Source organism: Calliphora vicina, chromosome 3 (assembly GCF_958450345.1).
Source record: "Calliphora vicina chromosome 3, idCalVici1.1, whole genome shotgun sequence".
NCBI classification, from domain to species: Eukaryota; Metazoa; Arthropoda; class Insecta; order Diptera; family Calliphoridae; genus Calliphora; species Calliphora vicina.
This window is the reverse complement of record NC_088782.1, coordinates 111,382,663-111,626,303: the sequence shown is the minus strand read 5'-3', so window position 1 is coordinate 111,626,303 and position 243,641 is coordinate 111,382,663. Positions and strand designations below refer to the sequence as shown.

Below are 243,641 nucleotides of genomic sequence, written 5' to 3'. Positions count from 1 at the left end.
CTTAGTTTTAGTTTAGGTTAAGATTTAAATACTTATTGTGAATTTCGAAAAAGAAAGATTCATTAAAGAAAAATAAAATGAAAAAAAAAATTTAATAGCTTACAAATATCGAAATAGCTTTGAATTGCAATGAGGACCACATTGGTCACTTTTCTAACCACCTTTTCTAGAAACTTTAAAACATTTTTTACAGGCATCTATTGGCATTTTGCTAAACAATTACATATTTTGAAGTCATTGTTTATGTTTTTAGCAAAACTTTGCTGGCTGGGTGCTCTGAAAATATTGTAAACCGCAGTTTCTCTAAGGGTCTATCCCCTCAGATGGTTTATTGTACATCGAATTCAGTGTTACTTTGTTAGTTTGTGTTTCTTTGGTTGTCTTGTGCTAACAAAGTAATATTTTGTATTTTACTCTTTGATAAATAACTTAAGTTATATAGTGGTTAGATTACTAACCACCATGGCTGAAATATATGCTTCTCTACATAATTTTATGTTATTTTGTAAGGATTCCGCGTGTCGTTTGAAGTTATACCTTCAGATGATGAAAGTGACTGCTGTCTTGAAGCCGACGAAGAAGAGAATTATGAGGAGCAAACCGATCTGATGGTCCTTCGGGGCTCCAGTCAAAAATTAATGGTGTTTTTGCTTCGGATGATGACATACCTCTATTAAATTTGGTTCATACTTCTGTTAGTGACTTATCTAGCTAAAGTGCTGTGGTGGAGCAAAATGTGGAACAAATTTTCGACTGGTAGAGCCGGGTGATACACAGGCGGTGGGCGGTATACCAAATGATATAATATAATTGGATAATGTCTCACCTACACAGCTATTTCATTTGTCTTGATTAGAAGATTTATTCAAAATGATTAGCTTTCAAACAAATTATTATTATTATTAATGCCAACCGCCAGGGTGGTTAATAAACTAACCACCTCATTCCATAAAAACCTTTACGTAGCCCCCGAATGACTTACATACACGGTTTATGCATCAATATATACGTTTAAGTTCCGGTTCGGTTGCTATTTAAAATCTAGAAAATCGGCCTACAATTTTAAAAAATAAAAAAAAAACTTTTTTAAAAAAAAAAATTTTAAATATTGAAATGAAAAAAAAAAAAAAACAAGTAAGAGCGCTATATTCGGCTGTGCCGAACCTTATATACTCTTCACTAAATTATACTTTATTTTAAATATTTTTAGGTAAACAAAATTTACATTTTTTTGGAAATTGTTTTTTAATCTTTTTTTTTCGAAATTGTTTTTTAAATTTAAAAAAAAAAATTTAGTTTTTTTTCCGATTTTGACCCAGTGTAGGTCCAACTTACTATGGTCTTATATACGTCGTTGCAAAGGTCTTTGAAATATCTATCATTAGATATCCATAATGACTTAGTAATCCAAATATAGGTCAAAAATAGGTAAAAAAAATCGAGGTTGTCCTGGTTTTTTCCTTATATCTCAGACATTTGTTGGCCGATTTTAATTTCTACATTTTTCATTTGCGACCCCACAAAGTATAAACATTCTGGATCGTTATAGAAAGCGAAGTAGATATAGCCATGTCCATCTGTCCGTCTGTATGTTGAAATCAACTTTCCCGACATCAATATATCGGGAATTCTTCCGGCTCGGTTGCTATTTAAAATCGAGAAAATCGGCCCACAAATGGCTGAGATGTAAGGAAAACACCGGAACAACTTAGATTTTTGGCCTATTTTTGATTTATATCTGGATTACTAAGTCATTAATATACAATATGGATATCTAATGATAGATATTGCAAAGTCCATTGTTTTTTTAAAATCGACAAAATCGTCCCACAAATGGCTGAGATATAAGTAAAAAACCGGGAAAACCTCGATTTTTGTCCTATTTTTTTTATCTATATCTGGATTACTAAGTCATTAATATGGATATCTAATGATAGATATTTCAAAGTCCATTGCAACGATGTATATAAGACCATAGTAAGTTGGACCTACAATGGGTCAAAATCGGGAAAAAAAATTTTAACTCGAATTTTTTTTTTTCAAAAAAAAAAAAATTTTAAAAACCAAAAAAAAATTTTTTAAAATTTAAAAAACCAAAAAAAAATTTTTAAAATTTAAAAAACCAAAAAAAATTTTTAAAATTTAAAAAAAAAAAATTTTAAATAACAATCGAAAATTTTTTTTTCAAAAAATGAAAAAACAACTAAAAAAAATTAAATTTTGTTTACCTAAAAATATTTAAAATTTTGAAGTATAATTTGGTGAAGGGTATATAAGATTCGGCATAGCCGAATATAGCACTCTTACTTGTTTAACCCTAGTTTTTTTTTCATCCAAATTTTTTTTTCAGTAATTTTGTTTTTCAAGAATTTTAAAAATAGTATAATTTGTTGAAGATATCCTCTTTTAAGATTCGGCACGAATATAGCTCTCTTAGTTGTTTAGTTCCAGCTGTTCTAAAAGGTAGTTATTAGGGATCCAAGCCTTAAGATTTTTATTTAAAATCAATACAAAGAGAACCTACTAAAGTATTTAAAGTCCAAAAAGAGATCTAAAGAAATACTAGGGATTTTTGCATATTATCCAATACAATAATCCTTTCATTCTCAACAACATACCACAAACATTCCTAAACATACATCCTGCAGGACATTTTTCGATTACATTCAGCACCCTTTGTAAAAAAAACATTACTAAGTACCTAAATAATCTTATTACGCAGAATAAGACACAATAAATATTTGTCAACTTTACAAACATTTCAACGTTTGCTAAATCAAAGGCGTTGAAAAGGGTGTGTTTGAATTTTATATGATTGACGACAAACGTCAGACATCGTCAACTGCTGACGTCTTTAAGACTTTATGCTTTGTGATAATCCTGGGCAAATGATTGAGGGTACTTGAAGTTTTTTTTGAGGGAATCATGACAAAAAAAAAAACAGCATCAATTATAAGCAAAAAAAAAAAAAAATACTTAAGTATGTTTTTTGTATTGAAATTTTGTGTTTGGGAAAGAAAAGAGCCATTAACATATCAATCCATTAACTATTTATAAGAAATACAAAACAAAATTATGACAATTATTATGTTAGAGAACAAAAAATTCACAATTTTGTTGACAATTCTGTTACTCTAATGTCAAGTGTGCTGCAGTTGGGTTGTTCGTTTCTGGCTTCTTATGACAAAAGAACAATTTGCTTTATGAGCTGTTAAGGGATTCTTAAGGGATTAATAAAAATCATAATAATTTTTGACACATTTGACGTTTTAGAAATGACATTTGAATTTTAGGTTGAAGTGTATGCAACTCTGGTTATTAAGTACCCGTTATTTTACATAATTATTTCAAGTACTCATGTTTAACAAGTACTTTGACTGTTAACTATTGGTTTTGTAAAAATCGAGATTCAAGATTATCTGTTAAAATTGGTGTATATATCCTTTTGTTATATTTATTTCCAAAAAAATATATTAGATTTTTGTTATTTGGTTTCTGTTTTGTTCCTTTCCAAAAAAAAAAATCTTGTAAATTTTGATTTGAATTTTTCAATAGAGTTTTGCCTTGGTATTTTAAAGTAATTTCAATTATTATATATGATTTGAAACTTTTTCTTTTCTTGGTTTTGTAATGTAATTTCTGATTTTGTTATTTGTAAGTTTTGTTAGTTTTAACTTAATTTTAAATTATTTATTTCTGTATGTATATAATATATATATAATTTACTTTGTTATTTTTTTTACTTTGGTATGTATAATTTGTTTACTTTATGTAAATATTTATTTATTTATAGTTTATATATATGTATATTATTATATTATATATTTAGTTTTGTATATACTCGTATATTTTATTTAATTAAAACTGTATTAACGCACATAATGCCACATGGCTGTCGGTTTACGGGCATTATTTATCATGTCATGCCAATGTTGGCAACCGGTACCGCTTTCCTGGGGACCCAAACCAATACTGCCGATTTCCTGGGTCTCGCCACCCACTGACACGACATAGATCTAAGGAAATAAATTAAGTAATTATGCATTAGTATCATGTAAAATATATATTTAAGTAAAACTAATAGTAAATTCTATAAATGACTTCACACATCAAGGCATTTTGCTTGGAAAATGTCGAATTTTGTATCAACAAAGCGTCATATAAGGGAGGTTTTGCTTTACTTCTGAGGTGACACTGACGCTTAACGATTGCTCACCAAAGCTTATGGTGAATCGTGTTTCATTGGATTCAATGTGCGAGAGATGCTTTGTTGGGTTCATTGTGAAACAGAAGACAAAGATCGCCAATGCAAGCCAACAAAAGTTTGAAAACCAAGAAATGGCGGCATTACTCCATGAATATTGTTGTTAAATTCAACAAGTGCTTAAAAAAAGCAGGATGCATCCAAAAGCAGGCAAAATTTGTATCAAACGAAATGAAGCTGAGAGTCCTTCAAAAACGATTTTGTATGTCTGAAACCTATATAATTAATTTTTGCACAGAAAAATGGTTTCACTACGATAACCTGAATCGTAGGAGATCGAATGTGAAGCCCTGCCAACCAGTCAAATCGACACCAAAGCCAAATAATAATGGGGCTAAGGTAAAGCTCTGTATTTGGTGGAACCAAAAGGGTCCTATATATTATGAGCTGCTGAAATCTGGCCAGACCAACACAGGGAACCTGTACCGAACTCAACTGATTCGTTTGAAGCGAGCATTGGCAGAAAAATGCCCAGACATGAAACCGTAATATTCCATCATGAAAGCGCTCGAGCACATGTTGCAATACCTGTTAAAAAGTATTTAGAATGAAGGGATTGTGAAATTTTGCTTCACCCGCTTTATAGTCTCCGACTACTATTTGTTTCGATCGATGCAGAACGCTCTCTCTGGGATAAGCTTTACTTTGGAACAGAGTATCCGATATTGGCTTGATTCGTTCTTGTAGTGAACAAATGAGCAGCTCTTTTACTCGGAATCCATATGTTGCCAGAATTATAGGAAAAAGTCATAGCTTACAATGGCCAAAACTTTGAATAAAATATTTGAAGAAATCCCGCATTTTTAAGTCATACATCAAATAATTACTAAAATATCTGGAATGGTCAATATTGGAGGTTTTTGAAAAGTAAAATGAAGAACACTCGCAAGACGTCCTTTAACTTGTCAGAGTTTAACCCTTTAATGCATGTTGTTGCCAATTGTCTACATTCCAGTACCACTTAATTTTAGACGAATATAAGCTTGATACTAATTCAGATTAAAATCAACTAAATATTTGATACTCTATAGAAAAATAAAAGTAAAAATCATGCATTTAAGGTTTAAGCATATTTGGAAAATCTGCTCCAAAAAGATTACAACCAAGAAATTCTTAGTGAAAAGATTTTCAGAAAATGCCCATAAATTCATTTAAATTCCAAAAATGTGAAGTAGCATGGATTTTCTTGACTCACTCCATGTTAACATAAAACAATTCATCAACTGTCCGATTTTGTTGGCTAAAATATACGGGAAACTCATTGATCCCGTTCAATAGTTTTGCCAGCATATCATTGTAGGAATTTTTGGCATACCAAGTTATGTAGGTTACGTTAAAAGGAGTTTCACGAAAGTATATATTCACCAGACTAATATTACTGATCCAGAGAGCATTCCACATTGTCCATAAAGTCCACCTTTCCCTGTTTGGCCCAATGACTACAAGAAAGCCATCAACATATATTTAGAATAGAAAGACTTTGCAAGGTTCTGGCCCATGGCCACACCAATCCAACGGATTGATATCTCCTGTCCCGAATCATCTTCTGGACGTTGCGGAATTTGATTGCACCACAGTGAGTCACATATCTCTCCTGAAACATTCTTGCACAGATCTTGCAGAAGGCAAAGAGATCCATTATTGCATAAAATATATAAATGCCACCACTATTTCAAATATGTTCCATTTACGAATGATAATAGAAGTCTCAAGATTCCGAAAGACTGGAAAGCTCCTCACAGAGTCAATCAACGGATACTTATTTTCATGAGATTGTAAGAATGTAAACAATAAACGATGACAGTTATCACTAAGTATTGGGAACAGCGAGATTTCAAAAAATATTAGAGCTGATTTAATGTTAGATTACGATCAGCCATATTATAGTAGAGATCATACCACCTTGGTGTTCCACGTCTAGGTCTTGAGTTTGTAGAAGATTTAGGAGAGGAGATTGGAACGATTTTCCTCTTTTTCTTTCTCTCTTCTATAAACTCAAGAATTACGCAAGTAACACCAAGGTGTGGTGTTAACTCGATTCTTCTTGATTTGGAAAAATTGGGAATTTATGCTGTTGGTTGATGTGGTATTAATGGTTACGGGAAAGTTTCGGGATGTGATTAACGATATCATGAACTATGCTTTGGGAATTTTTTGCATCTGAGCCACATAGATTGGATAAGTATTTTACTCGAGCAAAACATGACTGCTTCAAAGACCAAGTCTCAGACTACCATTGCCTATCAGCTCAGTACTGTGAATACATAATTTCTCTTGCAGACATTAATGGGGTGTTTAAAGTACTTATTCCTCCCAGATGAGAATGGAGGAAGGTAACATGATAAGAGGATATGGAGTCTTCTATAATAAAGTAGGATTAAAGTTCTCAAACGTCTTCTAAATAAGCCTAGTGTCTTTCAGATTGAGATATTGATGATCAGAGATGCATACAAAGTTCTACGCGAAGGGGACATTCGTAGGAGCACTAATTGTCGAACGTATGCAATTCAGATTCTTTAATAGCTGCCTTGGAACAAGTGATCTCGCAATTGCTTCTGGAAACGATTATATAGAACGCTATTATGATTCTAAAGTTTTTGGAGTTTTCTAGAAATTAGTTCAGACGGGGTCAAATCGCATGATCTCGTTGGCAAGTCCACATCACCTCCACATGTTATGACCATGACATCAAATCTCTCGTGCAGAATGTTCAATATGGCATGAGCTGTGTGGTACGTAGCGAAGTCCTTTAGAAACCGCGTGTCTTTGGCCACAAGAAGTTGGTAATCATCGAACTATAGTGCTCGTTGACGGTGATGGCCAGGTCACCGTCGTTCTTAAAGAAATATGGACCGATGACTCCTCCAGAACAAAATCAACACGAAACAGTGACTTTTTCGGGATGTATTGAAAGCTCTTATATCTCATAAGGATTAGTATCGTCTCAAAATCGACAATTTTGTTTGTTGGCGTACCTATTCATCCATAAATGAACGATGCAGAACGCTCTCTCTGGGATACGCTTCACTTCAGAACAGAATATCCGAAATTGGCGTGATTCATTCTTGGCCTCAAAAGATGAGCAGTTCGTTTGGCTTGGAATCCATATGATTCCAGAAAGATGGGAAAAGGTAATTTTTGTCCCAAGTTATCAACAAGAAAGATGGAAAGAGGAAGAGGGATCTGCTGCATTATGGAAAGTCCGATAATCGTGGAACTACTGTATAATTAAAAAACAGTAATCCCAATCTTCAGTTTGTAATGTTTCTTTGTAACTCCTTCCCTGGCTTTCACACAAAGCAATAATTTCTAACTATTTTTTAAATATTTCATAAAATTAACATCTTTTTCTGCCTATACTTACCTCTATGGCTGCATTGTGCAAATATGATGATTGTAAATTGAAAGTAAATGGTTCATTCCAAGTGGGATTGGTAGCATCCTCTGATTTACTAATGCTGGTCTTGCGTTTCTTAACACGTTTGCCATTTTGTATTAAATATAACTGAAAATAAAACAAAAATTAATGCCATAATACTCACACGTTACTCAATCAGCCCAATTATGAATAAAAATTCCCAGGGAGTTTTTTCCCTTTTCACATTTTTCCTATTCAAGTTCAATGGGAACAAACTCCCGGGGAACAAACTCCAGGGGAATTTTTTTATTCAAAATTGGGCTGAATAATTTACATACCTTGACATAAGTTTCTTGTATTGTATCCAAGTTCTTGGCCTTCATTATCACCACAGTTAAACGTTCGGCTTGGGGTAAATAGTTCAAAGAACATAACAGTTCAGGGCGGTCTTCTGGTGGCTTTTTGGTGCGCAATAAATCTCCCCAGATCTGTAATGGAAATAGTCAAGGTTATATAAAAAGATTAAAAGACTTGAGATACTAGATATACTACCTCCACTGATTTCGACAATTCCATTTCATCAATACTTATGCGTACTTCACCTATGATGTCATTGTGTGAATAGCGATCATAGTCGAGAACTTGTAAAACCAATTCTTTGCCCGGCAATTGATCGCGTGAAACCGGAAATTTAAAATGTTGATCAAAATAGGGATTCGTTTCGCCACGATGAATAAGAGTCTGGCGTTTGCGTTTATCCACCTCAGGTTCTAATAGCAAGCGTACATAGGGATCTCGGAAACCGCCTTCCTCAATGGGGCACAAATTGTGAGCTATTGACAGAAGTAAAACTTATAATTATTGAAATTACAATTAGATTTTCCTACAAAGTCTCACCTTCAATCAAGTGCACTGTCAAATCGAACAAATGATAATCGTATTTAACTCTTAAATGTAAACGACCCAATGCCGGACTATTTTCAGGAGCATTTAAATAAATGGGACCATCGGGTCCCCGATATAAATCGGGTTGTATGGCGCCCAAGGGCGAAGCAGGTCCCATGGTAGGATCAACATTGGGCTGTATTCGTGGTGGTATTAGGAGTGGTGAAATACATCTATTGCCATGCTTCGACGAGTGTGGTGAGTGGGGGGAGAGAGGAGCATTTGAAACACTGGACAGAGAGGCCAAACTATTTTGCGAGGGACTGGAGTTGCGCAAATCAGCCACTTCGGCTGCCACTTGACTGGCAGTGCGGGCATCCAAGGAAATGGTGCGCATAGGACTAGGAGTACGTGATAACTGAGGAATATAAATAAAATTATTAAGGGCGTGACCAAATCAATGGAGTTTTTAATAATTTACATAATAAGGGAACACCGATTCGGTGGGCAAAGAACTGCGGCCATCAGGACCAAAGGTACGAATTTGTGGCGAGGAGCCACGATGACACTGCAAATAAAATAAAAATTTAGCAAGAAATTAAAATATGAAACTTTAAATTAACCTACTGATTGCCTAGATGGGGCACTATCTACACTGGATTGGCTTGATATTGAAGGCGTTCTTTGTAGTCTCGGTGGAAATGATCTGGACTGATGATGCAAATGCAAGGGACTGTGTAAAACATCGGCCGGGCCACGTAAAACATCTGCATTTACGGTATGTGTAGAACCTTGTTGCGATTGAGGTTGTATTGGTTGGGATTCTCTGGTAAAATTAACCTCCTGCAAAGAAAGTAGCAAACAAATTATGAAATAATTTAAAACAGCTTTAGCAAATAGTTTAGTTTAGATAAAAAGAGAAAGGGTTTTGTTCTGTTTTCTTTTTTCTTAATAAATACTTCACCTGTTCCGAATCTGTATGCAAATCATAACTATCCGTCACACTACCAATACCGCTCGTATTCGAAGTTATCGAGGACGCCGATGGCGGCGGTGTCATTGGCTGTGATAACGGCGGTGTTTGAGATGTATTTGATCCCGTTGTATTGGCTGCTGCTGTCGCCGCCGCATTGACAGCAGCACTGGCATTATTCGTGCTATTGGATGTCGTTGGCATATCTTCCGAATTACGATCTAATGTTACTTTACGCACAGCACCCACCCGTTCTTTGGCCATGCGTGACCATGATTCGATGCGTTTGTGGGCGAGCCAACATGCCGCCGGTCCCAAACCGCTCATTATTTGTGAAAATATTTTGACAAATTACAATGTTTTGAACACTGGTAAGATTCTTACACAAAATGTTGTATGTTTTGAAAGGATTGTATTTTATTTTTTAAAAAACATTAAGATTTTTTTTGGTTTTGCTTAAATTATTTGGTGTTAAAGTTTATAAAGTGAACTGTTGATTAAATTTTATTTTTTTTATTTAAAATTTAAGTAATTTACTTATATTTTCCAAAAAAGCTTTTCATCTTTGTCCTCGAAGTATAAATTTAAATACCAAAACCCTTCCTGTCTGTAACAAATTGTAACTAATGCCTGGTTTGTGGTTTCGTAGGACATTTAAGCATATATTTGCATAAACTTCTTGTTGTATTTGTGGCTTCATGACCATATTTTACCTTCATATACAGTCATCCAATTACACATACACTGTAGCATTTTAAGAGATTATAAGGATGTCCTTAAACTTTTAAGGATCAGTTTTAAATTAAGATATAATAGGGTCTGTGACTTATAAATGCTGAATTTTTTATGATTTTTATCATTTATTTTGAATCATTTGTATAATATTGTTATGTTTTTACCTTTTAACACTGGGGGTTTATTTCCTTTAAATAAATCGTTTACTTTTGATTGCAAATAAAAGCCGTTTAATAGTTTAAAAATTGTAACAACTCTTTATTTATTCAAATGTACAACAACAACAGAATTAAGTAGTCACTCTGTGTTTTTATACACCTTTAGAAATTCCCAGAAATACAGACACACTTTATAATGTACACGAATTCACTGGAAAATACAGCAGACTTTAAGGCACACAATTGATGTTTATTTACACATCGTCTATCATGAACTAACAACAACTGCAAACTCTGCCACTATTTATACACACGCCATCTCTCGTGAACATTCTACAACGATCTTAACGGACAACTACTATATTCGAATTCTAGAGCTTTCGAAGTTAATGTTCAAACAATGCTAACAACCGCATGCTATCAACATTGTTGATAAGTATAAGTTGCTACTGATGGAAATATGTTTATAAACACGATGAATGTTGCTGGTAGTTGCTATCGAACGTTAAATTCAAATTGCTAGTGTAAATTCGTAACAATATAAATTTATTCAAAGTATTGGCCATTGTTAGCTATGATCTTTTCCCATCTTTCTTGTAATATATCGATTCCGAGACAAAAGAACTGCTCATCTTTTGAGGCCAATAACTAAACAAGCCAATTTCGGATACTCTGTTCCACAGTGAAGCATATCCCAGAGTGAGCGTTCTGCATCGATTGAAACAAATAGTAGTCAGTCGGTGCAAGTTCCGGGCTATAAGGCGGGTGAGGCGAAACTTTCCAACCACTTCATTCTAAACAGTTTTTAACAGGTATTGTAACATGTAGCCGAGTGTTGTCATGATACTCGCATCAAGCGAAGCGGTTGCGTTCGGTACCGGTTCCCTGTGATGGTCTGGTCAGATTTCAGCAGCTTATAATAGATAGGACCTTTTGCTCCCAACAAATACAGAGCATTACCTTAGCGCCATGGATATTTGGCTTTGGTGTCAATTCGGATATCGTAATGTATCCGGGTTATCGTAATTAGGTTCAAAAGTGATTTTCTTTTATAGCGTTCCACCGTCATTTCGGACATGAAAAATCGTCTTTCAACGTCTCCTAGCTTCAATTCGCATGGTACCCAATTTCCTTGCTTTAGGATGAAACCTGCGACTCGCAAACGTATCAGCTTGAGTAGCTCCCAATGATTTAGCAAGCTCTTGTTGAGTTTTACAACAATCTTCATGGAGTAATGGCTCCAATTCTTGGTCTTTTAACTTTTTTGGCTGCCCTGGAGATCTTTGTCTTCCGTGTCAAAATCACCACTTCCGAACTGCACAAACCATCTCTCGCACTTTGAAACCGATGGAACACATTCACCATAAGCTTTGATGACCAATCTATGTGCTTTAGCGGTACTTTTTTTCTAATTAAAGAAGTAAAGCAAAACTTTTTCGAAACAAAAAAAACTCCATGTCTTAAGTAACTCACGAACGCATCAACGAACACGGAAATTGAAAATCAAGACAATTTGTAGCAAGAGATTTTTGACAGGTATAAAAGGAGATACATACTTATATCTCAAATAATGAGGAATCTTGTCGTGAATATAATAATTTCAAGCTCAGTAGAAGTTGTACCAAGACAGTTATATAGGATGATGACATGCTGAAACTATGATAAGAGAACTCATGGAATCAGCCTTTGGCTCACTAGTATCATTAGCCAAAGAGATTGGGGTTAATCTGGCAATGATCGAATTAGTACACGAGCTCTCGTTGTCCACAGATACGAATGTGAAGGGCTCTATGAGCCTATTAGGAACATAACGCGCAATACATTGCATGGTACAGTCCAGCTATCTTTCAATTTCTGACAGGATGAGTTCCGCTCCTTATGATGATTTGAAGATAATGGGGGCTATTCCTGTTCTCACTTTCACCATTCACCGTATTTTTGGAAGCATAATTACAACAATAGTATGTAATTTCCTCAGCGTTTCTAATTATAAATTTTTACATGAGATTTTTTTAAATTTAATTATATAATTTTCGAAACTTTGAGAACAGGAATAGCCATGAATATCTCCTCTCCTATTGTAAGCCAACGCATCTCTGCTAAGTCAGCTATATAACTCAAGGGGTCAGGAGAACTAAAGCATAACCGTCATCATCCTAGTTAAGGCGTTGCAATCCTTGAACAGCGAATGGAAATTTATATAACCTTAATTGCTATATCCAAAAGTAATCGTCGGTTGGTAGGCAGAATCTTTATTTTACAGCGGATAAAGTGGTCGTTATCTAAATTTAGCCGATTCAAATCTCCAGGAAAAAATGGAATTTTTCCATGCTTTCTACAAAAAGGAGATGATATTATTCTCAACTCTCGAGAATCTTTAAATCAATTCTACTGGCTGGTCAAGTGCCAATAACTTGGTGAGAAGTTCAAGTGGTCTTTATACCTAAGGCTTGGGGCAAATCTGAACATCTGCCAAAGTCGTACAAACCAATTAGTCTCTGCTCGTTTTTCTTGAAAACGATGGAGAAACTACTCGATATTTACATAAGGGATACCTATCATTTGATGAATTTAATACATCATTTCCAGTTTGCTTATCAACCTGGTAAATCTACGCCATTCATCATGTGATGACGCTAATCGAGAAGACGATAGGTGCTGATCTGCACTGCATTGGAAAGTGGTTCTGTACATTATAAGAAAATGGATTTTAGAAATGCTGTCCTCGAAGGTTAGTTAGACTTGGGAGGATCACCGAGAACCATACGAGCAAGGTGGCGTATTATCGCCTCTATTGTGGACTCTGATTACCGATGAACTTCTGAAAGAACTTAACAACTTAGGATTCCGTACATATGGTTACCCCGACGACTTAGTAATTCCTGTTACTGGGTGGAAAGACGTAAGGATATCGGACAGGATGCAGACTGCTCTGAATATAACCACCAAATAGATCTTGGAAAGAAGATTGACCATCAACGCAGCCAAGACAATACTTGTACCATTTACCAAATGAAGAGTTATTAGACTCATGGAGCCTACATTCAATGAGTCATTTATAGGGTCTTCTAAAGAGGTAAGATATATGCCTGCCAGCGAATTTTTTGTAAAACGTGGTTAAAACCGAAGATAATTAACTGGAATAAAGTGGAACAGATGACTGCGAGATCATTAATTGATAAGGTGTATCGCCTCATCTGTATTTCTATTACTGGGTCCATAAGGACCTGCCCAATCTACCCATCACACCCTCACATATATTGATAATAGAGGAAGCTTATATGAGTGCATCTAGATTACCGGGGATATCCCGTGTAATGCCGGGTGATCTGATTGGGGACATGCCCATTCTAGGGATCTTTGGGAATGATCCTAGTATTGCAGTATCTGTCACCAACTTTGGTGTTACATAGGAAGTTTAGTGTCCTTATTCCTGAAAGGGTGTAAGTATAGCTTACAAACAGGCTAATGGTGACAGATGTGTCTAAGTTTAACGTAGATACCTGCCGCAATGGCCTAAGGCACGGTGGTCTTAACACCGGGTAGAAACAATGCGTCTATCACCGCTATTGAGTGACTTGCAAGGAATACTCAATTGGCAAGTTCTTGTACATTTACTGCACACATTAAAGCACAAACCCCTAGCTCGAGAGTTTGGGCTATCTAATCCCTGTCATCTGTAGCTAGCTAGTCAACTAACAAGCCCAGTACAATTATCAAAGCAGCAACATCCGACTTGATAATCTAGTCCGATGAAAGGTCTCTGACTTCAAAAGTTCCCAGTCGATAAAAGTCAAAGTGAGCGTACTATAACACACACTTTTAACCTCGACCGAGAATGCTATTATCCCAATATGTTTCCTGAGCACAACGCATATGTTTCCTGAGTCAGCAACAGCACTTAGTAAGATACAGCCTTTTACCATTCCTTCTACCCGCTTTGGGTTTTAAACCACCGAAGTGATCTCACCAATGATTTTACAGCACCGATATCCTGGGGTCATAGGATCCCCGTGGTACTAGATAAGACTCTAGTCAGCTGCGAATTTAATAAATTAAATTCTTAGCAGGAATGAGGTCCGTGCAACTCGGAGCTCCGGTTTCGCTCCATAGACATAACATCAAGGTGTGAAGCGTCACCAAGATGCTTATCCATGCCCCAAGGGTGAGGCTAATGGTGACACTGGGGCTGGTATTTATGGCCCCAATTTTCAAAAGGGTACATTTCCATTAATATTTCAGGCGAAGGTTTACACCATCTTTATACGCTCTAGTAAATGTTTAAGAAGGAGATTAAGGAATACTACGATATTTGTTATGTCGCATAGCCTGGCTACTCTTAGAGTCTTATCATCATATGAAGTAAGTTCTGGTGTTGTTATACACTGCTTTACATACTTAAATGAACTCTTGTGCTGGGTACCTGGCCATGCAAGTCACGCTGATAATGAACGTTTTGATTGTCTGTCCAACTGGGGCGACCGACGCTCGTTCATAGGTCCTGAATCGTTCTTTGGCATCCAACGTGGATACACTATGGAACGTATTCGTTCTTGGGTTGAATAGGAAATTGCCCGATATTGGGGTAATCTATAAGGACTTAGACAGTCCAAACGATTCATTACTCTATCCAAATGTAGATCTCAATTGTTGCTATCGCTCGGAGAGAGTGACTTGAGCTACTTAAGCTACGTTTCAGAACTTTTTTTCGTATGCGGAAACGTACACAGAGAAAACAGATTCGTAATGGCAACCGAATTTGTTGCCAATCGAATGATTCTGCCTTGGTGACCGAATTTTACAGTTGTGGATACAAAATTTTAGAACTTGTAACAAAAATTTGGTTGCTTCAACTGAAGTTCTTCTTTATCAATTGATTTTCAGTTGCTAAAACCGAAAAATTCTATGTATGCAACCGAATCATTCGATTGGCAACAAATTCGGTTGCCATTACGAATCTGTTTTCTCTATGTAGTTTTACTGGATGTTTTGTGAACTTCATGCCAGAGGTTTCGGCGACTGCCCAAAGCTGGCAATGTGCAGAACTAAGTGGCTCGGAAGTGCCTTAATTTACATAGGACACATGACATTCAGCAAAGTATATAAGTTAAAGATTAAATTCAAGTTTTAGAAAAGTTATTAAAAATTTAACTTTATTATAATTGAAACAAAGCCTCAACAAATTTTAATCGTTTCTCTTTATTGTTACTTTCAACATTCTCCTTATTATTCTATTTCCTTTTACTTTTAATATGTTTTGGGATTTTTATTTTTTTTCACAACTTTTTTAATAAATTTTCTTTATGTTTTTGGGCTTTGCTGTTTATGTATTTACTTCTATTTATTTCTTTTTTTAAGAAATTTCTAGCACGATGTAGGTCAAGCCATTAAATTGGCACCATCAAGTCTGTACGTCTATAAAACGTCTCAACTTTAACTCTCCTTTATTAAATATAGATTGTGCTGGCTTTTTAATGACAGTTTGTTGCGTTGTTTTTTTCCCAGTTTACGTTTGGAGTTTTAACCCACATTAAGGCTAAGAATGTTGAGCAAATATTTCATTTAACAGTTTGGTATTTTTCTCCTTGTGATTTTATTTATTTCTCATGTAAGTAGAATTTTTATTTTTATTACTGTTTAAGAACCAAACTAATGTAGAAATGAAATGAGGAGAAAAAACTAAAACAGTTAATAATCGTTGTAATAAAACTTAAGGATATTTGTGAGCGGAATTTAAAAAAAATGGCAAATAAATTAAAATCTAGGCTATAAAGAAAGAAAATACGTTTGAGAGAGGTCAGTTTAGAACAAATGCAGTAATATTTTAATCTAACTGCTTACTACAGCTTATAATTTAACCCCAGAATTTTGACTTTGTTAATTTAGCTACAAAATATTAATAATCTTTCTGCTTTAAGGATTAAAACGATGTCATTATATTGTGTCTGGACTCTAGTGTTATTAAATTTTCTCAACAATTTAAATAAATTTCAACAAAGTCAATCCCTACTCTGTTGACTTCCGTTTTAGTCTTGCCTTCCTATAGTTTTTGTTTCAAATCCTATTTTAGTAATCTTTAAATCCGTAGTTTTAATCTCTAACCAATTAGTAACTTTTCAAACAATACATACACAGTCTCTCTCTCTCTCAGACACACACACACATGTACGTAAACAAACAAATTTTACATTTTCTATTTCCGTTTATTAACATCCTGTCGCCTTAACAACCATTGTCAATTTCAATGTTGTCATCATCAAATGAAAACAAAAGCAACTAAAACATTATTTGAATATTGTACTTTCAAATGTGACAACTTATACAAACACACATAATGCTTGTATTTAACACATATACATTTACAAAATCACACATACAAATACTACAAAGTTAAACCAACAAGTCGAACAAGACTTTTGATAACAATAATGACAGTGGGACTGTTTAAATCTCCACAATTCTTATTCTATCACTACGTCTAATACTTAAGACTACAGTCTTTATACTAAGGACTACAGTCTTTATACTAAAGACTATACAGTCTTTATACTAAAGACTATACAGTCTTTATACTAAAGACTATACAGTCTTTATACTAAAGACTATACAGTCTTTATACTAAAGACTATACAGTCTTTATACTAAAGACTATACAGTCTTTATACTAAAGACTATACAGTCTTTATACTAAAGACTATACAGTCTTTATACTAAAGACTATACAGTCTTTATACTAAAGACTATACAGTCTTTATACTAAAGACTATACAGTCTTTATACTAAAGACTATACAGTCTTTATACTAAAGACTATACAGTCTTTATACTAAAGACTATACAGTCTTTATACTAAAGACTATACAGTCTTTATACTAAAGACTATACAGTCTTTATACTAAAGACTATACAGTCTTTATACTAAAGAATATACAGTCTTTATACTAAAAACTATACAGTCTTTATACTAAAGACTATACAGTCTTTATACTAAAGACTATACAGTCTTTATACTAAAGACTATACAGTCTTTATACTAAAGACTATACAGTCTTTATACTAAAGACTATAAAGTCTTTATACTAAAGACTATACAGTCTTTATACTAAAGACTATACAGTCTTTATACTAAAGACTATACAGTCTTTATACTAAAGACTATACAGTCTTTATACTAAAGACTATACAGTCTTTATACTAAAGACTATACAGTCTTTATACTAAAGACTATACAGTCTTTATACTAAAGACTATACAGTCTTTATACTAAAGACTATACAGTCTTTATACTAAAGACTATACAGTCTTTATACTAAAGACTATACAGTCTTTATACTAAAGACTATACAGTCTTTATACTAAAGACTATACAGTCTTTATACTAAAGACTATACAGTCTTTATACTAAAGACTATACAGTCTTTATACTAAAGACTATTAGTTTTATACTAAAGACTATTAGTCTTATACTAAAGACTATTAGTCTTATACTAAAGACTATTAGTCTTATACTAAAGACTATTAGTCTTATACTAAAGACTACAGTCTTATACTAAAGACTATTAGTCTTATACTAAAGACTATTAGTCTTATACTAAAGACTATTAGTCTTATACTAAAGACTATTAGTCTTATACTAAAGACTATTAGTCTTATACTAAAGACTACAGTCTTATACTAAAGACTACAGTCTTATACTAAAGACTATTAGCCTTATACTAAAGATGTACGTAACAAACAAAATAAGACTATTAGTCTTATACTAAAGACTATTAGTCTTATGCTAAAGACTATTAGTCTTATACTAAAGACTATTAGTCTTATACTAAAGACTATTAGTCTTATACTAAAGACTATTAGTCTTATACTAAAGACTATTAGTCTTATACTAAAGACTATTAGTCTTATACTAAAGACTATTAGTCTTATACTAAAGACTATTAGTCTTATACTAAAGACTATTAGTCTTATACTAAAGACTATTAGTCTTATACTAAAGACTATTAGTCTTATACTAAAGACTATTAGTCTTATACTAAAGACTATTAGTCTTATACTAAAGACTATTAGTCTTATACTAAAGACTATTAGTCTTATACTAAAGACTATTAGTCTTATACTAAAGACTATTAGTCTTATACTAAAGACTATTAGTCTTATACTAAAGACTATTAGTCTTATACTAAAGACTATTAGTCTTATACTAAAGACTATTAGTCTTATACTAAATACTTTTTTGAGTTCTCTTTATTAACTCTTACTCCACTGTGCCCTACTAGTTGTCAACAGAATTTGAATACAACAGAAATATGCAAATTTAACCTTTCAACAATAGACAGATACAAGGACAACTAGAGGAGAGAGTGAATGAGAGTGAGATCCAAAATGATAAAGCAGAACAAGAACCTAAATGTCAAACTAATACAGTTACGAAAACTATAGCCAGATAAATATATGAAAATGTTACAAAACTAATGAATGAATAAATTGTCATTTACACGAAAAATGTGTAGCCATGCTCATGAATGTAATTTGAACATGTAAATATGAATAGGTTTTTGGGTATTGGTGTGAAATGAAATTCATAGATAGCATCACTGTTGTGATTTTATTCAAACTGACTTATAGGTGTTTATAACTTTAATACGATTAACTTTAAATTTACAAATAATAAATATATATTACAAGGATTTACAATATTGACAGTTTTCTACATTCACCTATTTACTATTTATGAAATAGTTTACTACAACTTATTTTGAACAATCTATTAAAAAATTTGATACATTAATATCAATCATAACTATTGAAGAACAGAGTGCATTAACTTTAAGTAGAGATTTTAAGGAAATTTTCAAAGTTCTGAGAAATTCGAAATTGTAAACAGTGACGTCAGGACTTACATATGGGATGACTAAAGACTATGTATTATTCTAAAGACTACCGTCTTATACTAAAGACTACGTCTTATACTAAACACTACGTCTTATACTAAAGACTACGTCTTATACTAAAGACTACGTCTTATACTAAAGACTACGTCTTATACTAAAGACTACGTCTTATACTAAAGACTACGTCTTATACTAAAGACTACGTCTTATACTAAACACTACGTCTTATACTAAAGACTACGTCTTATACTAAAGACTACGTCTTATACTAAAGACTACGTCTTATACTAAAGACTACGTCTTATACTAAACACTACGTCTTATACTAAAGACTACGTCTTATACTAAAGACTACGTCTTATACTAAAGACTACGTCTTATACTAAAGACTACGTCTTATACTAAAGACTACGTCTTATACTAAAGACTACGTCTTATACTAAAGACTACGTCTTATACTAAAGACTACGTCTTATACTAAACACTACGTCTTATACTAAAGACTACGTCTTATACTAAAGACTACGTCTTATACTAAAGACTACGTCTTATACTAAAGACTACGACTTATACTAAAGACTACGTCTTATACTAAAGACTACGTCTTATACTAAAGACTACGTCTTATACTAAAGACTACGTCTTATACTAAAGACTACGCCTTATACTAAAGACTACGTATTTTACTGAAGAAACTTGGGTTTTAGTCTAAATACAAAATATATCTTAATTTAACACAAATACTTGTTTTGCTTTTTATTAAGGTAAAAGAACCATGATTTCTCTGGACTATCCTGCTTAAGAATCCTGTTTATTTATTCCCCTAAAAATTATTTTAAAAATTTAATTTTGTTACCAAAATTTTTATATATAATCCTCTTAAAACGCCTTTTACACAATTTATTATTACAACTATCTAAAAACCATAATTAGCAACAGTTACTCAAACAAAACTAAACTGACCTTCAAATAATCTTCACCAAAAACAAACTCCCCCCCATGACAAGCACAAACTCTGTAATTAGGATGGAAACAAAAACAAAATCTCACAGCAAAGTAACAAAAAAAAAAACCCTGAAAATAAACCAGGACATTGATCAATTACACGAAGTCCTTTAAACAATTTTAGACTTAAACAAAAAAAAAAACTGCAAAAAAAATACCAGGAATTTTTATATAGAAAACATTAAAAAATGTGAAAAAAAATTGTCACTAAAAAAAGAAAAAAGGAACTACAAAAAAAATGCCAATAAAATGTGAAGACGGACGTGGGGACAGACTGATGGCTAAGGTAGTATTTGTTACATGAAACACCCCTTAAATGGATCATCAAACATTATTGTGTCTAAACCACCGTCATCATCATCATAATCAGCTTCGTTTGTCGGTGTCAGCCATCCAGCTTATAGTCATTATCCACAGCATCCTGGTTTATGGTTTATGCAATGAACAACAAGTTTATAAGTGTGTTGAAATTAGGGTAATGCGTACTTTTACTATTCAATGTCAGAAATGTCCTTGGATCGTAAAGGACACCTACAAGTATGATAGTTTCCTTTTATACAGAGCACGAAAAAATCTAAGCATACAAAATTAACACAATTCTAGTGCTTACTAAGCTGATTTTAAAGATTTTTTATATTGTATGCTTAGATATTTTCACTTCCATCTTTCCTTATCCACATAGTCTTTAGTTTCAACTCTGCAGCACTTGACACCACCCTAATTCCTGTTTTATTATAGACAATAAACGCGTTGTAACTGCATTCAAAGTACTGGCACTTCAAACATTCACAATCACACATAATACAAAAATAACAATGCATTGTCAATAGTCGTTCATCGCTAAATATGATGACAATAATTCCCGCTTCTCAGCACACGCGTTTTAGAATCGAGTATAAAATTTGAAACGGAAGAACTTGAGTCAAGGAGAATCATGATGAGCGGGCCCTTAGAAAAACACTATTACACGTTTTACAATTATTACAGTACAACAAAACACATAGGCAGCATAATACATACTGATACTTAAATAATGTCACACAAAAAAAGGATCAATATAAACAACTCAGGGGATAATTGTGTTTGTAAAACAAAAATTTCATCTCCTTTTTTTGATATTTTCGCACTAAAAATGTGTTGATTAATGGGATTAACACAGATTTTTTCCATTATTATTATTATTTTAGAACATTTAATGTCTTTTAGAAACTGCGGACATGAACCCTACAATTACTGTGTTTGTAGGAGGGTAAAATTTGGTAATGTGATGCGTTTTATGGTTGCCGAGTGTGTGTGTCCTTATTATCCTGACTATGTCCTTTTTTGGGATTCAAAAACTCAGCCAACGAAAAACTAATGACCACACCTTAAAACAAACACAATTTTAAAACCAAATTAAGTTTAGTAGTTTACTACACATCCTTATGAACACAAGAACTAAGTGCGAAAAAGGATTTGTATTAACTGTCCAAAATTGTATGGTCTCCTTCATTTAATATAAATGTTAAAGATTATGGTTTAATCAATACTCCATTTTTTCATGAAAAATTTAATAAATATTTAAATTTAGTCTTTATACTAAAGACTTTAGTCTTTATACTAAAGACTTTAGTCTTTATACTAAAGACTTTAGTCTTTATACTAAAGACTTTAGTCTTTATACTAAAGGACTTTAGTCTTTATACTAAAGGACTTTAGTCTTTATACTAAAGACTTTAGTCTTTATACTAAAGACTTTAGTCTTTATACTAAAGGACTTTAGTCTTTATACTAAAGACTTTAGTCTTTATACTAAAGACTTTAGTCTTTATACTAAAGGACTTTAGTCTTTATACTAAAGGACTTTAGTCTTTTACTAAAGGACTTTAGTCTTTATACTAAAGGACTTTAGTCTTTATACTAAAGGACTTTAGTCTTTATACTAAAGGACTTTAGTCTTTATACTAAAGGACTTTAGTCTTTATACTAAAGGACTTTAGTCTTTATACTAAAGGACTTTAGTCTTTATACTAAAGGACTTTAGTCTTTATACTAAAGGACTTTAGTCTTTATACTAAAGGACTTTAGTCTTTATACTAAAGGACTTTAGTCTTTATACTAAAGGACTTTAGTCTTTATACTAAAGGACTTTAGTCTTTATACTAAAGGACTTTAGTCTTTATACTAAAGACTTTAGTCTTTATACTAAAGACTTTAGTCTTTATACTAAAGACTTTAGTCTTTATACTAAAGACTTTAGTCTTTATACTAAAGACTTTAGTCTTTATACTAAAGACTTTAGTCTTTATACTAAAGACTTTAGTCTTTATACTAAAGACTTTAGTCTTTATACTAAAGACTTTAGTCTTTATACTAAAGACTTTAGTCTTTATACTAAAGACTTTAGTCTTTATACTAAATACTAAAGACTTTAGTCTTTATACTAAATACTAAAGACTTTAGTCTTTATACTAAAGGACTTTAGTCTTTATACTAAAGGACTTTAGTCTTTATACTAAAGGACTTTAGTCTTTATACTAAAGGACTTTAGTCTTTATACTAAAGGACTTTAGTCTTTATACTAAAGGACTTTAGTCTTTATACTAAAGGACTTTAGTCTTTATACTAAAGGACTTTAGTCTTTATACTAAAGGACTTTAGTCTTTATACTAAAGGACTTTAGTCTTTATACTAAAGACTTTAGTCTTTATACTAAAGACTTTAGTCTTTATACTAAAGACTTTAGTCTTTATACTAAAGACTTTAGTCTTTATACTAAAGACTTTAGTCTTTATACTAAAGACTTTAGTCTTTATACTAAAGACTTTAGTCTTTATACTAAAGACTTTAGTCTTTATACTAAAGACTTTAGTCTTTATACTAAAGACTTTAGTCTTTATACTAAAGACTTTAGTCTTTATACTAAAGACTTTAGTCTTTATACTAAAGACTTTAGTCTTTATACTAAAGACTTTAGTCTTTATACTAAAGACTTTAGTCTTTATACTAAAGACTTTAGTCTTTATACTAAAGACTTTAGTCTTTATACTAAAGACTTTAGTCTTTATACTAAAGACTTTAGTCTTTATACTAAAGACTTTAGTCTTATACTAAAGACTACAATCTTCTGAATTGTTGCTATTTGCTTCTAATTTTCAGATTTTCCAAACTGCAGTTCATTTGAATGTTATATTATTTTTGTATGCAAAATACCAGCGCGATCCTATTTTAATCCTATTACTTAAACTCAAATTCCTAGTTCATATTACTAAGCCTCAATATAATCCTGTTGTAAAGTAATTGCTCTACAATAGGCACAATTTTGTTGCTAACAAAAAGAACAAAAATAAAACACAATTTGTTAAAAATTTGGCAACCGGACTTATTTAAATTTGCCATTCATTGTTGAATACATAAATGAGCAACCGGAAATTAAAAATTGTTACACTTTGTTGCTGATAATGTTAATCTTTTGGTTGCTGTTTTTTTTCTGATTGTTTGAAGAATATTAAAGAATAATTTTTTATTGTTTTAAAATTAGTACAATTTTTAATGGAAATAAAAAAGAGAAGAAAGATTTCCGGAAAACTTTTTAGAAAAAAACAATTTAACATTTCTTCTAAACAACAACAAAACTTTCTCTTGCTTCTTTCCGATGTAATGAAAATGTGATTCTTTAAAAAGTACTTATTTTTTTTGCTTATTTGTATCCCTCCCAACTCTCTACCTCTTCAATATGTCATCTACCTTTTTGTATTCCTATCTTCCTTAACTAATTTACTGTAAAATACTCTTTAATTTTATTACATTTCCTATAGAAATTCTATATTATCCATTATTACAATTTAATGCAACTGTTACATCCCATTATAAGCACGTATCAAATATATACAACCCATCCAAAAAATGTTTCTAATTCATTTAACTCTAATGCAGAAATAAACGACAACAAAAAGCAAGCAAAAATATGTTTAATTGAAAATTTATTGCACAAATAGTTTTAAGAAATTCCAACTTTTCTCTGGATCTCTTTCGGTTCCTACCCTTATAAAAAGGAATGTAATGCATAAATGTTGAAATAAAAATCTCGCAATACTTCATGCAATTTGTCATACGTGCTTGATTTAATTTAATTTATTTAATATATCAAAGATTTAATGGGAAAAAGGAAAAAATACAAACTATTGGTTTAAGTATTAACCCTCTAAAGGACCTGGGAGTCAATAAGGGATGCTTGTAACTGATAGTTTAAAATTCTCTTAGTAATCTTAAGTAAAGTTAAGGTGCTTAACTCCCCATCGATCTGCGATCAGTGGAATCCTCTAAAATCCGCCGTAGTTTGTTGGAAAATATCCAAATTCGATTCAAGAAAAAAAATGTTCGGGTTTGTAGTTGGAAAATGTTTCCTTTAGAATCGAATTATAAATTCAATCTCCTGTTGTACTTATGTCAAGATCTCTCCAAAAGCTTGTAAGTAATTCAGTGAAAGTTATATTGATTCTATATCTAAGAAATCTTGAGGATTTCATTTAAGCAGCTGTGCTAATCATTCGCGAAATAATTGCTCAATTAATCGGATGCCAGGTTTGTGTTGGAGAAATAACACTAGTTTAATATATAAAGAACTCTGAGATTCTGGGGTTGTTTGCATTTTCATTTTCCCCTTTGAGGGTTAATAAATGTAACGGTTTCTCATTAATCCCTGTGCAAGTAGTAGAAATATTAGAATTAAAACCCTCTGCTGCTCTGGCTAAAACTAGGAGTGCTTTTGTGTTGAAATGAGTGTGTATCAAAAAGACTCTCACTCTCTCTCTATTTATGTATGAACATTGTCTGTCCCTATGTCCTTTTGTCTGTCTCTTTAAACGAATATAGAAAAATGTTTATTGTTGTTTAAAGATGTTCTGCAAATTAGTAAAAACAACATAAACATTACAACAAAACAAAATATATAAAAATACACAAACAATAACAGCAAAATGGGTGTGTCCATTTAAGTAGATTTTTTGTTGTTGTTGCCATTTGCTACATTTCGATAATGTTACGCTATGTTTAAATAATTTAAGGACTTTTTTTTCTTGTCAAGGATCAATGTTTGATGGTGGTGGTGGCATGTAGCAAGTCATAGTAAACTATGGTCTAAGTATAGGTATATTAGGTTTAAATGAGGGTTGTTGTTGAGTTTTATTTTATTTTTTATTTGAAATTTATTATCGTTTTTCTTGAGCAAAAAAACAATTCATAATTTCTTAAGAATCTCTGTTTTACGAGTAATAAATGGGAAAAGAAGTAATTTTTAAGTAAGAATATTATCACTTGTTTGATTGTCATAACATTTCTAAGTTATGTAAAGTTTTATTAGTTGCTTTAAGAGGAGTTTTATGGGGAATTTTTAATAACTGTGTTATCGGCACTTTAATTCCAATAAAATTAGCAGTAGGCTGGGGGGAAATATTGTTTAAAATTTAAGAGAAATCTTAAAAGCGGTTATTATTGGTTGTTTGACAACATGAGATTTCAACAAGATCAAGTTCCCTGATGACTGATTTATATTGATATCCACACAAATTCCTCCACAAATAAGTTTTATATAAAATAAAATCAGGTTTAAAAATCACTTTAACGATCATAATTCTCATAAAAATTTTGGAATCCAAATAATATGTACCAAAAACAAATAAGAGAGCTGTGCCGAATCTTATATACACTTCATCAAATTATATTTGAAAATAATTTTTTTTTTAAATATTTTTTGGGAACCAAAATTTAATTTTTTTAAAATTTATTTTTTTAATTTTGAAAATTTTTTTTTTTGGAAAAATAATTTATGAAAAAAAATTCGGGTTAAAAAATATTTTTAAAAGGTTTTTTAAACATTTTTTTCTAAATTTTTTTTTTTTGGAAAAATAATTTATGAAAAAAATTTTTTAAAAAAAATTCGAGTTAAAAAATATTTTTCCCGACTTGACCCATTTTTACATTTTTTTTTTTTAATTTAAAAATTTTTTTTTTTTTGGAAAAATAATTTATGAAAAAAAATTATTTTTGATGAAAAAAAAATTCGGATTAAAAATATTTTTCCCGATTTTGATCCATCTTACTATTATAGCCTTATATACTTCGTTGCAATGGACTTTGAAATATCTATCATTAGATATCAATATTGTCTATATTAATGACTTAGTAATTCTGATATAGATCAAAAATCGAGTTTTTCCCGGGTTTTTCCTTATATCTCAGCCATTTGTGGGCCGATTTTGTCGATTTAAAAAATTCACCAAATTAAACTTGAAAATAAATTTTTTTTAAATATTTTTAGGTAGACAAAATTTAAATTTTTTTTCAAATTTTTTTTTTAAAAAGTTTTTTTCAAAATTTTTTTTTTAATTTTTGGAAAAATAATTTATATTTTTATTTATTTAAAAAAAATCGGGTTAAAAAATATTTTTCCCGATTTTGACCCATTGTAGGACCATATATAGCCTTATATACATCGTTGCAATGGACTTTGAAATATCTATCATTAGATATCCATATTGTCTATATTAATGACATAGTAATCCAGACAAGATCAAAAATAGGCCAAAAATCGAGGTTTTCCCGGTTTTTTCCTTATATCTCAGCCATTTGTGGGCCGATTTTGTCGATTTTAAATAGCAATCGGGCCGGAAGAATTCCCGACATATTGATGTATGAATCATGTATGTAAGTTATTTAGGGGCTACGGAAAGTTGAGTTCAACATACAGACGGACAGAGATGGACATGGCTATATCGACTTCGGTATCTATAACGATCCAGAATATATATACTTTGTGGGGTCGCAAATGAAAAATGTAGAAATTACAAACGGAATAACAAACTTATATATACCCTTGGCACTCATGCTGAAGGGTATAATAAGTTTCATATAGAAAGAAATTACGTGACCTAATTTCAGGGTGATGATCAGTCCGTAATTGATCATAGCTTCTATATAAGGCCCACTTCCAAAAAATTCTCAGGAAAAAATAGAATAATGATTTGCTCATATACTCAGTGTATATGGTCGAGTTTGACAGACTATACTTTTTTACTTGGTTTTATCTATATCTGGAATAATAAGTCATTAAAATAGGCAATATGGATATCTGATGATAGACATTTTAAAAACCTTTCCAACGAAATATATAACGTCTTAGAAATTCGGAATAACAATGGATCAAAGTCCGGAAAAAATTTGTAACTCAATTTTTTCACCTAAATGTTGTTTTCATCAAGAAAATTTTTATTCTTTTTTCTACATAAAATATTTTTAAAAAACATTGTTTCAATCTGTATTTTAAAGTATAGTTTGGTGAAGGGTATATGGGAATTTGCACAACCGAATATATATAGATCTCTTACTTGTTTAAATCTCTTACTTGTTTCTCAATATCTGGTTATCGTTTTTCGTAGCGATAAACCTCCAATTAACATTTTTTTGTAAGAGAACTGTCAGTTTATCGTCACGATAAAAAATAACCAGAGATTGAGAAAATGGGGGTGAGTTTGTTAAAAGCAATCTAAAATTAAACTCTGACTTCTTTCCCTTGTTTCTTGTGCGTCCTCTTTTAATCGATCTGTATTTTGTCGCTTAATAAGTGACCTAACCCTCTAAGAACTCTCAGCGTCGTTAGTAAAGGGTCTCCTCGACTAAAGTCTTTATATTCTTACTTTATCTTTCGTAGACAGGAGAAAGGAGCACATAGTTTTGTGGCCGGAAGTCTCGAAATTTATTTTACAGGGTTCTTGGATTACGACCACGTAGATTACTTCCTTATCCATGAAATGAAGTAGTTCCGCAGTCCGCTTAAATAGTGTGATGCAGCCCGTTTAAAACACACACTCTCATCGTTATTCCAAAAGGGAAAGGGTGGACAATTTCTATCCTTGTGTTGGGCAAGAGTTTTTAATCATTTGGAGCTATTTAATCCAAATGAGTTGAATGAGCCTGTGAAATAACTCAATTACTCCATGAGACATTTCCTGATCGTGTATGAACGTTTCGAATTGGCTCCCGATATCGTATGATTTCTTTTTATTGTATTATTTGAAGTCAAGGAACTATGTCTTGACAGAGGAAATAGAAAGCCGATTTAGTTAAATTCAGACATATTTGCAAAATTTGTAGATGGAAAATGTGGAAAAAATAATGCACATGTGCTAGAAATGGGCGTGGATGTCATTTGCCCCGTTTACATAACCATATCCTGTGTACTATGGACGTATGAATCCCAATCTGCATTAGAACATATTGAATTAAGACTCCCCAATTTCGATTCTCCTTTACAAGCCAGATAGGCTATAAATCGGGAACAGTTATTCTAAAGAACACACAAAATAAAGAGATCATGAAGATCTCTTTATTGGTGCCAAACTAGAAAAGTCATGAATGTGGAAATCTAGTTAAACTAAGTGCAATATATGAGAATGAAGTCAAAAATCTCGTTTCGGATTTCTTTTCTGATTTCTTTTTATTGAATTATTTGAAGTCAAGGAACTATGTCATGAAACACACAACCACTAGAGCCTTGAAAAAGGAAATCGAATGCCAACTCAACGAAATACAGACAATTTTTTGCAAGCAAGTACTAGCAATAGTAGTGGATGCCATTTGTCCTGTGGAAATCCAAATTGCTTAAATTAAGTGACATAGCGGAGAAGACAGCCAAAACTCTTAAATCAAAAGAAAAATATCTTCAAGATAAATATTTTGTTTCTAACCAATCGATATTTTATAGGACATATTCTTCCTAATTGATGGCAGTTGTAATTGAAAAGCACAATACTACAAAAGGTACTAAATGCTTCCAAAGCCGATTCACTAGTACGTAGAAGATATCCAAAGGTCTCATTTCCCATAACTCTCAAACAAAAAGAGCCTCAGCTTTTCCACTCCTTAATGCTTGATTTTAATCCTATGAATTCTATTGATGGACAAAATCAATTTTTTTGAAGTCCCTATAATTTAGTTAGATCGTAATTAAAGATACTAGTTGACTTATGGCATCCCAAGGTCGATTCCCCAGCACAGGTCAGATACTCAGAGGACTGCAAAAGGTTTCCTTTCGTTATTATGACAAGTACAACAAAAGTCCTAGAAGAAGTGTTTAAACCTTTTCCCTTAACTCCCAGTTATTCCACAGTCAAACTCCCTTAAGGAGAATTTCAAATAATAATCTCAATCTAAAAATGTCACCTTGATACAAAATTTGTTCTTAATTTATTATAACTTAATTAGATCCTATCATTTCCTCCGATTGATGTAAATCCTGGAAATTCCTTGGTAAATTTCAGTACAGGGCAGATTTACATACGATTGCTTATAATCTGTTTTCATTATTGTCACAAGTCCTATAAAAAAGTTTCAATCTCTTCACTTATCTCCCCATAGAGAGTGCCTAAGTTTTCTTCCAAATGCTTGATATCAATCCAAGCATCCAAGCGAAAGTTTTTCTTTCGTTATTATGACAAGTACAATAAAACTCCTAGAAGAAAAGTTTAAATCTCTTCCAATTATTCCTCATTCAAACTGTAAACGTTTGATTGCAATCCGAAAGTTTCTCCTTGACGTCCAAAATCTATTTCCGTATAAGTTAATAGTGTCCTCAGTTTAATTATATTGAAACAAATCCTAGAAATTCCTTTGTGAATAGCATTACAAGCCAGAAACGAAAAAAACTGCTAACATTCTTCTGTGTCTTATGTGAAATGTACTACAAGGGTACTTAAAGAACAATTTAAACTACTTCCCTTATCTCCCGAATAAAACAAGTTACTGTTTTCGTCAGTCAAATGCCTTTTTTAATTTATTATAACTTAATTAGATCCTACCATTTACTTCGATTGATGTAAATCCTGGAAATTAATTTGTAAATTCCAGTACAAGGCAGATACGCAGAAGATTGTCACAAGTTCTATAAAAGAGTTTCAACTTCAATGCTTATCTCCCCATAGAGAGTGCCCGATTTTTTCCCATGCTTTATATGAAGGCAAGCTTTGCTAGCTATGACCTTTTCCCATCTTTCTGTGAACATATGGATACCGAGCAAAAAGAACTGCTCAAGCCAATATCGGAATGAATCAAGCCAATATCGGATACTCTGTTCCAAAGTGAAGCGTATCCCAGAGACAGCGTTCTGCATCGTATTCGGACGGGGAAAGGTCTGGCCCATAAGGCCGCATATTCTGGGCGTTTGTCGGCAAATGTTCGCTTCAAACAAATCAGTGATGGTCTATCAAGATTTCAGCAGCTCATAATAGGTAGGAACCTTTTGCTCCCACCAAATACAGAGCATTACCTTAGCGCCATGGATATTTAGTTTTGGTGTCGATTCGGCTGGTTGGTCTAGTTTCACGTACGATCTGTTACGCTTCGGGTTATCGTAATGGATCTATTTTGCCACTAAGTAGTGATTCGGTGTAAAAATGATTTTCTTTTATAGCGTTCAAACATAATTTCGGACACGCAAATTCGTCTTTCAAGGTATCTCGGCATCAAATCGTATGGTATCCAATTTCCCTGCTTTTGGGTGAATCCTGCTGCTCACAAACGTTTTGAAATTGCTGTTTGAGTAGCACCCAATGATTTTGCAAGCTCTTGTTGAGATTGACAACAATATTCATGGAGCAATGCCTACAATTCTTGGTCTTCAAGCTATAATAACAAGTACTACAAAACTCCTTGCAGAAGAGTTTCAAACTATACCCTTAAACTACCAATAAAAATCGCAGAATTTCTCCTTGAGGTTCAAAATTTAATTTTTGAAATTTTTTATATGGAAATCCTGGAAATTCCTCTGTGAATTCCTTAATGCTAAGCACAACCTGGATACGCAGAATATTTCGAACATTCTTCCTTCTATCATAAGAGTTCAACTCTTCCCATAACATCCAATTAAAGGATAATATAGTTTTCCCCACCCAAATGATCTCAATTTAATCAATAATCTTAATTTGACCAATTCTCCTCGATGCTCAAAATCTTTATTTTCAATTTTTTATAATTTAATTAGATACTTCCATCTTCTTACAGCTGATATAAATCTTGAAAATCCTTTTAGAATTCCCACCTTTCTTTACATACCCCACTTAACCCTTTAAGATGCTAAAGATCGTTATCATTTCCTCAGCTACTGATCGTTGATAAACAAAATTTCAAAATAACTTTTACTGGCGGCTTCATTGCTTTGATCCTACTCTAACAAACAAATTAAATAATGACACTATTTGCGGTTTGTATAAAAAAAAACAAATAAATAAACAAACCAGGCATCCTTAAAACTAGCTACCAATTCGCCAAAAATTGTTGTGCGAAAAACACCAGGATTTATGCCAGCAAATTTTCAAAACAATGCAAACAAATACGAGTAACAAAAAAAAACTAGAAAAAGTAAAACAAATCTGCCAGTGAATAACAAATAAACAAAGGAAATGAAAGAAGGATACAATAACAAAAAGGGTTAGAAATTTTCCAATTGTTATCAATATTAACATTGCAAAACTGCACATATCCTACATGTGTGCAAATGTATTTGGTATGTAAGTTGCAATGAATGCATTAAATCATTGAATGAATCTCTCTCAAAAAAAAAAGAATGAAATGTATTCATCAAATGCATGATTGAATGTATGAATGTGGAATGTTGTATGCAGAATTATTGTGCGATGACGTGTATGATGATGACGATGATGCCCTGGGCCACATGTATTGCTTGGTATTTCATTGTAATGTATGGAATTGTATTGTTGGTTAGTTAATGAGACAATAGTCGTTATCGAAATTATATTTAATCCGTTTACAAAACAAAGTTGAAATGTCTTTGGTTCTTTCTATTGCTAGGAAACTAGATTTAAACTCCGACTGGTATGAATACTACCACTGAACTCGAAAACAATTTTGATCCCTCCTACGTCCTCTTACCTAAAGCTCTTATGTTGACGCTTAATAAGTGTTGGTGTGGCTTAATCCTCCAAGATAGGAGCAGGAACCCACACTCTCACCATCCTTCGAAAAGGGAACAGGTCAGATTTCGCCAACCATCCAAGATAAGAGAATCTCATACTCTCGTCTCTTACCCAAAGCCCTTATTTTGACGCTTAATAAGTGTTCGTGCAGCTTAATCCTCCAAGTTAAGAGGAGGAACCCACTCTCTCACCGTCCTTCGAAAAGGGAACAGGTCAGATTTCGCCAACCATCCAAGATAAGAGAATCTCATACTTTCGTCTCTTACCCAAAGCCCTTATTTTGAAGCTTAATAAGTGTTCGTGCAGCTTAATCCTCCAAGTTAAAAGGAGGAACCCACACTCTCACCATCCTTCGAAAAGGGAACAGGTCAGATTTCGCCAACCATCCAAGATAAGAGAATCTCATACTCTCGTCTCTTACCCAAAGCCATTATGTTGACGCTTAATAAGTGTTGGTGTGGCTTAATTCTCCAAGATAGGAAAACTACTCTCTCACCATCCTTCGAAAAGGGAACAGGTCAGATTTCGCCAACTATCCAAGATAAGAGAAACCCATACTCTCGTCTCTTACCCAAAGCCCTTATGTTGACGCTTAATAAGTGTTCGTGCAGCTTAATCCTCCAAGTTAAGAGGAGGAACCCACTCTCTCACAGTCCTTCGAAAAGGAAAAAAGGTCAGATTTCGCCAATTATCCAAGATAAGAGAAACCCATACTCTCATCTCTTACCCAAAGCCCTAATATTGACGCTTAATAAGTGTTGGAATAGCTTAATCTTCCAGGATGGGAGGAGGATGACACTCTAGCACCGTCCTTCAAAAGGGAACAGGTCAGATTTCGCCAACTATCCAAGATAAGAGAAACCCATGCTCTGTTGGTGTTGTGTTGGTGTGGCTTAATCCTCCAAGATGGGAGGAAGAAAAACTCTCTCACCGTTCTTCGATAAGGAAACGGATCAGATTTCGCCAACTTTCTAAGATAAGTGAAACCCATATTCTCATTGTTATTCCAATAGAGATCGACTTAGAGTAACTCCTCGTGTCCAGTTTTTAAGCATTTTTGGTCGGAAAAAGGAGTTTTGTGAACGGATTCCTCGAACTTTACCCTGCCTTGTAGGGTTCTTAGAGTATCCACAAAACGCAGCAGGTCCGTAGTCCTTTGCTGTTTCCGAGTGAAGCAGATATTAATCTGGACTACCTTAAGGGCACTTCGAATCCACAATCTCGAAAAGAGAATGGGTCCGGCAAACGATGTTGGGCTAAAAATCCAAAGATCTTGACGGCCTTTAACCATTGAACTCAACTAAGTTCAATAGATTCTGAAGCATAAAAGGACATGATCGCTCATGTTGAAAATACACCAGCCAATCAACTTTACATATATGAATCCCTTCATTATAAAATATAAATTTCAGTTCTTATTTTGTCATTCCACATCATTTTTACAACTATAGCTTTCATTGCCACAAAATCTCATTTTACATAACAACACTTGCATGCTATTGAAAAAATCTTTTTTACTTTTTGATCCCTCCAATTTTCCCTTGACTCATGCAATTATGAAATTCCCAGAAATGTAAATATTTCAGCACACACATTTTTTTTCTCAATAATATCAGTGCACTGCAGGCAAATTTGTAGGAATTTTCCTATAATTACATTAAATTTTCATTAAATGTTAAACAGACACACAAATATGACAAGTAATGCTCTCGTTACCTATTGCCAGCTTAATTAAAGTACAATATTAATTGAACAAATTAACACTGAACAAATTAAATGAAACAAATTTAAATTATAAACTTAATTGTGTGTTAAACACAAACAAAAACAAATTGTTCAAAAATTTGTTAGCTTATTAAACTTTCATGAATAGGAAAGATATTTACGTGGCCTTAGATTGAAGATCCCTGGCTAGTAAGCCAGTAAAGTTTGAGGCCTTTGGTTACGAAACTATAGGCTCCTTTCTTCAATACACGAATGTAAGAATATGTATTTTAGTCAGGAATAATGTTAACAGTTTTCTTTATTATATCATCAGTTATTTACCGTGTGAGGAATGAGTTTTATACTTTCTGTAGGGAGGAATCATGGAAATTCTAACAACCATGGATACCAAGATTAACTTTCGAAACACTTTTTTCAAGACTTTTCTCCAACTGTTCCCACAACATTTTGATCTTCACTCCGGAGCTACGAACTCAGCAGAGATCTTTGAAATTTCAACAATTATGGTGAAATCCTAAAGTATCTGATCCAAGTCGTATCTGTCATTTATTCTCGCTTAGTTATTGAACATTATAGTGTAAACAATAAAGTTTTTTCCTGTTTCGAAAAGACAAAGATCGCCTAGGCCAGCCAAAAAAATTTGAAGACCAAGGATTTGAGGCACTACTCCATGAAGATTGTTGTCAAACTCAACAAGAGCTTACAACATCATTGGCTGCTACTCAAGCAGCAATTTCAAACGTCTGCAAGCATCAAGATTCATCCAAAAGCAGGGAAATTGGATACGATACGAATTAAAGCTAAGAGACCTTGAAAGACTATTTTGCATGTCCGAAATTAAGCTGGAACGCTATAAAAGAAAATCAGTTTTGCACCGAATCGTTACTTGCGATGAAAAATGGATCCATTACGATAAACCGAAGCGTAAAATATCGTATTTGAAGCCCGGCCAACTAGCCGAGTCGACACCGAAGCCAAATATCCATGTCTCTAAGGTAATGCTCTGTATTTGGTGGGAGAAAAAGGGTCCTATATATTATAAGCTGCTGAAATCTGACCTGACTATCACAGAGAATCTGTACCGAACGCAACTGATTCGTTTGACGCCAGTATTGACCGAAAAACGCCCAGAATATGCGGCCAGACATGAAACCGTAACATTCCATCATGACAGCATTTAAAACTATTTATAATGAAGTGGTTGGGAAGTTTTGCCTCACTCGCCTTGTAGTCCAGACCTTGCCCCTTCCAGCTACTATTTGTTTCGATCGATGCAGAACGCTCTCTCTGGTATACGATTCACTTTGGTAGCCGATTCACAGAGTAGCAGAAATTTGCTTCATTCGTTTTTGTCCTCAATATTAACTGGGTGAATAATCGTGATCAAGCGGCATCGATCATGCAAATTCCAACAACATGATGGAATCCTAGATTAGCTTAGGCAACATCTGTAACAACTGAAAGTTTTTTCTCCAGGGGAGAACTACTAACGACACCAACAAATTTAGACTGATGCCTTAAAGAAAGGTCAATGGAAATAGTCTCCCATTACGATTCTGGCAGTATTGACGAAGTTTTCTTCTATAAAATAGTGTCTTTGTTAAAGACAGTTTTCTTCTATAGAAAAGTGTCTTTGTTAAAGACAGTTTTCTTCTATAGAAAAGTGTCTTTGTTAAAGACGGTTTTCTTCTATAGAAAAGTGTCTTTGTTAAAGACGGTTTTCTTCTATAGAAAAGTGTCTTTGTTAAAGACGGTTTTCTTCTATAGAAAAGTGTCTTTGTTAAAGACGGTTTTCTTCTATAGAAAAGTGTCTTTGTTAAAGACGGTTTTCTTCTATAGAAAAGTGTCTTTGTTAAAGACGGTTTTCTTCTATAGTCTTTGTTAAAGACAGTTTTCATCTATAGAAAAGTGTCTTTGTTAAAGACAGTTTTCTTCTATAGAAAAGTGTCTTTGTTAAAGACAGTTTTCTTCTATAGAAAAGTGTCTTTGTTAAAGACAGTTTTCTTCTATAGAAAAGTGTCTTTGTTAAAGACAGTTTTCTTCTATAGAAAAGTGTCTTTGTTAAAGACAGTTTTCTTCTATAGAAAAGTGTCTTTGTTAAAGACAGTTTTCTTCTATAGAAAAGTGTCTTTGTTAAAGACAGTTTTCTTCTATAGAAAAGTGTCTTTGTTAAAGACAGTTTTCTTCTATAGAAAAGTGTCTTTGTTAAAGACAGTTTTCTTCTATAGAAAAGTGTCTTTGTTAAAGACAGTTTTCTTCTATAGAAAAGTGTCTTTGTTAAAGACAGTTTTCTTCTATAGAAAAGTGTCTTTGTTAAAGACAGTTTTCTTCTATAGAAAAGTGTCTTTGTTAAAGACAGTTTTCTTCTATAGAAAAGTGTCTTTGTTAAAGACAGTTTTCTTCTATAGAAAAGTGTCTTTGTTAAAGACAGTGAGGCAATAACCCTCATATTGTAGGCTATCAAAATTATAATGTATGAATTACTAAGTACTCAAGAGTACTTTTGTTGTTACTTTTTTAAAGCTTTTTGCTACAAAATTTTAATTAGAAAATGTGTAAACAAAAACGACAAATAAAACATAAAGAATAAAGTAACGAGTTAGAGAGAAATTTACTGCTTAAAGAGGGAACAGCGAACTCTGAAAAGTATGCCAAGGAATTATTATGTGTAGAGACAAGGAAATTTATGCTTTAGAAAAATTTAAAATAAGTTTTATTTCTAGCTATTTAAATATTCATAATCTTGTCTATACATTTCATAAAGACACCATCAACCTTGTCAAAATTTCTGCTTTTAAACTACTTAATTAGTTATAACTTGGTTTTTCATAGAAATTTGCTTTAAAATTCCTTCTAATTGCCCTGGCTAAGTTCTCTTTAATTGGATGCATTTCTATTGCGGTCTTATTTAACAAATGTTTCGATTTAATTATATTTAATATATTTATGAGCAACCTTTTTTAATTGATATTTGCTCTACATAACCACAATTAAACATGAATTGCACAACAATGCAGAAAAATTGTATTTCCTGTTTTCGTGTAAAAACTGCTAAATACACACAGTTGCGTTTCCGGCAAATTAAATCAAACTTCGTGTAAATGAGTTTTATGTTTTGTTAGGCAAATAGTAGTAAGTGGGGGGAGGGGGGTGGATGTCAGAAAGTAAATTAAGTAATAGAAAACATTTTGCAAAATAATTAATAAAACGGAAAATGAAACCATGAAATTTCAATGAAAAATAATGGGGCAATTAGCAAAATAAAATAAGGTTTTTGCTAATTTCCAATTTAATTTTACTTGGAAATCTGCAATATTTTCTTGATTAGAGGGTGATTTGTGAGGTTGCCCACTAATTTTATTGAAGCTATGTTTTAGGGAGCAGAAATCTAGCTTGAAACCACAAATTTGGGATTTTAAAACACTTAGAGAGGACTGGCAAATTCAATGTTTAAATTTTTATTTTCAAAAGCTACCCTACACCACCATAAGGGGGAGGGTATATTGCGTTAGGGCTGATGTTTGTTACACCCAAAAAAATTACTTCAATGCCCATCTTAAAGTCCGTCCATCCGTCTGTCTGGTTGTCCTTGTAGAGCTTGAACGCAAAGTCAGGCAAGGATCCAACGGATATTGGGGGGGGGGGTTCCAAGGCAGCAATGCATGTTCTGAATTCAATAATGCATTGAATTCAGAACAGATATAGTTCAATATGGAATTTCAAAATGAACAAAACATGTCCTTAAGTCTGAATAAACCTAAAAATAAAATGCCTTAGTAGTTATGACTGGCACTGTATACAATGCCTGCTAAACTTTGTCTCCCCATTTGACTCTCATATCAGTGTGTATTTGTGTTGCTTTCATACAGTCTCCTTAATTTGTGTATCCTTCGTCATTTGGTGTTTATTGTTTTGTCACAATATCTGTACCAACAACCACTTAATGTTTTTTTATTGGAATATTTATATAGAAAGCCAACAATATAGACGACGAAAAACGGCTACAACAAATAAAATAAATATAATATAAAATATACCCAACAACCATCATAAAATTTACATTGACGTCATCATCTCCAACATCATACAATCAAAGTTTTGTATTATTTCTCGTTCAAGTGTATTGTTGCCTGCCTGCCTCCCTGTGCCAACCATCCATCCATCCAAACATAAAATTCGAAATTAAATTATGTAGATTTTTGAGTTGCGTGTGTGTCTGTATTGGAGGAAGAGCACAAAAGAGTAACCCCTTAAAGTATACATCATATTTTTGGTTTAAAGTTGTCTCCTTTAAATGGCCTGACTGACATGTTGCTTTAGAATGAATGAAGGAGATATTTAAGTTTGAAATATAAGCAAGATTAGATCAAACTCTTGCCCCGATTAAACATTTTCGGAACCGGCTGATTTCTTCATCAGTGATGAAACGCTTTGAATTACTCTTACCGAAAAACAGAATAATAGCCACCAGATGATTTTGATTTGCTGAGGATGTCAGGCAGTGTAGTAGGATTTTGTATAGGGCGCATGGTAAAAAACATTTTCCCCAGTTAGATAGTTCACCTGTCAGCTGATGTCTTTACCGGTGTTCAGATAAAGAACGTGACGAAACCCTTTGAGTTACTGCTAAAATTAGGTTACTAACGAGATCATGCAATTTCGAACTGAATCCAGGTATCTTGATTTAAAAATTACAGTTTTTCGTTTAAAAACATTCGTCGCCTTCCAACTCCTGCAACTTAAAATATGAAGTAAAGGTCATGAATGATTTTGTGTTTTAATTTTTCTAATGAGCGAATTTGAATATAAAAATTCTGGAAGAAGGCAAGAAAGAACCGAGATAACGAACTTCCGGGTAACAAACCATAACCAGTCAAGCCCAAAATGTTCTTCCTTGGAATATGTTACCACTGAAAGCATTTTGAAAATGATTGGTCAAAAGGTAAATGCCATCAGGTCTTTTGTTCTGTTGCTTATAAACAGAACTGTTCTAATTCTGTTCTAGTTCTGTTGTAGTTCTGTTGTAGTTCTGTTGTAGTTCTGTTGTAGTTCTGTTGTAGTTCTGTTGTAGTTCTGTTGTAGTTCTGTTGTAGTTCTGTTGTAGTTCTGTTGTAGTTCTGTTGTAGTTCTGTTGTATTTCTGTTGTAGTTCTGTTGTAGTTCCGTTGTAGTTCTGTTGTAGTTCTGTTGTAGTTCTGTTGTAGTTCTGTTGTAGTTCTGTTCTAGTTCTGTTCTAGTTCTGTTCTAGTTCTGTTCTAGTTCTGTTCTAGTTCTGTTCTAGTTCTGTTCTAGTTCTGTTCTAGTTCTGTTCTAGTTCTGTTCTAGTTCTGTTCTAGTTCTGTTCTGTTCTAGTTCTGTTCTGTTCTAGTTCTGTTCTAGTTCTGTTCTAGTTCTGTTCTAGTTCTGTTCTAGTTCTGTTCTAGTTCTGTTCTAGTTCTGTTCTAGTTCTGTTCTAGTTCTGTTCTAGTTCTGTTCTAGTTCTGTTCTAGTTCTGTTCTAGTTCTGTTCTAGTTCTGTTCTAGTTCTGTTCTAGTTCTGTTCTAGTTCTGTTCTGTTCTAGTTCTGTTCTAGTTCTGTTCTAGTTCTGTTCTAGTTCTGTTCTAGTTCTGTTCTGTTCTAGTTCTGTTCTAGTTCTGTTCTAGTTCTGTTCTAGTTCTGTTCTAGTTCTGTTCTAGTTCTGTTCTAGTTCTGTTCTAGTTCTGTTCTAGTTCTGTTCTAGTTCTGTTCTAGTTCTGTTCTAGTTCTGTTCTAGTTCTGTTCTAGTTCTGTTCTAGTTCTGTTCTAGTTCTGTTCTAGTTCTGTTCTAGTTCTGTTCTAGTTCTGTTCTAGTTCTGTTCTAGTTCTGTTCTAGTTCTGTTCTAGTTCTGTTCTAGTTCTGTTCTAGTTCTGTTCTAGTTCTGTTCTAGTTCTGTTCTAGTTCTGTTCTAGTTCTGTTCTAGTTCTGTTCTAGTTCTGTTCTAGTTCTGTTCTAGTTCTGTTCTAGTTCTGTTCTAGTTCTGTTCTAGTTCTGTTCTAGTTCTGTTCTAGTTCTGTTCTAGTTCTGTTCTAGTTCTGTTCTAGTTCTGTTCTAGTTCTGTTCTAGTTCTGTTCTAGTTCTGTTCTAGTTCTGTTCTAGTTCTGTTCTAGTTCTGTTCTAGTTCTGTTCTAGTTCTGTTCTAGTTCTGTTCTAGTTCTGTTCTAGTTCTGTTCTAGTTCTGTTCTAGTTCTGTTCTAGTTCTGTTCTAGTTCTGTTCTAGTTCTGTTCTAGTTCTGTTCTAGTTCTGTTCTAGTTCTGTTCTAGTTCTGTTCTAGTTCTGTTCTAGTTCTGTTCTAGTTCTGTTCTAGTTCTGTTCTAGTTCTGTTCTAGTTCTGTTCTAGTTCTGTTCTAGTTCTGTTCTAGTTCTGTTCTAGTTCTGTTCTAGTTCTGTTCTAGTTCTGTTCTAGTTCTGTTCTAGTTCTGTTCTAGTTCTGTTCTAGTTCTGTTCTAGTTCTGTTCTAGTTCTGTTCTAGTTCTGTTCTAGTTCTGTTCTAGTTCTGTTCTAGTTCTGTTCTAGTTCTGTTCTAGTTCTGTTCTAGTTCTGTTCTAGTTCTGTTCTAGTTCTGTTCTAGTTCTGTTCTAGTTCTGTTCTAGTTCTGTTCTAGTTCTGTTCTAGTTCTGTTCTAGTTCTGTTCTAGTTCTGTTCTAGTTCTGTTCTAGTTCTGTTCTAGTTCTGTTCTAGTTCTGTTCTAGTTCTGTTCTAGTTCTGTTCTAGTTCTGTTCTAGTTCTGTTCTAGTTCTGTTCTAGTTCTGTTCTAGTTCTGTTCTAGTTCTGTTCTAGTTCTGTTCTAGTTCTGTTCTAGTTCTGTTCTAGTTCTGTTCTAGTTCTGTTCTAGTTCTGTTCTAGTTCTGTTCTAGTTCTGTTCTAGTTCTGTTCTAGTTCTGTTCTAGTTCTGTTCTAGTTCTGTTCTAGTTCTGTTCTAGTTCTGTTCTAGTTCTGTTCTAGTTCTGTTCTAGTTCTGTTCTAGTTCTGTTCTAGTTCTGTTCTAGTTCTGTTCTAGTTCTGTTCTAGTTCTGTTCTAGTTCTGTTCTAGTTCTGTTCTAGTTCTGTTCTAGTTCTGTTCTAGTTCTGTTCTAGTTCTGTTCTAGTTCTGTTCTAGTTCTGTTCTAGTTCTGTTCTAGTTCTGTTCTAGTTCTGTTCTAGTTCTGTTCTAGTTCTGTTCTAGTTCTGTTCTAGTTCTGTTCTAGTTCTGTTCTAGTTCTGTTCTAGTTCTGTTCTAGTTCTGTTCTAGTTCTGTTCTAGTTCTGTTCTAGTTCTGTTCTAGTTCTGTTCTAGTTCTGTTCTAGTTCTGTTCTAGTTCTGTTCTAGTTCTGTTCTAGTTCTGTTCTAGTTCTGTTCTAGTTCTGTTCTAGTTCTGTTCTAGTTCTGTTCTAGTTCTGTTCTAGTTCTGTTCTAGTTCTGTTCTAGTTCTGTTCTAGTTCTGTTCTAGTTCTGTTCTAGTTCTGTTCTAGTTCTGTTCTAGTTCTGTTCTAGTTCTGTTCTAGTTCTGTTCTAGTTCTTTTCTAGTTCTGTTCTAGTTCTGTTCTAGTTCTGTTCTTGTTCTAGTTCTGTTCTAGTTCTGTTCTAGTTCTGTTCTAGTTCTGTTCTAGTTCTGTTCTAGTTCTGTTCTAGTTCTGTTCTAGTTCTGTTCTAGTTCTGTTCTAGTTCTGTTCTAGTTCTGTTCTAGTTCTGTTCTAGTTCTGTTCTAGTTCTGTTCTAGTTCTGTTCTAGTTCTGTTCTAGTTCTGTTCTAGTTCTGTTCTAGTTCTGTTCTAGTTCTGTTCTAGTTCTGTTCTAGTTCTGTTCTAGTTCTGTTCTAGTTCTGTTCTAGTTCTGTTCTAGTTCTGTTCTAGTTCTGTTCTAGTTCTGTTCTAGTTCTGTTCTAGTTCTGTTCTAGTTAATATTTTCCAAAAGTTTCCTTGAAGGCAAACAAATGTCATGACATATTAAATGCCTACTTAAGAGATTATGAACCTTTAACTCCTACATAATCAAACTAATTTTAGTCTGCTTTTAGGAGTTAATTTTGCAAATGTAAATTATTATTTAAATGCATGCCAAAGGAATTGATGTCAAACTGTCCTATGAAACCTATTTCACTCAATTACTTTTTGTAATAATAAATAACAGACTATTTTTAGCAAAACTGAGTTAGTATATTATATTTTCCATTCATATAGCCTATTTTTAGGCAATTTTAATATTTTCCTTTACAATTTTACGCTTGTTAGTAACATTTGTTTAAGATTTTTCCTAAGGAATATAAATACATGTTCAAATATTTATAAATTAAGTTTAAATAACCCTTAAGGCTTCTGAGAAAATATATCAAAAACGAAATACATCAACAACATCTCCTTTCACTCTTTCCAGCTAAAAAAAATTCACTTGTTGTTTTCGACACCTTGCTGTTTTAAGGTTGCAAGAATTTTTTCACACACTTTTCTTTAACAGGCTTGAAGAAAATTTATTGTAAAAGCATTTTTACTTGGAATAAAAGAAAAATACTTTCATGCTGGAATTATAAGGAGTGAGATCGAAAAATTCTTAACACACGTTTTTCATTACATTTTTTAACCCAAGTATTATTTGAATTTTTTTTTGATCAAGTTACCTTTGAAAAACATGTCAGTTATTATGTGTAATGTCAATTATATTAATTTTTTTGTTAATCTGATTAAAATGAGTGACCAGAAAAAAGTGCGTACTGAAATTATTAAATATTTTCAACAAAACCCAACTTGGTCTTACAAAAAGTTGGCCAAGCATACAAAGGTCTGCCGTCAAACTGTTTCCAATGTTATTAAACAGTACCGGGAGAACTTGTCAGTTGATAGAAAACCTGGTTCAGGTAGAAGGAATGGTCCACATGATGTTTCTAAAGCCAAAAAAATAGAACGCATTTTCAAAAGAGCTCCCAACACATCCGGTAGGAAAGCAGCCCGGTTAGCTCAGTCCTCGGACTATTTGGTACGAAAAGTTAAAGCTAATGCAGGTTTAAAAACATACAAGGCTCAAAAAGTTCCTGACAGGAACGCTACTAAAAATTTAGAGGCCAAAAACAGAGCACGGAAATTGAAGTCAAGTTTTATAAAAAAATATTCTTGCTGCATAATGGATGACGAAACGTATGTTCTGGCAGATTTTTCGCAACTTCCAGGTCAAAAATTTTATGTTGCTGATGCTCGAGGGAATGTTGAAGAAAAGTTTAGGACCCAAAAGCAGACAAAATTTCCCAGAAAGTTCTTGGTATGGCAAGCAATATGCAGTTGCGGCAAAAGAAGCCACTCATTTGTTACAACGGGCTCTATAAATACCGAAATTTACATCAAGGAATGTTTACAAAAAAGGCTGCTTCCATTCATAAGACTTCATAATGTGTCCACTTATTTTTGGCCTGACTTGGCATCCTGTCACTATGGCAAACAAGCCCTTGAGTGGTACAAGAACAATAATGTGGTATTTGTACCAAGAGAGGCAAATCCTCCAAACTGCCCGGAGCTAAGGCCAGTGGAGAGATATTGGGCTCTTGTTAAAAGAGAATTGAAGAGTACAAAAAAGGTGTCCAAAAGTGTGGTAGATTTTAAACGGAGATGGACTACATGTTCGAGCAAAGTGACAGAAAGCACTATAAAAACGTTAATGGAAGGGTTTCCGAAAAAGGTTCAAAATTTCATCACTAGTGATTAAAACTATAAAAATATTTTTTTTTGTAAATTGTAATAATAATTTCAATCAAATAAAAAAAAAATTAAAGCTGTAAGTTTAGTGGTTTCTTTTTTATAAACATATATGTATGTTAAGAATTTTTCGATCTCACTCCTTATGTATTTGATTAGACTTTAATCTGTACATCAGACGTCATTAAGTATTTACTCAAACGTACTTACGGGTATTGCTATAGAAAGCAGTGTCAACAGCACTATTGTTAGACTGACAGTAACATAGACATAAATATAGACAGACATTGCCATACAATGACCGACATTTAGCCTGTGATTTAGCAACTCATGTTGGAGAATTTTTCATATTTTTCATACACAACGCAATTACAATTTATTTATTTTTATATTTTCAATTCCATTTTTATGTTGAAGTCATAAACAATTCAATTCAATACCATAATGCCGCCACCCTGAAGCCAAATTCCCTTTTTATAAACTCCTTCTGATGCTGTTGTTGTCTGCAAAGTAAGCGGATAGGGAGAGGGAGAGCGTAACATACACATGAGAATTAAGCAGATTAACAAACAATAAAATTGATTTAAAATCAATAAAATAATTGAAAATGAGCTCAGAGTTTCAAAGGAAAATAAAAATTAAATAGTTTTTATTTGTATGTTAAACGCAAATCTGCCTTAGGCCACACAGGATATGAATTGTATTTAAGCCTTTTTTCTGCTTTTGTTATATAAGTATTTCAAAATAAAGTTGATGTTTTAAATGAAATGATTTCTGAGGTAAGAAGGGGAGACCTTTTTATGTTAAAGATCATGAAAATAGTTGCGCAATTCTGGATTCTTTACAACTGTCAGAAAAAGTTCTGCTAGATATCTTACAGATGCTAACCCCAAGTCTAGATAGAGAATTATCAGGTACTAGCTGACCCGGTGCGCTTCGCCACCCCAATTAGAAGAAAGAAATAATACTATTAAGACTCCCTTTGTGAATCTAATTGTAAATGCCTAATTTCATATTTCTGGGTCCATTATTATAGAAAATGCAAAAGAAACTTACCACTAAAGTCACCTTTTGTGAATTCAAATTCATTCAGAATCATGTGTGCCTAATTTTAAATTATTTTTAGGTTTATTATTATTATAAAATATTCAAAAAATACCATTGCAATAAACAAATAGTACCATTGATTATCACTAAACCATAAGTTTGAATTTTAAATTTGTATAGCATTTTCTATATTATGAACTAATTTTGTTTCTATAACACTTAATATTTAATAAATTATCACAAAACCAAAACCAATCGGTTTTGAATTTTTTAAAACTGAAACCGCGGTTTTGAAATTCTTCCGTTTTTTGGAAACTCTAGGTCCATTATTATAGAAAATTCAAAAAAGTACCCATAAGAATAAAGCAAAAGTACCATGAATTTTAACTCACTTGGGACCATATACGCCTAATTTCATGTTTCTAAGTCCATTGTTATAGAAAATTCAAAAAGTACCATTAGAATATAGAAAAAGTACCAAAAAGCAGCCACTTGTGGATTCCCACCCACTCGGGCCCATGTAAGCTTTATTTCATGTTTCTAGGTTCATTGGTGAAGAAATTACAAAAAGTACCATTCGAATAAAAAAAAAGTACTAAAACGTCCACCGCTTGAATTTTCACTCATTCATTGTGTAACTTTAGTAACGCCCACAATGCACAGTGCATAGGAGTTGCCGATCCCGGTTATAGAACATTCAAAAAAGTATGTGTGTGAAGTTAAATTTCAAAATTTATAACCCTAGACACAAACCAGTTGAGTTAACAGAGTTCTGTTTAAAGGCTAACATAGCATGTTAAACATTGGAAATCAAGGTAGGTGTATTCAAAATAGAATAATAATCACACGGTTGGACCAAATGGACCACTCACGTTGGAAATGGGAACTAATCTCCCGCTTTTTCCAAAAACTAAGTCAAATCATAAATGTCAAACATATTTTTACATTTTTTCGGAATTTTTAAAATTTACTTATAATGGATGGATGAATCTAAATTCCTGGAAATTGGGAGAAGATGGGCGGATGAATCTTGCTGAAATATTTAGATAGGATGTTTGTCTATCATGGTCCGTGGTCATAACCTTTAACAGTGCGAGTTCTGATAGAGAAATTTTAATTTTTCGGAAATTTAAATTTCTTGGGAGGATGAATCTAAATTTCTTGGAAATGGGAGAAGATGGGCGGATGAATCTCTCTGGAATATTTAGGTAAGGTGTTTGTCTATCATGGTCCGAGGTCATAACCTTCAACAGTGCGAGTTCTGATAGAGAAATTTAAATTTTTAGGAAATTTAAATTTCTTGGGAGGATGAATCTAAATTTCTTGGAAATGGGAAAAGATGGGCAGACGAATCTTGCTGAAATATTTAGATAGGATGTTTGTCTATCATGGTCCGTGGTCATAACCTTCAACAGTGCGAGTTCTGATAGAGAAATTTAAATTTTTCTGAAATTTAAATCTCTTGAGAGGATGAATCTAAAAAATTATGATTTTAAAAGTTTGGGGTCATTTTAACCCCAAGTGCCATTAAACGTTAATTTCCATTCTTGTGCTGTTATTATAAACCCTAGAGTTTATGTTATATTTTTGTTAAATTTCATCAAAATCGGCCCAAAAATATACAACATTTCGAACATTTCGAAATCTTTCCAAGAGAAATTCCAAATATTGAAAAATATGACCTTTGACCTTCACGATTTAAGGGTTAACGCTTTCCGATTTTAGTAAAAGTTTCAGAGTATATTTAGAATTATCTGGACTATAATATTCTCAATAGGTTTTACTTAAAATGCATAAGAGTAAGGAAATAGAGCTCATTGGCCTAAAAATTGCCAAATAATTGGTTTTTCTCGAAAATTTCAAAATTTAAATCGCAGGTACGGCAAAACTATAAGAGATATTTTCATAATTTTTTCATATTTTTATTCCCTATTATATTCTTAATAAATCCCAATGAGATGATCAAAAAATTCTGAATTTTGTTTAACAAAATTTTTAAAAACTTGAAAATGGAGTTTTTAAAATGCCGTTAAAAAAATTTAATTTTTTTGTTCATACCCAAGAATAGGTTAACGGTATCCTACGAAGACAAAAACTCATACACAAGTAAATATGGACATATTTTAAGTAAAAATGAGCTTTTATTTTAATATTTCTCAAAATATGTTAATTTTGTTCTAGTGGCCTGAGAGACGTTATTGGCCTGGCGAATTTTTAATAACTTTAACATTTTTTGACCGATTTCTGTTTTTTATGTCTCATTAGAACGACAATTACATACACATTTCGATTCTTTTAAATTAAATTACAAAAGTAATTTTTTAATGGCAAAATTTTTACAAAAACTGAAAAAAAATGCATTTTTTCCCCTTGTAAATGCATCTCAAAACTTCAGAGGGCTTGCGGCACGTCTTAACCCCAACCGATTTACCTAAAATTTTTTGAGGCTGATTTTTTTACTAATGTTCACCAAACTAACTGGAGGGTGAGAATGGCCAAAATCCAACTTTCGTTTATTAAGGGCCACCCTAAGATCCATACATGCTTAATTTCATGTTTTTAAGTCCATTGTTATAGAAATTTCAAAAAAGTACCATTATAAGAGTAAATATTATCCCCTATTTCTAACACTAACTTCACTCAGATACATATCAGCTAACTTTAATGTCGATAAGTGAAATAATTTAAAATATTAAAAAAGTACCATTAGGAGAAAAGTACCAATTTCGATTTTCCTCCTTGAACACCCCTGAAGTATGAAATTTAAAAATGTTCCATTTTGTTTATGCTACATACTACATATGTACATGTCTCAAACGATTAAAATCTGTGTTAATGTGCCCCAGAAAAAATATGTTTTAAGAAAAGTACCAAACTGTTTACCCGGATTTGGCCCAATATACACCTTGGCAGTCGAGTTCCAAATAACAACCTGTTAGTTAATTTTTATATGAATCCAGGAACCAATGTTAAAAAAATTTTGCAAAATTGGCTTAATAATTTCAAATAAAATGTATTTTACCGATTTTATCCCCTTTTTGGTACCTTTTTTTTATCTCCATTGAGGTGGTAAAATTTTATTCAAATAAATTTCTGTATTGTGGTGGCATATTCGTATGTCTATGTCAAATTATAGAAAAAACATATTTAATGAAAAAGTACCAAAAATAAACACAATTTTCCAAAAAGTACCAAACTTATATTTTTTATTTTTTGATAAGTAAAGAATACGATTTAAATTTTGTTTCTAAGTTTATTGGTTTAAAAGATACATAGGGTGCCAAAAAAGTACCAAAATACAGTTTTTACCCGTTTTCTCCCCTAAAAGGTTCGAGTTTCGAAAAAGTACGAAACACTTGTCAGCTTATTTTTTAAATAGAGCAACATGCAATTTTAAGTTTTTTTGTAACTTTATTAGTTTTGAAGATATAAGGTTACCGAATTTACCCGTTTTTACCCTTTTTACCCCCTAATCATTCGAATTTCCAAAAATCCCTTCTTAATCCCTTCGTTTTGGTGAGGGAGGAACCCACAGTTAAAATTTCATGATTCTAGCTTCAGTCGTTTGGGCTGTCCGATGATGAATCAGTTAGTCATGCAGTCAGTAACGTTTTGTGTAGTTGAAATTTAAACAAGTAATATTTCTAAACCTTTTTCCTTTCCATCTTTTGCTGTTTAAGATTTTTAACTTTCAATGCTTGTATCTTCAACAAATTTGTCTGGTCTTTAGCTTTCAAATTACAATTATTTCTTTAACACTCTCTCTTTAGAACAAACTCTTGCTTTTATCTTGAAACTTCTACCAAAAGTATGCTATACATTTCCATCTACTGTGAATTTTCATTGTCTACGACTACAAAATTAATTACTATTATTTGCAATTTTTTTTATTTATTCCAGTTTTCAGTGCAGTCGTTTTTAATTGCATTCATAAAGTTTTTGATATCTCTTCACTATCTCTTTCTCTCTTACTGTGGGAGTATTTAAATTTTCCGAAAACTATATTGTACAAGGAACTCAAAATTGAATTTTTAGCAAAACTAAACTGAACTACTAAAGTGCAATAAAAGTGTCAAAACCATAATTGTTTTGGTGGAGTGTGAAAAGCATGAACTTTTCTGTGGAAAAACCCCAAAAAGCAGACTACAAAATTGTTTTAATTTGTAGAAAAAGTTTGTGGGAAAAACTCAAGGGGGGTGTAGAAAACATATGAGATTTTTTCGAAACACTTACAACTTAATTGAAAAGATAGTTTTATACATAAACTATGACTTTATGATACAGTAAAATTTTTGTTTCCAAAGAAAGTAATAAGTAGATGTTATATTCAAACCTTTAAATTATAATATTTTTCATAAAATCATATTTTGTTTATGTATTAACAGTTGTAGCTGTCATGTTATTGTAATATTACTAAATAAATTTTCTTTATTTTTTATTATATTTCTTCTGTTTTGTAAACAGAAGCCATAAAGAGAAAAACAACTGTACAAAAATGAATTATTACAACCCAATTGTAATAAATTTTAACATCTCAAGACGAAAAACTAATATTGGAAAATTACTATGGGAAAACTTACCAAATAAGGACACATACATACTAGTTTGTTTACGAAAGCTGCGGTTATATGAGACTAAACCATTTCCAGATGGAACTTGAACTGAACTGAACTGGACTTTAATTGAAACAAAACTAAAACAGAACTTGAAATCCAGAACTTGAGCTGTGATTTAGAACTCTAAACTAGAGCTCTAAACTAGAACTTTGAACTGTAACCCTGAACTAGAACTCTGAACTAGAACTGACCTAGAAGTGAACTGTACTAGAACTCCGAACAAGAATTTTTAACTAGAATTTTGAACTAAAACTCTGAACTAGAACTCTAAACTAGAGTTATGAACGAGAGCTCTAAACTAGAACTCTGAACTTGAACTGTGAACTAGAATTCAAAACTAGAGCTCTAAACAACAACTTTGAACTATAAATATGAACAAGGACTCTGAATTTTGAACTAGAACTCTTAACCAGAGTTCTGAACTAGAGCTCTGAACTAGAACCCTGAACTAGAACTCTGAACTAGAACTTTGAACTAGAGTTCTGAACTAGAGTTCTGAACTAGAGCTCTAAACAAGAACTTTGAACTATAACCCTAAACTAGAACTCTGAACTAGAACTCTCAACTAGAACTCTTAACTAGAACTCTGAAATTGAATTCTGAACTAGAACTCTCAACTAGAACTCTTAACTAGAACTCTGAAATTGAATTCTGAAATAGAAATCTGAAATAGAAGGCTGAACTAAAACTCTGAACTAAAACTCGGAACTAGAACTCTGAAATAAAACTCTAAAATAGAACTCTAAAATAGAACTCTGAAATATTACTCTGAAATAGAACTCTAAACTAGAACTCTGCACTAGAACTCTGAAATTGATCTCTGAAATAGAACTCTGAAATTGAACTGTGAAATAGAAATCTGAAATAGAACTCTGAAATAGAACTCTGAAATAGAACTTTGAACTAAAACTCAGAACTAAAACTCGGAACTAGAACTCTGAAATCGAACTCTGAAATAGAACTCTAAAATAGAACTCTGAAATAGAACTCTGAAGTAGAACTCTGAAATAGAACTCTGAAGTAGAACTTTGAAGTAGAACTTTGAAATAGAACTCTGAACTAAAACTCGGAACTAGAACTCTGAAATAGAACTATAAACTAGAACTCTGCACTAGAACTCTGAAATTGATCTCTAAAATTGTATTCTGAAATAAAACTCTGAAATAGAACTATGAAGTAAAACTCTGAAATAGAACTCTGAAATAGAACTCTGAAATAGAACTCTGAAATAGAACTCTGAACTAAAACTCTGAACTAAAACTATGAAATAGAACTCTGAAATAGATCTCTGAAATAGAACTCTGAACTAAAACTCTGAACTAGAACTCTGAAATAGAAATCTGAAATAGAACTCTGAAATAGAACTCTGAAATAGAACTCTGAACTAAAACTCTGAACTAGAACTCTGAAATAGAACTCTGAAATAGAACTCTGAAATAGAACTCTGAACTAAAACTCTGAACTAGAACTCTGAAATAGAAATCTGAAATAGAACTCTGAAATAGAACTCTGAAATAGAACTCTGAAATAGAACTCTGAACTAAAACTCTGAACTAGAACTCTGAAATAGAAATCTGAAATAGAACTCTGTAATAGAACTCTGAACTAAATCTCTGAACTAGAACTCTGAAATAGAACTCTGAAATAGAATTCTGAAATAGAACTATAAAATAGAATTCTGAAATAGAACTCTAAATATAACTCTGAAATAGAACTCTAAAATAGAACTCTGAAATAGAACTCTGAAATAGAACTCTGAAATAGAACTCTGAAATAGAAATCTGAAATAGAACTCTGAAATAGAATTCTGATATAGAACTCTGAAATAGAACTCTGAAATAGAACTCTGAAATAGAAATCTGAAATAGAACTCTGAAATAGAACTCTGAAATAGAACTCTGAACTAAAACTCTGAACTAGAACTCTGAAATTGATCTCAGAAATAGAACCCTGAAATAGAATTCTGAAATAGAACTCTGAAATAGAACTCTGAAATAGAACTCTGAAATAGAACTCTGAAATTGAACTCTGAAATTGAACTCTGAAATATAAATCTGAAATAGAACTCTGAAATACATATAACTCTGAATTAGAACTGTGAAATAGAACTCTAAACTAGAACTCTGCACTAGAACTCTGAAATTGATCTTTGAAATCGACATCTGAAGTAGAACTCTGAAATAGAACTCTGAAATAGAAATCTGAAATAGTACTCTAAACTAGAACTCTTCACTAGAACTCTGAAATTGATCTCTGAAATAGAACTCTGAAATAGAATTCTGAAATAGAATTCTGAAATAGAACTATAAAATAGAATTCTGAAATAGAACTCTAAATAGAACTCTGAAATATAACTCTGAAATTGAACTCTGAAATATAAAATTGATCTCTGAAATAGAACTCTGAAATAGAATTCTGAAATAGAATTCTGAAATAGAACTATAAAATAGAATTCTGAAATAGAACTCTAAATAGAACTCTGAAATAGAACTCTGAAATTGAACTCTGAAATATAAAATTGATCTCTGAAATTGAACTCTGAAATAGTAACCTGACATAGAACTCTAAAATAGAACTCTGAAATAGAACTCTGAAATTGAACTCTGAAATAGAACTCTGAAATTGAACTCTGAAATTGAACTCGGAAATAGAACTCTGAAATAGAATTCTTAAATAGAACTCTGAAATAAAACTCTGAACTAAAACTCGGAACTAGAACTCTGAACTAGAACTCAGAACTAGGACTCTGAACTAGAACTATAATTAAACTAGAACTGTGCTACCATTTCCAAGGAAAAACAAAATCCTGATTAATTCTTGAATTCCTTCTAAAAACCTTTAAATTTTGTTTGGAAATGGTGCTTTAGTATAAAGTTTTTCTGCTTTTCGAAAGTAAAATAAAAACAACAGTTTGTATTTATACTTTATCCTGTCTTAAAAACGGATGACAAGGATTATGGTTGACTGGTTAGTTTTGAGGTTGGTTGCTGTTGTGATGAAATAAATTATCTACAGTGTGTGAGAAAATAAAACTAAACTGGTCAAAAGGTTATGTTTAAACAAATTGCCAAAAATTTCTATAGAAATTTATAAAAATGCCACTGTTTTGCAAAGCTATTAATTCTTTATATTAAAACCCACTGTGCTTCAAAAACTTTATGACCAAATCTATTTTATTTATATCATGCTGCACATATGTCTGGTGTCTTTGCACCATATGCTACACTTTATTTTCACCAGCTTTAAGAAACCATAATAAAGTGTTTATGGGTTTGCTGCAATACAAGAACAATACAATAGTGAGAATTGGAAGCCACAGAAATATATAATTTTATTTGAAATGAACAGGGTGATGTTTTCATTTAAATGAGAAATAGGGGAATTAAAAGCATCCTGAAGTTTCTGCTCTGGGAGCGATCATTGGGAAAGATTTTGATCAGGGCTTATATCAAGATCTTCAGAAAGTTGATATCCATTATCTCACACATTTAGAAATCAATGTACGAGTTTCAGATGGAAATGCTCTGTATGGCTAACAGATATTGGGACCTACCAATTCCCTTAACGATTCCTTACTCTCGCTGTATTATAGATCAACACAGCTACTGTTTTTACTCGTATTATTCCAATGTGTCCATTCATATCCTTTCGTAGATATTGTGTACATTCAGTTCATTACATATTCTGCATTATCCTTTGAATGTTATTAAACATTTGAGCAAAGTACCAGTATATGGCTATAAACCAACAACATTTATGTATAAATTCTAGGAAACATGATAAATACTACTGTATCCTGCTCAGTGTATCTGCTGTGTTTATGTGAAACAATACATTTGTTATTGGGTATTGTGGTTTTAGTGATAAGACCATAAATATAAAAAGAAAAAAAAAACATTTAAGAGAATATAATAAATTGATTGCATGGAAGGAATGAAAAACAGGAGAAAGAATGCAAACGAGGGATTAATGCATAACAGATAAAAACGAATTCTCTGCTATTTAAACATAGACTTTATGATTTTAAACTCATGCTTTTTGAATGGTTAAAGGGGTAAAAATTCGCTAGAATGATTCAAGCTGTGAATTAAGCTAAACTGAACTAGAACTTTGAACTAGAACTGAACTAGAACTGAACTAGAACTGAACTAGAACTGAACTAGAACTGAACTAGAACTGAACTAGAACTGAACTAGAACTGAACTAGAACTGAACTAGAACTGAACTAGAACTGAACTAGAACTGAACTAGAACTGAACTAGAACTGAACTAGAACTGAACTAGAACTGAACTAGAACTGAACTAGAACTGAACTAGAACTGAACTAGAACTGAACTAGAACTGAACTAGAACTGAACTAGAACTGAACTAGAACTGAACTAGAACTGAACTAGAACTGAACTAGAACTGAACTAGAACAGAACTAGAACTGAACTAGAACTGAACTAGAACTGAACTAGAACTGAACTAGAACTGAACTAGAACTGAACTAGAACTGAACTAGAACTGAACTAGAACTGAACTAGAACAGAACTAGAACTGAACTAGAACTGAACTAGAACTGAACTAGAACTGAACTAGAACTGAACTAGAACTGAACTAGAACTGAACTAGAACTGAACTAGAACTGAACTAGAACTGAACTAGAACTGAACTAGAACTGAACTAGAACTGAACTAGAACTGAACTAGAACTGAACTAGAACTGAACTAGAACTGAACTAGAACTGAACTAGAACTGAACTAGAAATAAATTCTTTGATGATCTGTATTTGAAAGCCTAATTTTATTAAACTCTCTCTTCCCCCTAAAACACGCCACTGTTTCATTTCCTTTTGTTTTTTATAATTTCCATTCAATATTCATTGCAATAAATATAATAGAATGGAAAATAAATTATTATTGAATTGTTGCCAGTGGGTGTTAGTTATTTCCGAGGAGATGTGGGGAGCATTATAACATTTAAATGAAAAACTCACACACATATATCATTGATATCCTTAACACACACACAACCATTATTCATATATTATTGTCACATATTGAAAATAAAACAAAAACAAAAAAACAACCTACTCAGACCCTGGAACATTATGTTGAGAGAACGACTGAAGGCGAATGAAAAATAGCAACAAATGTTTGCATGTCGTTGTTGCGATAAAATGAATAAATGTATGAAATGTATAATTTGTCAATATTAAATGAAATGACAAATTGAAAACAATCTAGTCAGCTCGAACACACAGTACAATATCGACAATGATGTGCCTGATGATTTATAGGGAAATTTTGCAGCAGAAATTAATTTGGCAAGAGATGTTGAGATTGTGTTAATAATGCTTGGAAATGGATAGGTTTGAAAATGTTTAAAAACTAGCTTTTTAGAAGTCAGCCTTGCGTAAAGAAGAGATATTTTGTTTAAAATTATTGAAATTATTGAACAGAACTAAAACAGAACTGGAACAGAACTAGAACAGAACTAGAACAGAACTAGAACAGAACTAGAACAGAACTAGAACAGAACTAGAACTAGAACAGAACTAGAACAGAACTAGAACAGAACTAGAACAGAACTAGAACAGAACAGAACTAGAACAGAACTAGAACAGAACTAGAACAGAACTAGAACAGAACTAGAACAGAACTAGAACTAGAACAGAACTAGAACAGAACTAGAACAGAACTAGAACAGAACTAGAACAGAACTAGAACAGAACTAGAACAGAACTAGAACAGAACTAGAACAGAACTAGAACAGAACTAGAACAGAACTAGAACAGAACTAGAACAGAACTAGAACAGAACTAGAACAGAACTAGAACAGAACTAGAACAGAACTAGAACAGAACTAGAACAGAACTAGAACAGAACTAGAACAGAACTAGAACAGAACTAGAACAGAACTAGAACAGAACTAGAACAGAACTAGAACAGAACTAGAACAGAACTAGAACAGAACTAGAACTAGAACAGAACTAGAACAGAACTAGAACAGAACTAGAACAGAACTAGAACAGAACTAGAACAGAACTAGAACAGAACTAGAACAGAACTAGAACAGAACTAGAACAGAACTAGAACAGAACTAGAACAGAACTAGAACAGAACTAGAACAGAACTAGAACAGAACTAGAACAGAACTAGAACAGAACTAGAACAGAACTAGAACAGAACTAGAACAGAACTAGAACAGAACTAGAACAGAACTAGAACAGAACTAGAACAGAACTAGAACAGAACTAGAACAGAACTAGAACAGAACTAGAACAGAACTAGAACAGAACTAGAACAGAACTAGAACAGAACTAGAACAGAACTAGAACAGAACTAGAACAGAACTAGAACAGAACTAGAACAGAACTAGAACAGAACTAGAACAGAACTAGAACAGAACTAGAACAGAACTAGAACAGAACTAGAACAGAACTAGAACAGAACTAGAACAGAACTAGAACAGAACTAGAACAGAACTAGAACAGAACTAGAACAGAACTAGAACAGAACTAGAACAGAACTAGAACAGAACTAGAACAGAACTAGAACAGAACTAGAACAGAACTAGAACAGAACTAGAACAGAACTAGAACAGAACTAGAACAGAACTAGAACAGAACTAGAACAGAACTAGAACAGAACTAGAACAGAACTAGAACAGAACTAGAACAGAACTAGAACAGAACTAGAACAGAACTAGAACAGAACTAGAACAGAACTAGAACAGAACTAGAACAGAACTAGAACAGAACTAGAACAGAACTAGAACAGAACTAGAACAGAACTAGAACAGAACTAGAACAGAACTAGAACAGAACTAGAACAGAACTAGAACAGAACTAGAACAGAACTAGAACAGAACTAGAACAGAACTAGAACAGAACTAGAACAGAACTAGAACAGAACTAGAACAGAACTAGAACTCTGAAATATAACTCTGAAATATAACTCTAAAATATAACTCTGAAATAGAACTCTGAAATAGAACTCTGAGATAGAACTCTGAAATAGAACTCTGAAATAGAAGTCTAAACTAGAACTGAACTTTTAATTACATTGAAACATTTATTATTATCACTTTTACTAAAGCATATTCCTCAAAGTCGGTTAAAGAACATTCTATCGTATCTGTGCTTAAATCAATAAATTACATAGAAAAATAAAATCAGCAACAAATACCACTCACATTGAAAATATAATTATATGTCATGACATGAAAACAATACTCTTTAATAATACGGGTGTGTGTCATATGGCAACCGAATGATAAAATTGAAAACAATCGAGTGACTGAATGAGAATGAAATTCAAATAATATTAAACATTGATTAAATATTAATGTTGTTTGCCCAACGAAACCAAAATGAAAGTCTTGGAAAATCAACAAATGTTGGAATATAAAACAATAAATTGAATCAGAAACCATACATGCAGCTTCTTAAAAGAATAGATGGGTTGGTGTTCGTAAACAGAACTCAATGGGTCCTTTTGTGCAGTGATGAGTCAATAATGGTGCTTCACATAGCAGCCATTTATATTAATGACCTATAATAAGTAATAAACTCTGGGCATTATAATGTTCTTTATAACTTGTTTAATTACTTTTCGATATTTTTATTTTCTTGTGGGATTTTTTAAGGTCACAAAAGCATGTAAAGCATACAAATTTTATAAAAAACTTAACAAAGAATTAATGGCTATAATAAAAATGTGCGCAATTTGTAAATATTTCTCTCTTTTTGTAAATCGCTGATAATTTTTTGTTGCTAATGTTTAGCATTGTTTAAAAACTCACTTCCTTTTAGCTTAACAAAAACGTAAAGCATACTTTTGGGTTAAACCCCTAAAAGTCTGCTAACAACAATTGTGTATTAGATTTTATTTCTTTTTTATTTTTTGGTTTTATTTGGGAGAGGGGGAGGGGAGGGCGTGTTCAATCTCTTTATATAAACAAGATTTTTATTCCCTAAACTCTGCTTAACTCATAGATAATTTTTGTTTTGAAAAATATGTGAAAACAAACAGACTGAAGCAGTTTTCTAAACACAAACAAACCAAAAAAAAAAAAAAATATTAAATGAAATACCGCACGTGTATTTAAGATAAATTTACTTGCTTATTGTTTTTTCTGCCATAATTCAGAATTTTTGACATTGTCATCTTTCACAACAATTCCTTAATACACACACAATTTGTCTCTTAAAGTTTTAGGAAAAAAACACCCCCCCCCCCATTCTCGCTATGAATATTATAGTAAAAAAAGAAAAAACTGAAATTTTGGGGAATTTTTGTTTTTTTCTTGACATTAAAGAGTAGGGTTCTAGATCAAATTTTCCATTGAGAGTTAGTTGTCTGTTTGATTGTGTATTTTGTTGTTGTAGTGTTGGAGTATTTAATAAACCAAAAGTTTGTAGCATACTTTTGGGTTGTTTTGTGTTATAAATTATGAAATGTATGTTTATTAATATTAAAGCATTAATATTTTGGAATTTTTCTACGAAAACTTATCACAAATTAAAATTATTAAATTCTTATGAATGAAACTAATTTAAGCCAACTAATACAATTAATGGTTTCGATCGTTTTGATTAATGAAACCTCAAACAGAGAGAATAAAAGAATAAATTATTAGCATAAAATAAGGATCTCGAATTGAGTCATGAATCGTACCCATGTTGTCAGAATCTGGTAAATTTTCTTAGCAGTATGAGGAATTTAGACGAAGTAATCTTTTGGTGCTTGAGATCGCTGAAATGAACACAAATGAGGGTCTCAAACTATTGCTTGTTTTCAGGAAAGTGACTCTCAAAGAAGGCTTAGGGATCACATTCCGATCGAACCATAACGATCACATTCGTGTTGTGTATATGCGAAAACTCCATTATCTTCGTAATCTGGCAAACACAATTTAAAACTTCTATAACCAATTTTTCTTTTAAATTTATTCCTTAAAAAATCCCTTTCTCTACAATCTAAAGCTTCCTCCTATATATCTATACTCTCTCAGGACACGTCCACTTTCAATGAAGGCTTAGGGATCACATTCCGATCGAACCATAACGATCACATTCGTGTTGTGTATATGCGAAAACTCCATTATCTTCGTAATCTGGGAAACTCAATTTAAAACTTCTATAATCAATTTGATTTAAATTTATTCCTTAAAAAACATTTTCTCTACAATCTAATGATTCCTCCTATATATCTATGTCTACTCTCTCAGGACACGTCCACTTTACTTTAGAGTATTAATATTTAAATAATTTTTTTACAATTTCAAGTTTTTCTTTAACTTTTAAGCAAGAAAACAATACCAGAGAAACCAATGAGAACTAAATATAGTTTTCTTGTACGAAACAATAAAACCACAAAAAACTATGAAAAATATAAAGCAATAGCACGAATTTCAAGGGAAATTAAATGTCATCAGGGGACAATAACACCAGCACAATATTGTGGTAGTTATTTCCTAAACGGTTTTATATTTTTTTTTGTTTTTTTGTAGTTTATTTTTATTTAGTTTTGTTTTATTGTCTGTAACAAATAAAAAAATCTAAAATTGTTTAGGAAAAACAAAAAAAAAAATAGTATTTTTCTAGAAAGAAAAAGTCCAAAAAAAAGCAATGTGACAAATTTACTAAACAGAAACTGTTGGATGGGGAATTAAGTATGACATAAATGAATGAATGAATGATAGAAAATACTAGAGACAAAAATATACAATTTTCTATACAAAACCCTTCAGTTCTTGGAACCAAACTACGCTTTAACGAATTCTTTAGCCACTGATAACCACCTTGGGATACTCCCCAACCTATTTCCAAGACTTTAGACCAGAGGTCGGCATAAAGAGAGCATGGAATATAGATTACTTTCTTTGTCTATTATAATCTATTGATTTACGCTACAGCTTACAATGGATTGGGAAAAATTCTTTAGAAATCCTAGGAAAACCAACTGTATCAAATTCAGCAATCTTAGACTCGGTAGATTTTCTATCCAGGTCATTAAAGGAAGGCTACTATGCTTCGTGTAGGGAGCAGCAGGAATCTAGGAAATTTCGGCAATCCTAGGCTAATGCAGCTAAGGAAGGAATGTAGAAAACTTTTTAATAAGGAGAAGAGAGCCCAAGACCCGTTAAGCTGGTACGATTATCGTAAAAGTTACAACACTTTCAAGAGTGAAACCGGACGGGCAAAGAAGGAATCTTGAGAGCGTTTCTGTGAGGAACTGCAGACAACCACGGTTACATCGCGCCTACGAAAGGTACTATCGAAAGATCCTGGTACGCCTGGATTTCTGATGAAACCGGATGGTAACATTACTGAAAGTAGTACCGAAACTTTGGAACAGCTTATGGGAGATACACTTTCCGGTTTGCAGAGATGATGAAAATGAGGGCTCCTTGCAGCTTCTCAAATCCATATAAGTGAATTAGTTAGCTCCATTGTTAGGTTAGGTTAAAAAGGCAGCTAGTATCAACCAGCTCACTTGGGTCCATGAATTGGTCCCTTTGTGATACCCTAGAGGATCATGCACAGGACCTCAAGAGGTCCTTCAAATGTCAGAACTGGGTTCAGTGCCGAACCAACCTGACGCACGAATGAACGAATCCATCTTCCTGATATCCAGAGTAGATAGATCCGCTAGGCCGTGCAATAAAGTCCTTACCCCTGATAGAGCAGGGCAAAGACAGAGGAGATGTTCAACCGTCTCATCCTCGTCTTCATCATGGCAACTCCTACAGAAGTTATTATATGGAGTATTCAGTCTCCTAGCATGCGCACCAATCAAGCAGTGCCCCGTGAGCACTGATATCAGAGCTCGTAACCTAGTCCGTGGTAACCCCGTGAGGGATATTGACCTCTGATGGTGAAAAACGGGACAAGTGAGTCTCGATTAGACCAGCTGAGCAAACTCAAATAATTTACGCTGTATGATTGACTTACAGCAAGATAGCGGTGAACCGACCAAATGATCGATCTCATCAATTTGTAAACGTGAGCCTCTTTTGGCCAGTTCATCCGCAATAGGTACACCAGAGTGACCAGGCACCCAGAATAACTCCAGGTTAGAATGTCTCGCCATCTCATTAAGAGATACCCGGCATTCATGTACCAATCTGGATGTCGAGTAGACGCCAGATAGAGATTTGATTAGCTCCATTGTTAGTGTTGAGAAAATTTCGTGGTCGTTGTCATCTCTCAGGCCTTATAAATTTCCAGGGCCAGATGACATATTCCCTCCGTTACTCTAAAAATTAATTTCAGCCATCATGCCATGTAAACAGGATACATTTCTAACGAATGTGTGCTCCGATAGACCAAACTCTTCGCAGTTTGTGTTTGTTTTAAAAAAAAAATTAATTAAGGGAAGTTACAGTGGTATTTATCCCCAAAGCGGGAAAGGTAACCCATAGTACCGCCAAGGACTATAGACCGATCAGTTTGTCATCGTTTTTATTGAAAACACTGGGAAGACTGATCGATATCCATGTCAGGAACATCCTCTCCCCTGATCATTTTTGTAGGGCACAACACGCGTACCTTAAAGGGAGGTCGGTGAGCACAGCATTGCCTGACGTTGTCTGAACTATAGAGGGGTCACTAGAAAGAAAGGATTATGTTATGGCATCATTCTTGGATATTGAGGGTGCGTTTATTAATGTGAACATATCCGAAATAGTTGATGCATTTGGTGACTTAGGTGTTGATCAGCGGATAACGAACTGGTCGGGAAATATGCTTAAGAGCAGCTCCATAAACTCAAATATTGGTATTGGTAGGACGAGAAAAGTTGAGACTAGGGGGACTAGGTGGTTTCATCTCTCCACTTCTGTGGAATCCTGTCGTAAATAAAATCCTTTTCAGGCTAAGTAAGATACGCACCAAAGTAATCGGATATGCTGACGACGTTGTGCTTCTTATTCAAGGGAAGTTTCTTCCCACAGGCACGGGCTCGGATATTTGCTCCGATGAACTGGAGCTCTTCTTGTCTACCCATGTCAAGAACATCCTCTCCCCTAATGATTTCGGTAGGGCACAACACGCATACCTTAAAGGGAGGTCGGTGGAGACAGCATTGTTCTTGTCTGAACTATAGAGTGGTCACTAGAAAGAAAGGATTATGTTATGGCATCATTCTTGGATATAGAGGGTGCATTTAATAATGTGAACATATACGCAATAGTTGCTGCATTAGGAGACTTAGGTGTTGATCAACCGATAACGAACTGGAGGGGAAATATGCTTAAGAGCAGGACCATAAACTCAAATATGGATATTGGTAGGACGAGGAAAGTTGTGACTAGGGTCACACCATAAGGAGGTGTCATCTCTCCACTTCTGTGGAATCCTCTCATAAATAAAATCCTTTTCAGGCTCAGTAAGATACCCACCAAAGTAGTCGCATATGCTGACGACGTTGTGCTTCTTAATCAAGAGAAGTTTCTTTCTACAGGCACGGTCTCAGAAATTTGCTCCGATGAACTGCACCTCTTGTTGTCTATTCGGTTGCCCGATGTCTACACTGTTTTATAGACAGAGATCTGTGTCATCGATACAGCCGCGAAAAGAATCCGTTAACTAAATCTCGAAAATTCGACTATAAATATCTACTTGGACAGCCTTGCATCAATAAAGGCTCTTAGCTCCAACGTTATTAGCTCAAATCTCTTCTCAGTTGTATCCAATCACTGTCACAACTGACACGACATCACGTCGAGTCGATATGGCTTCCAGAACATGAGGGCATCCGGGGAAAAGAAGAATCTATTGAATGCGCAACCAACGGTTCGTCCTTGGCAAAGGGATATTCCCATTCCCTTGGTGACCGTATCGAATTTGATAGATGATTGGGCTTTGAGAGAGAGTCGGAACTCAGATGGTCAAATATCATCACTTGTAGAATATCCATAATGCTCTGGCCCACTCTGACAAAGGATAGGACCAGGACTCCTTTGTCTCTTAGCAGGAACTCGATTAGGCTTCTTACGTGTATAATTAGTGGGTACTGTATGATTGGACACATGTCGGAACGTATGGATTACCCATGTTATAGCTATTGTAGAAGTTGTTTAGATGAAGAGGAGGAGAAACACCTTCTATGTGAGTGCACGGCCTTATAAGAGCTTATAATACTACATCTTGGTAGAGTTCTTTTTTTACAAATACTTATAGCTAATACAACCATGATAATTTTTGTTCTTAAAACTGCAGGACCCCCCACCAAATGGGGGCCTCCCTAATACACATACACTCTTATTTATTTTAGTCATTGTAGTTAGTTAGTCCACTAATGTGTGTGCGTGCCTGTTTGAAAGTGTATGTGTGTGTGTTCATACAAATGGCAACAAAGGCTTTCAGCTAAATTGAAAATAATCCATAAAATGTCAAACTCAACACACAGAAAATACAATAAAAAAAGACAAACCAACAAACAAACAACAAAAAAAAAAATGAGAAATAAAAGAGAATAGAAAAAATTATACGAAATTTTCTTCTAAATACACAGACACAGGATTTTATTTACACATATATGTATGAATCTTTACATACCCAGCAATTCTAGGAGACTGTTCCAAACTAGTGATTTTACCTATCACTTAGGCTGACAAATAATCACAAAAACATGGATTAGAAACTAAAAGTTTAAAGTGACTACACTCTTGATTACTTAGAGACACTTAAGTGACAATTGACTTCACTCTAGATTACCTGGGATGTATAAAGCAACCAATTGACTTCTCACTGCACTATAAAGAGGAGACTGTCCCAAACTAGTGATTTTACCTATCACTTACGGTGACAAATAATCACAAAAACATGCAGTAAAAAATAAACGTTTAAAGTGACTACACTCTTGATTACTTAGAGACACTTACGTGACAATTGACTACACTCTAGATTACCTAGGATGTATAAAGCAACCAATTGACTTCTCACTGCACTACAAAGAGGAGACTGTCCCAAACTAGTGATTTTACCTATCACTTAGGGTGACAAATAATCATAAAAACGTTTAAAATGACTTCACTCTTGATTACTTAGAGACCCTTAAGTGACAATTGACTTCACTCTAGATTACCTGGGATGTATAAAACAACCAATTGACTTCTCACTGCACTACGTATCAAATTATCCAAAATATAAAAATTGGAGTGTAGCCCTACAAGGGATACATTCACTACTTGCTTAACTGCTGGGTATACCCACATATTCAGTCAATTAAATAGACCATGTATTTTACAAATATACACAACAGATGAGTGAGGATACCGCCATTGGTATCTCTATAGAATCAGGCTAACAAATACAAAAAAAAGTAACACATGGTTAGCTCAGTGTGCCAATATTTATACACATTAGAGTGCTCAAAAAATTGTTATATGAATTGTAGAAATTTGTTATGTAAAATAATAGGATAATATGGTAACGTTAACTGGCAACAACTCTTAATTTTGGAGATTCATTTACAAGAGTGGACAAAATGTCTGCTAAGAATACTAGCGAGTGTCTTCTTGACCCACCGGTCAAAACGGGTTAACGAAACATTCTACGACAACGGTAGGAGCAACTGTATAGTGAATGAATTAGCCAGATTTTGGATCTTGCTATGATATATCCTATTCCTCTTTCACAATTGCTAGTTCTGCTGAAAATGTATAAACTTGCTACGATGCTGGTAAAATGAAACTACTTATTGCTTTCTTTCGTAAATCTATTATGACTAATAGAAGCCAGAGAATATTAGGAGCTCCCAATCTCTCATGCCTAGAATAGTTATCATGATTGGATCTTAGGTTCATTCATATTTTCATAAGAGAATTTGGTTGGTTTAGCATGGCAATGGTATGTGATGGCTGATTAAAATGTCGCTTGTCCCAATTAGAGACACTATGAGATCGACTGTACATGGACCCAAGTGTGCAGCTTACAGAGTTTCCATCCATTGAACCTAACGTAAGGACTCTTAAGTGATGCGCGAATATTTCAATCAGATGCTGATACCATCCCGAGACTAGCCAAAATGATATTCCTGGTAGTGGCAGGTGCATTAACTCTCACACGAATCGCTTATCGTTGTAGAATCGTGTGGAATATGGGACATAATCCAGGGATTAATTGTTTATATCCAGAAGCTTAACTTAGGAATCAGGATTTCGGTGAAATTTCAAGATGCATATCTTATGTGTTTCACTGGATTTAGGCTTAGAACTGTATAGTTGGCAAATATGAAATGGGTCATCAGAAATTGTTGCATGGTTGTCACAGCAATACAATGATTTTTGTCGGAGGAAATGAGAAGATGGAGAATGTTGCAAATTTATTATTGACAAGAAAACGCATGAACTTCTTGGCGTCGAATGTCTTCGGTGAACCGTCTTACTAATTGCACAGAACATGCTGAACGTTCTGGACGCCCAGTTGAGGTCTCTACACCCGAAACAAAATTCACGATATGGTGCTGGCTGATCGGATATTGAAAGTGTGAGAGATTGAGGTCGTAGGCATGTAACATGGCAAAGTCATCTCTAGAATAGCTATCAAGGATGGTGATTTCAAGTAATGGCCACCTTTTTTTGGGATGCACGCGTTACAATCCACATTGACTACCTTCAAAAGGGAAAAAAAAATCAATGAAGAATATTATGTCAACTTATTGGTTTGATTCAGTGAGGATTTGCCGAATCTTATATACCCTTCACCAAATTATACTTTAAAATAAAAATTTTAAATATTTTTAGGTGAACAAAATTTATTTTTTTTGCAGTTTTTTCATTTTTTGGAAAAAAATTTTTTTCAAATTGTTTTTTTTTTTTTTTTTAAAAATTTTTAAAAAAAATTTTTGTTTTTTTATTTTTTTTTTTGGTGACAAAAAAATTTGGTGAAAAAATATTTTTTCCGATTTTGACCCATTGTAGGTCCAACTTACTATGGTCTTACATACGTTGTTGCAAAGGTCTTTGAAATATCTATCATTAGATATCCATATTGTCTATATTAATGATTTAGTAATCCAGATATAGGTAAAAAAATAGGTCGAAAATCGAGGTTGTCCTGGTTTTTTCCTCATATCTCAGCCATTTGTGGAGCGATTTTGCTGATTTTAAAAAGCAAACTTCTCGAAAGCATGTCTGACAGAATTATTGAGGATTTGGATCCCGAAGATATCTGGAGTCTTCAGAAAATTGATTTCAACAGACAGACAGACGGACATGGCTTAATCGACTCCGCTTTCTATAAGGATCCAGAATATATATACTTTATAAGGTCGGAAATGGAAAATGTAGAAATTACAAACGGAATGACAAACTTATATATACCCTGCTCACGAAGGTGAAGGGTATAAAAACGATCAAGAAATAAGTTCTTTTTCACCACGACAATGCAAGGGTGATCACATATGCAGTTTCCATAGCAAAAATCCATGAATTAGGCTACGAATTGCCCCGAGTGACTTGTTCTTGTTTAGAAGTCTGAAGAAATTGCTCTGCGAAAAGAGATTTTATTTCGGAGAAACAAATTACTTCAAACAAAGTGTACTTCATTTGAAGTATCTGATGAATGTGCAACCAACGGGTCTTCCCTAGACATAACTCTTGCGCAAAGGGATATTCACACTCCCTTGGTGGCCGTTTCGAAATTGATAGATGAATGGGATTTGAGTGAGACGGAACTCAGGTGGTCGAATATCATCACTTGTAGAATATCCAGAATGCTCTGACCCACTCTAACAGAGGATAGGACTAGGACTCTTTTGTCTCTTAGTAGAAATTCGATTAGGCTGCTTATGGGTATAATCACTGGACACTGTATGATTGAACACATGTCGGAACGTATGGGTTACCCACGTTATATCTATTGTAGAAGCCTTACCGCCTAAAACTATTCTCCCTTAATGTATGAATTCTTGCGAGCAACCCACGTAACCTAACCTTGGAAAAAGTGTATAGAGCTCAAAGGAGACTATGTTGAAAAATAAAATGATTTTGTATGCAACAACCTGTGTTTAATTCAAAAAGTGACCTGCCCTTTTACTGGCAATATATGGATTCCGAGCCAAAAGAACTGCTCATCTTTTGAGGCCAAGAATGAATCAAGCTAATTTCGGATATTCTGTTCCAAAGTGAAGCGTATCCCAGAGAGAGCGTTCTGCATCGATCGAAACAAATAGCAGTCGATCGGCGCACAACTGAAGCAAAACTGAGGCAAAACTTCCCAACCACTTCATTCTAAATACTTTGTATTGCAACATGTGGCCGAGCGTTGTCATGGTGGAATATTATGGTTTCATATCTGGCCAAATATTCTGGAATCAACGAATCAATTTCATTAGGTTCCCTGTGATGGTCTGGTCAGATTTCAGAAGAGAAATGGAGAGAATTACCTCATGGATATTTGGCTTTGGAGTCGATTCGGCTGGTTGGACGGGTTTCACATACGATCTCTTACGCTTCGGATGGCGTAGCAGTGACAGTCACTGGGATCCACTTGGACACGATATCACACAGGTTGGAAAGTGCAAGGTGGAGTATTGACAGTAGACTAACTGTCAACCCTTAACAAAAACCGAACTTGTATTGTTCACAAGAAATTACAAGAGTCCTTATTTCTCTCTACCCCGATTAAATGGTGTTGAACTAACACTATCGGATAGCGCAAACTACTTGGTTGTTATTCTGGATAGTAAACTATCCTGGAAACCCAATACCCTAGCTAGGACATCCAAAGCTTTGAAGGCAATGTATATCTGCAGGAAGGCCACGTATTGAGGCTCGACTTGCATGCAATTCGAGATAGTTTAAAAAAAATGGCAATCCTGATAACAGAAGCCCTAAGAACGGTCTGGATACCTGTAGATATAATGGCCAGAACAATAGCATTCACTACGACCTTCAGGCTAAATGCGATTGGTGCAAAGAAGCATGTACCATACGCTTACGGCAGTATAATCGGAAATATACAGAACCTTCCAGATCATATTGATTATTGCACTTCCAGGACCTTCCTTTCGAAGAACTTCGGTCTCCTAATTTTATACAACATGGAATCAATGACCCCTTTCACACTAGGCAATTTAGTTGCGCAAGTCTCTTGTGTTTGTTGATGCCTGAGGTAATGTCGGGTTAAGGAGAAGAACATTTTACATGCTGTTTTGTTGTTGGGCAAGAGACTTGCGCAACTAAATTGCCTAGTGTGAAAGGGGTCAATGGATGACCCTTCATATACTACAACGAGTCTTTCAGTCTATACGAACGGTTATAGGAAGGGAAAATTCCACAAATTCCAAATGAATGTAGTATTATTCAAGCCGAAATATTGGCTATTAAAAGGGCGGCTAGCTAGCTGGCTGTTATATATTGATAGTCAATCAGCAATAAAACCTCTGACAGGTGTGTACACAACATCGAACATAGTCCAGGAATGCCGGATGCTCATAATAGATAGGACCTTTTTGTTCCCACCAAATACACAGAATTACCTTAGCGCCATGGATATTTGGCTTTGGTGTCGATTTGACTGTTTGAACGGGCTTCACTAGGGTGGCCCTAGTGGTAAATCGGTTGGGGTTAAGACGTGCCGCAAGCCCTCTGAAGTTTTGAGATGCATTTACAAGGGGAAAAAAGGAATTTTTTTCAGTTTTTGTAAAAATTTTGCCATTAAAAAATTACTTTTGCAATTTAATTTAAAAGAATAGAAATGTGTACGCAATTGTCGTTCTAATGAGACATAAAAAACAGAAATTGGTCAAAAAATGTTAAAGTTATTAAAAAATCGCCAGGCCATTAACGTGTCTCAGGCAACTAGAACAAGAAAGGTAGGAACAAAATTAACATATTTTGATAAATATTAAAATAAAAGCTTATTATACCCTTCACCTTCGTGAGAAGGGTATATATAAGTTTGTCATTCCGTTTGTAATTTCAACATTTTTCATTTCCGACCCTATAAAGTATATATATTCTGGATCCTTATAGATAGCGGAGTCGATTAAGCCATGTCCGTCTGTCTGTCTGTTGAAATCAATTTTCTGAAGACCCCAGATATCTTCGGGATCCAAATCTTCAATAATTCTGTCAGACATGCTTTCGAGAATTTTGCTATTTAAAATCAGCAAAATCGGTCCACAAATGGCTGAGATATGAGGAAAAAACCAAGACAACCTCGATTTTTGACCTATTTTTTTTACCTATATCTGGATTACTAAGTCTTTAATATAGACAATATGGATATCTAATGATAGATATTTCAAAGACATTTGCAACGATGAATATAAGACCATAGTAAGATGGACCTACAATGGGTCAAAATCGGAAAAAAAAATTTTAACCCGAATTATTTTTTCACAAAAAAAAATTTTAAAATTTAAAAAAAAAAATTTAAAATAATAATCGAAAAATTTTTTTTTTTCCAAAAAATGAAAAAGACAACTGGAAAAAATATTAAATTTTGTTTACCTAAAAATGTTTAAAATTTTGAAGTATAATTTGGTGAAGGGTATATAAGATTCGGCACAGCCGAATATAGCACTCTTACTTGTTTTTACTTAAAATATGACCATATTTACTTGTATAAGAGTTTTTGTCTTCGTAGGATACCGTTAACCTATTCTTAGGTATGAAAAAAAAAATAAAATTTTTTTAACGGCAGTTTCAAAACTCCATTTTCAAAATTTTGTTAAACAAATTTCAGAATTTTTTGATCATCTCATTGGGATTTATTAAGAATATAATAGGGAATAAAAATGTGAAAAAATTATGAAAATATCTCTTATAGTTTTTCCGTACCTGCGATTTAAATTTTGAAATAATTTTCGAGAAAAACCAATTATTTGGCAATTTTTGGGCCAATGAGCTCTATTTCCTTACTCTTATGAATTTTAAGCAAAACTTATTCAGAATATTATAGTCCAGATAATTCGAAATATACTCTGAAACTTTTACTATAATCGGAAAACGTTAACCCTTAAATCGTGAAGGTCAAAGGTCAAATTTTTCAATATTTGGAATTTCTCTTGGAAGGATGGATGATTTTTTTACTAATGTTCACCAAACTGGGGGGTGAGAATGGCCAAAATCCAACTTTCGTTTATTAAGGGCCACCCTAGGCTTCACATACGATCCCATACGTTTCGGGTTATCATAATGGATCTAATTTTCATCGCAAGTAATGATTCGGTGCAAAAATCATTTTCTTTTATAGCGTACAAGCATAATTTTGGAAATGCAAAATTAAGGGGTCTCAGCTTTAGTTCGTATGGTACCCAATTTCCCTGCTTTTGGATGAATCCTACTGCTCGCAATTGTTTTGAAATACTGCTTGAGTAGCTTCCAATGATTTTGCCAGCTCTTTTGTTGAATATTCTTATATTTATTAATATAGTAATTAGTTTGCTTTTGTATCTTTGTCGTTACTCTTAAGCCCGTTCTATATTTGTCACCAGCCTTTAATAAAATTGTCTACAATCTGTTAGTTTTGCACAAATATGTATTTATGCCCATATGTATATAAAGAAATTAGAGGTCTGTCTTTATGACAACACTTTAACAAACAGTGAGGGAAGAAAGTAAAACATCTAAATTTTAACAAGATATTAAATAGGATTTCCAACAGTTTTGTGATATTTAAAATATTTTCAATTTAAATGTAAATTCAGTTTTAAATATATAATAAATAATTTTAAGGGAAGTTTTTTTTTGTTAAGCACTGTTGTATTAAAATAAACACACATTTCCAACGCCAGACTGACGGCCTAAAATGTTGTTTGTTTTTTTTTTTATATAAAAGTAAAATAAAGGATTGAGTTAAAAAGTTAACAGTTTCTAATATTGTTGTTAAATACATATATACAGAGACTGACAAACGGCTACATAAACAAATAAAGAGACCAAAATTTAGATGGTTGGACCCAACACTCTACCATGTTGGTTTTTGTGTTTCCTAGAGAACATTTTAAATTGAAAGCAAGTCGTGTGCATAATTTTGTAAAAAAAAATCATTTGCCAACCTACAAATACACATAGAATTTTATTTATCTGACAGTCTGTCAGTCCAACCGACCAACCAACCAACCAGCCATTGACTCCTATGTTAAACATGGAAATTCCAATCAAAGTCTACAACTGGGAATTAAAACACACAAAGTGAAAACAGTAAAGTGTTTTTTAAAGGTTCTAAAACAGCTAAAGTGGAGAAGGTGGAGTAGCAGATGAGGGTCGTAGGTTTAGAAAATTGCTCATGACAAGAGATCAAAGATTATTTTAAATGATTTTATAAATTATTAATAAATTTCGTGTTCATGCTAGTGCATGAGAAATGACGTCATTTATACAACCAAAACAACAACAACAAAAAATTAAAAGTCTACTTCAAGGGTTTAATAACATTTTTACATTAAAGTAAATATAAAATAAGTAAAATAATTGTTGAGCGAACAATTAAGAGAAAAATATGTATGTTTAATACAAATGTAAATCTCAAGTGTTATTATTTGCAATAACATTTTTACTTTTGAAGCATACTTACAGGAGAGAGGTTTTTTGTGAAAATATGTAAAGCATACTTTTGAGGTTATATTTGTTTTAATATGCAAATATAAACAAATTAAAGTTAAAATTTAAGGAAAACAAAGGCAATGTTGAGTTATATTTATATGTTTAATTATATTGTTGAGGTATTTTTATTATTATTAAGTATTTTAAATTATGTTTTCAGGGTTATGAATATAAGAATTAGTATTTTCAATTTTACACATTGAAATTTTGTGGTAAACTTCAAGGACAGGGCACTATTTGTAATAAAAATTCCACAATCTCTAAAACAGAGTTTTAATGGATTTCTTTGAAACATTTTTATTTCTTTAGCAACCTTCTGGTGTTCATAGGTTAGGTTAACAGACAGCCACATGGTAGAGACAGAAAATATAGCAGCTCACTTGGATCCAAACAGTAGGTCCTTTTGTGTTAACTGAAAATAGAAATAGAAGAGGGCCAGATAGAATAAGCATTAGAAGAAATGAAGAGAAAGGAAGATTCCCATGTCTGGCTTGAGTACCCAACTGCTATTCCTAATAAAGGCATTGATCCATTCCAACTTATTTCCGATAGCTCAGAAAGACTATTTAAAGAACGATGTCCCAGAAACCAGATGCGTAGATATCCTAATGCCGAGAAAGTCAGATAGAATAAGCAGTAGAAGAAATAAAGAGGAAGGAGGACAGAACAGGAGAAGTGAGGAGAATAGTATACACCAGTCTTTTAACGAATACTGGATCACTCCATGGAGATTCCGGTATCTGGCTTGAGTAGCCAACTGCTATTCCTAATAAAGACATTGATGTATTCTAACTTCTTTTCCGATAGCTCAGAAAGTCTACTTAAGGAACGATGTCCCTGAAACCAGATGCGTAGATCTCCTAATGCCAGGCAATGACAAACAAGATGAAAACTGTTCCATCCTCCTCTTTATTTTTACAACTTCTACAGAAGTCTTTATAGGACAGGCCAGGTCTCCTCGCATGGTTGGCAAATATGCACAGTCCAATCATGAATAAAAAATCCGCAGCAGCTTTTTCCCATTTTCCTATTAAAATTCATTTGTTAAAAATGGGAAAAGTGAAAAAACTCCCGCGGATTTTTTATTCATGATTGGGCTGGCAGTATCCGGTTATTATCTCCACTACATTGCTTAATTGTGAGCGTGTCAGACCAAGAAGATATGTTGTCCGATGATCATAGTAAAATTTACCAATTTGTAGCTTGCACAGTTGCCCAAAATATTTCCGCTTCCACGTACCCAAATGAGTACGACGTTTTAATATCTCGCCATTCAATTAAATGATGCCCGGCATTCGGTATATGGGAAACCAATGTTCCTCGATAGGAAGGGTCTGGACGTGCATTATACTGGCGTGACACAGTTGCCTAAAGTATCACCGTGTCCATGTACCCACAAGGGTACAAATGTTGAATGTCTCGCCATCCTAATTAAGGATGTATGGTAATCCTGGACTATGTTCGATGTTGTGTACAGACCTGTCAGAGATTTTATTTCTGCTTGACTATCAGTATATATACGAATATCCCTGCCTGATATCTTGTTATAACTGAGCCAGTTGAATAACACTACATTCATTTGGAATTCTGAAACATAACCTAATTCCATATTCCTGACAGTAGACACCTCCGCCAACTCGATCTCCCTTCCTAGAATCGTCCGTATAGTCTGAGAGACTCGTTGTAGTATGTATATGAAGGTCCACCCATTGATTCCATGTTGTATGAAATTGGGAAACCCAAGTTCCACGATGTTCGATGTAGTGTACACACCTGTCAGAGGTTTTATTGCTGCTTGACTATCAGTATATAACAGACAATTAGCCGCCATTTTAAAAGCCGATATTTTGGCTTGAATAATACTACATTTATTTGGAATTCCGGAATTCTACCTTTCTAGAACCGTCCGTATAGACTGTATATGAAAGGCCATCCATTGATTCCATGTTGTATGAAATTGGGAAACCATAGTTCCTCGATAGGAAGGGCCTGGAAGATCAATAATCAATATTATGTGGACGATTCTGTATACTTGGGTGACCTATGGTACATGTTTCCATGCACCAGTCGCATTTAGCCTGCAGGCCGTAGTGAATGCCATTGTTCTGGCCATTAAGTACACAGGGATCCAGGCGGTTCTTAGGGGTTCTGTTATCAGGATTGCCATTCTCCTTAAGACTTTCTCGAGAAGCATGCAAGTCGAGCCTTTTAGAAACTCCATAGAACAATATCGACATGGTATCAAATAGCCAATTCTAATACCTCAATACGTGTCTATGGCCTTCCTGCAGATATACATTGCCGTCAAGGCTTTGGATGTCCTAGCTAGGGTATTGGGTTTCCAGGATAGTTAACTATCCAGAATAACACCCAAGTATTTTGCGCTATCCGAGAGTGTTAGTTCAACACCATTTAATCGGGGTAGCGAGAAATAAGAACTCTTGTAATTTCTTGTGAACAATACAAGTTCGGTTTTGCTTGGGTTGACAGTCTGTGTATTTTCCAACCGCTATTATATCGTGCCCAAATGGATCACCAGAGACAGTCACTGCTACGTCATCCGCATAGGCGACAGTCTTAAAACCTATGAGATCCTGAGCAAACAATTTATGGCCAGATTCCACAGAAGTGGTGATAAGACGCCTCCTTGAGGCGTACCCCTCATGGTCATTCTCGTGGTGATCGTGCCCGTTCTGTTTTTCACAACGAGTGATTCTGTAGTGTAAAAGGTTCATGATAAAATTAACCAATTGATTGATCCAGACCAAGATCGTGTAGGGCTGATCTTATAGTTGCAAATTCTACATTATTGAAAGCTCCTTCTATATCCAGAAAGGCTACTAATGTAACATTGTCGGATTTCTTAATGTACCCCACTAAGGAGTGAAGTGTTGTCTCAACAGATTTCCCTTTCATGTAGACATGTTGAGAAGAAGATAGTGAGTGATACTTGTTTCAAAGACACTCGTAAAAGCATGTTGATGATTCTCTCAAGGGTTTTCAACAAGAATGATGATAGACTTATTGGTCTAAAATGGAATGAATATAACAGTGCATTCGATCCACCGATTTGGTATGTACGACCATATGTTAGACAGGCATGATAAATAACTATCAGCCAAGGAATATCTATCACTCACATCTATATTTTTTTGTAGATCAGCAGGTATTATGCCAGCCGGGCCCGTAGACTTGTAAGAATAGAAGCTCCGTATGGCACAATTTACAATATATAATCGACAAGGTTGTCCGATTATATGGCTGGAATCCACAAATGGCTGGTCTTGGAGGAACTTTCGACTGGGGGATGGATGTTGTATCGGTCAGTCACTGAGTAACCTTATTTATATGGGGGATTTCACGTCAAGTGAACCAAGCTACTTTTAAAATCGTTGTCTTCAGATCGGGATGAAATTTACACCAAGGTTAGACCTATTGAATAGTAATTCCGACAATTTTTCAACAAGATCGGTCAAGTTAGAGGGGGTCAAAATTTTACATTTTGGCCAAATATGTTATTTTTCTCATCCATGTAACTTATTACCTATTGTTCATAACAAAATGTGTTCCAAATAGTTTAGATAGCTATTTCTTGAATCTTTCGAAAAAAAATATTAAAAAAAAAATAAAAAATTTTTAATATTTTTTTTCCGAAATCAAAAACTTTTTGAACTTTTTTTTCAAAATGGGCCTTTTTATACCCTTCACCTTCGTGAGCAGAGTATATATAAGTTTGTCATTCCGTTTGTAATTTCTACATTTTTCATTTCCGACCCTATAAAGTATATATATTCTGGATCCTTATAGATAGCGAAGTCGATTAAGCCATGTCCGTCTGTCTGTCTGTCTGTCCGTCTGTCTGTTGAAATCAATTTTCTGAAGACCCCAGATATCTTCGGGATCCAAATCTTCAATAATTCTATCAGACATGCTTTCGAGAATTTTGCTATTTAAAATCAGCAAAATCGGTCCACAAATGGCTGAGATATAAGGAAAAAAACTAGGACAGCCTCGAATTTTTACCTATTTTTGACCTATATCTGTATTACTAAGTCATTAATATAGACAATATGGATATCTAATGATAGATAATTCAAAGACCTTTGCAACGACGTATATATGACCAAAATCGGAAAAAAATATTTTTTAACCCGAATTTTTTTTTCATCAAAAAAATTTTTTTTTCATAAATTCTTTTTCCAAAAAAATTAATTAAAGCAATTTAAATAAAAAAATTTAGAAAAAAAATTTTTTAAAAAACAATTTTAAAAAAAAAATTGATATTTAAAAAAAAGAAATATTTTTAAGTATAATTTGGTGAAGGGTATATAAGATTCGGCACAGCCGAATATAGCTCTCTTACTTGTTTAATTTTTTTTTGCTCAAAAGAAAGCTTAGATCTTTTCCTTGGAGATCTATTTGGTCGCTTAGTGGAATGCGAGTTCGATATTTATCAAAATAAATGTTTTGTAACTCAAAACATGCAATTTTTGACATTTTTGGGAAAATCTAATTTTTTTTTTCCAAAATGGGCAATTTTTCAAATTTTTTTTGCTTTCCTATTACTTTAAGACCTATTTGGTCGCTTAGTGGGATGCGAGTGGGATAGTATCAAAATAAATGTTTCATCGCGATTGGAAGACATCGATATATAGATTTAAAATTTATCCTAAATTTTATAAAATACTAAAGGAATGAAAAAGCTTTAATCTATCGCTAGAATAATTATTTTGAACTACATTTTTTATGACATATTTATCCCCTTCACTCTCCCCTCTCGCTTTAAATTGAGAAAAAGATACTCACCAGAAAAAAAACTGTTGCATACAACCAGGGTTATAATAATTTAGTAAACTCTTTAAATGCTGCAATAAATTTAGATTTTTATTTTAAAACTGCAGGAAAATAATCTAGTTTTTATGTCATGATTTCACAAAAACCCAATTTAAACCAGTTAAACAAACCCCAAATTCAGCAATAAATAAAAAGTTATTTGAAAATGTAAAGCATAACTTTTTGGGGTGTATAGCATACACAAACAATATTAAATATGTACATTAAAAACTTGTATTTATCTGCATTTAAAAACATAGTTAAAATAAATAACAGAAATAAATATTTTCTATGAAAATAATAATTATTAAATGTTTTTTTTTGTATATATCAAGGGCACGTACTCGTACATACTTGCATTTGCAAATAAGTACTTGGAATGAAGTCAAATAATGCATGAAAATAAAACAAAAACTAAATATATAGCATACTTTGAAGGCGTTTAAGGAAATGTAGATGTTGCTTTTATTGTATATATATGAAGTTTAATAACACAAACTGTTGCCTGCTATACAGGCGCCTTAGAAAAAAAAAGCACAAATGCAGCCAACTATTTTTTTTTCTTTATTATTTTTTGGAAAGAATTCAAAAATATTTTTTAATATTGTTTGAAATTCTTGTGTTATTTTCTATTGCTTTTTTTGTTGGTGTATGTCTTGAAAATAAACTGTTGCATAGCTACAGGGAGTTTAAAGTGTTATTGCTTGATATTTCATGAAAAATAAAAAAATAAGTATTAGAAACAAGTTGTATTTATGATAGCATTTAAGAAAATAAATTATTTCGTCTTATTTAACAGCTAAAACTTGATATTTGCTTTAGAAACACACAAAAATGTTGCCTAACATTGGGGCGCTAATAATATTATTGTTTATTATTATTTTTATTTCTGGTATTTTCTAGTTTTGGCCTGAACTCAAGACCATAAACATTGTGTTGTTTAAATTCCTTTGCATACTTCAGTGGTTTTATAAACTATTTTCTGGGCTATTAAAGTTTAAAGTTTTTCTTTTCATTAAATATTCATTTATTTTTTATAATTATAGCAATTTGTTAGTAGAATAGAAATTGAAAAGGCACTAAAAACAACTTTATGTAGATTTTAGCTTCTTTGTGAGTTACACCAAAATGTCTCAGCAACATGTAAATAGTTTAAAGCATACTTTTAGGTGTTTGGAAAAATATAAAGCTGCCAAAAGCAGTTTTTTATTAAGGAAGTGGTTTAAAACCAGAAATTTAACATAACATAGAGAGTAAATAAATAGAACTATTTTAATTTTATATATTTTCACATATCAACAAAATTCCTCATCCCATTTATATGTAAGTAATTATAGTTATTTATTTGTTTGCTTTTAAATACTTGAAATATTTCTATTGCCTACACTTAAGTTTTTTCTATGTAATTAATACCTGAAATAAGAAAATCTCAAACTTATAATTACTTATAACAAATTTCTTACAAATCAAACAAGAAATTTATAACTGTATTACGCTTATTTTTGCTTTTTCTTTTAAACAACTTCTTGCTCTATTTCAAAGTCTTCACAGTGTGGTTGGGTGATTGGTATGATTTGGCATAAAATGTGTTTAAGGATTATAAGCTTACGATTTCTTTTTTTTTTGAACAAAAAAAGTCTATTCACTTATATGTAAGTATAAACATATTGATGTAATATGTAACTAATAAATAAACAGTGGAGAAAAATTAAGAAAAACATCCACGAGAAAATTTATAGAGTTCGTTTTTTCAGGCTGAATCGAACCTAATTTTCGAGAAATCGATACACCTCAGGCAGCATTGGATATAATCATTAACTTACTACCAATTGAGAACTATGTGGCAAGTGTTGCGGAGTCTTCTCTGGTAAGATCAAAGCGGACCATAGGGTAACGACTTTATACTTCGGTATTTCATTTGAACAGCTCTTTGAGTGGGGTGTAGTTTTCACTGAAATCTCCAAAAGGGAATCGGATCAGGACTATATTAATAGGGACTGGGAGGTTATATCTCCTATGTGCCAATACTACAGGTTGATCTTCGAAAGATTCCGGGACTGTACAAACTAATCCTGGCGTAGTAGGACTGATTGCAGGGTGTCCAGGGCTATTTGGCAAAAGTTGGATGCAAATTCAATCAGAATACTAATTGGGTTGGAAAGGAAGTGATAACCGGTCACTGCTCAATTGTAGCCTTCATTGGTAAATGGGATATGGGCGCACAGGACTTCTTTGAGATGTGCGAGGATATTTAGGAACATTACAGTGTCTCAGGCTTAGTGGTTAGTGGAAAGATTCCATGCTGAACTGAGGGATATAGCTAGATATGATCTAGGTAATCTATTAAGCTTTATCAGGGGAATAAGCTGGAAAATTCTGCAGCCACAGTTCGGTTACTGCTAAGACATTTCCTAAAAAGAGGAAACAGTTTTCCAGTTTTGTCTGTTACTAATCGAATTATTCACACTTAATGACCTAAGTTTTCTGTTGTAATTACAAATTTCTTATAAATTTGGTCATTTCAGTCTTAATAAATCTGTTTTGTCCGTGTAATTGTGTAATCTATCGTTTCGGTGATCAGAATTGGACCCTTAGATCGTGTGATTTAACATCATTGGATTTCTTTTTATGGGGTTATTTGGAGTCATATGTCTAATTTATTAAGCCCAAAAACACAGGAAATTCAACGTGGAATTATCCACATTTATGAAGAATAGTCTTATCAAAATCACATTTCAATCACGTTCGCTATCGTAAGCTTATCTGGTTTTATTAATTTTAAAGGGTACAATAAAAGTATATACATGAAAAATTATAGAAAATTTTATACATGTCACGTGTTTGACCGTGCAAATGATTTCAAACATTAAAAAAAAATTTGCTGGATGTTTAAAATTATAATATGTTTTAGTTTAAGACAAAATTGCTTTAAAATATACATACAGCCCAATTATGAATAAAAATTTTACATTATAGTGTAAAAAACAAAATTTTTTTGCTTCGAAAATGTTGAATTTTGTGCCACCAAAGTCATATGCAGGAAGTTTTGCTTTACTACTTTAATTTAAACAAAATTGCCGCTGAAGCACACCGATTACTCACCAAATCTTATGCTGAAAGTGTTTCATGGGTTTCAACGTGCGAGAAATGGTTTGTGCGGTTTAGAATTGGTGATTTTGAAACGTCAGCCAAAAAAGTTTGAAGACCAAGAATCACAGGCATTACTGCTTGAAGATTGTTGTCAAACTCAACAGGAGCTTGCAAAATCATTGGGTGCCATTCAAGCTGCATGTTAAATGTTTTCCAGAAGCAGGATTCATCCATAAGCCAGAAAATTTGGTGGTACCATACAAATTGAAGCTGAGAAACCTTGAAAGAACGGTATAAAAGAAAATAATTTTTGCACCGAATTGTTACTTGCGATGAAAGCGACCGAAGTGAAGCACGGGCAATCAGCCGAATCTACAGCAAAGTCATGGCGCTAAGGTAATTATCTGTATTTGGTTGGTTCAATAGGGTCCTATCTAGCTGCTGAAATCTGGCCAGACCATCACAGGGAGCCTATACCGAACGCAACTGATTCGTTTGAATCGAGCATTGGCCCAAAATATCCGGCAGACTGGAACTCCATCATTACAACACTCGGCCACATATTGCAATACCTTTTAAAAACTATTTAGAATGAAGTGGTTGGGATGTTTTGTCTCACCCTCACTTTGGAACAGAGTATCCGATATTGGCTTGATTCGTTCATTTGGCTCGGAATTTATATGTTGCCAGAAAGATGGGAAAAAGGTAATAGCTAACAATTTTCAAATATTTTGAACAAATGTTTCTAAAAATTTTAAATATTCTGCAAAAAATTTGCTAAATATATAAGATTATTCTGTTTTAAATGGCAGATTTTAGCATTTTTATTGAAACAGTGGAAAACGATTTCTATTTTTTGTCGCGTTATTGATCCCATAATTATTGTTAGTATACTGCAAACCAACCTTTTGTACTATACCAAACATTTTCTACAAAATTGTTATCGAAAAATGGAATCCTGTAAATTATGTACGAATGTCGCATTTTTGACCGTGGAAATTATTATTTAATAAATTTTTTGGGGAAATCAAAAATTGGCTAGATATTTAAGATTATTCTGTTTTACTTTTAAACAAAAAAAGATTTTAAAAAGTAGTGATAAACGAGTTCTATTTTTTGTAGCGTTCTTGATCTTATAATAATTGCTAATATACTGCGAATCAACGCTTTTCACTAAAGCTAACTTTTTCTCTTAAATTGCTATCCAAAAATGGAATTCAGAAAAAAAATATGCATATAAATCTCGCTTTTTTTGCCGTGGAAATGGTGATATATTTATGAATTGTTTGGGTAAATAAATTGAAAAAAACAAGAGTGCTATATTCGGCTGTGCCGAATCTTATATACCCTTCACCAAATTATACTTATACTTATAAAAATTTTTAAATATTTTTAGGTAAAGAAAAATACATTTTTTCCAGTTGTTTTTTTTTTCATTTTTTGAAAAAAAAATTTCGAATTGTTTTTTTTTTAAATTTAAAAAAAAAAATTTTAGTTTTAAATTTAAATTTTTTTTTTTTAATTTTTTTTTATATTTAGCAAAAAAAAATACTTTTGTTAAAAAAAATTCGGTCTAAAATATATTTTTTCCGATTTTGACTCATTGTAGGTCCAACTTACTATGGTCTTATATACGTCATTGCAAAGGTCTTTGGAATATCTATCATTAGATATCCATATTGTCTATATTAATGATTTAGTAATCCAGATATAGGTCAAAAATGGGTCAAAAATCGAGGTTGTCCTGGTTTTTTCCTCATATCTTAGCCATTTATGGACCGATTTTCTCGATTTTAAATAGCAAACCGAGCCGGAAGAATTCCGGATATATTAACGTATGAATCGTGTATGTAAGTTAATTGGGGGCTTCGGAAAGTTTATTTCAACAGACAGACGGACATTTAGTGCAGATTATTTTATTTTTTTTTTAATTTTTTAAAAAAAATTTAAAATTTTTAAAAAAGTTTTACAAAATATTTAGGATTATTCTGTTTTACTTTAAAAAAAACCATGAAAAATAATGTTTTAATTTGCAAATTTTAGCATTTTTGTTGAAGCAGTAAAAGACCAGTTCTGTTTATTGTCGCGTTCCTGATCCCATATTTATTGTTAATATAATGCTATCGAAAAATGAAATCCAGTTAATTACGTACGAATGTCGCATTTTTTATCGTGTAAATGCTTATTTAATAAATTGTTTTAATTGATTCCAAATTTTTACAACATTTTTTCCGATATTTAAGATTATTCTGATTTACTTTTAAACAAAAGTAAAACAGAATAATTGTCAGATTTAAGCATTTTTCTTGAAGCAATGTTAAACGAGTTATATTTTTTGTCGTGTTCTTGATTCAACGAGTTATATTTTTTGTCGTGTTCTTGATTCCATAATAATTTCTATTATACTTTTTCTATACAAATGCTATAGAAAAATGGAATCCAGGAAAAAAAAAATTACATACGAATATCACTTTTTCGACCTGATATTAAGATATTGTTTTGGTGAATAAATTAAAAAAATCATATTGTTCTATTATTGTTTAAAAACAAATTGCTTTCACAAATAATATTTCAATTTGCAGATTTTTGCATTTTTCTAGATGCAGTTGATAACGATTTCTAGTTTTTGTCGCGTTTATGTTCCCATGTTTATTGTTATTATTTTAACAAACCAAGCTCTGTCTACCAAACCTGCTATCGATAAATGGAAACCAAAAATAATGTCCCACGAATGTCACGTTATTGATCATGCAAATTAGTATTGAAACTTTAGGTTAATTTAAATTTCTATTGGATTGTTTTAAAATTAAAAGTCTATCTGTTTATTTTGTTATTTTTTCTAAAACAGAAATATTTTCAAATTTTACAAAATTTTCTTTAATTTCTTTTACACTGTAACTATATATTTCAAACAGTATTTTACATATGCTGTATATATATACACATGTATACCTAGATACATATGTATCTATGTTAGTAATAAATACACATGTTCATGTACACACTTAAACTACATTAAGAGTCTCTTATAAATATTAAATACAAACTTTTTGATGAATACAAATTTTTGCTAATATTTCTTCTTTATACACGTTTCGTGTCTTCTTTTTATTTCTTTATTTTTTTTTGTGGTAAAGTTATTTTCCTTAGACTGATGAGGAGTCAAAGATGAAAAGCTTTTTATTTCAAAAAAAAAATTTCGTTTTCTTTATAATTTTTACAATTTTATCTATACACCAAAAGAAATTTGAGTTTTTCAAAGCACTAACACTTGGTAGTAATAAATAATTTAAAAAGTCCCTTTTTTGTTAACAATTTATTGTAAAATTCTTTATTAATTTCTTAAATTTTTGTTTAAGTTTTGAAAAAATCCGTTACTTTTATTTTAATTTCTAAATTATTTAAATTAGTTCGTTTTTATGTGTTTTACGTTTTCAAATTATGTTTTGCGTCTAAACTTCATTCACCACGGCACGTTAACTACTGATAGATGAAAAACTCTTGCGCAAATATTTAACATTTTGTGCCAGGAGTTGTTGGTTTCAGTTATTTTGTTTTTCCTTTTTACTTCACATACTTTTAGGGGGCATTGGGGAGCCAGGCTTTTGCTGTATTCATGGTATTCATTAAAGTTAATGAAAGTGAGTGTGTGTAAGGCACAGAGAAAAATGTAAAGCAAAAAAATAAATAAATAGAAAATATAAGCAACAACACTCATTGGAATTGGCTTACAAGCCAACAAGTTGTTGTAAATTTTGTTTTCATCACAGAAACCAACAAAAAAAAAAGCTCAAAATAAGAAAAATAAAACAAAAACAAACTATGAAAAAAGAAAAACCAACCAACTCTCTTCAGTTCCCTTATACACATTATTAACAAGTTATCTTAAGTTGTTGCTGTTGTGTATACAGAAATCCGTACGTACGTATTATCCTTTTTCCACCAAGCACATGTCCTTATGTATCAGTATCAGTGTGTTTATAACCTTTAAATCCATATGTTTCTTTTGCAAACTTTTGTTTAATGTTTGTTGTTTTCTATCTACACTTCCATTTTGCGTATGACATTGAAATAAAATAACGAAATACACACTCCTATAGATACAAATAAACTCAAATCTACACCACTACTTACACCATCTCTCTAAAAAAGCTTTTTCACAACTTGTTGCCACTTTCACTTTAACTGTTATGTCGCACAGTGGGGTCGACCGAAAAAGTCGAAAATTGAACTGCTCATCTTTTTAGGCCATCAAGCCAATATCGTGTACTCTGTTACAAAATGAAGCATATCCCAGAGAAAGCGTTCTGCTTGGATCGAAACAAACAGTAGTCGGACGGGTTAAGGTCTAGACTATAAAGCGGATGAGGAAAAATATCCCAACCACTTTATTCCTAATTCTTTTTACCAGGTATTGCAACATGTGGCCGAGCGTTGTCATGATGGAATATTACGGTTGTATGGCTAGCCGGATATTCTGGGCGTTTTTCGGCCAATACTCGCTTGAACTAGAACTGAACTAGAACTGAACTAGAACTGAACTAGAACTGAACTAGAACTGAACTAGAACTGAACTAGAACTGAACTAGAACTGAACTAGAACTGAACTAGAACTGAACTAGAACTGAACTAGAACTGAACTAGAACTGAACTAGAACTGAACTAGAACTGAACTAGAACTGAACTAGAACTGAACTAGAACTGAACTAGAACTGAACTAGAACTGAACTAGAACTGAACTAGAACTGAACTAGAACTGAACTGAACTAGAACTGAACTAGAACTGAACTAGAACTGAACTAGAACTGAACTAGAACTGAACTAGAACTGAACTAGAACTGAACTAGAACTGAACTAGAACTGAACTAGAACTGAACTAGAACTGAACTAGAACTGAACTAGAACTGAACTAGAACTGAACTAGAACTGAACTAGAACTGAACTAGAACTGAACTAGAACTGAACTAGAACTGAACTAGAACTGAACTAGAACTGAACTAGAACTGAACTAGAACTGAACTAGAACTGAACTAGAACTGAACTAGAACTGAACTAGAACTGAACTAGAACTGAACTAGAACTGAACTAGAACTGAACTAGAACTGAACTAGAACTGAACTAGAACTGAACTAGAACTGAACTAGAACTGAACTAGAACTGAACTAGAACTGAACTAGAACTGAACTAGAACTGAACTAGAACTGAACTAGAACTGAACTAGAACTGAACTAGAACTGAACTAGAACTGAACTAGAACTGAACTAGAACTGAACTAGAACTGAACTAGAACTGAACTAGAACTGAACTAGAACTGAACTAGAACTGAACTAGAACTGAACTAGAACTGAACTAGAACTGAACTAGAACTGAACTAGAACTGAACTAGAACTGAACTAGAACTGAACTAGAACTGAACTAGAACTGAACTAGAACTGAACTAGAACTGAACTAGAACTGAACTAGAACTGAACTAGAACTGAACTAGAACTGAACTAGAACTGAACTAGAACTGAACTAGAACTGAACTAGAACTGAACTAGAACTGAACTAGAACTGAACTAGAACTGAACTAGAACTGAACTAGAACTGAACTAGAACTGAACTAGAACTGAACTAGAACTGAACTAGAACTGAACTAGAACTGAACTAGAACTGAACTAGAACTGAACTAGAACTGAACTAGAACTGAACTAGAACTGAACTAGAACTGAACTAGAACTGAACTAGAACTGAACTAGAACTGAACTAGAACTGAACTAGAACTGAACTAGAACTGAACTAGAACTGAACTAGAACTGAACTAGAACTGAACTGAACTAGAACTGAACTAGAACTGAACTGAACTGAACTAGAACTGAACTAGAACTGAACTGAACTGAACTAGAACTGAACTAGAACTGAACTAGAACTGAACTAGAACTGAACTAGAACTGAACTAGAACTGAACTGAACTGAACTAGAACTGAACTAGAACTGAACTAGAACTGAACTAGAACTGAACTAGAACTGAACTAGAACTGAACTAGAACTGAACTAGAACTGAACTAGAACTGAACTAGAACTGAACTAGAACTGAACTAGAACTGAACTAGAACTGAACTAGAACTGAACTAGAACTGAACTAGAACTGAACTAGAACTGAACTAGAACTGAACTAGAACTGAACTAGAACTGAACTAGAACTGAACTAGAACTGAACTAGAACTGAACTAGAACTGAACTAGAACTGAACTAGAACTGAACTAGAACTGAACTAGAACTGAACTAGAACTGAACTAGAACTGAACTAGAACTGAACTAGAACTGAACTAGAACTGAACTAGAACTGAACTAGAACTGAACTAGAACTGAACTAGAACTGAACTAGAACTGAACTAGAACTGAACTAGAACTGAACTAGAACTGAACTAGAACTGAACTAGAACTGAACTAGAACTGAACTAGAACTGAACTAGAACTGAACTAGAACTGAACTAGAACTGAACTAGAACTGAACTAGAACTGAACTAGAACTGAACTAGAACTGAACTAGAACTGAACTAGAACTGAACTAGAACTCAACTAGAACTGAACTAGAACTGAACTAGAACTGAACTAGAACTGAACTAGAACTGAACTAGAACTGAACTAGAACTGAACTAGAACTGAACTAGAACTGAACTAGAACTGAACTAGAACTGAACTAGAACTGAACTAGAACTGAACTAGAACTGAACTAGAACTGAACTAGAACTGAACTAGAACTGAACTAGAACTGAACTAGAACTGAACTAGAACTGAACTAGAACTGAACTGAACTAGAACTGAACTAGAACTGAACTAGAACTGAACTAGAACTGAACTAGAACTGAACTAGAACTGAACTAGAACTGAACTAGAACTGAACTAGAACTGAACTAGAACTGAACTAGAACTGAACTAGAACTGAACTAGAACTGAACTAGAACTGAACTAGAACTGAACTAGAACTGAACTAGAACTGAACTAGAACTGAACTAGAACTGAACTAGAACTGAACTGGAACTGAACTAGAACTCAACTAGAACTGAACTAGAACTGAACTAGAACTGAACTAGAACTGAACTAGAACTGAACTAGAACTGAACTAGAACTGAACTAGAACTGAACTAGAACTGAACTAGAACTGAACTAGAACTGAACTAGAACTGAACTAGAACTAGAACTGAACTAGAACTGAACTAGAACTGAACTAGAACTGAACTAGAACTGAACTAGAACTGAACTAGAACTGAACTAGAACTGAACTAGAACTGAACTAGAACTGAACTAGAACTGAACTAGAACTGAACTAGAACTGAACTAGAACTGAACTAGAACTGAACTAGAACTGAACTAGAACTGAACTAGAACTGAACTAGAACTGAACTAGAACTGAACTAGAACTGAACTAGAACTGAACTAGAACTGAACTAGAACTGAACTAGAACTGAACTAGAACTGAACTAGAACTGAACTAGAACTGAACTAGAACTGAACTAGAACTGAACTAGAACTGAACTAGAACTGAACTAGAACTGAACTAGAACTGAACTAGAACTGAACTAGAACTGAACTAGAACTGAACTAGAACTGAACTAGAACTGAACTAGAACTGAACTAGAACTGAACTAGAACTGAACTAGAACTGAACTAGAACTGAACTAGAACTGAACTAGAACTGAACTAGAACTGAACTAGAACTGAACTAGAACTGAACTAGAACTGAACTAGAACTGAACTAGAACTGAACTAGAACTGAACTAGAACTGAACTAGAACTGAACTAGAACTGAACTAGAACTGAACTAGAACTGAACTAGAACTGAACTAGAACTGAACTAGAACTGAACTAGAACTGAACTAGAACTGAACTAGAACTGAACTAGAACTGAACTAGAACTGAACTAGAACTGAACTAGAACTGAACTAGAACTGAACTAGAACTGAACTAGAACTGAACTAGAACTGAACTAGAACTGAACTAGAACTGAACTAGAACTGAACTAGAACTGAACTAGAACTGAACTAGAACTGAACTAGAACTGAACTAGAACTGAACTAGAATTGAACTAGAACTGAACTAGAACTGAACTAGAACTGAACTAGAACTAGAACTGAACTGAACTAGAACTGAACTAGAACTGAACTAGAACTGAACTAGAACTGAACTAGAACTAGAACTGAACTAGAACTGAACTAGAACTGAACTAGAACTGAACTAGAACTGAACTAGAACTGAACTAGAACTGAACTAGAACTGAACTAGAACTGAACTAGAACTGAACTAGAACTGAACTAGAACTGAACTAGAACTGAACTAGAACTGAACTAGAACTGAACTAGAACTGAACTAGAACTGAACTAGAACTGAACTAGAACTGAACTAGAACTGAACTAGAACTGAACTAGAACTGAACTAGAACTGAACTAGAACTGAACTAGAACTGAACTAGAACTGAACTAGAACTAGAACTGAACTAGAACTGAACTAGAACTGAACTAGAACTGAACTAGAACTGAACTAGAACTAGAACTGAACTAGAACTGAACTAGAACTGAACTAGAACTGAACTAGAACTGAACTAGAACTGAACTAGAACTGAACTAGAACTGAACTAGAACTGAACTAGAACTGAACTAGAACTGAACTAGAACTGAACTAGAACTGAACTAGAACTGAACTAGAACTGAACTAGAACTGAACTAGAACTGAACTAGAACTGAACTAGAACTGAACTAGAACTGAACTAGAACTAGAACTGAACTAGAACTAGAACTAGAACTGAACTAGAACTAGAACTGAACTAGAACTAGAACTGAACTAGAACTGAACTAGAACTGAACTAGAACTGAACTAGAACTGAACTAGAACTGAACTAGAACTAGAACTAGAACTGAACTAGAACTGAACTAGAACTGAACTAGAACTGAACTAGAACTGAACTAGAACTGAACTAGAACTGAACTAGAACTGAACTAGAACTGAACTAGAACTGAACTAGAACTGAACTAGAACTGAACTAGAACTAGAACTGAACTAGAACTGAACTAGAACTGAACTAGAACTGAACTAGAACTGAACTAGAACTGAACTAGAACTGAACTAGAACTGAACTAGAACTGAACTAGAACTGAACTAGAACTGAACTAGAACTGAACTAGAACTGAACTAGAACTAGAACTGAACTAGAACTGAACTAGAACTGAACTAGAACTGAACTAGAACTGAACTAGAACTGAACTAGAACTGAACTAGAACTGAACTAGAACTGAACTAGAACTGAACTAGAACTGAACTAGAACTGAACTAGAACTGAACTAGAACTAGAACTGAACTAGAACTGAACTAGAACTGAACTAGAACTGAACTAGAACTGAACTAGAACTGAACTAGAACTAGAACTGAACTAGAACTGAACTAGAACTGAACTAGAACTGAACTAGAACTGAACTAGAACTGAACTAGAACTGAACTAGAACTGAACTAGAACTGAACTAGAACTGAACTAGAACTGAACTAGAACTGAACTAGAACTGAACTAGAACTGAACTAGAACTGAACTAGAACTGAACTAGAACTGAACTAGAACTGAACTAGAACTGAACTAGAACTGAACTAGAACTGAACTAGAACTAGAACTGAACTAGAACTGAACTAGAACTGAACTAGAACTGAACTAGAACTGAACTAGAACTAGAACTGAACTAGAACTGAACTAGAACTGAACTAGAACTGAACTAGAACTGAACTAGAACTGAACTAGAACTGAACTAGAACTGAACTAGAACTGAACTAGAACTGAACTAGAACTGAACTAGAACTGAACTAGAACTGAACTAGAACTGAACTAGAACTGAACTAGAACTGAACTAGAACTGAACTAGAACTGAACTAGAACTGAACTAGAACTGAACTAGAACTGAACTAGAACTGAACTAGAACTGAACTAGAACTAGAACTGAACTAGAACTAGAACTAGAACTGAACTAGAACTAGAACTGAACTAGAACTAGAACTGAACTAGAACTGAACTAGAACTGAACTAGAACTGAACTAGAACTGAACTAGAACTGAACTAGAACTGAACTAGAACTGAACTAGAACTAGAACTAGAACTGAACTAGAACTGAACTAGAACTGAACTAGAACTGAACTAGAACTGAACTAGAACTGAACTAGAACTGAACTAGAACTGAACTAGAACTGAACTAGAACTGAACTAGAACTGAACTAGAACTGAACTAGAACTAGAACTGAACTAGAACTGAACTAGAACTGAACTAGAACTGAACTAGAACTGAACTAGAACTGAACTAGAACTGAACTAGAACTGAACTAGAACTGAACTAGAACTGAACTAGAACTGAACTAGAACTGAACTAGAACTGAACTAGAACTGAACTAGAACTGAACTAGAACTGAACTAGAACTAGAACTGAACTAGAACTGAACTAGAACTGAACTAGAACTGAACTAGAACTGAACTAGAACTGAACTAGAACTGAACTAGAACTGAACTAGAACTGAACTAGAACTGAACTAGAACTGAACTAGAACTGAACTAGAACTAGAACTGAACTAGAACTGAACTAGAACTGAACTAGAACTGAACTAGAACTGAACTAGAACTAGAACTGAACTAGAACTGAACTAGAACTGAACTAGAACTGAACTAGAACTGAACTAGAACTGAACTAGAACTGAACTAGAACTGAACTAGAACTGAACTAGAACTGAACTAGAACTGAACTAGAACTGAACTAGAACTGAACTAGAACTGAACTAGAACTGAACTAGAACTGAACTAGAACTGAACTAGAACTGAACTAGAACTGAACTAGAACTGAACTAGAACTGAACTAGAACTGAACTAGAACTGAACTAGAACTGAACTAGAACTGAACTAGAACTGAACTAGAACTGAACTAGAACTGAACTAGAACTGAACTAGAACTGAACTAGAACTGAACTAGAACTGAACTAGAACTGAACTAGAACTGAACTAGAACTGAACTAGAACTGAACTAGAACTGAACTAGAACTGAACTAGAACTGAACTAGAACTGAACTAGAACTGAACTAGAACTGAACTAGAACTGAACTAGAACTGAACTAGAACTGAACTAGAACTTAACTAGAACTGAACTAGAACTGAACTAGAACTGAACTAGAACTGAACTAAAACCCTTTTGCTCCCACCAAATACAGAGAATTACATTAGAGCCTTGGATATTTGGCTTTGGTTTCAATTCGGCTGGTTGACCGAGCTTCACATACGATCTCTTACGCTTCGGGTTATCGTAATGGATTAATTTTTTATCGCAATTAATGATCCTCGAAACTTTTCTGTGAACGTATCGAAGATTAAAAAATTCCTATACAAAACTTATGTCCTACCAGAATCTATGATCGATGACATGGAAACTGTAAGATATGGAGGACACAATGAAACACCTAGTGGACTCTCAGTTCCCACCTGGTATACCAGGTACCATAGAGGAACCGATATGGTGAGAAGGGGAGGCTAACATAGTGATAGTTATCACAACTGGCAAAGTAAAGGTGGCAATCAAGAGTTTTGCACCATATATTACGGATGGAGGCGGAACTGGTTTCCGCTCATCTGTCAACAAATATTTACTGCAAAATTCACATATACACCAATCAAGTGACAGGATGCAAGGGTAATACTTATTCAAAAACCCGGTAAACCTATTTATGCGACAAGTCCTTCCTACTTAAAATCCAAAGCATGGTTAAAAGCAAGATAACAGACAAAGACCTCAAATATAAGCAGCATGCTTATGTAAAGGGAAGATCGGTGGAAACCGCATTGAATGAAAGGATCCAAATCACTTGTGTAGAAGGACCCAGAACACGGTATTAAGCTGGGCTCAACCGAGTGAATATTAACACGGTGAAGACTGGAATCTGTCTTTTCACAAGAAAGACGAAAACTCCTAAGTATATTGAACCTTTTTTCCTGGGCAAGGATATACCGGTGACCGACAGAGTTACGTCAACCAAAGCTCTGGAAACGTTGCTAGATATTCCTCCTATTAAAACATATATAAGATATGAGGCGGCACTTACTGACGAACGGCTCTTAACTTAAGGCGAACTCTCCAAAGGCGGTTATAGGACACATCCTCAATGTATACTGAACACATTGGAAGGATATACGCAAACATCGGACGTGCCCGAACGCATACAATACACAGAGTATATTGGGAACTTTTAAACACTGATCCCAGATAGAATATCATGGTCAAACGGAATACTAGAGCAAATACCCGTTGGAATCTGTTGCTACATGGGTGAGCCATCCAAACTGGAGGACAAAACGGGCCTGGGGTACTACATTGAAAATCCAGAAACATAAATATACTACCGTTTACCAGAAGTCCGTGAAAAAACGGAATGTGTAACTTGAATGCGAATAAATTTGGCGCCTATAGAGGTTAACATATTTAAATATTAACTAAAAATTTCATAATATTCAATATCTTTACTGTTTATAGAATAGATATCGGGGGCACTACGCAAGAAGAGATTCTGTCACCACTCTTCTGGAACCTTGTCAATAATTTCTTGCTCATGGAACTTGATTCCATGATATGCAAAACTGTATCTGGATAATGTTAACGAAGGCAATTTGGATGATATCAGATGATAAGGTTAAATCTAAGACCGTATTAGAATGTAAGAGAGTCTTGACCGATTACTCTCAAAGAAGTAAGCTTTGCATCATATGGGTACCAGGTCAATCGGGAATAATCGGCAACGAAAGAGCGAATGTACTTGCTTTTAACCGTTCAACGCAACGAGGCCTCGTTGCGTTGAACTCGCGAGGGCTGAATTAAAAATATGGACGAGAGAATCCCATAAGGCCGCTTGGAATAATGAAACGGTGGGTAGAATCACAAAGATTCTATGGGGTAAACCTAACGATAGCAGGTTTCTAGCCTTCTAGCACATTCTAGCCTTCTTAGAATGTGCAAGTCCGATGTTAGTATGATGATACATATTCTAAAATTGGACGTACTGATTTAGATGAATGTAGAGCATGCGGAGAAGACAATGAAACTCTAGAGCACTTTCTTTGTCATTGTCATGCTTTCGTCGAAATTATATCCAAATATCTTGGGAGCGATATTGTTCCGGATATAACATCCCTAACGAACACTGACTGGAAAATTACGTCTGAACATCAGACGATAATAAATATATTTTTTTTTTACCAACAAATATTTTCAATGAAAAGGAGCACACAACAGTCCCGATAGTGACCTAGGTGTATTTTCTTCGGATTAGTTGTAGTACACATCCTCCTATCAACCTAATCTAATGATTCGGTGCAAAATGATTTTCTTTCATAGCGTTCAATCAGCATTTGGGACGTGCAAAATTGTCTTTCAAGGTCTTTCGGCTTCAATTCGTTTGGTACCCAGTTTCCCTGCTTTCGGATGAATCCTAATGCTTGTAAATGTTTTGAAATTGCTGTTTGAGTAGCTCATAATGAATTTGCAAGCTCTTGTTATTTATTTACTGAAATGTGTCCATGTCTGTACAACGATTCCCGTGAAAGCCTATGCCCTCCTCTACAATTCGTTCATACATCATTTTGCAATCGTAACAGTAGTAGTAGAAGCTTCAGCTTTCTTACCACTTTTTTACGCTCAACCCCAGTGTCTTTCGTCTCATCATCATGTTGTTTTTGCATGACAGTCCATGTGTTTTTGTAGTAAAATGAAAAAAAAAACACTAAAAACACAAAACTTGTTTGAGTAATAGAGAGCCACACAAGAGAGCTTATTGTATGTATTTTAAACTTGTTTTGTGTGTTTCTTTGTTTGTGTTTTCCTGTTATATTCTGTGTAAAGAGAGAGAGAGGGAGAGAGCCAGCAAGCAACACCACAAAACAAATTTCAATTTACTTACTTATTTTTTCAACAGCTGTTGCATAGTTTTAGGCTTATCGTAGACACTCATACACAAAACTCAAAACAAAAAAAAATAAAAAAGATTTATGTGTTTGAAATGCAACAGTGATATATTATAAAAATAACCTGTTACACATAGTGGTTTCTGTTACATACTTAAGTTAAATTAAATAAATAAAAAGCCATCAGAAGTGTTATACATATTTTCTGCATTATTTTAAAAGGGTTTAAGATAAAATATTTATATAAATTTTTAAAAAAATTGTTATATTAAGTTTATCACTTGGAAATTTAATGAAAACAAAGGACATCTCAAAAAATATTTCTTCCATTTTCTAACATGACATACAAAATTTAGAATGGAACCATGAAAAGATCACGAGATAATTAATATTGAGTACAAATTTCATAATATTCAATATATTTACTGTTATTTACTGATAATGGGGGCACTCCGCAAGAAGAGATTCTGTCTTTACTCTTCTGCAACCTTGTCAATAATATCTTGCTCATGGAACATGATTTCATGATGTGCAAAACTGTATCTGAATAATTTTACTCTGGTTGTTTCTGGAAAAAACTATTTGACTCCCTCAGAATACCCACAAACTTCAGTAAGTCTATTTATCCGCCGGATCAATGATAGTGATGTTCTTGTAAATCCAGGGAAAGCATCAATCTCGTAAATGGCCGCCGCCACAGTTGATTTTCATTTGAGCCCTTTTTATGGCATTTTCCACCACTTTGGCCAAAACTTCCGGCGATAGGTCCTCACATTCTTGACGGATATTGTCTTTAAGAGCTGCAAGAGTCTGAGGCTTGTTGACATAAACCCGCGACTTCAAAAAGCCCCACAAAAAGAAGTCTGGAGCGGTCAAATCAGGCGATCTTGCTGGCCAGTGCAAATCGCCAAAACGGGAGATTAGGCGCCCGGGAAATGCATTCTTCAGCATATCGGTTGTGGCACGTGCAGTGTGTGCCGTAGCACCGTCCTATTGGAACCACATGTTTTCCAATCCCAATTCATCAAGTTGCGGCAAAAAGAACTCGTTGATCATTGCTCTGTAGCGCTCACCATTCACAGTAACCGTTTGGCCCGCGACGTCTTCGAAGAAAAAAGGTCCGATGACTCCTCCAGCGAAAACAGCACACCATACAGTGACTTTGTGCGGGTGTAATGGCTCTTCGTGGGTTACACGCGGATTTTCAGTGCCCCAGAAGCGTAAATTTTGCTTATTTACGTACCCGCAAGATGAAAATGGGCCTCATCACTCATGATAATTTTTGATGAAAAATCATCTTCCTCTTGGTGGTGATTAAGGATGGCTTGAGCGTATGTTAGACGCGATTGGTGGTCAGCAGCTAACAGCTGATGCACCGTCTGGACTTTGTACGGAAACATCTTCAAATCTTGTACCAAAATTCGCTGTAAAGACCGTCGACTGATACCCATTTGCGTGGCACGTCGTCTGGACGATGTCGACGGCGCTTCCATGACATCCTCGGCTACAGCAGCAATATTCTCTGTAGAACGGCTACTCCGGGGTCTGCCACGCCTGGTAGCATCTCGTGTTGTGCCAGTCTCTTCGAGGCGAGCGGCTAAACGTCGCAGTGTTTCACCAGTAGGCGTTGGACGGCCAGGAAATCTGTGACGTAATTCACGTTGTGCCAAAGTCACCGACCGATTATTGGTCAAATAAATAGTCAGCAATATTACGCGTTCTGAAGCAGTGTAGCGTAACATTGTTTATTAACGTGTATTTCGCATGTGTTTACTACACAAATGTCAAAACAGAACTGACAGAAAATGTATAGCATTTTCTGATAGGAGAATTACTTTTGCGCCACCTTGTACTTATGCTTGCAAAAGGGCCATAGGGAGGACCTGCTGTATTAATTCAAGGAATGGTGATCAAGCCCAAATGATTTGGTGAATGACCCTTGTTAAATCCAAAAGTATCCTGCGGTGTTCTGTACTGATGATCACATGCGCGTTATGAAGCTCTATATTATTGCGGTCTTAGTTTGTTATGATGCACTGGCTGACAACTGATCTCATGGACAACCAGTTGGCGCTGAACTCGGCGGTCAGGCTTAATGAGAGGACGAGACATTATAACCTGGTACTATTCTGGGTACCTGGACTTGCTAATGTACCTGGCAATAATGTTGTGTACAAACTGGCTAAACCTGGTTCTGCTCAGTTCAGATATTCTACTCAGGCTATATTGTCGATATCAAAGCTTACATTGCCCTATACACCTACCATTAGTAGGCGACTGTGATGGACGTTTCACATGATCGGCTACGGATTATGATAGCCGAGTTAAAGGAGCTTTGTTTAATAGGTTCGCATGCGAATATATTGAATATTTCCATTAATATATTTAGTGGTATTCGTTTGTGATGATGTTTGCAACACCCAGAAATATAGATTAGATCCTGAATCAATTTCACGATGTTTGACCAACCCACAGTGGGGTCTACTTACAGGTGCAGTTGGAAAATGATGTTTGGGTAAAGTAATAACTACAGAATGACAAAGTTTGCCAACTCGGGGGTAGTATTTTCTAGAAATACAAGAATGATTTCGGAGATTCTTTGAAATATTTGCAACAGTTCGTTTGAAATCATTCTATTACAGTGAAAGTTTCGATCTCTCTTATTGGGTGTATGACGGAATTTACAACAGATGTCGTACCTTTTGAACGTGGTTTTTGTTTTTAAAGGTACATATATGTTATTTATTCTCACTTAGTTATTGAAAATTATGATTATGTCGAATGTTTCAGTTCAGGGGCCAGCCAAAAAAGTTTGAAGACCAAGAATCGGAGGAATCGGACACCATAAAGATAGTTTTCAAAATCAACAGGAGCTTGCAAAATCATTGGGAGCTACTCAATCAGCAATTTCAAAACGTTTGCAAGCAGCAGGATTCATCTAAAAGCAGGAAAATTGGCTACCATACGAATTGAAGCTGAGAGAGCTTGAAGGACGATTTTGCATTTCCGAAATAAGCTTGAACACTATAAAAGAAAATCATTTTTGCACCGAATCATTACATGCGATGAAAAATTGATCCGTTACGATAACCCGAAGCGTAAGGGATCGTATGTGAAGCCCGTCCAACTAGCCGAATCGATATCAAAGCCAAATATCCATGGCGCTTATTTAATTCTCTGTAATTGGTGAGAGCAAAGGGTTCCTATCTATTATGAGCTACTGAACTCTGACCAGGCCATCACAGGCATTCTGTACCGAACGCAACTGATTCGTTTGAAGCGAGCATTGACATGTAACCGTAATATTCCATCATGACAACGCACGGCCACATGTTGTTAGGTATTATTAAAAGCTATTTAGAATGGAGTAGTTGGAAAGTTTTCCCTCAATAGCCTTATAGTCCAGACCGTTCCCCGTCCGACTACTATTAGTTTCGATGCTAAACGCTCTCTCTCGGAAAACGCTTCACTTTGGAACAGTGTATCCCATATTGGCTTGATTCCTTTGTGGCCTCAAAAGATGAGCAGTTCTTTTGGCTCGGAATCAATACGTTGCCCGAAAGGTAAAGGAAAAGGTCATAGCCAATACTTTGAATAAATTTATATTGTACAAATGTTTCAAAATAAAAGTCAAAAATTTGAAAAAAATCATTAATTTTCAAGTCATATCCCCAAAACATTGAGAACATCTCTATCATTTAGCTAAGACACAAATAAGCGAAGACACAATACAGTATTGTATTGACAATTTTGCATATGATATGCAACCATTAAAAATAGCTTCAGTGTAAATTTAACAATAAACTAGGGACATGAATGAGAACTTCACAAATTATAGATTATTACAATTTATTTACTAAGAAGTAATACATAACATTATCGTATTTGCCTTACTGTTGATCATTATTTTCATTATTATAATTTGTGTCTCTTTAGCAGCAACGCTTTCAAAGTGTTCTGCCTTTAAAAATCAGAAATTGTTTCTAGAATCTTGTCTTAAATTTCATAATGAAACCATTTATTTCTGCTGCAAATCAAAACCTTTACATTTAATTATTATAAGCATATCTTTAGGCTTCTTATAAATTACAAACATCAAGCATTTCAAACCAACTACCTCTCCTACAACCCCTCCAAAATATCTTTGGAATAGAAAATTAAGATTTAAACAATTTAAAGTAAATATCTTATAAATATTTAAGTTTTCAATGAGACATTTTAAAAAAGTCATTGACTTAGTAACCACATGTAACTACAAGTGTAATTTAAACAATGCGAATGCGAATCAACGCAAAAACTAAAAGCTTTTTTGTTTGACGTAGGCGTTAGCAAAGCTTTTATTCGAAATGATTTTTTTTTTCTTCTCCACAAATTACTTACTCACTCACACTTCACGCACTACGCACACACTCACAGACATAACGAAATTACTCCCAAAACTCCAAGTAAATAAGAGGAAAATACAAAAACAAAAACCGAACTTCTTTTTCACCTTGAAAGAGCAGAGCAAAAGCAAAGCAAAAAACACACACAAGGGGGAGCATAACGAATAATAAAATATAGATAAATTAACAAACACAATCATCACAACAATAAAAACCAAAGAGAGTTGCAAAAATAAAAACAAACAAAACGAACACAAATGTATAACATACATTAAGGCTGAAAGAAGGAAAACAAATTAATGTATGAATTAAGGGGCAGGGAGAGGGTGGTAAAAAAGAAAGAAAGAAAGATTGTATGAAAAGGAAATGGAAAAGCAATAAAATAATGTTTACATTTTTTGTTAGAATTTTTTAAAGAGTATTGTGTGTTAAAATAGTAAGTTAGATTTTATAAATTTTAAAACTTTTTACTTCTTTTTTATTTTTCTTTTCGCAAATAATTTATTAGAAAATTAATCTATGTTTGCTAGTCAATATTATATACACACACAAAATTGTTGTATATATTTATTGAAATCAATTGCTTGCAAATATTGTAAATAAATTATGATGTAAGTTTAACAAATTTATAGGAAAGCCTAAAGACACTTCATTTTTATACCACCATAGTGGGGAGGGTATTATGCGTTTGTACAGATGTGTGTAACGCTCAAAAATATTGGTCTTACACCCATCTTAAAGTATCACTTTCTGAGTCGATTAAACGATGTCCCTCCGTCCGTCCGTCTGGCTGGCTGGTTGTCCATGTAAACCTTGTGCGCAGAGTACAGGTCGCAATTTTGAAGATATTTCGATAAAATTTGGTATATATTATTTTTTCGGCCCAAGGACGAAGCCTATTGAAAATGGCTAAAATCGGTCTATTATTTCACCTAGCCCACATACAAATGTCCTCTCGAAATTGGACTTTATCGGTCATAAATGTTTAATTTATATATGTATCTACACAAATTTTGCTCCAAATAAGTTTTATATATACAAAATTCATATCACCAAATTTTGTTACGATCGGTCCATAATTAGTCATAGCTCCCATATAGACCCGCTTCCGAAAATCACTTTAACGTGCATAAATCGCTTAAAAATGTTGCTATACTCACAAAATTCAACATAGTAAACTTTCATGTAGACATAAATCACACGACCTACTTTCATGGTGATCGGTCCATAATTAGTCATAGCTCCCATATAAGGCCCACTTCCGAAAATCACTTACGAATATAAATTATTGATATTTTAAAAGAAAAATATTTTTACTCATTTACTTGGTGTAGGGTATTATATGGTCGGGCTTGACCGACCATACTTTCTTACTTGTTTTATATATAAAATTGTAATTTTTTATAGAACTAGTTGAGATATTTGGGGATATGTTGGTAATAGAATTGATTTTAGAACAAATTTTAAAAATTACACATAGACCGTTTTCAACACAATATTAATACTTAAACATATATAAAAATAATGACATGAAGACGAATAACTATAGCTACTGGCCCTACTAGTAGGATTGCAGCACTTGAATCACTAAAATATTATCAGCCAGTAAAAGTTAGAGTTAGGCCTAACTCTAGCCTTGATCTCTGCCAACTAGGACGAACTTCACCTTCGTGAGAAGGGTATATATTAGTTTTTCATTCAGTTTGTAATTTCCACAATATAATTTTCCGACCCTATAAATTATATATATTCTGGATCCTTATAGACAGACGAGTCGATTAAGCCATGACGGTCTGTCTGTTGAAATCAATTTTCTGAAGACCCCAGATATCTTCGGGATCCAAATCTTCAATAATTCTGTCAGACATGCTTTCGAGACGTTTCCTATTTAAAATCAGCAAAATCGGTCCACAAATGGCTGAGATATGAGAAAAAAAAACACGACAACCTCGATTTTTGACCTATTTTTGATCTATATCTGGATTACTAAGTCATTAATATAGACAATATGGATATCTAATGATAGATATTTCAAAGACCTTTGCAACGACGTATATAAGACCATCATAGTAAGTTGGACCTACAACGGGTCAAAATCGATAAAATCAATCGAATAAACAAAAAAAAAAAAATTTAAAATTTAAAAAAAATTATTTTTAAATTTAAAAAGAAAAAATTTGTAAATAACAATTCGAAAAATTTTTTTCTTCAAAAAATTAAAAAAGCAACTTTGAAAAAAAAAACATTTTTTTACCTAAAAATATTTCAAATTTTTATTTTGAAGTATAATTTGTTGATGGGTATATAAGATTCGGCACAGCCGAATATAGCTCTCTTACTTGTTTATTATCTCTTTGAATGTCCATCTCTTCATTTAATAAGAAGATGTAGCAGAGGTATCGGCAACTAAAATATGTGAACTAATCTAGTCATATCCTGTAAGAACCTTCACATACACAGTGAACGAGCCCATCTTCTGAATATTGACCTACGATATCTTAGGTTATTTTGAAGCGGAATGACGAGCGGTCATAATCTTCGAAACAGCCCAACTTTTCCTGTAATCATTAAATGGTAGATACTATCTCCTCACATGAACATCTATAAAGCAGTCTCTTGTTAACACAGTTACAAAAATAAGTAGCAATAAGTAAGTGTAACAGCAACACCAGTTCCACCAACTTTCTGCAATCATTCATTAACCATAGTCGCCTCGATGTCGAGCACGTAGGCATAGTAGACCATATTCTTACGAATTTGCACTAGCCTTTTGAATTTAACGGTCGCTAGCAACTGGCAGCAACATTCATTGTGTTTATAAACATTTCCTTCTTCTATAGAAGTATACATATGTTTGAAAGTATGGCAACACTAAATGCTTAAGCTGCGAACATTAACTTCGAAAGCTCTACAATTCCAATATAGTAGTTGTCCGTTAAGATCATTGTAGAAGGTTCACGAAAGATGGCGTGTGCATAAATAGTGGCGGAGGTTTCAGTCGTCAATGAGTTTAATTTGAACCATAGTTAAGTAAAGACATCAACTGCATTATCAGTGTATACTTATAAAGTGTGTGTATTGTCTGTATTTCTGCGAATTTATAAACGTGTATAAAAACACTGAGTGTCATTTAAAACTGTTGTTGTATAAATTTAAATAAATAAATTTTAAACCACTAAACGGCTTTTATTTGCAATCAAAAGTATCCGATTTATTTAAAGAAAATAAACCCCCGTTTTTAAAAGGTAGAAACGTAACAGTATAGTCTGAGTAAAAGTATAATGTTCCCAATGTTTAGACAACAGGGAACTCCAACCAATTAGTAGGTTTTACCAATTCGTGCGAATTGTAACATGTCGACTTTTGATGAACTTTCCATTCAGGTTCCAATAAAGGCAGCTCGAAGTTGACCGTTTGTGCCGGTCATATTATTTTTGGCATTTACCATTTAGATAAAGGTCATTCAGGCTCCAAAAAAGGCAGGTCGAAGTTGACAGTCTGAGACGGCCATATTATTTTGGCGGCGTCTGTCAAATCTATGGTTTATTATTCAGCCACTATAGCCAAATTACCATGGCAAGTTACACGATTGAATAGGACGTCCAAGTGATTGCAATTTATTGTCAAAATGAGTGTTCTTTAGGGCCAACATCATAATAACCTTTATCTCTTGGATGAATGGTTATGTTTACAACCTAATTTTCTTTATATAGGACGACATCAAACCGCACATGCTTCATCAGGTGGCAATATATCCAACAAAAGTTACAGTTTGAGACGAATTTTGGGCCCGCAGCACACTCAACGACAGGATATACAGATCAATGATAACCAAATTCTTTTGGCCCAAATTGAACGTGACCGAGATGTGGTCATGCGAATGCCGCAATGCACATTCGCTTGAACAATTTGAGGATTTTGTTATATTTCCAAAATAGTGCGATTTGAAACCGCTACACTTTTTCTTGCAAGGTTTTCTACAGTCACGCTGTATAGGAAGAGTGTTAACGATGTCGGAATTTCGATATGAGGTAAAATTTATTGGGACTTCACTTACAGGTCACTTACTTGGAATAGTCATTTGTTTAACATTACAAAAAACGCTATTAAGAAAACTATGCCTTCCAGCGTGTATATGGGAGATTGTGAGAGTTAAAAGCTAGGATGATTTACTGGACTTTTGTTACTGTAATAAGATCAATACTTATATATGCCGCCTTAGTATGTATAAAGCGCAAAATGTTATTGGGAGATCTCTCAGTGTTTATAATACCGTATCTGTGATGACCTCATATTATCTGGCTGCTATCTTGTATACTCCACTTTTAGATATTTTGATAATGAAGGAGTCTCAGAGGTGTGTATCTAGACTACCAAGTACATCCGAGGCAAAACCGAGTGATCTCCTTAGGCACATGCGAAAGCATGAGCCGCTGACATTATGATAAGTACCTGGTCATGAGGGGCATACTCGGAACTATCCGCCTGATTAATTGGATAATTGAGGTGCCCTTCGCGCTTAATCCCAAAGAATTGGGAATATCGTGGGTATAAGCTAGGAAAATAATTCGTTCTTGGATTGATTCAGAATTCGGTCGATATTAGGATGACTTATCTAGGTTGCTGCATGTCAAACAATGCATTACTCTGTACAGACGAAGATCCCGAAAGTAGTTACATAGTGACTTTAGATACCATCAATTTCATTTAGGTAATGTTGGTATAAAACAGTCCAAATTTTGTCAGACGTACAATGAGATCAAGTGCTTTGTGAGTGTCCAATATTGCCGTCGTGTATATCAGTGTCTCGTAATCTCTCATTAAACTGGGTAATTGGCTTCATACGAAGCGAGGACCTGTCATGTTGTAATAAGATGGGTCGCAGTGCATGTGGACTTCACTGATAATAATAATTTAGTAAAGTTTTCCTTGTGCGAGAGATGGTTTGTGCGGTTCAGAAGTGGTGACATTTACACGGAAGACAAAGATCGCCCAGGCCAGCGTAGAAAAGTTTGAAGACCAAGAATTGGAGGCATTACTCTATGAAGATTGTTGTAAAACTAAACAAGAGCTTGCTAAATCATTAGTATTTACCCTAGCAGCAATTTCGAAACATTTTCAAGCAGAAGGATTCATCCAAAAGCAGGGAAATTTGGTACCATTCCAATTTTCATGTCCGAAATTATGCTTGATTGCTATAAAAGAATCGTTACTTGCGATGAAAAATGGATTCATACCCGAAGCGTAGGTGAAGCCCGGCCAACCAGCCGAATCGATAACAAAGCCAAATACAGCAAAAAGGTCCAATACATTTTAAGCTGCTGAAATCTTGCCACACCATCACAGGGTGCCTGTACCGAACGCAACTGATTCATTTGAAGCGAGCATTGGCCCAGAATATGAGGCCAGACATTCCATCATGTCAACGCTCGGCCACACGTAGCAATGCCTCTTAAAAAGTATTTAGAATGGAGTGGTAGGGAAGTTTTGCCTAACCCGTTTTATAATCCAGGCCTTGCCCCTTTCGACTACTATTTGTTTCGATCGAAGCAGAACGCTCTTTCTTCGCTTTAGAACAGAGTATCCGAAATTATCTTAATAAGTTCTTGGCCTCAAAAGATGAGCAGTTCTTTTGGCTCGGAATCCATATGTTGCCACAAAGATGGAAAAATGTCATAGCTAACAATAGCCAATGCTTTGTTATAAAATTATATTGTACAAATGTTTCAAAATAAAAGCTATAAATTTAAAAAAATCCCTCATTTTTAAGCCATATAAAAATTTGTAATCGAATTTCTTTAAAAATATATGCCGGTTCATATCATTTTATATATAAAATTGTTAGAAAACCTAAGTTACATTCAAAATAAATACTTAATACTTCTTTTGTTCTAGAAAATAATTTCTGAAAACATATAAAGTTTAGCCTAAAACTAGGCCATATTTATTGAGCTCCTAAATATAGTCTTTAAATTTGAAATTAAAAAAAAATACTATTCAGCAAATTGAAAAACTTTCTTCGTAATGAAACCAAATATATACTTTTTATGTAGCTATTGTATTTTCTTTGTTTAAATTCGTTTTATTTCAAAATGCTGTTTTGTATACATTTTTTTAACAGCCTCAAGTTATACTACATTTTTATGTAAACATTTCATTTTTACAATGTAATGTCAATTGAATTTACTTTGTTTATATTATATTGTTTTTTTTTTCTTCTTCTGTATATACATATGAAAGTAAACAATTCTTTTATTTAAGAGCTTGGTTGGTTTTTTGCTACAAAACAATATTTATTTTAAAACAGAAACAACAATTTTGTGTTTTTATATGAATTCAACTAAAGCAGCTATACTTTTTAGACATGTCTACAAAAAAAAAGAAATGTAAAGAGAAAAGTAAATAATTTTTTTTTACAAAAATGACCTCCAGACAGTTGATGCTCATTCATATGAGTATAAAAGCAACAAATGTATATGGTATATACAAGAAACATAATTTGGGCCTTAAAGTATGCAACTGTTTTTATCTACATAAATAATAAGAAAACAAGAAAAGCAGAAGAAACCAAACAAAAAGTAAAACAAAAGCAAAAATATAACTACATAATGAAGGTAATATTAAGAAAAATGTTTGGCTGCTTACAAAAGCCATTAAATTATGTGTCTTTAATAACTTAGTTCTTGACTCTCTTTTCATATTTGCTGAGTTTTTATCTCACTCTCTCTTTCTCTTTTAAATTTACAAAATGACTTTGAAAACCTTTACAGTAATATTACCCAAAAAAAACAAACACCAACAGCAACAAGTTGAAATAAATTTTAGAGTACAGGCAAGATGTTGTTTAGCTAGTAAGTATGCAAAGAATGAAGAGAACAAAGTAGGTTAGGCCACCCCTAAATGTATGCTTTAAGAAATAAATAATGTTGTAAACATGTAAACCTAAAATACAGGACCATTTTTCTTTTTTGCTAAAAAAAAACACAAAATAAACAATTTATATGGTTAAATCATGTAAAACAAAAATGTATTTTTCACACTTAAAGCTTGCTTGTTTAGAGAGTTTAAAGCAGAAATAAATTGAAGAAAAAACATGTCGAAACATGTTAGACATTGCGTGGGTTTGTTTTTCCTAATAAAAAATCCTTTTTAAATTATTATTTTAGTTAAATAAAACCTTTTAAATCCTTTGGGAGGTCAAAGGTCATTTTAAGATGTCTATTAATTTTGTTTATAATATAAAAACGAAATGTAAATAATTAATTATTTTAAACAATATTTAAAGCAAATAATTCAAATTGCTTTTCAAAAGGTACTTGAACTAAAAGTAGGCAATTAATTAAGCTATAATGAAAAAGGTCAGACTACTTAAAGTTGTAAGATTGAAGCTGAAATAAGGCTATATATTTCAACTGTGATTGAAGCTATAATATGACTAACTAAAGCTGAATTTTTTGTATAGGATTAGGTTTTTATAAAGACGAATGATTCCAGCTTAAATATCACTATCGTTAGATTAGATGCCATCTATAACAACACGTATAGTGCGATCTTTGAGAAAGCTCGATCGAGAAGAAGTTATTACCGGCACCAAAAGCAATTTATTTTAGTTCCTATAAGGAGCATAGGGCCTCAACAAAAGATTTCCAATCGTTTCTATTTGATGCTAGGTTCTTGATATTATTCCAGTTTTTTCCTGCTCGCAAAGCATCAATGTCTAACTCTCATCGCCAGGTGTCGACAGGCCGTCCTCTCCTTCTGCTACCTTGCGGATTTCAGTCAATGTCATTGCGGGTTACATCGTAATGCTTGGTCAATCCTTTGTCATTTCCTTCTCAAAACTTCGGAATGTATTTGGCTTTGATGTGTGTCTAACTGTCTTCGCCGAGTGTGGGCAGGCCGTTCTCTCCTTCTGCTACCTTGCGGATTCCAGTCAATTGCATAGCGGGTTACATCTCCGGGTGGTCTTCGTAAAGCGTAGCCAATCCATCGCCATTTCCTTCTCAAAACTTCGGAATGTATTTGGCTTTGATGAGTGATTGCCGAGAGGTGTGTGTCGATATCCTGTTGGGCCAGTAGATTTTTAATAGTCTTCTTGGGCATTTGTTGGTGAAAACTTGCAAAGTGTTTATGTCTCTATAAGCCATATTCCACAGAGGAGCACAGACTTAACACACGAATTGAAAAATGTTATCATAGTGCCGAAAGCTTGCCGTGCTCTCAGGGTGGGGTTTAAGACATCATTAGAAGAGCCTCCAGTCGATATTATGATGCTACTCAAGTAGCAAAAGAGGTGCACGTCCTGTAGTTGGATGTCTTGGCTAGAGAATGGCCGGTTGAATGTTGCATTTACTGGCATTACCTTCGTTTTATTTATTTCGAGTCCTGCCTTTGCAGCTTCTGTCTTTGCCATTTGAAGGATTTGCACCATGTCAGAGTGATTTAGAAGGCGGCCGCCTAAACCCCATGTTATGCCTCTGTTGTTGCTTGTTGCATTTCTCATGACAGTGTCCAGCACTACGTTAAAGAGTATCGGCAACAAGATGCAGCCTTGTCGTACAGAACCTTATCGCTAACTGAGTTCCGGTGAAGTATAAGACAATTTGCGTTTCTGTATAGCTCTTGCATAATCCCTATTAGTTTCCTAGGTACGCATTTGCATGATAATAGTGTGGACAAGTGTGCCGATAGCCTTTTCAAAGTCTATGAAAACCAAGTATACAGGGGACCTCTATTCTACTGATTGCTCAATTATTATGCGGAGTCTGTTTATGTGGTCTATACAGGATTTCTGAGCTCTGAATCCAGCCTGTTCGCAACGAAACTCTTTGTCGACGGAGTTAGCAAGTCTCATGTTGATAATGTTTGCGAATACCTTATTTATCATGCTTAGGAGTGTAATCGTCCTCCAGTTTTTTTACTCCGTGAGATCAGCTTTCTAAAGAATTTTGATGATCAGACCCTCCTTTAGTTCGTCGGAAAGTTCATTATCATCCCAGAGTCTTTGCACCACATTCTGAAGCAGGAAGGCACTTGTTTGGGGGTCTGCTTTAAGCTGCTCTGGGTTGATGTTGTCAGGTCTTGGACCCTTGTGGTGTTTAAGGGGGCAAATAGGGTTTGCTATTTCGGTTATAGTGGGGAAGGTTGCAGGAATGTCGTCCCTTTCGATGTGCCGAGTGCAGTTGCATAATGGTTGGGTTATGTGCATGTCCATTGACAACATGTTGAAATAGTGGTATACCCAGATATCGAGCTGGCTATTTTTCGAGGTGATGAGATCCCCATTGTTGTTTCGTAACAGTTTTGAGGAATTGAAGTTTTTATTAGCGAGCTTTTTCGTTATCCTGTATAAATCGCTGGTTCTACCTGATTCGGCTGCCGTTTGTACTTCTGTTGCCAGGTCTTTCGTCCATTTCCGCTTGTCTCTGCAATCCTTGCGCATTATTAGCAAGGAATTAGCAAGTCTCATGTTGATAATGTTTGCGAATACCTTATTTATCATGCTTGGGAGTGTGATCGTCCTCCAGTTTTTTTTACTCCGTTACATCACCTTTCTTGGGAATGTTGCTGATCAGACCCTCTTTCAGTTCGTCGGAAAATTCATTAACATTCCAGAGTCTTTGCACCACATTCTGAAGCAGAAAGGCACTTGATTGGGAGTCTGCTTTTAGCAGCCCTGGGTTTATGTTGTCAGGTCTTGGAGCCTTATGGCGTTTGATATATCGATTATAGTGGGGAAGGTTGTAGGAATGTCGTCCCTTTCGATGTGCCGAGTGCAGTTACTTAATGATTGGGGTATGTGCACGTCCAGTGACAACATGTTGAAATAGTGGTAAACCCAGATATCGAGCTGGCTATTTTTCGAGATGATGAGATCCCCATTGTTGTTCCGTAACGGTTTTGAGGAATTGAAGTTTTTATTAGCGAGCTTTTTCGTTATCCTGTATAAATTGCTGGTTCTACCTGATTCGGCTGCCGTTTGTACTTCTGTTCCAGGTCTTTCGTCCATTTCCGCTTTTCTCTGCAAGCCTTGCGCTTTATTTCTTTATCGAGAGAAGTGTAGTTGTCTTTCAGCCTGGATTTCTCCATACGGGTTCTGGCAACTTTTAGTGGGTTTTGATAAAAGAACATCATGCCACACTCTATCGAATGCCTTGGAAATATCTAGAGCCACAACTTTACTTTCTCCTAAACATGAATGGATCGATGGAAATTAAGTTTTCCGATAGGAAGGCTAGCAAGTCTCCAGTAGAGCGTCCATTACGAAAGCCATACTCCAAATATTTAACCAGCTGGTTCCATAACTTTGGAAAGTGCAGAACAAATTGCTATTGGACGGTAATTTTCAAGGTTATTTACCTCTCCCTTTTAGGAAATGTAGTACTGAAAACGTTAGCTAATAGATTAGCTAACGTCGATGAGCACTGCTTCAAGGAGACTTATTTACGTTGATATCCGATAAAACCATTTTAACAGCACGATTTCGAAAGAATATACTTTCATAGTCACTAATAATCTTTCGAGTTCGGATAGTGACAATTCAGCTAAAAGTTTAATTTTATCAGTCAGTGAATGTTTGGTCATCCTTTAAAAGAGTCGGAATTAAAGAACTAGCATTATCCTTTACTCTTTAAATTTACGAATAACCAAAAGCTTTTACTAGGGGTTGTCATAGAATCCAATCATTATCGAAATCGGTTTTTGAAAACGACAAAAAAAGGTACATTTGAAATCCAATGTAATATTTTGTTTAATCGTTAAAGAATTTAGTTCTAGATCGAATATAAAACCGATAACTTTTGATTTCACGAGATCAATGTACTTTTTCTGTCATTTTAAACCCGATTACGACAATAATTGGATGCTATGACAACCTCGAGGAGCAGTAAGAACTTTAGTACGAAGTCGTAGCTCGTATAGAGCTTTTTCGCGTCTTAGTACTTTGACTAGCGAATCCGTTTCTGCGTTTTGGTTATTAGGCCAAGTTCAGAAAGCTTCTTCCCTGTATCTGATTGCTATTTTGCACGTCTGATTAAACAAAGATTTTTTTCTAGGTCTAATCGAAGATTTCTTTCTATTTTCACCATGGTATCGACGTTATTGTCTAGGAAACAAAGTTTCCAATTAAAATGCCGAAAGAAATCGTTGAGCGCAGCCCAACAACGAGCCATTTCTTACATAAAAATTTAACGTTTCGTAGCTGTTTGTGAAACATTGCAAAGTTCCGAGAGCGAAAAGGAGTCGGAAATGAATGATTCGAATTACCGTGAGGTGCAAGAACATCCACTTCATACTTGTCAGGGTGTGAGGTAAGAAAAATATCAAGAGGGTTATGTTGGTGCCTTTCTACACATAAAATAAAGGCACCTTTGAAAGGCACATTGACTTATTGCGCAAGGTGTTTGGGAGCGGCGAATATCACAACACATTGGCCTTCTGAAGTCGTGTGGCAACTATAATTTCACTGCTCGGACAACTCTCAAGAATCTTCAATACCGAATTGGAATGGGCATCTAAGTTTGATAAAGAAACCCGAAGAGCAAATCGTGTGTCCTGATTTTAAATTTAACCCAAAGTCTGTTAAATTCTGCATCCTATGTGCCTGAAGATTGCTGGAAGATTGAAGATTGCAATGCCAAGATGGAAATTGAATAGCGATAGAAGATGATACCCAGGTATATGAATATCCTGTGGATCAGCATTATCAGATACCAGTACCTCGTTTCTGTATTGTATGTGAGAAACTTTTCATTTGAAACATTTATAAACTTCCTGTTAAACACAGGGCGAGTATTAGTAAATCGTTAACTGTGTCTCTACTTTTAATGTATTCAGTTTAAACATTACCTAAGTCATCCTATTAAAAACTGAATGACTACAAGAATTTTTAATTTTTTTCGATGCGAAAACTTCTCACAAGTTACAGAAACGGGGTACAGGGCTTCTCATAAAGCGAAAACATCCGGATCCATTTTTTAAATGAATTCATAACATTCTTGATTGGAAGATGGTTCCTTTCTCGCATACAAAAGCCGACAACTACTTCAGCAGCTATCAAAAGTCGCGGTTTCAGTTAAAACCTAACACGAAACTCTAACAAAAAGCCTGCTCTAAATAAGATTCAAATTTAAATAAAGTTAGAAGCTCTCCCTCTCTCCGTTATTTTTTATTATTCTCCAACACCTTAAATTATGCTATTAAAAATTTAACGTCTGTTTCTTTATTTTGCTTACAGCTTTAAGGTGTGATTTTATTTACAACTTAATAAAACAGTATGTCTATATACGTTTTCTTTTTTTCGGGGGTAAATATATGTATGTTTGTTAAACACATACAGTCATAATTACAAAGATTACTATTATAGCCTGCCTGATATTATGCTTTAGTTTTTGTTCCATTTATATTTGCTATAGCTTCGTTTGCGTGCCTTTCAAAGATTTGCCAAAGGTGATAATTTCTATTTTATAGTAAATCGCTTACACTATGTTTATGGTGAGGGGATACCTTAAATAAAAATTCCTTTTTTTTAATTGTTAAAATTTTTGTTGTGATTTATAAAGTCGCCGAAATAAGGTTAATGTTAGTTTCTTTCGAACGATTAGAAATCCAAAGGTTAATTGTGTTTTAAGGTAGAGAGAGAAGAGGAAGTAAGTGGAGGGGTGTAGACATTAAAGTGAAGAAATATGCAAAAATTACAATGTTTAATTTAGGTTTTTTTTAGACCTACAAGTAGAGGTCAAGTGTAAATCTTGGTGGTAGACTGCAATATTTAACTCACGAATAGCTTATCTAAGTAATGTTATGCTGCAGACACTTGTATAATTTAGGTATTATAAGTATGTTAATGTAGGCATATTTTAAGCTAAATCTTTGTTGTTTTTTTAGCTTCAATCATACGTCATTATATAGTAATTTTTTGGTTCTATCGCATTTGATGTATAGTTATATTTTTGCTTCAATCGTAGTTGTTTATATATGAGCCTAATTTTCAAAGGAGTATCCCAATGGGTACATTCCTATCAATATTTCACGTCATCATTATATGTTGGACAGCCAGGCTGCTCATAGAGCCTTATCCTCATATGAAGTGAGGTCTGCTAGGCATCTTTGAATGAACTCGTTGCGCACAATGAACTAACCTTATGCTGGGTACCTGTTATTATTCTCTCGATTTACATCGAGCTTTCTTAGAGATCTTACTATACGATTTGTATAGATTGGATCTCATCAAACGAGTTCATGATAAATTCAGGGGTACCGCAAGGCTCCGTTCTTTCTCCTACCCTATTTCTTATTTTACTAAACGACCTTCTACGTCTAACTTCCAACCCTATCTATTATTTTGCGGATAACAGCAACATTTGCCATTCATATTCATTCAATTACACACCAAGCCTGTCGGAGATTGGGGCAATGAGGCAACCTTCTGACCATCTCTGAATGGGGTCATGGGAATAGAGTAGCTTTCAACACTCGCAAGACTCAGTATTGCATGTTGACACAAAAATGAACGACAGACCATGTCGCTTCATCTGCATTAATGGGTGGTGTAAACATTGTGGAATCAGACGCTCTTGATGTTCTGGTCATGAGAATACAATGTGATGTCCGCTGGTCTAAACACATTTTTCAAGTGTCGAAAGAAGCATTCAAGTGTCTCGGATTTCTGAAACGGTGTAGGAATTACTTCACTCCATCTGATCTCATCACTATTTACACCACCTATATCCTACCGAAAATGGAATACAACTCTCATGTGTGGAGATTCTCCACCGCGTACAGGAGAGGGCGAAGGTGATTATTGGTGACAATAGGGTATGATATCCAATATATTGATTCCCTGGAGCACCCACACAATGTGGCCTGCGTTTAACTGTTCTTTCGGTACTGAAAACTCTGAACATGTTCTATGCGACTGTCGAATGCTGGCAACGTGTAGAACTAAATGCTTCGGAAGGGTCTTTATGGACCAGGGGAATGTAATTCATCTCTCAACAAATAGAATAATTGGCTTCATACGTAGCCTAAATCTGTTATGATGAAACTTTAAGGCTGCACAAAACATCCTATTAGCCGTAGTGCGTGAAGCCTAGATAAAAAGAGGTCAAAAATCGAGGTTGTAGTGATTTTATGCTTTTATCTCAGTCATTTGTGGGCCGATTTACCCACAACCTAAACGGGTCTAATATAATATATGTATATCCGCAAACATTGATGTATCAATCATGTATGTAAGTTATTTGGGAGCTTCGGAAAGTTGATTACAACATAAAGACGGATAGACAGACATGGCTTCACTATCAAAACATTCCTGTCAACTTAAAACAAACGGATCTTCTAACAATCGACTTATAAGTAATATTCATTGTTAGCTATGACCTTTTCCTATAATTGTGGCAACATATGGATTCCCAGCCAAAAGAACTGCTCATCTTTGGACTATAAAGCGAGTGAGGCAAAACATCCCAATCATTTCATTCTAAGTACTTTTTAACAGGTATTGCAAACATGTGGCCGAGCGTTGTCATGACGGAATATTACGGTTTCATGTCTGGCCGCATATTCTAGGGATTTTTCGGATAATTCTCGTTTCAAATGAATCAGTTGGGTTCGGTACAGGTTTCATATGGCCAAATTTCAGCGGCTGATAATAGATAGGACCCTTTTGCTCCCTCCAAATACAGAGCATTACCTTAGCGCCATGGTTATTTGGCTTTGGTGTCGATTCGGCTGGTTGGCCGGGCTTCACATACGATCTCTTACGCTTTGGGTTATCGTAATGGATCCATTTTTCATCGCAAGTAATGATTCGGTGCAAAAATTATTTTCTTTTATATCGTTCAAAGATAATTTCGGACATGCAAAACGGTCTTTCCTGTTTCCAATTTCCCTGATTTTAATGAGTAACTTCCAATGATCTTGTTGAGTTTTACAACAATCTTCATGGAGTGATGCCTTCAATTCTTGATCTTCAAACGTTTTTGGCTGGCCTAGGTAATCTCTCTCTTCCGTGTCAAAATCACCATTTTTGAATCGCACAAACCATATGTCGCTCATTGAAACCGAGGGAACACATTCACCATAAGTTTTGGTGAGCATATATTCTGGATCGTTATAGATAGCGGAGTCTGTATGTTGAAATCAACTATTCGTAGCCCTCAAATAACTTCCATACATGATTCATACATCAATATATCGGAAATTCTCCCGACTTGGTTGCTATTAAACATCGAGAAAAACACCCCACAAATGGCTGAGATATAAAGATAAAACCAGGACATCTTTTAGACCTATTTTTGATCTATATCTGGATTACAAAGTCATTAATATAGACAATATGGATATCCAATAATAGATATTTCAAAGGCCTCTGCAACGACGTATATGAGGCCAAAGTCAGTCGGACATTAAATTTTTCAAAATTGGGAAAAATATTTTTTACCCGAAATTTAAAAAAAAAAATTTGGTCAAATATTTTTTACCCCAAAATTTAAAAAAAAACATTAAAAAAAAATTTCCAAAAATTTTTCCATTATTTTTTTTTTGCTCTAATAAATTAAAAAAATATTTTTTTTAAAAAATTTAAATTTTTTTTATTTTCCGAAAAAATGTTTTTTTTTTAATCTTGTTTACCTAAAAATATTAAAAAATTTTATTTTAAAATAAAATTTGGTGAAGCGTATATAAGATTTGACACAGCCGAATATAGCTCTCTTACTTGTTATACCCTTCAACTTCGTGAGAAAGGTATATATAAGTTTGTCCTTCCGTTTGTAATTTCCACAATATAAATTTCCGACCCTATAAAGTATATATATTCTGGATCCTTATAGATAGCGGAGTCGATTAAGCCATGTCTGTCTGTTGAAATCAATTTTATGAAGACCCCAGATATCTTCGGTATCCAAATCTTCAATAATTCTGTCAGGCATGCTTTCGAGAAGTTTCCTATTTAAAATCAGCTAAATCGGTCCACAAATGGCTGAGATATGAGGAAAAAAACAGGACAACCTCGATTTTCGACCTATTTTTTACCTATATCTGGATTACTAAGACATTAATATAGACAATATGGATATCTAATGATAGATATATCAAAGACCTTTGCAACGACGTAAATAAGACCGTAGTAATAGGGGGGTCAGACGGCATGTATTGCTTGTGTATTGGGACATGTATTCGATACATATGGAATTCCATGTGTATGTCAAAATTCACGTTATACATGTGATTCATAATTTCCACGTTCAAACGTACATATGTAATTGCATGTGACATAACCTCTATTAGTTTATATGTTTGTTGTTTTTAACAATATATTTATTTAAAACATTTTTAAATCACAATATATATATTTAATGCAATGAAATTTATTTTGTTATGATTTTTCTTTACTCTTTTTTGTTTTGTTTTTTTTATTTTGCACTCACACAGTGTTGTATTTCAAAATACAACTCTGTTATACACACGAAAATAGAACATGCTCTAATTGCCAAAAATGTCACGAGTAATACACATGTATTTTACATACACAAAGTTTCATATGGATCACACGGCATGTATATGTTTACATATGGAAAAATGTCCCAATACATGGCACAAAACACAAGCAATACATGCCGTCTGACCCCCCTTTAAGTTGGACCTGCAATCTTTCAAAATCAGAAAAAATATTTTTTAACCCGAATTTTTTTTTTTTTACCAAATGTTTTTTTTCGCTAAATATAAAAAAAAAATTGAAAAAACCAAAAAAAAATTTAAAAAAAAAAATTTAATTATTTAAAAATTTCAAAAAAAAACAATTCTAAAATTTTTTATTTCCACGAAATGAAAATGCAAAAAAAAAATGAATTTTGTTTACCTAAAAATATTTAAAATTTTTATTTTGAAGTATATATAATTGGACTTTTGGCCGATGAAATTGAGATCTGAGCGTATATAAGGCGTATGTAAGTCGGTCATAAAATAGGTCAAAATTGGAAAAAAAATAATTTGTATACCGAATTTTTTTCGCCAAAATATTTTTGACATATAAATTTAAAAAAAAAAAAATATTTTTTTTTTTAAATTTAAAATTTTCTTTTTTAAAAATTTAAAATTTTTTTTTAAAAAATTTAATTTTTTTTTAATTTTGTTTACCCAAAAATATTTAAAATTTTTATTTTGAAGTATAATTTGTTGAAGGGTATATAAGATTCGACACAGCCGAATATAGCTCTATTATTTGCTTTAGTTTAAGATTGTCCTCCATAGTTTTTAAAATCTTTTGGACTAACCGCGATTATGTCAGAGTATGATACAGTACGAATAGGCGATTCCTTTAATACAGATCTGTAGGAATAGGTGATTTCTCGAATAAATGTTTTGCGAATATCAGGGCTTTATCCTTTGCACTTCTTAGTGGGCTGGTTCTGGCACATTACTGCTGGTTCACAGACGTCAAGTTTAAAAAGAGGAAAATCTTTGCAATCTCCTCTCTCTTCTATAAATTCAAAACTTGCTCAAGTAAACTTGACGTGTGTGAAGCAGTACTTATTGTTTCTAGCTGAGATTCAAAGAAAGAAGTTTGTATTTTTAATTTCTGCGATTATCGATTTTTTAAAAATTGAAAAAAATTCCACCTTTTTTTTCAACTATAAAATCCTAATCTAATTCATATTCATCCTAATTATTGTTTTAGACTTTTTGATTCGAGAATTTACTGGCTGGGGTGTAATGTTCAGATTCACTATAAATTTATTTTCCTTTAAATTGTCTATCATCGTGCTCCACTCAACTCTGAAAAGATTCTGGGGAATTTTATCTCTATAACAGACATTAACTGCGATTTTATATATTATAGCCCATTTCTAGGTTCTGCACGGAAATATATTGCCTATGGGGAGCATCATTATGATTTTTTACCTATTTTGAGAATAAATTTAATTGAAGTTTATGGTTAAGCAAGCTTTGAATTAGCAATTGTACCAACCTTAAAATAATTTCATAAGAAATCCGTGGTAAAGTTTCCTAAAAGCTTAAATTTATGTTAACTCGTTAACCGTTTAAATTGTCTTGTAATAATGTCCGTTAAGCTTTGCCAAAAAGCTGTGTGTGCTTTTATCAAGTCATAAAGCTTTTACGGTGTAAAACTAAATTAGAACTTGCATACTTTTAGATGGCATGTTATTGAAATTATGTTAACACATTTTGAGGAGAAATAGCTAAGACACAAACAAGCTTTTTATCATTGCACGAAGGGGAAACATGGTGTATTTATAAATTTGCGTTGAAAATTGTGTTATTAAAGATTTTTTCAGTTAATTAAAATATCAATAATAAATCGATTTTGCATAAAATAAAGGAATGACTTCCGACTTAATATTTCTATCGATTTTCTGTACTCAAATTTATGATTAAAATTCTTAAAATCATTCAAAATTCTTGTGGTTTTATTTAGTAAAAATTTCCTAGAAATCTTTAAGCCAAAAGTCAAACAATTTAACAGCTAGTTCTACACACCTTTCAATACAACTTAGAAAACTGTTTACACAGCAGAAAATATGTAAATTTTATAAAACAATAGCAGCTACAGAGTTTAGTTATTGAAAAACAAATCCGAAATCAATTATTCCCTTAAGACAAATTGCAATTAAACCATGGTCACTCCTAGAATATTTTGCAAAAAAAAACTACAAAAGAGAAAGCAAAAATTTGCTAATTTTTACTAACAAACAAACAAAATACTTAAGACAGACCAACCAAAAAGAACCCAGAGTTTGTTTGAAAATTCTATCTAAATTTGGCGACAAATTGTCTAGTCTGGTTTGCTCGTCTGCCTTTTCTATTTTTAGTTGAACACCTGTGTTGAGAAAGTTCTTGGTATTTTTAACAAGCAAAAAGATAAAATATTAAACTAATGATATTTTAACAAGTCTAAACTAAGTAGAGATCATAAAACACAAAAAAGGGAAATTCCCAACCTTGACTCTACACTATCACTCCCTTGTTAAATATACTCTATCGTTCTCTTTCTAACTTGTGTGTTTTTATTCATTCTCTCTCTCTCTTATACCTTGTTTTAGTATAGCTCTTTTGTTTTGATGATCCTTGTTGATCGTATCATTCATTGATTTCAGTTTCCCTTTGTTTTATGCTTTTATCATTGTGTGTGTGTGCAGTTTTACACAATTCATTCATTAAAACGTAACGAAATGTTTGTTATTTTCTCTTTTCATGCATTCAAGAGTCTGCTCTTGAAGTTTTTGAGTGCTAGCCCTATTTGATGCTGATCTTGTGAGTAGGTACTTGTATTTCGAGAGTTTAACACTTCAAATTGAAGAGGTTCTCTTTTCATTTTGTGTGGGTGTCTTGTTCTGTCATTCATTCATCAAGTATTTTCTTTCATTGTCTTTACTGCCAGTTGTTCATTGCGCGAAGAATTACTCAGCGGGAGCGTGTGCTCAAGCAATAACTCTGCTTGATATTTGGTATGTTTTGGAATTTAGAAAATTATTATTGCTAAAGGATAATTTAGTGTAAAATTGTACATCTGGCTGGGTTTTTGCCAGTAGATGCAAAACTAAGGCTTTATTTAGCTGCAACAAAAGTGAATAATATTCTTGGTAAAATAGTTTTGTTTTAGGCCTCAAGGGTGTTGTTGAGCTGCAACAATTCAGAGCAATTTAAAGAGATAAAGCAACAATTACTTTAGAAATGGTTTATTGCGAATGATATTAAAATTAAATAAGATAGATAAAGTAAAGAAAAATAATGATTTTATCCACATTCTTCCCCTTTTGTAATCTGACCAGCTATTGATTGTGAGTTTCGTTTCTTATTTGATTTGATTGCTACGAATTTCGTTGACATTCGTGACAGGTACATAAGCGATAATTCTTGACTCTAGGCCTACCACTACATAGTGGATTCATTTCATACAGAAATCTTAGATCAATCGTGGATTCATTTCATACAGAAATCTTAGATCAATCGTGGATTCATTTCATACAGAAATCTTAGATCAATCGTGGATTCATTTCATACAGAAATCTTAGATCAATCGTGGATTCATTTCATACAGAAATCTTAGATCAATCGTGGATTCATTTCATACAGAAATCTTAGATCAATCGTGGATTCATTTCATACAGAAATCTTAGATCAATCGTGGATTCATTTCATACAGAAATCTTAGATCAATCGTGGATTCATTTCATACAGAAATCTTAGATCAATCGTGGATTCATTTCATACAGAAATCTTAGATCAATCGTGGATTCATTTCATACAGAAATCTTAGATCAATCGTGGATTCATTTCATACAGAAATCTTAGATCAATCGTGGATTCATTTCATACAGAAATCTTATATCAATCGTGGATTCATTTCATACAGAAATCTTAGATCAATCGTGGATTCATTTCATACAGAAATCTTAGATCAATCGTGGATTCATTTCATACAGAAATCTTAGATCAATCGTGGATTCATTTCATACAGAAATCTTAGATCAATCGTGGATTCATTTCATACAGAAATCTTAGATCAATCGTGGATTCATTTCATACAGAAATCTTAGATCAATCGTGGATTCATTTCATACAGAAATCTTAGATCAATCGTGGATTCATTTCATACAGAAATCTTAGATCAATCGTGGATTCATTTCATTCAGAAATCTTAGATCAATCGTGGATTCATTTCATACAGAAATCTTAGATCAATCGTGGATTCATTTCATACAGAAATCTTAGATCAATCGTGGATTCATTTCATACAGAAATCTTAGATCAATCGTGGATTCATTTCATACAGAAATCTTATATCAATCGTGGATTCATTTCATACTGAAATTTTACCACAATGCGATTCATTTCATACAGAAATCTTATATCAATCGTGGATTCATTTCATACAGAAATCTTATATCAATCGTGGATTCATTTCATACTGAAATTTTACCACAATGCGATTCATTTCATACAGAAATCTTATATCAATCGTGGATTCATTTCATACTGAAATTTTACCACAATGCGATTCACCTCGTACTGAAATCTTAGATCAATCTAACTTCCGAATCAAAGATCGTAGATCAATCTAACTTCCGAATCAAAGATCGTAGATCAATACAAAACTAAAGAATACATCAGTTTCGTTGAGGCACCAAAATTGTAGCTATGTGAAGGATTTAGTCTTACTGACAGAATTTTTCAATTCTGACAGCTCACGTAGAGCAAGCAATTCCACCTTTTCGTTTTGACGTTTTTAACACATATATTTCGAAATGCGTCCCAGTAATTATAACTGTAAGAAGTATAATCTAAAGGAGAGACTTCAGAACTTTGACAGTAGATAGCGGTCATGTTGGTGAAGCTACATCTGTCGAATTGACTGTCATTTATTCCATTGCTAATGATAAAATTGTTTCATCAAAATGGGTGTTCTGATCGGGCAACGTTCCGCGCGCTTCGCCCATTTCTGGATGAATGGGTACGTCAACAAACAAAACTGTCAAATTTGGGAAAATACCAATCCACATGAGATCCCAGAGGGTCCAATGCATCCCGAAAAGGTCAATGTTTGGTGTGGATTTTGGGCTGGCGGCGTCATCGGTCCATATTTCTTTGAGAACGACGCCATTCCATCACCGTCAACGGCTAGCGCTATATGTCGATGAATACCAACATATTTTCGACTAGGTTTGATGATATGAACACCAGCGACTTGTTGTTGCAATCGGAAGACGCTACGTGCCACACAGCTCATGACACATTCGACATTCTGCACGAGCGATTGGATGGCATGTTCATCCCACGTGTAGGTAATGTGAACTGGCCACCGAGATCGTGCGATTTGACCCCGTTCGAATTTTCTTGTGGTTTTTCTTATTAATGCGAAAGCCAACATAGCCCATGCAATCGTTCAAACTTAACCTACAAATTTTACATATCGTGTGAGCGCCATCCAACGAAGCCGCGGTGGACATTTGCACGATGTTATATTCCATACATAATGGCATCGATAGGCCTTACAAACGAGAGTTTGTCAGAAAGTACCAGAGCATTTTAGATATTCTAAAAGTGTTTTAACTCCAGAACATCTGAGTTATCTTTAAAAGCCCATTCGTCTATCAAATTTGTTACGTCCGAGACTCAATATCGATTTCTTTTTCCTGGATGCTCTGAAATTCAAATTAACACGACAAGATGTCTGAGTTGGGCAATTGAATAAATGCAATCAAGAAGACATTTAGACCTTAATACGTTAGAGTTGAGAGCCTTGATTGATGGCTATCTACGTAGATATTAATGGTTGAAGTTTCTAGACGATGAGAGAAATCAAAATTTTAAGTTCATTAGAAAAAATTCCCCAGCCAGTGCTCGTTTCCGTAACCAAACTGTATTTTCATGTCTGATGAGGCTCATTTCGATGCAACAAACAAAATATGCAACAATTTTCTTTGTTGCATCGAAATGAGCCTCATCAGACATGAAAATACAGTTCAGTTGTCTTTTGGTTACGGAAGTTGTCTTTTGGTTATGGAGTGGTTCCAACCCAGAAATACTGCATGATAGGGAACTGATGCAATCAGCGTCACAGTTTGGTTTGCAGTTTTTTCACGCTGTATTGTCGGGCCATACTTCTTTGAACAAAACATACAAAGCATTACGTTTACTGGATATTGTTACTTGAACATGCTAAAGAATTTTTTTATCCGGAACTACGGCGAAAGAGAATTCCTTTCAGCTCTGCGTAGTTTCAACAAGATGGTGCAACTGCTCACATAGCTAAGTTGGTTATGGCCGAATTACGCAGAAAATTAACAGCTTTTTGCTAAGACGCCGCGCTTGCGTCAAGGAGCAGAACGAGCAATTCAATGGGATTTCAAATGAAAAACGATTGATTAAATTCCATGCATTACAAAAAAAGTTATTCCAGTTTCTTAATGTAGCAAAATTCATCAACCACCCAAGATTGGAATATCTACTTTTTGTGAGATGATGCTTTGACCAATGCAGCCATTCTTCAGTTCTCAAGAATCCTTGAAGGAAAGAGCAGTCTTAGCAAAGATTCATTAGATATATATATCGAGGAGAGGTATGTCTAGCATCGTCTCTTGATTGGCCTGAAAAGTGGTACCCATTAAGCCAGTAATACCAAAACAAGCTAGTATCTGTACCGCCCTCCACCAAACAAGAGCACCATAGGTCAGAATAGGTCTTATGACCACAAAATTTGAAACCCCATCTCTTTCCTAAGTGCCTTAAGCATTACTCTTCCACGAGAGGCTAGAGTTCTTTCGTGATTTCCATAATGTAACCATCCAGCGGTGTTGTTCTTAATTTTATATCTTCTGGTAAGAATTCGGCCTTTGCCAGACCGTTTTCCTTGGCCCATGCTAGTAGAACGCTTACATCTGATTTAGAGATAAAGTATTGCACTTGAAAGTTTAACAGCGCTTACTGCCAGCTCCACGATGTCGAACAAATTTGAATGAAAGCCCTCAGTTTTTAACATTCTTTTTATTGATTTTCTCGACATCGTGGAGTCAGTTAGTTAATTCACGTTAAAATCATTAAACTACGGTACAAAAGTGTTCAATTATTATCAAAATTTAATATAAAGTAGTGCAGTTTCTTCCTGAAGTCTAATGCTCAATCAATAGATATTCCAACGTAATTACTATTAATGCATCAATTTATAGCTATTCCTTTCCTTGTCATTTTAATTTATGATCTCCTTACACAACCCGATTGGCGTGATCTCAATAATACCCATAAAAAATCTTATCTAAATACAACTCTAACCGATCATAAACTAATTTTGTTTTTAAAACTTGTGAAAATCGTATTTATTTACTCATTTGTTCACTTTACAATATATTTATTTAATTGCTGGAAAATCCAATTTTTATCAGATTTAATTTGCACCTTGTAAAGATCTTTATGATCCTCCTCTCCCAAAAAATATCACTGTCTGTGTGCAACTTGAAAATAAACACTCACTAAACGCAGCAGGATCAATTTTGCCAAATCCAACACTTGAATTTTAATGAATGAGTTACACAGCCAATTGAAAATACAAAAACCTGGGTACTCAAGACGAGTACTCACATACTCGAGACTCAGTTAGTCAGTCCTTCATACTACCTACAAACAAACATCTTCAAAATGAAGTGGACAACAAACACTTGAGGTAAGAGCTGAAGAACAGATCGCAATGAATGTTAGAACTGAATTTTATTTGCTTGAGTAATTGCTTACAAAGACTCTATAGGACATCACAGCTTCAAGCTGTTACAGGTACGAAAGGTAGAGAGAAATTCTACATTTCATTGTAAAATCGCCGACTGAGTTATTGAATTTGTTTTAAACATATCCCCTAAAATTTCTTAAGATCTGTAGGAGTAGGTGCAATTGCGTTTATTACCCAAATTGCACAAAAACACCCAAGGGAATCATTCTGTTTGCTGTTTCTTTCTTTCTTACCTTTATTTTAGCTCTTAGTTTTGAAATTTGAAATTACATTTTATGCTCAATTTAATTTTAACCTGAGTTGTTATGTTTGCAATGTTTTTCTCTTGTTATTGTGTAAATCTTTGCAGGTCTTGCAGATCTTGAGATTTGATTATTTTGCATTTTTATACCCTTCACCTTCGTGAGAAGGGTATATATAAGTTTGTCATTCCGTTTGTAATTTCTACATTTTTTATTTCCGACCCTATAAAGTATATATATTCTGGATCCTTATAGATAGCGGAGTCGATTAAGCCATGTCCGTCTGTCTGTCTGTCTGTCTGTCTGTCTGTCTGTCTGTCTGTCTGTCTGTCTGTCTGTCCGTCTGTCTGTCTGTCTGTCTGTTGAAATCAGTTTTCTGAAGACCCCAGATATCTTCGGGATCCAAATCTTCAATAATTCTGTCAGACATGCTTTCGAGAATTTTGCTATTTAAAATCAGCAAAATCGGTCCACAAATGGCTGAGATATGAGGAAAAAACCAAGACAACCTCGATTTTTGACCTATTTTTTTACCTATATCTGGATTACTAAGACATTAATATAGACAATATGGATATCTAATGATAGATATTTCAAAGACATTTGCAACGACGTATATAAGACCATAGTAAGTTGGACCTACAATGGGTCAAAATCGGGAAAAAAATTTTGAACCCGATTTTTTTTTTTTTTTTAAATTGAAAAAACAAAAAAAATTTTAAAATTTAAAAAAAAAATTTTTTTTTAAATTTAAATTTAAAAAAAAAATTTTAAATAACAATCGAAAATTTTTTTTTTCCAAAAAATTCAAAAAGCAACTGGAAAAAAAAATTTTGTTTACCTAAAAATATTTAAAATTTTATAATTTATATATATAATTTGGTGAAGGGTATATAAGATTCGGCACAGCCGAATATAGCACTCTTACTTGTTTTTTGTTTAGTTTTTTGTGATATTTGCTTTATCATTAAGGCGGAATAATTGCAAAATCTAGAAGATAAGATTTGAAAGATTTTAAATTTTGTAGCTAAAGTACTTTGACAGTTTTAAGTGTCGTGGGAATTTGTGAAGGCTGGGAGGAGTAAAAAACCTGTGGGAATTTCAGTTAGAACTTTAATTAATTGTAGTTTTAGATGATGAGACAATATTTATTGAATGAAAGCTAATTTGCGGTTTCTTTTATCAAATAAAGAACATTAATAAACTATTAGGCGTAACAAATTTGTTTAAAATGCTGCAGGATCACATTTGTATACAATGCTGCAGGATCACGTTGTAATCTTATGGGCTAATGGTATCCAAACGTATCACATGAGTCAACTGTAATCTTTTGAAATCTGTATTAGTTTCAAATATTGCAAATTCTGTTAGTTACAGGGTCTTGTTTTGCCATTCAGCTAGCACAATACAACACGATCTTAAATATTATTGGCTGCATGACTTAAAAATTATGAATTTTTTTAAATATTTAGCTTTTATTTAGGAACATTTGTACAATATAAATTTATTGAAAGTCTTGGCCATTGTTAGCTATGACCTTTTCCCATCTCTCTGACAATATATGGATTCTGAGCCAAGAGAACAGCTCATCTTGCTTCAAACGAAACTGTTGTGTTCGGTACATGTTCCCTGTGATAGACTGACCAGATTTCGGCAGCTCATAATAGATACGACCCTTTTGCTCTCACCAAATACAGAGAATTACCTTAGCATCAGGGATATTTGGCTTTGGTTTCGATTCGACTGATTGGCCGAGCTTCATATACGATCTCTTACGCTTCGAGTTATCGTAATGGATCTATTTTTCATTGCAAGTAATGATTCGGTGCAAAAATGATTTTCTTTTATAGCGTTCAAGCAGCATTTCAGACATACAAAATCTTCTTTCAAGGTCCCTCAGCTTCAATTCGTACGGTACCCAATTTCCCTGTCTTTGGATGAATTCTGCTGCTTGCAAGCGTTTTGAAATTGCTGATTGAGTAGCTCCCAAAGATTTTGCTAACTCTTGTTGAGAGTGAAAACTATCTTCATGGAGTAATACCTCCAATTCGTGATCTTCAAACTTTCTTGGCTTGCCTAGGCGATCTTCCATGTCAAAATCTCCACTTCTGAACCATCCACAAACCATCTCTCGCACCTTATTCAGCGGCACATTTTTCATCATCGTATGGCGATCCAGTTGCCCAAGACCTCGTAAGAGGCGGCTTTGGTCCCTAGCTCATAATAAAATAAAATTAACTCATCTTGACGAAGCGCATTCTGGACGTCCAATTTTGGACCACTTTTTCGAGCATTGCAGTCCATATGTTATGAATAACACAAACAATGTTGCTGGTTTATCAGCATAAACTAGTGATATCAGGTGGCCCCACAAGAAATAATCGCGAGGTGCCAGATCGCACGATCTTGGAGGCCAATTGACAGGTCCATTCCTCGAAATCAAGTTATCTCCAAATTTCTATTTCTATAAATCGATAGTTGCGGTCACTTAGAGGCATCCTGTTGAAACCACATCTCGCCAGGATCAATGTCATCCATATTTTCTAACAAAAATCATTGATCATGCTGCTGTAGCGATCTCCATTGAGCCTAACGCGAGTTCCGGCTTAATTTTTGAATTGAATAAGATCCGATGATGTTACCAGCGTGTAAACCACACCAAACGGATGATGTCACCAGCTTGTAAACCACACCAAATGAAGGATTGTTCTGGATATAATGGAGGTCATGTGGATTTGTCTCACTTCATATGCGGCAATTTTGTTTATTAACAAACACGTTAACCCAAAAATGAGCCCTATCGCTGATCACAATTTTACGATAAAACAGTCGCAAATCGATGACTGATTTTCAAAGTAAATTTGGATAATTTGGTGGCGTTGTTCAAGCGTCAATCTATTCATGGTGATTTTCCAGAGTATTCCATTCATAAATATCAGAAAGTGAGCGCAGTGTAACAGTTCGTTCGTAAGTTCTATTGGGCTTAAAGAAACTCACTTTAGAACAAGATTTTTTTTGGAAGTCTGTGTAAATTAATGTTCTGTATAAGATATCCTTTTGATCGTGAGTTGTTTTCCAGCAAGTCTTCCAAATTTAATGCAAATGATTCTGTAAAAATATTAGTTCCAGCCTAAAATAAAACGATATTCGCAGTCTTCATTTTTGGAATATCATCATTGCTAACCGGGACAACTTCTAATAAACAAATTCAAACTGCGAACATTTTAGGCTAATTTGCTGAAAAACCCACAGTCTTAGAAGGGAATCAAACCCGCCACCATCAAACTAATAGTCCAGAACACTATCATCTTGTATATCGGGGCATCCCAACTTCGATATGTCCAATTGACACTGCCAAGATGGCAGTTAGATCGATGGTATGATTGGCTGTGTAACATGATACACCATGTTGTTGAAATCAAAGATTCTTCAACTTAATATCTTCAATTTCTGCTTCAATAGCTGACACCATTGAACGAAATATCTGCCTAATCATCATCATTTTTGCCATTTATTCTGTTTTTTACTAACACGATTTGAAATCCTTCCAAATTGAACCATCGTCAACCTATTTCATCAGGTTTGGAAATCTCATGAAATGATGTAATAAAATGCATGGATAGACAGTTTCCATAGGTTGATTGTTCCGTGTCATGAGCATAATGAAATATACAGATATGTAAATCCCTTTTACAATACAGAAATTGAAAGGCAGACAATTTATTCTCTTTTTTACTCCTCGCCTACAAACTTCGTCTGCCTGCTTTTTAATTTCTCCGTTGTAAAAAAGGAGCTAATGAAAATCAATTTCGAAAAAGAAACGATTTGAAAACGAACAAGTAAGAGTGTTATACTTTGTTTTGGTCCTATCGTGTTTTCAACAGAAAAATAGACGGACGAATATTGCTATATCGTCTTAGAATCTTATGAATCTGGGTCTGCGACAAGTATTTCGATGTGTTACAAACGGAATGACAAAATCAATATAACGCCACCTTTTTTGATGATGTATTTTTTCATGTTAGCCAACGAGCATTATCCAATGAACTCTCTGATTAACCACAAAAAAGCTATTATTCATCGGCCCAAAGTGATCGTAACCTTCAAAGTATCAATAGCCATGTAATGCTTCAGATATTAACAACTACCTGCTCATTTATAGAACGAGGAATAATAAAAATTTAATAGGAGCATCACCAATCCATGACTTCAGGTTTAAAAATCTACAGATTAAAATGGATTTATAAGTTATTTTGCAGTTTATGTAACTTCATGATGACATTCGTCTTGATGGAAAGTTGAGCAATTGGATGATTGTTCTATGTTTCGCCATTGGTTTCCAAAAGGTTCAAGTGCTTGTCGAGCATCATGAAATAAACTCCTCAGTCCAAAGTAAATTTCACATTCAAGAGCTACCTAATGCTTCAGGAATTATCAACAACTTTCTCATTAATTGGTGTTCATTGTGAAACGAAGATTAAAAGCTACTCTACAGCCAATCTGAAAGTTTATTTCAAGATGTGCAACAAGAATTGCTCCGTATGAATTGAAACTTGTCATGAAGTAAAAACAATCACATTTGATATATTTGAGGCCATCAGAGCTAAAGTGGTGTAACCCTCAATTTTTTGTGGGTTGCTGTTCTGTTGTTACATACATTCCTTACATTACCAAATACATAATATAAAGTGGAGTAGTAAGCCACCTTTTGGTATTCAAAAGCAGATGTAGTAATATAGCAAAATTGGTGTAAGTTACCCCTATCCCTAAGTAAATTATTTGGGGTTACACCACTTTTGCGCTGAAAGACACATTTAAACCCCTCCCAACCTTAAAGAATTCTACATAATAAAATTGAATAAGCTGCTTATGTAATTTTATGAAGACTTTCGACTTGATGAAATTTTGAAGTGTTCCACTAGGATGAGTAATCCAAGATTTGGCAACGTTTACCAAACGAAGTAATAACTGGTCGAACATCATGAAATGATCTTTCAAATTGTTCGTTTAGAAGCTGTTATTCTTCGGTCCAAGGTGTCAATAACCATCAAAGTATTAAGAGCTTCAAGAGTTAACAACTAAGTTCATTGTGGAAGAATAACACATACCTGGAAGTTTCCTTCAAGATGCTCCGTTTGAAAACCCTTAATGAAACATGGAACAAACAAATCGTTGCAACATGTCATCATGAAAAAATCACTGTTATCAGTTACGTCCACATTTAACAATTCGTTTGGTAAACAGCCAGTGGAATAATGTAAAGTCATTCCTAAAAACAAATTTCAACAAATTTACTTCTCTGCCGGCCATACAGTTAAGTTAGACTCCTTTGGGATATTCAAATTAATACATAAAACAACAATCCTTGCAAATCCTTTTAAACCGATAAATTTCCTAACAATAAAAACCTACATGAAGACATATAAATATTCTATCTTTATGAGTTTTTACATGACTGTAAGTAATGTAAATTATTCAAAATACATAGAATATTTTTGACAATTACTAAAACAAAACGAAACAATTGTCAGCTTAAAATATTTCACACATCTCTGTCACTGAATAACCATTCACTGATTTGTTTCCTTCCAAAACGAAATGCTCATTATTAAGTTGTCTATATAGAAATTCATGCATTGAACTAATATTTAATCCGACAAGCATTGCTAACATCCTCAGGATAATCCAAAGATAATTGTTGGCAGTAAATACTTCCGTATGAGTTTGAAATTAGCACACAGGAATGTATATTCTTATAGTTTTCCATAACTGGCGTTAAATTGAGTTTGATTCAAACTAGATTTTTATAAAACTAAATCATGTTACAGTGTGAAATTACAAAAAACTTTGATTTGTTATTGAAATTTATTGAGATTTAGAAGTAAAGCAAATCGTTTGATATGTGATTATTGAAATTCATGTGAATTTAAGTATCAAAAGAGAATATTTTGCAATAAATTTAATACAAAAGAAATTTCGGTAGTTGGTTTCAAACATTTATATTTCAAATTGTTGATAATTCCATTTTTCTTGAAAGAAACTCATAGGAAATGACCTCTACTCCTGCGTTAGACCTAGGAAAATAGGTTAAGAGAAGCAGGATAGGAAAACTAGTGTTTGTGAACATTATTTTAGGAATTTTGTTTACAATGAATGTGACTTCGGCTGGCAGCTAATGAATTTTTCCTGAAATAAATGAATGAGTTCTAGTGGAGGCAAGTGATAAACAAAATTCCCTGTACCGAATACAAATGAAGCTTGGACGCTGTAAGAGAAAATAATTTTTGTACTGAATCATGATTTGCAATGAAAAATGGATACATTACGATAACCCGAAGCGTAAGATATCATATGTGAAGCTCGGCCAACCAGACGAATCGACACCAAAGCCAAATATCCATGGAGCTAGGGTAATTCTCTGTATTTGATGGAAGCAAAAGGATTGTATCTATTATGACCTTCAGAAATATAACCAGACCATTACAGGGAACATGTGCCGAACGCAATTGATTCGATTGATTCGAGCATTGGCCGAAAAACGCCCAGAATATGCTGCCAGACATGAAACCGTTATATTCCATCATGACAACGCTTGGCCACATGTTGTAATACCTGTTAAAAGCTTTATATTTCAGATCACGCCCCGTCCGACTAATATTTGTTTTGATCGATGCAGAACTCTCTCTCTGGGATACGTTTCACTTTGGAACAGAGTATCCGATATTGGCTTGATTCGTTCTTGGCCATTCAAGACATTCTGTATGGTACTGTGGCAGAGAGAACGTGAACGAGAATTTTGCACAAATATTTATCGTTGCTGTATTTTGGGAATTGAAAAATGAATTTGGGGTAAGAATCAAGCGAAGTGGCAGTAAATAAACTTAGTTTCCATATTTGGAGATCGTAAAACCCGGAAGCATTAAAATCTGTTTTGTAGAGATAAGATAATTGGTCTATTTGTTTAATTTATTTGGAGACTATATTTCGTTCTAATTTCCATACGTTCGTTGCAAAAGGCTCCACCTCTTTTCATCTAACGTGTGTTACGTCCTGTTGTATGGTTGTGAATCCTGGAACACTACAGCTAGCGATCCTTGCAATCCTTGCAGGACTTCACTCGTTTCAAAAACTGCTCAAGATATTTTGGCCGAATTTTATTGCAATCAGAGACCTGTGGGAAAGAACCGGTGAAACACCAACAATACGTATCCATATCATGAATAGTAAATGCAGTTGGATTGGCCATGTTTTCAGATGCACCAACGACAACATAGCCAAGATGGCAATTGAATGGAACCTCCAAGGAAGTAACACCTGAAGGAGACAAATGGAAACTGAAACAAACACAACTTGAAAGTTCTGGACCGAAGAGAAGCTGATAGCACAGTATAGATAACAATGGAAGGACTTTGTTGTGGACCTTTGTTGCTCCTAGGAATCAATATATTCCTATGATTCAGTGCAAAAATTATTTTCTTTTATAGCATTCAAACATCTTTTCGGAGATGCATAATCGTCTTACAAGGTCTCTCGGCTTCAATTAGTATGGTACCATATTTCTCTGCTTTTGGATGAATCCTGCTGCTCGCAAACGTTTTGAAAGTGCTGCTTGAGTAGCTCCCAATGATTTTTCAAGCTCTTGTTGAGTTTGAAAACAATCTTCATGGAGTAATACCTGCAATTCTTCGTTTTCAAACTTTTTTGGCTGAACTCGGTGATCCTTGTATTCCGCCTCAATGTGTGTTTTTTTTTCAAATTAAAGAAGTAGGGTGGGTCAATTTGTTTGGTCGTGAAAAAACGTGACAGGCGTATAGCAATATGGGAATCTACACAAAATTTTAAAATCAAAACCCAGCTCTCGCTTAGAGACTTCAAAATACACGATTAAGAAATTTCACTGTCCAACAAATTGAGACTTTTTGATTGGAATAGAATAGCGACCCTATAATTCTGAAAGCGCATGTTAAGTAGATCATTTTTGTAGAATAAACTTATAGTCCAGCTGGTCTGAATATTTTTTTACAGTGGGTCAAAGTTTTAATTTTCGAAGGGTGCATTATAATAACTGAAAAAATTGTTGTAAGTTAATGTCTGAGAGAATTCTTATTGACAGAGCTATCTTGTGGAATTTTATGGGGATAATTTTTGTGGAAGGTATTAACGCTCTATTTCGACTCATTAGGGGTCAATTTACAATACAAATGTGGATCTTCGACTTTAGCAGAATGAGGTACCCTCAATGCTTAGCCAACAATCGATTTTTCCAACTCACTTTTGGTAATCGTCTTCTTAATCACCAGATTTGGAGATCGTAGAACACACACGTTATTGTAGAGAAGTCAATGCATTCATATTGGTTTGTAGAGGTGGTACAATTTGTCTATTTTTTAAATATATTTGAACTAATTATTCACTAATTGTAGGCTGTACGATTTTGACTTTAGCTGAATGCTGCACCATGTCTCCCTGGTCAGCCAAAATTAGATCTTTTCCACCATAAGTATTGGTTAACTAACCAAATGTTCACATTTGAAGATTGGAGAACCAGGAAATGATTGTAGAGAAGCCAATGCATACAGATCTGCTTTGTAGAGGTTCTTATAAAGGGGTTTTCAACAGGGCGGCTACAAAAATAGACCGATAGGGTCAGCAGACGACGCCCTATTTTTTGCCGCTCTTTTGACATTTCTCTTCAGTAATGTTTGACATTTCGTGATGGCAAGATATACGAGCCAACAACGAGTCGAAATTATTAAAATTTACTATGGAAATTCGGAGTCAGTGGCCTCAACGTTAAGAGCGAAAAATCATCTTAAGCGATAAGGCTCATTTCTGGCTAAATGGCTTCGTCAATAAGCTAAATATGCGTTATTGGTCAGACAGCAATCCACACGTACTCCATGAGTCATCATTGCATCCCGAAAAAATAACGGTTCGGTGCGGTTTATGGGCCGGCGGCGTCATTACTGTGAATGGGAATCGCTACCGTTCAATGATAACAGAATATTTTTGACCCCAATTGGATGATATGGACTTGGAGGACATGTGGTTCCAACAGGACGGCGCCATAAGCCACACAGCGAATGTCACAATGAATTTATTGGAATCCAAGTGTTATGGTCCGAAATGGTCCAGTCGATTGGCCGCCTCGGTCGTGCGATTTGACGCCGTTAGACTATTTCATGTGGGCTACTTCAAGTCTATGGTCTATGCCAACAAGCTAGCGACGATTGAAGAACTTCGTATGAATATCGAACGTGAAATTGCAGCAGTATTGGCCGATTTATGCTTGAAAACCGTCCAAAATTTGGTTCAGCGTCTTGACTTCTGCAAGCGTGCCCGTGGTAGTCATGCAAAATAATAAATACAATAATAAGTGAGAGTGCTATATCTTATATACCCTTCACCAAGTTATACTTCAAAATTTTAAATATTTTATATTTTTTCCAGTTGTTTTTTTAATTTTTTGGAAAAATTTTTTTTTGAATTGTTATTTAAATTTTTTTTTTTTTAAATTTAAAATTTTTTTTTTTAAAAATTTTAAAATTTTTTTTTTTGTTTTTTAAATTTTTTTTGTGAAAAATAAAATTCGGGTTAAAAATTTTTTTTTTCTTGGACCAGCACTCAGGGGATGACCCCTGCAAAGCATTGTGTTGGAACTAGGAAAATAGGTTATGGGAGGGAGGATAGAGGGAGTAGTGTTTGTGGACATTTGATTTGAATTTTCCTATATTGAAAGTGACAGGAAATACTTCAGGAGGAAGCTTATTCCACATACGGACAGTACGGCTAAAGAACGAATTTTCCCTGTAATGTGTTGTGCGATCTACTGTCCAGTCGACAACGAATTGATGTGCCCTTGCCGAAGAGCGTGTGTTGCGTAAAGATCTACGGGTTTCGGGAACAAGTTCCCTAATTTCAGCAGAGCACATACCATTGTAGTATCGGTAGAACAGTGAAACACAACCCACATTGCCACGATGTTCCAGTGAGTCAATAGAGCTGGATAACCTACTGTCACCGATAAGCATCTTCGCCCTCTCCTGTACGCGGTCGAATAACTCCAAAATAGACTTCGAAGCACCGGCCCACACATGAGAGTTGTATTCCATTTTAATTAATGTCTTTGTAATCCAGATATAGGTCAAAAATAGGTCAAAAATCGAGGTTGTCTTGGTTTTTTCCTCATATCTCAGCCATTTGTGGACCGATTTTGCTGATTTTAAATAGCAAAATTCTCGAAAGCATGTCTGACAGAATTATTGAAGATTTGGATCCCGAAGATATTTGGGGTCTTCAGAAAATTGATTTCAACAGACAGACAGACAAACAGACGGACAGACATGGCTTAATCGACTCCGCTATCTATAAGGATCCAGAATATATATACTTATAGGGTCGGAAATGAAAAATGTAGATATTACAAACGGAATGACAAACTTATATATATACCCTTCTCACGAAGGTATAATAATGACATCAAACGTACTTTCACAGGAATAAAGAATTTCATTGTTATCCAAAACCGTTTTTGTTTTATTTAAAAAAAACTTTTGTACGCTGAAAAACGCTTTAGTTGTTTTAATTTATTTCGAGACGATATTTTGTTGAACGTACAGAAGTTAACAGAGCCATTATCCTCTAAGCAGAAATTTACGATACAGGATGGTTGACAATATCTTGGGAATGATTCCTGAACAATCCATTTCCGAACCATTCATGAGAAAGAACCGGAAACTACCAACAAGAGGGCTTCTCCGTAACTCGATTCGAAATTAAAAATATTAGAATTTGTATGTAAAATACTTTGTAGTTCAGATGTGTTTCTTTTCGAAAAAAGTTTCGGATGTTTTTCGAATATAAATGACTAACATTCTTCTCGAATATTCGAAGAAGAAAAACTAAAACCGTTTCCTTGTGACAATCAATCGAATAGCTTGTTGTTTCAGTTAATGGAATCGACTTACTCTTTGGTAGATATATAAATTCAATTGAGAAATCTGTAATTCCTTTAATAGAATTACTTTTCAAATGACCAACTAGAATTTTGTAAACACAACTGACAAATTGTATCGAAATCAGATGAAATCAGTCGGAATCATAAAAGATTCGGATTTCTGGAAACAGTTTTCTCTGGTGAGTTTTGCAACAATATCGTGGATTCACCAACTTCCGACTGGTGGTATTGGGATTGACAGACAGCTAGAATCTCATGGAATTATTATTAAGATTCATCTTCTTAAAAAAAGTAGCCATGGTTGGAGAATTCAATTTCAAATGTTAAAAGATAGATTTAGTACAACTTTAATATTAAAATTAACTGAGATTCCCTTGGAAGAAAAGACAAAATACGAAATACTATTTCTGTTATAGTAAGACCACAATAGTTTTGAACAACTCAAATTATTTTGAAAGCCGTCGGCTTTTACCAACTCCCATACAAATACATTAAAGAAAAACCCATAAATATTTTCAATTTTCATATATGATTTTTAATAAATTTTAAACATTTTCTTATAATTAAAAACTTAAAATATAAACATAAATTCGTTAGTTATTAAAACACTACATAACCTCAAATATAAACAATTTACAAAAATTTACACTGATTTTTTCTTCTTCAAATCTAATTTTCAACTTAATGTTCTTGTTTCACAAAAGCGCCGTCGGTGTATTTCACAGGCGAGTTGTCTTCATGAGAGGGAGATTGAGAAGGACTATTGCTGGAGCCATTGAAGGTGGGTGAGTCGGAGCCCTTCTTTTGCTTGACACGTCTGTTTTGGAACCAAATCTTGACTTGTTTCTCGGATAGGCGCAAACGATTGGCGATTTCAATGCGTCTTAGACGAGAGAGATAAGCATTCATGGAGAATTCACGCTCGAGTTCAAGCAATTGAGTGCTGGAGAAGGCAGTGCGTATGCGTTTGCTGGAATCGGCATAATCCGAGACAACGGGAGTCAAATCCAAATGGGAGTTGTTGGTGTTAGTTGGGTTTGCATGCGAAGAGGTAGATGAAGGCAGAGTATTTTTCAAAGGCGATGAGGAGGGAGAACAGGATGAATCATGTTTGTAACGTTTGTTTTGTTGTTCTTCCACGCAAGGATAATCCATGGTTGAGGTGGAGGAGGAAGCTGATGGTGAAGTGCAGTAGCCATTGTCACCCAAAGGCAAGATGGAGCCATAAGAAATGGTGGCTGGTGCCATGCGGGGAGATACCGCCTGATGTTGTTGAGCAGAGTAGTTGTCAAATGTGGCCGATAATTTGCGCTTTTGCGAAATGAACGAAGCGTAGGGATGATGATAGGCCTGTTGCTGGAGAGCAGCGGCTGCGGCTACTGCTGCCGCTTGTTGTTGCTGCTGCTGTTGTTGTTGTATGCCCAAGGAAAACAAATAGCTGCCCACATAACTGGCTGGATAAGGCAGCATGGGTATATTGGGTAACATGGCAGCAGCCGCAGCTGCTGCGGCGGCATGAGCCGCTGTGGTGGCAGCCATGGAGGGTCCAGCTGTAGGTGAACCAGCCATAGTATCCTTTTTGCTTAGAGGCATATTGTCGCTGAGTAAAGAATCCATTAAAAACGAGCGAGACATTTTCGTATAGTTTGATTTTTTTTAAATTTTTAAAATATAAAAACACTTTAAAATAAATTCGTTTCGTTAAGAGAGCTGTTGAGATGATCACTGCTAAATGTGAACTGATGCTCTTTGCTAGAGAGATCTTGGTTTATATACCAGCAAACCCTTGGTACAAAAACTACCCTTAAACTCTCTAAAACCCTTAGAGTATTTGTGTTAGTTGTTGTAAGCCTTCCAACTTCCTACCACAACAAATTATAATTTGAGGGTTGTTGTTGCTTCAGTCCACCATTGTTTGTTTCAAAAAAACCTTTTGAATTTAATACTGACAAATTGTAATTGTTGTTGTTTTTTTTGTGTCAGTTTGAAATTTTGTTAATGATTTGTAATTGCTGCAAAGTACCCAGTTGTCTCTGTGTTATATTGCTCCGCCCTTAGACAAGTTTCTCTTAAAAGCAGGTAGCCCTGTTTCTATATTTCATTCATGTTTCAGTTTTTTCATCTATTCTTTCTGCTATTGGCATGATGCCTTGTATATTTAGTTTTAAATATTCCTACCCATTGTGTTTTTGTCTTTTATTTATTTAGTTTTTTTTAATTCAATTTCAAATTTTATGCTTCATGGTTATTTGTCGATGAATTTTGGGTGTTTCAATCATTTGTAATGCATAGTAAATTTGGCGCGTAAAGCTTTTCGTATCATAGATTAAATTTTCAATATGAATTTTTAATTTATTTTAAAATGTACTTGGTATTTGGTTAAGGATAATTGGATGTAGAAAAAAGTGTTAATGGAGTACATATTTAGTAAATTTGAAAGCAATGTTCATGAAATCTTAAGGATCGTAACTATTACTAATTTTATTGGGTATATGAAAAATACGTAAGTTTTTCATATTTTTAGCTTTGATTTTGAAAAATTTTTAAAATAAAAATTTATTTAAAGTATTGGCAATTATTAGCTACTAGTTGATCGCCCCGGCTTCGCCCGGTAGCATTTACTAATGCTAGTTCTTCAAGTTTCTCCAACCCATGCACACCAGCCTGTTCTTATTTATTTGCAAATAAATTATCTAAATTTGTACTACATACTTTAGGGAGCTTTTTTATTACAGTTGACTGGACTCACAAAATAAGAATTTCCGAGTTTTACCCGGAATTTTTTTTTGGAATTTTTTTCTTTACAAACCATCTCCTGAAAATTTCGAATCGAATAAAAAAAAATCAGCCAAATCGCTCCAGCCGTTCTCACGTGATGACATTACATACATGGACCATTTCATTTTTATATATATAGATGACTTGTTCCCATCTTTCTGGCAACATATGGATTCCGAGCCAAAAGAACTGCTCATCTTTTGAGGCCAAAAATGAATCAAGCCAATATCGGATAATCTGCTCTCCAGAGAGAGCGTTCTGCATCGATCGCAACAAATAGTAGTCGCACGGGGCACGGTCTGGACTATAAATCGGGTGAGGCAACCAACTTTCCAACCACTTCATTCTAATTCTAAATACTTATTAACAGGTGTTGTAACATGTGTCCGATCGTTGTCATTCTGGTCGTTTTTTGGCTAATGCTCGCTTAAAACGAATCAGTTGTGTTCGGTACAGGTTCCCTATGATGGTCTGGCCAGATTTCAGCAGCTCATAATAGATAAGACCCTTTTGTTTTCACCAACTACAGAGAATTACCCTAGCGCTATGGATATTTGGCTTTGGCGTACATTCTGCTGGTTGGTCTACGATCGTGTGAATTGACCCTGTTCGACTATTTCTTCTGGACTTCTCTTATATCGCAGGTCTATGCGAATAAGCCATAAACTACAGTGGCCCTCAAAGCCATCATAACCCATGCCAACGGTCAAATTCAGCCAGATTTATGGAATATTGGAAATTTCGGATGCGCGCAACCCAGCGAAGCTGCTGCGGATATTTGCACGATGTTATATTCTATTCATACTGACATCAATAGGCCATTTAAAAGAATAAAAACATTCAATGATATCTCACACACACTTTGTTCTATTTAAATTTAAAGATCCTCTAATTCGCTGTTTCATTAGCTCCAATATTATTGCAACCTGATACCCAGACCTGTTTCGTTAAGGACTTGAAGCTCTTTGCAACTGTAACTCGGCTGAACCCAGCTTCTCGCAAAAAATCCATTTCCTGTGACTTTTTATTTATTTCTGAATACCTCACAAGCTACGGTATTTTGCAAAATTAATTTCTAAATGTCTATACAATTTCTATAAAACTTTTCTAATTTGAAACTACAAATATTGAATTATAATTTGTATTAAAAACAGATGCTAAATTATTCCTTAACTAACAACAGATAGATTTCGAAATTCTACTTTATAAAAACAGTCAATGAATGACCCACCTTTTATGTTTCTTTGGAAACATATTTCTAACAAATTTCATTGGAATAATGCCAAAACTACACGTGTCGGACTTATTTAAAACCATTAACAAACAATTGCTCTTATAACTCCCCTAACACCCTCAAAAGTGGGACAACAATAGAAAATAATATAAATAAATTACAATTAATTGTGAAAAATAAAACAAAACACTCAGTCAATTGTAAAAAAAGAAAAACTAATTTTACAAGGAAATATTTGGCCAAAAAGCAGTTAAACATAAGCGGAAGTTGCCGACATCTTAAACACAAAAGAGAACAACTAAGAAGTACTTAAAACCTTAAAGTATTTTGCTCTTTTTTTTAAAAACAAAAACCAAATAAAATTTAAAACTCTAAATCTTAAAACAATGCGAAAGCAAAGCAAATTTATAGAGCAAAAATGACCAAAGGCCTAAAAGTAGTGTAGAGTAGGCAGGTACTCGTACTAAGCACGCTTCAAGCAGACGTGCAAAAAATTTACAATTTTATGAATTGGAAAAATTCTTATTCAATAAAACAAATATGTATTGCAAAGAATTTAGAAGCAGCTGTTAAGTAAGTTTTATATAAAATAGATTCTTAAGAATTGGTTAATATTCGTGCAATCATTAATTTTATAAACATACAATTTATTTTAACATAAAAGTCAATAAGGGTAGACTATAAAATACTCTACTCCACTTCTAATCCTTTAAATGTGTATGTGTCTTGTAACAGCTGGTGTTGAAGTCCAAAAAATTTTGTTACTTCTGCTGAAGGAGTCCATAAATCTACTAGATATAGTGGAGTTGACTAGACATTTTGAGTTTCGGAACCCTCACAAATTAGAACTAAAAGACATTAAGTCGGGATTTAGGATGACATTCCTACAGTAGCCTGAGTATGACATTCATACAGTAGCCGGAGTTCATGGCATCTATTCAAATAATATGCAAAATTGTCAAATTCGAGTTGCGACTAAAAGGTTCCCCTATGATCTTGTAGACAGGTTCTGTCTGAGATGTTTCGACGGTCAAAGTTTGTATGACTCTTCAAATGAACTCTCATGGCATCATATTCCTTGACCGGTAAATTCTTTGTTTCGTTTCGAAGATGATGTTTAGAGGTTATTCAACATATGACTTCCCTTAAAACAGCGTTATGACAGCTTTAAATATTTCTCCACTGGATATCACTTAACAAAGATGGCCACACTTGAGCCGAGTACTTAAATACTGACTGTCCAATGGATTTGTATAAATCTAACATGAGCTGCCAACTTTGGGGGAGCAGGGAGTTTAAAATGGTTGAAGTTAAACATTACCTTGAAGGGAGATATGACGGCCTTTTTAGTATTTGTATCTAAACTAAAAACTGACTGACGATCTCTCATATTTTCAGGGAAGTGAAAAAAGGATATTACCCCCCAAAACCGAAAAGTTTTACTATAAAAAAGGAAAAGAAGAAAATGTAAAATGAATTTTAATTTATTTCCCCTCCAATGATTGACCTGGATCTGCGCCTTCTGCAAGATGTGGAAGAGTGTGCCGCCGTTGACAGTGTTGAAGGCTTTCGACTGGTTGAGTAACATGAGGACTACATGGGGTATTTTTGGCTTTTAGTATCGGGTTCACGAAACCCATTTCGGTACATAAAGTTGTGGTGCATAACAGACTGGAATAATGCCGTCTTGTATATATCTTGGTATATATTGGTTTCCAATAGAAAGATTCACTAATCTTTTATATTTTAGGATGTGGAAGAGTGTGACTTTATTGACAGCGTTGAAGGCTTGTGATAGATTAATCGACAAGGAATGTGATGGTTAAGTGTCATTAGATCCGGGAGGCTTTGAGGACTAATGCCGTGGTGGTACTGTGTATCTTGTTTAACCGAAACCCACAGGTCAGCTGAGAAAAGAGAGTTTGGAATATCTTCGCAATAGTTGACAACAGAGACAGATCCGCCTGTAGAGAAGATCCGCCTGTAGGATTACAAGTCTCTCGTGTTATTCTCGAAATTTAGCACTGTTATCGCTAGACTCTTTTGGTGTATAAAGTCGATGTGTAACCGAGACTGGTATTTTGTGAATAATATTTCTATTCGTCTAGTTTTGCTAAGGCTACTCAATAATCTCTTCCTATCGTTAGTCATTGTGGACTGCTGGATGTGGGAGAGAGTTGCGTTATTGATACTGTTGAAGGCCTCCGTCTGGTTAACAATCGCAAGCCATCTGATGGTTATGAGTTATACAAACCGAGAGGTTTTGGGAAGTATTTCTGTGGTGCTACTGTGCATCTTACGGAATTGATTCTTATGGCGAACATTTGGTATTTGAGGGGTTTGCGGTAAGAAGTAAGATAAGATCTCCAAATGTCTTCGCAACAGTTGACAAGTGAGAGATTTTACTTGCGTTTTCCAAGGTCTTAAAATCGATATCATTAGACCCATTTCTGGGTATGAAGTTGTGGTGTATCATAGATTGGAAGATCATTCAATTTGCGAACATTACAACTTTTCGCATTGTCTCTCTCGTGGAGCTCAATAGAAACCTGGCTTAAATCGCTTTCACCGTTTATGGTCGTATGTCATATCCAGACGTAATTATTACTCTTCATCGGTTTAGAGAACGATCGACCCCTTGGAAAATGTCTCCCGTACTCAAGTTCCAGTTCTTCAAGTGAACTGTTCCAAGTTCTTTGTGATATGGATATTCAGAGTTGGTACTTTGAATTTTATATTTTCTGCAGCTTCAGTTGAGCTTTGGGGGCAGATTGATGAATCGAGACATGGTTGCTCTGACAGATTCGTGAATTTCCCTTTGTGCTTCGGAAAGCATAGATACAATGGCCATTTTAAGAAAACAAACATGATTTGAAATAGTAAATTAATTAAATTTAAAGGCAAAATACTTCTAGTTCAAGAAAAGATCTTCATTTGCTGAAAAACTTTACATTTTAATAAATTAAAAATTAAATCATATCTTCAGCTCACAGCTTATTTTAGGCGCTCACTTCTCTATGTATCGTTAATTTAATCTTGCGTTATTTTTATATATTTTGGGTATCATTCTACTGCTAGATGAGCTCCAAATTAACTTCTTAACAAACTTGTAGAGTGATATTGTTTAAGAAAAATAAAGGCTAACTCAAGGCTCCTAAACTGGCATCCGAAATTCTGACTGATCATGGCAAACAATGTTGTGTCGATCCCGTTCTCCGTGTCCTACGTCAACATTATGTGCATGGCCGTTTTGCCCGTCAAAAGCCTTTTATCAGTCCAAAGAATGAACTATGCTGACTCAACTTCGTCAGAGAATATGTTTCCAAGGATGTAGCATTTTGAAATTCGGTTATTTTCGCCGATAAATCGAAATTCAATATATTCGGTTTAGATGGCATGTCTTATGTGTGGCGGAAACCTAATTCTAGCTCAACAAGAAAAACTTAAGGCCAATAGTGAAGCATGTCGGTTTGGGCCTGTATGACGTTTATTGACACAACTATTTGTTGCAGAGTGCAGAGGATTTTGCCATAAGATTGGATTTTAGATTTTATCAAAATAATAATTCGAAACACAATAGGGATATTGTGTTATAACTGTCCACATTTAATGATGCCACGGCCAAAGTCGCCAGACTTTAATGTAATTGAAAATTTGTGGTCCATATTGGAAAGAAAAAACAAATTTCAAACAAAAATTATGGGACAGATTCGTTACCTATCGCAGAGTATCTAAAAGGTGACATTTTATGCCACCTTAGCCAATGCTATGGTATAACAGCAGGTTCTTTTCATATAAAGTTTTAGAAGTGGAAGCGATGCCAGTTGCCTTCTCTTTGGGGTTTATCAAACAGAAATTTCTAAAACAAAAAAAATCCTCAAAGTTTGAGCACATTTTTAAAATAAATATATCAATCATAGATAAATACACATAGATCGAAAACTCCCCTGTCAAAGACCTAACTCAGTTGTCAAAAACCTATGTTGTGAGAATGTATGAAATCAAAAACAACACTCGTACATCCCAGCAGTTCTAGGAGACTATCCCGACTAGCTGGTCCAAAGTATTCAACGCATTGGATTCACATACCGCTTACATAGGGTCAGTTACCTCACTAGCTACCTAACTGGTTACTTGATCCGCTATTTTAACATGACCTCAAAAAAGACATTTTATTGACCGATTGCTTGTAAACAAACCTTCCTCCTACAACTCTCCAATAGATTGTTTGTGGTGGGCAAAATAAACGTTTAACGTGATTACACTCTAGGCTACTGAGAGACACCTAAGTGACAATTGTCTTCACAATAGGCTACATGGGATATCAGTATACTTAAGCAAAGAGAAAAGAATTATATCAACACAATTTGTGCAATATAACACCAGTTTGTATGAATTACTCACAAAAAAAGCAGTACAAAGTAATAAAGTGACTACACTCTAGTTTACTTATAGGCACTTAAGTGACAATTGACTTCATGCTAGATTACCTGGGATGTATAAGGTAACCAGTTGTCTTCTCTCTGCACTACAAAAAATACATACTTGTCAAATGTCCCACAATATATAAATTAGAGTGAGTCAAGGGTCAGATGTCCATTACTTATGATTATTTTAAGTTTTTTCTAGTTTTCACTCTGTGTATATTACTCTATAATATTAATCATAAAACAAGTAAGAGAGCTATATTCGGCTGTGCCGAAGCTTATATACCCTTCACCAAATTTTTAGGTAAACAAAATATATTTTTTTTTCCGAAGTTGTTTTTTTTCTTCATTTTTTGGAAAAAAAAAACTTTTCGAATTATTATTTTAATTTTTTTTTTATTAAAATTTTTTTTTTGATTTTTCTTAGATAGAAAAAAAATTCAGGTTAAAAAATATTTTTTCCGATTTTGACCCATTGTAGGTCCAACTTACTATGGTCTTATATACGTCGTTGCAAAGGCCTTTGAAATATCTATCATTAGATATCCATATTGTCTACATTAATTCGTACTAATCCAGATATAGGTCAAAAATAGGTTAAAAATCGAGGTTGTCCTGGGTTTTTCCTCATATCTCAGCCATTTGTGGACCGATTTTGCTGAATTTAAATAGGAAACTTCTCGAAAGCATGTCTGACAGAATTATAGAAGATTTGGATCCCGAAGATATCTGGGGTCTTCAGAAAATTGATTTCAACAAACAGACGGACATGGCTTATTCGCTCCGCTATCTATAAGGATCCAAAATATATATACTTTATAGGGTCGCAAAATTATATTGTGGAAAGTACAAACGGAATGACAAACTTATATATACCCTGCTCACGAAGGTGAAGAATATAATAATTACTTTGTATTTTAATAGTTTAAGTCAATCTCTATAACATTGAGAAAAATTAATATAAATTTTGTAGCAAAATCGTATTTTAATTAAATAAAGAAAAATAGTCTATACTTCCCTTTGTAGGGTACCAAAGATCCTAAATGATCATGCCAATCTTAAATACCTTACACACTTACAAAATATTCTTTAGGAGTAATAAAATAAATTTGACATTAAAATGTGTTAAGTACCTACTTATAAATGTCATTAAAGGAGTCCCCTCAAAGGAGAGACCCTCCTCTATGACAAATTTTCATGTTTATTGGTTTATTGTTAAAATTACACAATTAACAAGATTTTATAGCCACTTAACAGGACTCAAACACACACACACACAACTCCAAAACATATCCTTTGTGTAAGTCCTTTCATTCATTTAAAATAACTTGGTTCATTCATCACAAAATGATCGAACACTCGTGTTCAGTTTTATATGAATTAATGTCAAGATTGTAAAACACAACACAACAAAACACACAAAAGAACAATTATCAAAAAATAAAATTCTTATAAAACTCTAAGTAAAACAACAATATAAAATAAAAAAGGACCCATTCAAATAATAAGAAAATCTGTTTAAATTTTCGTTTGACAAATAAACAACTCGGTAACAATAACCAAAAAAAACATAGCACGTTTTGCCGCCAAAAATTCTTGGAATTTTAAAATCATTTTAGACATTCAGACGCCTTTATCTTGTCTATTCTAGTTCTTAGTCTGGTTTAGTTCGTTCTATAAGAATAAAAGTCATAAGGATCAAACACAGCTTAGACACACAAAGAAAAGGACAATAATTTTTTTCTTCTTTTGGTTTAAGAAACCTTATTTGTCAATCGTTTTAAAGGGATTTAGGAATTAGCTACTTTTGTGAAGTCTGTGTGTTCTTTTTGAATATTTTAATAGAATTCATTATGCAGTTCTTTGGAAATTAATCACTTACATAAAATTGCATTATTTTTAAACATAGATTACATTTTTTTAAATGTATTTTGCAACAAAATGATGTCTAAAACTAATTACAAGGAGACAAGAAGAATTGAGAATAAGAGTGAAAGGTAATCAAGGTTTTGTAAATTAAATCGCGACCAATGGGATATCGAACTAAAACGAAATACAATTTCTCTATTTGTTTGTTCTAATAACTAAAGTTAACTCCTTCAGATTCACTTTTTTTGAGAGTCCTTTTCTACGGAAAAAACCATCGGTTTATACTGCTGCCCGTGTGAGACTAGGATCGTTTCGTCGCGAATTGCGAATTGTCGTGGAATCGTTCTTGGAAAGTAAAAATTCATTATATAATGATCGTATATCGTACTCTCAAAGCCAGCTCTAAAGTTTGAAGATCCATTTGCAAGGGAACAGAGTTTTTATGCCGGCATAAAAGCCCAGCTGAAAGGGCTGCTACCACCAGGAAAGTTCTCAAAGAGAACCCAGGCACTCCTCCGCAATGTGATGATGCTAGTTGGTATTAGGATCACGTCAAATTGATGTCTTGTGTAAATGAATGCTCAGCGTTGCTACTCAAGACGGCTGTCGCATCATTGGTTGAAGTATGGTCAGGATTTAGGCCAAAGCCTATATCCATCTGAGCCATCTAGCTCGTAGAAGATCTTGGAGATTCTTCAGTGTTCTCCACAGCTTCCAACTCACGATTGGAATGTTGTGAAGCTTACGGACGCTAAGGGATCTTTTAGAATGGCGAATAAGGACTCTTGTCCGGAGATACCCCGAAAGCCTAGATCTAGCTGAGCCATCTAGCTCGGAGGAGATTCTCCAGTGTTCTCCACAGCTTCCAACTCACGATTGGAAAGTTGTGAAGCCTATGGACGCTAAGGGATCTTCTAGAAAGGAGAATAGGACTCTTTGGTGCCGCTAAAGAAAACGCAAGGGAAGGTCTACTATGGATTTGGTACTATCATCCTACGTGTCTACCGTAGCGACAACAAATGCGATACCCCCTATGATGATGTAAAACCCATGTTTTCAGAAGAAGTCATGGATTGCAATGACGCCTTTGGTGCAACCGCCACTGAAGATACCACCTCTGTTTCCGAAATGGTTGGTACTTTCTTTGAGCTGATGGATGAGGCGGTTGACGAGGACGCCCATCTGAACTCTGACCAGGAGGACTTAGAGCATGCTAAGGGTGATACAAATCAACTTTCACCACTCTAAAGCAGCATCCGCTGCAATGCACCTCCTCTGTGTGGCTCAGAAAGAGGAAGGAGCTAGTCATGGTCCAGGAACCTAGGATCCACCAGGATCGGATCTGTGGACTATGTCTGATGGGCTAAAGCTCTACTACGCCCAATTCGCAGGTAAAATTAGATCCTGCTAAAAGCTTTTTGAATATCCTCATTCTGTCTGATTACAGCAATGAAGATGCAGTAGCAGTTTCATGGGAGACTAATGAGGGCAGTTTGATATGGCTGATATCCAGCTACATGGCGCACGATCATGGAGAGCATTCGTTAAATGATGCTGTCCGTAGTGTAGTAAAAGAGGCGAATGATTTCAGGATACCTTTGTTATCAGTGCTGACGCAAACTCGCACCACATTATATCGGGTATCATTAACTTAAAACATCATGAAATTTCATCTAAATTTTTAATTCAGATGGAATATAACATAAGAAAACCCCACAAGAAAAACTCTAACGGGGTCAAATCGCAAATCCGTTATGGTCAGTTCACATCACCTCCACGTGAGAGGATCATACCCTCAAATCACTTGAACAGAATGTTGAATGTGGCATGAGCTGTGTGACGTCCTGTCGTCAGAGTCCATATCATCTAATTCAGGCCAACTAAAGTTGGTAGTCATCGACCTATAGCGCTCGCCGTTGACGGTGATGGCCTGGCCAATGTCGAAGAAATATGCACCGATGACGAAGCCGTCAAAACTCCACCCCAAACAGTCACCTTCGGGATGCTTTAGACGCTCTTGTATCTGATGTGGATTGGTATCGTCTCAAATCCAACAAATTTTATTGACGTACCCATTCTCGGGCGAAGCGCGAGAAACGTTGCCCGAACAGAACATCCATTTTGATTAAACAATTTTATCATTTGCACGTGTTGTTGGACGCTAAATCTGTTCATGGTGATTTGGCAAGACAAACTGAATAAATGACAGCCAATTCGACAGATGTAGCTTCAACAATATGACCGCTATCCACTATTAAAGTCCCTACTCGAAGGCTTTTTAGTAGACGGGACAATGGCAGTCTACAGTTCATCCCCGTATGAGAACAAAAATGAGTTGGAAAGAGTAGAACACATTATCTGTCAATACCAAAGGTTTCTATGGAATAGAATAAACAATTTAAAGCAGTCCGAACTACTGTAGGACGTTCAAGAACGAAGAGCAATTATTTGTCACTGCCGGCGGTAGCAAGGCCATGGGACTCCTGCTTCAGCAGGGGGAAAATTGGTTTAATGGCAGCTTTGAGTGTAGTTATGGTAGGGAAGTTTCTTTATGGGTAGATAGGGAATAGCCTGTATTTGCTTTGTTGAAGGAATTCATAATGGATATAGTCGAGGTCTACGAGTATACCAGGTATACCAAGCTTCTAAACTATATTGGTTCCTACAATTTCTGGCATGTAATGAAATGTATTCGATCGATGAAACCAAATCCAAGATATGCTTTGATACTTTCCTATATTTGTCAGCCATTGAAAATAAAATTGTCTTAAAAACCAAATGTTTAGCCATAAATTCTATACAACTAGCAACCTTCTCTCTGTCGTCAAAATATTTTCCAACTCCCTTTCCAATTTATAACTGACCATTTACACTTTATACAACCACCAAATTGTATAGTTTTATATCTATTCTATTAAGTTTTAAATGCTAAAATGTTTTAGTAATTTTATACAAATAAGTTTTCCATCAACACGTACTTCACCAAAGACAAAAAGTTACACCCATCCCAGTGTAACTTCACTTTATGAAAACTATATCTCCCTCCTCTCTTAAACAACAAACTATGACAAATTTTCAACAAATCTCACCCTCAATTTTAGTTTGTGTTTGAGATAACAGGGAAGAAAATAGAAACCTTTTCAATTCAATTTCCCATAAAGAGCCATGAAAATCACATAAATAATGCCACGATACGCTATCAAAATTAAATAAAAATCAAAAGACAAACCAAAAACATTTTCATACTCTCGTAACAAGCGTTAAAGTAATGAATACAATATTAAAAATAATGAATAAATGAATGGATGGATGGACGAATGAATGAAACAAGCATTTACAATAAATACGCTTGTATTCATCAGTTTAGTTTAACAAGGTTTCTATCAGATGTTTTTGGTGGCAACAAAAAGATACTTAGATACAAAAAAAAGTTATGGTACGAGCTGCATATCAATCCCAGCATAGAAATCGTCTTTGTATGTCAAAGGCAGCCATTATAAAATATAGATTTTTTTTTCTGTTATAGGTTGCATGTGTGCATTGTGATTAACACCAGTTACTAATGTTGCAACATGGCGGCAGGCGTCATTATTAAAAAATCTCTATATATATGTATCTCTGTGTTATAAAATAATAATAATGAGCATGTGTTTGTTTTTTTCTTCTTTGGAGCAAAAGTTGTGGAAACAAGAAAAGATCTTATAGAACGAGCTGAAAATCTGTGAAGAGGGGTTGAAACTCGTGCTCAGTTGATACTTCTTCAACATATTATTATCGTCTGCCATATAAATATTTCCATATGCTTGTCCTAGTGCTAATGTTTCTAAGGGTTTATTTATTATTTAAACAATTTCTGTTTTTTTGTTTGTGGTAATTTTTTGTGTTTCTTTCTATGATACTTAAAAGTTATATTGACATTAGGTTTTTATTAACATCCTGCTTAATTGTGTTTTGTATTTGAAATATTCTCTCACTCATTAAATTTGTTAAATATTGTTTGTAGTTATGAATAGTTTCTTATTAAGAAGAGATCTACAAAGTTTGCAACGACGTTTGCAACATATGTAACACTAGGGTGGCCCTTAATAAACAAAAGTTGGATTTTGGCCATTCTCACCCTCCAGTTTGGTGAACATTAGTTACAAAAATCATCCTGAAAAAATTTCAGGTAAACCGGTTGGGGATAAGACGTGCTGCAAGCCCTCTGAAGTTTTGAGATGCATTTACAAGGGGAAAAAATGCATTTTTTTCAATTTTTGTAAAAATTTTGCCATTAAAAAATTACTTTTGCAATTTAATTTAAAAGAATCGAAATGTGTACGTAATTTTCGTTCTAAGGAGACATAAAAAACAGAAATTGGTCAAAATGTTATTAAAAAATCGCCAGGCCATTAACGTGTCTCAGGCCACTAGAACAAGAAATGTAGGAACAAAATTAACATATTTTGAGAAATATTAAAACAAAAGTTTATTCTTACTTAAAATATGTCCATATTTACTTGTATATGAGTTTTTGTCTTCGTAGGATACCGTTAACCTATTCTTAGTTATGAACAAAAAAATTTAATTTTTTTTAACGGCAGTTTCAAAACTCCATTTTCAAATTTTTAAAAAGTTTGTTAAACAAATTTCAGAATTTTTTGATCATCTCATTGGGATTTATTAGGAATATAATATGGAATAAAAATGTTAAAAAAATTATGAAAATATCTCTTATAGTTTTTCGGTACCTGCGATTTAAATTTTGAAATTTTCGAGAAAAACCAATTATTTGGAAATTTTTTGGTTATGAATTTTAAGTAAAACTTATTCAGTATATTATAGTCCAGATAATTCTAAATATGCTCTGAAACTTTTACTAAAATCGGAAAACGTTAATCCTTAAATCGTGAAGGTCAAATTTTTCAATATTTGGAATTTTTCATGGAGAGATAGCGAAATATTATATACTTTTGGGCCGATTTTGATGAAACTTAAGAAAAATATAACATAAACTCTAGGGTTTATAATAACAGCACAAGAATGGAAATTAACGTTTAATGGCACTTGGGGTTAAAAAGACCCCAAACTTTTAAAATCATAATTTTTTTTTATGGTTTTAGAAGTTTGGGGTCATTTTAACCCCAAGTGCTCTATAGGGTTAATTTTAATTTTTCTTCTGTTTTTGTAAATACTAGGCTTTGTGTTATATTTTTGTTAAATTTCATCATAATCGGCCCAAAAATATATAACATTTCGAACATTTCGAAATCTTTCCAAGAGAAATTCCAAATATTGAAAAATTTGACCTTTGACCTTCACGATTTAAGGGTTAACGTTTTCCGAGTTTAGTAAAAGATTCAGAGTATATTTAGAATTATTTGTGCTATAATATACTGAATAAGTTTTACTTAGAATTCATAACAGTAAGGAAATAGAGCACATTCGCCAAAAAATGGCCATATAATTGGTTTTTCTCGAAAATTTCAAAATTTAAATCGCAGGTACGGAAAAACTATAAGAGATATTTTCATAATTTTTTCATATTTTTATTCCCTATTTTTTATTTTATTCTCAATAAATCCCAATGAGATGATCAAAAAATTCTGAAATTTGTTAAACAAAATTTTTAAAAATTTGAAAATGGAGTTTTGAAACTGCCTTTAAAAAATTAAATTTTTTTGTTCATACCCAAGAATAGGTTAACGGTATCCTACGAAGACAAAAACTCATATACAAGTAAATGTGGACATATTTTAAGTAAAAATTAGCTTTTATTTTAATATTTATCAAAATATGTTAATTTTGTTCCTACCTTTCTTGTTCTAGTTGCCTGAGACACGTTAATGGCCTGGCGATATTTTTATAACTTTAACATTTTTTGACCAATTTCTGTTTTTTATGTCTCATTAGAACGACAATTACGTACACATTTCGATTCTTTTAAATTAAATTACAAAAGTAATTTTTTAATGGCAAAATTTTTACAAAAACTGAAAAAAATGCCTTTTTTTCCCTTGTAAATGCATGTCAAAACTTCAGAGGGCTTGCGGCACGTCTTAACCCCAACCAATTTACCTAAAAATTTTTCAGGATGATTTTTTTTACTAATAGTCACCAAACTGGGCGGTGAGTATGGCCAAAATCCAACTTTCGTTTATTAAGGGCCACCCTTATGTAACACACGTTTTTCCTTAAAACTTTTCACCCAAGTATTTCTGTCTGTCTGTTGAAATCAATTTTCGGTAGACCCCAGATATCTTCAGGATCCAAATATTCAATAATTCTGTCAGACATGCTTTCGAGAAGTTTGCTATTTAAAATCAGCAAAATTATTCCACAAATGGCGGAAGATATGAGGAAAAAACCAGGACAACCTCGATTTTTGACCTATATCTAGATTACTAAGTCATTAATATAGACAATATGGATATTTAATGATAGATATTCCAAAGACCTTTGCAACGACGTATATAAGACCATAGTAAGTTGGACCTACAATGGGTCAAAATTGGAAAAAATATTATTGAACCAGAATTTTTTTTTCACTAAAAAAAAATTAAAAAAAAAAAATTTTAAAATTTAAAAAATTAAAATAACAAGTCAAAAAAACTTTTTTAACAGAAAATAAAAACAAATTGTTTTGTTTATCTAAAAATATTTAAAATTTGTATTTTGAAGTATAATTTGCTTTCTTGCTAGTTTTAATCTTAATATGAAGAAGTTTTTTTTTTATTTTTTAACAAAAAGTTTAAATTTAAAGTATTTTCTTTAATTGGTAAATAAAAATAATTAATTTTATTGCGTTTTTGCCAAAAAAAAATAAGTTTTTCAAATTCACTTTATTTAACAGTGTACAGTGGTTTAGAAACATTTTTTTTTGGAAATAATTCGGTATCTTCGGTATATCAAATACCGAAATTCCTAAAACGGGGAAAATGTGTTCCAAAAACTGAGTTTTTTTTTAGAAAAGTGCCTACTGTGACGTTATTTACTGTGTGATAGTAAAAATACTTAAAGGGGGGTCAGACGGTATGTATTGCTTATGTTTTGTGCCATGTATTGGGACATTTTTTCATATGTAAACATATACATACCTTGTAATCCATATGAAACTTTGTGTATGTAAAATACATGTGTATTACTCGTGACATTTTTGGCAATTAGGGCATGTTCTATTTTCGTGTGTATAACAGTGTTGTATTTTGAAATACAACACTGTGTGAGTGCAAAATAAAAACACAAAACAAAAAGGAGTAAAGAAAAATCATAATAAAATAAGTTTCATTGCATTAAATATATTTATTGTGATTTAAAAATTTTTAAAATAAATATATTGTTAAAAACAACAAACATATAAACTAATAGAGGTTATGTCACATGCAATTACATATGTACGTTTGAACGTGGAAATTATGAATCGTATGTATAACATGAATTTTGACATACACATGGAATTCCATATGTATTGAATACATGTCCCAATACACAAGCAATACATGTCGTCTGACCCCCCTATTAGTAGGTATTTAAGAAACATGTGGGGTTATACAAATATGTAGCTTTTTCGTGGATCGGTGCTTCGCCTTTTTAGAATTTTTTACTCAAACCGACATTTTTTTTTTAAATTGGCCAAGTTTGGATAGGATATTTTACTCTAGATAGCCAAATTTTTCTTTACATGCTTTTGCATTAAGTTATCTTTCCGGATCTTATAAAAATTCTATATAGTCCCGAAGAAATTTTTTTCTACAAAATAAAAAATATATGGGCTTTTTTGGGGAAAACGTAAAAAATACAGCCCTTTTTACAAGTTCCAACTTTGGTTGCGTATAACTTTTTATAGCGCAGAGTTAACTGTTAGCAAGTTTTTTTATTTTATTTTATTGCCAATATAGCTGATATTTTAGAAATAAATTTCGACCCTCCGTAGGCCCGCCACATCTAAAAAACCATAAAAAATAGAGGAAAATTCAAAAAAAAATCAATAAACCTGAATATCTGTTCAACGAATAGAGATAACCTACACTTGTAAGCGTTCTCATGGACTAATTATGTTCAAAAATTTCAGCTCATTCGGATCATAAATGGATTTTTGGCGATTTTTTAAAAAAAATTGAGACCCTAGGTGACCAACTTTGAGGGGCTACGTACTTGCCCCCATTAGCGCTAGGAAGCTGAACAAATGTAAATCAACTCGAAAATACCTCAGCTCAAACCATGTGAAATTTTGTAACAATATCTCCAATAGTTCCCAAGATACCGAATTATTTCCACAAAAAAAAGTTTTTAAACCACTGTGCAGATGTGGGACGTATTTAACGAATTGAAGTTATTTTTTTTTTTTGGATCTATACTTTACGAGTTGTTGTTTATGAGACCTGATGAAACAAGAAGATTAACTGGGGAATACCGCAAGGCTAAGTTTTTTCTCCTACTCTAAACCAAACTAAAGGGCGTGTCGATTTCAATGCTCGCAAGACGCAATTTTGTATTTGAACACAAAATCCCACGGAAGATAATTTTGCTTCAAATGTATTTAAGGTTGGTGTCAATATGAAGGAATCAGATGTTCTGGGAAAGTGAACACAGTTTGATGTACAGTGGACAAAAACATGTTGAAGTATTGAAAAATGCATTAAAGACCGTCGGTATTTCGAAATACTTAACAAAATCTGATCCAAAAATGTAATTCTACTCCCAGGTATGAAGCATAAGATGCGAAGGTGCTTATTGATTCGCTGAATTGCCGTCATAAGAGGGTGCTACAATGGAATTAGTTCTGCTGAAATTTGGAAACTTGTTTCCCTTTCAATATAGAAAATTCGATTTAAATTTCTATATTTTTTTAAATACATTAGTAAAGGGTATATCAAATTCGTTGTTTTTTATTATTCAAAATAATCATTTAGCTTTGACTTTTTTTTTCAAAATTCTATTATTTGTCTTTTGGTTTTCATAACGTTTGTTGTTATTGTTGCCGTCATTGTTTATGCAATTATAATTTGATGATTGATAAAGTGTTTTTTAAACATTGTTAACTTATTAAAATAATGTAATTGTATATAAAATGGTTTTCACAAAAAACATTTCCCTTTATTTGTTTTCAGAATTGAAAACATGTTCAAACATTTATAAGGGTGCATGAATTGAAATAGGTGGACTTTTGTAATGATTGATAGATAATGAGCTAAATGATGCTAGAGATATTGTAGCAGATAAACTGCTAAACATATGATGGAAATTTTGAATAAAATTAATAAAGAGGAAACCATTTCAGAAATATTAGATTTTAAGATAATATAATAACGTATGTTGTATTTGAAAGTATTAAAGGAGAAAAAATATTTGCTAAAAGGCGGTTGTTTGATATTTTAGGTAGAACTTCAGATATTTTAAAGTTTGTGTTAAAATTGTTCAAATGAATTTGAATTTATTGTATTTTCAATACTTGGAGTAACTGTGTATCAAATAATATGAATTATATATGTTTTTATTTTGGCTCCGAATTCATATGTTGCCAGAAAAATGGGAAAAGGTCATAGCTAATAATGGCCAATACTTTGCATAAATTTATATTGTACAAATGTTTCAAAATTAAAGCTAAAAATTTATTCAAATTGCTAAAATGCACACATTTCTTTTCTATTTCAGATATAAACATAGCATCTAAAGGAACATCTATTAATAAATCGGTAAGTGGTTTATAAAACTTACAACCAAATTTTTAAGATACAAATTTTTAAATTTATTTGACCACTGATCTTTACTGTTTAAGGATTAATGTATATCGATTTTAGTACAACTTTAAGTGATTATTTTATACTACTTAACACGATCATCTGTGATCACATATATTTTCAAACAATTATCCATTTTTCAAATGAAAATTTACTAAAAAGGTGGCTATAAATTTGTTAAAAGTGGATCAAATGAAAAAAGGGACACCTTTTTGGGGGGAGAAAACGGTTAAATACTATATTTTGGTACTTTTTGGCACCTTCTGTATCTTTAAAACCAATAAACATAGACAATTTTAAATCGTAATCTTTACTTATTCAAAAATAGCAAATGTGAATGTGGTACTTTTTTTGAAATTCAAACCCTTAAGGAAGAAAAATTTTATTTATTTTTGGTACTTCTTTCATAAAATAATGTTTTTCTATAAACTGACATAGACATATGAATATTTCATAATGACCTACCACTACGTTACTGAAATTTATTTAAATCAAATTTCAGTCATTTCAATGGGGACAAAAAAGTACCAAAAAGGGGTAAATTCAAAATTATAAAGTCAATTTTTATAATATTTAAAACATAGATTTCTCAAGTTATACAAAAATGAACTAAAAGGCAGTTATTTGGAAATGTGTGTGAAGTTAGCTCCGTCAGTTAGCTCCGTTTTTTAACATTACCTATGTTAATGTGTAAACTAACATACTTCGTACTCAAAGACTGTTAGGTTAACAGAGCTGCATTAATATCAGCTCATTTAACATTTTATGATATAAAATCAAAATAAAATGGTTTTACCGATCATTCAGTTTAAATATATAATAACAATTTTTTTAAAAATTAGATAAAAAAAAAATTAAATATTTATTTATGAACTATCGTTGATTTCTTTGCTTTTAGCGTATTTTTATACCAGATACATGAGAGACACGGACATGAAAAAAAATTAAAAAATTCTAAATTGTGGTAAAACTAGTCATAATAGGGTGGAAAGGCTTGATTTCAGAAATGTACAGTTTATATTCAGAATTTATTTCATATTAATTTAAAAATAGTGAAATTTCACATTTTGTTAAAAGGGCAGATGGAAATTTGGAAAAAATGGTTAAATTTTGGAATTGTGCTCGATCTTGCCCTAATACGGTGGAATGCCATTACTTCAGAGAGTTCAGAACTGTTTAGCATATATTTAGAATTTATTTCAGATCGGAGTAATTACACTTTTAAAATAGTGAAATTTCACATTTTGTTAAAAGGGGCACATTGAAATTTTGAAAAAATGGTTAAATTTTGAAATTGTGCTCGATATAGTCCTAATGGATTGGAAAGCCATTGCTTCAGAGAGTTCAGAACTGTTCACCGTATATTCAGAATTTATTTCAGATCGGAGTAATTTGACTTTTCAAATAGTGAAATTTCACATTTTGTTAAAAGGGGCACATTGAAATTTGGAAAAAATGGTTAAATTTTGAAATTGTGCTCGATCTAGTCCTAATGGGTTGGAAAGCCATTGCTTCAGAGAGTTCAGAACTGTTCACCGTATATTCAGAATTTATTTCAGATCGGAGATATATAATTTTCCATATAGTGAAATTTCACATTTTTTTAAAAGGGGCACATGGAAATTTGGAAAAAATGGTTAAATTTTGGAATTGTGCTCGATCTAGTCCTAAGGAGTTGGAAAGCCATTGTTTCAGAGAGTTCAGAACTGTATAGCTTATATTCAGAATTTATTTCAGATCGGAGTAATTTGTCTTTTCATATAGTGAAGTTTCACATTTTGTTAAAAGGGGCACATTGAAATTTTGAAAAAATGGTTAAATTTTGAAATTGTGCTCGATCTTGCCCTAATGAGTTGGAAAGCCATCACTTCAGAGAGTTCAGAACTGTTTAGTTTATATTCAGAATTTATTTCAGATCGGAGTAATATGACTTTTCAAATAGTGAAATTTCACATTTTGTTACAAGGGGCACATTGAAATTTGGAAAAAATGGTTGAATTTTGGAATTGTGCTCGATCTAGTCCTAATGGGTTGGAAAACCATTACTTCAGAGAGTTCAGAACTGTTTAGTTTATATTCAGAATTTATTTCAGATCGGAGTAATTTTACTTTTCAAATAGTGAAATTTCACATTTTGTTAAAAGGGGCACATTGAAATTTTGAAAAAATGGTTAAATTTTGAAATTGTGCTCGATATAGTCCTAATGGATTGGAAAGCCATTGCTTCAGAGAGTTCAGAACTGTTCACCGTATATTCAGAATTTATTTCAGATCGGAGATATATAATTTTCCATATAGTGAAATTTAAAATTTTTTTTAAAAGGCGCCCATGGAAATTTGGAAAAAATGGTTAAATTTTGGAATTGTGCTCGATCTAGTCCTAATGAGTTGGAAAGCCATTGCGTCAGAGAGTTCAGAACTGTCAACCGTATATTCAGAATTTATTTCAGATCGGAGATATATAATTTTCCATATAGTGAAATTTCACATTTTTTTAAAAGGGGCACATGGAAATTTGGAAAAAATGGTTAAATTTTGGAATTGTGCTCGATCTAGTCCTAATGAGTTGGAAAGCCATTGCTTCAGAGAGTTCAGAACTGTATAGTCTATATTCAGAATTTATTTCAGATCGGAGTAATTTGACTTTTCAAATAGTGAAATTTCACATTTTGTTAAAAGGGGCACATTGAAATTTGGAAAAAATGGTTGAATTTTGGAATTGTGCTCGATCTAGTCCTAATGGGTTGGAAAGCCATTACTTCAGAGAGTTCAGAACTGTTTAGTCTATATTCAGAATTTATTTCAGATCGGAGTAATTTGACTTTTCAAATAGTGAAATTTCACATTTTGTTAAAAGGGGCACATTGAAATTTTGAAAAAATGGTTAAATTTTGAAATTGTGCTCGATCTTGCCCTAATGGGTTGGAAAGCCATCACTTCAGAGAGTTCAGAACTGTTTAGTTTATATTCAGAATTTATTTCAGATCGGAGTAATTTGACTTTTCAAATAGTGAAATTTCACATTTTGTTAAAAGGGGCACATTGAAATTTGGAAAAAATGGTTAAATTTTGAAATTGTGCTCGATCTAGTCCTAATGGGTTGGAAAGCCATTGCTTCAGAGAGTTCAGAACTGTTCACCGTATATTCAGAATTTATTTCAGATCGGAGATATATAATTTTCCATATAGTGAAATTTCACATTTTTTTAAAAGGGGCACATGGAAATTTGGAAAAAATGGTTAAATTTTGGAATTGTGCTCGATCTAGTCCTAATGAGTTGGAAAGCCATTGCTTCAGAGAGTTCAGAACTGTATAGCTTATATTCAGAATTTATTTCAGATCGGAGTAATTTGTCTTTTCATATAGTGAAGTTTCACATTTTGTTAAAAGGGGCACATTGAAATTTTGAAAAAATGGTTAAATTTTGAAATTGTGCTCGATCTTGCCCTAATGAGTTGGAAAGCCATCACTTCAGAGAGTTCAGAACTGTTTAGTTTATATTCATAATTTATTTCAGATCGGAGTAATATGACTTTTCAAATAGTGAAATTTCACATTTTGTTACAAGGGGCACATTGAAATTTGGAAAAAATGGGTGAATTTTGGAATTGTGCTCGATCTAGTCCTAATGGGTTGGAAAGCCATCACTTCAGAGAGTTCAGAACTGTTTAGTTTATGTTCAGAATTTATTTCAGATCGGAGTAATTTTACTTTTCAAATAGTGAAATTTCACATTTTGTTAAAAGGGGCACATTGAAATTTTGAAAAAATGGTTAAATTTTGAAATTGTGCTCGATATAGTCCTAATGGATTGGAAAGCCATTGCTTCAGAGAGTTCAGAACTGTTCACCGTATATTCAGAATTTATTTCAGATCGGAGATATATAATTTTCCATATAGTGAAATTTAAAATTTTTTTTAAAAGGCGCCCATGGAAATTTGGAAAAAATGGTTAAATTTTGGAATTGTGCTCGATCTAGTCCTAATGAGTTGGAAAGCCATTGCGTCAGAGAGTTCAGAACTGTCAACCGTATATTCAGAATTTATTTCAGATCGGAGATATATAATTTTCCATATAGTGAAATTTCACATTTTTTTAAAAGGGGCACATGGAAATTTGGAAAAAATGGTTAAATTTTGGAATTGTGCTCGATCTAGTCCTAATGGGTTGGAAAGCCATTACTTCAGAGAGTTCAGAACTGTTTAGTTTATATTCAGAATTTATTTCAGATCGGAGTAATTTGACTTTTCAAATAGTGAAGTTTCACATTTTGTTAAAAGGGGCACATTGAAATTTTGAAAAAATGGTTAAATTTTGGAATTGTGCTCGATCTAGTCCTAATGGGTTGCAAAGCCATTACTTCAGAGAGTCCAGAACTGTTCACCTTATATTCAGAATATATTTCAGATCAGAGTAATTTTACTTTTTATATAGTGAAATTTCACATTTTGTTAAAAGGGACACATTGAAATTTTGAAAAAATGGTTAAATTTTGAAATTGTGCTCGATCTTGCCCTAATGGAGTGGAAAGCCATCACTTCAGAGAGTTCAGAACTGTTTAGTTTATATTCAGAATTTATTTCAGATCGGAGTAATTTGACTTTTCAAATAGTAAAATTTCACATTTTGTTAAAAGGGGCACATTGAAATTTTGAAAAAATGGTTAAATTTTGAAATTGTGCTCGATCTTGCCCTAATTGAGTGGAAAGCCATCACTTCAGAGAGTTCAGAACTGTTTAGTTTATATTCAGAATTTATTTCAGATCAGAGTAATTTGACTTTTTATATAGTGAAATTTCACATTTTGTTAAAAGGGGCACATTGAAATTTTGAAAAAATGGTTAAATTTTGAAATTGTGCTCGATCTTGCCCTAATGGGTTGGAAAGCCATCACTTCAGAGAGTTCAGAACTGTTTAGTTTATATTAAGAATTTATTTCAGATCGGAGTAATTTGACTTTTCAAATAGTGAAGTTTCACATTTTGTTAAAAGGGGCACATTGAAATTTTGAAAAAATGGTTAAATTTTGAAATTGTGCTCGATCTTGTCCTAATGGAGTGGAAAGCCATCACTTCAGAGAGTTCAGAACTGTTTAGTTTATATTCAGAATTTATTTCAGATCGGAGTAATTTGACTTTTCAAATAGTGAAATTTCACATTTTGTTACAAGGGGCACATTGAAATTTTGAAAAAATGGTTAAATTTTGAAATTGTGCTCGATCTTGCCCTAATGAGTTGGAAAGCCATCACTTCAGAGAGTTCAGAACTGTTTAGTTTATATTCAGAATTTATTTCAGATCGGAGTAATTTGACTTTTCAAATAGTGAAATTTCACATTTTGTTAAAAGGGGCACATTGAAATTTTGAAAAAATGGTTAAATTTTGAAATTGTGCTCGATATAGTCCTAATGGATTGGAAAGCCATTGCTTCAGAGAGTTCAGAACTGTTCACCGTATATTCAGAATTTATTTCAGATCGGAGATATATAATTTTCCATATAGTGAAATTTCACATTTTTTTTAAAAGGGGCACATGGAAATTTGGAAAAAATGGTTAAATTTTGGAATTGTGCTCGATCTAGTCCTAATGAGTTGGAAAGCCATTGCTTCAGAGAGTTCAGAACTGTCAACCGTATATTCAGAATTTATTTCAGATCGGAGATATATAATTTTCCATATAGTGAAATTTCACATTTTGTTAAAAGGGGCACATTGAAATTTTGAAAAATTGGTTAAATTTTGAAATTGTGGTCGATCAAGTCCTAATGGGTTGCAAAGCCATTACTTCAGAGAGTCCAGAACTGTTCAGCTTATATTCAGAATATATTTCAGATAAGAGTAATTTGACTTTTTATATAGTGAAATTTCACATTTTGTTAAGAGGGGCACATTGAAATTTTGAAAAAATGGTTAAATTTTGAAATTGTGCTCGATCTAGTCCTAATGGGTTGGAAAGCCATCACTTCAGAGAGTTCAGAACTGTTCACCGTATATCCAGAATTTATTTCAGATCGGAGTAATTTGACTTATCAAATAGTGAAATTTCACATTTTGTTAAAAGGGGCACATTGAAATTTTGAAAAAATTGTTAAATTTTGAAATTGTGCTCGATCTTGGTCTAATGGGTTGGAAAGCCATCACTTCAGAGAGTTCAGAACTGTTTAGTTTATATTCAGAATTTATTTCAGATCGGAGTAATTTGACTTTTCAAATAGTGAAATTTCACATTTTGTTAAAAGGGGCACATTGAAATTTGGAAAAAATTGTTAAATTTTGAAATTGTGCTCGATCTAGTCCTAATGGGTTGGAAAGCCATTGCTTCAGAGAGTTCAGAACTGTTCACCGTATATTCAGAATTTATTTCAGATCGGAGATATATAATTTTCCATATAGTGAAATTTCACATTTTTTTAAAAGGGGCACATGGAAATTTGGAGAAAATGGTTAAATTTTGGAATTGTGCTCGATCTAGTCCTAATGGGTTGGAAAGCCATTGCTTCAGAGAGTTCAGAACTGTATAGCTTATATTCAGAATTTATTTCAGATCGGAGTAATTTGTCTTTTCAAATAGTAAAGTTTCACATTTTGTTAAAAGGGGCACATTGAAATTTTGAAAAAATGGTTAAATTTTGAAATTGTGCTCGATATAGTCCTAATGGATTGGAAAGCCATTGCTTCAGAGAGTTCAGAACTGTTCACCGTATATTCAGAATTTATTTCAGATCGGAGATATATAATTTTCCATATAGTGAAATTTCACATTTTTTTAAAAGGGGCACATGGAAATTTGGAAAAAATGGTTAAATTTTGGAATTGTGCTCGATCTAGTCCTAATGGGTTGGAAAGCCATTGCTTCAGAGAGTTCAGAACTGTATAGCTTATATTCAGAATTTATTTCAGATCGGAGTAATTTGTCTTTTCAAATAGTGAAGTTTCACATTTTTTTAAAAGGGGCACATTGAAATTTTGAAAAAATGGTTAAATTTTGAAATTGTGCTCGATCTAGTCCTAATGGACTGGAAAGCCATTACTTCAGAGAGTTCAGAACTGTTCACCGTATATTCAGAATTTATTTCAGATCGGAGATATATAATTTTCCATATAGTGAAATTTCACATTTTTTTTAAAAGGGGCACATGGAAATTTGGGAAAAATGGTTAAATTTTGGAATTGTGCTCGATCTAGTCCTAATGGGTTGGAAAGCCATTGCGTCAGATAGTTCAGAACTGTCAACCGTATATTCAGAATTTATTTCAGATCGGAGATATATAATTGAAAAGTCAAATTACTCCGATCTGAAATAAATTCTGAATATAAACTAAACAGTTCTGAACTCTCTGAAGTGATGGCTTTCCACTCCATTAGGGCAAGGTCAAAATTTCAAAATTTAACAATTTTTTCAAAATTTCAATGTGCCCCTTTTAACAAAATGTGAAATTTCACTATATAAAAAGTCAAATTACTCTTATCTGAAATATATTCTGAATATAAGGTGAACAGTTCTGGACTCTCTGAAGTAATGGCTTTGCAACCCATTAGGACTAGATCGAGCACAATTTCAAAATTTAACCATTTTTTCCAAATTTCCATGTGCCCCTTTTAAAAAAATGTGAAATTTCACTATATGGAAAATTATATATCTCCGATCTGAAATAAATTCTGAATATACGGTTGACAGTTCTGAACTCTCTGAAGCAATGGCTTTCCAACTCATTAGGACTAGATCGAGCACAATTCCAAAATTTAACCATTTTTTCCAAATTTCCATGGGCGCCTTTTAAAAAAAATTTTAAATTTCACTATATGGAAAATTATATATCTCCGATCTGAAATAAATTCTGAATATACGGTGAACAGTTCTGAACTCTCTGAAGCAATGGCTTTCCAATCCATTAGGACTATATCGAGCACAATTTCAAAATTTAACCATTTTTTCAAAATTTCAATGTGCCTCTTTTAACAAAATGTGAAATTTCACTATTTGAAAAGTAAAATTACTCCGATCTGAAATAAATTCTGAATATAAACTAAACAGTTCTGAACTCTCTGAAGTAATGGCTTTCCAACCCATTAGGACTAGATCGAGCACAATTCCAAAATTCAACCATTTTTTCCAAATTTCAATGTGCCCCTTGTAACAAAATGTGAAATTTCACTATTTGAAAAGTCAAATTACTCCGATCTGAAATAAATTCTGAATATAAACTAAACAGTTCTGAACTCTCTGAAGTGATGGCTTTCCAACCCATTAGGGCAAGATCGAGCACAATTTCAAAATTTAACCATTTTTTCAAAATTTCAATGTGCCCCTTTTAACAAAATGTGAAACTTCACTATATGAAAAGACAAATTACTCCGATCTGAAATAAATTCTGAATATAAGCTATACAGTTCTGAACTCTCTGAAGCAATGGCTTTCCAACTCATTAGGACTAGATCGAGCACAATTCCAAAATTTAACCATTTTTTCCAAATTTCCATGTGCCCCTTTTAAAAAAATGTGAAATTTCACTATATGGAAAATTATATATCTCCGATCTGAAATAAATTCTGAATATACGGTGAACAGTTCTGAACTCTCTGAAGCAATGGCTTTCCAACCCATTAGGACTAGATCGAGCACAATTTCAAAATTTAACCATTTTTTCCAAATTTCAATGTGCCCCTTTTAACAAAATGTGAAATTTCACTATTTGAAAAGTCAAATTACTCCGATCTGAAATAAATTCTGAATATAAACTAAACAGTTCTGAACTCTCTGAAGTGATGGCTTTCCAACCCATTAGGGCAAGATCGAGCACAATTTCAAAATTTAACCATTTTTTCAAAATTTCAATGTGCCCCTTTTAACAAAATGTGAAATTTCACTATTTGAAAAGTCAAATTACTCCGATCTGAAATAAATTCTGAATATAAACTAAACAGTTCTGAACTCTCTGAAGTAATGGCTTTCCAACCCATTAGGACTAGATCGAGCACAATTCCAAAATTCAACCATTTTTTCCAAATTTCAATGTGCCCCTTTTAACAAAATGTGAAATTTCACTATTTGAAAAGTCAAATTACTCCGATCTGAAATAAATTCTGAATATAGACTATACAGTTCTGAACTCTCTGAAGCAATGGCTTTCCAACTCATTAGGACTAGATCGAGCACAATTCCAAAACTTAACCATTTTTTCCAAATTTCCATGTGCCCCTTTTCCATATAGTGGAAAATTATATATCTCCGATCTGAAATAAATTCTGAATATACGGTTGACAGTTCTGAACTCTCTGACGCAATGGCTTTCCAATCCATTAGGACTATATCGAGCACAATTTCAAAATTTAACAATTTTTTCAAAATTTCAATGTGCCCCTTTTAACAAAATGTGAAATTTTACTATTTGAAAAGTCAAATTACTCTGATCTGAAATAAATTCTGAATATAAACTAAACAGTTCTGAACTCTCTGAAGTGATGGCTTTCCAACCCATTAGGGAAAGATCGAGCACAATTTCAAAATTTAACCATTTTTTCAAAATTTCAATGTGCCCCTTTTAACAAAATGTGAAACTTCACTATTTGAAAAGACAAATTACTCCGATCTGAAATAAATTCTGAATATAAGCTATACAGTTCTGAAATCTCTGAAGCAATGGCTTTCCAACCCATTAGGACTAGATCGAGCACAATTCCAAAATTTAACCATTTTTTCCAAATTTCCATGTGCCCCATTTAAAAAAATGTGAAATTTCACTATATGGAAAATTATATATCTCCGATCTGAAATAAATTCTGAATATACGGTTGACAGTTCTGAACTCTCTGACGCAATGGCTTTCCAACTCATTAGGACTAGATCGAGCACAATTCCAAAATTTAACCATTTTTTCCAAATTTCCATGGGCGCCTTTTAAAAAAAATGTGAAATTTCACTGTATGGAAAATTATATATCTCCGATCTGAAATAATTTCTGAATATAAGCTAAACAGTTCTGAACTCTCTGAAGCAATGGCTTTCCAACCCATTAGGACTAGATCGAGCACAATTTCAAAATTTAACCATTTTTTCCAAATTTCAATGTGCCCCTTTTAACAAAATGTGAAATTTCACTATTTGAAAAGTCAAATTACTCCGATCTGAAATAAATTCTGAATATAAACTAAACAGTTCTGAACTCTCTGAAGTGATGGCTTTCCAACCCATTAGGCCAAGATCGAGCACAATTTCAAAATTTAACCATTTTTTCAAAATTTCAATGTGCCCCTTTTAACAAAATGTGAAATTTCACTATTTGAAAAGTCAAATTACTCCGATCTGAAATAAATTCTGAATATACGGTTCACAGTTCTGAACTCTCTGACGCAATGGCTTTCCAACCCATTAGGACTAGATCGAGCACAATTCCAAAATTTAACCATTTTTTCCAAATTTCCATGTGCCCCATTTAAAAAAATGTGAAATTTCACTATATGGAAAATTATATATCTCCGATCTGAAATAAATTCTGAATATACGGTTGACAGTTCTGAACTCTCTGACGCAATGGCTTTCCAACTCATTAGGACTAGATCGAGTACAATACCAAAATTTAACCATTTTTTCCAAATTTCCATGGGCGCCTTTTAAAAAAAATGTGAAATTTCACTGTATGGAAAATTATATATCTCCGATCTGAAATAATTTCTGAATATAAACTAAACAGTTCTGAACTCTCTGAAGCAATGGCTTTCCAACCCATTAGGACTAGATCGAGCACAATTTCAAAATTTAACCATTTTTTCCAAATTTCAATGTGCCCCTTTTAACAAAATGTGAAATTTCACTATTTGAAAAGTCAAATTACTCCGATCTGAAATAAATTCTGAATATAAACTAAACAGTTCTGAACTCTCTGAAGTGATGGCTTTCCAACCCATTAGGCCAAGATCGAGCACAATTTCAAAATTTAACCATTTTTTCAAAATTTCAATGTGCCCCTTTTAACAAAATGTGAAATTTCACTATTTGAAAAGTCAAATTACTCCGATCTGAAATAAATTCTGAATATAAACTAAACAGTTCTGAACTCTCTGAAGTAATGGCTTTCCAACCCATTAGGACTAGATCGAGCACAATTCCAAAATTCAACCATTTTTTCCAAATTTCAATGTGCCCCTTTTAACAAAATGTGAAATTTCACTATTTGAAAAGTCAAATTACTCCGATCTGAAATAAATTCTGAATATACGGTTCACAGTTCTGAACTCTCTGACGCAATGGCTTTCCAACCCATTAGGACTAGATCGAGCACAATTCCAAAATTTAACCATTTTTTCCAAATTTCCATGTGCCCCTTTTAAAAAAATGTGAAATTTCACTATATGGAAAATTATATATCTCCGATCTGAAATAAATTCTGAATATACGGTTGACAGTTCTGAACTCTCTGACGCAATGGCTTTCCAACTCATTAGGACTAGATCGAGCACAATTCCAAAATTTAACCATTTTTTCCAAATTTCCATGGGCGCCTTTTAAAAAAAATTTTAAATTTCACTACATGGAAAATTATATATCTCCGATCTGAAATAAATTCTGAATATACGGTGAACAGTTCTGAACTCTCTGAAGCAATGGCTTTCCAATCCATTAGGACTATATTGAGCACAATTTCAAAATTTAACCATTTTTTCAAAATTTCAATGTGCCCCTTTTAACAAAATGTGAAACTTCACTATATGAAAAGACAAATTACTCCGATCTGAAATAAATTCTGAATATGAACTAAACAGTTCTGAACTCTCTGAAGTGATGGCTTTCCACTCCATTAGGGCAAGATCGAGCACAATTTCAAAATTTAACCTTTTTTTCAAAATTTCAATGTGCCCCTTTTAACAAAATGTGAAATTTCACTATTTGAAAAGTCAAATTACTCCGATCTGAAATAAATTCTGAATATACGGTTCACAGTTCTGAACTCTCTGACGCAATGGCTTTCCAACCCATTAGGACTAGATCGAGCACAATTCCAAAATTTAACCATTTTTTCCAAATTTCCATGTGCCCCTTTTAAAAAAATGTGAAATTTCACTATATGGAAAATTATATATCTCCGATCTGAAATAAATTCTGAATATACGGTTGACAGTTCTGAACTCTCTGACGCAATGGCTTTCCAACTCATTAGGACTAGATCGAGCACAATTCCAAAATTTAACCATTTTTTCCAAATTTCCATGGGCGCCTTTTAAAAAAAATGTGAAATTTCACTGTATGGAAAATTATATATCTCCGATCTGAAATAATTTCTGAATATAAACTAAACAGTTCTGAACTCTCTGAAGCAATGGCTTTCCAACCCATTAGGACTAGATCGAGCACAATTTCAAAATTTAACCATTTTTTCCAAATTTCAATGTGCCCCTTTTAACAAAATGTGAAATTTCACTATTTGAAAAGTCAAATTACTCCGATCTGAAATAAATTCTGAATATAAACTAAACAGTTCTGAACTCTCTGAAGTGATGGCTTTCCAACCCATTAGGCCAAGATCGAGCACAATTTCAAAATTTAACCATTTTTTCAAAATTTCAATGTGCCCCTTTTAACAAAATGTGAAATTTCACTATTTGAAAAGTCAAATTACTCCGATCTGAAATAAATTCTGAATATAAACTAAACAGTTCTGAACTCTCTGAAGTAATGGCTTTCCAACCCATTAGGACTAGATCGAGCACAATTCCAAAATTCAACCATTTTTTCCAAATTTCAATGTGCCCCTTTTAACAAAATGTGAAATTTCACTATTTGAAAAGTCAAATTACTCCGATCTGAAATAAATTCTGAATATACGGTTCACAGTTCTGAACTCTCTGACGCAATGGCTTTCCAACCCATTAGGACTAGATCGAGCACAATTCCAAAATTTAACCATTTTTTCCAAATTTCCATGTGCCCCTTTTAAAAAAATGTGAAATTTCACTATATGGAAAATTATATATCTCCGATCTGAAATAAATTCTGAATATACGGTTGACAGTTCTGAACTCTCTGACGCAATGGCTTTCCAACTCATTAGAACTAGATCGAGCACAATTCCAAAATTTAACCATTTTTTCCAAATTTCCATGGGCGCCTTTTAAAAAAAATTTTAAATTTCACTACATGGAAAATTATATATCTTCGATCTGAAATAAATTCTGAATATACGGTGAACAGTTCTGAACTCTCTGAAGCAATGGCTTTCCAATCCATTAGGACTATATCGAGCACAATTTCAAAATTTAACCATTTTTTCAAAATTTCAATGTGCCCCTTTTAACAAAATGTGAAACTTCACTATATGAAAAGACAAATTACTCCGATCTGAAATAAATTCTGAATATGAACTAAACAGTTCTGAACTCTCTGAAGTGATGGCTTTCCACTCCATTAGGGCAAGATCGAGCACAATTTCAAAATTTAACCATTTTTTCAAAATTTCAATGTGCCCCTTTTAACAAAATGTGAAATTTCACTATTTGAAAAGTCAAATTACTCCGATCTGAAATAAATTCTGAATATAAACTAAACAGTTCTGAACTCTCTGAAGTGATGGCTTTCCACTCCATTAGGGCAAGATCGAGCACAATTTCAAAATTTAACCATTTTTTCCAAATTTCCATGTGCCCCTTTTAAAAAAATGTGAAATTTCACTATATGGAAAATTATATATCTCCGATCTGAAATAAATTCTGAATATACGGTTGACAGTTCTGAACTCTCTGACGCAATGGCTTTCCAACTCATTAGAACTAGATCGAGCACAATTTCAAAATTTAACCATTTTTTCCAAATTTCCATCTGCCCTTTTAACAAAATGTGAAATTTCACTATTTTTAAATTAATATGAAATAAATTCTGAATATAAACTGTACATTTCTGAAATCAAGCCTTTCCACCCTATTATGACTAGTTTTACCACAATTTAGAATTTTTTAATTTTTTTTCATGTCCGTGTCTCTCATGTATCTGGTATAAAAATACGCTAAAAGCAAAGAAATCAACGATAGTTCATAAATAAATATTTAATTTTTTTTTTATCTAATTTTTAAAAAAATTGTTATTATATATTTAAACTGAATGATCGGTAAAACCATTTTATTTTGATTTTATATCATAAAATGTTAAATGAGCTGAAAATAATGCAGCTCTGTTAACCTAACAGTCTTTGAGTACGAAGTATGTTAGTTTACACATTAACATAGGTAATGTTAAAAAACGGAGCTAACTGACGGAGCTAACTTCACACACATTATTTGGAAGTCGAGTGTAAATACTACGATGTTGGGGAAGATCTATGATCACTAGAGTGCTCCAAAAATATAAAATTGCGAATTTTGACCGTCCCCCATCTAGAATGGTTCTATGTATTGTAAAAACTCGGTGTGAAAAATATTAGGATGATATGATAACGTTAACTGGTGCCGCAACGACGCTGAAGTTTTGAGGTGCATTTACAAGGGGAATAAATGCAATTTTTTCAGATTTTGTAAAAATTTTTGCATTAAATAATTACTTTTGCAATTTAATTTAAAAGAATCGAAATGTACACGTAATTGTCGTTCTAATAAGATATAAAAGACAAAAATTGTTTAAAAAATGTTAAAGTTATTAAAAAATCGCCAGGCCATTAACGTGTTTCAGGCCACTAGAACAATAGATGTAGAAACAAAATTAACATATTTTGATAAATATTATAATAAAAGTAAATTTTTACTTAAAATATATCCATATTTACTTGTATATGAGTTTTTGTCTTCGTAGGTTAACCTATTCGGAGGTATGACCAAACAAATTTAATTTTTTTAAAGGCAGTTTCAAAACTCCACTTTCAAATTATTAAAAATTTTGTTAAACAAATTTCAAAATTTTTTGATCATCACATTGGGATTTATTGAGAACATAATAGGTAATAAAAATATGAAAAAAGTATGAAAATACCTCCTATAGTTTTTCCGTACCTGCGATTTAAATTTTGAGATTTTCGAGAAAAACTATTTTTTTGGCCATATTTTGGCGAATGAGCCGAATTTCTTTATTGTTATGATTTTTAAGCAAAAGCTATTCAGAATATTTTATTCCAGGTAATTTTAAATATACTCTGAAAGTTTTTCTAAAATCGAAAAACGTTAACACTTAAATCGTGAATGTCAAAGGTCAATTTTTTCAATATTTGGAATTTCTCATGGAAACATAGGGAAATGTTATTTATTTTTGGGCCGATTTTGATGAAACTTAAGAAAAATATAACACATAGTCTAGTATTTACAAAAACTGCAGACAAATTAAAATTAACCCCCAATTAACCTCAACTTTTAAAATCACGAAATCTGCGACCCCTCAAATTTTATTCCAAAAGTCGATTTTTCGTATAAAATACTTCGTTAAAAGATTCAAATCTGTATTTATATTTTAAAAAAGTACCAAACTGTTTCCTGGATTTTTCAAGAAAAAGTACAAATTTCCCTTTTCACTCTTGAATTTTCAAAATACTCCAATTTGCGGACATTTTTTGTAATCAGATAAGTCTCAAAAATGTCCTCAAAATGGAGTATTTTGAAAATTCAAATTTGACGGGTGTTCAAGAATGAAAAGGGAAATTGGTACTTTTTCTTCTAATGGTACTTTAATAATATTTCAAATTATTAAACTTATGGACATAAAAGTTAGTTGATGTGCATCGGATTGTGTTCTTCTAATGCATTTTTTTATAAAAATATAATATCTAGAAACATGAAATAGAGCAAATATGGTTCTGCCCGAAAGGAGGTAATTATAGGTACTTTTTCATTATTTTTCTTTATATAAAAAGTAAGATCAGGGGCCAAATTACCGCATTCGATATCGAGTCAAATTTATCGTAATTTTCTTATTTGAGATTATGGCATTCGATGTCGAGCAAGAAATTTAGTACATTTTATCATAATTTCGATATCGAAATCATTTTTCGATACGATAGCTCATTCGATCACGAATGCGGTAATTTGGCACATTGGGTGTCTGAAAGGCAACACTGCTCCTGTGAACAGGAATCTGCCAGTTGAATCCTATTAAAATGTTAACAACTTGCGTCATTTAGTTTGTGTTTGACAGCTATTGATAGTAGAATACCGCGTGACTTGAGGAGAAAAGGGAAAAATATATTTAAGAAATATTTTTCTTGTATTTAAACATCTATGAAATCATAAAATATGTGAACAAACTTTGTTATATAAATCTTTTATCAATTTAAAATTTGAATATGAATATGGTGGGTAAATTTTATCTTCTTATGATTGCCTTATGTTATACCAGATAAATTTTTATGATGATAATCTTTAAATTGGTTGTCAAGATAAAAAATTATCAGGTATAGTCTCCATTTATTAGTGTTATTGCATCGTTATGACAAAAATTGTTAGCGCTTTTGCTCAGACAACTTTGTCTTGACAACAAACTTCATTAATTGTTATGATAAATATTTATCAAGTATAGACGGGGGTTAAATTAATATCCTGTCAATAAAATCCTCCTATCACATAGAATTCCATTTGAACTGGCAACTCTGCTTTGTTTGCCAAAATTGTTTAGTTCTTACACGGTCTCCTTCTAAAATCGTTCGCTTTAAATTCGTTGTCGTGTTGTCCGTCATTAATTAGCAATTAAATAAGTGAAAGTGTTGAAAAAATGTTAAACATCTTTATTAAAATTATTATAAGAGCAGATTGTGTTAAAATAAAGTTTTTATTCATAAATATATCAGTGAAGAAATGCAAAAATTACTCGTATCAATAAGTATTAATAATTACATTGTTGTTGTATTAAAGTGTATTTAGTTGTTCTTCTTCTTATTTTCATTAGTGTCGCGTGATGCTGTGCATTAAAATGTGTTGTTGTTTGTTATTGTTTTTGCATATAGCAAAGACATGAAAGAGATAATAAGAGCAACATCTAAATAAGCAAAAGGAGAGCAGGAAAAAAAGTGAATTTCATTTGTGTGTCTTTCTTTTTACACAAACAAAATCATTGTTTTTAATTGATAAAAGAATTATACTAGAGTTGCCAATTATAAAATATTGTTGCTAGTGTATAATAAAACGGAAATCGATTCGGTTATATAATTTAAATACCTATAATAATGTCAAAAATACATATGTATGTAAAGAAATATCTGGTGAGTTTATTATTTAGAAATAATAATTTGTATGCATTTATTATTTACTGAATTGATTTTCTCAAGATTTTAATATTAGAAATAAACATTTTAAATTTTTAGCTGAAAATGTTTTTCATTTTATCTAAATTAAATGCCTACATATCTGTGTTCCACTTTTTATTTATTTATCTATTATTTGACTGACAAATTTGATAAAAATCTGGAACTTCTTTGACATCAAAAATATAATTTAACTTATTTTGAATTAAATTTAATCGAAAATCATCATATTTCATCAGAAGATATTGATAGTGGAACACAGGTAGACATATGTATATTCAGAAAATTATTATAAACGTTTAAGTGTAAGTAAATTTTTAGAACAAAAGTTTTTAAAATTGAAAAATTAATCAAATTAATTAATTTTCTCCAGAATTTTGCAAAATTGTAAGATGAATCAACAAATGTGGAAATAATATTTTCCTATCAAAATTATATTAACAATAAAAAAAGTGTTTTGGTATAATTATTGTCAACAAAAAGTACAATTATAAATGCCGATTGGTAAAATTTTAAAAAGTCATTTGCCATCCCTTCTACACTCGAAACAATTTAAAAAATTCACGATATGGTGTGGGCCGATCGGAGATTGAAAGTGCGAGAGATTGTGAAATCCATAGGCATCTCACAGGGCTCAGAGGTTTAAATTTTGAATGATCACTTGGGTATGAGAAAGCTTTCCGTAATATGGTTCCTATCAGAATTTCACTTTTTAAATATTTGGAATTCGCTCGTTTTTGGAGTCAGCCGCCGTGAAATTTAGTCGGCGCAGGTCTCTGTATGCCGCGTTTGCTCACAATCGGGTGCACAAAAGGGTTCACACATAAGCAGTGAATTAGGCTAGGAATTGATCCAAAATCGCCCTATTCTCCGGATTCAGTCCCGATTGACAATATCATCTCACAAACTTTTTTTGTATACGTTAATTATTATATTGTTTCTGCCTTTAATATCTAAACCTTCTCTCAGCGGAGAAATCATATTTGCCAAATTAGTCTCAAATTAGATGAGTGGTAAATCAGCTCTAGTAGCCTTGATTTTTTTTACTGCAAGTAACCTTGCGAGCGGGTGCGGATGATAATGTAATTTTGACAAATAAGCTTCACGAGTTTTTTTTTTAAATTCACCCTTGACTATAGGCACATGATTGAGCTCCTTCATGGTTCTAAGAATTTTGGTTTGTGCCCTCTGTATGAGATTTATACTGGTATTGCTTGATTTTCCCCATAATTGGATTCCGTATTTCCAAATTGGTCTTAAGACTGTCTAATACAGGATGACTTTGCAGTTAAGACTAGATTTCGATTGATGTTGGATTAGCGAGTGTAAATTAGAAGTTTTTAGTTTTATGTGGAGCCGCTTGGCTTCTATAAATACCAAGGTATGTAACATGATCAGACTGTTTAGTATCACTGGACAACCACCTCTCCTAACTGAAAACTTTATGTGCTCATTTACTTGTATTCTTCAATTGTTTAGCCACGTCTCCATGTGTCTGAGATAATTATCTAGATTTCTAGATGCTACATTCAAGTCCACATGAGAACTAAGAATTGTAGTGTCATCTGCAAAGGTGGAAATGGTTAATTCTTCGGATTTGAACAAATCAGAGGTGTTGGTCCTAGGTAAGACTCTAGTTTTTTGTGTGTACTAGAAGGCACTAGGCATTTTATCTTGTGTATTAGTCCTTTATGCCAAACCTTGTCAATTGCCGAACAGTACTTTTTTAGTTAGGCGGTTAACTTGCTCAATTGTTCCATGATGCGCACGGAATCCAAATTGATGATATTTTGTCTATTTAAGAATTTTAATATTTTTGCTTGGAATATTTTCAAATAGTTTAGACAAAGAAGGCAATATGCTAATCGTTCTGTAGGATGATGCCAATGTCAAATCCTTTCCTGGCTTGGGTATCATTATAATTTGGGAGATTTTCCAATCATTCGAAAAGCTCCTAGAGACAAGATCACATTGACTAATACACAAGAATTGCCACATCTGGTACATTTCTTTAGTTTAATATTATTTTTTATGACATTGATTAGTTCAGAGTCTGTTTCTCACCTAATACAAAATTATTTGTTGGGGGTTTTGGTTTCTTATCGAACTTTAACCCTACACCGGTGGTTTAATGTTCTTAGCTGCCTTCCAAAGAGAGAAGTTTGTGTGCTTGATACTGGTTAAACTTTCAATATACAGCCTCCCTTTGGAAGAGAAACGCAGAAATCGAAACTATCCGCCCAATTATGAATAAAAAAACAGCGGGAGATTTTTTCCCTATTGCAATTTTTCCTATTTAAATTCAATGTTAAAAATGAAAAAAGGGAAAAAACTGCCGTGGATTTTTTATACATAATTTGGCGGATAGTTTCGATTTCTGCGTTCCTCTTCCAAATGGAAGGCTATTTTTACTTGTAGTGGACAGGCTGCAGGAGATCTGTTGTGTTGCAAATCTCTTCTATATTTCCTCTTTTCGAGGAGGAGTCTATTAATTTCTGTATTAGAAATATACATTTTTAGGGGGAATTTCTCACATAGGCCGGGTAACTTATCAAAATTTTAAACATAGTTAAGGCATAATCAATGTTTAAATATATTTTTTTCATACAAAAAAAATTATTTAAACTGTGTTTAAAATTTTGATATGTTACCCCGCCTTGGAGTGATCCAAGGCCGAGAAGATTAGAGACTTGAAGTCTCTGATACAATTGTTGATAACTTCCTCAACCAATCAGTCTTGAACAATGAAGCTTCTGTAAGAGATGATGGATATTGGCCGTTATAGTATAACGGGGGAATGATGAAAAGAAGTTTCTATTTAAATTCCTTTATATGCTAAATCTATTAGATCAGTAATTTTGAATGAACTCGACAAATCTTATTTTTGGAAGGATACAAAATTGGAGTAACATTAGACAAAGTGTATAGAGTTCATAGGAGACTATATTGAAAAATAAAATGCTTTTTTATCCAAAAACCTGTGTTGATTGGTGCAGGGAAGCGAGCGAGCTTTGCTACATAGTTCTCTATAAGATCATATTTTGTGAGCATTGTTAATTTATTTCCGTTTTAGTGCATATTTCTGTAAAAAATGCATATTCCTTTTAAATATTTATCAGTTTATAGTGCATGTTTTATATGTCCTGATTATTAATAATAATATGTACTACTTATAAAACAAAATCCCTAATAATTATTAGTTGTAATCCTCTTAATATGGTTTATATGTTTTTGTAAGTAGCAACAATTTTGCTTTTGAAAGTTAGAAAAACATATTCTTTTGAAAGTAAACGAAATGCAAATGTCACTGTCAATTAATGTCAATTAGCCTGACATGTCTCGTACATGTGTACAATTGAGTATTCGTACTTGAAACTCAAAATCAAACTGCGTGTATATTTATTTTGAAACAACAAAAAAACAAATAAAGAACAAATAAATGTTGCGGCTTTTCGAAACAAATAAGAAGACAATACAATAAGAACAATTTATTCATAAACAAAATGAAATACAACAACAACAAAAAAAAGGAAAAGGAAACAAAACTAAAGCCGCTGTTGTTTTGGTATTTATCCAATTAACCCTTATTATAAATATTATTATGATTTTTTATTTTCTGCTGCTTATACTTTACACATACGAACGTGTAACAAAGTATTCCTTTGGCCAATGATATCAAAATAATGATGAGGAGGATTTTGCTAGTGTTAGTTTAGTTTGGGGGTAACCCTTAATCTGTATGTTCCGATGCCTGTAGCAGCAGATCCTGTTTGAACGTGTGTTTTATTTGTTGTTTGGTTTTTCCTTTAAATCAGTGTGTGAATAAAGTTGCAAGATGGATGTATTTGCTGTGTGTATCATTTCAATTCATATTTTATGGTTGTTGCCAAATTAAAATTATATTTATATGCTTGAATGGAATCGTATAATGGCAAAAGAGTGAGCCTGCTCGACAAAGAAGAAATAAGAAGTTTGGGGAGTTTTTTGGAATTTTCAGCTGTAAGTTTCAAAATCTTGATATTAGATCAAGAACTTGATTTGTTGGTTAGCTTTTTATATAAAAGAGTCTTTAAACTGATTCCTTTGAGATGCCATAAAATGATTCCGCAATCAGGTTCGAAACAAAACCGATTCATGTTCCTAAGAACCACCCTCGATAGATCAGGCTGGTAGTGAGAAATGTACTGGCCCGATAGAGCATAGCAAAGATAGAGGAAATGTTCATAGACTCCTTCTCGTTCTCAACATGACAAACTTTACAGGAGTCATTAAAAGGAAGACTCAATCTCCTCCCATGCACACTTATTAAACAGTGCCATGTCAACACAACTTAGGAGCTCTTTCCAATAAAGGGTTAGAAACATAGTCTAGTTATGTAGATGAAGTTGCGATATTGATAAGATGAAAGGATCCGATATAGGCTAGGCTAATGACAGAGTTAAAAACAAAACAGTACATATATCAAAAAAGGTCAAATATCTAAGATTAGTATTGGACTGGAGCTTATCTTGTAGGAATCATATTGAAAATAGCGGGGGCATAGATGAAACCAACTAACCTATTGCCTAAGCACTAGTGTTATGTGATCAATCCTTTAGCTTAACTATCAATAGTCTGATGACCTTCACAGAGGAGTTGGTGCAACGTCAAAATATACAAGGATGTTGTATATCATTAGCGATGTATTGAGAATTTCCTCGATAAAAGTCGTTGAGTTACAGTTAAAATATGAAGCAACCATCTCAGCAACAAGAATACCTATCAGTGGATATGGAAGATCTTACGAAGAATCAATATTACTAGGAAAGTTATAATAGAATCACTGTAAAACTTCTAGGCATTGCAAATTGGTTTCAAATGTTTCCAAAGTGTCCAAAAAAATTAATTGAATCACAATTTTCGCCTGTACATTGATTGTATCTCCAGAATTGCCAAAGATTGTGGCAGCCTCAATACGAAGTTTCTGCAATCACCTAAGTTATTAAATAGTTAAAGTGCAAGAGCGACATTATCATTTTTTGCAGACACCCAAGTAGTTGATAGAGCACTTATAGATGAAACTGGAAAATCGAAACCAATACTAGGGATTATTTGGTCCCAAGTCACGCTGAAGAGCTTTACAAAATTGACTCTACTGCTGATACAGTCAACATAAACATTGCTTAACGTTTCCGGAAGTTCAAAAAAGGACTCATGGTATGACCAAATAATGTGGATTGGAATGGACTTCCTATAGTTAAATTTAAATAAAGCAAAGTATGTGTGAGATATCTTCGACATTTTGTATTCGTTTGAAAGGCCTATCGTTGACATTATATATGGAATACAACATCATACAAATGTCCGCCGCGGATTTGCATTCGAAATATAAAATTTTCCATGACTCTGGTACATAGTAAATCGATGACATGAGTTATGTTAGCTTTGAGGGTCGCTGTGATTTCTGGATTATTCGCATAGACCTGCGACTTAAGAAAATCCTACAAGAAAAAGTCTAATGGGGTCAAATCGATCGATCTCAGTGGCCAGTTCACATGTCCTTCAAGTGAGATGCCCCGATAGACTAGACGATAGTGTGCTGGACTATCAATACAAGGGTTGCGGGTTCGATTCCCGCCAGAGACTCTGAATGTTTCTTCAGACAAGCAAAAAGCTTCGCAGTTTGTGTTCGTTTAAAAAAAAAAATATATCATCTAACTCAGCTATCATCTCCTCCACGAGAGATGACCATGCCCTCAATTCGCTCGTGTAGAATGATATGAGCGGTGCAGCGTTGATGTCCATATCATCTAACTCAGTCCAAAATAAGTTGTAATCATCAATCTATAGCGCTCACCGTTGACGATAATGGCTTGGCCAACCTCGTTTTCTAAGAAATGTGGACCGATGACTCCGCTAATTCCCCTAAAAATAGCAGGAAATATTCAAAATTTAAAAAAAAGTACCAAAAAAGTACTTTTTTAAAAACCCCAAAATTTTCACAATTTTCTCCTAATGTCTTAAAAAAATGCTAATTAGCTAGAAAATAGTAAATTTTAAAAAGTACAAAAAAAGTACTTTTTTAAAAAATCCGCCATTTTTGCAAAAATGTAACAAAAAGTGGTTAGTTTCAAAAAAGTTTTCATCATTTTTAAACTTAAATCTAAATTCCTTAATAATTCCCCTAAAAATAGCAGGAAATAAACAAATTTTAAAAAAAGTACCAAAAAAGTACTTTTTTAAAAACCCCAAAATTTTCATAATTTTCTCTTAATGTCTTCAAAAAATGCTAATTAGCTAGAAAATAATAAATTTTAAAAAGTACCAAAAAGTACTTTTTTAAAAAATCTGCCATTTTTGCAAAAATGTAACAAAAAATGGTTAATTTCAAAAACTACCTAACTAATTCCCCTAAAAATATCAGGAAATAACCAATTTTTTTTTTTAAAAAGTACCAAAAAAGTACTTTTTTTAAAAAAACCCAAAATTTTCAAAATTTTCAATCAAATATTTTCCATTTTTAAAAATCTGCTTATTGGCTAGAATATTACAAAATTTAACAAACTTTCTTTTAAAAACTTTCTTTTAAAACAGCATTAATTTTCTCAATACTCAGTATTTGCTTAGTTTTTTTAGGGTCAATTTCCAACTACTTCATGTCCCATTCAGCGCACACACATCATTGTTGTTGAACGCTATATCCTTCCATGGTGATTTGACAAAAGAATCTGAATAAATGACAGCCAATTCGATAGATGTAGCTTCAACAATATCACCGCTATCAACTGTCAAATTTGGGAAGTCCCTATTGGAAGATACTTTATGAGGATATTTCGAAATCTCCTGAATTGCATTTGAATAGTCTCAATTAATATAGAAATTTAAATGGAAAAGTGTCTGCAGAAGGGTATTTTATCGTTCTTAACACAACTCCGCATGTTTTTTATGTTTAACCTAAAATTCGTGGGCGGGTTAATAAGTCCGTGGCTTTCTGAATGAAACACAGGTCCAAGCGGAGTCATCGGTCCACATTTCTTTGAGAACGAGGTTGGCCAAGCCATTACCGTCAATGGTGAGCGCTATAGATTGATGATTAACAACTTCTTTTGGGCTGAGTTAGATGATATGGACATCAAAATTATTCTATTTTTCAAAATACTCTCCTTTGATCTCCATACACTTTGTCCAACGTTTCTCCAATTTGTCGAGGTCATAAAAATAGGTATTTGTTTGTGAGATGATTTCATGGTTGCAGTCAAATCTTCAGGTTTGGCAACAAGAAATAGTCACTCGGACCTAAAGGGAATAAGGCGGATGAGGGAGCTATTCTTAGCCTAACTCATGGATTTTTACCATGGAAATTGCACATGAGAGTAACGAAATTCAGTAAACCACATTTTTACCATTGAAACTGATGGTGCAAATCAAGCATATCCTTGATTTCTCCTCAAGTCACGCGGAGACAGATAATAAGCAGTGCATGGATAGAATATGTGTATCACAGTTTTTTTTAATAATTTCTTCTTTCTTCCAATAATATAACATATATTGCTTGATCAAAATATATTTAAAATACGGCAGATTTAAAATTCCATTGAGTTTCTTAAATCGGTTATTTTGTTACATTAGTTCGCAGCGGCGAGAATGGAAATAAAATAGTATGGGGAAATTCCGGCAAGAATAAAACCAATATTGGCCTGCTCAAACTTAGGATAACATTCGAAGGCTATTATGGGTACTCACTGGTCATATTGACTTGGAACTTTATGACACCTTGGAACACTTCTTATACCAGTGTCCAGCTGTTAGTCTAATGAAGTCAACATATTAGAGGATACAATATATAACCTGGAACATATTAAGGACTTCGACAAAGAACCCCTGAGGTATTACAAAGAGGAAATTGAGGTTCTAACCTATATTGAAAATGTTTGGTAATGGCACAATGGATCACATATTCAGTTTCTTTCTAGAGTATGGATCAGTACATGTTTCCTCTTCTCAACCTTATTTCATGAGACCCAAAATCAATTTACTAATCGTGATGTTTTCAACAACTTTGTGTTCAAATTTATTATCCTCCTTTTTAAAACTAGATCAATTGACAAATAATAAAACATTGTTTTCAAATCTAACCATGCAAAGAAACCCTCTCCTCCTTAAAACCACAAATATTGACCATAACTGCCACATAAACAAGCAATAAATTAAAACAGGTCCTTTTGACCCCCAAACAACTATTGTGGTTGGCACAAAATAAAACGACTTTTATAATAATTAAAAGAAATTTTATTATGTTGCATTATTTACAAAAATAAACATTAATAAAAAACTACTCTTTAAAGATCCTTTGCAGACAGAATGTATTTTTCTTTAGCTGCTAAAAAATGTCCTTTTTTGAAATATATAAACAAAAGAAGCCAAAAACAATAGCAAAATGGTAACATTTTTGTTTTAATGAATGAAAAGGTACTTCAAACTATGAATGGACTTAAGCTATCAATGAATAGTTGAAACTGAAAGAATGAATGAATGAACAATGAAGGACCAACAGCCAGAGAGTGTGTAAGAGCAAACAATAAAACTGCAAGATCACTGCAAGTGCATTTATTTTCTTGTTTCATTCAATTGTTTGTTAGTACCCTACAGTTTATCCCTCAATGATCCTTGGTGTCCTTTTATGAATAGTTTTAATTCATTTCTTTGCGTGTGTTTTTTGCAATTGTTTCTTATTTTATTTTTTTTTTGGAAGATTTAAGGTTTTTTATTTTTCCAAATCATTTATTTGTTTTCAATTCTAAACTAAGTTTTTTTCTTTATTTCATTTGTTATAAATTGTTTTCTTTTTGAAGGATTTAAAGCGGCTTTTTTGGTTTGAAGTTGTAGTATGTGTGTTGTTTTTTAAGTATTGGATTTTGGGTGATCTCGTTTTTTGTGTAATTTTTTTAATTGTTATTAAAAATATTATAAATGAATTTAATTGTTAAAGTGACAATTTTCATAGTGGATTATTACGCAAGTAATTATTTTACAAAAATCATAAGAAATTACGAAACTATTAAAATTTGAAATGTTCTGTTAAATAAAATGAGGCTCTCTATAGCTAAGATATTTGTAGATATTCTTCCATGGATTTGGAAATATGATTGTTGTTATACATTTAGAGGTGTCATTTGGTAAAATTAGAATTCATCATCGCTCGTAGTTTTTCGCAACAATATTCTTAACTTAACTCAAATTCTGTTCCCTAAAAAATAACTCAAATGTGCTTAAGAGGCTCTAAGGCCCTTAAGCGATAATAAGAGGTCAGTCTTTAAAAAGGGTAACACATATTTTTCATAATAAGTTCTTTTGCTAACAACATAACTCATCTTTCCTTATCAAAATATATTTTAAATGCGTCAGATTTAATACTCTTTGGAAATTCTAAAATCGTTTGTTTTGTTACCTTGATCAGTTGTCGAGAGTTCTTTCCTGGAGATAAGATTTTAGGTTGATATAACTGTAGCTGAGTTTACAATCTCTGACCGAGTGAGAATCGCATTCTTCCGAAGCATATATCAAGTTGTCGAGGGAACGTGTAGTGCGAAGAGCGCAGTGAAATGGGGAAGTGCTTAAGAAAATGTTAACTATTTAAATTACAACATATTGCGTGATTCATTATATTTTTTTTCAGTTGTTTCCTCACGCGTGACAATTCATTACGGAAAGATTGATCGAAAATTTATCCTTCCGAATGGACCATCTACAGTGTAGTCGCGAACTATACTTGAATGAAATTTTTTTTAAAAACGTAAATGTCAGAGATTGTTCTTTCGGGTCATAGTAAAGATTCCGATATCCAACCCAATTTTATTGGGTGTATTATCTAAAAATGAGGGATTTTTTAAAGGTTTAGCTTTTATTTTGAAACTTTTGGACAATATAAATTTATTTAAAGTATTGGCCATTGTTAACTATGACCTTTTCCCATCTTTCTGGTAACATATGGATTCCGATGGAACTGCTCGTCTTTTGAAGCCAAGAACGCATCAAGCCAATTTCGGATACTCTGTTCTGAAGTGAAGCGTATCCCAGAGAGAGCGTTCTGCATCGATCGAAACAAGTAGTAGTCGGACGGGGCAAGGTTTATGTGGCCGAGCGTTGTCATGATGGAATATTACGGTTTCATGTCTGGCCGTATATTCTTGACGTTTTTCGGCTAATGCTCGCTTCAAAGCAATTAGTTGCCTTCGGTACAGATTCCCTGTGATGGTCTGGCCAGATTCCAACAGCTCTTAATAGATAGGACCTCGTTTGGTCGCACCAAATACAGAGAATTACCTTAGCGCCATGGATATTTGGCTTTGGTGTCAATTCCGCTGGATGTCCTGTCTTCAAATACGATCTCTTAAGCTTCGGGTTATCCTAATACATCCATTTGTCATCGCAAGTAATGATTCGGTGAAAACATGATTTTCTTTTGTAGTGTTCAAGAAACATTTCAGATATACAAAATCGTCTTTCAAGGTCTCTCAGCTTCAATTCGTATGGTACCAAATTTCCCTGCATTTGGATGAATACCGCAGTTTACAAACGTTTTGAAATTGCTAATTAAGTAGCTCTCAATGATTTTGCCAGCTCTTGTTGAGTTTGACAACAATTTTCGGGATTAATACCTCCAATTCTTGATATTCAAACTTTTTATGCTGGCCTGGGCGATATTTGTCTTCCGTGTCAAAATCACCACTTCTGAACCGAATAAACCATCTATCGCACGTTGAAACCGATGTAAAACATTCACCATAAGCTTTCGTTGTGTTTCAGAGGCATTTTTTTTTCAAATTAAGGAATTAAAGTAAAACTTCCCGCTTTTGGCACAAAATTCCAACTACTTTGATTTTATTTTTGATAAAATAAAATATTTTACTTTGATGGTGATAAAAAAGTGTTCACTTTTACTTGAAAGTGTATTTTAATATAACTTTTCGTTCCAATAATTTGCTCATAAAACATAGAAATCTGTATTTCCCTTTAAAACTATAATTTTCCCTTTATTCTGCAATTTATGTTTTTGGTTTATGTCTTCAATAAAAATCCCAACATTCTCAACATAATTTCCCCTACATTAATTCCAATTAGCACAAATCCAATACCCACCAACAAACACATGCTTTAGTAGAGACAAGAACCGTCATGTAAATAATGGCTGTAAAAGGAAAGGTGGTGTAAATAAGTAGTGCCAAGTATTTTATCAATAGGGGGTTAAAAACCCAATATTGGCTCAGTTAATAAGAACTTTATAATAAAATTGTGGTTTTCTTATGAATCCTGGTGTACTATCATGGATTGCAAAGACCTCATTTTGTAAAACGAAACGACAAATGCTTAAAACATCCAAATTTCCACTTTTAGAAACACGTATATTAATGTTTTGCATTTATTTTAAAAAGTCCCAGGAAAAACGTTTTTAGTTCCACATCTAGTTCTAGAACTAGTTCTTCTTGAAACTTGTTCCGAGAAGCAGTTAATGAAATTTTAGTTTTTCTTTCATTATTTCACATACAAAGTTGTTGATGCATTAGATTAATCCTTTACAAATCCAACCAAAACTGTCATATATTCCATTTTTAGTTTTAATTTTCTCAATTATGAATATACATTTAATTTTTTAATTTGAATTGTTTGACAAATAAATTTTGGAGAATTAAAAGTTTTTAAATTGGTTCCATGAAGTTTTTCTGGAACTATTTTGTGTTCTATAGAACTAGTTCCTATAATATGAATATGTTTTACGAACATGCTCGTGTTAGTAGGAAGTGATCATTAATCAATGAATAATTTTCCGTATTAGTTTTAGGAAAGCATTGCGATGCCGATCTAGAAGTAGAAATTTCATAATTAATTTTTCATACTATCAATATGACCAGTATCTTTAACATGTGGCTGCTTAGGTGATGGAAATTGCTCTACTGAAAAGTTGTTAACAAAACACATATGATTTTGTGTGGAGCTTCGTCGATATCCATATGTAGTACTTTGACCAATGTTGTCTAATTTTGATTATTTTAGCGGTAACTGTATTTGCAGTAATTTCGATAACAGTAACTAAACGGTATCGGAAGCTTAGCGGTAGGGGTATCCAACCTTGACTTTGACATTAACATTTTCAGAATAACACAATTTTCCTAGATAATCAGATTTCATTTGGTTCGTTCTATCAACACTTGAATAATTCATACCTTTCGTTATCTGTCTAGATACTATTGCACAACATATTAGCATTATTGCCATTATAAAATAGCATAATACTATCGCTGTCAAAAACATAAATAATTCTAAAATAAGAATTCTAGAGAACATAACGAAGTTTCATTATATAAAGGCAACGGGTTGTAGCTGTGACACAAAATTTTCATGAAGCAAAATTGGTTATTAAATGCTGCTATTGTGTAGGAAAGAAGAAAATTAAAGTAATAGAAGGTGATTGCAAGATGAGTGCTACAATTTATTTAATAAAAATTATATTCTTGTTATATAAAGCTAATTTGTGTGGAATATGTGTGGACACCTATATAAATCAGACAAAACGTCCTATTTCGTGAAGACATTTGTATGGAGCTATGTGAAATATTATATCAATTTCAATAGACTTCGTCCTTGAGCCAACTCAGAATGTGTTTCTGAGTCGATCGGTATACATGAAGGTTGATGTTGGACTAATATTGGGTGTATGGCTTTAAAATTCAGGATTTACAATAGATGGCGTTTCTTTTGAACTCGGTTTTTGTTATAATATCTGCAATATATTCTCACTTAGTTTTGAACATTATAGTATAAATAACCATAGCTGTAAATTGTGAATATTTTTATTCAAAATATTTCCAAAAACTTAATTATTTTTGAATTTTAGTTATATTTGAAAAAATAAATTTATATTGAAATCATTCTATATTATTCAAAATAGGATACTAATTAATATATATCTATTTAGAATATAAAGCAATAAATATTATTTGATTTAAATAGAATACGATATTAATATATTTTACTTAAAAGTTTTGAATAAACATTCATAAAATTATACTAATACTAGCTGACCCGGTGCGCTTCGCCACCCCAATTAGAAGAAAGAAATAGTACTATCAAGTCTCACTTTGTGAATCTAATTGTAAATGTCTAATTTCATATTTCTGGGTCCATTATTATAGAAAATGCAAAATGTGTTCCTAATTTTAAATTTTTATGTTTATTATTATAAAATATTCAAAAAGTACCATTGCAATAAGGAAATAGTACCATTGATTATCACTTTTAAATTCGCATTCACTAAACCATAACCCGTCAAGCTTGAATTTTAGATTTGTATATCATTTCCTATATTATCAACTAATTTTGTTTCTATAATACTTAAGATTTAATAAATTATCACAAAACCGAAACCGATCGAATTTTAATTTTTTAAAACCGAAACCGCGGTTTTGAAATTCTTCGATTTTTTGGAAAGTCTAGGTCCATTATTATAGGAAATTCAAAAAAAGTACCATTAGAATATATAAAAAGTACCAAAAATCCCCCACTTGTGGTTTCCCACTCACTCGGGTCCATATAAGCTTAATTTCATGGCTTTAGGTTCATTGGTGTAGAAATTACAAAAAGTACCATTCGAATAAAGAAAAAGTACCAAAAAGTCTCCCCTAGAATTCTAACTCACTTAGGACCATGTATGCTTAATTTCATGTTTTTAAGTCCATTGCTATAGAAAATTAAAAAAAAGTACCATTAGAATAAACAAAAAGTACCATGTGGTATCCGCTTGAATTTTCAATCACTTAGGACCATATACGCTTAGTTTCATATTATATTATGGAAAATTCAAAAAGTACCATTAGAATATAGAAAAAGTACCAAAAAGCACCCACTTGTAGTTTCCCACTCACTCGGTTCCATATAAGCTTTATTTCATGTTTCTAGGTTCATTGGTGAAGAAATTACAAAAAGTACCAATCGAATAAAGAAAAAGTACCACAAAGTCTCCCCATAGAATTCTCACTTACTTAGGACCATATATGCTTAATTTCATGTTTCTAAGTTCATTGTTATAGAAAATTCAAAAAAGTACTATTAGAATAAACAAAAAGTACCAAAAAGTCTCCCCCTAGAATTCTCACTCACTTAGGACCATATATGCTTAACTTCATATTTCTATGTCCATTATTACAGAAAATTCAAAAAGTACCATTCGAATATAGAAAAAGTACCAAAAAGCAGTCACTTGTAGATTCCCACTCACTCCGGTCTTAATTTCATGTTTTTAGGTTCATTGGTGAAGAAATTACAAAAAGTACCAATCGAATAAAGAAAAAGTACCAAAAAGTCTCCCCCTAGAATTCTCACTCACTTAGGACCATATATGCTTAATTTCATGTCTCTAAGTCCATTGTTATAGAAAATTCAAAAAAGTACCATTAGAATATAGAAAAAGGACCAAAAAGCCCACACTTGTGGTTTCCCACTCACTCGGTTCCATATAAGCTTTATTTCATGTTTCTAGGTTCTTTGGTGAAGAAATTACAAAAAGTACCAATCGAATAAAGAAAAAGTACCAAAAAGTCTCCCCCTAGAATTATCACTCACTTAGGACCATATATGTTTAATTTCATGTTTCTAAGTCCATTATTATAGAAATTTCAAAAAAGTACCATTAGATGAACAAAAAAGTACCTATAGTACAGTTCACACATTTTGGTACCTAAATATTATGCCCTATTCCTAACACTAACTTCACTCAAATAAATATCAGCTAACTTTAATGTCGATAACTGAATTAATTTAAAATTTTAAAAAAGTACCATTAGGAGAAAAGTACCAATTTCCCTTTTCTTACTTGAACACCCCTCAAGTTTGAAATTTAAAAATATTCCATTTTGCCAAAATTGTTTATGCTACAGGCATGTATCAAAATATTAAAATCTGTGTTAATGTGCCCAAGAATAAATATGTTTTAAAAAAAGTACCAAACTGTTTACCCGGATTTGGCCCAATATACACCTTGGTACTCGAGTTCCAAATAACACCCTGTTAGTTAATTTTTGTATGAATCCAGGAACCAACGTTAAAAAAATGATCAAAATTGGCTTAATAATTTCAAATATAATGTATTTTCCCGATTTTATCCCCTTTTTGGTACCTTTTTTATCCCCATTGAGGTGGTACAATTTCATTCAAATAAATTTCTGTAACGTGGTGGGAGCTCATAATAAAATATTCGTATGTCTATGTCAAATTATAGAAAAACATATTTTATGAAAAAGTACCAAAAATTAACACAATTTTTATCCCTTAAAGGTTCGAATTTCCAAAAAGTACCAAACTTATATTTTTTATTTTTTGTTAATTAAAGAATACGATTTAAAATTTGTTTCTATGTTTATTGGTTTAAAAGATACATAGGGTGCAAAAAAAGTACCAAAATACAGTTTTTACCCGTTTTCTCCCCAAAAAGTTTCGAATTTCCAAAAAGTACGAAACACCTGTCAGCTTATTTTTTAAATGGAGTAACATGCTATTTTAAGTTTTTTTGTATCTTTATTAGTTTTGAAGATATAAGGTTACCGAATTTACCCGTTTTTACCCTTTTTACCCCCTAAACGTTCGAATTTCCAAAAATCCCTTCTTATCGGATCGTTTTGGGGAGGGAGGAACCCACAGTTAAAATTTCGTGATTCTAGCTTCAGCCGTTTGGGCTGTGCGATGATGAATCAGTCAGTCAGTCAGTCAGTCAGTCAGTCAGTCAGTAACGTTACTCTTTTATATATATAGATTATTTGTATTTTAGTAACAATAAGTTGTAATTTATTCAATATATAATGAATAGATTTTAAAATATTTTCATCAATATGAAAACATGTAATTATTTTCAAATTATATTTTTATAGTAAAAATTAAATATTAATTTAGTTTATTCAACTAGTTATGAATAAAATATTATTTTACTTATTCGAAAATTTGTTGATAGATTTTATTCAAAGCAATTATCTTTGAATAATTTTATTTCTCCAAAAAAAATAAAAATATTTAAATATTCAACAAAAAAATTTAGAATACTTTTATTCATAGAAATTTTCTTTGAATAATTTTATTTGTGAAAATAAAGTCAAATATTTTAACAACAAATTTTTGAACGATTTTATAAAAAAATATTTTTGTGTGTGAAAATGAGCTCGGACGATGAAGATTTTTCATCCGATAATTATGAAAAAGATCCTTCGTTTGCTATGAAAAACCAAAAACAATGCTCAAAAATAATTCAACGATAAATAGCCCTAGGAGGAATGCCATGTCAGACGATCATTTTGAACAACTAGTTACTTTAAAAACAGTTTTCAAAAATAATTCATGAATTTTGTTCTTCACAATTTAAATTAATAATAAACCTCCAATTGAAACTATAAATCTGTGTTCATATTCTAGTGATAATCAATGATTAAGTAGTAGTTTTTAAAAATAGAATATTAGATACCAGAGAATTAGGGTCTGAAAAAAATTTGTAATTCGTTTTGAAAATAACTTTTTCAACTCAGAATGCAATCAGAAGACATTTTACATCAGTATTATTGTGAAATAAAAATATTCTTTAACATATATTAGAATTATTTCTATTCAGTAATTTTTGGAAAAATAAATTTATTTGTTTCTAATTTGTGAGAAATAAAAATATTTCTAAAGTTTTATTAGAATTATTTCTATTCAATCATTTTTTGTTTGAATAATTTTAGTTTTTTGTGTTTTGTTTGAATAAATATTCCAAAGAAATTAGTTGATTTTTTTGTATCTAAATTAAATAAATTTAAATTTTATTCAACTTTGTTTTATTTGAATATATAAAATTTTACTATTTTCTAAAAAAATATCAATATAATTTAATTAAACTAATATAAAATGATTATATTTATAATTTAATTGGTTTTAAAAGATATAAATATGGATACATTTAACTGTAAATATTATTAATAAATTAGACAAATACTTTATTTAACTAATAAATAATTTGGAAAATAAATATTTATAATTAGAAACAAAAACTAAAATTATATAAAAAATATTTATATTTTGTATTTTATTCACAAGTTACAGCTATGTAAATAACACAGTTTTTTTTGCTTCGAAAATGTAGAATTTTGTACCAACAAAGCGTCATATGCGGGAAGTTTTGCATTAGTTCTTTAATTTGAAAAAAAACTGCCGTTGAAGCTCACCGAAGCTTATGGTTTCGGTTTCAACGTGCCAGATATGGTTTGTTCGGTTTAGAAGTGGTGATTTTGACACGAAAGATAGACAAAAAAGTTTGAAGCTCAAGAATTGGACCATGTAGATTTATGTAAAACTCAACAAGAGCTTGCTTTCACAACGTTTTCGAAAAATCTTGAAAGACGATTTTGCATGACCGAAATTATGCTTGAACGCTAGTCCACATTATGCAATACCTGTTAAAAAATATTTAGAATAGAGTGGTTGGGAAGTTTTGCCTCACCCGCCTTATAGTCCAGACCTTGCCCCGTCCGAATACTATTTTTTTCGATCGGTGCAGAACGCTTTCTCTGGGATACGTTTCACTTAGGAACAGATTATCTGAAATTGGCTTGATTCGATCATGGCCTCAAAATATGAGCAGTTCTTTTGGCGCGGAATGATGAGAAAAGGTCATTGCTAACAATGTCCAACACTTTGAATAAATTTATGTTGTTTCAAAGGACCAATATTATAAGACAATTATGAATGCTCAAGTAATTTGCTGAGGGGAACCTTGTATGGAGACTTGGGACAAATGAGACTTTCGCCAAACTTTACAATGTAGTTTAAAAGAACTTAAAACTAATTTGTATACAATTTTATCAGAATTGACGCATAATCAACAGATTTTTGACTGCTCAAACAGTATTCCGGGGGGAGATTTGTATGGGGGCTATGTGAAATCAAGGACCCATTTCACTACCAAACAAACCATATCAAAAAAGATTATTTGTGGAAAATTTCAGCTAGCTAGCTCCTGTCGTTCGAGTTAGCTTCTACCTTTCAGCCAGCTAGGTCCTATCGTGTTTTCACAGACAGACAGATGGACGGACATAGCTAGATCATCTTAGAATCTTATGAGAACCCAGAATATATATTCTTATGTAGGTCTGTGACAATTATTTTGATGTGTTACAAACGGAATGACAAAATCAATATACCCCCACTTTTTTTGGTGGTGGGTAATAAACCGCATCAAAAAAACTGATTGTTTCATTTAGTACATACAACAGAGAAAGGTTTATAACATTCAACAACGACGATTGTAGCGTTCTATTTGGTTTCTAAGAACAAAAATGTTTGTTATATATTAAAATTTTCTATAAAGCCACAAATCACAGCGGGAGTTACTGATAGACGCAGTATATCAGTACAATTTTTTCCAACACAGCAACTCCTTTTTTTAAACATTTAAGATTAAGAAAATGCTTTCGTAACAATATAACATTTTGGTGAAAATTCATTTACACATTATCCTTTATCAACCATATTTGAAAAACACTTCAAGACTTAAATAAAGCAACTGGAATTTGTATGTTGCTACCTTTTTTTTCGAATTTAACATGTTCATTGATTCGCTCAACTTACCTTTAATTGTAATTTGCGCATTATGCGTGTCTCCTCCCAGCGATCCAGTTCATCCCACTCTTTGCCACGTCTACGTAACAGATAATAACGATACATTACGATGGTAACGGCCACCATCAGAGCCAGACCACTGCCTACAGCGGCTCCCAAAACCGCTGAGCTCACCATCACCATTTCAATAGAAATTTACAGCTCAAGAGTCAATTAAATTTTTTATAAATTTTGTTGCAGTTATTTACGTTTTTCTCCTTTTTGTTTTCCGTTTCCGCTTGTGTTTTCTGCACGTTTTGTGCAACTTTTCCTTTTGTTGGGGGGGGGAAATACCAATAATAACAAAAACAACAGCAGCAGCAGCAGCAGCAACAACAAGTATAAATTATGAAATATTAAAGGGGTGTGAATACCAATCAGTTTGTTCACTTTTCAATTCGTTGTCTTAAATGTTTAAACTGCAAATAAATTGGAAAATATAAGGGAATGTAGAATGAAAACTGTTTAAATATTGTGAGGAAATAAAAGTTGTATTTTTTCGTTTAATATTAAATTTGTTTTAATCCTTGTTTTTATTTTATTTATTTTTGGGACCAAACATCTTTTGAATGAGTAATTAATTGAATTAGTTTTCAATTTGCTTTTCATTTGATGTTTAGAGCGCAACCTTTTTGAATTTTTGTTATTAAAAAGGTTTAATTATTTTATTTTGTTTTCATAATCTCTGTTTAAGGGGCTTTTCCTGTTTAAAATCTCTAATTAGGAAATTTATTTATAAACAATTACATTTGTTTTATTAAATGTTTTAAGAGAACAGTGGACTTTTAGCTTTAATTATCTAACATCTCTATATATCTATATCAAGGCTGAATTTGTGCAATGACATGGGTTATGTTGACTTTGGAGGGTCGCTGTGGTTTATTCGCATGGACTTGCGAAAAAAACCCCACAAGAAAAAGTCTAACGGGGTCAAACTGATTCGGTGGCCAGTTTACATCACCACCACGACCATGCCCAGAAATCGCTCGTGCAAAAAATCGAATGTGGCATGAGCTGTGTTGCGACATAGCGCAATCCAGGCCAACGTCGTTCTCAAAGAAATATGAACCTATGATGCCGCCAGCCGAAAATCCACACCAATCAGTGACTTTTTCGAGATGCATTGGTCGCTCTTGGATCTCATCTGAATTGTTATCATCCCAAATTCGACAATTTTGTTTCTTGACATAACCATTCATCCACAAAATGGTCCTCACTGTAAAAAGGACGTAGCTATATCAGTCCATAGTGATTTGGAAAACAAACTGAACAAATGACAGCAAATTTGACAGATGTAGCTTCAACTATATCACCTCTATCCACTGTCAAAGTTCCTTATAGGAAGACCCTTTATTTTGGGGGTTAAAATCCTATTCTTTGCATCACAAAAAACACCAAATATGAATTTGGTACTTTTTGAAAATTCGAACTCTTAAGAGTTAAAAAATGTATTTATTTTTGGTACTTTTTTCATAAAATAAGTTTTTCTATAAACTGACTCCATATATGATACTAAAATTTATTTAAATAAAATTCGTATCATCTCAATGTGGACAAAAAAGTACCAAAAACCGGGTAAAAACGGGAAAACACATTTAATTCGAAATTATCAAACCAATTTTTATAAAATTTTGAAAAGTGGTAGTACCTCCAGTCATACACAAATTAAGCAACATGTTGTTATTTCGAACGCAAGTGAGATTGGGTTAGATTGGGCCAAATTCGGGAAAACAGTTTGGTACTTTTTTAAAACATATGTTTTTCTTGATAAAATGAATACAGATTTGAAGCGTTTGAAACATATCTGTGTCACGATAAATGTAGTATTTAGATATTTCAAACTTGACTGACATTCAAGAGGAAAACGAGAAATTGGTACTTTTTCTCCTAATAGTACTTTTTAATATTTTTAATTATTTCACATAACAACTTAGAAGTTAGCTGATATGCTACTAAGTGAAACTAAGAATTAAGGATAGCATGCTTAGAGCTATTAATGTACAATAAATAGATAACAAATAGTACATTTTCATTCCTCTAATGGTACTTTTTGAATTTTCTATATTAATAGACCTAGCAACATGAAATTAAACAGGGGTGCCTTTAGACATGTTAAGTTACAATAAATAGATAACAAATAGTACCTTTTCATTCCTCTAATGGTACTTTTTGAAATTTCTATAATAATAGACCTAGAAACATGAAATTAAGCAGAGAGTGGCTCCATTTATGGTACTTTTTCTTTATTCTAATGGTATTTTGTGAATAATTTATAATAATGAAACTAGAATCATGAAATTAAACACACATCATCCTGAAAGAGTTAGAATCCACGAGAAATCCATTTAAAATTGAAAATGTACGAGATCATTGATGATCGTCCTGTTTCCATTTAGAGCACTATTTACCGACTTATAGCCAGGTTAATGTTTCAGTTCATTTTCATATAAATAATTGATTTTAGGTTGAAAATAAAGTGATCACAGATTCATCATCCTTTTTTTATTTGTACCACTACAATTTATTTTACTACGATTGGATGGCAAACCGCATCGTGCTACCTACTAGTCCTATATAGAGTCATGGTTTAGCTTCAGTTGTAGATCTTTGAAAGGTCTTTATTCAGCCTCTATCTTAGGTATTTAAATAGTTAGCTCTAATCGTAAGTACTAATACAATCTCAGTTTAGCTTAAATCCTTAGATTTATATAGTCTTACTATAGATTTAATCATAGGTCTGTATATAAAGCTTCTGCCACAGTCTTAGTTTAGCTTCAATAATGGGTCTTTATTTGGTCTTAGTTTAACTTCATAGGCTTCCATTGTAGTCTTTGTTCAATCGTAGGTCATTAAAAAGCCTTATTATTATAGCTGCAATCGTAGGTCTTTATGTAGGCTTAATTTAGCTTTATTCGCAAGTTTTTAGATAGGCTTAAATTAGCTTTAATCGCAGGTCTTGATATAGTCTTAGTTTGGCTTCAATCGTATGTCTTTAAATAGGCTTAGTTTAGCTTTAATAGTAGACTTAGTTTAGCTTCAATCATATGTAGGTCTCAATATAGTCTTATTTAGCATTAAACGTAGGTTTTGATATAGACTGATTTCAGCTTTAATCGTAGTCTTTGTTTAGCTTCAATCGTAGGTCATTATATAGTCTTACTTTAGCTTTAATTGTAGGTCTTTATATAGGCTTAGTTTAGATTTAATAATATATTTAGTTTAGCTTAAATAATAGGTCATTATAAAGCCTTATTTTAGCTTCAATCAAAGGTCTTTATATAGTCTTAGTTTGGCTTTAATCGTAGGCAGACTTGGGCACTACCAATTACATTTTGTAATTAATTACAGGACCAATTACCAATTACGTGTAATTGGTAATTGGCAATAACCAATTACCAATTATAAGTAATTTGTAATTGACAAATGCCAATTACCAATTAAATGTAATTTGTAATTGGTGAATGCCAATTACCAATTACATATAATTGGTAGTTGGTTATTGCCAATTACTAATTACATGTAATTGGTATTTGGTTATTGTCAATTACAAATTACATGTAATGGGTAAAAATTAATTGAAATAGAAAGTAATTGATAAAAAATGTGTAATGATTACTTTTAAAGTATTTATTACCAACAATGTAATTATTAAATAACTCGTACATTACACAATATACCAAAAATAAATAAAAAATAATGGAATCCAAACATATTATTACTAGGGGGCGGATTAATATGTAAATGTATGTTTTTTCTCGAACGTCCAAATAAAATGTAGACAATTATCTATTATAATCGCACATTTTGCTGTAAAATGACATTGATTTATTAGTGCATATTTTTGCATATTTTATTAATAATGAATATTTAGTTATATTTAATTTCAAAATGCATATTTATGTGCATATTATACAAGTTTTTAATAAAAGTAAAAGTTTTTGTCGTCAATGGGCAACATATTTGTCGAATTTGTTATAGAAATAACTGCAAATGTTGTCGACTAACTTCTTCATTTCTATGAACAATTGAAAATTATCATTTCAAAACATTTCGCTTCAAAAAAGTTTAGAGTTATGTTGTTTCATTACAATTTGCAATTTCAATTTTTAAGAGATTTCGTTATCGAACGATTTTGCAACTTTACCGCAGTCATTTCCCAGCAGTTGTATGAGACTAGTAATTTTACCTATCATTTAGGGTGACAACTAGTTACATAACTAGCTACGTGACTAGTTATTTTAACACGTGAATGTCCCAAGCAGAGGGTCAATTGATCCTTTGTATTACATAGAGACGAATGCAATACTTAGATTACTTAGATGCACTTAAGTGACAATTGTCTTTACGCTACATTACATGGGATGCATAAAGTAACTAATTGATATCTCTCTGCAATACAAATAGCACATACGTTTAAAATGACCCAAAATATATTAATTGGAGTCAATCAAGTCATCAAACATTTGTCTATAAGGGATAGATTTACTACTTTCTTAACTGCTGGGTTATTACTTTCAGTTCGATCAAAATATTGATGATTTTAAAATACAATTTTCTGAAAATAAGTGTATTCTATTAATTGAGGCTTTGCGATAAGGCAATAAATCTGAACAATTTCTGCCGTTTTCGATTTTTTTAAAACAAACTAATTTGCTCAATTTGTTATTATAACTAAGAAACTACTGAGCCGATTAAATCGCAATAAATAGCGGATTAAAGGTTATGTAACTTTAAACGTTTCTAAGTTTATTTTTATAATATCGGACTAACCCTTTTTGAGTTATCATAAATTATGTGGAGAAACGTCTAAAAAAATTCACGATTTTACAAAAAAAACTTTTCCATAGAATTTAAAGTTAGGACCATAACTACTGGAACCACAATACATCAAAATTTTGTAGCGGTTTTAAAAGCCTTTAATTTAAATTTTCGATTTTGTTGCCTGTGTTATTGTTAAATTTGAAAAATTACGAAAAAAAATATACAATTTATGAAAGCTTAATTCTTTGCCTTTAGGTACTAAAGTACTAGGATCTAACCTAAACAGTTTTTTTTCAAAATAACTCAAAATTTTGAGGGTGTTTCAAAATCTTTTAAAACGGTTTTAGTATGTCCTAACCTAGGCCTACAACCCCCATTAGGCCGATTTTCAAGTTCTGATAAAAAGTGTTATTTTGTAGCAGAGTGTTATTATTTAATGTTGTTTAGAAATTTAGAAAAAAATTTAAATGTAATTACCTTTTATGTAATTAGAATTACTTTTTTATCAATTACTTGCAATTACTTTACCAATTACCAATTATATGTAATTGGTAATTGCCATTTACCAATTACTAATTACAGTAATTGGTAATTGATAAAAGCCAATTACCAATTACTTGTAATTGTAATTGGTATTTGTTGGTTGCCAATTACAAAATGTAATTGGATTTGTAATTGGCAAATTTCAATTACTAATTGCTAGTAATTGGTAATTGGTATTTTTCAATTACCAATTACATGTAATGTAATTGGTAATTGAAAAGTAATTGGCAACGCCCAAGTCTGATCGTAGGTCATTATTTAGTCTTATTTCAGATTTAATCATAGGTCTTATTATAGTCTTAGTTTAGCTTCAATCATAGGTCTTGATATATTCCTAGTTTAGTTGCAATCATAGATCTTATTATACCATTATTTTAGCTTCATAGTCATAGTCCTAGTTTAGCTTTAATCGTAGGTCTATTTTATACTCAAATCTCCATTGTATTTTCTATCGGCTCTTGTCGAGTTTCTGCAGGGCCATTTAAATAAAATTAATATCATGTACTTTATTTCTAATCTACATATATAAAAATGAAATGGTCCATGTAATGTCATCACGTGAGAACGGCTGGAGCGATTTGGCTGATTTTTTTTTTATTTGATTCGAAATATTCAGAAAAAAAGAAAAAAATTAAAGAAAAAAAATTAAAAAATTCCGGGTAAAACTCGGAAATTCTATATTTTTGTGAGTCCAGTCAACTGTAATAAAAAAGCTCCCTAAAGTATGCAATATTTTGATTGCAAATTTGATATTTTATTTGCAAATATATAAGAACAGGCTGGTGTGCGTGGGTTGGAGAAACTTGAAGAAATAACATTAGTAATTGCTACCGGGCGAAGCCGGGGCGATCAACTAGTTTAAAATAAAAGTACTATATCTAATTTATTTGTAATTTTTCATTTCTTCCTCCTTCCTTGGTTATATGAAAGTTAATTTATATAGACGTATATATTTTTTAATGCACAACCAATATAAAAACTCAGTCAGACATAGCGACTCGTATGTATATGAGGAGGTTTGAATTACGGTTTTGACATTTTTATATGTATCGAGATTTGTATAATTTCTAGATATAAAATAAAACAAGTAAAATAAATAGTATGATTATTATAGTCATGTTTTAAAGCATTTTATTAGCATCAAAGTATGAACATAGAATGTTATGGGAGAAAGTAAAAAACATTATACATATATGATAATACTAATTAAAAAATATTATAAAGGTAAAAACAGTTCACTGAAAATGTATTATTTTTAAATAACTTGCTACAACATAATCATTGCTTTCCACAATACCCCTTCCCCTACATTACATTTATGTTCATATTAGCTTAACAATTCTATTATGTTATTTGAAAATTATATTTATAAACTCTATTACAACCACAAATTATAAATTACCATAATATACATAATACAATATAGTTCCTGGAAATTCTTTGCACTCTAATGCACTGGGGGTTCTCAAACCATACAAATTAGTTGTCACCACAAGCATCTACAACCAGCAGTATCCTATCTTCAACATCATTATTGATGTTGCCATCCATGGTCATTATCAACACTTACAATTGTCAATAATGTGGCATTATATTTGTAATGTAACAGAATGAGGTTTTTCAATGACAGTATTTGATTGAACTATTAGAAACGTTTGAGGCATAAAGATTTTTATGTAATTTATAGGGGTCAGGGTTTCGTTTACACAATGAGAACTTATACTACATTCACAATAGCGAAAGTCACGGTAACTTCATTCAACTTCAATAAATCCATTAAGACTGTAGGTCTTTATACAGTCTTTATGGAATCATATTTTAGCTTCAATCGCAGGTCTTTATACAGTCTTTATAGAATCATATTTTAGCTTCAATCGTGGGTCTTTATACAGTCTTTATATAATCATATTTTAGCTTCAATTGTATAAAGACTGTATTAAGACCAGACTGTAGATCTTTATAGAGTCATATTTTAGCTTCAATCGTAGGTCTTTATACAGTTTTCATAGAATCATATTTTAGCTTTAATCGTAGGTCTTTATATAATCATATTTTAGATTCAATTGTAAGTTTTTATGCAACCTTTATAGAATCATATTTTAGCTTCAATCGTAGGTCTTTATACAGTCATTATGGAATCATAGTTTTGCTTCAATCTAGATCCTTTATACAGTCTTTATGGGATCACATTTTAGCTTAAATCACAGGTCTGTATACAGTCTTTATAGATTCATGTTTTATCTTCAATCAAAGGTCTTTATACAGTCTATATAGAATCATATTTTAGCTTTAATCGTAGGTCCGTATACAGTCTTTATAGAATCATATTTTAGCTTCAATTGTAGGTCTTTATACAGTCTTTATGGAATTACATTTCAGCTTCAATCGCAGGTCTTTATACAGTCTTTATAAAATAATATTTTAGCTTAAATTGTAGGTTTTTATACAGTCTTTATAGAATCATATTTCACCTTCAATTGTACGTCTTTATACAGTCTTTATAGAATCAAATTTTAGCTCCAATCGTAGGTCTTTCTACAGTTTATAGAGGTATATTTTAGCTTCAATCGAAGGTATTTATACAGTCATTATGGAATCAGAATTTAGCTTCAATCGTAGTTCTTTATACATTCTTTATAGAATCATATTTAAGCTTCAATCGTAGGTCGTTTATAAAGTCTTTATAGAATCATATTTTAGCTCCAATCGTAGGTCTTTCTACAGTTTATATAGTTATATTTTAGCTTCAATCGCAGGTCTTTATACAGTCTTTATAGAATCATATTTTAGTTTCAATTTTATGGGTTTATCCAGTCTTTATAAAATAATATTTTAGCTTCAATCGTAAGTCCTTTATACAGTCTTTATAGAATCATATTTTAGCTTCAATCATAGGTATTTATATAGTCTTTATGGAATCATATTTTAGCTTCAATCATAGGCCTGTATACAGTCTTTATAGAATCATATTTTAGCTTCAATCGTAGGCCTTTATACAGTCTTTATGGAATCATGTTTCACCTTCAATCGTAGGTCTTTATACAGTCTTTATAGAATCATATTTTAGCTTCAATTGTACGTCTTTATACAATCTTTATAAAATAATATTTTAGCTTCAATCGTATGTCCTTTATACAGTCTTTATAGAATCATATTTTAGCTTCAATCGTAGATCCTTTATACAGTCTTTATAGAATCATATTTTAGCTTCAATTGTACGTCTTTATACAATCTTTATAAAATAATATTTTAGCTTCAATCGTAGGTCCTTTATACAGTCTTTATAGAATCATATTTTAGCTTCAATCGTAGGTCTTTATACAGTCTTTATGGAATCAGATTTTAGCTTCATTCGAAGGTCTTTATACAGTCTCTATAGAATCATATTTTCGCTTCAATCGTAGACCTTTATACAGTCTTTATGGAATCATATTTTAGCTTCATTCGTAGGTCTTTATACAGTCTTTATAGACTTTTTAGCTTCAATTGTACGTCTTTATACAATCTTTATAAAATAATATTTTAGCTTCAATCGTAGGTCCTTTATACAGCCTTTATAGAATCATATTTAGCTTCAATCGTAGGTCTTTATACAGTCTTTATGGAATCAGATTTTAGCTTCAATCGTAGGTCTTTCTACAGTTTATAGAGTTATATTTTATCTTCAATCGTAGGTATTTATACAGTCTTTATAGAATCATATTTTAGCTTCAATTGTACGTCTTTATACAATCTTTATAAAATAATATTTTAGCTTCAATCGTAGGTCCTTTATACAGTCTTTATAGAATCATATTTTGGCTTCAATCGTAGGTATTTGTACAGTCATTATGGAATCACATTTTAGCTTCAATCGCAGGGGTTTATACAGTCTTTATAGAATCATAGTTTAGCTTCAATTGTAGGTCTTTATACAGTCTTTATGGAATCACGTATTAGCTTCAATCGTAGGTCTGTCTACAGTCTTTATACAGTCTTTATAGAATCACATTTGTATAAAAATACAGTCATATTTTTGTATCAATTACTTGGTAATAAAAGTTCTTAGAAGGATATAACAAAACCATTTATGTACCTCGCTTGTTTTCTACTTAACGCCAACGAATTTTTCAATAATTGTTTCTGGCACATTAAATTTAATTAATAATTTATCAGAATTTTCTTTGCACCAACCCAATATGACCAATCTTAACATTCAGTCGCAACCTAAGTATTGCTGTCATATAAAATTTCATATCTCTTACTCTTACACAATTTTACAATTTAAACCAAATATTTTTGCTGAGTTTCAACCTCGAAATTGATAAACAATCTAATAGAAAATATGGTTGCTCAAACGTGTTGCCATGGCGTTTGTCTGCATTACAATATGTTGGTGCTATCATCATACATTTGAACGTTATACTCACACATAGCAAAATTGCATGACCTATGACCTTTTATGTGCAATATTCTTTCGTCTATGTTCTTTTTATCGCTATTCAGTCGGTATCATTTCATATGTAATACATTCATATCAGTTTTCATTACATATTGAAGAGTCGTATTGGAAGAGTGATGAGCAGGTTTATGTTGCCAATGTCAACAATATACAATTATCAGCAATATGGATGTTGTTGAAATTGAGACGTTTGCAATTCAATAAAAGTATTGTGGCAGGCGATAATGGATTATTTGTGAAATTGTTTTATGTTTTGATATTTTTAAATTCGTTATTTAATAATTGCACAGGTGTATTTGAAATGAAATAAGCCACAGAATCTATTTTTAGTGTGTTGCAGAAATCAGAAAAACTCTTTAAAATAGGAAAGAATTTTAAATGGTTTTTGCATGCATTGCAAGCTTTTGGATCTCATTTGAATTGGTTTCGTCTTAAATGCTACAATTTTGTTTGTTGACGTGCCCATTCGTCCAGAACAGAACTAGAACAGAACTAGAACAGAACTAGAACAGAACTAGAACAGAACTAGAACAGAACTAGAACAGAACTAGAACAGAACTAGAACAGAACTAGAACAGAACTAGAACAGAACTAGAACAGAACTAGAACAGAACTAGAACAGAACTAGAACAGAACTAGAACAGAACTAGAACAGAACTAGAACAGAACTAGAACAGAACTAGAACAGAACTAGAACAGAACTAGAACAGAACTAGAACAGAACTAGAACAGAACTAGAACAGAACTAGAACAGAACTAGAACAGAACTAGAACAGAACTAGAACAGAACTAGAACAGAACTAGAACAGAACTAGAACAGAACTAGAACAGAACTAGAACAGAACTAGAACAGAACTAGAACAGAACTAGAACAGAACTAGAACAGAACTAGAACAGAACTAGAACAGAACTAGAACAGAACTAGAACAGAACTAGAACAGAACTAGAACAGAACTAGAACAGAACTAGAACAGAACTAGAACAGAACTAGAACAGAACTAGAACAGAACTAGAACAGAACTAGAACAGAACTAGAACAGAACTAGAACAGAACTAGAACAGAACTAGAACAGAACTAGAACAGAACTAGAACAGAACTAGAACAGAACTAGAACAGAACTAGAACAGAACTAGAACAGAACTAGAACAGAACTAGAACAGAACTAGAACAGAACTAGAACAGAACTAGAACAGAACTAGAACAGAACTAGAACAGAACTAGAACAGAACTAGAACAGAACTAGAACAGAACTAGAACAGAACTAGAACAGAACTAGAACAGAACTAGAACAGAACTAGAACAGAACTAGAACAGAACTAGAACAGAACAGAACTAGAACAGAACTAGAACAGAACTAGAACAGAACTAGAACAGAACTAGAACAGAACTAGAACAGAACTAGAACAGAACTAGAACAGAACTAGAACAGAACTAGAACAGAACTAGAACAGAACTAGAACAGAACTAGAACAGAACTAGAACAGAACTAGAACAGAACTAGAACAGAACTAGAACAGAACTAGAACAGAACTAGAACAGAACTAGAACAGAACTAGAACAGAACAGAACTAGAACAGAACAGAACTAGAACAGAACAGAACTAGAACAGAACAGAACTAGAACAGAACAGAACTAGAACAGAACTAGAACAGAACTAGAACAGAACTAGAACAGAACTAGAACAGAACTAGAACAGAACTAGAACAGAACTAGAACAGAACTAGAACAGAACTAGAACAGAACTAGAACAGAACTAGAACAGAACTAGAACAGAACTAGAACAGAACTAGAACAGAACTAGAACAGAACTAGAACAGAACTAGAACAGAACTAGAACAGAACTAGAACAGAACTAGAACAGAACTAGAACAGAACTAGAACAGAACTAGAACAGAACTAGAACAGAACTAGAACAGAACTAGAACAGAACTAGAACAGAACTAGAACAGAACTAGAACAGAACTAGAACAGAACTAGAACAGAACTAGAACAGAACTAGAACAGAACTAGAACAGAACTAGAACAGAACTAGAACAGAACTAGAACAGAACTAGAACAGAACTAGAACAGAACTAGAACAGAACTAGAACAGAACTAGAACAGAACTAGAACAGAACTAGAACAGAACTAGAACAGAACTAGAACAGAACTAGAACAGAACTAGAACAGAACTAGAACAGAACAGAACAGAACAGAACTAGAACAGAACTAGAACAGAACTAGAACAGAACTAGAACAGAACTAGAACAGAACTAGAACAGAACTAGAACAGAACAGAACAGAACTAGAACAGAACTAGAACAGAACTAGAACAGAACTAGAACAGAACTAGAACAGAACTAGAACAGAACTAGAACAGAACTAGAACAGAACAGAACAGAACTAGAACAGAACTAGAACAGAACTAGAACAGAACTAGAACAGAACTAGAACAGAACTAGAACAGAACTAGAACAGAACTAGAACAGAACAGAACAGAACTAGAACAGAACTAGAACAGAACTAGAACAGAACTAGAACAGAACTAGAACAGAACTAGAACAGAACTAGAACAGAACTAGAACAGAACAGAACTAGAACAGAACTAGAACAGAACTAGAACAGAACTAGAACAGAACTAGAACAGAACTAGAACAGAACTAGAACAGAACTAGAACAGAACTAGAACAGAACTAGAACAGAACTAGAACAGAACTAGAACAGAACTAGAACAGAACTAGAACAGAACTAGAACAGAACAGAACAGAACAGAACTAGAACAGAACTAGAACAGAACTAGAACAGAACTAGAACAGAACAGAACTAGAACAGAACTAGAACAGAACTAGAACAGAACTAGAACAGAACTAGAACAGAACTAGAACAGAACAGAACTAGAACAGAACTAGAACAGAACTAGAACAGAACTAGAACAGAACAGAACTAGAACAGAACTAGAACAGAACTAGAACAGAACTAGAACAGAACTAGAACAGAACTAGAACAGAACTAGAACAGAACTAGAACAGAACTAGAACAGAACTAGAACAGAACTAGAACAGAACTAGAACAGAACTAGAACAGAACTAGAACAGAACTAGAACAGAACTAGAACAGAACTAGAACAGAACTAGAACAGAACTAGAACAGAACTAGAACAGAACAGAACAGAACAGAACTAGAACAGAACTAGAACAGAACTAGAACAGAACTAGAACAGAACTAGAACAGAACTAGAACAGAACTAGAACAGAACTAGAACAGAACTAGAACAGAACTAGAACAGAACAGAACTAGAACAGAACTAGAACAGAACTAGAACAGAACTAGAACAGAACTAGAACAGAACTAGAACAGAACTAGAACAGAACTAGAACAGAACTAGAACAGAACAGAACTAGAACAGAACTAGAACAGAACTAGAACAGAACTAGAACAGAACAGAACAGAACAGAACTAGAACAGAACTAGAACAGAACTAGAACAGAACAGAACTAGAACAGAACTAGAACAGAACAGAACTAGAACAGAACTAGAACAGAAATAGAACAGAACTAGAACAGAACTAGAACTAGAACTAGAACAGAACTAGAACAGAACTAGAACAGAACTAGAACAGAACTAGAACTAGAACAGAACTAGAACAGAACTAGAACAGAACTAGAACAGAACTAGAACAGAACTAGAACAGAACTAGAACAGAACTAGAACAGAACTAGAACAGAACTAGAACAGAACTAGAACAGAACTAGAACAGAACTAGAACAGAACTAGAACAGAACTAGAACAGAACTAGAACAGAACTAGAACAGAACTAGAACAGAACTAGAACTAGTTAGTTTATCTTCATATTATTTTTTACTAGTTTGTAATAACCGTTTTAGCTATAAATATATTTTAATAAAATAAAAATCTTTTGCTGAAACAAATCAACCCCAGTATTTTTAAAAACAAATACGCAATTTGTTAAAATAAACACTTAAAAACAAATGTCTTTTTTTGGTTTTTTCTCTTGGCAAAACCTCTGTGTCAACAATATGTAGACTAGAAATAAAATATAACAACCAAATATTTTCTATGAAATACAACTTTAAAAACAGAATTAACAAACATTAGTCAGTTTTAAAGTGTATAAAGAGCCATGTTTTTCTTAAAACAATAATTAGTTCTATTTCGGAAGTTTAACATGCGTTTTCATTTAATTTCATTGTTCGCTCTGTTCGTGGCGGTGACAATTGTCATTGCAGCTCCTGCGAATGGAGCTGAGAATGAAGTTCGCCCCTTAATAGTGTCAATTGTTAAGGGTCTCAAGCAAGAAACTGTAAATAAGGAGGAGGCGGCTGATGATGATGTGGAGGATGATCAAGATGTTGTGGTACAAGATAATGAGGAAGATGGTGATGAAGAAAGTAACGATGATGAAGATGATGGCGAAAATGAGGATGACTTTGAAGGTGATGATGAAAATATGGATGATGGAGAAGATAATGATGATGCTGGTGATTATGAGGTAGAAGATAAACACTCAACTAGTATCAATGAAGATAATCACACTGGTGATGATGAAGATGCAGACAATAATGATGAACACGATGAAGATGTCAATGCAAATGATGAAGAGCAAAACGATGATGATGATGAAAACGTTGATGACGATGAAGATAACGAGGAAAACAACGACGATGATGATGACATCCAAAACGAATCAGATGATAGCAAGTCTTTATCATCTGAATCTCAGGAATCTGATGAATCCAAATCAAAACTTATTGCCCTGCCTAGACCACTACCCACCCATCAGCGTCAACAGTTTTTCAGACAACAGCTGCAAAAAAGAAAACAACAATTGAAAAAACTACATTAAGTGGCTAAAGTTTAAAGAAAGCTGCTGCTAAAATACTAAAAATATAAAAAAAAATGCGAAGAAAAGCTGTTTTTAAGTTAAACAATAGGGTGGTTCTAAACCGTAAAGTAAATTGTTGTTTATAAATTGTGATAAAGTTAAGTTTAGAAAACCAATAAAAAGAAATAAAAATAATATAAACGAATTCAAAACGAAAATGTAATTTTCCTATTTAAAAATTAAAGTTTCAAATACACTTTTAATACGATAACTTTATGCACGAGCGATACAAAGAATTTCTATTGATGAACAATATTTCAAAAATAATGAAAGTTTAAAAATTTTTTACAAAATATCGTCCAAAATATTGGTTCAACTCTTTCAACTGTGAGGAGAGTTATTGAAAAATTCAGGAAGATTGTATTAATGGTTAATGCTCAACTCATTGGTCTTCTAAAATTAGCTATTCCAATATCTGTATCGTTTCAGTGCATGAGAGTGATGGTGGAAGTCAGGGAACATCAATTCGGGTTGGTGGAAAATAATTGCAAATTTCAAGAAGATCTGCTTACAAAGTTTAGTTGACATAAGAACTGAAGCCTGAAGTTGAATGGATTATTAAACAGAGTCGATAATTTTTGAAGTAAAATCCTCGTAAGGGGTCAAGCTCCTTTCAAATTAGTATCAGCGATCTCTCCATTATCAAAGCATTTACATATCAATTCCAATGTTATAATTTCTTCAACCTTAAAACTGACCTTTAAAAACATTTCTAAAAATTTCAACTCTTAATCACACCATTAACAATATCTTTAAGTAAAGCAAAAAAAAATCCATTAAAAAGTTTTCCAAAAAAAAGTACATCAAATTTACACAAAGATTAACACAGCATCATTAGCAAAAATCATTAAAAATGATACAAAAAATAGAAAAAAATAATTACAACAATTTTATCATATAGATTACAAGTTGTTGCGCTTCATATTGTCTATTACAACAGCTGCTGCTACATCAAAATGAAGAATTAATTATCAAGCAAAAATATATTCATACCAACTGGCAGACCGACAAACAAACAAGAAAAATCCAATGGTCCTTCAGCCACGTTTATCTTCAGGAATATAATATTATTTACAAGTACTATTTGTAATAACAAATAAAATAAAATAAATTCAAATAAATGTTTTCAATTCCAATAGAGAAGAAATTTAACTGAAGTGTAGGTACTTGTTGGTTATAAGGTTTATATTGAAATTTTTGCTACAATCATTTATTTACTTTGTTATATATGGAGAGTTTAATTAAAATGTGAAAATAAAAGAAATTTTTTTAGTAAAGAAAAAGTACAATTTATATAGTAATTTAATAAATTTATTTAAAATGTTAAGCAATTATTAAATATTATATTTAATAATTAATATCAATTACTTGATAACTAAGTTAAATTGGAGTTAATAAAGACCAACGATTGAAGCTTAAATTGGAGTTAATAAAGACCTACGATTGAAGCTTAAATTGGAGTTGATAAAGACCTACGATTGAAGCTTAAATTGTAGTTAATAAAGACCTACGATTGAAGCTTAAATTGGAGTTAATAAAGACCTGCGATTGAAGCTTAAATTGAGCTATATAAATACCTACGATTGAAGCTTAAATTGGAGTTAATAAAGACCTACGATTGAAGCTTAAATTGGAGTTAATAAAGACCTACGATTGAAGCTAAAATTGAAGTTAATAAAGACCGATTATTGAAGCTTAAATTGGAGGTAATAAAGACCTACGATTGAAGCTTAAATTGGAGTTAATAAAGACCTACGATTGAAGCTTAAGTTGTAGTTAATAATGACCTACGATTCAAGCTTAAATTGGAGTTAATAAAGACCTATGATTCAATCTTAAATTGGAATTAATAAAAACCTACAATTGAAGCTTAAATTGGAGTATATAAAGACCTACGATTGAAGCTTAAATTGGAATTAATAAAAACCTACAATTGAAGCTTAAATTGGAGTTAATAAAGACCTACGATTGAAACTTAAATTGGAGTTAATAAAGACCTACGATTGAAGCTTAAATTGTTGTTAATAAAGACCTACGATTGAAGCTTAAATTTGAGTTAATAAAGACCTACGATTGAAGCTTAAATTCAAGTATATAAAGACCTATGATTAAAGCAAAAATAGAGCTATACAAAGACCTACGATTGAATTTTGAAGAGTATATGAAGAGCAACGATTCAAGCTTAAATTTTACTTATGACGAAAGCTTAAACTAAAGTATATAAAGACCTACCATTGAATTTCAAATTGAGTTAAGGAGTGAGATCGAAAAAATCTTAACATACATAAATGTTAATAAAAAGGAAACCACTAAACCAGTTTTTACAGTTTTTATTTTTTTTTTATTTAATTGAAATTATTACAATTTACAAAAAGTATTATTTTTATAGTTTTAATCAATAGTGATGAATTTATGAACCTTTTCCGGAAACCCTTCTTTAAGGGTTTTTATTGAGCTTTCTGTCACACTTTTGGACACCTTTTTTGTGCTCTTCACAGGATGCCAAATCAGGCCAAAAATAAGTGGGCACATTAAGAATAAGAAGTCTTATGAATGGAAGCATCCTTTTTTGTAAACATTCCTTTATGGAAATTTCGGTATTTATAGAGCTTTTTGTAACAAATGTTTGGCTTCTTTTGTCGCAACTGCATATTGCTTGCCATACCATGAACTTTTTAAGAAAATTTTCTGCTTTTGAGTCCTAAACTTTTCTTTAACATTCCCTCAAGCATCAGCAACATAAAAATATTGACCCGGAAACTGCGAAAAATCTTCCATAACATACTTTTCGTCATCCATTATTCAGCAGGTATATTTTTGTTATAAAATTGAACTTCAATTTCCATGCTCAGCCTTTGGCCTCTAAATTTTTAGCAGCGTTTCTGCCAGGAACTTTTTGAGCCTTGTATGTTTTAAACCTGCATTGGCTTTAACTTTTTGTACCAAATAGTCCGAGTACTGAGCTAACCGGATTGCTTTCCTACCAGATGTGTTGGGGAGCTCTTTTGAAAATGATTTCTATTTATTGGCTTTAGAAACATCATGTAGGCCATGCCTTCAACCTGAACCAGGTTGTCTATCAATGTACAAGTTCTCTCGATACTGTTTAATAACATTGGAAACAGTTTGACCGCAGAGCTTTGATTGTTTGGCCAACTTTTTGTAGGACCAAGTTGGGTTTTTTTTGAAAATATTTAATAATTTTATTACGCACTTTTTTCTCGTCACTCATTTTAAAAAGATTTACATAATTGACATTAAACATAATAACTGACATACTTTTCAAAGGTAACATGATAAAAAAAATCAAAAGTTTCAATCAAAAACGTGTGTTAAGGTTTTTTTGATCTCAATTCTTATATAAAGACCTACGATTGCAACTGAAAAGACCTATGATCCAAAATTACCCCAAATCCAAAGGGTATATATAAATTTGTCATTCCGTTTGTAATTTCCACAATATAATTTTCCGACCCTATAAAGTTTATATATTCTGGATCCTTATAGATAGCGGAGTCAATTAAGCCATGTCCGTCTGTCTGTCCGTTGAAATCAATTTTCTGATGACCCCAGATATCGGGATCTAAATCTTCAATAATTCTGTCCGGCATTCTTTCGAGAAGTTTCCTATTTAAAACAAGTAAGAAAGTATGGTCGGTCAAGCCCGGGTATTATTAGGGTATTACTACACTAAGTAAAAGAGCAAAAACATTTTTCTTTTAAAATTTCAATAATTTATATTTTTGAGTGATTTTCGGAAGTGGGCATTATATGGGGGCTATGACCAATTATGAACCGATCACCATGAAATTAGTGTCTATATGAAAGTTTACTATATTGAATTTCGTGAGTATACCAACATTTTTAAGCGATTTATGCACGATAAAGTGATTTTCGGAAGCTATGACTAATTATGGACCGGGAGCTATGACTAATTATGGACCGATTGTAACAAAATTTGACATGAATTTTGTATATATGAAACTTATTTGAAGCGCAATTTGTGTAGATACATTTATAAATTAAACATATATGACCGATAAAGTCCAATTTCGGGAGGACATTTGTATGGGGGCTAGGTGAAATAATGGACCGATTTCAGCCAGTTTCAATAGGCTTGGTCCTTGGGCCGAAAAAATAATATGTACCAAATTTGATCGAAATATCTTCAAAATGGCGACCTATACTCTGCGCACAAGGTTTACATGGACAGCCAGCCGACCAGACGGACGGACGGATATCGTTTAATCGACTCAGAAAGCGATTCTAAGTCGATCGGTATACTTTAAGGTAGATGTTAGACTAATATTTTTGGGCGTTACAAAAATCTGCACAAACGCATAATACCCTCCCCACTATGGTGGTGTAGGGTATATTGGTCCACAAATGGCTGAGATATGAGGAAAAAACCAGGACAACCTCGATTTTTTACCTATATCTGGATTACTAAGCCATTAATATAGACAATATGGATATCTAATGATAGATATTTCAAAGACCTTTGCAACTACCTATATAAGACCATAGTAAGTTGGACCTACAATGGGTTAAAATCGGAAAAAATATTTGTAAAAAAAAAATTTAAAAAACCAGAATTTTTTTTTTAAATTTAAAACAAAAATTAAATTTAAAAAAAAAAATTCGAAAAAAATTGTTTAACAAAAAATTAAAAAAACAACTTTGGAAAAACAAAATAAATTTTGTTTACCTAAACATATTTAAAATTTGTATAATTTGGTGAAAGGTATATAAGATTCGGATATAGCTCTCTTACTTGTTTAATTACGTATTAAATTTTAATAATTACAATATTTTGACAAGGGTGTGAAGTTAAATTCGTAAGTTAAATACGTCCCACATATATGTTAACTACTTAACATAGCACTGTTAAATAAAGTAAATTTGAAAAACATAGTTTTTTTTTGGCAAAAACATAATAAAATTAATTATTTTTATTCACCAATTAAAGAAAATACCTTAAATTTAAACTTTTAGTTAAAAAATAAAAAAAACGTCTTCATATTAAGATTAAAATTACAGTTTGAATATGTAGTATTAGAGTTCATTGGCGGGCCACTTAGGACAGACCTGAATGGGGTTTGGATATGGTGGGTGAAAGCTGGGAGGGAGTAGATATCAAAACTATATAGGGTATACCCAGTTGTTTCTCAGGGAAGGCGCTACTAGGGGCGGAATTTGTTCGATTACTTTGTTTACATTAATGTTCAAAGCGTTATAGGGGCCATTTAGGACAGACCTGAATGGGGTTTTGAGATACCGGGTGAAAGCTGGGAGAGAGTAGATGTCAAAATTATATAGGGCATATCCAGTTCTTTCTCAGGAAGGGCGCTACGATGGGTGCAATTTGTTCCAAAATTGTTGTAATGTTAAAAGTGTTATAGGGGCCATTTAGGACAGACCTGAATGGGGTTTCAACATGGTGGGTGAAAGCTGGGAGGGAGTAGATGTCAAAACTATATAGGGTATACCCAGTTGTTTCTCAGGGAGGGCGCTACGATGGGTGGACTTTGTTCAATTACTTTTTTAACATTTATGTTCAAAGTGTGATAGGGGCCATTTAGGACAGACCTGAATAAGTTTTGAACATGGTGGGTAAAAGCTGGGAGGGAGTAGATGTCAAAACTATATAGGGTATACCCAGTTGTTTCTCAGGGAGGGCGCTACGAGGGGTGGACTTTGTTCAATTACTTTTTTAACATTTATGTTCAAAGTGTTATAGGGGCCATTTAGGACAGACCTGAATGGGGTTTCAACATGGTGGGTGAAAGCTGGGAAGGAGTAGATACTAAAACTATATAGGGTATACCCAGTTGTTTCTCAGGGAGGGCGCTACGAGGGGTGGACTTTGTTCAATTACTTTTTTAACATTTATGTTCAAAGTGTTATAGGGGCCATTTAGGACAGACCTGAATGGGGTTTGGACATGGTGGGTGAAAGCTGGGAGGAAGTAGATGTCAAAACTATATAGGGTATACCCAGTTGTTTCTCAGGGAGGGCGCTACGATGAGTGGACTTTGTTCAATTACTTTTTTAACATTTATGTTCAAAGTGTTATAGGGGCCATTTAGGACAGACCTGAATGAGTTTTGGACATGGTGGGTAAAAGCTGGGAGGGAGTAGATGTCAAAACTATATAGGGTATACCCAGTTGTTTCTCAGGGAGGGCGCTACGAGGGGTGGACTTTGTTCAATTACTTTTTTAACATTTATGTTCAAAGTGTTGTAGGGGCCATTTAGGACAGACCTGAATGAGGTTTGGATATGGTGGGTGAAAGCTGGGAGGGAGTAGATATCAAAACTATATAGGGTATACCCAGTTGTTTCTCAGGGAGGGCGCTATGAGGGGTGGATTTTGTTGAATTACTTTTTTAACATTAATGTTCAAAGTGTTATAGGGGCCATTTGGGACAGACCTGAATGGGGTTTCAACATGGTGGGTGAAAGGTGGGAGGGAGTAGATATCAAAACTATATAGGGTATACCCAGTTGTTTCTCAGGGAGGGCGCTACGAGGGGTGGAATTTGTTCCAAAATTGTTGTAATGTTAAAAGTGTTATAGGGGCCATTTAGGACAGACCTGAATGGGGTTTCAACATGGTGGGTGAAAACTCGGAAGGAGTAGATATCAAAACTATATAGGGTATACCCAGTTGTTTCTCAGGGAGGGCGCTACGAGGGGTGGAATTTGTTCCAAAATTGTTGTAATGTTAAAAGTGTTATAGGGGCCATTTAGGACAGACCTGAATGGGGTTTCAACATGGTGGGTGAAAGCTGGGAGGGAGTAGATGTCAAAACTATATAGGGTATACCCAGTTGTTTCTCAGGGAGGGCGCTACGATGGGTGGACTTTGTTCAATTACTTTTTTAACATTTATGTTCAAAGTGTGATAGGGCCCATTTAGGACAGACCTGAATGGGGTTTGGACATGGTGGGTGAAAGCTGGGAAGGAGTAGATATCAAAACTATATAGGGTATACCCAGTTGTTTCTCAGGGAAGGCGCTACGATGGGTGGACTTTGTTCAATTACTTTTTTAACATTTATGTTCAAAGTGTTATAGGGGCCATTTAGGACAGACCTGAATGGGGTTTGGACATGGTGGGTGAAAGCTGGGAAGGAGTAGATACTAAAACTATATAGGGTATACCCAGTTGTTTCTCAGGGAGGGCGCTACGAGGGGTGGACTTTGTTCAATTACTTTTTTAACATTTATGTTCAAAGTGCTATAGGGGCCATTTAGGACAGACCTGAACGGGGTTTGGACATGGTGGGTGAAAGCTGGGAAGGAGTAGATACTAAAAATATATAGGGTATACCCAGTTGTTTCTCAGGGAGGGCGCTACGAGGGGTGGACTTTGTTCAATTACTTTTTTAACATTTATGTTCAAAGTGTTATAGGGGCCATTTAGGACAGACCTGAATGAGGTTTGGATATGGTGGGTGAAAGGTGGGAGGGAGTAGATGTCAAAACTATATAGGGTATACCCAGTTGTTTCTCAGGGAGGGCGCTACGGGGGTGGATTTTGTTCCAAAATTGTTGTAATGTTAAAAGTGTTATAGGGGCCATTTAGGACAGACCTGAATGGGGTTTGGACATGGTGGGTGAAAGCTGGGAGGGAGTAGATATCAAAACTATATAGGGTATACCCAGTTGTTTCTCAGGGAGGGCGCTACGATGGGTGGACTTTGTTCAATTACTTTTTTAACATTTATGTTCAAAGTGTTATAGGGGCCATTTAGGACAGACCTGAATGGGGTTTGGACATGGTGGGTGAAAGCTGGGAAGGAGTAGATACTAAAACTATATAGGGTATACCCAGTTGTTTCTCAGGGAGGGCGCTACGAGGGGTGGACTTTGTTCAATTACTTTTTTAACATTTATGTTCAAAGTGTTATAGGGGCCATTTAGGACAGACCTGAATGAGGTTTGGATATGGTGGGTGAAAGGTGGGAGGGAGTAGATGTCAAAACTATATAGGGTATACCCAGTTGTTTCTCAGGGAGGGCGCTACGAGGGGTGGAATTTGTTCCAAAATTGTTGTAATGTTAAAAGTGTTATAGGGGCCATTTAGGACAGACCTGAATGGGGTTTCAACATGGTGGGTGAAAGCTGGGAGGGAGTAGATGTCAAAACTATATAGGGTAAACCCAGTTGTTTCTCAGGGAGGGCGCTACGATGGGTGGACTTTGTTCAATTACTTTTTTAACATTTATGTTCAAAGTGTGATAGGGGCCATTTAGGACAGACCTGAATGGGGTTTGGACATGGTGGGTGAAAGCTGGGAGGGAGTAGATATCAAAACTATATAGGGTATACCCAGTTGTTTCTCAGGGAGGGCGCTACGATGGGTGGACTTTGTTCAATTACTTTTTTAACATTTATGTTCAAAGTGTTATAGGGGCCATTTAGGACAGACCTGAATGGGGTTTGGACATGGTGGGTAAAAGCTGGGAGGGAGTAGATGTCAAAACTATATAGGGTATACCCAGTTGTTTCTCAGGGAGGGCGCTACGAGGGGTGGACTTTGTTCAATTACTTTTTTAACATTTATGTTCAAAGTGTTGTACGGGCCATTTAGGACAGACCTGAATGAGGTTTGGATATGGTGGGTGAAAGCTGGGAGGGAGTAGATATCAAAACTATATAGGGTATACCCAGTTGTTTCTCAGGGAGGGCGCTATGAGGGGTGGATTTTGTTGAATTACTTTTTTAACATTAATGTTCAAAGTGTTATAGGGGCCATTTGGGACAGACCTGAATGGGGTTTCAACATGGTGGGTGAAAGCTGGGAGGGAGTAGATATCAAAACTATATAGGGTATACCCAGTTGTTTCTCAGGGAGGGCGCTACGAGGGGTGGAATTTGTTCCAAAATTGTTGTAATGTTAAAAGTGTTATAGGGGCCATTTAGGACAGACCTGAATGGGGTTTCAACATGGTGGGTGAAAACTCGGAAGGAGTAGATATCAAAACTATATAGGGTATACCCAGTTGTTTCTCAGGGAGGGCGCTACGAGGGGTGGAATTTGTTCCAAAATTGTTGTAATGTTAAAAGTGTTATAGGGGCCATTTAGGACAGACCTGAATGGGGTTTCAACATGGTGGGTGAAAGCTGGGAGGGAGTAGATGTCAAAACTATATAGGGTATATCCAGTTGTTTCTCAGGGAGGGCGCTACGATGGGTGGACTTTGTTCAATTACTTTTTTAACATTTATGTTCAAAGTGTGATAGGGGCCATTTAGGACAGACCTGAATGGGGTTTGGACATGGTGGGTGAAAGCTGGGAGGGAGTAGATATCAAAACTATATAGGGTATACCCAGTTGTTTCTCAGGGAGGGCGCTACGATGGGTGGACTTTGTTCAATTACTTTTTTAACATTTATGTTCAAAGTGTTATAGGGGCCATTTAGGACAGACCTGAATGGGGTTTGGACATGGTGGGTGAAAGCTGGGAAGGAGTAGATACTAAAACTATATAAGGTATACCCAGTTGTTTCTCAGGGAGGGCGCTACGAGGGGTGGACTTTGTTCAATTACTTTTTTAACATTTATGTTCAAAGTGTTATAGGGGCCATTTAGGACAGACCTGAATGAGGTTTGGATATGGTGGGTGAAAGGTGGGAGGGAGTAGATGTCAAAACTATATAGGGTATACCCAGTTGTTTCTCAGGGAGGGCGCTACGGGGGGTGGATTTTGTTCCAAAATTGTTGTAATGTTAAAAGTGTTATAGGGGCCATTTAGGACAGACCTGAATGGGGTTTGGACATGGTGGGTGAAAGCTGGGAAGGAGTAGATACTAAAACTATATAGGGTATACCCAGTTGTTTCTCAGGGAGGGCGCTACGAGGGGTGGAATTTGTTCCAAAATTGTTGTAATGTTAAAAGTGTTATAGGGGCCATTTAGGACAGACCTGAATGGGGTTTCAACATGGTGGGTGAAAACTGGGAAGGAGTAGATATCAAAACTATATAGGGTATACAGGGTTGTTTCTCAGTGAGGGCGCTACGAGGGGTGGAATTTGTTCCAAAATTGTTGTAATGTTAAAAGTGTTATAGGGGCCATTTAGGACAGACCTGAATGGGGTTCCAACATGGTGGGTGAAAGCTGGGAGGGAGTAGATGTCAAAACTATATAGGGTAAACCCAGTTGTTTCTCAGGGAGGGCGCTACGGGGGGTGGATTTTGTTCCAAAATTGTTGTAATGTTAAAAGTGTTATAGGGGCCATTTAGGACAGACCTGAATGGGGTTTGGACATGGTGGGTGAAAGCTGGGAGGGAGTAGATGTCAAAACTATATAGGGTATACCCAGTTGTTTCTCAGGGAGTTCGCTACGAGGGGTGGACTTTGTTCAATTACTTTTTTAACATTTATGTTCAAAGTGTTATAGGGGCCATTTAGGACAGACCTGAATGAAGTTTGGATATGGTGGGTGAAAGCTGGGAGGAAGTAGATGTCAAAACTATATAGGGTATACCCAGTTGTTTCTCAGTGAGGGGGCTACGAGGGGTGGACTTTGTTCAATGACCTTTTTAACATTTATGTTCAAAGTGTTATAGGGGCCATTTAGGACAGACCTGAATGGGGTTTTGAGATACCGGGTGAAAGCTGGGAGGGAGTAGATATTAAAACTATACAGGGTATACCCAGTTGTTTCTCAGGGAGGGCGCTACGAGGGGTGGAATTTGTTCTAAAATGGTAACTGATTATTTGTTTTGTTTGTTTATTTTGTTTTTTTAGACTTTACTGCCTAAAATGTAAGTTATTAAAAAAGACATTATTTGTAGCTTTGTAAGCGAAGTTTTTGCTGAATTTCTCAAACTACCCAGCAAAAACTTCGCTTACAAAGCTACAAATATTGTCTTTTTTAATAACTTACTTTTTAAGTATACTGTTTTTGTTTTTTAGACTTTACTATAAAATAAACAAACAAAACAAAAAAACTGTTACTTTTTTTCAATTTGCCCATTTTTTTTTTATTGCATGTTTATTTTTAGAAAAACAGAAAAGAATATTGCATTACTGTGTGAAAACCATTATTTGACGCACAATAAAATAACTAAGCAGTGGTGTAGTGAGTACAACAACAGACTAGCAAACGGATGGTTGATGGTTCGACTCTTGGCTGCAACTTATTTTTTTTTTTATTTTTTGTTTGCAAATACAAAATTCTATATAACTCTACTAACAAAACAACTTATTTCCGTCCAAAATATCCCAGCAAAAAGTTTTCTTACAAATAAGCCGAAAAATAAGGGGAATTTGACGATTCAACTACTTATTTTTCTACTGTAAGAAGTCATTATTTTTGTTCGCGATGTCCCAAAAGTAATCCTTTATATTTTGGCCAGAAATAAGTTGTTTTGTTAGAGTTATTTATAGAATTTTTATTTACACAAAAAAATAAAAATAAAAAAAAATAAGTCGCAGACCCGATTCGAACCTGCAACCTTCTGTTTGGTAGTCTGCCGTTGTGCTCACTACACCACTGCTTAGTTATTTAATTTTGCATCAAATAATGGTTTTCACACAGTAATGCAATATTCTTTTCTGTTTTTCTAAAAATAAACGTGCAATAAAAAAAATGGGCAAATTGAAAAAAAGTAACAGCTTTTTTGTTTTGTTTGTTTATTTTGTTTTTTAGACTTTACTACTTAAAAAGTAAGTTATTAAAAGAGACATTATTAAAAAGTCATTGTAGCCTTTGTAAGCGAAGTTTTTGCTGGGACGTAAATGTTTACGTATTTCTACACAAAAATTCTTCATAAATTCTTCAAAAAAGTATTTGAACAAAATCCACCCCTCGTAGCGCCCTCCCTGAGAAACAACTGGCTATACCCTATATAGTTTTGACATCTACTCCCTCCCAGCTTTCACCCACCATATCCTAACCTCATTCAGGTCTGTCCTAAATGGCCCCTATAACACTTTGAACATAAATGTTAAAAAAGTAATTGCACAAAGTCCACCCATCGTAGCGCCCTCCCTGATAAACAACTGGGTATACCCTATATAGTTTTGACATCTACTCCCTCCCAGCTTTCACCCACCATGTTCAAACCCCATTCAGGTCTGTCCTAAATGGCCCCTATAAAACTTTTAACATTACAACAATTTTGGAACAAAATCCACACCCCGTAGCGCCCTCCCTGAGAAACAACTGGATATACCCTATATAGTTTTGATATCTACTCCCTCCCAGCTTTCACCCACCATATCCAAACCCCATTCAGGTCTGTCCTAAATGGCCCCTATAACACTTTTAACATAAATGTTAAAAAAGTAATTGCACAAAGTCCACCCATCGTAGCGCCCTCCCTGATAAACAACTGGGTATACCCTATATAGTTTTGACATCTACTCCCTCCCAGCTTTCACCCACCATGTTCAAACCCCATTCAGGTCTGTCCTAAATGGCCCCTATAAAACTTTTAACATTACAACAATTTTGGAACAAAATCCACACCCCGTAGCGCCCTCCCTGAGAAACAACTGGATATACCCTATATAGTTTTGATATCTACTCCCTCCCAGCTTTCACCCACCATATCCAAACCCCATTCAGGTCTGTCCTAAATGGCCCCTATAACACTTTTAACATTACAACAATTTTGGAACAAAATCCACCCCACGTAGCGCCCTCCCTGAGAAACAACTGGGTATACCCTATATAGTTTTAGTATCTACTCCTTCCCAGCTTTCACCCACCATGTCCAAACCCCATTCAGGTCTGTCCTAAATGGCCCCTATAACACTTTGAACATAAATGTTAAAAAAGTATTTGAACAAAGTCCACCCATCGTAGCGCCCTCCCTGAGAAACAACTGGGTATACCCTATATAGTTTTGATATCTACTCCCTCCCAGCTTTCACCCACCATGTCCAAACCCCATTCAGGTCTGTCCTAAATGGCCCCTATCACACTTTGAACATAAATGTTAAAAAAGTAATTGAACAAAGTCCACCCATCGTAGCGCCCTCCCTGAGAAACAACTGGGTTTACCCTATATAGTTTTGACATCTACTCCCTCCCAGCTTTCACCCACCATGTTGAAACCCCATTCAGGTCTGTCCTAAATGGCCCCTATAACACTTTTAACATAAATGTTAAAAAAGTATTTGAACAAATTCCACCCCTCGTAGCGCCCTCCCTGAGAAACAACTGGGTATACCCTATATAGTTTTGATATCTACTCCCTCCCACCTTTCACCCACCATATCCAAACCTCATTCAGGTCTGTCCTAAATGGCCCCTATAACACTTTGAACATAAATGTTAACAAAGTAATTGAACAAAGTCCACCCCTCGTAGCGCCCTCCCTGAGAAACAACTGGGTATACCCTATATAGTTTTAGTATCTACTCCTTCCCAGCTTTCACCCACCATGTCCAAACCCCATTCAGGTCTGTCCTAAATGGCCCCTATAACACTTTTAACATTACAACAATTTTGGAACAAAATCCACCCCCGTAGCGCCCTCCCTGAGAAACAACTGGGTATACCCTATATAGTTTTGACATCTACTCCCTCCCACCTTTCACCCACCATATCCAAACCTCATTCAGGTCTGTCCTAAATGGCCCCTATAACACTTTGAACATAAATGTTAAAAAAGTAATTGAACAAAGTCCACCCCTCGTAGCGCCCTCCCTGAGAAACAACTGGGTATACCCTATATATTTTTAGTATCTACTCCTTCCCAGCTTTCACCCACCATGTCCAAACCCCGTTCAGGTCTGTCCTAAATGGCCCCTATAGCACTTTGAACATAAATGTTAAAAAAGTAATTGAACAAAGTCCACCCCTCGTAGCGCCCTCCCTGAGAAACAACTGGGTATACCCTATATAGTTTTAGTATCTACTCCTTCCCAGCTTTCACCCACCATGTCCAAACCCCATTCAGGTCTGTCCTAAATGGCCCCTATAACACTTTGAACATAAATGTTAAAAAAGTAATTGAACAAAGTCCACCCATCGTAGCGCCTTCCCTGAGAAACAACTGGGTATACCCTATATAGTTTTGATATCTACTCCTTCCCAGCTTTCACCCACCATGTCCAAACCCCATTCAGGTCTGTCCTAAATGGGCCCTATCACACTTTGAACATAAATGTTAAAAAAGTAATTGAACAAAGTCCACCCATCGTAGCGCCCTCCCTGAGAAACAACTGGGTATACCCTATATAGTTTTGACATCTACTCCCTCCCAGCTTTCACCCACCATGTTGAAACCCCATTCAGGTCTGTCCTAAATGGCCCCTATAACACTTTTAACATTACAACAATTTTGGAACAAATTCCACCCCTCGTAGCGCCCTCCCTGAGAAACAACTGGGTATACCCTATATAGTTTTGATATCTACTCCTTCCGAGTTTTCACCCACCATGTTGAAACCCCATTCAGGTCTGTCCTAAATGGCCCCTATAACACTTTTAACATTACAACAATTTTGGAACAAATTCCACCCCTCGTAGCGCCCTCCCTGAGAAACAACTGGATATACCCTATATAGTTTTGATATCTACTCCCTCCCACCTTTCACCCACCATGTTGAAACCCCATTCAGGTCTGTCCCAAATGACCCCTATAACACTTTGAACATTAATGTTAAAAAAGTAATTCAACAAAATCCACCCCTCATAGCGCCCTCCCTGAGAAACAACTGGGTATACCCTATATAGTTTTGATATCTACTCCCTCCCAGCTTTCACCCACCATATCCAAAGCTCATTCAGGTCTGTCCTAAATGGCCCCTACAACACTTTGAACATAAATGTTAAAAAAGTAATTGAACAAAGTCCACCCCTCGTAGCGCCCTCCCTGAGAAACAACTGGGTATACCCTATATAGTTTTGACATCTACTCCCTCCCAGCTTTTACCCACCATGTCCAAAACTCATTCAGGTCTGTCCTAAATGGCCCCTATAACACTTTGAACATAAATGTTAAAAAAGTAATTGAACAAAGTCCACTCATCGTAGCGCCCTCCCTGAGAAACAACTGGGTATATCCTATATAGTTTTGACATCTACTCCTTCCCAGCTTTCACCCACCATGTCCAAACCCCATTCAGGTCTGTCCTAAATGGCCCCTATAACACTTTTAACATTACAACAATTTTGGAACAAAATCCACCCCCGTAGCGCCCTCCCTGAGAAACAACTGGGTATACCCTATATAGTTTTGACATCTACTCCCTCCCACCTTTCACCCACCATATCCAAACCTCATTCAGGTCTGTCCTAAATGGCCCCTATAACACTTTGAACATAAATGTTAAAAAAGTAATTGAACAAAGTCCACCCCTCGTAGCGCCCTCCCTGAGAAACAACTGGGTATACCCTATATATTTTTAGTATCTACTCCTTCCCAGCTTTCACCCACCATGTCCAAACCCCGTTCAGGTCTGTCCTAAATGGCCCCTATAGCACTTTGAACATAAATGTTAAAAAAGTAATTGAACAAAGTCCACCCCTCGTAGCGCCCTCCCTGAGAAACAACTGGGTATACCCTATATAGTTTTAGTATCTACTCCTTCCCAGCTTTCACCCACCATGTCCAAACCCCATTCAGGTCTGTCCTAAATGGCCCCTATAACACTTTGAACATAAATGTTAAAAAAGTAATTGAACAAAGTCCACCCATCGTAGCGCCTTCCCTGAGAAACAACTGGGTATACCCTATATAGTTTTGATATCTACTCCTTCCCAGCTTTCACCCACCATGTCCAAACCCCATTCAGGTCTGTCCTAAATGGGCCCTATCACACTTTGAACATAAATGTTAAAAAAGTAATTGAACAAAGTCCACCCATCGTAGCGCCCTCCCTGAGAAACAACTGGGTATACCCTATATAGTTTTGACATCTACTCCCTCCCAGCTTTCACCCACCATGTTGAAACCCCATTCAGGTCTGTCCTAAATGGCCCCTATAACACTTTTAACATTACAACAATTTTGGAACAAATTCCACCCCTCGTAGCGCCCTCCCTGAGAAACAACTGGGTATACCCTATATAGTTTTGATATCTACTCCTTCCGAGTTTTCACCCACCATGTTGAAACCCCATTCAGGTCTGTCCTAAATGGCCCCTATAACACTTTTAACATTACAACAATTTTGGAACAAATTCCACCCCTCGTAGCGCCCTCCCTGAGAAACAACTGGATATACCCTATATAGTTTTGATATCTACTCCCTCCCACCTTTCACCCACCATGTTGAAACCCCATTCAGGTCTGTCCCAAATGGCCCCTATAACACTTTGAACATTAATGTTAAAAAAGTAATTCAACAAAATCCACCCCTCATAGCGCCCTCCCTGAGAAACAACTGGGTATACCCTATATAGTTTTGATATCTACTCCCTCCCAGCTTTCACCCACCATATCCAAAGCTCATTCAGGTCTGTCCTAAATGGCCCCTACAACACTTTGAACATAAATGTTAAAAAAGTAATTGAACAAAGTCCACCCCTCGTAGCGCCCTCCCTGAGAAACAACTGGGTATACCCTATATAGTTTTGACATCTACTCCCTCCCAGCTTTTACCCACCATGTCCAAAACTCATTCAGGTCTGTCCTAAATGGCCCCTATAACACTTTGAACATAAATGTTAAAAAAGTAATTGAACAAAGTCCACTCATCGTAGCGCCCTCCCTGAGAAACAACTGGGTATATCCTATATAGTTTTGACATCTACTTCCTCCCAGCTTTCACCCACCATATCCAAACCTCATTCAGGTCTGTCCTAAATGGCCCCTATAACACTTTGAACATAAATGTTAAAAACGTAATTGAACAAAGTCCACCCCTCGTAGCGCCCTCCCTGAGAAACAACTGGGTATACCCTATATAGTTTTGACATCTACTTCCTCCCAGCTTTCACCCACCATATCGAAACCTCATTCAGGTCTGTCCTAAATGGCCCCTATAACACTTTGAACATAAATGTTAAAAAAGTAATTGAACAAAGTCCACCCCTCGTAGCGCCCTCCCTGAGAAACAACTGGGTATACCCTATATAGTTTTGACATCTACTCCCTCCCAGCTTTCACCCACCATGTCCAAACCCCATTCAGGTCTGTCCTAAATGGCCCCTATAACACTTTTAACATTACAACAATTTTGGAACAAAATCCACCCCCCGTAGCGCCCTCCCTGAGAAACAACTGGGTATACCCTATATAGTTTTGACATCTACTCCCTCCCACCTTTCACCCACCATATCCAAACCTCATTCAGGTCTGTCCTAAATGGCCCCTATAACACTTTGAACATAAATGTTAAAAAAGTAATTGAACAAAGTCCACCCCTCGTAGCGCCCTCCCTGAGAAACAACTGGGTATACCCTATATAGTTTTAGTATCTACTCCTTCCCAGCTTTCACCCACCATGTTGAAACCCCATTCAGGTCTGTCCTAAATGGCCCCTATAACACTTTGAACATAAATGTTAAAAAAGTAATTGAACAAAGTCCACCCCTCGTAGCGCCCTCCCTGAGAAACAACTGGGTATACCCTATATAGTTTTGACATCTACTCCCTCCCAGCTTTTACCCACCATGTCCAAAACTCATTCAGGTCTGTCCTAAATGGCCCCTATAACACTTTGAACATAAATGTTAAAAAAGTAATTGAACAAAGTCCACTCATCGTAGCGCCCTCCCTGAGAAACAACTGGGTATATCCTATATAGTTTTGACATCTACTTCCTCCCAGCTTTCACCCACCATATCCAAACCTCATTCAGGTCTGTCCTAAATGGCCCCTATAACACTTTGAACATAAATGTTAAAAACGTAATTGAACAAAGTCCACCCCTCGTAGCGCCCTCCCTGAGAAACAACTGGGTATACCCTATATAGTTTTGACATCTACTTCCTCCCAGCTTTCACCCACCATATCGAAACCTCATTCAGGTCTGTCCTAAATGGCCCCTATAACACTTTGAACATAAATGTTAAAAAAGTAATTGAACAAAGTCCACCCCTCGTAGCGCCCTCCCTGAGAAACAACTGGGTATACCCTATATAGTTTTGACATCTACTCCCTCCCAGCTTTCACCCACCATGTCCAAACCCCATTCAGGTCTGTCCTAAATGGCCCCTATAACACTTTTAACATTACAACAATTTTGGAACAAAATCCACCCCCCGTAGCGCCCTCCCTGAGAAACAACTGGGTATACCCTATATAGTTTTGACATCTACTCCCTCCCACCTTTCACCCACCATATCCAAACCTCATTCAGGTCTGTCCTAAATGGCCCCTATAACACTTTGAACATAAATGTTAAAAAAGTAATTGAACAAAGTCCACCCCTCGTAGCGCCCTCCCTGAGAAACAACTGGGTATACCCTATATAGTTTTAGTATCTACTCCTTCCCAGCTTTCACCCACCATGTTGAAACCCCATTCAGGTCTGTCCTAAATGGCCCCTATAACACTTTGAACATAAATGTTAAAAAAGTAATTGAACAAAGTCCACCCCTCGTAGCGCCCTCCCTGAGAAACAACTGGGTATACCCTATATAGTTTTGACATCTACTCCCTCCCAGCTTTCACCCACCATGTCCAAACCCCATTCAGGTCTGTCCTAAATGGCCCCTATAACACTTTTAACATTACAACAATTTTGGAACAAAATCCACCCCCCGTAGCGCCCTCCCTGAGAAACAACTGGGTATACCCTATATAGTTTTGACATCTACTCCCTCCCACCTTTCACCCACCATATCCAAACCTCATTCAGGTCTGTCCTAAATGGCCCCTATAACACTTTGAACATAAATGTTAAAAAAGTAATTGAACAAAGTCCACCCCTCGTAGCGCCCTCCCTGAGAAACAACTGGGTATACCCTATATAGTTTTAGTATCTACTCCTTCCCAGCTTTCACCCACCATGTTGAAACCCCATTCAGGTCTGTCCTAAATGGCCCCTATAACACTTTGAACATAAATGTTAAAAAAGTAATTGAACAAAGTCCACCCCTCGTAGCGCCCTCCCTGAGAAACAACTGGGTATACCCTATATAGTTTTGACATCTACTCCCTCCCAGCTTTCACCCACCATGTCCAAACCCCATTCAGGTCTGTCCTAAATGGCCCCTATAACACTTTTAACATTACAACAATTTTGGAACAAAATCCACCCCCCGTAGCGCCCTCCCTGAGAAACAACTGGGTATACCCTATATAGTTTTGACATCTACTCCCTCCCACCTTTCACCCACCATATCCAAACCTCATTCAGGTCTGTCCTAAATGGCCCCTATAACACTTTGAACATAAATGTTAAAAAAGTAATTGAACAAAGTCCACCCCTCGTAGCGCCCTCCCTGAGAAACAACTGGGTATACCCTATATAGTTTTAGTATCTACTCCTTCCCAGCTTTCACCCACCATGTTGAAACCCCATTCAGGTCTGTCCTAAATGGCCCCTATAACACTTTGAACATAAATGTTAAAAAAGTAATTGAACAAAGTCCACCCCTCGTAGCGCCCTCCCTGAGAAACAACTGGGTATACCCTATATAGTTTTGACATCTAGTCCCTCCCAGCTTTTACCCACCATGTTCAAAACTTATTCAGGTCTGTCCTAAATGGCCCCTATCACACTTTGAACATAAATGTTAAAAAAGTAATTGAACAAAGTCCACCCATCGTAGCGCCCTCCCTGAGAAACAACTGGGTATACCCTATATAGTTTTGACATCTACTCCCTCCCAGCTTTCACCCACCATGTTGAAACCCCATTCAGGTCTGTCCTAAATGGCCCCTATAACACTTTTAACATTACAACAATTTTGGAACAAATTGCACCCATCGTAGCGCCCTTCCTGAGAAAGAACTGGATATGCCCTATATAATTTTGACATCTACTCTCTCCCAGCTTTCACCCGGTATCTCAAAACCCCATTCAGGTCTGTCCTAAATGGCCCCTATAACGCTTTGAACATTAATGTAAACAAAGTAATCGAACAAATTCCGCCCCTAGTAGCGCCTTCCCTGAGAAACAACTGGGTATACCCTATATAGTTTTGATATCTACTCCCTCCCAGCTTTCACCCACCATATCCAAACCCCATTCAGGTCTGTCCTAAGTGGCCCGCCAATGAACTCTAATACTACATATTCAAACTGTAATTTTAATCTTAATATGAAGACGTTTTTTTTATTTTTTAACTAAAAGTTTAAATTTAAGGTATTTTCTTTAATTGGTGAATAAAAATAATTAATTTTATTATGTTTTTGCCAAAAAAAACTATGTTTTTCAAATTTACTTTATTTAACAGTGCTATGTTAAGTAGTTAACATATATGTGGGACGTATTTAACTTACGAATTTAACTTCACACCCTTTATTTTGACATAACTTACATCATAAAAAAAACATTAAATTAGTCACAAGTTAAGAGCTCAATTATTGGTGTTTTTTTTTTTCTAAAAATTCTCAGTCAAATAATAATAAAAACACTTCAGGGTTTGGATGGCTGTATACAACCAAAGGAAAATGGTCAAACATAACAAAAACTCATTGAATTAATCCCATAAATAACCATGGGCCTAAAAAGCCAATAAAACAATGTTTAAGATACAAAAATAAACAACAATAAACTTGTAGACTTATGTGTATCAAATATTACCTTAACACCTACACAAATATTCATATAGACACATTCCAGGCAGTTTTTGGAACTAGCTTTACCCTTAACGAATGTGTTAGCTACAAAAAAAATACTAATGGTTACCCACCAGCCTACTTGCAATGCTATTAAATGCGAAATTTAACACATGATATCATTGCGATTGGCCCCCTTTTCACATGCACTTATATAACTACAAACCTAATTATGTGATTGGTTCTTCAAAGAGTGAGATCGGTTTTAGTTCCAAAATTTTGTATTAAGAGGAACAAGCTTTGGCCTAGGAGCATTAAAATGAACAGAGTTTAGATACTCTGTGACAAATGTTAATAATTCTTATGTTTTGAATAATATTGATGGAAAAATTGAATTAAAAGTAATTAGGAATATTTGTTAACAGATTTTGTTTAAAATTTATTAATAAATTGACATATTATTGACACAGTCCTCACTACTTTATGTTAGCAAAACAACTAGTAATACCGATCATGAGTCGTCATGAATATCTGCCTGTCTTAGTTATGAATTGCTACCTTTAAATCTACTGGGTTGATATAAGTTTGTATTGCTAGTTTTTTCTCAGGAAAAGGAAACACACAAGTATGAATAAAAACAATACAAATATTGTTGAGAACATCTGTGTTCGAGTACATGACTTAATTGACTAAGAAAATTGTTTAACATGTGTTTGGAATAAACATTTGTGCATAAGGAAGGACCAAAAAAACAGCACCCAACTAAAAGTTTTGTTTGTTTTATGATTTCTATTTAAAAACAAAGTGTGGTTTGGCTTTAGTACAATAGTTGATGAGCCGAATTAAAGAAACTTTGGTTACCAGAAACACATACAGTTACACGGGGAGTTCCCACCGTAAAACCAACTTGAATTCTTTCTAAAGTTCATAACACTGCCCATTTAAATGTCTAATACATATATTAGTCAGCCCATTGAAGACAGCTGATCCCATGAAGATAATTCGAAACTGAATGTCGCAGAGCAATTTCATAAGAAGAAGAGAAGAACGTTGACTCAACCCCAAATACCCTCAAATACTGGTCAAGTATTTGGGGGGAGGGAATTAAAATAAAATTTATTTTATATTTTTCTTTTTTCCCTTTTTATATTAAAACTTTTCGGTCTTGGAGAAAATTTCCCTTCCCCCTGGATCCGTGCCTTACCTAACCAGCACAGCTACATATTTATATGCCTCCTTCTAATTGAAAGTAACGAGATACCATGCTCTCTAATCTGCAATGACGTATGTACTTGCAAACATCTCCGACAACGTTCATTCATCCTAATATTTCCCTTTATGTCACTGTGTTCCCTTGGTAGCCAAATGATCTTTATGATACACCAGTCAGCCTTCTCGCTCAAAGATGAGCAACAGTCAAAGGATTTCTAAACATCAACGTGAATCGACTTTCATAATAGATATTATTCCTTAATCTCCAAAATCTCTGCCTGAAATACGTTACAGAAATCCGAGAACATTGTTGTTGAGAGGTGAAGTTCTCTGAATTACACCACATAATCCAATATGTAACTATCTGTGTAAAATTACCCAGTTCTAACAGATATACCATTTCATCAAGTATTTCGTTTCTACATTTATCAGCATATACAATGCAGACCGTTCATCCATTCTGAACTACAGCTAAAATAGCGAAGTACAACATAGATGAATTGAAGAGATCTTTTCCTAACAAATTTAGTGTCAGTAGGTTTAAGAACATATCTAGCGCATATCATTTCTTAAACTTCCCAGATAGATATTTTTCCAATGAAAAAAAAATACATTGTAGGTCTCAGAAAGTCAACTGTTACCTTTTTCACCTGTTCCATGACATTCAGTCAATGACTTTAAAATGCGAGAATTTCTTTTTTTTAATTTTTAACTTTTATTTTGAAACATTTGTGCAACATAAATTCATTCAATGTATTGACCATTATTAGCTACGATCTTTACCTATCTTTCTGGCAGCATATGAATTCCGATCCAAAAAAATTGCCCATCTTTTGAGGCCATGATGGAATCAAGTCTATATCGGATACTGTGTTCAAGAATGAAGCGTATCCCAGAGAGAGCGATCTGCAGCGATCGAAACAAACGGGTCACTGTCTGGACTATAAAGCGGGAGAGAGCAAAACTTCCCAACCACTTGATTCTAAATAGTTTTTACAGGTACTGCAAAATGTGGCCTAGCGTTGTCACAATGAAATAATACGGTTTCATGTCTGGATGTTTTTCGGCAAATGCTCTCTTCAAACGAATCAGTTGCGTTCGTTACTGGTTCCCTTCGATGATATGACCAGATTTCGGTAGCTCATAATAAATAGAACCATATTGCGCCATGGATATTTACACACATGATCTCTTACTCTCCGGGTTATCATGATGGATCCATTTTTCATCGCAAGTAATGGTTCGGAGCAAAAATGATTTTCTTTAATAGCGTTCATGCAGCATTTCATACATACAAAATCGTCCTTCAAGGTCTATCAGCTTCAATTCGTATAGTACTGAATTTCCCGCATATGACGCTTTGTTGGCACAAAATTTGACATTTTCGAAGCAACAAAAAACTTTATAGTTTACACCAGCGAAATGCAATGAGCTCTCAAATGAGCTCTCTTGTTTTTTTTATTTTCACATGTACGCAAGCACACACATTGTATAAAAACAGTCAGTCTCGCATGAGCATTTATAGAAGCTTTTATGCTTGTTACGCTTTTATGCTTGTTTATTTCATTATTTCAGCTATTTGTTTTTGTTTTTGCCAGAGAATAATTCTCAACTCATACAACTACAATATCTAAAAACTGTAGTGGTGAGAGTTTGCATTTCGCTGGTTTACACTATAATGTTCAATAACTAAGTGAGAATAAATGACAGATATGTACCCTTCAAAATGACATATAAATTATTAATCATCATGGTTACATAAGTACAAAAATGGTAAAATTTTTGAATTCTATGGATAGATTTTTTTAAAATTTTTTTTTCTAAAATTTTGAGTTTTTTTAGATGTTCCTCCACATAATTTATAATAACTCAAAAAATGCTAGTCCGATATTATTGAAATAAACTTAGAAAAGTTCTAATTTAAACAACCTTTAATCTGTTTATATATTGCGTTTTAATCGGCTCAGTAGTTTCGCCGTTATATTAACAAATTGAAGCAAAAACTATATTTTTTTACAAATTTTTGTGTTTTAAAAATCGCATGAAAAATCGAAAACCGCAGAACTTATTCAGGTTTATTACTTTGTCGCAAAGCCGCATATAATAGCAAAAAAATGAGATATCGGAGATGAAAATCGATTGATTATTTTCAAATTTATTCACAATTAAGTGAATTCGCTCATTTTCACAAAATTTTACTTTTTTGTTTGACATACATACAATTTAGTAAATTTAAACTTTTCTAAGTTTATTTTAATAATATCGGACTAGCTCGTTTTGAGTTATCATAAAAAAAACAAGTAAGAGAGCTATATTCAGCTGTGCCGAATTTTATATACCCTTCACCAAAATATACTTTAAAATAAAAATTTTAAATATTTTTAGGTAAACAAATTTAATTTTTTTTCCAGTTGTTTTTTAAATTTAAAATTTTTTTTTTAAATTTAATAATTTTTTTTTTAATTTAAAAAAATGTTTTTTTTTTAATTAATAATTAAAAAAAAATTTTGGTGAAAAAAAAAATTCGGGTTAAAAAATATTTTTTCCGATTTTGACCCATTGTAGGTCCAACTTACTATGATCTTATATACGTCGTTGCACAGGTCTTTGCAATATCTATCATTAGATATCCATATTGTCTATATTAATGATTTAGTAATCCAGATATGGGTCAAAAATAGGTAAAAAATCGAGGTTGTCCTGTTTTTTTCCTTATATCTCAGCCATTTGTGGACCGATTTTAAATAGCAACCGAGCCGGAAGAATTTCGGAGATATTGATGTATCATTCGTGTATGTAAGTTATTTGAGGGCTTCAGAAAGTTGATTTCAACACACAGACGGACAGACGGACAGACGGAGATGGCTATATCGACTCCGCTATCTATAACGATTCAGAATATATATACTTTGTGGGGTCGCAAATGAAAAATGTAGAAATTACAAACGGAATGACAAACTTATATATACCCTTGCCACTCATGGTGAAGGGTATAAAAAATAAAAAAAAAACTTTTCCATCGAATTTAAAATTTGGACCATTTTGTACTACAATACATCAAAATTGTGTAGTTGTTTAAAAAGCCTTTAAAATTTTTTCGATTTTGTTGCCCTGTGTAATTAAACCATACGAGACTTCTTCATTTTGTTCTGAATTAAATTAATGATTCAGTTAGATAGAAGCCTACTGTCTCCACCAACCAAATGCCTTCATTACCATGTAATGACTGTAAATTCAAGCCTGTTGCTCTTGATATACAACCTGTATATCACATTATTTTAATATCATATTCATATTTACTATTACTAGTTATTTCAAAACCAGACAGAAAATATAAATTTAATTTTATATTCGAAAGTTTATTGTCTGTGGTACATGTTTGCCAATAATAAGCTCATTCTCATGTGCATAAGTTTCAAACTACACAACTTTATCCTTGCTTTTACTTTTCAAATATATTTTGTAAGCTTGTCAGGTTTTTGATATTTTCATTTAGTTTTTATTACAATATATTGTTATACACTCTTCATATTACCCATAAATGGGGTAAAAATTATGCTAAAAGTTTTTGTGGTTGTTGATTTTAAAATAAAGTTATTTTTCCCCAAAATTATAACCATTGGCAATGGTTATTTTGTAAGGGTTTATAAATTTAATTTGGCCAAGTTTTTCAGGTTCATGGGAAAGCAGCAGATATTTTAATAAAATTTGATAAAAACATTTTAATGAAATTGGGGAAAGCTAAGGTTTGGGTCTAAATATTAATTAAATGCATGCAGTTTGGTTGGGGGTCAAGTGAGACGTATTCAAAAATTACTTATATTCTATTGTCTCCTGTTTGTATGCAAAAATCAGTAACTAATTACATTCTCGGCAGAACCTAGTTAATCCTTCTTATACAATGTTATCAAATAGTGTATTTTGATAAGCTCCCTTCTCTCTATAACAATCATCCTTTAAATATTTAAAAATGTTCTTATTATCTCTCCTTTATCTTTGTAACATCTTCATGCATGATGGTTCATGCACGAGCAAGAACTGTTTACAATTTCTTACCACATTTACTTAGTTTTAGATCCTTATGTTTGTATATAATACATTCTTTTGTATTTATACTTTTGAGAATTATAATGTTTTCTCTTAAATTTCGCTTTTGTTTTTTTAGGTTTTTTTGTATCCTTGTTCTTATGCTGTTAACAGTAATAATGTAATAATGATTGTTTTGTTTGTCTGTTTAACAACAAATATTTGTAGTATTTGTTAGTAGTAAACGCATGTAAATGTACAGTGAAAGTTAAAAGTTTTCGGGCATTATTAATGGAAAATATAGCTTGACAATTCAGATCCATACTGACTTTAGTATTTACGTCCACGCTACTATAATTCCCTTTGTTAGTTCTGTTCTAGTTCTGTTCTAGTTCTGTTCTAGTTCTGTTCTAGTTCTGTTCTAGTTCTGTTCTAGTTCTGTTCTAGTTCTGTTCTAGTTCTGTTCTAGTTCTGTTCTAGTTCTGTTCTAGTTCTGTTCTAGTTCTGTTCTAGTTCTGTTCTAGTTCTGTTCTAGTTCTGTTCTAGTTCTGTTCTAGTTCTGTTCTAGTTCTGTTCTAGTTCTGTTCTAGTTCTGTTCTAGTTCTGTTCTAGTTCTGTTCTAGTTCTGTTCTAGTTCTGTTCTAGTTCTGTTCTAGTTCTGTTCTAGTTCTGTTCTAGTTCTGTTCTAGTTCTGTTCTAGTTCTGTTCTAGTTCTGTTCTAGTTCTGTTCTAGTTCTGTTCTAGTTCTGTTCTAGTTCTGTTCTAGTTCTGTTCTAGTTCTGTTCTAGTTCTGTTCTAGTTCTGTTCTAGTTCTATTCTAGTTCGGTTCTAGTTCTGTTCTAGTTCTGTTCTAGTTCTGTTCTAGTTCTGTTCTAGTTCTGTTCTAGTTCTGTTCTAGTTCTGTTCTAGTTCTGTTCTAGTTCTGTTCTAGTTCTGTTCTAGTTCTGTTCTAGTTCTGTTCTAGTTCTGTTCTAGTTCTGTTCTAGTTCTGTTCTAGTTCTGTTCTAGTTCTGTTCTAGTTCTGTTCTAGTTCTGTTCTAGTTCTGTTCTAGTTCTGTTCTAGTTCTGTTCTAGTTCTGTTCTAGTTCTGTTCTAGTTCTGTTCTAGTTCTGTTCTAGTTCTGTTCTAGTTCTGTTCTAGTTCTGTTCTAGTTCTGTTCTAGTTCTGTTCTAGTTCTGTTCTAGTTCTGTTCTAGTTCTGTTCTAGTTCTGTTCTAGTTCTGTTCTAGTTCTGTTCTAGTTCTGTTCTAGTTCTGTTCTAGTTCTGTTCTAGTTCTGTTCTAGTTCTGTTCTAGTTCTGTTCTAGTTCTGTTCTAGTTCTGTTCTAGTTCTGTTCTAGTTCTGTTCTAGTTCTGTTCTAGTTCTGTTCTAGTTCTGTTCTAGTTCTGTTCTAGTTCTGTTCTAGTTCTGTTCTAGTTCTGTTCTAGTTCTGTTCTAGTTCTGTTCTAGTTCTGTTCTAGTTCTGTTCTAGTTCTGTTCTAGTTCTGTTCTAGTTCTGTTCTAGTTCTGTTCTAGTTCTGTTCTAGTTCTGTTCTAGTTCTGTTCTAGTTCTGTTCTAGTTCTGTTCTAGTTCTGTTCTAGTTCTGTTCTAGTTCTGTTCTAGTTCTGTTCTAGTTCTGTTCTAGTTCTGTTCTAGTTCTGTTCTAGTTCTGTTCTAGTTCTGTTCTAGTTCTGTTCTAGTTCTGTTCTAGTTCTGTTCTAGTTCTGTTCTAGTTCTGTTCTAGTTCTGTTCTAGTTCTGTTCTAGTTCTGTTCTAGTTCTGTTCTAGTTCTGTTCTAGTTCTGTTCTAGTTCTGTTCTAGTTCTGTTCTAGTTCTGTTCTAGTTCTGTTCTAGTTCTGTTCTAGTTCTGTTCTAGTTCTGTTCTAGTTCTGTTCTAGTTCTGTTCTAGTTCTGTTCTAGTTCTGTTCTAGTTCTGTTCTAGTTCTGTTCTAGTTCTGTTCTAGTTCTGTTCTAGTTCTGTTCTAGTTCTGTTCTAGTTCTGTTCTAGTTCTGTTCTAGTTCTGTTCTAGTTCTGTTCTAGTTCTGTTCTAGTTCTGTTCTAGTTCTGTTCTAGTTCTGTTCTAGTTCTGTTCTAGTTCTGTTCTAGTTCTGTTCTAGTTCTGTTCTAGTTCTGTTCTAGTTCTGTTCTAGTTCTGTTCTAGTTCTGTTCTAGTTCTGTTCTAGTTCTGTTCTAGTTCTGTTCTAGTTCTGTTCTAGTTCTGTTCTAGTTCTGTTCTAGTTCTGTTCTAGTTCTGTTCTAGTTCTGTTCTAGTTCTGTTCTAGTTCTGTTCTAGTTCTGTTCTAGTTCTGTTCTAGTTCTGTTCTAGTTCTGTTCTAGTTCTGTTCTAGTTCTGTTCTAGTTCTGTTCTAGTTCTGTTCTAGTTCTGTTCTAGTTCTGTTCTAGTTCTGTTCTAGCTCTGTTCTAGTTCTGTTCTAGTTACATCTAGATCAAATCGCAGGATCTCGGTGATAAGTTCACATCCACCTCCAAAGTAAAACTACTTACACTATTTGAGGGCATTGTCATCTCAAGCCCTAAAATCGCTCAAGTAGTTTTACTTTTATCCCCAACTATATTCCCCTGTATGTGGTTTATTTATGTTTCACATTTCTTAAAACACAAACATACCAAAGCAGACTTAAACAAACTTTCTTAACCACATTCTCCACACACTCCTCTGTAAACTCAAACCCACGTGCCTTTAAACGAGGAACTTTGTCGAGGATTACAAACAAATAAAAATAAAAAATAGGAAAATTACATAGAGAAAAGCAAATTACACTTGTACTTGCAAATTATCCTTGTTTGTTTTCTCTGGTAACACATTGTTTGACAACTTATTACAAACTTGTGAACATTATTTGATGAATGGAGAATTGAGTGAATGTTAGATAATTATTTTGTTTTTATAAAATATTCCCTCCTTAATTCTACCACAAAATATTCATGATTCCTTACATATTTTTCTTTTACTTTTTGTTAATTGAAATAATAAGCAGAGAAAATTTATTGAAAGTTAGAGAAATTAAGAAAATTGATTTATGTTATATCCTGTGCAGATAAATAAGAGTATAAATAATCAAATTTCGGTATATTTTCTGTCTAATTTGAAAATGTCAATAAATCATCATGTGGCTTAAAGGTTATTAGGGAAATGGTCTAACAAACAACACAATTATTTAGAAAATAAGTAAATTTTTATAAAGAAATTAAGCTAATTTATTACACAAAATTAAATTTTCTAAGGCTTAAGTAATCATTGACGTTTTAAACAATGTTTAAGATATATGTGTCTTAATTTTAGCTTAAACCTCTTTATTACTGCATATATGCAACAAATTTGCATATTCTTACTCTTTTAATCACATGAAATAACTTTTAATTTAATTTGCACTATCTAGTTAAATGTGTTTACTAAAAAAATCTAAGTCGTTTCAAAAACTTTTTGGTTTCATGAACATCTTTCAACTCTATGGTCATAGAAGACACAATTTTAGTAGAAATAATATTGTTATGTAGAATAGTTTTATACTACCGGTAGATGGTAAATATGATATTCTAAAACAGTAACATTATAAAAACAGCTGAATGAAGATGTCAAGATTTATTATAGTTTCAACGTAAGTAACTTTCTTGGTAGTAAAGCAACAGTAATAAAAAATATTATGAGTATTTACAGCTTGAATAAAATAATTAGTCTAGTCTAGTCTTAGTCTAGTCTTAGTCTAGTCTTAGTCTAGTCTTAGTCTAGTCTTAGTCTAGTCTTAGTCTAGTCTTAGTCTAGTCTTAGTCTAGTCTTAGTCTTAGTCTAGTCTTAGTCTAGTCTTAGTCTAGTCTTAGTCTAGTCTTAGTCTAGTCTTAGTCTTAGTCTAGTCTTAGTCTAGTCTTAGTCTAGTCTTAGTCTAGTCTTAGTCTAGTCTTAGTCTAGTCTTAGTCTAGTCTTAGTCTAGTCTTAGTCTAGTCTTAGTCTAGTCTTAGTCTAGTCTTAGTCTAGTCTTAGTCTAGTCTTAGTCTAGTCTTAGTCTTAGTCTAGTCTTAGTCTAGTCTTAGTCTAGTCTTAGTCTTAGTCTTAGTCTTAGTCTAGTCTTAGTCTAGTCTTAGTCTAGTCTTAGTCTAGTCTTAGTCTAGTCTTAGTCTAGTCTTAGTCTAGTCTTAGTCTAGTCTTAGTCTAGTCTTAGTCTAGTCTTAGTCTAGTCTTAGTCTAGTCTTAGTCTAGTCTTAGTCTAGTCTTAGTCTAGTCTTAGTCTAGTCTTAGTCTAGTCTTAGTCTAGTCTTAGTCTAGTCTTAGTCTAGTCTTAGTCTAGTCTTAGTCTAGTCTTAGTCTAGTCTTAGTCTAGTCTTAGTCTAGTCTTAGTCTAGTCTTAGTCTAGTCTTAGTCTAGTCTTAGTCTAGTCTTAGTCTAGTCTTAGTCTAGTCTTAGTCTAGTCTTAGTCTAGTCTTAGTCTAGTCTTAGTCTAGTCTTAGTCTAGTCTTAGTCTAGTCTTAGTCTAGTCTTAGTCTAGTCTTAGTCTAGTCTTAGTCTAGTCTTAGTCTAGTCTTAGTCTAGTCTTAGTCTAGTCTTAGTCTAGTCTTAGTCTAGTCTTAGTCTAGTCTTAGTCTAGTCTTAGTCTAGTCTTAGTCTAGTCTTAGTCTAGTCTTAGTCTAGTCTTAGTCTAGTCTTAGTCTAGTCTTAGTCTAGTCTTAGTCTAGTCTTAGTCTAGTCTTAGTCTAGTCTTAGTCTTAGTCTTAGTCTTAGTCTTAGTCTTAGTCTTAGTCTTAGTCTTAGTCTTAGTCTTAGTCTTAGTCTTAGTCTTAGTCTTAGTCTTAGTCTAGTCTTAGTCTAGTCTTAGTCTAGTCTTAGTCTAGTCTTAGTCTAGTCTTAGTCTAGTCTTAGTCTAGTCTTAGTCTAGTCTTAGTCTAGTCTTAGTCTAGTCTTAGTCTAGTCTTAGTCTAGTCTTAGTCTAGTCTTAGTCTAGTCTTAGTCTAGTCTTAGTCTAGTCTTAGTCTAGTCTTAGTCTAGTCTTAGTCTAGTCTTAGTCTAGTCTTAGTCTAGTCTTAGTCTAGTCTTAGTCTAGTCTTAGTCTAGTCTTAGTCTAGTCTTAGTCTAGTCTTAGTCTAGTCTTAGTCTAGTCTTAGTCTAGTCTTAGTCTAGTCTTAGTCTAGTCTTAGTCTAGTCTTAGTCTAGTCTTAGTCTAGTCTTAGTCTAGTCTTAGTCTAGTCTTAGTCTAGTCTTAGTCTAGTCTTAGTCTAGTCTTAGTCTAGTCTTAGTCTAGTCTTAGTCTAGTCTTAGTCTAGTCTTAGTCTAGTCTTAGTCTAGTCTTAGTCTAGTCTTAGTCTAGTCTTAGTCTAGTCTTAGTCTAGTCTTAGTCTAGTCTTAGTCTAGTCTTAGTCTAGTCTTAGTCTAGTCTTAGTCTAGTCTTAGTCTAGTCTTAGTCTAGTCTTAGTCTAGTCTTAGTCTAGTCTTAGTCTAGTCTTAGTCTAGTCTTAGTCTAGTCTTAGTCTAGTCTTAGTCTAGTCTTAGTCTAGTCTTAGTCTAGTCTTAGTCTAGTCTTAGTCTAGTCTTAGTCTAGTCTTAGTCTAGTCTTAGTCTAGTCTTAGTCTAGTCTTAGTCTAGTCTTAGTCTAGTCTTAGTCTTAGTCTTAGTCTAGTCTTAGTCTTAGTCTTAGTCTTAGTCTTAGTCTTAGTCTTAGTCTTAGTCTAGTCTTAGTCTTAGTCTTAGTCTTAGTCTTAGTCTTAGTCTAGTCTAGTCTAGTCTTAGTCTAGTCTTAGTCTAGTCTTAGTCTAGTCTTAGTCTAGTCTAGTCTTAGTCTAGTCTTAGTCTAGTCTTAGTCTAGTCTTAGTCTAGTCTTAGTCTAGTCTTAGTCTAGTCTTAGTCTAGTCTTAGTCTAGTCTTAGTCTAGTCTTAGTCTAGTCTTAGTCTAGTCTTAGTCTAGTCTTAGTCTAGTCTTAGTCTTAGTCTAGTCTTTGTCTAGTCTTAGTCTAGTCTTAGTCTAGTCTTAGTCTAGTCTTAGTCTAGTCTTAGTCTAGTCTTAGTCTAGTCTTAGTCTAGTATTAGTCTAGTCTTAGTCTAGTCTTAGTCTAGTCTTAGTCTAGTCTTAGTCTAGTCTTAGTCTAGTCTTAGTCTAGTCTTAGTCTTAGTCTAGTCTTAGTCTAGTCTTAGTCTAGTCTTAGTCTAGTCTTAGTCTAGTCTTAGTCTAGTCTTAGTCTAGTCTTAGTCTAGTCTTAGTCTAGTCTTAGTCTAGTCTTAGTCTAGTCTTAGTCTAGTCTTAGTCTAGTCTTAGTCTAGTCTTAGTCTTAGTCTAGTCTTAGTCTAGTCTTAGTCTAGTCTTAGTCTAGTCTTAGTCTAGTCTTAGTCTAGTCTTAGTCTAGTCTTAGTCTAGTCTTAGTCTAGTCTTAGTCTAGTCTAGTCTTAGTCTAGTCTTAGTCTAGTCTTAGTCTAGTCTTAGTCTAGTCTTAGTCTAGTCTTAGTCTAGTCTTAGTCTAGTCTTAGTCTAGTCTTAGTCTAGTCTTAGTCTAGTCTTAGTCTAGTCTTAGTCTAGTCTTAGTCTAGTCTTAGTCTAGTCTTAGTCTAGTCTTAGTCTAGTCTTAGTCTAGTCTTAGTCTAGTCTTAGTCTAGTCTTAGTCTAGTCTTAGTCTAGTCTTAGTCTAGTCTTAGTCTAGTCTTAGTCTAGTCTTAGTCTAGTCTTAGTCTAGTCTTAGTCTAGTCTTAGTCTAGTCTTAGTCTAGTCTTAGTCTAGTCTTAGTCTAGTCTTAGTCTAGTCTTAGTCTAGTCTTAGTCTAGTCTTAGTCTAGTCTTAGTCTAGTCTTAGTCTAGTCTTAGTCTAGTCTTAGTCTAGTCTTAGTCTAGTCTTAGTCTAGTCTTAGTCTAGTCTTAGTCTAGTCTTAGTCTAGTCTTAGTCTAGTCTTAGTCTAGTCTTAGTCTAGTCTTAGTCTAGTCTTAGTCTAGTCTTAGTCTAGTCTTAGTCTAGTCTTAGTCTAGTCTTAGTCTAGTCTTAGTCTAGTCTTAGTCTAGTCTTAGTCTAGTCTTAGTCTAGTCTTAGTCTAGTCTTAGTCTAGTCTTAGTCTAGTCTTAGTCTAGTCTTAGTCTAGTCTTAGTCTAGTCTTAGTCTAGTCTTAGTCTAGTCTTAGTCTAGTCTTAGTCTAGTCTTAGTCTAGTCTTAGTCTAGTCTTAGTCTAGTCTTAGTCTAGTCTTAGTCTAGTCTTAGTCTAGTCTTAGTCTAGTCTTAGTCTAGTCTTAGTCTAGTCTTAGTCTAGTCTTAGTCTAGTCTTAGTCTAGTCTTAGTCTAGTCTTAGTCTAGTCTTAGTCTAGTCTTAGTCTAGTCTTAGTCTAGTCTTAGTCTAGTCTTAGTCTAGTCTTAGTCTAGTCTTAGTCTAGTCTTAGTCTAGTCTTAGTCTAGTCTTAGTCTAGTCTTAGTCTAGTCTTAGTCTAGTCTTAGTCTAGTCTTAGTCTAGTCTTAGTCTAGTCTTAGTCTAGTCTTAGTCTAGTCTTAGTCTAGTCTAGTCTTAGTCTTAGTCTAGTCTTAGTCTAGTCTAGTCTTAGTCTTAGTCTTAGTCTTAGTCTTAGTCTTAGTCTTAGTCTTAGTCTTAGTCTAGTCTTAGTCTAGTCTTAGTCTAGTCTTAGTCTAGTCTTAGTCTAGTCTTAGTCTAGTCTTAGTCTAGTCTTAGTCTAGTCTTAGTCTAGTCTTAGTCTAGTCTTAGTCTAGTCTTAGTCTAGTCTTAGTCTAGTCTTAGTCTAGTCTAGTCTTAGTCTAGTCTTAGTCTAGTCTTAGTCTAGTCTTAGTCTAGTCTTAGTCTAGTCTTAGTCTAGTCTTAGTCTAGTCTTAGTCTAGTCTTAGTCTAGTCTTAGTCTAGTCTTAGTCTAGTCTTAGTCTAGTCTTAGTCTAGTCTTAGTCTAGTCTTAGTCTAGTCTTAGTCTAGTCTTAGTCTAGTCTTAGTCTAGTCTTAGTCTAGTCTTAGTCTAGTCTTAGTCTAGTCTTAGTCTAGTCTTAGTCTAGTCTTAGTCTAGTCTTAGTCTAGTCTTAGTCTAGTCTTAGTCTAGTCTTAGTCTAGTCTTAGTCTAGTCTTAGTCTTAGTCTAGTCTTAGTCTAGTCTTAGTCTTAGTCTAGTCTTAGTCTAGTCTTAGTCTAGTCTTAGTCTAGTCTTAGTCTAGTCTTAGTCTAGTCTTAGTCTAGTCTTAGTCTAGTCTTAGTCTAGTCTTAGTCTAGTCTTAGTCTAGTCTTAGTCTAGTCTAGTCTTAGTCTAGTCTTAGTCTAGTCTTAGTCTAGTCTTAGTCTAGTCTTAGTCTAGTCTTAGTCTAGTCTTAGTCTAGTCTTAGTCTAGTCTTAGTCTAGTCTTAGTCTAGTCTTAGTCTAGTCTTAGTCTAGTCTTAGTCTAGTCTTAGTCTAGTCTTAGTCTAGTCTTAGTCTAGTCTTAGTCTAGTCTTAGTCTAGTCTTAGTCTAGTGTTAGTCTAGTCTTAGTCTAGTCTTAGTCTTAGTCTAGTCTTAGTCTAGTCTTAGTCTAGTCTAGTCTTAGTCTAGTCTTAGTCTAGTCTTAGTCTAGTCTTAGTCTAGTCTTAGTCTAGTCTTAGTCTAGTCTTAGTCTAGTCTTAGTCTAGTCTTAGTCTAGTCTTAGTCTAGTCTTAGTCTAGTCTTAGTCTAGTCTTAGTCTAGTCTTAGTCTAGTCTTAGTCTAGTCTTAGTCTAGTCTTAGTCTAGTCTTAGTCTAGTCTTAGTCTAGTCTTAGTCTAGTCTTAGTCTAGTCTTAGTCTAGTCTTAGTCTAGTCTTAGTCTAGTCTTAGTCTAGTCTTAGTCTAGTCTTAGTCTAGTCTTAGTCTAGTCTTAGTCTAGTCTTAGTCTAGTCTTAGTCTAGTCTTAGTCTAGTCTTAGTCTAGTCTTAGTCTAGTCTTAGTCTAGTCTTAGTCTAGTCTTAGTCTAGTCTTAGTCTTAGTCTAGTCTTAGTCTAGTCTTAGTCTTAGTCTAGTCTTAGTCTAGTCTTAGTCTAGTCTTAGTCTAGTCTTAGTCTAGTCTTAGTCTAGTCTTAGTCTAGTCTTAGTCTAGTCTTAGTCTAGTCTTAGTCTAGTCTTAGTCTAGTCTAGTCTTAGTCTAGTCTTAGTCTAGTCTTAGTCTAGTCTTAGTCTAGTCTTAGTCTAGTCTTAGTCTAGTCTTAGTCTAGTCTTAGTCTAGTCTTAGTCTAGTCTTAGTCTAGTCTTAGTCTAGTCTTAGTCTAGTCTTAGTCTAGTCTTAGTCTAGTCTTAGTCTAGTGTTAGTCTAGTCTTAGTCTAGTCTTAGTCTTAGTCTAGTCTTAGTCTAGTCTTAGTCTAGTCTAGTCTTAGTCTAGTCTTAGTCTAGTCTTAGTCTAGTCTTAGTCTAGTCTTAGTCTAGTCTTAGTCTAGTCTTAGTCTAGTCTTAGTCTAGTCTTAGTCTAGTCTTAGTCTAGTCTTAGTCTAGTCTTAGTCTAGTCTTAGTCTAGTCTTAGTCTAGTCTTAGTCTAGTCTTAGTCTAGTCTTAGTCTAGTCTTAGTCTAGTCTTAGTCTAGTCTTAGTCTAGTCTTAGTCTAGTCTTAGTCTAGTCTTAGTCTAGTCTTAGTCTAGTCTTAGTCTAGTCTTAGTCTAGTCTTAGTCTAGTCTTAGTCTAGTCTTAGTCTAGTCTTAGTCTAGTCTTAGTCTAGTCTTAGTCTAGTCTTAGTCTAGTCTTAGTCTAGTCTTAGTCTAGTCTTAGTCTAGTCTTAGTCTAGTCTTAGTCTAGTCTTAGTCTAGTCTTAGTCTAGTCTTAGTCTAGTCTTAGTCTAGTCTTAGTCTAGTCTTAGTCTAGTCTTAGTCTAGTCTTAGTCTAGTCTTAGTCTAGTCTTAGTCTAGTCTTAGTCTAGTCTTAGTCTAGTCTTAGTCTAGTCTTAGTCTAGTCTTAGTCTAGTCTTAGTCTAGTCTTAGTCTAGTCTTAGTCTAGTCTTAGTCTAGTCTTAGTCTAGTCTTAGTCTAGTCTTAGTCTAGTCTTAGTCTAGTCTTAGTCTAGTCTTAGTCTAGTCTTAGTCTAGTCTTAGTCTAGTCTTAGTCTAGTCTTAGTCTAGTCTTAGTCTAGTCTTAGTCTAGTCTTAGTCTAGTCTTAGTCTAGTCTAGTCTTAGTCTAGTCTTAGTCTAGTCTTAGTCTAGTCTTAGTCTAGTCTTAGTCTAGTCTTAGTCTAGTCTTAGTCTAGTCTTAGTCTAGTCTTAGTCTAGTCTTAGTCTAGTCTTAGTCTAGTCTTAGTCTAGTCTTAGTCTAGTCTTAGTCTAGTCTTAGTCTAGTCTTAGTCTAGTCTTAGTCTAGTCTTAGTCTAGTCTTAGTCTAGTCTTAGTCTAGTCTTAGTCTAGTCTTAGTCTAGTCTTAGTCTAGTCTTAGTCTAGTCTTAGTCTAGTCTTAGTCTAGTCTTAGTCTAGTCTTAGTCTAGTCTTAGTCTAGTCTTAGTCTAGTCTTAGTCTAGTCTTAGTCTAGTCTTAGTCTAGTCTTAGTCTAGTCTTAGTCTAGTCTTAGTCTAGTCTTAGTCTAGTCTTAGTCTAGTCTTAGTCTAGTCTTAGTCTAGTCTTAGTCTAGTCTTAGTCTAGTCTTAGTCTAGTCTTAGTCTAGTCTTAGTCTAGTCTTAGTCTAGTCTTAGTCTAGTCTTAGTCTAGTCTTAGTCTAGTCTTAGTCTAGTCTTAGTCTAGTCTTAGTCTAGTCTTAGTCTAGTCTTAGTCTAGTCTTAGTCTAGTCTTAGTCTAGTCTTAGTCTAGTCTTAGTCTAGTCTTAGTCTAGTCTTAGTCTAGTCTTAGTCTAGTCTTAGTCTAGTCTTAGTCTAGTCTTAGTCTAGTCTTAGTCTAGTCTTAGTCTAGTCTTAGTCTAGTCTTAGTCTAGTCTTAGTCTAGTCTTAGTCTAGTCTTAGTCTAGTCTTAGTCTAGTCTTAGTCTAGTCTTAGTCTAGTCTTAGTCTAGTCTTAGTCTAGTCTTAGTCTAGTCTTAGTCTAGTCTTAGTCTAGTCTTAGTCTAGTCTTAGTCTAGTCTTAGTCTAGTCTTAGTCTAGTCTTAGTCTAGTCTTAGTCTAGTCTTAGTCTAGTCTTAGTCTAGTCTTAGTCTAGTCTTAGTCTAGTCTTAGTCTAGTCTTAGTCTAGTCTTAGTCTAGTCTTAGTCTAGTCTTAGTCTAGTCTTAGTCTAGTCTTAGTCTAGTCTTAGTCTAGTCTTAGTCTAGTCTTAGTCTAGTCTTAGTCTAGTCTTAGTCTAGTCTTAGTCTAGTCTTAGTCTAGTCTTAGTCTAGTCTTAGTCTAGTCTTAGTCTAGTCTTAGTCTAGTCTTAGTCTAGTCTTAGTCTAGTCTTAGTCTAGTCTTAGTCTAGTCTTAGTCTAGTCTTAGTCTAGTCTTAGTCTAGTCTTAGTCTAGTCTTAGTCTAGTCTTAGTCTAGTCTTAGTCTAGTCTTAGTCTAGTCTTAGTCTAGTCTTAGTCTAGTCTTAGTCTAGTCTTAGTCTAGTCTTAGTCTAGTCTTAGTCTAGTCTTAGTCTAGTCTTAGTCTAGTCTTAGTCTAGTCTTAGTCTAGTCTTAGTCTAGTCTTAGTCTAGTCTTAGTCTAGTCTTAGTCTAGTCTTAGTCTAGTCTTAGTCTAGTCTTAGTCTAGTCTTAGTCTTAGTCTAGTCTTAGTCTAGTCTTAGTCTAGTCTTAGTCTAGTCTTAGTCTAGTCTTAGTCTAGTCTTAGTCTAGTCTTAGTCTAGTCTTAGTCTAGTCTTAGTCTAGTCTTAGTCTAGTCTTAGTCTAGTCTTAGTCTAGTCTTAGTCTAGTCTTAGTCTAGTCTTAGTCTAGTCTTAGTCTAGTCTTAGTCTAGTCTTAGTCTTAGTCTAGTCTTAGTCTAGTCTTAGTCTAGTCTTAGTCTAGTCTTAGTCTAGTCTTAGTCTAGTCTTAGTCTAGTCTTAGTCTAGTCTTAGTCTAGTCTTAGTCTAGTCTTAGTCTAGTCTTAGTCTAGTCTTAGTCTAGTCTTAGTCTAGTCTTAGTCTAGTCTTAGTCTAGTCTTAGTCTAGTCTTAGTCTAGTCTTAGTCTAGTCTTAGTCTAGTCTTAGTCTAGTCTTAGTCTAGTCTTAGTCTAGTCTTAGTCTAGTCTTAGTCTAGTCTTAGTCTAGTCTTAGTCTAGTCTTAGTCTAGTCTTAGTCTAGTCTTAGTCTAGTCTTAGTCTAGTCTTAGTCTAGTCTTAGTCTAGTCTTAGTCTAGTCTTAGTCTAGTCTTAGTCTAGTCTTAGTCTAGTCTTAGTCTAGTCTTAGTCTAGTCTTAGTCTAGTCTTAGTCTAGTCTTAGTCTAGTCTTAGTCTAGTCTTAGTCTAGTCTTAGTCTAGTCTTAGTCTAGTCTTAGTCTAGTCTTAGTCTAGTCTTAGTCTAGTCTTAGTCTAGTCTTAGTCTAGTCTTAGTCTAGTCTTAGTCTAGTCTTAGTCTAGTCTTAGTCTAGTCTTAGTCTAGTCTTAGTCTAGTCTTAGTCTAGTCTTAGTCTAGTCTTAGTCTAGTCTTAGTCTAGTCTTAGTCTAGTCTTAGTCTAGTCTTAGTCTAGTCTTAGTCTAGTCTTAGTCTAGTCTTAGTCTAGTCTTAGTCTAGTCTTAGTCTAGTCTTAGTCTAGTCTTAGTCTAGTCTTAGTCTAGTCTTAGTCTTAGTCTAGTCTTAGTCTAGTCTTAGTCTAGTCTTAGTCTAGTCTTAGTCTAGTCTTAGTCTAGTCTAGTCTAGTCTTAGTCTAGTCTTAGTCTAGTCTTAGTCTAGTCTAGTCTTAGTCTAGTCTTAGTCTAGTCTTAGTCTAGTCTTAGTCTAGTCTTAGTCTAGTCTTAGTCTAGTCTTAGTCTAGTCTTAGTCTAGTCTTAGTCTAGTCTTAGTCTAGTCTTAGTCTAGTCTTAGTCTAGTCTTAGTCTAGTCTTAGTCTAGTCTTAGTCTAGTCTTAGTCTAGTCTTAGTCTAGTCTTAGTCTAGTCTTAGTCTAGTCTTAGTCTAGTCTTAGTCTAGTCTTAGTCTAGTCTTAGTCTAGTCTTAGTCTAGTCTTAGTCTAGTCTTAGTCTAGTCTAGTCTTGGTCTAGTCTTAGTCTAGTCTTAGTCTAGTCTTAGTCTAGTCTTAGTCTAGTCTAGTCTTAGTCTATCAAAGTCAAATCTGACAGTGCTATTATTTCCTATTTATCTGTTGACATATATGTTCGATTTAATTCAACACATATGTTTTTATAAACATATTCAGAGAAGCATAAAATAATGCATTTTTACAGGAAAAAAATAAAAGCTTTTATAACAAAAATGAAGGAAACGAATTTCAAAATAGAAACACAGAAATAATAAAACTCATAGTCATGATGCTTTTTTACTTTATGCTGACAGATTTTTATTGACTCAACTGTTTTTTATTTTTTTAATATTTTATTTGTTTTTTTTAACTTGATTAAATATGGAAGTATTGTATTTAAAGTATATTTTTTTAATATATACAATTTTATGTGTATTTGCTTTGTAAATATGTATCATAAGATTTATGTGGTTGTTTCTCAGAATTTTAAAACAAAGTTATATTTCTTAGTAAAAATTTGGTTTTTATACATTTATTAAACTAGATTTTAATTCATTTATTGTTAATAAATACAAATTACCGAGTAAGAAGAAAATGTTTGAACAAAAAAATTAAATAATAATACGGAAATTAAATTAATTAAAAGTAATATTTCAAATATTTAATGTGAATATTATCAGCATAGAAGTCAGCAATGATTTCGATCTGTCACTCTACATAATCAAACATTTTCCAAACCAATAACTTTATTTATGACATTTAATATGACCTTGCCCATATGAATTTTATCAAGAGTTTTCTCCTACATTTAGTTATCACTAAAATTTGTTAAATCCCTTCATAACCCTGTAAACCAAAAATACAATTTGATATTCCACTCGTTTATATTAATTATGTGCAAACATGAATACTTTTGACACTTGACCGGATTTAACCCCTGCTCTTAATATATATTTTTTTTGGTGTTGTTGTTGTCTCTATCAAGTTGCTTAAATAACAGTTATAACAAATATTTGATTATTTTATGATGAGAAATAAAAACAAAATGTGGAAAACGACAAAAAAAAAACTACTCAAAATTAAAATAATAATGATAGTCAAGTTAAAGTAAATATTAGCAGAAAATATAACTGCACGTTATGTTTATAATGATGCCCTATGTATGATATGGAGCTTTGTTATTTCGTTGGTAACATGTTGAAATGGAATTAGAAAATATATTCAGGCTAAAATTGGACATACAACTAAAGATAAAAAATGTAATCTTCTATGTATCTATCTTTATATATTACTGAGTGACTGACTAATTCAACATTGCGCAGCCCAAATGCCAAAAGTTGGAGATATGAAATTTTAACTATAGGTTCCTAACTCCCTATGTGGATTCACTAAGAAGGGATTTTTAAAATTGAATGTTTAGGGGGTAAAATGGTTAAATTCAGTTACCTAATGTCTTCTAAACTAATGTAGCTACAAACAAAAATTAAAATGCATCGTTTAATTTTTTGGTACTTTTTTGAAATTTGAATCTCTTAGGGGAGAAAATGGGTTAAACCTGTTTTTTGGTACTTTTTTGCTATCCCATTTATCTTTTAAACCAATAAACATAGGAATAAATTTCAAATTATATTATTTACTTAGTAAAAAAAAATATCAAATTTAAGTTTGGTACTTTTTGAAAATTCGAACACTTGAGGGGTCAACAATTTATGAATTGTTGGTACTTTTTTTATAAAATATTTTGTTATGAACTGTCATTACGAT

The 243,641-nt window shown here is 33.6% G+C and overlaps 3 protein-coding genes across 3 annotated transcripts; 1 reads left to right on the top strand and 2 right to left on the bottom strand.

Moving 5' to 3' along the window:
• Positions 1-3,836: 3,836 nt before the first annotated feature.
• Sytbeta (Synaptotagmin beta) lies at positions 3,837-188,636 on the bottom strand. The gene is made up of 8 exons (XM_065505093.1): positions 188,390-188,636; positions 9,135-9,350; positions 8,989-9,075; positions 8,520-8,925; positions 8,175-8,455; positions 7,961-8,110; positions 7,629-7,769; positions 3,837-4,016 (listed from the first exon to the last, which is right to left on the bottom strand). The coding sequence occupies exons 1-8, from the start codon at positions 188,561-188,563 to the stop codon at positions 3,870-3,872; spliced, it is 1,602 nt and encodes a 533-aa protein (XP_065361165.1). The 5' UTR covers positions 188,564-188,636; the 3' UTR covers positions 3,837-3,869.
• Positions 133,220-134,173, bottom strand: LOC135953807 (homeobox protein Hox-B4). Its single transcript, XM_065503813.1, has one exon. It carries the CDS (start codon positions 134,171-134,173, stop codon positions 133,220-133,222), a length of 954 nt encoding a protein of 317 aa, XP_065359885.1.
• Positions 188,637-202,330: 13,694 nt separating the features above from the next.
• On the top strand, positions 202,331-203,008 carry LOC135955681 (uncharacterized protein DDB_G0290685). Its single transcript, XM_065506039.1, has one exon. The coding sequence runs from the start codon at positions 202,331-202,333 to the stop codon at positions 203,006-203,008; it is 678 nt and encodes a 225-aa protein (XP_065362111.1).
• Positions 203,009-243,641: the final 40,633 nt, after the last annotated feature.

Coding starts and splice junctions, on each gene's coding strand:
- LOC135953807 (XM_065503813.1), bottom strand. CDS start 134,173: ATGTCTCGCTCGTTTTTAATGGATTCTTTACTCAGCGACAATATGCCT.
- Sytbeta (XM_065505093.1), bottom strand. CDS start 188,563: ATGGTGATGGTGAGCTCAGCGGTTTTGGGAGCCGCTGTAGGCAGTGGT. Junction 8,456..8,519: donor GACAGTGCACTTGATTGAAG/GTGAGACTTTGT, acceptor TTCTGTCAATAG/CTCACAATTTGTGCCCCATT. Junction 4,017..7,628: donor TGCACAATGCAGCCATAGAG/GTAAGTATAGGC, acceptor TTATTTCCTTAG/ATCTATGTCGTGTCAGTGGG.
- LOC135955681 (XM_065506039.1), top strand. CDS start 202,331: ATGCGTTTTCATTTAATTTCATTGTTCGCTCTGTTCGTGGCGGTGACA.